This window comes from Dermacentor albipictus, chromosome 8, assembly GCF_038994185.2.
Source record: "Dermacentor albipictus isolate Rhodes 1998 colony chromosome 8, USDA_Dalb.pri_finalv2, whole genome shotgun sequence".
Taxonomy (NCBI): domain Eukaryota; kingdom Metazoa; phylum Arthropoda; class Arachnida; order Ixodida; family Ixodidae; genus Dermacentor; species Dermacentor albipictus.
In genome coordinates, this window is record NC_091828.1 from 39,120,770 (window position 1) to 39,409,127 (window position 288,358).

At 45.3% G+C, this 288,358-nt stretch overlaps 3 protein-coding genes, 1 long non-coding RNA gene and 1 pseudogene across 9 annotated transcripts; 3 read left to right on the top strand and 2 right to left on the bottom strand.

Annotated features, from left to right (window-relative positions):
* The first annotated feature begins 11,718 nt into the window (after positions 1 to 11,718).
* On the top strand, positions 11,719 to 172,531 carry LOC135916298 (uncharacterized). 6 transcript variants are annotated; one of them, XM_070522794.1, is made up of 9 exons: positions 45,216 to 45,312; positions 52,999 to 53,156; positions 66,854 to 66,927; positions 71,661 to 71,744; positions 139,584 to 139,741; positions 154,507 to 154,580; positions 163,279 to 163,362; positions 170,986 to 171,128; positions 172,487 to 172,531. In XM_070522794.1, exons 4-8 carry the CDS (start codon positions 71,733 to 71,735, stop codon positions 171,114 to 171,116), a joined length of 459 nt encoding a protein of 152 aa, XP_070378895.1. In that variant the 5' UTR covers positions 45,216 to 45,312; positions 52,999 to 53,156; positions 66,854 to 66,927; positions 71,661 to 71,732; the 3' UTR covers positions 171,117 to 171,128; positions 172,487 to 172,531. The 6 variants fall into 6 exon arrangements, with proteins under 6 accessions (XP_070378892.1, XP_070378895.1, XP_070378893.1 ...); XM_070522792.1 differs by lacking the exon at positions 172,487 to 172,531 and having other exon boundaries at positions 170,986 to 171,170; XM_070522793.1 differs by lacking the exons at positions 45,216 to 45,312; positions 172,487 to 172,531 and adding an exon at positions 46,437 to 46,503 and having other exon boundaries at positions 170,986 to 171,170.
* Positions 13,719 to 28,912, bottom strand: LOC139048414 (uncharacterized). The gene is made up of 4 exons (XR_011507685.1): positions 28,816 to 28,912; positions 27,310 to 27,418; positions 19,037 to 19,095; positions 13,719 to 14,365 (listed from the first exon to the last, which is right to left on the bottom strand). It is a non-coding gene; the product is annotated as an uncharacterized lncRNA (long non-coding RNA).
* Positions 172,532 to 206,681: 34,150 nt separating the features above from the next.
* On the top strand, positions 206,682 to 209,852 carry LOC135916299 (putative nuclease HARBI1). Its single transcript, XM_065449630.2, has 3 exons — positions 206,682 to 207,511; positions 208,257 to 208,465; positions 209,014 to 209,852. The coding sequence occupies exons 1-3, from the start codon at positions 206,930 to 206,932 to the stop codon at positions 209,339 to 209,341; spliced, it is 1,119 nt and encodes a 372-aa protein (XP_065305702.1). The 5' UTR covers positions 206,682 to 206,929; the 3' UTR covers positions 209,342 to 209,852.
* LOC135916309 (uncharacterized) lies at positions 209,853 to 212,544 on the bottom strand. The gene is made up of 3 exons (XM_065449640.2): positions 212,277 to 212,544; positions 212,020 to 212,211; positions 209,853 to 210,244 (listed from the first exon to the last, which is right to left on the bottom strand). Exons 1-3 carry the CDS (start codon positions 212,542 to 212,544, stop codon positions 209,853 to 209,855), a joined length of 852 nt encoding a protein of 283 aa, XP_065305712.2.
* Positions 212,545 to 234,683: 22,139 nt separating this feature from the next.
* On the top strand, positions 234,684 to 262,797 carry LOC135916300 (uncharacterized; annotated as a pseudogene).
* The last annotated feature ends 25,561 nt before the right edge of the window (positions 262,798 to 288,358 follow it).

Consider the following 288,358-nt stretch of genomic DNA (forward strand, 5'->3'; position numbering starts at 1 on the left):
CTTTGCATAGCTCCCAAGGCTTTGTGCACTTCTTCCGGCGTTACTTGTGGGATTTCAAATTCCTTAGACTATTCTCTCTTCCATTATCGTCGTGGGTGGCACTGGTACTGTATTAATCTCTAGAGAACTCCTCAGCCACTTGAACCATCTCATCCATCTGACTTTGTCTCTTAACGCATACATCTGATTCTTTCCTATTCCTAGTTTCTTCTTCACTGCTTTTAGGCTGCCTCCGTTCCTGAGAGCATGTTCGATTCTATCCGTGTTATCCATGGAATCCATGGAAAGTTCTGCCATTTCTATTCTAGCTGTAGGGTTAGAGGCTTTCATACATTGGCGTTTCTTGATCAGTGCTTTCGCCTCCTGCAATAGCTCACTGGTATCCTGTCTAATGGAGTTACCAACGCTTCTATTGCACACTCCTTAATGATGCCCATGAGATTGACGTTCATTGCTTCAACAATAAAGTCGTCTTCCTGAGTTAAATCCGAATAATGTTGTGTGGTTTGATCCGTAATTTCTCTATTTTCCCTCTTACCGCAAACTCATTCATCAGCTTCTTATGCACCAGTTTCTTCCGTTCCCTCCTCAAGACTAGGCTCATTCGTATTCTTACCCTCCTATGGTCACTGCAGCGTACCTTGCCGAGCACGTCCACATCTTGTATAATGCGAGCGTTAGTGCAGAGTACAAGACCTATATCATTTCTAGTCGCGCCTTTCGGGCTCCTCCACGCCCAAAAAACTTAGGGACGGAGAAATACAATTCGCAGTGAAGTTACTCAAGAGCAGTATCACAACTCAATTTTAGCTGTCATACTAAAGTTCGCACTAATTTCTTTGGTTTGTTTGTTTAGTTAAGCTGGAAATCCTACAATTATTATGTGGCGTTACTGTGTGTACCCATCTCGTCTACAAACATGCTTCCGCGATAAAGTTGTCCTGGTTTCTTGAGGAAAGGGTACGTTCGTCACTACTTTGAATCAGGAAACTTCGATTGGAATTGGTGATAAATAGGTGAAAGAAACTAAGTTTGTACGAAGCGATAGTTTATACGGGCTTTCTATGACATGTCTGGAGAAAAAGTGTCAAAGGAAGACGGAATAAGTGTAATCGAAAATCTAGGGTAATCAAAGATGAAGCGGAGATAAATCTTGGAATGCTTGCGACGCAATGCCAGGTGAATTCAAGTACACCAGAGCGTGGGAAGAATGCCAAAATTAGAACAATCTCGAAGAAGAAAGATGTCAAAGGCTTCGAGAATTAGAGCCCTATTGGCTTTCTTTGAATATTTTATGAAATATACACAAAGCTAATTTACAATAAGTCCAGGGCAACGCTTTCATTCAGTCAGTCAACAGAACAGGCTGCCGTCAGGAATGGGTATTTTAATATGAATCACGTCCATGCCATCACAAAGGTATTTGAAAAATGTGCTGACTACAACTAATCTCGCTATATAGCTTACATATCGTCACAGTCGGTAATGTGGGAAGAAGAGGATGCTGATGGTGGTCGGGAGGCGACGAAGAAGAGTTTAACACTAATATCCTTTCTCTAGGAGCCTCCACTCTTGGAAAGTGCCACAGGGATATTTGCTCGACCGTGGAGGAATTTATAATTGTTTCAAAGATATTGTCTTGAATTCATAAACATTTTATCTTTGTTCATTTCCTCCAGTTAGCTTTACAAATTTTAGTATTTAATAAAGATTGCCTACTTTCATCCAAATCTTGGCCAATCCCCCAAAGTGGATGTGCGCCATCGCATAAGGAATACCATACCATACCATACCGCTGCTCTACGCTTGTTGGCTCAGCCATTAAAAGCCATCTGTAAATAGTTGCACGCTTCTTCCTACCCGTAACATCATTGGTGGACGTGCGGAGTAATAACTTGCGCAAGACGGCGCTCCGCAGCGGATGTAACCTGGCCGCCATGTCATCCGAAGGATAGAGTTCAACCACGGCCCCGTCGTCGCCACCGACGGTCATCCTGGCCCAGCATCGCGACCCTGGCATGTTTTCCGGAATTGTCAACGTTGACGTCGATGACTGGTTGCAGGATTATGAACGGGTCAGCACACACAACAGGTGGGATAACACGCTTATGTTGGCTAATATTCTACCTCAAGAAAACAGCACGGGTATGGTTCAAAACACATGAAGAAGAGATTACGAGTTGGGACCAGTGCAAACAGAAGCTTAGAGATTTGTTCGGCAAACCCGTCACCCGCCAACGTGCTGTGAAGAAGGACCTTGGGACCCGTGTACAGACGTCCACTGAATCTTATGTGGCGTATATCCAGGACGTCTTCGCTCTTTGCCGCAAAGTAGATAACAATATGGCAGAGGCAGACAAGGTCAGCCACGTCTTAAAAGGCATCGCGGACGACGCGTTTAACTTGCTTGTTTGTAAGAACATCGCAACGGTCAATGAGATCATTAACGAATGTCACCGCTTTGATGACGCGAAGAGTCGCCGCATAGTTCGACAGTTTACGCGTCTACCTAATACCGCAGCTTCATCGACTTGCGAAGACATTTGTTCACCACGTGAGCCCACATCCTGCGAGAACGTCGTACGCATCGTTCGGTGAGAAATCGAAGCAGCGTCTCCTGCCAGGCCGGTGACGCAGTGCTTTCACGATTCGCGGCCGCTTGTGTCACTCATTCAGTCGATAATTCGCCAAGAACTTGCCATTGTAGGTCTTCCATCCATCTGCTCCGCCAGCCGTCCTGACTTTGCTGCGGCTGCTGCCTCTGCCCCTGTTCAGCAGAGCCAATACGGTCCATATTAGAGCTATCGCAACCCGGCCTAATGGGGCACCCCGGACGATAGACCCATCTGCTTTTACTGTGGACGTGTGGGCCACATCTCTCGACACTGTTGAAGTTCCTGGCCAGCCCACTCTCGACCAAGCTTTCCGCCTACCGCCGCTCCCGAGTGAATCCTCGCCCGCCATCACTCTCCACCGAGGTTGAAGACGCACCTGATAACGCATGAGCCACCACGGCCAGCCGATCGCCATCACCACATAGTGGACGCTCCCGTTCACCCCAGCTGCGTCGCTCTCCATCTCCAGCTTACCGTCGTAGCTCTCCGACGGGAAACTAACTGGGGCAGCTCCTGGAGTTAACGCTGCTCTAGAACACCGGCCTGAAATTCTTCTGCTGACCCTGCCTACTAATCGGAACCTTCTGGATGTCGGCGTGGATGGTTTTCCCGTTACAGCACTCATCGACACTGGAGCCCAAATTTCCATCATGAGTATGGAGCTTCGAACGCGCTTGAAGAAAGTACTTATTCCTGCTCCTACTCGACTCATCCCGGTCGTCAATGGTGGAACTCCAGCTGTGCTTGGAATGTGTACTGCTTGTGTCTATGTCGCCGGTCGCCACACGTCCGTTTTCTTTAGTGTGCTTAAACGTTGCCCTCCCAATGTGATCCTCAGACTCGACTTTTTGTCCGCCCATTCTGCTCTGATTGACTGTTCCGCCGGTGTTGTACAACTTGACCTACCCCTACCTGTTCCCATTGACCTTCCTGATCAACCTCCAGCTCAGCTTTGTTCCGCGGATTTTATACGCCTGCCATCTGCTGCAGCAACCTGCATCCCTGTTTTAGCCAGCCCACCTGTACCTGACGGAGACTATGTCCTTACTCCCGCGACGTCTGTCCTGCTTTCTCACATTGTCTCCTTCCCACGCACCATCGTTTCTGCTGCGGACAATCAGACATGTCTTTCCATTTTAAATTTCGGACAGTGCCCATAAGTACTTCCTCGAGGCATGTCTCTTGCCACGTTGTCACCGACGCACGTGTGCCACATTTCTGCTCTATCTGTTGCGCCGTCGTCCACCAATGCTCATTCTGCGCCTTCTGCATCAGTCCCGCACGACGACTTTACAAAGATGATTGCACCGGACCTCTCAACCCAACCAACCGCAGAACTACGTGGCCTCCTGGAATCCTACTCCGGCATTTTTGATCTGAACGATCGCCTTTTGCGCCAAACTACGGTCCTGAAGCATCGGATGAATACCGGCGATGCAGCACCTGTTCGCAGACGCCCTTACCAGGTGTCGCCCTCTGAGCGACATGTTATCGAGAGCGAGGTTGAACAGATGCTTGGTAAAGGGATTATTGAAGACTCTTCTAGCCATGGCCATCCCCTGGTGCCCCGTAAGAAAGAAGGATAACAGCTGGCGGTTCTGCGCTGAATACCGTCATCTAAACATGATCACCAAGAAAGATGTATATCCACTTCCCCGCATTGACGATGTTCTGGATTGCCTCCATGGTGCCACTTATTTTTCATCTATAGACCTTCGCTCTTGATAGTAGCAAATTGCCGTGGATCAAATGGACCGTGAAAGGACCGCATCCGTCACACCAGATGGCCTATATCAGTTCCGGGTAATGCCATTTGGCTTGTCCGATGCCCCGGCGAACTTTGAACGGATGATGGACATGCTCTTGTGCGGTTTGAAACGGTCCATCTGTTTGGGCTGCTTGGATGACGTCATCGTATACTCTTCAACTTTTGCGACTCATCTTGAAAAACTTTCATCTGTTCTTTCTGTTTTTTCCGCCGCTGGCTTGCAGCTCAACTGTTCCAAGTGCAACTTCGGTCACAGCGTAATAACCATGCTGGGAAACCTCGTCGATTCGTCAGGCATTCGCCCCGACTCCGCTAAAGTTCATGCTGTGCAGAATTTCCCTGTACCATTTTGTGCCAAAGATGTTCGCAGCTTTATGGGCCTTTGCTCTTACTTCCGCAGGTTTGTGGAAAATTTCGCCCATGTTACCCGTCCCCTGACTTACCTCCTGAAGAAAGACGTTCCTTTCTGTTGGGGCTCTGAACAAGCGTCTGCTTTCTCGCAGCTCATCACGCTGCTCACCACACCTCCTGTTCTCGCCCATTTTGACGCCTCCGCTTCGACAGAAATTCGCATTGACGCCAATGGCTACGGCATCGGCGCAGTTTTACCTGAGAGCCAATGTGGGCATGACGGCGTTATCGCCTACGGCAGCCGCCTCCTCTCTCCTGCCGAGCGCAATTACTCAATGACTAAGCGCGGGTGCCTCGCCCTCATTTGGGCGATGGGCAAGTTCCAACCCTACATATATGGTCGACCATTTACAGTTACAACCGCCCACCACGCCCTTTGTTGGCTTTCCTCCCTCAAGGATCCAACCGGACGCCTCGGTCGCTGGGCCCTACGGCTGCAGGAACACACATACACTGTGGTCTACAAGTCGAGTCGGCTACATCAGGACGCCGACTGCCTGTCTCGCCATCCCGTCAATGTACCGCATGCTTTAGTGGATGTCGCACCGATCTGCGTACTTTTGCTCTCTTCCTTGCAAGACATTGGAACTGAACAATGACGCGATGTGTTGTTACGCCCCATTATTGAACGCCTGCTCCTGATCCGTCTCACCCATCCCCTCACCTGCTCGTACTACGAAATGGCCTCCTGTATTGCTGCAACATGCACTCCGATGGAGCCGAGCTCCTAACCGTCATTCCGTGTCATCTGCAACAGATTGTACTGCAGAACTACACGACGTTCCCACCGCTTGACACCTTGGCGTCACGCAGACCTATGACCGAGTTCGGCAACGGTTTTTCTTGCCCCGTCTCAACCGCTCCGTCTCTCGCTATGTTGCCGCGTGTGAGTCGTGTCAACGCCGAAAAAGACCAGCTGTGTCTCCTGCCGGAGTGCTGCAGCGTTTGGAAATACCCGCCGACCCTTTTTTTAGCGTTGGCATTCATCTCCTCGGACCATTCCTTATAGCAAATGACGGAAATAGGTGGTTTGCCGTCGCTACGGACTATGCAACTCACATTGCCATTACTAGAGCCCTACGCACCAGCTGCGTTATAAACGCCGCTGATTTCTGGCTTCACGACGTTGTCTTGCACCAGGGTGCACCTCGTCAACTTCTCACCGATCGCGGCACGTACTTTCTTGCGAAAGTCATAAGACTACCTACTTCGATCATGTGCACTAAACACAAACATACTACCGCTTACCACCCTCAAGCTAACGGTCTTACCGAATGCCTGAACCACACGATAAGTGCCACATTAGCAATGTATGTTTCCTCCGATCATGGCGACTGGGACATTGCTCTACCACTTGTCACGTTCGCCTACCGTACCTCGCGCCACGACACAGCTGGTTATTCACCATTCTATCTCTTATTCGGCTGTGAGGCGACTTTGCCTTTCGAGACTCTCTTCGACCACACTCGACTCGTCGACACAGTACACTCGGGGTGTAATAGCCACAGTGACCCAAGCACGCCAGATTGCCCGCATTCGTCTTTCTGCTTCACAGACACGCCAGAAGTGCCATTACGACCAGGGCCATCAAACCGTGAACTACGAACCAGATGCTCTTGTTCTAGTGTGGTATCCAACTCGGCGTGTTGGTCTTTCTGAGAAATTCCTCTCGTGATACCATGCCCCTTACCGCATCCTTCGCCTTGTGACCCCTGTCACATATGAACTGTCTCCGCTAAATGCCACGATGCCTTCACCTCTCCCTGACATCATCCACGTCAGCAGTCTCATATCTTACCTTTCTCAGACCGATGAGCCGCACCAATCACGTGCTTTTTGTGACGGGGGTGATGTCACAGTCGGTAATGTGGGAAGAAGACGCTGATGGTGGTCGGAAGACGACGAAGAAGAGTTTAGCAGTACCGCTGCTCTACGCTTGTTGGCTCAGCCATTAAAAGCCATCTGTAAATAGACGCACGCTTCTTCCTTACCGTAACATGATATTATGAAAATACATCTGATTCTGGTAAAGTACCAGCACACTTTGATGCTTTGCGCAATTAGACATGATATGTAGCTCACGTCAATAGCATAACAAACATTTATAAATGCTCCAGCGCTACCTAATTCTGCTCAAGAACAACGAACAATACGAGCCACGAAAGAATTAGGCAAGGAGACACACTCCCTGCAGTGTTTTCCGTGGCATGCATATAATTATTCAAGCTATTAGAGTGGGAATGATTCTGAGTGAAGATCGATGGTCAGTATCTCAGCAACCAACGCGTTTCACAGGACATTGTCCTTCTCAGCAATGCTGCTGATGAACTGCAACAAATAACTGAGTACCTTAGTCGAGAAAGTGTAAAAGCATGGCTGAAGATTATTAGGCCGAAGACCCAAGTAATGTCGCATAGTCTAGAAAGAAAATTCGAATTAGTGATAGGCAATTAGACTTCATATTCTATGAAAGAGTAACGTTATTTGGTTCAGTTACTTGCAAGAATTCGTAACCATGCGAAGTGAGCGCATGCGGGTAACATTGCAAACTCATGACCAGCAGCTTACCGCTACCTTGGAATAGAAAACTATATAATAATTGTATTCCATTGGTACTAGGATATGAGGCACAAACTGCGATGCTAGCACAGAAGCTCGAAAAAAAAAGGTAAGGACCATGCAACGAGCGATGTAACAAGTAACCTTAAGAAATGAGAATACTGCGGTGTTGATTAGACGAAAAACAGGAGTACCGGATGTTCTAGTTAATCATCAAGGGAAAGAATGCAGCTAGGCAGCGCCATGTGATGCGGGGGGTATATAGCCTGATTTCTACTATAGTTACAGAAAGAGGCGAAGGAAGGGAAGGTAGGCGTAGCGGAGAAGACTACATAATTTCGTGGCGGGATGAAATTGGGATATTTGTAGATATAACATGGAATCAGCACAAGAAAGGATTAGCTGGAAGTTGCTGGGAGATTCCTTCGTCCTGAAATGAACAAGAAAATAAGATGATCATGTTCGACTGAGCCCTTCCTTAACTATGAGTTTGGGTATTCTGTTGTAATAAGAAATTATCCTTTGTGGGCAGTACATAAAGGGCTGTGCTTGAGCCGTGCCGACATAGCCTCAATGTATACATGATATCGACAGGTTGCGTGGCTTAATTACTTTTGTTACAAAAACACGTTGTCTGTCAGATGAACAAGGTACCACGTCAACATGATAGCTCTAAGATGGCCTATCATTGAATGTTAGAGATCACAGGTTAAGCTTTGAAAACGTAATGAAATTGACAAACATTGAAAAGCCGCATGTTATCAGGTGTTACTTGTCTTTTACCAAACTTATGACGTTATCTTGGGCCTTGATACGCTTTAAAGATCCAGTCAAAGGTGTAACCACCTTTTAATACTTAAGCACCGTGAAAGCCGAACACACACAAGCTTCTCCATCAACATTTCTTCGCACGCAGTCCAGCATATAGGACGACAGAGTGTCAGGCATGTCCCTTGATTACAAGGCTCCAGTACCAGACTGTCCTTGCCTCCTCTCATGATGTTCGTACTTTTCAGCGTTCAATGGCCTTCCTATAGTTGGCCTAGTGCATCGCCGATGGCTATCGGCAAAGTTTTACTTTTTTCACATAAATCAGGTGCCTCTATAAGCCTAAACGACAAGTATGCTTGAACGGTGGTCCGGCCGGAAATATTCAGCACAGGAATTTGATGTACTATAACCACTAGTATACGCAACCGAAACATAGTGATGGGTTTTGTTGTAGTAATCCTTGTTTAGCAAGACTGTCATTAAAACCCGAAATATTGTAGTAATGATTCGGGCATTTTAGGACTTCGGTTTCTATACGTCCCAGCTTAAACTTTCCTTCTTGTGCTTGTCTATGTCATTCATCTGTGCATCCGGTTTGACATGTTCAAAGTGCGCATAAAAAGGATATAATTTTTTTTTTCACTCGCTACGATACTTTAATAGCCGCTTTCCTGTACTCAGTCTCCCTGACGCACGCCATCTCACCGGAAACATTTTTGTGACAGGTGGTAACAGGGGAAGTGTCACAGGCAATTCTCCCATGCGTGCGTCCTATATATTATTGCTTTGGTAGTAGAAAGTAGTGGAAAGCAGAAAATATCCATTAAAAAAGGTTAACGCAGAATTCTATGTCATGTAAATCCGTGTACCTGCTTCTTTCAGAAGACACTAATAGTAGAAGCGGCATCAATAGGTGAAATATCAAATTGTCAATACTGATTGAAGTATTCGCTTCTCGTAATACCGTAAACATTTAGACACTTTGTACGGCTCTAAGGTGTTTCACAGTGTCGTGCCGTAAATATAAAACCTGCTGGCAATCCTAACAGATGTCGCTGTATATCTCATTAGAGTTAATACAAACAAACAGGATTACATAAAACAACTTCAGGCTGCTGTTAATCTAAAAGTTCCTCGAGCCGCAAATCATTCCTAATAGTGTCCACATGCTTGCATTGCTTTTCGAAATACATTGGAATCGCGCGTATCCAACAACCTACGCACAGCCATAGCCTACATAGCTACAGTGATACCGGACTGTACACTGTGAAAATATTGAAAGTTAAACGAATATATGCTTGGATAATGCAGTGCCTTAAATTAGCAGCAACAACTAATACGATGACGCTCGATATGTTTTGCTGAAGGTTATAGCTGATTACGATAAAAAAGTGTTTTGGGTAGGTGAGAAAGAATAAGTTCTCAAGGTTGCACATCAATAATGAATGCTACCTGCTATCAAAAATGTTGCGGAGAGCTTTGCATGGAACTTTATTGCTAATTGTTTGAAGTGGGATTCAAAGATTAAGTTTAAGCGTGTTCTTTTTTTTTCAATTTGCGTCTACTTGAATCCCTGCATCGTCGAGAATACGCTTCTAGGAATATATGCTTCGCATTTGAACCTCTTAGCACCTCAGACAACGGCGGCAAGCACTTTGTCCACTAGAGCGCAGGGGCCAGATTACCGATGAGCTAGCCAGTACCTCAAGCCGTCCAGTAGTCCCCGAAAGGTGGGGCTTTTGAACAATTATTATAAGCCCTGGGTAACTATGTTCGGCCTCCATTTTTATACTTCGTCTTCTCCTCCTTGACAGCATTAGCATCCCGCATCATCTTCTTCAACCCTTGACAATGAGATCCGCATTCCCCGTGAATTGTAATGAATATTCTAATTGATGCTTCATTTATGTTGCCTCTAAATCCTGCAAATTAGATTGTTTTCAGGATACCTTTGCCGCTTAGCAGTTTTCGCAACATGATACGGGCACGAGAATGGCGTCTTTGAATCAAGGCCCTGTTTCAGCAAGATCATCTCCACGTGAGTTATACCAAGTATCTTGGACCAATGGCCTTTGCCAAAATTTTATTTTCGTAGTACGGCAGCAGCTCCCCCGTTTCAAGGCAACCAATGTTTTTCCCGGAGAGTAATTTTGCCCATAATCGATAGTTCTTTATTTGCTAGAGGCTATACAGATCTTCCAACACTTGTGTAATCACGACTGGAACTACATCCCGCAATGTACGAACGGCTGCACTGTGAAGCAGCAGTTATATCTGGCGCCATTTGAGGTCAGGGCACAAAGCCAAGAAGGTTTTCAAGTAGTGTACGACTCCCTCTGCAAGGTAATTGGCGTCTGAATGCTAGTAGATGGCGAAACGTAGTTCGACGCCGCGTTGCTGTGCACAAGCACGATGCTTGTTGCTGGGAAAACCGGGACCATTCTCAGCTACCACAACCTTGACATTCTTAAATATGTCTTTTTCAAGGAGTGAAATCACGCAGCTCACCTCTTTCTTGCCGCGCTTAGCAGCCGTGAACGCGGTGCATTCATCTAATGCCACCACAAATGCTTGGGTGCCTCGTACTCCTTCCCCATTGTTTTTAATTTCAGCGAGTTCAATGTGGTCTACCTAGAATGCAGTGTATGAGTAAATCGGCACGACTATGAGGCTCCTTCTAGGTCTGAAATTCACGATGCATAGTTCGCACTCATGGCAAGCCTTAGTGTACCTAGCTACATCGGTTGTCATGTTTCCTCACTTAAACGATTGGGTTAAGTCTATTTAAGTTCTCCAATTGCGTACCTCACTTGGAAGTGTCATGATAGGTTCGGAGTCTGGCTGGAACACATGCCTGTGGTACATTCAATGGGCCATTTTTCACTTCAAAGTATTGTGTTCCCACCTATACACGTCGCATGGCCAAGCATTGAGGTGAACCGGTCGTTCAGGGCCAGGAGTGGGTAACGGCGCATGAAGGCAGGCTCAGAGATACCTTACGCTGAGGAAGCACCAAGGTAGCCTTTACTGATGGCCCCCCAGTAAGGAAACTTTCAGATTAACATAGGGCGACCTGACCGCAATGAAGGGTTCCTTACTAAGGTAAGGAAGATTATGTCGTTCGGCCCTAATTTTAAAGTATAGTACGTACAATGTGCGATAATTTCTACAAAGCACAATAATGCAGCTATTATGCTACACAATTACTTGAGCGTAATGTATAGATACATAGTGCCTACACAGTGTTAAAAAGCAAGTTCACGCATAATGTACTAAGTCATTTATGAAAGAGTTTGCTGACATTCTGCAGGAAATGTGCGCACTTCTTCACTTCCGCTGTACAGCCTTCCTGATGCACTCACTTGCTTGACATAGCGATATTTTGGACGGTAAACACCAATGCCACGTGCCTCATTTCCTGAGAAAGATAATAGACACAAATTGACCCTAATGTAACTTAAAAGCCCATCACTGCTCACCCGTATGAGAGATGGCACATTACACCTGACAGATTGTGGATTTCCTCGTTCGGCATTGTTCAAGCGGGTAAAAGACGAGCATCGACGAGTGTAACTTTCCAAAACCGCATTGCGATTCCTGAATTGTCCATCATGTTGCTCACGTTGGCTTTATTCTCACTCCTGACACCTCAAGAAAGCTTATCAAATGATTTGTTTTACCCGGAAGATCGCAGTGATCTGCAGAAGTACCAAGATTCAAGCAGAGTAAGCTTTTTTGTTCAGATATTAGCAGTCTGACAAAATATGTCGCAGCAGTAACAAAAGTGCCGCACGCGTTCATTTTCTTGGTGTACCTTATAAACTAGGTGATATTAGAGAGGCCTCTGTAATCTTTGCACAACGGATGCACAGTTCCTTTATTGTAGAGGACCGGCCAGAGGAACGGGGGAGGCTCTTACATTGTGTTCGCGGCCACTTGTATCTAAGCTGGCATAGAAGAGATCAAAAGAAAGTTCGGCTGTATGTTACGCGCCTGTAACATGTGAAGGCGCAGGCCTGCTATGCACTACACTGTAAAAAAAATTTCTTCAGTTTACGGTCAAAGTTGTAGGTAAAACGTTGCCGGACACTTTTCCGTCAAATGAAAAACGGTGTTTCCGTAAAACGGACAGGCCGTAACAATTATTTCCGTTAAATGGAAAACGGTGTTTCCGTAAAACGGACAGGCCGTAAAATTATTTCCGTTAAATGGAAAATTGTGTTTCCGTAGAACGGACAGGCCGTAAAATTATTTCCGTTAAATGGAAAACGGTGAGCTCCGTAGTTGTGATAACAGAATTGACCGTATTTTGCAAATAAGAAAAACGGTGAGTTCCGTAAAACGGAAATGCTGTAAATTGAGCCCCGTACTTGTGATTATAGTACATGACCGTACTTCGGTAATGAAGAAGTGGGGACTTGAATGCTCGTGTTCTTGAGCCAAATTGTTTCGTTCATGGAATAAGTTATTTTGGGCAATGAACCACCCAAGTCGTACATTACAACGTGGATAACTTGCAACATCATTTAAGATATAGCTGGAAATGGGGCAGAAATCATAGCACACAGGAAATACACCAGACAGAACGTGCTGTGTTTGCATGTTTCCTCCTAGTGTCATTGTTTTCTACACCGCTTATTCTTCGTGTCAGTGTTGTCATGCTGCACTTGGGTTCTACACCCAACATGTACACAGCATACATACAAATTTGTGTTCGAGAAACAACAAGCCGCTTGAATCTGAAAAAACCTGTGTTTATTTTGCTTTACTGAAAAAAGCAGTGTATGAGACCGGGCTAGTTGGTATTCCATGCTGAAGTGACCATCGCAAGAGTGAACGCAGGACACTAAAAAGGTGACAAGAACAGGTGCGAACTTCCAATTGGTGTTTATTACGAAAAGGCATGTATATATACTCTTGTGCACTTGATCATAATCAGTTACAAGAGCGCACTAAGGCCGCCCCAAGGCCTAAGGCGGCCTCCCACATACAGACCCCAGGTATGCAAATTCTTTAATGTCAACGCTAGGGATAGTTTGCTAACGCAGTTGCCTTATGCGATATCTGCCCCCTCAATGATGGGCCTAGTGCTTTCTTGTGCGTTGCTTGCTATTATTTGTTTTATCAGAGTGCATGACATTTGCATTGGGAGTTGTGGATTCCAAGGAAACCCTCTCTCCCTTTTGTACTTTTGTATTAAGCTCCTGTAGTCTCATATTTAGGCACCTTCCCGTTTGTCCCACGTAACGCTGCCCACAGAAAAGAGGTGTGCTATTCACTACTCCCTCTGAGCATTTCGACGAAACCTTTTCTGTAAGCAATGTTGCATGAAATTGATTGTCTGCTGACAGGGCTGGTTTTGGCACATAACTGAGATAACTTGATGGGTGCGGGAAAAACGACTGAAACTCCCGCCCTTTGGCCTATTTTCTTTAGTTTATGCAAGATAGCGTAATGTATGGGATGACTGCTAGATTCCTGCGAACAGTATCACATAGGTGTAACTAAAGAAAATAGGCCAAAGGACTGCAGTCTTGGTCATTTCTTCCGCGCCCCGCAAGCTATCCAAGACATGCCCCAAAAGCAGCCCTGTCAGCAGACAATCAAAATCATGCAACATTGTGCACAGAAAGGGTTTCATCAAATGCTCAAGAGGAATAGTGTATAGCATACCTCCTTCCTGCAGGCAGCGTTACGTGGGACAAATGGGAAGTTCCCTAAACTTGAGACTACAGGAACATAATCGGAAAGTACAAAACGAGAAAGGAGGTTTCCTTGGAGTCCATTGCTCCCAATGCAAATGTCATCGACTGTTTGAAAAAACAGAAATAATAGCAAGCAGTGTGAAAGAAAACACTAGACTCATCATTGAGGCAGCGGCTATTGCAGAATGCAACAGCATTAACAAGCCATCCCTAAGCACTGACTGTTAAAGAATCGGAATATCTGGGGTCTGTATGCGGGAAGCCACCTTAGGCCTTGGTGCGCTTGTTTATTTGTGATGACCACGTTGACTTGCACGATTGTAACAGATTATGATCAAGTGTGCAAGAGTACATATACACACCTTTTTGTAATGAACACCGGTTGGAAGTTTACGCCTGTCCTTGTCGCCTTTTTAGTGTCCCGTGCCCAGTTTTGCGCAAGTCCTTTCCGCATAGACACTAGAAATTGGCTGACTAGAGGAAGGATTGGTTGAGACTTGGAATGACTGGCTGCTTGCAGAGGCCTTCGGCTTTGCCTGAAAAGTAAGAAACACCAATCAATTAAGGCTGTTCAATTATTTACCATCATCATCACTACTGTTACTCAGATAAACAATGATTTCGTATTCACAACTGTCACTACAAGTGCTCTTGTCAAAAGAAATGGTTCAGACTCAGCCATGTTGGTATATATTCATTTGTAGCCTTATAGCATAAAAAGCTTCAGATAGAAAGGACCCAAGTCAATTTATGGTTTGCTTGGATGTCACGTGCACATTATGACATTCGGAGATTACATCTCCCATATTTAGGTAGAGCTGCCATGGCCACATACTGCAGACCATAGCTTTCAACTTTCACTGCTCCATTGCTCCATTAAACAACCTTGCAGATTTTACTGTTTCCCAAAACAATGAAGTACTCTTGAAACAAGCGCAAACCCTGCATGTTGTTTACTTCCGACCCAGAACAAGCAAGCCAAAGATATTGTCCAGCTGACAGGCTGGTAGAATAGCAACAATACAAAAAACCATGCTTGCACCACAACTGTGTCACAACAGCTGTCAGCCCCTTTCGGATATGGTTTGTGTCACGGAAGAAGTATCAATGTGTAATATTCTTTTTACTCAAGCAGTGAAAATTAAAAGTTACGGTCGTGAATGCATCAACATACCCTTCCCATCTTCATAAAAAGTTATAATATTGCACTGTGTTCACCGAAAAATTTGCCCTTTTTTAAAGAAGCCTGCAATTATGCCTGGACCCCATACATGGCTCTGGCAGGCAGTACTGTTTATTCTGTCCGTTTCTTGACTTGCAATCCCATAACGAAACAAATAATGCAACATATTTTTCCAGATTGCATTGCTTCATGTGAACGTGCTTAATTTGGGAAATTTCCTAAATGAATCAAGCCTCTCCTAAAAAATTTTGAAGTAGAGTAATTCATTAACATGCCTAAACATGAGCACTTCCCGTGGATTTTGAGAGCCAATGAGGACAGAGCTATTTGCTCAAATTTCTACGACTCATGGCAACAGGATGGCCAAATTCCGTGCTGTTAGTAAATGCAAAGAAAAAAAACTTTGGTCAATTTATGCAATGTTTCTCTCCAAAATTTTTCTTCTTTATACCGTAGTGGGGATACTCTGTGGTAATTAGTTGGAATTAATGCTATTGGCCTGCAGTCTGGTACAAAATATTTTTAAAGCCGCAGCGACAACACTATTTCCTTCGGATCTATCCAAAATGCAGATTCGGTAAAATCCAGGGAAAATGCTTCTAACTTAACTAAACTGGTAATTCTATATTGTTTTTTGCAGAGACACCTTTTTTTTTCTCGGAAAACTAAGGTTAATTTCATTGTCGCCAGGCTCGGGCAGCAAAATAAATTTTTATAGTACCTTGCTGGTGAAGCAGCGCACAGACACGGACACAGTGAAGACAAACAGGAATAGACGACACTCGCTGCACTCGCAACTATTTTGTGTCGTCTATTCCTGTTTGTCTTCACTGTGTCCGTGTCTGTGCGCTGCTTCACCAGCAAGGTACTGTGATCACTCACCAACTAGCCCAACTTTCCACGTTACTGAAAATAAATTTTTAAATCAAAATTAAAAGTGATCGCCAGGCATGTCCAGTTGAATTCATCTGAACATGCACTACTGTCTGCAGTACACATGTTGCCACTTTAAAGGCCTGCAAGAAGGCACCAGTTATATTTTCTAGGGCAAGAAGGCAATGAAGTATGTTACTTAAGGCAATTAGTCACAGGAGTCCTGGATCAGTAGAAGAAAATTTAAAGACTATAAATTGTTTAGAAGACTTAAGTCACATAAAGGTACCATCATTGCATTGTCCTAAAACTAACCTAAGAGACTGAAACCTGACATGATAAAAATGGAGCTTGAGAATGAAGGCTTGCTCAACAAGCAACAGAACGACAAAAAATGATATGCATGATAAATTTTTAAAAACGCGCTGATGAGGACGGTAAAGAACTAGGCACCACGACGAAATTTGTAAATATGCAAGCATACGATGGAGTCAGTTGGCGCAAGCCATATATATTTACAGATTACTAGGAAAGGCGTTCGTCCCGCAGTGGACATAATGTATGTGAGAGCACTGTGCCCCTTCAATTATGCAGTCCCAGACTCTCCGCAAACCACCTGCGGCTTCTGGTCTGGCTTGCATTGACAGAAGGACACATCACAGTCATGTGATCCCGCTGCCTGGGACTGTCCAAGGTTTTGTTTGAAAGCACCGTGATTGGAAGTCGCTCTCCTGGCTGCTGTTGTCTGCTATTAGCTACTTAAATTAGGGGGTTTTACGTGCCAAATCCACTTTCTGATTACAAAGCAAGCTGTAGTAGAGGACTCCGGAAATTTCGACCACCTGGGGTTCGTTAACATGCACCTAGATCCAAGTACATGGGTGTTTTCATATTTTGCCCCCATTGATATGATATGCGGCCACCGTGGACGGGATTCAATCCCGTGACCTCGTGCTTTTAGCTTCTTGTAGATAGCGCCCTACCCAGCAAATTCAGTAGCGTGGTCATCAAAATGGTGCAGTTTCAGAGGCCATGTCGCCAACACAACCATAAAGCTTGCATAATGGAATCGCAGCCTGAGCACATTGAACATGTTAACAAAGCTCAGTTTACATCGTGCTCTCGCTCTTCGGGCCCCTTAACCGCTGTATTTAAGCCAGCTCATTCATTTCCTGTAAAATTTAAGCGTCATTGCCACACAAAAATAAGCAAAAACACTGTTGTGCCACATCACTGTTCACCCACAAAGCACAGGCCGATATCCTCAAAGCTCGTGAAACCGTCTACTAAAGGCCTGACGTGTGTCTAGGACAGAGCGCATCTACACTGTCTACTAATCCTGCACATCCAAAAGCAAAATTTCGAATTTGGGTAACAGAAGGAATCAGCACACATGTCAACAGCAATCGGTGAAGCTCTGATTATACAGGTTGTCCCATGTAACTTGAGCCAAACAATAAAAATATGCAAATGTGACGTAGCTCAACAGAACCAAGGTAACAGTTTGCTGTCACTTGGAGATACTTAGATATTTTTCATTCCACCACAATAAATATTTTATCTTCGTTAATTAATCAACTTTTCAAATATTATAATTAGATTAGAAGTGTCCATGAGAAAATTGTAGAGCAACATGAAAAGCTCCCTATACAGCTTTCTGTTGTTTGAGACATGCTGCGTAGAAGTGTTTTTTCGAGAAAGAAGCTTGCGAATACACGCAAAGTGCTGCAAATGGACAGTCACGCAACAATTTAGTGTGTATTTGCAGGCTTCTTTCACGCTAGGAAAAACACTTTTATGTAGCATGTATTAATCGTAATATTTGAGAAGTTGATTAATTACAGAATACTAATGATTTAATCTGGCAAAATAAAAAAAATGAGTATCTCTAAGCGAGGGCAAACAACATTACCTTGGTTCTGTCCATTTACGTGGCATTCGCATATTTTAAATGTTTGGCTCAAGTTACGTGAAACACCCTGTATGCCACACCAGCTACCAGCACTAAATATCTACATGCAATATGATATGTTTCCTCGTCCACCAGTTTCACTCATCTGAACAGCGAAATCTACCTGTTTACTATGCATATAGCAATGAGCATGACAGATTTCACGAAACACATCAAGAAAAGCAAGCATTTGCACCTGATCACTGTGCTTTGCCTTAAAAAAACACAAGGACTAAGGTTGCAGCAATTAGACCACTCATGAAAACCTCGCATTATGGCACACAAAGCATCGATTTAACGGAAGCGATAGCTGAGTGCATGATATTTTCTGTCCGGAACGCGCAAAGTACACATAAACACACAGCCTCTTTTAAAACATGGCGTCAAGCCCGCATGCATCTTTATAAGACAGCCGCCGTCTGGTAGCTACTTGCATATGTCTGAACAAATATCTGCTGACAGCTCTGAGAGTCCGCAGAGTCTGTGACTTCTGGTAAAACGAATGTGATACTGGCTGCCCTCAGACTGGTGGATGGGGCTTCCTAAGCTGATTGAGAAAATCGAATGCGGGACAGCAGTGCTAAGCAGTCCAGGACTGTCAAGGACTGATAATCGAAGAGGCCCACTAATGCTTTGTGTTCCTATCCTATGTAATCTCTTCATACTGATCAGCTCAAGCTGCATGGCAAAGAAGTCTCTTGTTAGTGCTCTGAAGACAAGCCTCTTGCCCAAACATTGGCTATAGAGACGACCATCGTTCGACAACTGTTGATCTGTTCATAGAAGTGAGAATTCCGCGACAAACTTTTCAATGAAGTAAGCAATATGATGATGAACTTGTTTCACAAAACTTCATAAGTACACCTGACCTTTGACTCACTTTTGCATGTAAGGAAATATTAAGAAATTGTCGCTGCGAACAGTTGTCCCCGACTGCTGTACACTTGTGATAAAAAATTAACCGTATTTGAAAGTTTGTATAATTAGCCAGGAGAGCCGCACTTGCTGGATGGCTCATCGTTTAATTTGGAAAAAAATTCAGCAGTGAGCAGCAATTGGATCACTAATGACCTTGAACATCTTTTATAATTATTAATTTGTAAACACCTGTTGTCGAACAGCCCACCTACTGACGTTTTGAACACATTGTACACAATTATAGCACATACTACACGAAATAAGAACTGTAATAGACCTTACCAAATACAATATTAGTGTGGCGGCAGGTCAAATGGCTCCTTGCAATGCTTGCGCCCTTCCTGGGAGAACAAAAAACGACATTAGGCTTACACTGACAGCACCAAACCACATAATTTAAGTTGAAAACAAGTGCCCCAGAACAAAGGAAGTTCTAATTAGATATGGTCAACCTGCTTAACCATGTCACAGACATTGAATGACAGAATGTACTTTTATGGAGCCTCAACTCCATGAAATACATGCTAATACAAACATGCTAGTACACAGAATCAAATTAGATGCATGAAAATTCTCAGTAAACTTTTATTTCCTAGCAACCACAAGTTGCTCTTTGTGAAGTGCAACAAGTGAGTGTCTAACCTACACTAAGAAAGTGGAAAATTCGGGATCCTTTCTGGTGAATAACTAACCATATCTCTACCGGTACCCAGCAATACAAAGGTGAATTGTAAGTATTATATTGATTAAAGAAATAGTTCAGTGCTACCAAGCAAGTACAATAAATAAATTATTTCAAACTCATCTTCATGTCAGGCTAATCAAGTTAATTTTCTTTAGATCACATGAGAGAATGGTTCGAAAAAAATATTGGAATCTGTCAACAATGTTGAAGCAATTTTATAACGGCCTGCAGATAGCAGTTGTTGAAATAAGACCTGGGGCAGGGGGAGAAAAGACAAAGAAGTGTGATAAAACAAAATGGGGCCTGTGCTGTGCAGCTACTAAATGCAGTTTTATTAAATTATGATGTGCAAAACAGCAGATGTAAGAGATGCGAGACCCTCAGGTGGTATTTTGCAATGTTATGGGAAATTGTTTCAAGGAGCATGACTCCTTAACCCTTCGAGGGTCAATGACGTAAATATACCGCATTGCGAAGTACAAAAATGGTCGATGCCGTATATTTACGGCGCTGTCTGTAGGTTTAAAAAGCGCGACAATTTCCTAACCTTGTCTTTTCTGTCATGTGCTGCCATTATGTGGAAATACAGGGAATTTATTTTGCACGCCTCGCTCTCTCAGTTTTCGTTGCATGGTTTGTTTTAGCGCTAGTTTGCTCCTGCACATCTATGTACGACCGCTAGCGCATTGGCGTGCGCGCGGGCGGGTGGCGGTTTGGGTTTTGTTTTCGCAGGCCGTTTCGGCTTCTTGCGCTTGCAAAACTGATGGCTATCTCGTTACTAATCGCTCAAAAGGCTACTGATTGTTTCTCGCTCATTTAGTGCTCGCAGGGGTGCGCATAGGAAGGATGCTGCCGTGCATGCGCTTCTGTTGCTCCTTTTCTTTTTTTTTTCAGACTCGCGAAAACTAATTGCATCTGCTTGGCGATAAGATGAAGATTAGTGGAAGTTTGTCACAAGTTTTGCTTTTTTGATGGGCACACAACCGCACAGTTTTCTTGAGTGCGTGCACCTACACAGTTCGATTATGCTATGGATGTACTATCATAAGCAATATGAAAGGGAACACAGGAACGCATGGCAAACAGCCTTGAAACAGACTCGGAGCGATACACAGATGGCGCTGTGAAAAATGAAGGGGGAAAGGAGAGCGCTCTTCCACTAACTGTTGGCACTCCCACCATGCTGGCATTTCTACAAAGGAGCAGCTTACGTCATGGATCGTCCGACAGCCGATAAGACGGTGATCGTCGCCAGTGACTTCGATTCACTTTCTTTTCTTTCATTCTCTTTTTTTTGTTCGTGCAACCGCTTGATAGTACCCCGAGAAAAAGTTTGCCCTGTATTTCAAATCAATTCTTTATTTGAATCGACGCACTCCATTGTCAGGGGCACCTCGAACAGCGGCGACGCTCGAACCAATGACGACAGAGGAATAGAATAAAGAAAAATTTAAAAAAAAAAGAACATTGACAAACTGTCTCTCGTGCGACTGTTGCACGAAGTTTGTTCAGAAAAAATTCACGTCGCACACTGCAGTGGCCCACGCAGAGCAGTCAACTCTGAATTTGTAGCCTCAAGATGCCTCGAGTGCCTCTTAAAGACAGGAAGATATAATAGAAATGTCTAAAAGAGGTTATACGCAGTGCAATATTGCTCTCGTGACAAGCCGCCCATTGAAAATGGTCAACCGGATTATCCAGGCTTACCGAGACGAAGGACGCATAAACGATGCACCGCACCGCACACGACCTCGATCAACAACGAACGACTAAGACCTTTGCATCGTGGCTGCCGTCAGCGACAAGCCATTTCAAAGTGCAAAAGACGTTCGAGGTGCTCTTGGCTTGAACAACTTGAGCGACAGCACGGTACAACGAAGGCTTAGAGAAGCAGGACTGCAAAGTCGCATCGCCGCACAGAAACCTCTGCTCACCGCAGCCAACAAAGCGGCTCGCCTGAGGTTCGCTACTGAACACCGCAGCTGGAGTGAGAGTAGGTAAAAGTATGTAGTTTTCTCTGATGAGTTCACGTTCTCGAGCCGCTGGGACCAACGAAAGAGAGTGTGGTGGACCGCAAACACACACTTTAGTCCACAGAATATACAGGAGGTGGCCGCCAGTGGACACGTGTCTTTGAACGTCTGGGGGGCGATTTCCCACGCAGGCCTAGGCCCACTGGTGAGAATTGATGGGAGGTTCACCAGTGCTGCGTATTGCACTCTGCTCGAGCACCAGATGATCCCCTATGTGTTGAACAGGCCGCACCCGGATGGGCGTTATTTTTTCCAGCAGGACTTGTCTCCCGTTCACACATCGAAGGACGTGGCAGGCCTTTTGGAAGAGTGAGGGGTAATGCAACTTCAGTGGTGTGCGAAGGGTGCCGACATGAACATTATAGAGCACGTTTGGGGCCGTATGAAAGTGAACCTTTCGAAGAGCTCACTAGAACTGGCGAACTCCAACCAACTATGGGAAGCAATAGAACATGAGTGGAAGCCCGCCTTCAGCGTGATACCGCATTCATCGAGGCTGTCTACGCGTCTTTGCCTCAAAAAATGGAGGCCATCGTTAAGCCGACGGTGGCATGACGCGTTATTAGGCCACCAACGAACAAAGCAAAGGACGAGGATAAGCTGTGATAACGCTATTGCCTTATTTCATTTGCTTCAATATCTCTTTAATATTCGGCAATCGCCAATAAACTTATTTTGAACACACCCTTAAAGACAATTTTTTCCCGGTTTAGAAGATTTGCCATAAATCGATATCGAAGTCCGGAACAGTGCTATCTTTTGTAATGATTCGACGCAAAAGGTTACCAGTGACGCAATATCGAACAGTGTTATCACTGTCTGCTGGTGATGTGAAATTCCGCACTTTGCAGACGCATGGCGGGAGTGCGAACAGTTGTTAGAACAGCATCCCCCTTTCCACTTTGTTTCTGATGGTGGCCGCTGCGTATCACCAATATAGCTGGGTCTGAGGGTGTTTTCTACGCGTTCCTGTGTTCCCTTAGATATTGCTCATAATAGTATGTATTAGTGTAAGAGCAGGAACATTTGAGTCTTGCAAAGTATTCTCGTGTGCACATTTTCAAAGCCTTGAACTATAACAATGTAACAAATTTTTTACTCTTATAGGTTTATTTCCTTTTTTATTATTGTTACTCATGAATAAAGAGTACATATAGTATACCAACACAAAATAATTTTTTTCTGGCTTTACGGACACCCTAGAAAAATTACGGTAAATTTTTTTCGAAATAAGTCCCCAAGAATTGGAATCTGCAATAAAAAAAATCGACCCTGGGCGGTCGAATACGGCGAAAAAGATCGACCCTCAAAGGGTTAATTATATTCATGTAATCTTTAGAAACGGATGGCATAAAGGACATACTTGTTGACAGTTTCATAGCGAGTCATGAACACGATGCACGCGGGAGTTAAGCATCTTTAAAGAATGCTCTAGAAACTTGCAAAAAGCAAGTTTCTATAACCTCTCACAACACCGAGCTTCACCTACAAGTGTTGTAACATTTCCTTGCAACGTGCAGCACTGTTTTCCCAGACAGTTTGAATCACTGTGTCACAAGCTCTGGAAACAAAAGTGCATACATAAGTGCTAAACAAGCAAGCACATATGATGCCCTACCCCTACTGCACAGACACATTTATCTACACCAACACATGTAGATGGGTTAAGTCATCCATCTGGTAGCTTCTGATCATGTTCCAAAGCATGAATCTCATAACTGCAAATTCTATAAGAATGTGACACCGACTGATTACTTGGGGACAACATGAAAAGACAGAAGGCCAAACAACACGAGCGCAGGCTAAGACTTTTGGTTAATTGCGCGCGCGTGCGCGCACACACAAACACGCACACACACACACACACACAAAAACAAATATTAGGCCTATTTGTCCTGCCTAGTTGCAGCTGCAGGACAGCGGGATGTTGTAAACAACCACACAGTTGAACTGCTGCATGTGCCTCTTGCTACACTTTGCGTCAAGGCCTGGTATGATTCACCTTTTTGAACCCAGATTTTGAGACTATGGCTGACCTCTTGAATGTGATCTAACAGTGGTCACACCACTGTAGGCCAATGTTAGACCTAGGTATAGAAGTTCTCCTCGACTTGTTGAGGATGCTATTTCGTGCTTCTGTGACAGAGCTTCACAGCCGAACAGCGCGCTGTTGCGAAAGGCAGAATTCCCTCCTTAAAAGACGGGGCATAGATGCAGTGCACATGACACTCACCAAAGAAAACAATGAGGTCAAGAAATGGAAGATCACTGTCTAGTGGTAGTTTTCCAGTAGAACACGTTGTGGGGCCACTTGGTGAAGGGCTTTCAGAAGATGAAGCGCCAACAGAGACAACACAGTAAGAAAGAACAAAGACAGGACAAGGTGCTACTTGCAACTGTTTATTGAGGTCAAAAGTAACTGAATATATAGCCATGGGGAGAAGGGGAAGAAAAAAACAGAAGCATTGCTTGTGTGAAGGTGCACGCGCGAGAACACAGAAGATGAAGGGAATCATAAGATTAGCCAAAATCTAAAACTTATCTAAAAACATGCATTCATTTGTGTAAATATTCAGACACAGGCATGCTGACACAGGCATCCCCTCTATTCTTAATCTGGTTGGCCTCCAACAGTTCACGTGCCACAGTGTATTTGCTTTTAAGCACCATCGTTGTTTCCTGAAGCCTTGCTTCACATACTTGCTTATTCTCATTCCTGCAGGCCTTGCAATGAAGTGGCAAGTTTGAGCCATAACTATTTTTCAGCGAAAGCTTGTGCTCCCACAGGTGTTCGCCGATACATCAGCCAGTTTGTCTGATATACTCTTTCCCACACTTCCACGGTATACGACCGCTTCTTCACACTTCACAAAAGGATTTGTATGTTAAATAGAACACTCTACTTTTAGAGTCATGAGATCCAATCAGGCGGCACGAAGTAGCAAGCTTTCAGGGCACAGCAAAAACTACAGGAATTTCATATTTAGCGGCGACGTGTTTAAGATTACGCGCCACTTCGTGGGAATATGGTATCACCACTGGATACGGCAGAAATTCCTTGCGGGCACAAGGTCGGTATACCGACCCTGCAATTAATTGTTGCAGTATAAGTCTATGCACTCCAAGACTGTTAAACGTGCGATTGCCACTATGTGCCTTGAATTTACCCTTAAAGAATTGTGCTGTCTTAAGGCACACAAAACCTTTGATGAACAGATTTTGAAGTTGAAGAAAGCTGCCTTTCCTTGTTTGGTTTTGAGCAAAGTTTCAGAGGCGTTGTTGAAAAAGGTGCAAAAAGAAAGAAACTGAAGCAGTGAAGAAGGTCAAACATTGGAAAAGAAAGCGAAACCAGTGGTGATACCGTATTCTCACAAAGCAGCGCATAATATTAAACATGTCATCGTGAAATACAAAATTCCTGTGGTTTCTTCCGAGCCCCAAAAACTTGCTACTTTGTGCCCTCTGATTGGATATGATGACTAAGAAAGTAGAGTGTTCTAGTTAACACACAAACCCTTTTGTGAAGTACAGAGAAGGGGTCATATACTGCATACCGCTGAAGTGTGGGAAGGAATAAACTGGCCAAACTGGCCAATGTATTAATGAACGCCTGCAGGAGAACAAGCTTTCACTCAAAAATGGTTATGGCTCAAACTTGCTGCTTCATTGCAAGGCATGTGAGAATGAGAATAAGCAAGTACGTGAAGCAAGGCTTCCTGATACAACAAACATGTTTAAAAGCAATGACACTTTGGCACGTGAACTTTTGGAGACCAGCCAGACTAAGAAAAGAGGGAACGCCTGTGTCGACACCCCGTCTCCGACTATTTACAGAAATGAACGCATGTTTTTAGATAAATTTTTGATTTTGGTTAATCTTATGATTCCCTTCATATACATCTTCCATATTTTTGCACATGCGCACTCACATAATCAGTGCTTCTTTTTTTTTTCTTCCCCCTCTCCCCATGGCTATATATTCAGTGCTTTTGACCTCAATAAACAGTTGCAAGTAGCACCTTGTCCTGTCTTTGTTCTTTCTGACTGTGCTGTCTCTGTTGGCACTTCATCTATTGAAATGTAGTTTTCCCCCTTCCATGAGCTCATCTAGCACTGTAGAGAAGACAGAAAACAAATCACTCAACCCATTTAGTAGCCTTACTTCACGTCATATAGGGTAGAAAGTTTCCAATGAAGCAAAATACCTCTACTACGCTGGTTCTTACAGCAGCTAGTGTTTACGACTAGCTGACAGTGTTCTCGGCAGTGAAAAGTCGCAATTAAAGTGGTTGAGCAACTTTTTAATGTCTCCTACAAAGTGCCACACATGTTCAAGTAAGCAAAACTACTACTGAAAGGCAAGCTCCACTATCTGGGCCTGAAGATTTTTTGTGGTGAGCATCGAGCTGGAGCTATTCCCTGCACTCAAAGGTGTTTTCAACTTTTCTGTTGGTGCACCTGAACACTGAAGCATGTTGTTGATACAGGAACACCAGAGAGCACATTTAACACTTGGTACCACCCCGACGTGGAGGGGAGCTTCCATAACCAAGTACAATGTTTGCTTTTAAGAGTGCGTTCGCACTGCCTTTTAGCAAGCATTGCCAAGAAGCATTTAATGGAGTTGAACGTAGCTGACGTCTCAGGTCAGACAACTTCGAGAAAGCCAAGGCCTATGACTGTTATGCAATCTGTACACAAAGGCAACCATCAATTCAAGCAAATTGCTCAGAGAGTTGAAACTACCTTTTTATTTTCAGTGCCAAGCAATCTGGGCACGTACAAAATGTTAACCGGACCAGGGCAACACGTAAAGTTTACACAAAAAAGTATGTGCTGGAGTTCATAGGTACTACGGTTGGCGCTATTTACAATATCCCACTGTCCTGCAGCCGCAATTATGTAGGACAAACCGGCCGACGACTCAAGGATTATCTTACAAAACATGCACAGACCCTTGACACAACATGGGGGAGCAACATAGCTATTGATGCTGCTTTGTGCAGCTGTACACCAAATTTTTAGCAGTGAAGTATCTTCATGACACATTTTCATAGCAGACATAACTTTCAGAATAACTCCCACTATGCTAGCGTGCCATCATTTAACCTGCTTGGCATATTGAAGTATTCAGATCAACCTGCCGAACATTCTGAATTGGGCTGCTTGGTGCATGTTTAGAAGGGAACCGAACAGGGCTACAGACAGGACAAAGGGAATATGTTGCTGTGTACAACGCTGTCACTTCATACTGGCAGTAGCACTGTTTGTTCCCTTTTAAATATTCATATCTTTTGGTCGCCTGACCACGCAACGCAGCTGCGAGCTCAGGCTATAATTTTACATTGTTACATTGCCTTCCAATGTTGCACTTAATTACATCATCGCATACTCACCTGTTATAGTTAGCTCGACACTAGCTCACAGTGAGCTTATTCGTGGCTAATCTTAGTTACCATGGAGCCCATGCATGACAGTGCTAACGATCAGTGTGCAGTGTTGTTGCATACTCATTAGGCCAACACTAGACAAACAGTTATTTTATTGGTGCATGTTTTATCTGTTGCCTCAAATCTTTAACTCTGGCGCTATAAGTGTTTTTTAAACACCACTCATATGTGCAACCAAGTCAGGTACGAAACAATATCCCTTTCAAGTCGACGTGCTCATACTGAACCAATTTGTTGCCACAGGAAAACAAATCATCAATTATTCTTGAATGCATCTGCAAAAATTACTCTACTTGCATAGGCCTCGTCATTCCACCAACATTTGCAGTCACTGTCTATTAAGACTGCATATGCAAGACAGATATACAATAGAATGGCACAGCTTACCAGAACAAAGAGCACCACTAGACAGACTGCTGTGGCACACTTTCTCAGGCCCGCTGGCTGAGAAACTGAGCACAAACCGGCACACAGACATCCTTCACTGGTGCAATAGCTGCAATTGAAGCAAATATTATCACGTATTTTCAGACCGGTTGTCTACAGTAAAGCAAAAACATTTTCATATACAAATACTCTTGCACATAAGCTTGTCACCGAATTACCGATTGCTGTGGTATTGTTTGGTGTCTTCAATTGTATCGTTCAACTCATTTAAAAAAAGACTTCATGAAGCACCTTCTATTCGGCAAAACAGCAGACATTTTGCTCTACATAACTCATAACATGTATTTTAGAATAATTATTGTACTGATGCCTATATGCTGAAAATTAGTCTACGCAACTAGAGACAGTCAGTATTAGAACCAGCCTTTAACATCAGTGTTGACACATCTTTTGATTTTTTTATACCAGTTTGGAACATTTGTAATTTTGGTTGTCCATTACACACTTTTGGGCACCGCTATTCTGTGTCAAGGTTACCTTAAAAATTACTTATCACATGCACTTGCTTTACAATTACGGCCGCAGACAGGCAAAATTTACGTGACAATCCACTCCCAGATTACGTTAAATGCTGACGTATTGCGTCAGAACGTTGATAGTCAGCCTGGTAGCTGTATGAAGTAAAAACAAAACAAAAACAAAAATTCGCGAATAATCTGATGCCGATTACCAGCTAGCAAAATAATCAATTTCTTCTCCAGCGACCCTTAATGGGTATCACGCGGACACTTTCAAGTGCGATCGCGCACGGTTGCTCGGGCTCGATCCCAAAGTGTTTCAAGGCACCGTGTTACACCAGTGTTACGTAACACTGCAGATCGCACGAGGTTACGGCAGCAAACACGCTACACCGTCCATTCATTGTGATGTAGGGGCATCGCATGCAACATGCTCTGTGAGGTCTTCATACACAAGCAGACTTTCAATTCCAGAAGCAGTCTTATGAACACAGCGATTATGCACGCCAAGCACACTGCGTCCTAAGCTTAAGGAAAAATAGAATTTCGCTGTGATGCAATGCGTTGCCGAATACGGCTAATATAGTGTTACACCGCGCCGTGAGAGATTGATAAGGGGAACAGTAACTTCACTTTATTTTGGAATGCCAAGAACACATCACAACACATTGCAAAACTGGAATGCCAACGTCAGTAAACCAGCTGCCACATACAGCCGATAACGAACTGCTACAGACGACATCGTCGCTGATGTTGCCTACGCGCCTCAATGTACTCTATATGCAATCAGCACAACAAACGCTACACCATTTATCACAGTCTCGCAATGCCGCGGCTTTATCAATCCTCATGGCCAAGCGGGAATGTCGTTACAGGGCATTGACAGGGCATGCTCACACAACACAGTTGAGCCCGTCACCGGCCATCGCGGTGCATTTCGCACGCGCGACGTGCACCAACAACAAAAAAGGACACTTAAATCACTTACTTGCGTAGCACTCCATCGTCGATTCCTTCTTATTCTCTCAGTGAAATCCCAAATGCAACAGGTATACCACCACCGCACACCGCCATTTTCAACCGCTGTCCACTCTACTGTTGAGGCGGAGAAATGCAACCCGTCGTGTAGAAGCGATGAAGGGTGGTAAGCAGCGCCACCGCTGAAACCTCTCCCGTTCGTGCGTGCGTACTACGATTCGCCTATGAATAATGTTCAAGCAGCGTTACCTATAGTGATATTATGTAACTGCTGGTAAATGTGGGCGGTGTCTTTTCTTTATATTCGTTGCGTGTTGATTTTTCGCTCTTAACATGCTCAGTTGCCCTCCTCATGAAATTACGGACGGTTCTCCGTATTTCAAAAAACAGAGCTCACGTCCGTTTTTTTACGTAGAATTCCGCCGTTTTTCATGAAACTGAACGGTCTACGTAATTTTTACGGCAGGTTTGACCGTAAAATTACGGAAATTTTTTACAGTGTAGGTAAAACATTATTTTATGCGATCGGAAGGGTCAAACTTCTTGTAACACATAATGAGCCGCAGTGCGAAGTACATGTGTGGCAAGCCGTTGTCTGCCAGTTTCGGCCTCCTCTCTAGGTTGCCGTGTCGCAACGTCGCAATGCTGCTTTCGCGGCGGGGCTTCTTCGACTCGTTCTAAACGCCTAGCTGTGGCTTCGCACGTTCATCTATTGGATTCATACTTGCGTCAGCGCTGTTTCTCTTGGACGTTGCGCTGGATACTCTCAGCGAGGGAAACCAGCACTCACGGTCGAACTCCTTCCTCCACTCGCTTCGCACGCCGCGCCTCGTTTCTCGCTTGGCGTGTATCCGCGGCCATAGCGTACTTTTGAGGGGAGTATACAATGCTTTATTGATGGTTCGGATGCATGTTTTGAGCTTGCTCTTTATTGAAACGTATGCTGTTCTGTGTGTTGTATGGGTGATTTCAATGAATGTATGAGCTGTTCGCTTCACTTTGATCAGCGCTTCTAGGCTCTGCCTTCAAGCTGTAGGAGACATTTCATTTTGCGCTTACTTACGGCGGTATGAGTCATTGCATCTTTGCTTGCTTACGGCGGCGCGAGCCACTGTTGGGGATCATATTTCGCACCGCTCGACTATACGCCACGTTATTTAAGTATGAGCCATTGCAACAAGCCACTAAGTTATTTTGCCTAAATAAATCTTCAGATGTGCTGCTCTACCGCTGAATAGTGCTTGTTTTAAAGCGAAGTCTTCTTTGCCTCCTAAAGCTTTGCGCACTTGCTACTAGCGTCGGACGGTGGGTTAGAGAGTGTATATACTTGGCAGTAGCGTGGCAGAGAGCAAAGTCGACGCGAAAAACTCCTTTGGAACTTTCAATCGCGTAGCATGTACTGTACATAATGCCCTCTCGAACAGCCTGGGTGTCGCCACATTAGGGTCTTGACGGCGGCAACTATTCGTGACACCTCCCCTCCACGAGGTCAGAAGCATTGCAGAAACTGCAGCGCTTACTTTTATACTTACGTGCAAGTCAACAGAACACGGGCGTAAAACATAGTCGCGAAATGAGTGAATAACAGCTTTGCCATTCTCGTAGTTCCCATAGAGGGGGAGAGGGTGGGTGATGGAAAAGTTGGCGCGAGGAGGTAAGAAAACTGCGGCTGCGGGCTATCTGCAGGTAGGTACGGGACATTTTTGCAATTCTTGAAAAATAAACAACATGTACATTTTTCAAGAGGTCAACTAACGAAGGCCTTGCAGATTCAAAGGCGCATTAAGACATCGTAGGGTCTAGGTCACACTACGGATGCGTTCAGACGTCCAATGAAAGATTCTGCGTCCACCGCGGTACCTTGACGGTCATGACTTTGCACGAGGTTGTGTGTTCCATTCCGACCATGGTTATCTCATTTTGACGGGAGCGAAACGCGAAAAACGGTAGTGCGCATATGTTAAGGCGCATTTTAAAGATCACCAGGCTGTCAAAATAATCCGGAGCACGCCACTATTGCATGTCTCATTAACCGACCGTACTAATGACACGACAGCCCCATTATTTAATTAAGGTTTAATGCTTCTGCCACGATACGATGTTCTATGTAAAGTAATGATGATGTTGGACCCTATCAGAGAGTATGAACAATGGCGCAAAACAGCGCCTCCAGGAAACACGTCTCCCTGTGTGTTCTGCGTAATACGTAAACAGCATTGGTACACGCAAGGTAACGTCTAACCGCGACTTACCACTCTCTCATTTGACTAAACGATGTACAAACTACACATTCGCTGTCAGTACACACTAAACAAAAATAACGCGAAACGGGAGTAAACCGCTCGTCTTGTATCGCATTCCCGTTTCTGGGTTTTTTTACTACGTACCAGTCGAGGTAAAAATTTACTACCATGCTGACCAAGGTTTTTGTATGTAGAAACGAGAGTAATTTTTTAATCTGTGGGAAGGTTTTTAGGGACGATAGTGGGACTATATTTTTACTGCCATCACGAAGTTCTAGCGGCTATTCCCGAGAGTTATTTTTCAAGCCCATTCGCGAGTTTCTTGGGTCTGATGTGGGAGTATTTTTTTACCTCTTTCATTAACTTTTCTCAGCTTTATCTGATACTAATTTTTCAAGCCCATTCTGGAGTTTGTTGGAGGTGATGTGGGATTACTTTTTTACATCATTCATCCAGTTTTCTAGGCTATTCCTGGGAGTTATTTTTAGGCCTATTCTCGAGTTTGTTGGTACTGATGTCGGGGTATTTTCTTACCTCGTTATTAAGGTTTCGTAGCTCTATCTGAGAGTAATTTTTCAAGCCCATTCTGTGGTTTGTTGGAGCTGATCTCGGAGTATTTTTTACCTCGTTCATCAGGTTTCTCGGTTCTTTCCGAGAGTAATTCTTCAAGCCCGTTCTGGAGTTTCTTGGGCCTGATGTGGAAATATTTCGAAGACAATTGAAATATTACAAAGATGATTTTATGGATCCAAAGCATGACTGATTGTTTATTAGTTCTGACATGTTTCTCATAAAAAAGTCAGGCATGAGTTAATCATCACAAAACTATAGCCTTATAGAATGCTGTGATAAGCATAATAAATATTTGTACTAACACACAGACTGGGGGCTGGTAACTGCCCATTAGATCTCTCATAGCAAAATAAAATACATCACAACACATTCAATGTGCAATCCCACTAAAGTACAGTGAAAACAAGCAACATACAATATAAAATCTAACTGATAAATGTACAGTCAGTACTAGAGACGTTCACATTAAACCCACTGAATATGCAGGTCATTCCTTCAAACAGGCAGTTGTCCAGAATATGGGTGTGCAGTGCATTCAATGGATTAGTATGAACATAACTATGCAACATAAAAATATTGCACTTAAGGCCAAATGGCATCTGCTGCTAATGACCATTACTGCTCCAGACAAAATGAAACAACCATGTGGTAAATACAGCAAGCATTCGTACTATCACATTAGTGCCGGCCACTGCCCACCATATCTCTCACTGCAAAAGGAAAGCTCAACGCATTCACGATGCAGTGAAACTAAAGCACTGTGAAAACAAAATGACACACAATACAAAATCTAACTCACAAATACACAGGCAGTACTAGAGATGTTCACATTAGACACACTGAATATGCAGATCATTCCTTCAAACAGGCAGTTGTCCAGAACATGGGACTGCAGTGCATTCAATGGATGATTATGGACAAAACTATGCAACATAAAAATATTGCACATAAGGCCAAATGACATCTGCTGCGAACGGCCACTAGTGCCTCAGACGAAATGAAACAACCATGTGGTAAATACAGCAAGCATTCGTACTATCACATTAGTGCCGGCAACTGCCCACCACATCTGTCACGGCAAAATAAAAACTATCACAACACATTCAAGATGTAGTGAAGCTAAGTCAGTAGTAGAGATGTTCACATTAGACCCACTGAATATGCAGACAATTTCTTCAAACAGGCAGTTGTCCACAACATGCGCGTGCAGTGCATTCAATGGATCATGAACAATACTATGCAACATAAAAACATTGCACTTAAGGGCAGCTAGCATCTGCTGCTAATGACCATTAGCGCCCCGGCGAAATGAAACAATTGTGATAAATACAGCAAGCATTCATAATATCACATTAGTGTCGGCAACTGTCCACCATATCTTTCATTGCAAAAGAAAAACTATCACAACACATTCAAGATGTAGTGAAACTAAAGTACAGTGAAAATAAACAAGTGACACAATATACAAAATCTAACTCTTCAGTATTGCAAGAAGCAAATGAGAGGGCACTAGAGATTATCATTAGACCCATCGATAGCATACTGACCTTCAAACAGCTAGTTGCCCAAGACATGGGTGCACAGTGCAATGAATGGATAGTTAGAAAGAAAACTGAAACAACCATGAGCAACATGTTCTATGAACTTTCAAACATTCTAAAAAATGACCTCACTCAGATAAGGAAAGTGGTGATTGCTGATACACATGACAAAACATATATGTGAAAACAGCCATTAACTGATGCTAAAGCCCCTCCATACACGTTTCCGCCGACCAGGTGAAGTACCGCCAACCTACCCTCTTCCTCCACGCTCCTCTGCAACTCACCCCCTTAGCTTCCGGTGTCAAACGGAACTTTCGTAGCTGCAGCTTCCTGTTCCGAGTGGAAGTAACGCTATGTTTTTCTTAACGTTGCTTACTTTCGCGTCGATTGAGAGGCTTTAATTGCACCAGCTGCGGTTTAAACTGTGAATGCGATTCCATCCAAGTACCACCGCCTATTGTAATCAGCGATCTGATCGTGTTCGCTGTTTCGCGTCAACCTGCGACGGGTTGTGCCACGAGAGGCAACGTACAGTGGAATGTAGTGCCTGGGCGCGTGCAGACCACTGCCGTTTTTCGTGCATTTAGAAAACAGCGACCGCGAATTACTACTTCAACGGAATATAACAGCTTGTTGCCTTTGCATTCTTCTCATGGTGACTCCCACAGCTCTGCTAAGCACGCGTGGGCGTCTAACCATCGGCAGTCAAAGCGGAAATTCCCGCAGCACAACTCCAGGAAGCAGTAACTCCGGAACCGGAAACTTTTAAACCGGAAATGCTGGAACCGGATTTGGTGTGACGGGGAAAGGCGGCGCACAACAAAGGTTGTCACTACTTAAGAGAGCGGCAGTGGCGCGTGGATGGAGGAGCTCTAACTGATACCACCCCCCTTGTGCTCAAAGAAAACATGTGCAGCCCTTTTTCCACACAAGAGGAACATGTTGCAGAACTGTATTGCAGTACTTATGGGTACAAGCCAGATTTCAATTTCGTTGCCTAAAAATTGTAGTGTTTCTTAGATAGACTAAAAGGGAATTGAGTGTGTTGCCCTTGTCTGTTTCTAGGCATGCAGTTGTGATGAATGCCATATGCTTGTGTGACATATTGAACATAGTGCTATAGGTACGACTACAAGGATGTATATTTGTAGCTGCCCTCAAACCCCTTCATGTTGCCAGTCAGCATCTATGGTGTATCTTTGTATTGCTCATCTCACACTGTTTACACACAGAAGGCATGTCTGAATACCAAACCACCTTATTCTCCACAGTTATGTTAAAGTGAATGCGTTGTGACAAAGTGTAATTTGAGAAGTTCATGATAAAGAAAAAAAAGAAAAAAATAGCTAATTCAACTCCCCTCTGAATTACCAATTTCTGGGCCATTAAGTTTTGCATAATACACTCGTGGTGATTAACACAGATCTACGTTGGCCTAACCCTAGTGGCACAGGACATCAAAGTTATCAGTTGGTACAGAATCATTGAGCATGCTGCTGGTGCTTTTGCCTCCGCTGAGAATACCTGTGGCATACTAACACACATTTTGTTGCTGAAGGTCCATTACAGAGATACTAAAGAGAAACAGTAAATCATTTTAGACTGATAAAACAATCTTTCAGAACTGTATTCATGAACATTGTGGCAATAAGCGGATTAATAGATGAGAAAATGAAGATTTAACTATCATTTTTCAAGTTTTATGCAATGCCCGCACATCAGTGTGGAGTCATACTTCAACTAAGTATATTCTTTGACACCTTTACAACAGAATTCATCAATATTGGCCAGCAGAACATTAGCTAGACCCGACAGACACCGTCAAATTCCATATCACAGCGAGCTGGTGCAGGAACTATAAGGTGATGGTGGCGACACCAGTTTTCGTTTTTGCAAGTTATCTGGCTTATCAAGCCAATTCTCATGGTGGGAGTTGTTTTTTCGGTGTTGTAGAAGGATGATTTAATAAAGCTCAAATAAATTTTCTCTTTCGTGTCCCTTTAAAGCAAGCACTGTGCTACATGGCTTGGGCAACCTGCCAGCCACAGAACCCACGAGTGCTTTTGTTAGGCAAAATAATTTTTAGAGAAACTTTCTTGAGGATATGCATCTGAAAATTTTTTTGCCTAGCAATAGTTCTTGTAAAAATTGAGTAAATCCAGTGCTTTCACCTGCGGCTTTGTGTAGCAAAAATCCAGAAAGCAGTGCTCAATAAATGTCAAAATCCTGTGGGCCTTTTTCGAGTAGATAACGTGGAAGACCCAGAACGAAGCGAAAAGGCAGGCCAGGCCTGCCAGCAGTGACGCTGCCACAAACAATCGCTGCGCATCCATGCGTAGTACCTCCCTTCAACCTCTTCTTTTGTAAAAGGAGCCTTAAGGAGGCCCCCCGCGAACTGAAAGCCCGAGTTGTTAGCATCCAGGCGTAGCCTCTTCAGCAGGCCCTTTTCAACATATACACCATCGCCGATGTCTACCTGTGAAACAACAGAACAAGCACAGATTAATTTTCTACACCTTTGATCAAGGAAAGGTTAGGAAATAAGGTAAGGTTTGCAAAAACGGAAGTAGCTGCTTCTTGTTGATACGGTTTAAAGAACAAAGTACTATTACGTATACCATACATGCGTTGTGCTGAGCTGTGTACTTTCACCTAAGACTAGAAAGTATTGAGAACTTCAATGCGAAAGAAAGACATTCATCTGCCTAGCTCTAAGCAAATGGGTTCCACCCCTTGGCACAGAATGAAATCTGGTGCAGTTCTAGCGATTAGCACACATTGAAAGCTTCAAGCCTGATTTAGTATTAGGCCAAGGGTCAAGCTGTGCTCGTTTATAGGCAGATACAACTTTAGAAAAACGGGCGTTTACTCCTCCGAGGCGGATGCACACGAGCATCCACTAATGGATGCGCACTCTGGACCGACGTCATGCGCCGGACGGCCGGTGGCCTGCCGTCGGAGAAGATGGCCGCCCGGCCTTCGAACTGGGCCAAGTCACATCAGCTGTGCATGTAAATGCCTCGTCACAGTGAATTCCCAAACTGTTTGTCATTGTCTATCATGCCGGAAATATTACAGCGAGCTTACAATGCGGCATCTGTGCCGCGTGCGTTTATTCTAAGCCGTGATCCGGCGAAGAAACATTGCAGCGAGCATCGCTGATGCTGCGCTACGCTTTGCCTGAAAACAGGATGCCTCGGTGACTGCTGCAAACACACATCCTGCCTGTTTGTTTCATGTCTTTTTTACTTCACTCCTGAGTGAAGTTAGGACAAGAAAAGTTTGCCAAAGTCTGGTGCCTGCTGTCAGCGGCGGGTGAGTTCGTGTACCGTGTCGCTGCATTTTTCGTCGGACGGGGTAAAGTGATGGAGCAAAACCATTCTGAGGAGAAATTAGAAAAGCGTGCGCGCGTGAAACAAACCTACGAGCGTCTCAACAGAAAATATTTGACAAAGAAGCCTCCAATGCGAAGATTTGTCGCCGTCAACTTAACGTGAGTGATTGTTGTCAACAGTGAGATAGCCGAGCGACTAACGGCGGTGTTCGAGCGTTGTGTATAGCACCGTCGATTGATTTCTTTCCACCAGTGCTCACCGCGCACGCAAGCTGTAGAATGCGTGCTGTGGCACAGTCACGCATAAGTTGTGTTGCCAGCGTTCCTGCTTCCATGCGTGTTTGCACTTACTCATATTTGTACTTTTATTTTATATTAGCATTTGTTTTTGATAGTTTTCTTTCAGCAAAGTCCTTACACATTTTCATTAGCCAATCTCATTCAAAGCACTAACTCCTGTACACTGCAGGACTGGCCTTTTCCATCTCATTAAAACCTTTCTCACTGGTCTACCTAGTCTTCTCAATCTGCCTACTCGCTGCGTTTTCTGTCCTTGTTTCTTGTGCTGTTGCTGCAATGTGATTAACCAACTTGCTCAAAACAAATTTTGATCGCCTATCAAAACAGAAAGGTTTAGAGATACATTTTCTTAAAGGCGTCATGTGGGTTGCACAGTAACTTTGCCTCTTACCTCTGTTCTTGTCTATGCGTCAGTGCATGTGGCAGCTAGCCAGAAGTGCACATGAAAGGCTGCATATTGTGAAACACCTTGCTATGCTGTTGCATTTTTCATGCATTCAGTCTTAGTAAACAAACGGTTTCGCTGCCTATCACATATGATGGCAAAAATTTTCAGCACGAATAACAATGTGCAGTGGGGTGTGATTTCTGTCTGACGCTTTCGCCGTTGCAAAGACATTCTTCAGTGAATGGAGCCCAGCAAAGCAGTGCACTGAGAGCTTTTGCAACTTTCACCATTTATTACTTCACAAATGACACTGTCTGAACCTGGCCGTTGATCGACATGCCGATGGCTTGTAAATTAAATAATTCCCTCAATAAAACACATTCAACTTCACTCAGCATTTTTAGCACAATGCTAGCAGAGCTATTCAAGGTGAATAATTGTGCTTACATTGGTGTTACTTGCCCGGTCAGATAAACAAATACAACAATGGCTGCGGTATGACTGTGATTTGACGTGCAGACTGCTAATGGTGCCTTTCAAGCGTGCCTTTGACTACTGCTATTAATGGCTACCCGCCTGGGTATATTGGGCCTAACTAAGCTAATGATGTTTGATAATAGTTCTCTTATTCGCATTGCTTGCCTGGGCCAGGTAACCAAAATAAACAATGCCACCACATGAATGTGTGTTTGCATGCAACCTGCCAACAATGGCTGTCATTCTCGCATTGATTGCTGCCATTTCACCAACAGTGGCGACGGCTTGACTGCGCTTTGATGTGCAGACTGCTAATGGTGCCTTTCAAGCGTGCCCTCGACTACTGCTATTAATAGCTACCCGACTGAGTATATTGAGCCTAACTAAGCTAATGATGTTTGATAATTGTTCTCTTATTCGCATTACTTGCCTAGGCCAGGTAACCAAAATAAACAATGCCACCACATGAATGTGTGTTTGCATGCAAGCTGCCAACAGTGGCTGTCATTCTCGCATTGATTGCTGCCGTTTCACCAACAGTGGTGACGGCTTGACTGGGCTTTGACGTGCATACTGCTAAAGGTGCCTTTGAAGCGTGCCCTGATCACTGTTATTTCATCACAGGGCCCGTCATGCTCATAGGTTGCTGCCCAATAGAGTATTTTGGGCCTTCTGACGTTGGCATCATTCATCTCAACGGGCTGGAAAAAACAGTAGGGGCAGCACAACAGCACGCAAAGCACAATGTGCTTTGGCGTGCAGGTTGCTAAGAGTGGCTGTCAATTTCATTCACGTTGACTACTGCTTTTTCGTGCGAATGCCCGACTACTGCCCGAATGAGCATTTCGGGCCCCACATAGTTATACAGAGTTAATAACTGCATTTGCATTCAGATTTTCCGGCATTTCAGCACGTTTCCATGCCAACGCTTATATTGAGCATGATCTGTGCAGGACGTTGCTTTTTCGGAATTGGGCTTCCATTAGAAGGATTATGTCATCAAATGAACCGCTTATTTATTTGAGAGGTCACGGGAGAATGCTTGGCTACTGTGCTTGACGCACAGTACACTGCTTCAGTGATGGGAGATCCATTGTTGCGTTTGCCGAGGTATGTGTGGCTGGCAGGAGGTCTGGACCTCGCTTCACGCAGAGTCAGAGACAAGGAGAGTTTTCTCTGCGAATAATTCTTTATACAATGTTTACATGTTGTCGTCGTTATCAGGACAGAGACCAACAGAGCAGCTGCAAGCTGCTTAAATAACAGCCCTCAGTCCAAAGATCCCCCAGACAGTCCCCAAGGACGAAACAAGGTCGTGAGAGAGAGGGTCCGGGCAGCCTCCGGGGTCCTAACGCCGCTCTCGGTGGCCGGCGCTTCCTTGAACCGCGCTGCGGCGTCAGGACGATTCGGCGGTCGGTCAGAATGGTGCGCCGGGCAAGTTTTATGGCCCGCATAGGACAAAGGGAACCAACTGCAAGGCACCGGGTCGAAACACAGCCCTCCTTTGGAAACTGTCCCAAGCACAGAGGGAGTCGTCTGTGGTGCGGGCGCCGTCGGACTAACGAGGGGGGGGGGGGTTGCATTGCTGCCGAGACGGGGAGGGGCCGAATAGCAGTCCATGATCCGGTGGCTGCTTCCGTCGTGGACGCCGTGCAGCCGCGAGGAAACTCGAGCCGTGCACGTAGTCGTGTCCGAAGCAGGCAGGCACCATGCGGGGATGAATGCTGCCTCCACAGTCGACAAACCATAGCACTGGCCTTCCGTCAGGCAAATCCCAGGGCACAAACATAACACAATATACGCTTCGAGAACTCGTTAGTGATCTTTTCGATCATCGGTATCTCGTTGTGGTGAAAGAAATCGTGCACACGACCTCAGCGCACACGTGTCCTACTTCGTGCTGCTTCTTCTTTTCTCCACATTTTGTGGGCGTTTTCGCGAGGGCGTCGATAGTTTGCCACCCGAAATATGCGAAGCTTTGACCTCCCTCCTTACCTTTAAACCGGTGCTTTCGCTGACACTGAGCATCTTGGGTTTGTAATGTTTGCGATAAATGCATTGTTTTTTATAAGTGCTTGTTCAGTAGCAACTGATTCATTTGAAGCTCGAAACAGGAGTATTAAATGTGCCGTGTACATGTAAACAAGCACAAATGCCATGCAGAGTTGCTCTTTCTACTTTTGCCACTTGCAATGAAGCTAAAGAGCAGACGACGGGCAGCGTTGTGGAAGGCACGGGGTTATTTTTCTGTCGCGATCTGGCATGTGCTGTAGCACATGAGAGCTCTGCTAAACCAGTCATCAAAGTCTTTATTTATACTGAGAATTGCGCGTTTCCTAAGCACGATTTTTTGAGCGGGATTATTTTAGTCGCGGAGGCAATCGGACGTCGCGCTTCATTCATCTGGGCGGGACCTCCCCTTTTTTCTAAATTTGTATCCGACTATAGTGACGCAGAAGTGCTCGAGAACTACTGAACAAGATGCAATTGTTTTCGATTTACTGACTGCAGTTGTGTGTAAAGCTTTTGTCTGAGAAATGAATAAACCACATACACAAGCAGCATTTTCTTAGTTAGCGCAGTCTTTAAGAGGTACTGATACCTTCAATTTAGAAAGCCCTGTATATTGGGCCTCATCAAACTAATTTCATAAAAGGTTTGGCAAGGTAGAAGCATAGAATTTTATAGTCATTAGAAGACAGGTGAAATGAGTTATTTATTGCAATTATTACTCAAATTTAAAATTTAGACCACTCAACCCAATGAGAAATTGATGCAAGCAGTTTGTATATGCCACATAAGCATTTAGATATCAAAAAATACGGATTAGAGAAAACCTTTTCTTGGAGGTTCATTATTGCAAGCAGTCATGCCCTCGAGGAGAAATAACTCCTTTTTCTGTAGGCAGAAATGAGGCTCGAGTATTTTATTGACACATATATATGCCCATGCATATATGTTATCTCTGTTGTAAACCTTTTTTTCATGTATATGCAAGGTGTGTGTGTGTAACATCTCATTGTGCACAAAATCAAATCCATAAGAACCCGACAAGTAGCTAAACAAACAAGAGAGCAATCCCAGTGACAAGCCATGTTAAACCAACGAGGTAGCCATCCCAGTAACAAACCGTATAAAAATTTTACTGACATGAATTCTGACCTTTGAAACATAACATGTGTATATGAATACTATCTACATTAGAGCAATGGGCAACTTTAAGCAATGGCTACGCCAACATCAGAATGATGTGGATGAGAAAAGAGTGGCATCAAATGCTTTGGCAGAGCATGCAGCAATGACTAAACACAATAGTGACTGGATAGTGTCTAGCATAATCGGCCAGGAAAGAAATTGGAAGCCATGCCTGTACCCGGATTCCCTAGAGATGCAATCAACAGGACACACTTTTATCTGAAACCAAGGAGCCCATGCCCATCTTATGCTAAAACGTAATTAAATATGCACTTTCACTTTTTTTAGCCTTATTGTGAACAAGGCTTCCATATGGAAGCCAAAATGTATTGCTTTTAATGTTGTATTTGGTTGGTCTATGTCTGTCTTTGTCATGTTTCATACCGACCACACAGGTTTCTCTGAAACTCTTGATGATACAACTTTTGTGCGAAAGCATTGCTTAAGGCACTTTTGCGTAAACCATGTCTTTAGGTGGTACAACGCATTTTTCTAGACACTCTAGAGCACATTATTCAAGGCACGAAACCTGAATTCATGGTTCTTAAAAAGGCATTTTGGCTAGATTAATATAGTCTAAATGGAGTATATAAGGCATAATTACTCAAGTGCCCAATTATATTTAACTCAGAGGAGGCTACTTTAGGTAAATTCATTAAACTGAGGGCACTCCACCAAAACATAAAATTCGTGATCAGCCACTAGAAATCCTGAAAATGGCAATACAGTAAAATGATTGCATATAACACAAATGTATCCTACAACTCGAAAGGCAGCGCCAGTTTTGTACGCACCTTTGAGAAAGCACACAGATCACGTGTTTTATTGTCGTGCTGTCCAGCTTCCAGCAGTGCAGCAGGTTCTTGCTCGATATAGGGATGCCTCCAGAATCCGCATAGCCTTCAAATGTAAGAAATGTTTATTTATTGTGCTGTGAACCTGGGAATTTGTGATTTACCAATGTCATGTGGAATTGCAAAGAGAGCCTCACACAGCGAGCTGCATGAATTTGCGCCTGGTTGCACAAATGTCTCTTTGTTATATGTAAGGAGGTCACACTGATATTTTGTAACAAGTAAAGTTTCAGGAAGGAACGAAATCAGCAACAACAGGCTACCAGGACAATCAAAAACAAAACTCATATATGCAGTAAAACGTGGCGCATTGGATTGAACAAAAATATTGAGCACATGAAAAGCATTCTGAAAGCTAGATCGCGATTTTGTAGCGATGCTATTCCTTTTCGTTATTCGTTAGTGGTCTGACTGCCGCCCCGGCCCGTGCTACATACTGGAACAGCCGGCCGTTTGTGGTGGGCGACAAGGGTGGTATAGAATCGAGGGGTAAGTATCGCTACAAAATCGCAGTCCTTACTTTATTACGCACTGCTGTATAACCTACGATTGCAAGAGCTGGCATCCCGTTCGTAAGAATTGGTTGGTCTATGTCTTTCTTAAAGGCCGGTGTCTGAAATGCCTCGATTAAAAATAAATTCGTTACTGTAATATCGGCCTCTGTCGGGTTTGCAACATAGAAGACAAATACGCGAAGACACTCAAGAACATAAACAATACACAGGTTCTCGCGACGTGGTCCTCCAAACCAAATTGTATACATACAAAAATCTTCATACAAGCTCCTATCCGCTTAAGCGTCAAACATAGGAATCGTGTGCCAACGCGCGAAGCCCATGATTCATCGACGGATACATTACACGTGTACTGTACTTGCGGGAATGCATATATTACGAATAACTTCTTGCCAGAAAACTACCGAACGAACAGCAACTTTCAGTGTTTTCATAATTGTGTGCCCATTCAGGCATAGCAATCAAGGCGGGTAGCATATATTTTACAGCAGAATGCAAGTACGCTGTAACATCAGAGGAAGCCTTCGTTAAATTGCTTGCTAAATGTGCACAGCAAGACGGTCAACCTACGATCAGAAAGCGCTTTGCTCTAGCTAGTTACACAACATTCATTACGTAAATCATAAGTTCAAGAATGCGCGCAAGGGCCAAACTTGCTTACCTTTCAAAAAGACTTGGCCAACGCTCCTTCGTCTCAATGGGTACCGAGGCACCGACGTCTTTCTGGCGCAAGCACTGTAGAACTTCCGATGAACTCAAGTTCCACAAAAGCACAACCTTCAACAGCTTTCCATATACTACGATTCGAAGCTCCAGTACCAGACTCTTCACGGGAGCGCGGGCAGGCAGCTCGGCAGAACAAAGGCAGCTCGGACGGGCGCTGTAGCAAGACACTCACTGTCGACACTGGTAGATCGCACGAAACACACGGCGAACTAACGGCGTTACACGAGTCCGGAGGGTTTGCGATGATTACTGCACACGACAAGGAGCACATTTTGTCTAGGCACTTCTAAAATATAACTCAAATACCGCCTTACTGCAAGTGCATTCACGACAACCAACGTGGTATGTCGACCAAACAAATACTGCAGTGACGCCACTCTGCGGTTTTTAGAAAAATATGTCGTAAATGAGAAAATTACGTGTTTTTTCCTGACAATCGGTAGGGACACTTTAACAAATTTCTTGGGTCCAAAAGTGTTAACTTTGTATAAATATGCACTTTTTTATACGAAGTTGAAGAAAATGCACTGTATATATAAAACAAACGATGCGGATGTCGCCTTCAAGATTCGCAACCGCTTAAGTCGCATGCAGTTTGCAAAAGCACGGCCTTCGAAATCAGACTGTCGCTCAAACGAAACTGTAGCTGGGAGGAGGGCAGGCATTTAGGCCCCAATTGTTGGGTTTACAGTGCCTAGGTAGGTTTCCTTATTTATAAAGAATATACAGGGACTAACGCCGAACCATGAGCGAGCTTTAACACACGGTACGATTCGGCGTCCGATCCAACGTGCGTGTATCCGAACGGTCGAGAGGCGCGTAAACTCCGCCCAGATCCAGCCCCCCCTCACCCCTCCCCCAGCTTGAGTTCAGATTCACGGAGAAACGCAATATAAAAACTCTGCACAACACTGCTTCGCTTTGCGCGAACACTGTCAATAAAATTATGCCCCTGCAAGTGACAGAACACTTCACGACGGCGCGTTGTCCATTGACGGCTCCGGTAACAGCCAGCGATACGGCCGGCAGGCATAGCTAGGCGGACGCTGCGGCCGACGGCGCTTGATTCAGCCCGAGCTCGATGAAGAGCGCCTATTTTTGCCAAAACAATTAACGCTGTGCACTTAGGTAGCCCGTAATCAAATACAATTGGTTTACTCGACGCAGTCGTTGCGAAGGGCAAACGTGCAAGCGAAGCGAGCAGCCTCGCTCGGACGGTCGGTGCAATATAGATCGGTGTGTGCTGTTTGTCCGCGGTAAGGCCCTCGCGTCGCGGCTCCCGATTTCGACGGTAGCTTAGTGCTAGTGTACTAGGCGCTGTTTTGCATAATAAGCACATGTTTGAGATAATTTTATTGAACTGGTAACTATTTCGTGTCGGCAACAAACTGCAGCAGGCAAGGAAAAAAAAAAGACGGTGAGAAACCGGCCTGCCATCGCCGTCTCCGTGGAGGGAACGTCAGAGAACGTCACATTCTGCGGCCAAACGACGGTGCGGAGAGTGCGGTTGTCGGACACATCGGACGATGAAAATTAGCCCGGTTTGTCGCACGCCGGACGTCCGATCCGGCGCTTCGGCACGGCAAAACACCTCAATTCCGGCTGCCGTTCATGCGCGTCGGACGCCGGATCGGACACCGAATCGGACCGTGTGTCTCCCGCTGTAGTTGGCGAACACGAGCCCATCAGCGCGCCGTCTGTGCAACTCCGTCTGCTTGCAATGGTGGATGGCCTACGGGCTTCTTTGACGCCTACTGAGCACAAATTCAGGATCACCGCTCGTATACACGCGCGCTAGCTGTCATGTTTGCGAGATTATGTGCCCTCACCTTGAACTGGTGAGACCGCTCGACATGATCGCATCTATCTCTAGTGCGTGAGGCTTTCCATTGACTGTCACTGCAACTAACCAACGTTTTGTTTATTTTGTGATACAGTGGGTCGTGACGATTCCGTTCACAGCTTCAAAGTGGACAAGAGACAGTCGTTTTCTCGCTCGTAGAAGCATGAAAAAGTGGGCTTGTGCTTGGCAATGAACTTTGACCGACACGCTTGCTTCCGGCCGGAGCAGCAGACGCGACAACTCGCCGTTTGTAGGCTTCCGGCCGATGGCGGTATCCCTCGCGAACGGCAAGATATTTACCTGCCGTAGAGAGGATCGGTTCAGGAACGATTCTTGAGGCGATTTTTGTCGCTGAATGCGAGCATTGCCGCGCCGGTTCACCGTGCAGAGCGGAATCGGAACATTATTTTTCGATGAGTTCGCACTGACGCAATGCAGTCGATTGGCTCGTCGGTCATGCAACGGGCGGCGCGCCGGCAGGAAGCCGCGTCCACTTGAGACACCTCTTACGCGACGTACGTACGTTCCAAGTTTCCAACGCTCTGCCGTTCCGCTGGTGAATGCACCGCCACGGCATCGATCTTTGCCATTCCTGCCGCGGCCGTGCCTGTCGCCGAGCGTAGGCTTAACTGGATTGGGCGGAGCTTGCAACCTTGGGGAGTAAAGTGGTAGTATTTAATCACGTGATCTTCAGGTTGGTTCCAGATGACGTGGTTTTAAACTCTCAATAGATGGTTTTTGGTCACGTGATCTAAAACTCTGTACGTCGTAAAGCCGGCTCATGACATCCTTTTACTACGTTTCTCAGAGATGGTAGTAAAACGATGTAATGTAACGCATTTTACTGCCTCATGCCAGAGTAATTTTCTGGTGCAAGGTAGTCTTCAAAGCTCATGAGCCGCAAAAACCCCAATGTCGGCTCACTTTTGTTTACAGTGTATCATCACTAATTATCTTCAATGAATCGAAACAGAATAGAAAGCTTTTCTAACATCGATTCCCACTGCATATTTTTTTATCCTTATTTAAAGTAACTGAATGCACCTGGATTACTTGTTTAGTAAGACTGGGTGACATACTTTTTACCGCCGCATAAAAAGGAAAATTTATAACCCATGGGACAGCCACCCCACATTGAATGCGAAATAAGTTGTAGTTTGACTTTTATAATGGTAATGCTGCTTATCTGTTTCCATAAAAAATGATACATAGTGATACCTAGCACTTCTGAACAGTAAATGCAATATTTCAAAGCTAGCTAGTATATGATGCCAATCAGGTAGGTTTGTTACCTCGAGTGACGATAGCCAACGCCAGAACAGCTTCAATGCAAAGTGATGTACAGGTGCGGCCACTGCTAGCCAGAACGCGAAAGCCCGTGGTAGTCCCCTGCCGAGCGCGACCAACGAAACCTCGTAAGGTGTTTCTGCGCAGGCGTAATCGCAGCGATCGGCGGAGGGCCCGCCTGCGTCGTCTGCTACAGTTCCTACACGGCTGCCACTCGCACTACTTCGAAGTTCGCATTGCCATGTTGTAAACAGCAACGAAGTTTTGTCACTAAAGAATGATTCACACGACAGGACGGATTGCCGATCCAGCCAACAGATGAGCATGACGGAGCCCAGCGCCTTCCGAGCCACGCCACACTCCAAAACACAGGAGACGAGGCGCTAAAGTGTCATTTGTTGCAGCTTGACCGCTTCGCGGTAATCATCCTTGGACTAAATTCACACTCCGTCCGGTCATGTGGACCAAGCCTAGAAGTCAGGTCGCGTATGTGGCTTCATTCTTCTTGAGGTGATAGCGCAAGTACATCTACGTTGCCGAGAATAAAGAACAGCCAGAGCACACCAACTCTTCGCAGCGTCAGTGGGTTTATGGCAGATACTGAAAGACACACTGGCGCAATTTTAACGGTCCCAACTTTTGATATTGTACTGTCCTACGTAACCCTTTATAATGAAATGCCACGTTTCTGTGCAACTACATTTCTATGTAAAGTCGCTGAGCAATAGCTAGAGGCACAGAGCACGAATTCTGCGCGGCTATTCCCGATGGTGATGCTACCAAGTATTAGACAGTTGCTGTCTTTGGCGTGGAACGCACAAGCTGCGTGGGCAGCTTCTGGAATGCCTCACTGTTCTTTTCCACGCTGGGTTATGGCACGATTACCGTTGATGGCAACGCAAACCATCTTTAACTGCATCATGGACACAAAGAATACAAAGTGCATATACCTTCCTACAGGGGCGGTATTCTCGAGTGATCACTCAGAAACGTTGGGACTGGTTGTAGTACATACGGCTGATGGCGCATTTTTTACTGTGTGGCGACATCTAACTTGGCACAGCGCCAGAAACAATTTCAGCCTAAACGCGGCCGCGTTTTGTGCCGAGTCACGCAAGATCGCACTATAGAGTAATAATAATATTTGGGGTTTTACGTGCCAAAACCACTTTCTGATTATGAGGCACGCCGTAGTGGAGGACTCCGGAAATTTTGACCACCTGGGGTTCTTTAACGTGCACCTATATCTAAGCACACGGGTGTGCACTATAGAGTGAAAATATCATCGGAAGTGGTCAGCAAAGGATACCCACCCATCTGTTTGTACCACAGCTGTTCGCGTAGTTGGATGGCACCACTCATTGTCGTACAAGTAGAGTACCCACGGTGCCAGCAATAGTCCTTCGAAAGGGATAGTTTCCGCTTCGATTAAGCTGAAAGCGCGGAATATGTAAAACATCATTATTTTTTGCCAAGCAATAGTAAAGTTTAGGACGATTCTTAGTAAACGAAAACTCTCTGGAAACAACATTCCAATTCCAAATGCTGTGCGCCTGCATGCAACATAATAAATGAGCCTGCACACATTTTGTTCTTTGCAGCACTTGCATGACTGCTATTAGCCGCTAGTGCGCACAACTTATAGATATATATTCCGTTCCAGACAATAAGTGCAACGCTGTGGAGGCTAGAGATCCTTGCAGTGGCTGCGTCCGCGCTTGGCAAGAGTTCGATGTTCTTGATCTCAATTGTGCGACTCTTCTTTATAGTCAGCACTTGATGAGGCTCAGCACTCGATGAAAAAAAAAATATGGATCTTTAGGAACAAGCTAACTGTGCTGTACGCCTACTAATGCGTTCTTTTATACCAATTTGTTTTTCTTTGCTTTACTTTTCGGCTGTTTTTTTTTATTGGCAGCCCGTCACGGCAGGCTCACGCGCACGCTTGCACAAGAAAACGCCGTTAGCTCGCAACGAAGCGTGGATGGAACTCGCGAAGTGACGGCCTTTCGTCATCGAACTTCTTGCGTAGCTTCCACAGCCTTGTACTTGATTTTTGAAATGGAGTATAGATACGAACGCGCGTGCGACTAAAGTAGCGACGAGCAGCAACCGTAGCAGACGGCGCGCTGGGCCTTCCGCCTATTCCTTCGATTGCGTCTGCGACGCAAGAATTAGCGAGGCGTCGGTGGCAGCGCTCTGCGTAGTGCTGCCACGGGCTGCCTCATGTTCTCACTATAATTGGCCGTGCCTGCACATAAATGCCATGAAGTTTAGATTGAGAGCCGTCACTGTCTTTTTTTTTTCTGATAGCGTAAAGAGGGTGCCATGCAGTAGACGTTGGTTCAGCTATTGCCGTCAGCAATATTGCTGTTGTTCCATTTTATTTTTTGAAGCAAAACAAATGTATAATAAATTAAACCCGCATATCAAATTATCAATGCTTAGTTTCCTTTATACGATAACTTTCAGGGACAACATGGCCACAATTAGCACATGACCGGGGTAGTTGGAGTAGGGCAGAGGCTTTTGCCCTCCAGTGGCATTGCCAGGCTGCTGCTGCTGATGATGATAATGGCGACCAGTAAAGGCTGACTTTCGAAGCTGAGGCACGTGAGCTCCCTTTTGCCTGCCAAGTGGTGGCAACCAAGCTGACGTTTCCTCTGAAGGAGTGGCTGGCACCGGGTGCTGTCACGTGTCGGATGCGGTATTCCCGCATGATCACTTTTCGGGATGCTTTCACTTTTGTGAGATGTTGTTGCATGACGGTCGCGTGATGCATAGAAGTCTACGAGCGACGGCATTCTGGGTGCAGTTCCAGTCACGATGTCTTTTGTTCACACATTTCTACGAAGGCTTTGACCAGTCGACGCCGACGCGTGAGGCACTAGTCGTCAAATTCGCCAAAACTGAAGTACAGGCTATTCTCGTGGAATACATTCCCTTGGTTGTAAGAAAGCTAGGGCATCCAACATGTACATATGACTATAGATATTCGAAGGCTGGTGAAATACAGCAGCCGATGCTTCTAAAATAAACTGCAAATGCGCAACAGGCGCCCCACATAGGGCTTCGTTACACAAAGCGAAAATCATTGCGCTTCCTTTCCATTTCGCCTCCGCTCCTGTAGAACACGCTAACAGCCGAAAAGCTCTTTTAATGTTTTCACACCGAAGTTGTTAAGGGCTACTTCTCCCAGAATCGTGTCCGCCTGACGACACAAAACTCTAGACTTCTCCTCCGCCGTCCACGTCAGACGCAACCTGTAATCATGCCGTCAAGTACGCCGCCCTAATATAGAAAAAAAAAACGTAATTCCGTGGGCTCATTCCACACATAGTGCAATGCCCGGCCAAGCCGCGGTGGAGGTGAGGCAAGCGTTAAGCACAACCCATACGTGGGCCGATCACGAAGATAGTGCAACACCGGGCCGACCAGCGGCAGAGGTGAAGCAGGCGTTAAGCACTGCCCATACGTGGAACGATCCTGAAGATAGTGCAATGTAGGGCCGACCTGCTGTGGAAGTGAGGCAGGCATTAAGCACTCCCCATACGTAGGCTGATCCCGTAGATAATGCACCGCCGGGCCGACCCGCGACGGAGGTGAAGCAGGCGTTAAGCACTCCCCATACGCGGCTCGATGCCGAAGCTAGTGCAATACCGGCCTGACCCGCGGCAGAGGTGACACATGCCTTAAGCACTCCCTATATGTAAGCCGATTCCAAAGATAGTGCAATGCCGGGCCGACCCGCGATGGAGGTGAAGCAGACGTTATGCACTCCATATAGCTGGGTCTATTCCCAAGATATTACAATACTGGGCCGACACGCGGCAGAGGTGAAGCAGGTGTTAGGCACTCCCCATACGGGGGCTGATTCCAAAGGTAGTGAAATGCTGGGCCGACCCACTCCGGAGGTAAGGCAGGCATTAAGCAATCCCCATGCGTGGGCTAATACCGAAGATATTTCAGCGCCGGGCCGACCCGCGACGGAGGTGAAGCAGACGTTAAGCGCTCCCAATACGTCGGCGAATGCCAAAGCTAGTGCGATACCGGCGCGACCCGCGGTGGAGGTGACGCATGCCTTAGGCACTCCCTATACGTGGGCCGATGCCAAAGCTAGTGCAATACTGGCCCGACCCGCGGCAGAAGTGGCGCAGGCCTTAAACACTACCTATATGTGCGCCGATTCCAAAGATACTGCAAAAGCGGGTCAACATGTGGCAGAGGTGATGCAGGCAGTAAGCACTCCCCATACGGCGCCGATTCCAAAGAGTGCAATGCCGGGCCGACTCGCAGCGGAGGTAAAGCAGGCGTTAAGCACTCCCCATACGGTTCCAGTTCCAAAGATAGTGGAATGCCGAACCGACCAGTGGCGGAGGTGAAGCAGACGTTAAGCACACCCCATACGTGAGCCGATCCCTAAAAGTGTGCAATGCCGGGTAAAGTCCTGGTAGAGGTGACGAAGTTGTTGAGCCCTCCCCATACGTGGGCTGATTCCAAAGATAGTGCAATGCCGGGCCGACCACCGGTGAAGATGAAGCAGGCGTCAAGTGCTCCCCCTATGTCGGCCGATTCCGAAAACACTACAATACCAGGCCGACACGCGCGCAGAGGTGAAGCAGGCGTTAAGCACTCCCCATAGGGCGGCCGATTCCAAAGATAGTGCAATGCCGGGCCGACCTGCGGCGGAGATTAGGCAGGCATTAAGTACTCCCCATATGTGGGCTGATACCGAAGATAGTGCAACGCCGGGCCGACCCGCGATGGAGGTGAAGCAGGCGTTAAGCACTCCCTATACGTGGACCGATACCAAAGATACTACAAAAGCGGTCCAACATGCGGCAGAGGTGACGCAGGCATTAGGCACTCCCCATACGGCAGAAAGGCGTCAGGCAGGGAGATACAATCTCTCCAATGCTATTCACGGCGTGGTTACAGGAGGTACTCAGAGACCCGGATCTGGAAGAATTGGGCATAAGATTTAATGGAGATTTCCTTAGTAATTTGCGATTCACTGATGATATTGCCTTGCTTAGTAACTAAGGGGACAAACTGCATTGCATGCTCAATGACCTGGAGAGCCAAAGCAGAATGGTGGGTCTAAAAATTTATCTGCATAAAACTAATGTTTAACAGTCTCGGAAGAGAACAGCAGTTTACGATAGGTAGCGAGGCACTGGAAGTTGTAAGGAAATGCATCTACATAGGGCAGGTAGTGACCGCGGATCCTGATCTTGAGAATGAAATAATAAGAAGGAAAAGAAAGGGCTGGCGTGCATTTGGCAGGCATTCTCAGATCATGAACAGCAGGTTGCCATTACTCCTCAATAGATAGGCGTATAACAGCTATGTCTTACCAGTGCTCACCTATGGGGCAGAAATCAGGAGGCTCACGAAAAGGGTTCTACTTAAATTGAGGACGACGCAACGAGCTATGGAAAGAAGAATGATGGGTGTAACGTTCAGGAGGATAAGAAGAGAGCTGATTGGGTGAGGGAACAAACGTGAGTTAATGACATCTTAGTTGAAATCAAGAAAAAGAAATGGGCATGGCCAGGACATTTAATGAGGAGGGAAGATAACTGGTGGTCAATAAAGATTACGGACTGGGAAGGGAAGCGTAGCAGGGGGCGGCAGAAAGTTAGCTGGGCGGATGAGATTAAGAAATTTGCAGGGACAACATGGCTGCAATTTGTACATTACCGGGGTAGTTGGACAAGTATAGGAGAGGCCTTTGCTTTGCAGTGGGCGTAACCAGGCTGATGATGATTATGATGATGATGATGATGATGATGATGATGATGATGATGATGATACGGGTCTGATTCCAAAGATAGGTGGCACAGGCCTTAGGCACTCCCTATACGTGGGCCGATTTCAAGGATACTGCGAAAGAGCGCCAACACGCGGCAGAGGGGAAGCAAGCATTAATCACTGGCCATACGTGGGCTGGTACCCAACATAGTGCAACCCCGGGCGAACCCGCGACGAAGGTGAAGGAGATGTTAAGCACTCCCCATAAGGGGGCCGGTTTCAAATATAGTGGAATGCCAGGCCGACCCGCGGCGAAGGTGAAACATGCGTTAAGCACTCCCCATACGTGGGACGATCCCGAAGCGACTGCAATGCCAGATCGAGTCTCGGTAGAGGTGATGCAATTTTCGAGCACTCCCCATAGCGCGGGCGGATTCCAAAGATAATGCAATGCTGGGCCGACCCGCGGTGAAGGTGAAACAGGCGTCAGACGCTCCCTATACGTCAGCCGATTCCGAAAATACTGCAATACCAGGCCGACACGCGGCCGAGGTGATCTAGCCGTTCGGCACTCCCCATACGTAGGCCGTTTCTAAAGATAATGCAATGCTCGGCCGACCCGCGGCGGAGGTGAAGCAGGCGTTAAGCACTCCCCATACGTAGGCCAGTCCCGAAGATAGTGCAATACCGGGCCGACACATAGCGGAGGTACAGTTCGCCACTAAGGCGCCCACATAGACAGATTTGCTGGTGATTCTTCTTCGCAGTGTTGAAGGGCGTTGAGGCTTTTCAATAAGATATGCAGTTCAAGTTTTATGAATTTATTCATCAACAAGCCTGAATTCAGCGTGACTAGAGCGCGCTAAAAATACATCGCACATGTGTCTGCCTTCTTTTCTTTATGTTTGGAATTTATGGCTAAAGATAGACGGAGACGAAGGGACAGAATACACTACAAACAGTTCTCCTTTCTTCTTTGTCTGGTCGCCGCAAACGTTTTTACATGAATCGATACGAGCTCGCTCAGGTGGTCGTTCTTATTAACACGTTTTCTTCTTTATCGCTTTTAAACGCTCATTCAGAACTACAGATTTGCTTAGAATTTGGTGATGTTTCCGTGCTGTCGCAGCCTAATTTGGGACTGTTTTCGTTTTCCGCAGTGCTACCCAGATGTCGGCGACTGGTACCAAATGTACAGAAATTATTACTCTGACGCACATTTTGGAGGAACGGCGAAGTGCGTCAAGTACTCAAAGGTTGGCAGATATGAAAACTTCACTTCACGAGCCATTGTCACTTACGCAGGCCAAGGATCAACGTAAGAAACATCGCATCCTGATGTCTAACGGGGGACTGTGGGGATGGTAGACGGCAAAGCAATCCTGAAATTTGTGTCTTACCTTAACTGTCTTTCTCACATACGTGATATTCAGGAGTGCTCTATCTTCTAATTGTTTGAATTTATTTACATCGTTAAGGTGGGACTCCTTAATATAATAGGAGAACGCTTTTTTGGTCGTGGAATTCATTCCAAAAACAAAGTGAAAGAATACACCCTTGCGTGCCCAGAGATATGTGTTGTGCGCTTCCGTCCTTGGAGACATTCAAGGCTTTTTATCTGGTAGCTTTCAAAACATTCATCTTTAGTATGCAAGTTCACATACAAGTTGTTATGGCCACAACAACAAACATTATTTGATCACTTATCACTTATCAGATAAAAACACAAGCCAAGCATGTGTAATGTAGTGCGCTCATTGCAAGTTGCAAATCGGTAACTGTGGCAACCATCGCAACCAAGCAGGCACGTCATCTGTGGTGATGATAGAGTTTAAAAAAGGACGCCTTCCCTGGTTGAAATCGTCGCGGAGATGCGCTAGTGTTGTATACGGCTCGTTGTAATAGAACCGTATCCTTATTTAATTTGATGAGAGGACACAAGTGCTGTATCTATCAATAGTACTAAACAAGACGGGGTCACTGCTGAATGCCTTGTAAAAACAATATTTTTGTTTTGCGACTGATCATGTTTTACGAGAAAAGTCTTGCTCATTATGTGAAGCAGTGTGCAGTAGTACAATGTGTGTATTGTGCATGGGATGAAGAAATATCGTAGTTTAGTTTCAATTTCATCTTCTATCGCGTGCCGCCGGTGGCGAAAAGTATTGAAAAAGGTGTTGTGACGTAGATAAAGTATATGCAAAATTATATTTACAATATATATACAGAGGAGCCACAACCAATATGGCAGAATAACCACAAACCACGAAAGAGCTCGTTCGATTGTGCTTTATGTCGTCCTGTTGAACACCTTCTTCAGAATGCGGGAATGGCATGTAACATAAACCCCCGTGGTCGGAGCGCCATCTCGGCGCTTAGACAAAGCAAGAGCAGTAGGCTGAAACGTACGGCTTGGGACGGGACAAATGGAGGACATCAGTGGGGAGCACTGAAAATGACGAGTTATCTGGTGTGTCACCTCGGTGAGCTGGCGTAAAACATTGAACGGCCCAGAGTAGCGGGAAAGGAGTTTCGAAGACAAGCCGACGTTGCGGCAACGCGTCCAAAGAAGCACCAAGAAGCCTGGCTCGAAGTGAACGGTTCTGTGTGGCTATCGTAACGGCCCTTTTGAGTCAGCTGTGAGGCAGACAGTCCCGTGCGATGTTGCGAGCCGTTTGAGCATGAGGAATAGCGTCGCGAGCGTATTCTGTAGCACCGTGCAGAGCTGATGGAAGTAGTTTCTCAAAAGCCGACGTGAGGGGGGGGGGGGGGGGGGGGGGAGGACGGCCAAAGAAGAGGTAAAAAGGGGCAGATCCGGTAGTTTCGTGGCGGGACGAGTTGTATGCCAATGTCACATAAGACCAATTTTTGTATCAATCACGGTGATCTGCTGAAACGTACATGGATAGCCACACGTGAATAGCGTGTGGTTAAGGCGTTCTATAAGTCCATTGGTCTGCGTGTGGCAAGTGGTGGTTAGCTTGTGACGTGTGGAACAAGAGCGAAGAATATTGTCGACAACGTGTGAAACAAAAGACCGACCACCATCTCTGACCAGCTGCCATGGAGCGCCGTGGTGGAGCATGGCGTCGTGCAGCACCAAGTCAGCAGCGTCCGTGGGGCAACTGGTCGGCAGTGCCCATGTCGTGGCGTATCGTGTCACGCAGCCAGTAGCTACGGCGATCTACTTGTTCACTACGGCCATTCCTTTCCCCTAAAAACGCAACTAAAAAAAATATAATGGGGAAGCCCGCACCGCCACAGAGGTACAGCAGACAGACAGGCCGTATACAAATAAATGAAAAGGGGATGCGTGAGCTCTCCCAACTGGAATAGGAGGAAAAGTCAATTGTGAAAAAAAAACGTGGAGGCTAATCAGAAGGAGAAGACATGAGAGATAGTCGTACTGCGTAGAACAGTAGCGAAATGTGTCTCTATGTCAAGAAGCGTGCATCGATAGGTGTAAGAAGCAAACAGCTCCCCGAAGCTGCCCACCCACCACCCCGGTAATCACCCGCAGCATGGGCGTAGTTTATTTTTATCTTGGCAGCTGGTGGTTGCGGAGCGCTCTTCGGATCTTGTTCCTGCTGGGGAGTCAGTTGTAGGCAGGTGACGCCAGCGTAGATAGGCAAAATGGTCACACGAGGCTCTCACAAGAGACGGCCATGCAGGTGGAGCCGACGCCTTGGGCTGCATGCATGGCTACATATAAATCATGACTAACGGCCAGTGGTCTTGAGGAGACAACAGAATGGCCAGGAAAAAGGAGGAAAATGATATGAAAAGGACAGGAGAAGGAAGTAAATAAGAAAAGATGAAGCATGCAGCTAGATTCAGCCAACACGGTGAAGCCGCGCCAATAGTAGGCTAAAACAGTGCAGGTGACACTAACAGACATGCGAAAGTAACATGAGGGGCAAACAGAAAAGTAAAAATCAAGCGAAAGAGTGGAATCAGGAGGCATCGGGAGAAGCGGAAAGGGAAGAATAAGGGACGACAGAAAGATCTGCGAGTTGCGGAAGCTGCAAGAGCAGGGCCCGCGATCGTCGAGAAGTCAACAGGGCGCAGTAACAATGGGGTGACAGAGACTGGACGCGTGCCTCGTCACGGAATTGGACTACGTGCGCGTGCGGGGCAGGAGATGAAGTTGTGCGACACATCGTCGCACGCCGCGCCGCACGCCGCGCCGCACGCCCACAAATTGGAAGCACGAAGGTGGAGCCCGTGTAAGTCAGAAACGAAATGCCCATGCCCAGTAAATAAATGCCCAAGAAGTTTTGGGGGGGAACCAATCAGGGATGGCAAGGACGTTCGAAGTTCAGCGGTAAAGTCGCGTGTCGCTGCCCTCCCGTTCCAAATAACTATGCCACTTGTTCCGCGCTATAAGGTAAAAGCGCGCTCGCACTGTTTTGATGGAGGAAGTGGACGTGCGAAGCATGCCCGATGTCGCCGACGACGACGCGGTGGAGCTCACTAGCTCATCGCACACCAGGCCCCTGTGGCCAGGGACGCGATACAGCATATTCGGTGACCCTCACGAGCCAGCAAAGTGAGCGCCCGCTTACAGTACCACACGCGGGAGTCCGTGTCGCGTAGATGGGAAATCGCGGACAGCAATGAAAGGCAGTCTGTGTAGATATTAATGGGCGCTCCTACAGACAACGACGTAAGGAACGCGAGCGCCTCGGTGAAGGCAATCATCGCAACGCTACACGCACTTTAGGCATGTAATACTTGGAACATACGCATGGCAGCCAGCCGTCCGCGAGGTTCGATGACAACAAAAGCTACCCCCGCCAAGGTACTCGTAAATGCGCCGTCAGTAAATATAAGTGTGTATGTGATATCAGTAAATGTGATAAACAGAAAAGGCATGTGGTTCGGGCCGCCTCGGCAGAAGTGATTTCTCGAGGGTGGTGGGACCACGGGTTGAACGGGCAGGCGATGTCGCGCGTATGGAACGTCTCAGGGCCGGAATGAGTGATTTGACGGAGCGTGAAAAGAGAACATTCAGCGCCCAGTTAGCCCAACTCCACAATGAGAGGCGGATAGTTGGCGAAAACCTGTAGCGCCAAAGTCCTGATAGTATATATATATATAAATGATTTATTTAGAGATTTATTTATAAATGAGAACGACCATCAATAATCACTTCCAACGCGCGAGACTGACGCAAGGGTGACATCTATCCACGACCGCGAATAGGGCGTCTCAAACATTGCGGGGGAGTCGCGAAGGTTCAGAACGTGGAGATGATTGCAACACACAAATTTGAATAGTTGGGCGCCGCGCTCGTCTTCTGTGACAGGCCCCCAAACCGCGCGCTTGGCGCTAAAATCACTGCCGAAGACGAAGCTGAGAATATCGCATGGACACCTGGTTAAACTCGTCGAGAATGGGCCCAAGAGGACGATGAGGCGGAGCGTAGAGGGCAATGATCACGAAAGTAACGCCCACACCCTCGCAATGAATGGCCACCACCAACTGCGACACTTATATGGGAAAGATATTTAAGCACGGAGCCCGCGCCAGTTCGCTTCATCACCAAGTTAACGAATGATTAGAGCGGAGGCGATCGGTGATGGTGAAAGTTTGCATCACTGAGCTGTGGATTGCCTATATCAGTGAAGTCGAAAATGGCCAGGATTCAGGTTTCGGAATCATGGGCGATGGAATCGGGAGGGTTCATGAAATGACACGAAAGGCAATCGGCGTCATGTTTGAAGTTTGACTTCTTCACCGAAAGAGAAGTCGAAAATGGCCCAACGAGATCAAGGCTGATGTGGTAGGCAGACTAGTTGGAATGTCTGTGGCCTGAGGTGGCCATAGACATGAGCAGGCTGCTATGACAAACGCTTGCGACAGTGGCAGGACTCGCAACCAGAATCCTACCGGCCCACAGAACGGTAAAGCATTGGCCAAAAGAATCGACCCCGCACGCAGTCATATGCACGGTATACTCCAACGTGGCTGGCGGCTGAGGCATCGCGGCGCTGGGTGAGAAGAGTAGAACGGAGGGTCGCAGGTACTACGAGCAAAAGCTCGGGACTCTGAGAGTTGGTATAGCGAAGGTAGAGAATATTTTTGCAGAGCAGGAATATGTGGAGGGATGGGTCAGAGGGATTAGAGCTTAGGCGATGGGAGATTACTGAACGTTTGCATCACTGAGCTGTTGACTGCCTATATCACTCAAGTCGGAGTTGGCGAGAATGCAGATTTCGGAATCATGGGCGGTTGAATCGGGAGGGTCCACAGGATGACGTGATAGGCAATCGGCTGCAAGTTGCATTATGCTACACTTAAAAGCTTTAACTTAAACTTAAAGCTTTAGCGCCCTGCGACAAAGGCGTCCAGTCTGGTTCCCCGGGGACGAGAGCCAGCACAGGGCATGGTGGTCCTCGGTGATCGAAAAAGTGCGGCCAAACAAGTACCGTCAAAATTTTGTGGCCGCCAAAACTAGAGCAATTCAAAATCAAGAAAGGGGCTGAGAGATGGAATAGCACACTGTGGTATAAAGGTTATGAACAGGGTTATGATCCTGTTTATAACCTTTCTACCACGGAAAACTAAAGCAATGGAGAATGGAGAACTTGGGCTCTCAAGGGTAGAGAAGTTGACTCGCGTAGGCGATGACGGGGTCTCGGCCTTGTTGCTGTTGTGCGAGTATAGCACCGAGGCCGTGTCCGCGGGCGTCCACTCGTAGCTGTGTAGGCACTGTGGGGTCGAAATGCGCCAAGATGGGAGTAGTAAGCAATATGGTGAGCGTTTAGAATGCAGCTGCTCATTGAGGACTCGATTAAAATGGGCTTTCTTGCTTCAGGAACTGTGTTAGCGCACGGGCAATGTTGCGAAGTCCTTGACAGAACGTCGGAAAAAAGAACACAAGCCAACAAAGCTGCGAACATCTTTGGACGAACGCGGCACAGGGAATTTGCTCGTAGTACCTGTCACCCTCCGTGCTACTCTTCTCCCCCAGCGCCGCGATGCCTGAACAGCCAGCCACGTCGGAGTATCCCGTGCATATGACCGCGCGCGGGGTCGATTCTTTTGGCCAATGCTTTGTCGGGATCAGGTTGGACGCAGCGAGAACTCACACGGTGGCCTAATACAGTAATTTCACGACAGCCAACTTCAGTTCTGCGGAAGGCCAGCACGTCGGAATACTTCAAGCACTGCCAATAGGCGACTCAGATGGATCTCAAATGCTGGTGAAAAAACGATCACACCATCTAGATAACAGGCATGTGGACCATTTGTAGTCGCGAAGCAGAAAGTGCATAATACTTTCATACGCAGTGGGGCATTACATAAGCCAAACGTAGACGTAGACGTAGACTCAATGACGCGGCAGCACGTGGAAGCAGGAGACATGGCATCCATTTCGCGTCAGGTAATCTTGGTGACATGCTCCTTGGTGAGCGGTACCTGTGGTGCAGGTACGCCTTCGCACGATGATGTTGTTGTGGTGTTAGCAGTTGCATAAATTCGTGAGCTATGCACAGACTTTAGGTATCCTCAAAACGCTTGAACTTCCTTATGATGAAGTCGACCGTGTATTCTAAGTTTTAAATAGTCACTTATTCTTAGTCACATATTCTTAGTTTTAAATAGTCACTATTTTTTTCGTGGACTTCATTTAACATAGCTGTACCAGTGGAGGATGGAATCGTACAAGTGAATATTTTATTTGTTATACGAAAGCTGTGAATATACGCGCACCGCTACCACATTTATTGTAGTCGTTGCACCATGCATCTCCAACGTATCCAACTCATCTCTCGCTTCACGCATTGTGAATTAAAATGTGTCCGAGATTGCTGGGACGTTTTTCATACTTTCAACCAACTAATAAAAACTGCACTATTGAGCGTTCAATTTATGCACGTGCGTTTCACGCCCTGGAGTAATGTAGTAAAGAATATCCTGCAGACCATCGAAACTTTCTCTAAGCGTGATCAAATCTGTTAGCTGCGACGACACCCACTGCAACCTTAGGAAGCATCCAGCAGCACCAGATGATGTAAATGAAAGTGATAATCATGATTTAAATTTCTACTGTAATTGCCTTTGCAACTAGGCCGTGACAAAGAGCTGCCTTTTTAGTTTGAGCTAACGACATCTTAGACAGATCTATTGGAACGTATCAGTTCAGGCCTATCTCCACTTAGTATGTTTCCCTTCATAGACAAAATAGTCCTGGGAGATTGGAAAAGCATTTAGAATATAAACGGATAGCCCGAAACACCGACAAGCGACTCAGCGAATGAAAGGCCGCACGAACGAATAAGGAACAAACTAGCAATCACCTAATGAGCGAATGCTTTGCTTGCTGAGTTTGATCACCAACCAATAAAGAAAACGACCGAAAGAGGCAAAGAATGCTACTCGCTTTAAAAGCTCTATCTCCACATATTGTAGTTGCCTATGCATTTAACCACCCGGTTTTACTAATCTTATCCATATTTTTGTGGGTATACTCTACGCTTCCCTTGCTTCTCTCGACAACTGACCAGTCAATGCTCCCATCATCTTGAAATCCCATGCTTATGGAAGGCGGACGCTCCGTACGAGTGTCAACCGGGGAATATTTTGGCATTCAATAACGATGTACATACACTTTCATAGATTTTGGTGCAGCAGGCATAAGCTTCCATTTGTGGCGAGTATTAGCTCCGGTATAGTTTGGCCCTCAGGCGGGCAGCCGGGCCTGAACTAGCAAAGCACTTACCTGTTATCCTAAGATGTTTAGAGTGCAGCTTTTAGGCGCCGGTTCATGCGGCGCGCGTTGGCATCAGCGTAACCGAGTGAACGAGCACTGCGAAGGATGAAAGAGCGTACTCAGAGCGCAGCGGGGTTGAAAGACCCACGGAGGAAAGTCGAGAAGGAGGGTGAAACAGTACCATGGAGCGGAAAGCACCGGAGGATGTCACGGCGAAAGGCGTGAGAAGAAATGCATAGGGCGTCGACGTTGGGTACGAGATGGCGCCAGAGCAGCGTTCTCTCGTCTGGGAGGTGTGTCGGCAGCGGCTGCTGTGAATCGGTCCCACGCGTCACCCACGTGCTCTCTCTCGCGATCTCTACATTAGTGGGGCAGTCGTGGCACTCTGCCCCGTTGGCGACGTGCCGCAAAAAACAGATTGTCCACACCAGCCGATATGTCGCGACATGAAAACACGTATACTATCGCGGTCAAATGTCTTATTAGGAAGTATCATAATTGTTGTAGCGTTCCTACTTAAAGGACACAGTAAACGTAAAGCCTTGCTGTGGAACTGGCGTCCATCTTGTCTACATTTTATTCTCACTTCCTTCTTCTCTTCTCCTGAACCCAGACTCCTGCGCTTCTTCATCTTCTATTCCAAGGCTCATAGCGCTTCACCCTTCCAGGTTTCTTTTGCTAACCCCTCCTGGGGTAATAGTTGAAAACGTTTCCAATCGAAGCACATTCAACTGAGCCACGTTCGCCAATGTACCACACAGTCTTCAATATTCCTTTCTGAGTGGCCGTCTTTGTCACAGAGTAAGGACCATAAAATTTGGCATTGGATTCTCTTACTCCTTTCCTAACTAGAATGAGGTCGGTGACTTGAATGTCTGGAATGTCTGAGCAATGTCTCTTGTCAAAATTTTTTTTTCATTCGTTTACGGTACCTCTCCTCCTGCGATTTCTGTTTCCTTTCCTCGACGATCTGGAGATTTTCTAACAGCCCAAGTTCACGGTCCGCCTGAAGAATAGGGGTTTCTCCTGAAGAAGCGAATTGCGGGCTGCATCCCAAGCCGCTGGTGTAGGAGCGATTGTGATGTCTTACAGCTGCTTCTAAAGAGCATTTCCAACCACCAGGGAAACTATCGTACATCCTGATGTATTGTTTAACATCTCGTATAGCACGCTCTGCAAGCCCATTCGCTGCGGGATGGTATGGCGCACAGAACTGGATTGATATATTATGGTCTCGAGCCCATCTTGCTAGCTTTTCGCTCTTGAACGCTGGACCGTTGTCACATACAATTGTCTTGGTTGTCCTAAACATATCCCGTTCGAGAAGGGCGATGACACTATTCGCATCTTCTTTTCCTGCCCGTGCCGCGACCATCCTGGTGCATTCATCTATGGCCAGAAGAAAAGCTTGCGTTTTTCGGACTCCTTCTCGTTTCTTATTTAGCTCGGCGAAATCCAGGTGTATAACTTCAAAAGGCACGTTTGAGTGGCAAGGTATTATCATGGCGTCCGTAGGCTGCTTATATTTCACTTTGTTGATTTGACAAATGTGGCATGAACGAACGTATCGATTGACGTCGTCTTTCATGTGAGGCCACGTAAATCTATTGACTAGCTTGTTGTAGGTGCGCCAAAATCCGTCGTGTCCTCCAGATTCTGGGCTATCGTGGTACAAATAAAGCACCCTGGAAACCAGCGTTGGCGGGACTTGATAGCGACCTTCCCTAAAAATCAATTGTTCAGTGCCTTCCCACAATTTAATTTCATTGATTTCTGCCGATTGTTCGTTGTTGGCCTGTATCATCAGTCTAGACAATGCATCTGCATCAGTCAAAAGGGGTCCAGGTCTGTGGGAGATGGTGAAATCGAACTGCTGCAAATAGTTCACCCATCTGGCGATACGTCCCTTAGGTTGGGTCATATTCAAGAGATGAGTGAGGGCTTGGTGATCGGTGAACAAAGTAAACTTCGCACCTTCTAGGTACGTACGGAAGTACTGAATTGCTTTGAGGACTGCAAGAGCTTCCTTTTCAGTAGTGGTGTAGTTGACTTCAGGTGGCTTGAGGGTGTAGCTGTAGTAACCTACTACGTGTCGCTTTTCTCGGCCGGATGCTTCTGGACATTTCTGGTACAAGACTGCACCTGTCCCATAGTGTGAGGCGTCGGTATTCAGTTCAAAGGGTAAAGTGAAATCTGGTATGCGTAGAATAGGGTCAGCAGATATTCTGTGCACCAGATCACGGTAGACTCTCTCACATTCCTCATTCCACTCAAATGGAACTTCTTTCTGTGTTAGGCGCGTGAGGCATCTTGTTTTGATGGCAAAGTCTTTTATGAAGGGCCTGAAATGTCCTGCTAATCCCAAAAATACACGCAATGAGTGTACGTCATATGGTTTTACCAGTTGGGATATCCTCTCGACGGACTCTTGTTTCGTGCTTTTGGTAGTCCCATCAAAGACTCTTCCAAGAAACACCACTTTTCTTTGAAAGAACGCACTTTTCTTAAAATTAACCTTGAGGTGTGCCAAGCTCAAGGCATTTAATACCTGGGACAGGTGTGCCTGATACTCCGTCTCTGTTTTGGAGAAGACGATAATATCGTCTATTTACACGTTACAAAAGACACCTAGGAAAGGCTTCAGGACTTCGTTCATAATCTTCTGGAACCATGCTGGTGAGTTTTTCCAGCCGAAAGGAAGCCGGTTATACTCGTACAGGTCGAAGGGCGTGATAAAAGCAGTGTACATTTTTGTTTCTTCGGTTAGCGGGATCTGCCAGAAACCTTTGCACAAGTCAATACGTGAAAAACATCGGCAACCACCTGTCTCATCTATAATCGTGTCTATCTTCGGCATGGGAAATGGTATAAGTTCTGTCTGTCGGTTGAGAACCCTGTAATCTGTGCACAGTCTGAAAGTTCCATCTTCTTTCGGCGCAATAGTTATGGGAGAGGCGAAGGGTGACACCGAAGGCCGGATTATATTGGCGTCTAGCATCTCCTGCAATTCCTTCTTCAACCATATCTTGCGCTCTCTTGACATGTTGTAAGGTGATTTTCGGATGACGGTCTTGTCGGTGAGTTCGAAAGGCACCTTGTGTGACGTCATCGCCGGTGGATAGCTTCCTATGCATACTAGTTCAGGATAGGTCGTTGCAATATCCTCCGCGCAATTGACAACTCGCAGGTTATCCTTTCTATCCGGCTGTGTCTCTTGCCTTGATAGTCCTTCCACTAAAACCGCAACGTCCCAGTATACGTTGATTTTTAGTTTCTTTATATCTGGTCTGGATAGCAGAAAGTCATACGTCACCCCCTCAATCACCAGTACTTCACTCGCTATTTCATGACCTTGGAACTCGATGTTTACTGAGGCCCACTGATTATGCATTGTCACTTTTCCATCGTAGCCTTGCACCCGTAGTACTCTTCCACTATGCAGGTGACTTGCATCTACCAGCTTGGCATTTATTATAGACACAGAAGCACCGCTGTCAACCAAAGCCATCATGTGTCTGTTTCCCACTTTCACAGGGATGTGAAGTAGGCTAGAGCAAGTTAAATAAACAGTCTCAGTTGTGGTCATCGGGTCGGACTGATCACCCTTGTTTATCAGTTTTTTGTCGTCGGAGCCTCTTCAGCGTCCGAAAGTAGGGGAACAGGGTCGCTGTCGATGTTATGCACCCGACCTCCGGGAGCGCGCCAACCCAAGCTCTCTGTGCCGCCTGCAAGGCGGCGCGGTTCTCGCTGATTACGGCTTGACCAATCCGTGCCGGACCGTGTGAAGTGACCGCTTGAGCTAGCGTTTATATTTTCTTCTGAAGTAAATGATATGTCGTGAAGGCACTCCAGGAGCCCGTCCATATTTTTAGGTGACCGTAGTTGCACTTGCTTCAGGACTTGCGCGTGCAGTACGTGCATTATTAGGGCTACTACGGCAGACGGAGGAAGCATAGGCTCGGCCAGCTTTAAAAGGCGGCATTTGTCAAAGAAATACTCTACGAGGGAGCCATGCTTGAATTTGAAATTAAGCGCGGCGTCCCACCTTTGCACTGGGTTGCTTCGGAATGTCGTCAAGAATTTTTCTTTTCACTGATTCTAAGAGTTGCCAGCCTCTTCAATAATGTGCAAATCATACCACTTCCGTGCAACACCGCTTAAGTAACTACGCATGTTAGTAATCTTGTCCTCATTAGAGTGCCAGTTGTTCTTTCTAGCGGCATATTCATAGAATTCAAGCCAACCTTCTGGACTTGATGACATGCCGTCGAATGCATCAGGTTCTACAAATTTAGTCACTGGCTTCTCAGCGTTTAAAGAGCTTATAAGCGATGTCACCAGCTGGTTTTGTTGCGAAATCTGTTCTTGTTGTAGCCGAAGTGCTTTCAAAACGAGGCTCACCTCTTCCGTCGACGACTGTGATCCAGAGTCCTTCCGACGCATCGGTTGAAGAACTAATTCGTCGAAGATCACCAGAGGCAAGTTCACGTTCACAGCACCCTTCCGACGTAGTTCATCAGGGTCCATGGAAGCCTTCTCTAAAACCAGGTTCATGAGGTCTGCCGAGTTGAGTTCGCGAGGTAGTTCCACCGCTGGTTCATCTTCAGCTTGGTATCTCGAAAAGATGATCTTGTCCGCGGAGGTCTCCTCAAGGAAAAATCTCACCCACATGTTGGAGTTCGCTGTCGGCTGCGCCAAAATAATGTAGCGTTCCTACTTAAAGGACACAGTAAACGTAAAGCCTTGCTGTGGAACTGGCGTCCATCTTGTCTACATTTTATTCTCACTTCCTTCTTCTCTTCTCCTGAACCCAGACTCCTGCGCTTCTTCATCTTCTATTCCAAGGCTCATACCGCTTCAATTGTCAGTGAATTTTTTTGTTCTGTCTTTTTGCTTGACGTACACGTGTATATCTCCATAGAAAAATATTTGTTCGCTTTCATCCCGAACATCCAAGTCAAGGTCCTTATGTCTCCCGCTTTCTTTTCTATTTCTGAGGGTTCTCTCTTGCGGAGGTAATTCTTCATTTTCTTAAAACTTCTTGGGAGTGCGGCAAAGTACATTCTCGCTCTGCACTACCTTCGAGCGGCATCGATGCTGAGTAATATAGGCGCGATCAGGGAGCCCTTGTATTTTATCCTTCAGCCAAGGAGAACGCCTGTCGGGACCGTACAAACATCTGCACTAACACAATTGTTTCTCAAGTACTCAAGTAGCCTCTTTAAATCATATTCAACTGAAAACACGTCAAGTGCTGTCACTTCAAATGCCGCCACTGCTCCCGAAAACACCATTCGTGGCATCTAATAAGGAGGGCGTTTACAGTTATAGTTACACCGAACGCTTACGAAGCTGAACGTGATTAAGCAGAGCCTTAAACTTCCGTTATCCGGCATATGGCTGGTAAGTATACGAGTACATATGGAGTATATATACTGCAGCGAAAATTACAAAATAATTGTGTAGTGTTGTTTGTCCGTCGTGAGCGTCATGACCTCCATCTGCATTTGCCTCATGAAATGACTCATCGGGTATAAAATGTTGGATAACTTTTCAATGACGCTCTGCATACTTCGGTTATTTAATCGGAGCCAACAACTGGAGCGGAGTCAGCAACAACAACAAAAATAACGAAAATTCAAACGAATATTAGGTGGAAATCGCAGTGCGACAATCGACTGCCGATGAGGATTTGGGCTTTATATTACTGAGGTGCTGTACACGTGAAAAATAATAGCGCTGTTTGCTGATAATATTATCGTAGACGATTACGGTCAATATTTGAGTAGGTACTACACACGATGTTCTCCAAATAAAACAACGTTTTCGTGTGGGCGTTTGCGAGTGTGCTAAAGGAAAAGATGCCCATCTTTATTTCTCTAATGACCTTTTACAGGCGCCATAAGGAATCCAAATATAGAAACTAGCGTACGTCGACATGTAACCACAACATCATGCATACTAGGAAAGGTGCATCCGCTTTACGAGTGGTTCGTATTCGACGTGATCTAATAGCGTTTATTTTAGAGAAGTAATATACTTCAATGCTCTAAAGGCTCACTACTATGACATTATTCACAATATATGATTATTACGTGTCTCAGGGCTGCGCGTTAATCGCGCAATACATCGAAATCTTTTCAACTAAATGCTTGCGCACAAATTCTGCCTGAATTTTAGAATAGATAGCATAGATACTCGCAGAAATATGGCGCCCATAAAAAAAATTTAAAGAGTGACGCAAGGAATACTCATATTCTATCTTAAGTATGTACACGTTTTATTTTCGCTTTCAGGACAGGCCAGCTTAATCTCGATTCTGCAGAGTGCTACGTAGCCAAGGACAAGTTCGGCTACATTCCAGATGACCGTAAGTGCATCTGCTAAACTTAGCGTTGTATCTCTACCCCTCTCAAAGCTCGCATTTTGTACAATGTTATTTTGTAGGAGCTATTTTCTTGATCGTTTCATAACCACACAGTGGCTTTAACATGTTTTATCTTGTGGGATTTCGTGTCTAGCGCAGGACGAATCCCAACATAAAAACGTAACGCTTTTTTATTCGACGAACGATGGCAGCGGACGGGCATACCAACGCTACGTTCGTCACAGTAGCGGAAGGTAGAAGGCGGCTTTTCTCAGCCAGGCAGCCTGTTTTTATAGCCACCGTCGGCGACGCATACTTCGGGTGCCATGGCGGTGGCGCCATGCTTTATCGACCGTGCAACCCAGCGTGCAGCTGTGTTATGCTTGGCCAGATGATAAGATGGAAGGTGCGCAGAAATATGCGCAGAGTGCGTCGCCACAATCTTATTCTATGCAACCTTCCACTATATTCTCTTACCATACTATGCATCTTGTTCATAATGAAGTTATTATAAAGGTTTAGTATGTACGGTATTCCGGTGAAGGCAAGCGTACTGGATGTTTTACTGGATGAGCAAAGGTGAAGACGTTAACCGCCTGCACCGTGCAGCCACTTAGTGTCACGGAGTTCAACCAGAGAAACACAAATAATATTGCATTAACCAGTGGCATAATTGTGTTGCTGCCGAAAATTTGCGCCAGCGTCAAAGTAAAATACATTTGGTTGCTTAAATATTAGCTATGTTTGTCTGGTTGTCTTCAGGGTCACCAGGTGGCTGCAGAGTGCAGGCCTTTAACGTTTGAGCCTCCGATCATCCGGTTAAACGTCCTGTCCGCTTAAGTTTAGCCAAATGCCGAACACGCTAGAAGTCTATATTGAGGAAAACTGAAAGAACGGAACTTTGTGAATGTGCTTACAAGACTGACCAAAGCCAGGTGCAAAACATTTTGCACGAAGCCAAAGGCCATCTCATCCAGAGCACACTCAGCAGACAGATCTGCTTGAGCAGCTTTTTTTCTCCAAATGAGCACAATCCACTCATACTTACCTTAGTCTGATAAAGTTTTAACTACAAGAAAAACTGTGTACCGTTCCCCCAGGAAAGATAGCACAAACTGGGTTAAATTACGCCAGCGAAACACGTGCGTAGATGGTATATTAAATTGAAAGTGCGCCTGAATCTGCTGTTGAACGGATCCAAAATGAGTCAAATTCAGTCACCCAATAGGAGCGTGCGTCTGAAACGACGCCTTTCAGCAAATATGGCAGCCTCCTTTATGTCTGCGACAGTGCATGTTCAACAAGTTACTTGTTTTAAGGAATTCACTTATCATGGATTAGGATGGCTATGAAGAGGTCGGCAAATGATCTGTTCGCAGGATTCGAAGATGAGGTGAACAAAAGCCACCACGTCGCCGGAGAAGCAGAAATGAGGCACTACACAAACCTCAGCACATGGAAAAAAAAACTTTAAATACGCACTTGTGACAAAAGTATCCATTCAAACCTTCCGAGGGAAGTTTGATGTTGTGCAGTGCGAAACAAAAGGCGTTCGTTCGGTTGTAATGCATGTCATCAGTAGTGAAGCACAGGAGCACGAAACAAACGGAACTTCTTCGTAGCTTTGCCGCGATGTACAATGTACGGCTGCACAACGGCAAACAGATTTGTGTTTCTAGCAATTCATTTGGCGCAGTGCTTGCTGCAAGTCATAGTGAACATACACGCTACATAAAAGACCAACAAGGAAAACGTGAAAGGACGCGCAATTCCCGTGTAAGTGACCTAAAGCTCAAGCGCCATGGTCGAAAATATGAAGCTTGTCAAGGTGTTTATTGAAAGGCTACGCAAGGAGTGAGAGGTAAAACTAGGTGCGGCAGTCAAAATGTTAGGAGCAGTCAGAACCGGCCCCATGCGAAAAGCGCTGGTAATACGTCTGAGTAGGATGGGACGTCTTTCTCAGTTGGCGTGTACCCAATGCGGAAGATTTGACAAGATTTCTACGGAATTAGGAAGATGCTGTTAAAACAAATATTTGTGAACGTGTCAAGTGGAAATGCAGAAAGATAATATTTGAAGAATTTAAGAAAATCGCCTGAAAACCACTATGAATTCCTCTAGGGTTGGGAAATCATCCCTGTGGTAGATTTCAAGACGGGAGGCTCCTAGAGAAAGAATCTGGCCGACCTAGAGCAATCTCTCGAGGCAGTCATAGATGTAACGGAAAAATGTCTTACAAGCACTGGTCTGAAGCTGTCACCGGCCAAATCCGAACTATTCCTCTACAGACAGTCGAGGCAAGGCGTTAGGAACCTCGAGCCTTTCTAACTGCTGCCAGTAGAAACTGTGACACGAGAACGGCACCTTCATTTCCAGGGTGAACTCCATCAAACTTTGAGGACTTTTAATCAACGCCAAAGGTTGTAATGCAGAAGCTCTAAATATGCTAGGTGCTAGGTGCGCAGCGAAAACTATACAGAGACTCATAAGTAGAATCGCCTGCAAAAGGGGGGTCTCAAGGAGGCCAACCTACTCAGGGTCTTCCAAGCTTTCTTCATCAGTCATATTACTTACACTGCACCGCACCTCAAATGGAGCAAAATTGATAAAGAACAAACTCGACACGCTCACTAGGTCGGGCGTCAAAAGAATACTCGGTATTCCGTAATCCGTTAGCACGGTAAAACTACTTGAACTCGGAATTCACAACACCACAGCCGAATTTATTGAAGCATAGCTTATTCCACATATCTCCCGGCTTTTGTCAACTAAGGGGGAGTTAAGATTCTTGATGAAGCTGGTAGTACACTCCCTATACGGGCACCGCACGACAGACACCCCCTGGCTAAATTAGCCCGGGAAGGCGTAAAGGTTGAGCCCGTACCGAGGAACATCCATCCAATATATAACGAAGGTCGCAGAAGAGCACCAGCTTGAACCATCCTTTCACGAATCGATCCTTACGGGGCAGATGCATTCTTCGTCGACGCCACCATATATGGCAGCGAAGACAGGTTTGCAATCTCGGTCGTTGACGCGCGCAGAACGCGTATTAGCGCAGCGTCAATCTACATTAAACACGCGAATGAGGCGGAGGAAACCGCGATAGCCTTTGCTCCTCAAACCGCAAAAGGCCTGACGACCATTTTCTCCGGCTCGCGCACGGTAGTCAGGGCTTTCTCGTCCGCTCTAGTTTCTAAACACGCAGCCGGCATCAACAGATGCTTTCGTATTACTACGGGAGAAGAAACTGGAGATCATACTATAGAGCGGTACCCTGCGCACGTGAACGATGTAACTGACCAAGCGGGTTGCAACCCTAACGAGCGGGCCAACTGCCTGGCTCGTGAATTCATAAACCGCGCCTGAGCTAACGATCCGGCTCTCCCATAGGATTGCCCATTCAAGGATCATCTTACCACCTTACCACCTTTCACGAAATTACGGCGGATTAGAGACACAGCAGGAGGATATTCCCTCCCCCCAGCCCGAAATTGAACAGGGCTCAGGCCGTTACTTTCAGGCTCTTGCAAACGAGATCCTACATCAGCCCCAGAGCGCTCAGTTGGATAGACCCTACTTCCCGCAGTCGTGCTCCAAATGCGGTCACGCATGCTGCTCCTTCGACCACATGCTCTGGCTGTGCCCGTACAATGCACGCTCCAATCTTCGATACAAGTCCAAGTGGGACTTTCTGAAGAGCTCGGATTTCACGAAACAACAATAGGTCTTCCAGAGGGCCCGCAATGTCGCGGAGAGTCACCACCTCCATGTGCCGTTGTGGGCGGAGCCACCAGCTTGATTGGGGAGCCTTCGGTTTCCCACAATCAAGTTCCTCAGAATTTTCCAATGAAGTTCTTATCACTATCACTGTCACCAAAGCTACGTTAACCCACATTTCTATATATTGGTGAGCTTTGGGGACTGTCCAAGGGCGAACTACGCATGTGCAGCCCTTACTAATGTAGCCCCAAGCGCAATCTGTACAGATTGACACCCTCAAATGCTCTTCAAGGTAGGTACAACCTCAGGAGAAGCTCACACCAGGGAGCAATAAAAATTCTGATAACATATTTTAACTGACGAACAACGCATTATTTTGGTAATAGAGGCAAATAGACCGTTCGGCCTCGTAAGTCGCATTCATTTCGAGTAACGAGGATCACAGCAACTTAACGCGTGATCATGGCCTAGTCTCGTTTTAGCTCTAAAGCACTACTTACAAGAAATATTAGCCTTACCACGGATATATTTAGACCGAGCGCAAGGAAAATTTGAATAAAACCCTGTCAAATCGAAGACATTTGTTGAACTCTTAGTTAGGCTCAATTCGGTTGAACAGTTCCTAATAAATGCTATACAGCGACACATATTACGTGGAATTGGATTCCACGCCTAACCACACACAAATAACTTTTCACGTTGCTTTGAAACCAAGTTATACGAACTTGGTTTCATGGCAACTAGCAACATACTGTTGTGGTTAGGCAGCACAAGAACTAGGCCAAGAAAACTTCGCTTTAAAATAAACTTTCCGTTCAGTGCAAACTCAGCTGGGAGTTGCTGCATGTTGGCACCACGTCTGCAATTCCGCCTTTCTTTTTTTTCGCGTACCCATGGCATTCACACACTGTGAAGCCACAGTTGCAATAATCATCATCAGCCGGATGCATTTCCATTGAACTTACCTCTCACAAGAATTCACATTTATGCATGTCGCCTCATTTTCTTTTCAGCAACCCTGCCGCCAATATCGTTCTATCTCATCTACACTGACTGCGTGACATGCAGCGTTATTAGACATCGATATGCTGGGGACGGTGAGTACAAATTTTAATAAACAACAAAAATTAGGTGCCCTACCCTGCGCCACATGTGGCCACAGTGGCAATTTCGAAATGTGTGTGATGTTAAATGTCCAAATGATAAACTGTGTTTTGGGCGGGTCGCCGTAGAGAAAGGTTATAGACATTTAAAACTTGTAGGTAGAACACACGGGTCTCATTATGCTTGAAGAAATTGAGATACAGTGCAACACACAGAAAGACGCGACGGGAGTGCCACGGAATGGTGCGAACTTCAAGCAAAGTTTGTTTCTGTGAGTAGCACTAAATTTAAACATTTCACCACGCAAGCGCAGCGAGGCAGGAAGGCATCCTATGGCAAGAGAAAAAAGAGGCAGAAACATTGAAATTAGCGTGAAATGACTGCATCGCAGCAGTTTTTGAAGGTAGTGTCAGTGCGTGTATTCTGCATGTCATCTTCCTTGTTACGTCACATCGCTTCAAAGCTACATCGTCTCATTTTTATTGATTTGTCTTCTCTAAGCTCCACTTAATGAACTGTAGGTGAACACCATTTCCCCTACTGACCACAATTGGAACAAACCAAACCTACAACCATGTGTTCAATAGCAGAACGCCACATTGACCGAGCCACAACGGCGCGTATGGCGGCGACTATGAAGCATTGGTGGTTAGCTGACATATATATTGCTCGCACATGTGTATGCCGGCTAACGTGGCTTTGCAGGTAAAGTTTTTGACACCTGAGTTAGAGGTCGGGAGTGCGATTCTAGCACACGGAGGCTGCATAGAATGGGTGCGGTAGGGACGCATACTTAATAGCAATAAAACTTCATTGGTAGCACCCTGCTATCAAGTATGCTAAAGCCAAGATGTGCTTATGGACGATGAAACTTGCGATCCATTTTCTGGAACACGTACTTGAAAACACAGATGGAAGGACAGCCGTCACCGTAGGTAAATTAGTATACTATTCACCTGGCCAAGGAGTAGCTATTAAAGAGATCGCTCCGCGATTCCTAAACTTATTTGAAGGTCTTTACTAACTCAGCAAAAGCTCCCCTTAATTTTGTAGTGCGTTTTGTAACGCTTCGAAATTTCTGTAAATGCGCGATTATTTACCTAGTTCATCGCGGTTGCCTTTATAAGAAGCACGCGTTTTATTATGATTTGAGGCACTAATGAAACAACATATAAAAATAATTAGCTTGATTACCATTTTACCCTAAGGTTCAGATCACTGATCCTAATGCCATACTTAAAGCTTGTAGACCGACAAATTCATAATCGTTCGCAGCCATGCAAGAAACTGGCACTGGGAGTTTGTGCAGAATAGTAAGTTCGCGTTAATTTCACCCGCAAAACTGAAACTGAACGGCGGAAGAGCACATGTATGTTGCCCTTAGCAGGCGCCCATAGCCACGATTGACGTCATTGTTTACGACTAGCCTTCGGGAGAGCGTAAATGCTGTGAGCGTTCTTATCGAGGCGTAGTCTCACTCCTTTCACGCTTGCTTGACATGAGCAAATATTGAGTGCACACCAAGAAGTATAGCCAGACAGAGCACACACTTCACGTGAGCACATAGAGAAGTCACTTGTGCAACAGTCAAGATCATGGTTGTTGAAGCCGTTATTAGTGGATTGTTAGCTCAGTTAGAAAATGGCATTGAAAAGCGAAATCCAGCTTTTTTAACGTGTACCGGCACAGACTTGCGGATCACGTGCGTCGGTGACAAAATACATTAGTTTCTGCAAAACTAGTTTAACATGTCTGTCCGCATCACTCTAACCTGCGTGGTATTGACTAATTATACCTAACTTCGGCCTTAGAATATAGGTAAGTAGCAGCTAGGTACTGTAGCTCTGAAGCACAGGTTGATGAATTAAGGACTGCTTATATTGTGAACATCATAGCATCAGGTGTGAGAAGCTTGTACAGATTGCTAATAATGAGATGGTAGGATTCCGCACTTGAATAAAAAGGATAAAAACAGGAATGTGGCCGTTGTCACGTATGTAAATCATCATTATCATCAGCAGCCTATGTTTATGTTCAATGGAGGACGAAAGCCTCTCACTGCTATCTATAACTGCACTTGCCTTACGCTAACTTATTCCAACGTGCGCCTGCAAACTTAATAATTTCGTCCCCCCTCCTTCTCCCTAAATTTTCGGCCTGCAGCTAACTTCTCTTCGCACCAATTTTGGAAGTCTAATGCTCCCCCGGTGATCAGCCCTACGCATTAAATGGCCTGCCCAGCTCCAATTTTTTTCTGCTATTGCAAACTATAATATCAGCTTTGACAGTTTCCTGTCTGATGCACACCGCTCCCTTATGGTCGCATAAGGTTACTTCTAACATTTCCCTTCCATCACTCGTTTTGCGGCCATTAGTTTGTTTTTCAATTTCTTTGTTAACCTCCTTTTTTCTGCCCCATATGTTTGCACCGGTGCAGTGCATTGATTGTGCACTTTTTCTTTCAAGGATAGTGGTAAGCTCCCAGACAAGTTTTGATAAAGCCTGTAGTATGCACTCTAACCTATTTTTCACTTATCCTAATTTGCTTCTCATGATCAGGACCCATTGTCTGTACGCGACCTATATAAGCGTACTCCTGTACATACTCTATAGGCTAACTGGCGATCCTGAATTCTTCTTCCCTCAGCAGTCTATTGAACATATCTTGGTCTTCTGCATATTATTCTTCAACTTCACTGGCGCACTTTCTTGGCTGACGTCCTTAATCATTTGTTCCTATTCATCTCCAGCGCTGCTGAACAGGAAACACCACCTGCAAGCCTAAAGTTCACGAAATCTACTAAGTTCATCCTCACTGCTAAGCCTTCCCAGCGTAATGGCTTGAATACTTCTACTAAGCACACTAGAAATAGCATGGGAAAGCTTTTGTCTCTTTGCCTGACCCTTTCTTGGCAGGCGATTTTCTACTCTTCCTGTGCTCAACCCAGGCATCTGTGAAATCTTTTTGGTTATTCCTAAGATATCCCCCTGTTATTCTTGGATTGTTCGATTACGCAATCCTTTCACGGCTGTTCGTATATCTACTGAATCAAATTTATTTCATTATTCTACTCAAGCCATGCAAGGGGGTTGATTGCACTCCGCAGAAATACTCGATTGCCTGATTAATAAGATGGGCATGGTCCATTGGACAATATTCCTTCCTGAGGCCAACCTGTTCTCTCACTTTACTGAAATCAAGTATTGCCCTATGTTTATTGGAAATTATCTTGATGAAAAATTGTATACGGTACTAAAAGAAAGCTAATGGGCCTGTGATTGTTTTTAAATTTTTCGACGGCTCCATTCTTTTCCAATAATATAATGGCGACATTCTTCCCTCTCTCAGGTACACTTTAAGTCGTGGTGGCATTGCGTATGAAGGTCCACAAGCTTTTCAAGCATAATGTCTCCACCATGTTTCATGAAATTGTTTGCTGTTCCATGTTCTCCTGGCGCTTTTTTCTGGTACGTGTCTTGCAAGACCATTTGGCTTCATCGCTAGGTATATATTGAGCATTAGCATCATGTTCAATACTACGTCGAATGACGGTAGTGTCGCTGCTCTCGGTGCTGTACAGGTCGGTCATCTGCTGTTTGCACTATGTCATCAAAATTGCTGAAGACATTACCCAGCTTATCTCGAACAGCATACATCTTGCCCTGTCCTATGCGTAGTTTTCTTTGCACTGATGTCATGCTTTCGCCCGTTTGCTGCTTCCTCAATCTCCCACACGTTATAATTTCGAATTTTATTGCTTTCGTCCTGATGATCAGTTTTCGGAATTCCGGGAATTATATCTGATCTTTTTAGCTACGAACTTTCACGCTTTATCATTTCTCTATTAGGCTCCTTGTCACTTGGGAGAGCTTGCGTACTGTATGCGTTTGTGCCTTACTTCCCGTTTCAATTGCTGCCTCTGAAATCTTCCTATCTACGTTTGCGTTCATTATAATTATGCTATCTTGATCATTCATATTCTAAAGCTATATATTTGTTTCCGAACACTAGCCTGCATTTTTCTGTTTTTAACTTTATTGCGTCTAGGTTTGCCTGTTTCTTGTTGACTAATCTATCTCTCTCTCTCTCTCTCTCTCTCTCGCTATTCGATAATATGGAGGTCCCAGACCTCACTAACTGATCGTCTCTCTTTTTTACCCTACCTGACACTTCTGCGTGTGTACTTACTTTATAAAAAAGCCTTATTTAGGCCAAAAGTGGTTGGGTTTAACGGATTCTTTGTTCTGCGCTACCATGTTAGCTATATCACAGCTGTTTTGCACATAAGGACGCATGGCACGTCACTAGTTAGCAGCGCATGCCGCAGAAGTATGCCGAGCATTTTTCGCTTTCTGCTCGCGAAACATGCATACCATTCGGCTTTCATGGCACATAGAAGAACTGATGAGAAAGGCCCTTTTATTAAAGGAACATCTAAATTTGCTAAGCGACGTGTGATCTGTTCATTTTACGTGTCCTCGCAACTCACATCAGAGAGAGAATTAAAAATAACTCCTATGTAGGTGCCATATTGAGGAGGTGACATCACTTGCTTCCAGCCATAGGCTAATATCAAATACCGATTTACTCTCCTTCAAGCATCCCATGCGAAGCTTCCGCATCAAGCCATACTTAGCTGCGTTTTCTTTACCCAGTCCCCCACCTATGCCCAGAACCACTATTTAAATGAATGATTCTATATTTGCGTAGTGCATTGTTCCACCGTACGCAGCCAATTGGTTCCGCCAACCCGACGCCACGACGTGGAAAATGTTGGTGGCATATGACATGATTAAGAGTGCAGTTCTATTTGCAAGTCGAATATCCCTATCACTTTGTGATGAAGTGTTCGCCTAGGTTGTGCATCCTTAACACACACTCACCTTAGTGGTTCATCCTTAGTTAGCGGTACACGCGCCAAGTATTAGCATATTCACTTCATGCGAGTGCAGTAAAATGCCAGTTGTGAGTAGGGGTTTCTATGAGACTGCTTAGTTAGTGTTTCTTGGTCAAAGAGCCAACGATCCGGCAACGACACGGCATGACGACACGGCTTGACGACACGACAACTAGCGCTGCTAACCAAGCCACTGATTGGTTAGGTACTAAAATCAAGAGTTCCATCCCAGCTACGGCGGGCCCCTTTCCATGGCGCCGGAATGCTTAAAAAAAACCTCCTGTACCGTCTATTGGACGCAGGCAAAACCGCGGGTGGTGCAACATAAGCGGGGCTTTCCTCTAAGCTGTCTCGAGCTCTTCATTGTGCATTTGTGTATCTGAAATTTCACAAGTTGTTGAAATAGGATATATATATATATATATATATATATATATATATCCTATTTCAGCAACTTGTTTAATTGTGTATGTATGTATGTACGTACATACATACATACATACATACATACATACATACATACATACATAGACTGAGCATTCCTGCAAGTGCGGACGGAGCGGACGCCGCCTCTTTAGGTTCCGGCATATTAATGTAGGTGTTTGTTAATTGTAAATGGGATATACACCGTTGCTCTCTCTTCAGCTTATTTTCCTAAAATTGTCAATAAAATAAAGGCAATACGCTTATTTGGTTAGTTTTTTTCAATAAATGCAACAAATACATGTCGATGATATAAACGTCTTGAAAAACGTTCAACTTCCCCATATTTGTTGTAAATGTGTAGCCTGCCAAGGCTAGTGAAATGTGAAGCTCTTTGTACTGGCCTGAAAACCCAACAGTCTAGGCATGTAACCGACCGCTGAGATAAAACAAGACGACTTATTCAGGCACTTTCGGATGTCGCAATTCCTTTCACATGGTCGGGATTAGTGTTCTTATCCCAAATACTGTATCTTAACGTACAAGAACATGTGATGCCATTTTGGCAGGCATTGCGCAGTGATCTATAATGCCTATAATAGGGTGCAGAGATTAAAGAACATATCGCTGGTTTCGTTCCTCTGGGATGCCAGTACCCTGTTTTATTTAGAATTTCAACGAGCAGATGAAGATTTGTGCAACAGAGAGAAGCCGCTGCCGAATTCCGAACGCATTTAAAGCGAGGGGTTGCTTGTAGAAATCTGGCATTTAAGGTCACTTGTAATAATTTCATTAAAAATAACAATCAAAGTACATAAAAGGCGTGTATCAATATGTAAGGCCTTACTTTCTGATTTATTAGATAGCTGTCGACCCCGTAATTACAGTGTCGTGGCTGAATTCATTCACGGCGCAAAATATCGCAAAGTATATTGTATTTTAAGGTAACAATTTCAATATGCGTGGTAAATACAGTGCGGCTCTAGGCATAACAATTCTTCACAGTGCATCTCTGCACTTAGGGTGAATAGTATGTAGTGGTCACAGACGGCTGGCGCTCGCCGTGCCAATCAGCCTGGTTAAATCCTAGCATTTCACACGATGATCCTGTCTCGCCGAAAGCTGCACGTACACGTCGTAAACCATTCTGATTTTCTTTCACTCAGCAATTCTCTACATTCCGCTAAGTATAATGAGGTTATTGCTACGTTGTGTACGTTATTGCTACGTTGTCGCAATGCTCAGTGCCCTTATTGCTCATCCTGTCTGCTCTATGACCCCATCTTTTAAAACTTCCTCAAGGTGACCACAATGCACCTACGACTGCTCTACCAACGATACCACCTTGTATAAATAAAGATAAACCAGGATAATGTACCTTTAGCTTGTATAAAAGGTAGCGTTTTCGTACTTGACCAATTGTTTTCAACAGTTCAGCAGGGTGACGTCGCGTGGGGCCACTGTTGTGGCAGCTGCCTCTAAGTCATGAATCTAAAAATACTTGCGCTGTTGTTGCGTATTACTAGGCATCATGTTGGCAAGGACCATGTTGGAATATCATGGGAGGGAGGGGATAGTGGGGAACAGGCAGTAAAGGTAACGAGGATTGAAAATAGCGAAAGAAATATGGTTGGGATGAGACAGCTTGAGAGCAATATATCAAATTGTATTCGACCAGGAACAATGTCGCAGTTTCACCCAAAATGCGAACGGCTCGTTGCGATAGCAAATTAGTAGACAACTAGATTGAGTAATATTACTACGTTTAAGAGCTGTGTAAACTGCTGTAAGCATTCGCTAACTAACCAAAATAACAAGCACGGTGTCACGCGCACACGGGCAGACATCAGCAGATCTTACTCAATGAGTGCGCGCGCTCGCTGTGAGAACGCTCGCGTCGTGGAGAGCGGCGTGGCGATCTTATTTCCCATCCTGCTGCATCTCGCTTCAACGTGAACTGGGCACGTGACAGTAAAGCACACTCGAAGCCATCAGCTATCCTGGGTTGACTAGCCTTCGAACCCACCTCAAGTTACCTACCCCATCGGGTGCGCGCGGCCAAGCTCGGGCAGGTAATGTGCAGCCGCGGCCGAAATAGAAGTGGAGAGCCGCGCTACCCTGCCCCCTCTGTCCTTGTGCGCGCTTATTCCCCGCTCCCCTTACCCTCCCTTGCACGAGTGAAAAGTCTGCGTACACCCTGCCTACCTTCGTCCCTTCCAAGACGACACTGGCGCAACAAGCCACCATTCATATTGCCTCAAACTCGCTTCCTTTCCTTCGCACCTCCTGCATACTTTGTGCGGTGCGATCATTTACCCCTTATACGAATTTCGCCCTTATACGGATTTCATACGAAACATCACGGCAACGCCGTCGATGACGTTCGAAATTCACCTGGAGTGTCCAAGTAATTGCTATTCCGACAAAACACGCGCACCTACCGCACGTTCAACAAGAGTGGCTTTGAGAGCTTTACCACTCACTTGCTCATACACTTCTTTCCCACTTTTGTGCATTAATATTTATTACTTTTCAGGTTATGGATGCACTTATTGGAGACGTACGGATGCGCTGCAAAAACCAGACGACTGCTGCGAATTCATCTACGCCGAGAATTGCGGCTTGTCGCCGAAATACCAGATCTATGACTCATCTTGCGGGAAATAGGGCACGCCTAGTAACCTGTTGCTTTAGTGAAACTAAGCAGGTTGCCGTTTTCTGCTATCTCTGGAGATACTTTTTCAGCTATGATATATTAACAAACACAAAAGAAGAGTGGGTGGCAGATGAACGGTGAATTCGCGCAGAATTTCTTACAGTTGGATGATACTAGTGCTTAAGGTCCATCTGCGAACCTTGCTGCGTCATTGTAGATGTGCAAGGGAGTAGTTTTGATCAGTAACACTTCATAACTGAACATTAAAGAGACACTGTTACAAATACGAGTTAATATACAGTCATTTATTTCCAGGGATCCATCTTGATCACTTCCTTCTATTCTTACGCTTCCTCTTCTTGTCTCTTCAGTCTTCTTCTTCTTCGCTGGAACATCACAACTGTCACCGTGGTTCAAATAAACGGATTGCAATTTCAAGGATAGTATGGGACCCCATAGGCATAAATTTAAAAGCAGACGACTTGGAAGATAGAAAAGTTTTTTTTTCAAAAACAAAAATGACCGTACAAAATAGGGCACACGGAACTTGTAAAATAATTTTTGGTGCCCACAAATGCGACGCACCATTCGACAACGACAGTTAAAAGAACATGTACCTGATTACAACACAATAAGGGCATGTAATCTCAACTATAGCGAATGTCCACCTAATATTACTTGAAAATTTATTACAAGTAGCATCGATATGTTCAATTTTAGACGCTCCATGGAGCTAAACTTAGTAACATTTTCTTGACTCGGGAATATCTGTGAATGTTGTTTTTAGCTTAGAAACTGAACAGTTCATCGGTGCTGAAAAAAAATTGTTTGCCAACTAAAGTGAAACCCATTCAAACAGGGCAGTCGTCATACAGTAATAACACCTGTCTAAAGCAAGAGGACCGTTACGCGAATCCGTACGTAGTTACTGAAGAACTTCACTTTCGCCTAGTTGGTATTTACTGCATATCATATTGACCGCAAATAAAGACGCCAACATAGGGAGAGAACAAATAAACAGCACGGGCCGCATGCTAAATACACATACCGCCCGTGCTGTTTATGTGTTCTCTACCTCTGTCCCAGTCTTTATTTGCGGCCAATATGATATGCGTGCGTAGTTAGCAGCTGATTTCACCTCATAGCAAGTTTTAATGCTTTCCTCAACGCATAATTCAAATTCTTAAAAAAAAGTCGGTCCTAAACTTCGTTTTGTCTGGCTATTCTTAAAGCATTCTGCATTTACAATTATATACTACCTGTTTATTAAAAAATTATCTCATTATTCAGAATTATAAGCACATGAAACATGAGTAGAGCCCTGATTTCTAAAGTGTCAGTAAAGTTGCCTTTTTCTAAAAAATCCTTAGTAAACAATAAAAAATATCTAGAATAGATATGCTCATTCCAAGATATCATTCCTCTGCTACCGAGTGATGTAAACGAAAATACTTGCAAACTTACAAGTTGCGAGGTGAAATATTGGAACAATTTTGTTATTCTGATATTTGTTTGCGATCATAATTTCCAGCTTTTTAAAAAAAGATGTTGTGTCGCCCATGCCATATGTAATTGAAGTTAGGCGAATCATTATTATTCACTACAATGACAGTGTCTATAGTTTGCAAATGACTCCTCTTGCGTTTGTTGCTTTCCTTTACCTCTCTTAATAAACGTTTCCTGTCGTTCTTTGGCTCTGTTGAGCGACGTATTTTTTTTACTCTTCATTGGCATTTTTTTTTTACCCAAGCCTGTCACGTCATGTTGGTGTTGGCAAGTAACGGCTTCATCACTGCCAATCACTGAGGTTTAGCTCGTTCCTTTGGCTCGTGGTGACCTACTCGCTTTTCGCTCCTCTTGACGACATGGCGCAACCCAGTGTTCGTAACTATTCTTTGGACAAAGTGGTGAGGTCGGGGCGGAATATGTCTGCTTTTAATGAATTTCTAAACGGTGATGATGGTGATAAATACCTATAAATTCGTTGTCTTAATGTTTGAATTCCTCCAAGACAGCTTTCGGTAAAATACTGTGATAACGATAGAATGGTTCCAGTGCAAAAAAAGCAATTCTCAAGCAGAGTTCAAGTTACTACTTAAAAGAGCAGCTTTGCTGCAAATCCAAGGCCCCGTGAGAAGCTCTTCGCTACGTCTTTAGAAGTAGCGACTTGTGGAGGCACCTATATCAATCTTCTCATTTAATATCGGCTAGGCTTTGTGCTTCACCGCGGTTCCTAGAGGACATGTATGAATACAATTTACTGACTATTTACGTTATTAAATGTAAGTAAAATGTCGCTAAGGCTCCAAAAAGGCGAAGTATGAGGAATAAGACATCCCTGAAGTTTAGTGAATTCCTGGCTACGTTACAACTAGCGTAGTGCATTGATACAACCGTGGGCCCAGCGGCTTATTCACAGTTGGGTGTTTATGTCTCGCGAACGAACTAAATTATCCAATTCCAGCTTGGAACTGCGCTACCTTTTTTTGGCCGGTTGCAAAGAACTACCTGCGCGTTTCGCGCCACACAAACGCTGCTGGGGCTTCTAAGGCCCACAAAGGTTAACGAAACGTGCGTGTGGGCGTGTCTGTGTGTGACTCAATGTGCGGCTTGTGTGTTGAAGCGATCGAGGTGTACATCATTATTATCACCCACGCAACATTGTCAGCAGGCCAAACCAAAAACATAAGCCTAACGCTTGTTTCCAAAGAGTGGACCCTACCATGAAATTTAGGCTACAGCCGAAAATTCAATACAGCTGTGCTAGTCTTCGTGCACTTCATGCGACGCACTGAGTCTGCAGACTGTGAGTTGTGCAATGTGAATGAGACTATAGGTGATGTGCTTTGTGACAGCCCTAATTAGTACGTGGAACAGCGTCAAAACTTGAACAATGACCTTACGCGTCTCGACACCCCGCCGTTGTCAGAGGACGTTATTTTAGGCGCTTGGCCACATGCTCAATCAAATTTCAAGGCCATCCAGGCGGTACTAAAATTTTTAAAAAGAACGGACCTTGATTGTAGGCTTTGAGTATGCCAAATCGCTTGCCATATGTTTTACGTCCTGCTTCTCTCGTCATCATCACCCACCATGCGCCTTTTTCTTCCCTCTTTCTTTCCCTCTTCCCCTAGCCCCAACGCAGAGTAGCTGGCTCGAGGAATATACGTCAGGTCGACCTCTCCGCATTTCGTGTCGGTAAACTTCTCTCTCTCTCTCTCTCTAACGCTTGTATATAGCTCTCTCCAAACCAACGGTCACTTCAACAGGGACCCCAGCCGCTGAAGCTATTTCTCAAAGAAAGATCTTCGGTGAAGTTGCTAGGTCTCGAACTTGCTTTGTAATGCAAGCATGGGCTCCCCCAGTCCAAGTGCGCAATAAATTATCTGTATTCTTAGATCTATCTCTACGATTGCTTTAGCCGTCCCTGTGAAGCCCTCCTTTAAATCATGTACATAATTATTGTTCGAAGCTACCGCTTCTTCTTTTTTGTCCTGGAATATCCGGCAATGGTAAAATCTTGTACGCGTAGCAGGTTTTCTTGTTGGGAGAAGCTTGAGAAAGTTACGCGCATCTTATTGAAACACACCGCTAAAAGAGAATACCGCGAAACATAACAAGCAAATGAACCACCACTCAGTTGCAAAGCATAATTTTTTGCAACACAACGCGTTTTCATTCGCGCACCGCTTGAGGAAGTAGTCCAAAATACCGCAGCCAAAACAGGGTACGAAGGAAGTTCCCGGAACGTGCCCCTGTAGAAAAAATTCGGCAGCGTGTTACACTACTCTAACACGAGAAAGCGAAAGCCTCCTGTAAACTTGGCAATGCGCGGTCTCGCATCGTCTCGTTGCTACTTTCGCAGTTGGGCTTCTTCGCCTCATTTTCGACGCTCAGCTGCGGCTTCGCGCAATCGCATAAAGCGGTAATACTCGCGCGAACGACGTTTTTCTTCGCCATTACGTTCCATCCTCTCAGCAGGGGACTGAAACGTATGCTGTTCTATGTGTTGTATGGGTGATTTCAATGAATGTAGCACAGTTCGCTTCACTTTGCTCAGCGCTTGTATCCTCAGCCTTACGGGGGGTGTGAACCATAACATTTTTTGCTTGCTTATGAGGATACCACCCATAGAGAAGGTCCCGATTTTTTTACCACTCCACTGGACACCGCATTCCTGCACGTTGTATGTGTGATTCCAATGAATGTATACACTGTACACTTCACTTTGATGCACGCTTCAAGCCTCTGCATTATGAGAGGGATGAGCTATTTCATTTTCTTGCTTCCTCAGCCATTGCTGCAGATATTGCTGCAAGTATATTGCTGCAGGTATTTGTACCATTGGAGCAGAGGACGCGCTTTTTTTTCGACGCCATCGGAGGAATGAGGTACTTAAGGCGTTCGCCTGAAAAGTCACAGGCATGCGCCGCACACGCAGCACTGTCACAACTTGAGCTGGAAGAGCACCTTCATAGGAGCTCCATTTTCCGCAGCAGACACTAGAAAGATCGAACCTTTCGAGAAGGCACAAACACAGGTACTGAGACTACGTGGCGCGCATGTCACATCCCTTGACATGTGGCACTACACGATGCTGTTGACAATGATGATCATCTTTTATTTTCACTCCCTTTGAAATGCGGCGGTAATAAATATTCATCTAGCCTTCTGGAGTTGCCCAGGTTCAGCTGCAACATCCAAATGCTACATGCAACTGCCGTGTGCAACTGCTGCGTGCAACTGCTAGATGTCGACGCCATGCGGCGCGCATTTCACATCGCATGACAAGTGGCATGACGCGATGCAAATGATGATGATGTTAGTGATGATCATATTGATGATGATGATTTATTGGCATCCTCTTTGAAAGAGGGTGGTCAAAAACGCTCCTCGGCGTGCCTGTGACATCGCATGGCTTGTCACGCGCTAGGCGATATCTACGGCGGACACCCGACCCCGGCGGTGGTGACGGCGCACACTATCGCCAACCGGAACGGCTATTGGAATGAGGCCATACCAGCTTACGCTGTAAAACAAAATCGACCACAAGCCATCACTCAACACTTGTGCGAAATAGCTACTACAGCACACGGGAACATTAAAGTAAAGAAATTGCGCATTTCGTTGAAGAGTGCTTAATGCCTAACTTATGGGAGTTGACGTGCCAAAAAGATTTCGTTATAAGGGAGGCCCTAGTGGGGTACCCCGGAGTAAGCTGGACCGCCAGGAGTTTTTCTAAAGTGCACCTAAATCTAAGTACACGGGTGGTTTCCCATTTCGCCCTCAACGAAATACCGGTGTCCTTGCAGGGATTGGATCCGCATAACTTGTGCTTAGCAGCCCTACACCGCAACCACTAAGTAACCACGGCGGGTCAAGACCGCTTACAAAGAATATTTTTCTTCATCCGTAGTTTTGTAAACGTTCACTTGTAGACTAAGCATGCATGAAGCGTTTCGTTTTCTTTTTGCACTTAGTTGTCGAATGTTGACTTAAGTGCATTAGCGCTAGGCTTTCGTGTTGTCCTTTCCTCTGTTCCCGTTCAATACATCAGTTTTGTGAATTTGTGCGCACTTGATTTCATACGGAATAAAATGGAACATCCGCGTGTAAAAATTAGATGAAACGATACGGGGAAACGTTCTGCAAGATTTACGCAACAGAGAGGTTAAACAGACACTATGTTTAAATTGTATGGTATTGTTTGAATTAGATTATAATTGTGAAATAAGGTGCATTGTGATTGCTTGTTGACTAATTGCCTTTCTTCTTCAGAAATAGCTATGGTGGCGCAATTATTAATTCCTAATAATGTTATGCGTATTTTAAGAAAACAAAGGTTCTTTCAGATATCCCCCACTTCAGGGGTAAAACAAGAAATGTTGACTGGGCCAAACGTGACAACTGCAGGAATTGAGAAAATTTCTTATTTTATTGGCCTAAAATCAACAGGATAACTCACTTAACGATGGCTGTCCATGGTGATGCTATAAGCAATCGATCAATTTCGTGACACATAGTATTACTTAAGTCACGTTTGTTTAGCCCATGTAACGGTCATTGTGCTCCGATTATTTACCCAATCGACCGCGAACTGCCTAGTGACCCAAGTAAATGGGAAAGTGGTTACATAGTAACGTAGATCAAAAAGTCACATGCCTGTGCAGCACACGCGCCAGTCACAGCGTACGCTGGAAGAGCGGCTCCATAGGAGCTCCATTTTCGGCACCACGCACTACCGGGTCGTCTCTGCGAAGCCTCTTTGCGTCATTTTTGAGAGAACGATCTGAACCGTCCGCCGGGTGTCGATGGCGAATTTCGGCTCGTCCTGCTCTCTCTACATCGGTCTGCTGAGCCTGATGTTTCCTTGTTGCAGCCAGGCGCGAAGCTTTATGATTCGCTTCTGCTGTGGTTGTTCGTACCTTGCGAGCAGGCTCGATAACATGTATATATATACCGAAGAGTTAAGAGAAGTGTGTAGACTATGTGATGCACATATAACACCCCTTGACGCGTGGTATGATATGACGCTGCCGCTTCTGCTGATGAAAATGATAGTTTCTTGGTATTCCCTTCTAATAGCGTGGTGACAAATAGCCACCTAGCCTGCTTGATTTAACCATGTACAGCTACATCCAGCATACAACGGCTATGAGCAAATGCTACATGTCGGGACTATAACGAATATAGCGGAACTGCAATGCAATGTTTGTAAGTATTTACGCTACGTAGCGTGCATGTCACACCACGTGTCAAATGGAATGATACAATGCTGCTGCTGCTGGTGATTATTATTATTATTATTATTATTATTATTATTATTATTATTATTATTGTAATGAAGAAAGGAGGAGAATGGCATACCGATCATCATCAAGAACAGAGGGCACGAGACCGGCGTTCGAAGACCACCATCTTTCTCTCCGCGCTCACTGTTCCGAGCTACCGCCCGTTTGTTGGACTCGCTCAATAAACATCCTTACATTTGGTGGATCGTGCTGGGTACGCACATCGTCGGCACCCTGGAACTCCGATCCCGCACGTTGCACTCGACCATGCAAGCTGACGCAGCCCAACAGCCGCCACCTCTCCCGGCCGCCGTTTGTCCCGGCCCCGTTCGCCAGCGAGACCCCCCGGTATTTTCGGGTACGGAAGACCAGGACGTCGAGGACTGGCTGTCGTCCTACGAAAAAGTTAGTGGACCCAACAAGTGGGATGACGCTACTAAGTTGAGTACCGCGAACTTTTACTTGGCTGGCGTGGCGAAGCTGTGGTATACGAACCACGAATCGGAATTTGAAAACTGGTCTGCTTTCAAGGAGGCAATATCTGCCGTTTTCGGTCGCCCTGCCGTGCGGAAGTTACGCGCCGAGCAACGGCTGCGCACACGGGCACAGGAACCAAATGAAACATTTACCGCCTATATTGAGGACGTACTCGATCTCTGCAGGCGCGCCGATGCCTCAATGAGCGAAAGTGCCAAAATACAGCACATCATGAAGGGCGTCGACGACGATGTCTTTCAGATGCTTCTTGCGAAGTCTCCTGGCACAGTGTCTGAAGTGGTAACTCTGTGCCACAGCTACGACGAGTTGAGAAGGCAGCGGGCTCTCACCCGACGTTCATCTCAGACGTACAATCAACCGCTCGCTGCACTGGACATCATGCCTGCCCAGCCATACCTTATCGCACAAATGAAAGAATTTGTGCGTGAGGAGGTGGCCCGTCAGTTGTCTCTCCTGCCGTTTGCTCAGCGTCAGGAGCTCCCACAACAGCAGCAACTGCAGCGACCAATCCCGTTGGCTCCCGTGCTTCGACACGTCATTCAAGAGCAGATTTCCGAGGCCATGCCGGTGCCCATTCAGCAGCAACCTGTCGCCGCGCCTCTTAGTTACGCTGAGGTAGTAAAGCGGCAGCAGCTTCAACAGCCCTCACCACCCCATGGTGTGTCGTATGCTGCAGCCCCGATTCAGCCGTCCGTGACATGGTCTGCTCCCATCCCTGCAAATCCCTGGCGAACGCGCGACAACCGGCCGATCTGTTTTGCGTGCGGTGGCCCTGGTCATATCGCCCGATTCTGCCGCCGTCGCGCGCCAGGATATTCAGACGCCCGTTCACCGAACTACATAGATCGTCCCCGCTCTCGTTATGAAGATCCGGGTCCCCAACCAAGCACGTCTTCACGTGACTATCCGCAACCCACGTCTCGTCGCTCACCTTCACCCCGTCGCCGCTCCTTGTCGCCCATGCGTCGTCGACCAGCCCCTGAAAATGAGGGAAACTAGCCTCCGCAGTTCGTGAGGCAAGAACTGCGCTGTCGAAATGCTCAAGTCCTCGAACTTTGCCGTCGAATATTGTCGAAGTTTTCGTAGAAGGCATCCGTGCATATGCTCTTGTCGATACCGGTGCTGCCGTTTCTGTTATAGACGCCACACTTTGCCGCAAGCTTCGGAAGGTGACCACGCCTCTTGAGATGATGCCCTTACGTACAGCGAATGGAGACCCTGTTCGGCCTATAGCTGCCTGCACTGCTCGACTTATTATAGCTAAAGAACACTACATTGTCGAGCTTATCGTCCTTTCCTCTTGCTCGCACGACATTATACTTGGCTGGGACTTTCTATCGTATAATCACGCCGTTATTGATTGTGCCAGATCTGAACTTGAGCTCTTCCCCTTGTGTGACGAGTCCTACTACCCCGCTCATCAAGCCGCACACAAAATAGTCGTCACAGAAGACACAGAAATTCCGCCGACAGCAGCTGTTTTGCTCCCCGTATTCTGCAACAGCATATGTGATGAAGCTGCATTCTTTGAACCATCATGCCTTCTTCTAAATCGGAAGCCACTTCTTTTGCCTTATTCGACCCTCTCTATTTCGAATGGAACAAGCGCTCTCTGCCTCACAAATCCTCTTCCATATCCCATCAGACTGCTTAAAGGTGAATCCCTTGGATGCGTGCAACCCATTGATGTCGGCCAAATTTTTTCCGTGCAGCAAGATTCAGCTCGACGCGACCTCGACGTCATCAGTGCTCTTACCCCTTCTGATGTTCCAGCTGCTGACCTATTCGATTCGTCCATCGCAGACGGACTGTCCCCATTTGAACGCACTGCTCTTCTCCAGCTGCTCTACCAGTTCCGCGACTCCTTCGATGTTGCCCAACGTGCCCTTGGCCGAACTTCTACCATTGTTCACAACATCGACACCGGCTCCAACTCGCCAGTGCGACAACGCCCTTACCGCGTCTCCACCGCGGAACGTCAAGTTATTACCGACCAAGTTGACGATATGCTTAAACGCGACGTTATTCGCCCTTCACAAAGCCCGTGGGCATCCCCTGTGGTTCTCGTTAAAAAAAAGGATGGATCGATTCGCTTCTGCGTGGATTACCGGCGCCTAAACAAGGTCACTCGAAAAGACGTGTACCCTTTACCCAGAATTGACGATGCCCTTGATTGCCTACAAGGTGCCGAGTTTTTTTCGTCGTTAGATTTGCGTTCCGGGTATTGGCAGGTACCTTTAGCAGAGGCCGACCGTTCAAAGACAGCCTTCGTCACGCCTGACGGTCTATATGAATTCAATGTCATGCCCTTCGGCCTCTGCAATGCGCCTGCCACCTTCGAACGCATGATGGACTCGGTTCTGCGGGGTTTGAAGTGGCACATGTGTCTCTGCTATCTCGACGACATTGTTGTCTTTGCGCCAGATTTCGCAACCCATCTAGAACGCCTCAACCATGTCCTGACGTGTCTGAAAACCGCTCAGCTGCAACTAAATCTCAAGAAGTGCCGTTTTGCTGCGCGAAAACTTACAATTCTTGGTCACGTTGTATCAAAGGATGGTGTGCTTCCGGACCCAGCTAAATTACGTGCCGTGCCTGACTTCCCCAAACCGACGACTCTAAAGCAGTTACGAAGCTTCATAGGGTTATGTTCCTACTTTCGTCGGTTTGTGCGCAACTTCGCCTCTATAATTGCGCCTTTGACCCAACTACTAAGCAGCGCCTCCAATATCTCGTCATGGTCTTCTGAGTGTGACCAAGCCTTCTCCACCCTTCGCCGTATCCTGACGTCACCACCTATACTGCGCCACTACGATCCTACGGCCGCAACTGAGGTGCACACAGACGCCAGCGGTGTCGGCCTCGGTGCTGTTCTCGCGCAACGAAAGCCTGGGTTCGCTGAGTATGTCGTCGCATACGCCAGCAGAACGCTCACCAAGGCTGAATCAAACTATAGCGTCACCGAGAAAGAATGCTTGGCAATAGTCTGGGCGCTTGTCAAGTTCCGCCCTTACTTATATGGCCGCACGTTTGATGTAGTTACGGACCATCATGCATTATGTTGGTTGTCTTCGTTGAAGGATCCGTCAGGTCGCCTTGCCCGCTGGGCTCTTCGACTTCAAGAGTTTGACATCCGCGTTATATATCGTTCCGGACGCAAGCATGCCGATGCTGATGCACTGTCGCGGTCACCACTATCCACCGAAACTGCGTCCATATCCACTATAGACCTTCCATTGTCAGCTCTTGACGTCGCCACCGTCTCCTCTGCACAGCGCCACGATCCCTGGATCGCTTCGCTTCTTGACATTTTATCCGGGGCACCCACTCTTTCGACCACTCGAACTCTGCGACGCCAAGCTTCGCACTTCAGCATCCGTGATGGCCTCTTGTACCGGCGCAACTACTCGCCAGATGGTAGGAAGTGGCTCCTCGTTATCCCTCGAACGCTTCGCTCTACAATCTGCGCTTCCTTTCACTCCGACCCGCAGTGTGCTCACGGTGGTGTCTTCAAGACCTATGAACGCTTACGGAAAAGGTACTACTGGCGTGGAATGTTTCGCTTTGTCCGCAAGTTCATTCGCGGCTGCCACGAGTGTCAGCGACGAAAAAAACCACCGCATCCTGCCTCAGGTTCATTGCAGCCCCTTCCATGCCCAGAACGCCCATTCGACCGCGTTGGAATTGACCTTTATGGACCTTTACCTTTGACCACGGCCGGAAACCGATGGGCTATCATTGCTGTCGACCACCTTACACGATACGCCGAAACCGCTGCTCTTCCCACGGCGACAGCACAGGACGTCGCCTCTTTCATCCTGAGGCGTTTTGTGCTTCGGCATGGTCCTCCTCGCGAACTCCTCAGTGACCGTGGCCGCGTATTTCTCTCCGATGCAATTCAAGCACTTCTCCACCAGTGCAAAATTGTACATCGGACGTGTACTGCCTACCACCCTCAGACGAACGGTCTCACTGAGCGGTTTAATCGGACTCTGGGCGACATGCTTGCGACACATGTTGCATCTGATCAATCAAACTGGGACCTGGTTCTCCCATTTGCGACATACGCGTATAACACCGCTACGCAAGTCACAACCGGGTTTTCCCCCTTCTTCCTTTTGTACGGTCGCCAGCCGACGCACACTATCGACACGTTGCTGCCATACGCACCAGATACCTCAGAGTGCACGCCCGTGTCAGCAGCGGCCCGTTACGCTGAAGATTGTCGACAACTAGCCAAGCGCTTTACTACAGCCGACCAACAACGCCAGAAAAACGCCCGCGATGATGATCACTCTCCGGCCGCAACATTCGCTCCTGGAGCACTTGTGTGGCTGCTTGTACCACCCTGCGCCCCTGGCTTGTCGTCCAAACTGCTCCCAAATTATCATGGTCCCTACCGCATCGTCGAGCGTACTTCCCCCGTAAACTATGTCATTGAGCCTCTTACGCTGCAAGGCGACCGTCGTCGACGTGGACGTGATGTTGTTCACGTAAACCGCCTCAAGCCGTACTTCGACCCTCTTGTACCCACCTGTTAGATCGCCAGGATGGCTCCACCTTTCTCGACGGGGGCAATTGTAATGAAGAAAGGAGGAGAATGGCATACCGATCATCATCAAGAACAGAGGGCACGAGACCGGCGTTCGAAGACCACCATCTTTCTCTCCGCGCTCACTGTTCCGAGCTACCGCCCGTTTGTTGGACTCGCTCAATAAACATCCTTACATTATTATTATTGGTGGGAAACAGTCACCCAGCCTGCTTGAATTAATTAGGTAGGCCTTAAATGTTTCTGAATACATCAATATTTATACATCTCCATATCCGTCTTTTTGTTCCTAAAGACATCTCTGTGTACCTCCTACTGCTTGCTACAACTGCTACCTTGCATGCCACTTGATGTTATATTATGCTGTTCTCCAAAGGACGCACGTATATACACTACGAGGCGGGTTTCTCACATCGCAAGGCTTAACCGCCGCGGTTGCTTAGTGGGAAGTGTCGGGCTGCTGAGCACGAGGTCGCACGATCGAATCCCGGCCATGGTGGGCGCATTTTGATGGGTGCAAAATGAGGAAACCCCCGTGTACTTAGATTCAGGCAAGGTTCATTGGCACGCAATTGGAACTCCGGGTGTTACAAATTTCTCTATTCTACAGCTACGGCGAGCCTCATAATCAGGTCGTGTTAATGCCATGTAAAACCCCATACTACATATATCTTTTTTTTAATTCCAAGGCAACTGGAACATACGATGCTAATGAAGATAACCATGATCTATTGGCATCTCCTTTGAAACGGGGCGGTGGCATACTAACCTAGCCAGGTTGATTTCACATGTGGTTCACATGTGAAACAACATGTGAGCATGTGGGAATCAAAATGTGAAACACATATGTGAACATCTGTGATTCACATGTTCACATTCCACATCAGTGCTTAATTTTGGTTCTCGGACGCCCTCTCTTGTGTCCTGTATGCAAGAGAGCAGGGCACGTAAGACGATAGTGTAAAACACTTCGATACGCGATGTGGCGCCGTTAGGGTTATAACATCTGCAAATATCTTAGTGAAAGCAAGAGACCAGTTTCAAAGATATCAGTTGACGGTGCCATGGTTGCCAATTATGAGGATATAGCAAATAATTTTAACGTCTATTTTTATAGCGTGTTTTCAGTACCCGCACTATGTGCGCCTACAGCAATCTCATTTCAACCGTGCGAGGACGATTCCATTTCATATGCTGGTTTAGTTTCTACGCTTTTAAACTTAAAGACGAAAAAATGTTCCGGCCCAGACAATCTTCCCAGTGTGTTTCTTCGACGATATGCCGAATGCGTTGCCAAGTTCCTTTTTTATTATTTTTAGTAGTTCCTTGCCAACAGCAGCCTCGCGGCGTGACTGGAAGATGGCCCGAGTAATCCGTATCTTACATATGGATTATTATATCTTACATATGGATATTACAGACCCGTATCTTTGACATCCTCATGTTTTAAACTCATAGAATACATTATAGCTACTCAGATTACAGAATTCCTTGACAAATACTTCATGTTGACAAGTTTCAGAACGGTTTTAGGAAGAATTATTCGACCATGATGTGACTCGTCACTGTTACGCATGAGTTTGCCAAACGTATTGATAATTATATTCAGGTAGGCGCAATTTTTTTAGATTTCTGTAAGGTATTTGATAAAGTTCCCCATGACAAACTATTCTATAAACTAAACAAAAGTGTTTTTCTGAAGGTGTTGGTTGCTTGGGTGGCTGAATATTTGAGAAACTGGGTGCAGTTTGTCACAGTCTAGGATCGAAATTCTCCCCTTCTACCAGTCACGTCGGGAGTGCCCCAATGCATTGTACTAGGGCCTTTGCTATTTTTGTGCTATATAAATGATATCCCAGATATAATTGATCCAACTGTTCAGATTCGATTGTTCGCAGATGACTGTGTATTATTCCGTGAAGTTTGCAGCATACATGATCAACACGAACTAAACAATAATATAGATAACATGTACAAATGGTGCAGCAATTTGGGCGTGGTCGTAAATGCACAAAAAACAGTTTCCATTTCAATAACTAAAAAAAAATCCCCTTTTCAGTATGCTTACTCCATAGGTTCATCTAGAGATAATCATGTCGATAGCTGCAAATATTTAGGTGTAACATTCACTGCTACCCTCTCCTGAAATTCACACGTTGACAACATTTGCTCTTCTGCTTTCAGAAAGTTGTGTTTCTTAAGACACAAGCTTCGTAATTCACCACCAAATGTAAAACTTCTGTGCTATCAATCATACATCAGACATAAGCTAGAATATGCAAGTACAGTATGTGGCCCTTACACAAAACGTAACATTGATATACTCGAAAGAATTCAAAGAAAGGCCGTTAAACTTATCTTTTGTAAATTTCGTCGTATGGACTCTCTGTCGGAACTAATGACAGCCAGTAACATGCCCCCACTCCAGAACAGAAGAAGGCAGTTTGGCTTGGGCTTCCTGAATTTTCTCCTCAACCAGAAATTCGCTATTGACCGTTCATTGTATTTATCCCCCTATTAACAAGAAATACACATCAGCAACCACGATATTTTACGCCATATTTCGCAAAACAGATGCTTATGAATTTTATTTTTTCCGCACACAGTGTCTCAATGCGATTTTATAACAGACTGTGATCGTCTTGCCATCGTGTATCAATGTGTACATTTAACCATTGTGTTCATTTTTGTTATTTATTTCTCTCTGGATGTAAAATACAATGTATGTTCACCCTTATACTCAATGTGATATGTTAAAAAAATGCCCCCCTTCTTTGGCCACGTCATGTGGTCTGTAGTACATATAAAAATAAATAAAATAATAAATAACGCTGAGGCATGCGTTGGCACGTATACTGATAGGCTTCGTGGTAGTCGACCAGTGGACGATGTCACCATCGTTAACTACCTCATGGATGTAAGTGAGGTCGTAGATGCCTCTGGCGAAGTGCCTGCTGAAGAGCAACGGGCTGAGGAAGTGCAAGTATCGCCAGATAAGGACACAGCTACAGCAGAGGCTGTTGCAGAACATACAGTAAAAAATGTGAACAATTACCCTTCTGCAACGTATTTTATTGTATTGTATTTATTTATTTACTTATTTATTCATATATTTTTTAATTAATTCATTTATTTATTTAGTGCCTGCATTGCAGCAGGCAAGCACATACATATCTACATCAGTTGTCACTCATTTCAGCACACAAAGCGCGGTAAAATCTTCATTACATTGTAGGCCTACAATCTTTGACGAGAGAGCATTCCACGTTCTTGTGGTCCTATAAAAAATTCATGACGTAAGGTGTCACCTTTAAAAGAAAATTGATGAAGTTTCAAGGCATGGTCCCTTCTACACGAGATATACGACGGTAATGTAATATATTTGTTCTTGTCGATGCCTGCTTTAGAATGGTAAAGGCTGTGAAGAAATTTGAGTCTGAGGCCCTTTCTTCTGTCCTTTAGATCCTGCTAATAGTCTGCGCTTGTTTTCAGTGGTACTTTTGTTTTTGTTGTAATTACCCAGAACAAATCGAATCGCCCTATCCTGAATTTTTTTAACGATATCGACTTACTGACACGTATAAGGATCCGATCAGATTCACGCGTACTCAAGTACCGAACGTACGTGAGTGAAGTACAGCGGTTCTTTCAATTTACAAGGTGATTGGCCAAAATTTCGATGTAGGAAGCCCAATTTTCGTACCGCCTTCCTTCTTATCACATCTACATGCCTGTTCCACCTTATATCCTGGGTAAGCAAACCTCCTAAGTATTTGCATTTCGCAACCCTGCGTAGAGTAACGCTGTTTAATTTTAAGATTCTTTGTAAAGGTGATGTTTATACATTTTGAAACGTTTAGCGACATTTCCCATTTCGCACACCAAGTTGATTCTTTATCTAAATCACTCGGAAGTGCATAAAAATCGCAATCACTATGAATAACTCTATACACTACGCAGTCGTCTGCAAACATCGCGAAGGATGACGTAATACCTCTCATGATATCATTTACATGCTATAAAAATAAGAGCGGACCCGCGACAGAGCCTCGGAGTACCCCAGAGGTCACTACAGCAAGATCAACGGAGATGCAATTGAGAATCACAGACTGGTGTCCATGTTAAAGACATTCAGATATCCATGCAATTACCTTTTTGTGCAATTTGTAGGCGTATAATTTGCTAGTAAGTGGGTCATGAGTCATAACGTCAAACGCTTTAAGAAGAAGAAGAAGAAACTTTAGTAAAGAATAGTCCGGCAGTTCTTGATGTGGTGGCCTCAGGTGACGGCTCGAAGTTCTTGCACTCGAGCGGCATCTTCGGCTTGCCGGACGGCCCAGAGCCCAGAGAAAATCTAGAAAAATGCCATCAATTATCTGCCTTTTGTCTATTGCTTGGGCCAAATGGTGAGTTAATTCTACAAGTCGCGTAGCTGCCGAAATCGGTGTTTGTTTGCATTTAATAGATTGTACTTTACTACATGCGACATAATACAACTGTATCTATCATGTTTTATTATTTTAGATGTAATACTAGTCAAGGACACTGGCCTGTAGTTCTCAACGCAGCTTTCAGGCCTACTTTTGTATACAGGCACGACATTTGCCAATTTCCAGCCGCAGGTACGGTTCCCCACCCTTAACACTTTTGGAAAAGGCGGCATAAATACGGGCATAAGGATTCCCAACAACTACTAAGCATTGCTGCTATATCGTCTGGCTCATTTGTCTTTCTGGGGGAAATATTTGCTAATAGCTTACGTACACCTTCCAAAGCAAGCTCAACTTCGGGCACTTCATGACTGCATAGCGAAAAATTAGCAGTTAGAACATGAAATTGGCGATTACTAAATGTGGAAGAAAAACAACTACTAAATACTTCAACTTTGCACTTGTCATCATCAAGCACCGTGCCTAGGTATTCTAGAGGAGCGACGAAACTGTCCTTCTGTTGATTATGCCGAATTTACTTCCAAGATTCTTTGGGATCTTCCAACAAACATTCCGCAAGACGAGCAAAGCCAACTAAGATTCCTTAGCCTATTTGGTTTAATTCGCAAAATAAAACATCAGCCTCATTAGTATGGATAGCTTTTACAGGGGCCTGTGTTTTTTATACTTAAAGTATAACCTCCGACCCTTGCACAGCAAGATGCGCTGTTCCTGATGAAATCACGCTTTCTCTTTATCACGTTTAGATGAAAGCATCCGCGTCGGAATGAATTCATCTTCAAGATTAAAGAGCTTTTCCTTAAAGCTTTCCCACAACTGTTCAATACTCAAACCTTGCGCTAACGTGTCAAACGTTGTGAAGTACGAATCTAAAGACTGATTTATAAAACGGTAATCAGCCTTACAATGCTAGAACACTTTTCTAGGCTGTTTCTTCACCGTGGCTACATTTTTAACACTAATGTCAGCAATAAAAGTGTTATGGTTGCTCAATCCAGGTACTGCATGAACGTCTGATACAATACCAGACCAATTACACGACAGAAAGTCCAAGAGATGGCGAGTACCATCTTCACGCGAAGCATTAAGGATATATAGTTCAAATACATTTGTGTGCATTCCTCGAAAAACGAGGAGCACACACGACCACGAACAGAATTCGTGGGAACTGCACATGACCAGTCAACTTCCCGTAGGTCAAGGGCACCTCCTATCAAGATACGGTCAATTTTCAAACGCTCCAGAAAGTCAGAAAGCTTGATGAACTGGTCATACGACGCGCTTGGTGGCCGATAGTAGGAGCCAAACAGTTTTCTATTTCCGTTTGCCAGTCCAGTCCTACAAAAACGTGCCTCGATATCAAGTAGTAGGCTTCCCATGTAAACGAATGGTGTACTATTATTTACAAGAATAAGGGCGCCTCCACAGTGAGAATTTCGATCAAGCCGAGAACAGTGGTAGCTTCCCTGGAAAATTTCATAATCACGAACAGAAGAGTCTAACCATGACTCGGTGCCCAACACCACCGTGGGCAGTAGGGTACGTAGCAGGTATTGAAATTTATCAATTTTATTCTTTATGCTCCTGCAATTTATCATTACACACCTGAGAGGCAATCCTGTTGCACACTTATGAGAAGGTCACTGCTGAACAACATCTCCCGTTGCACTATGGAGCTGCCTGTATCGAGTTCCACCATATTTTACTGCTTCCTCAGTCACTCGCTAGTTGTTATTCCGAATATCCCTTCCTGATTGTTTATCACTTTTGACAGTTTAGCAAACTTTATCTGATCTTTGAGTTAGACACTTTCATTCTTTTTAGTTTCTATAGGTTCTTTCTTACTTGGGAGGGCTTATGTAGAGGTTGTCTTGGTGCCTTACCTCCACTTCACTCCTACTGGCAGCAAAGCTGGAGGCTTTAACACCTAATAAACTCCACATAATAAAACGAAAAATTTGTGATTGCTCGCACTATCAATGTCACGACGAAATGAAATTCACTTCTGCCGCCTTAGTATAGGGTGTAGCGACCGTCCTTCACTTCGTTATCCCCGCTCCTCGAAAACCCCATCTGTCTCGCCGTAGGGGTCCTTGCCCCTGCTCGCCGGACGGGGGCGCCACCACAGCAACTTGGCAAACCTGCTTTTAAGTTTCAGTAAATCCAGTCAACTCTCCGTTCTCAAGCTGGCAAAAACTTGTAGTTCTTGCCTTCGTTAAACCGAGCTCCCAACAAAGGCACATTTATGTGACGCCGAATTAATTGCTGACTGGTGTTTAACCAGTCATGTAATGTGGTAAACGTGGCGAAGCTCTGATCATCCTTCACGTTTTGCTCGAGTCTGGAGAAGTAAAAACTATATGAAACTGCATTTCTCGCAGCTCACCAGCATCCTATACTTCTCCATCCCGTACTCTTTCTAGGTGCAGCGCTGATTTTTGACACTAATGCATTTTTAGACCTCTTACAGGATGTAGAACTTGATGTTTTGAGCCCCAGAAACTCCTTTCAAGAGGTGGCTGCGGCGATAGTAGCTATTACTGTGACACGTGTCTTTAAGTGCTAACATACAACGCTCCTGATGAGGTTGTGGTGCTATTGGCACGAACAAATTTTGGTATAAGCGCGTAAATTTTATTAGTATTGAAATATATGCAATCGCTAGTCAAGTGTGCTATCACGTTCGAAAGGCTAATGTAGCCTTTCGAACGTGATAGTACACTTGACTAACGATTGTCTATATTTCAATACTAATAAAACTTACGCGCTTCACAACGATTAATTTTAGGCCTCTCTGAAAACCATACAAGATCTATCATTTACAACCCATCTTCTTGCTCTGACAAATCGTCACCTTTTCACGACGCTTTGTCAGTATATTTAGTCGTTGCGTCAATAAAATTTATAAATCATCAGGAACGATAATTATTTTAAACCTTGTTGACACATGTACTTGTTTGGCTTTACACAGTAAGCTGCTATGTGCTCTTTTCAATAGTGAATCTCGTTGGTGACGTTTTCCGCTGCCGTCTTTCTCCGTCGTAGAAATCCCCAGGAATTATTTAAAAAAATACATTTTCCACCAGAATCCATCCCGGGCCCTCTACTTGGGAGCCAGATACTCTAACAATAAGCCATTTAAGCTTTTCTTTATTTACACATCGGGGCAGAATCTTAAGCTAAAGAAGAAAAGCAAAGCCCTACAGAAATTTAAGACTACTCAAAACGCCTTCAAATGTCAGGCAAGCACGTGCACGCTTCAAATAAAGCCATCATGTCCGGCGCTGCTTCTCTAGCAGCGTACACATTACAACCGTAGGCAGCATATTTACTAAAAAGACGGCCGAATGTTTCACCGCGGTCCATAGCGCCTGTCACAGATTCTACTGCAGCAAAGGCTATGTAGGCCAAGCACCACGAACAGGTGACGTGGCGGGTCACAGGGATCTTTAAAAAGGTAGAAAACAGATTGTACACGACGTGAAACCAAACCTTTTTTATGTGTTTCTTTCGAGAGTATCGAAGAAGAACACGGCATCTCTACAATCTAGAACGCAGCTGTCAATCGTTTCAGCATGTGGACACAAACGGCAGCTTGTCGTCAACGGCACAACACAGGCCCTTATTTATAAGCAGGTGCTGACTAGACGGTTTGCTCAATGTTAGTTGAAGAAAACATTTTCCCCTCTGGAGGAATGATCATTCGACGCACATCTAGGTAATATCGTTCCAAATAGGGCGCACAATAAAGCTAAACAAGAAACAATGCGTCTAGCTACCTCCCACAAAAGAAATTTCTGCTGAGCCATGCCAGCACTTTCGAGCTTGAAGCGAAAGCAAAATTATAAACGGGTCCTAGCAGCCGAGGAGACCGGCAATAACATACTGGCCGCGTAGCGTCATTGGGTGCACACGTCGCATTGCAGTATCATAATGTTCCACCACCTGACACGCCATGTAGCAGTTGCGTAAGTAGTGGTACAACTTAGAGAAGTGTTACGGAAGGAGAAGTTTATGACGATGTATAAACATTACTATGATGAATAAATGAATGCCTGAATAAATAAATCAGGCTCGGTGAGTGTTTGCCATCACCTCATTTCAAAGCGAATGCCAATAAATCCACCTCATCATGATCATTAGAATCATGTCGTTCCAGTTGTCATGCGATTTTAGGTACGCGCCGCGTAGCTGCTCTACGTGTGCCTTTTGTCTTGAAGTTGCACATTGTTACACCTGGTGTCCCGCGATGTAGCAGTTGCTAAGGTAGCTCTAAAAGGTATGCAGATAGCTCTTGATGAATGAAAAGAAATTTATGGAGATTTTGAAAAATCAGCATAATAAACAAAGGTATAGCATGCCTGATTACATCAAGCAAGCAAGGTGACGGTCACCGCCCCCTTTAAAGGGGACTGCCAATAAATCCTCCTCCTCATCATCGTCAGCATCTTCTTCATTTTCATGGCATCGTGTCTATTCTGATGTGAGATGCGCGCCACATATGGTCGATGTGTGCACAACTTTTTATAGCAGTTGTATAATATTACACCAGGTGGCACGCCATGTATCAGTTGCAGATAGCAGGTGTTGGTGTGAGATTTTCTGGTGAATGGACGTGCTTTTGAGGGCTCCGTGTCGGCGACGAAATCATGAATTTTCTTGCATGGTTTGAACTTCGTTCTGTTTTCGATTTGGTGATATTTTTAGCTTTTAAATAATAAATGGGTAGCTTTTTGTCTCTCTCTTTTTTGTCTGCGCGGGTGTGTTTCGGGTGCATTTGGTTTTGCAAGGTAGTCAGAGCGCCCTTTCCTGCCAAGTGTTTCAGCACGTGCAACTGGGCGGAACGTTAAGTCCTTATAGCTTTTAAATAGTCGCTTGCAATGGAAGTACAAATAGCTATTTGTGGTTTTACTGTGTAAGCTTTCGTATTGGGAATATTTCTTTGGTATAAAAGTGATAGCGTGGCCACGTGCTTGACCAGGTACGATACCGTGTCTTAACTTAAGTGTGTGCGGCATTGATTGTTTATAAAACCTTGGTTGAGAATGACATTGCGAAACTTTAACAATTTAAATCCTGTACGTATCGGCTTTTGGTAGAAAGCAGGTGCTCTGAATTATTATAGCATTATTTTATTTATTGGTACCTCAAATACCCCATTTGGGGTTTTACATGAGGCGTGTGCATATTTAGATAATATTTTCAATGAATGCCTTATACGATGAATGACTGGAGTGGTGCACCGCTTCAGCAAGCAGATGATTCCAGTCTTTCGCTGACTGAATGAAGAAAGAGTTAAGATGAGCGGAGGTGCGAGCTGAAGGGGGATAAACAGCATTTGAATGGCTATGACGGCTAGAAGTGCGATGCGCCGGCGTGATGTCGGTTTGATGAAGTAGTGAGTGGTAGAATTTGTAAAGGAGGCAGTCTTGCTGATGCCAATACTATGGTATATATATATATATATATATATATATATATATATATATATATATATATATATATATATATATATATATTGTGACGAAGAAGATCGGCAGGCTGAAAAGCCCCGTTGCCATCGCGTGGCACGTAATCAGTTCTTTCGCTGGCTGCGCCCTACCTTCTGGTGCTAAGTTTGTCTGCGCTGCTCTACGAGCCGAATAAACCCCCTTTACAATTCGTCGAGGTGCTGGGTACAACCAGACTTCTGGAACTTCGTAATCGGACACTGCAGCCCGTCTTCATAATGCCGGAAGAAGGACCACCACAACCACAACCCGCTGCCCCGGTGACTACCGTGGTCTGCCCCGGCCCGTTGCGGCAACTCGACCCACCCATCTTCAGTGGTACAGAAGACCATGACGTCGAAGACTGGCTCGCTGACTACGACCGGGTGAGCATCCACAACCACTGGGACGACACCAAAAAACTTAATAACGTGTCGTTTTGCAGTATTTGCAGGAAACCGGGCCAGCGTGTAGTGTGCGCGGGGTCTCTCGAGGGTGGATGAGAAGACGGATGCGAATGGACAGAGCATCGTGTGAATCGGCACACACTGTGACGTCGATCCTAGGCTGTAGAAAATGTAGGCTTTCTAGGAAGAGCTTGCAAACAGGCTGAAGAGCTTAAAAAGAAACTAAATAGGGAACGTGATGCACGGAAAGCTGTGGAAGACTTCAAGTAGGGGAGGAAAAGCTGAACAGGGATGCTATTCGGAAAAAGAATGGTCATGACAATAGAACGCCGTCCGCCGACGTGACAGGAGCGGGAGTGTGAGCAAAGCACGGGGAATGCCTGCAATGTGGCGACGAAGTAGCCGGAAAGAGATACACCTACACTGAGGCCGCCACACACAAAAAGCAGGAGCGCGGGGGGCAGTGCCCCTAGTCGAGTCCGAATGACGCGGAAAAGGACAAAAAGAAGCAGGGAGAGCTAGGAGAGAGGGAAATAGGGATTATAGCCGGCGCTTCAAACCTGGCTAAGTGCTCACAAGCAATCGTGAAGAGGGTGACGTTGGGTTTACAGGGCGGACGCTGGGTTTCCAGGGTGGGCGCTGGGTTCCGTCATGGAGCGAGCAAAAGCAACGCTCGCGAAAATGCCCATGTGCGCAACATTGTCATAGTAGCAGGTGGGCTAAATAACGTCCCAAGCAAGAAAGAGACAGGACTAGCCCAGCGTTTGGCGAAGTGGGCAGATCGTGGTGTGCACGGTGCCGGAGGTGCCTCTACGCTACACTAACGCACAAAAAGCCGTAGTGGCTGCTAATGAGGCGATATGGAAAATGAGTCTAGAGAACGGTTTCCAATTTGTCGAAGTAAACAGGGAGGTGAGAAGGTGTGGTGTTTTGTAACAAGACGGAATCAACTTCAATTACAGGCTCGGACGAGAAGTGGGCTGGCGACTGACTGGGTGCGCTGTTGCTTTTCTAGGGGGTCCACGGGCACTCAGGAGGCCATAGTATGTAGTAATGAAGAGGGTCCCCTAAGGGAACCTCAGAGTAGCATCGCAGTCAATAAAAGAAAAAAGGAGGAAAGCAACAAAGAAAGCTCGCCATGCAATAAGCTACATAAACATGCAGGGCGGCAGAAGAAAGGAAAAGTGGGCAGACATCGAGGAGCGGTGAAATAGAGAACAAATAGTGGTGCATGCTGATAGAAACACACTTTAGAGACTCGGAAGAGTCGCCAGTGAGTGAGAATTATGCATGGGAAGGGTGCAAAAGGACTAAGTCGGAAATAAAGGAAGGGGGAGTCGGAATGCTCATCCATCAGGAAGCCAAATGGAAAAGCGTAAATTCAAAATATCAAAAGCATCCTTCGTTATCAGGTATAATGAGTGGGAAAAAAACAGCTCGGCGTTACGTATTTGTCGACCGGAAATAATTGCGCAGAGAAAAATAAAGACCTAGGGAATACATAAGTGCTGACATTAAGGGTTTCGAGAATTATGTTGAAATCATCCTATTCGGTGACGTGAATGCCCACATAAAGGAATTAGATGGCGATACTGACAACAACGGCAAGTGAATGCTAGGCCTTTGTGAGCAACACGACCTTGTTATTGTGAATACAGGGCCTAAGTGTGAAAGGCAGATCACGTGCGAAGTGGGAAACCGGCAATTGACCATTCATAACTGCATGGTGACCGAAGGAATTTATGAAAAGTTGAGAGAAATGGTCATTCACGAGGAAGGATACGGCAGGAGAGGGAGTGACCATAAAGACATGATTTTGAAAAGGGGACACAGTTGAGAAAGAGCGCAAGCAACACAAATGGCCAGGCCATGTTTGAACCCCGAGGGAACATCAAACATAGTCACAACAGCTGATGAAAAACTTGGCAAATGGCCAAGCAATGTGCGGGAATATAGTGAGCTATATAGCGACAGAAATACGGAAAGAAAAGCAACATGTTCATTTGAAAAGAATCACCATCATCGTCATCATCATCAGCCTGGTTACGCCCACTGCAGGGCAAAGGCCTCTTCCATACTTCTCCAAGTACCCCGCTCATGTACTAATTGTGGCCATGTTGTCCCACCAAACTTCTTAATCTGATCCGCCGACCTAACTTTCTGCCGCCCTCTGTTACGCTTCCCTTCCCTTGGAATCCATTCTAGAAAAGAATAAGCAAACCGAAAAGATGGTGGAACGGTGAAATACGAGAAGCGATCGCCGAACAATAGAAAGCATACCGAGAGGGGCATGGAAAAGGCGCTAGAAGGAAGTAATATCGGGTTTAACCTCTCATACGAACAGGCGGGCACAGTAGTAGAGCAGCAACATCTAGGTTTTTTTATGCGAACGACATTGTGTAGCCACCTAACAAGCCAAGTGATATGCATCGTCTGGCTTATATCTGTGCAGATGAAGACGATAAGTTAGGTCTCAAATTTAGCGTTAGAAAATCAGCTGTTATGGTATTGAATGAAAGCAGCAAACAGACAGTAACAATACGGGCCAGGAAATGCGCCGCACAAGAGTGTAGAAATACCTTGGTATATGTATAAACGAAGGGAAAAGATATATGGAAACACAGGGAAAAACACTGAGTGTAAAGAGAAGAGAAATGCCGCCATAATAAAACACAGAGCGATGTTGGGATACAATAGATATGATACAATAGATATGAGCTACTCCAGGGTAGGCTCAAAGGTGTAATGGTTAGAGAACTTACATTTTGAAATGCGGTTGTTTGCTGGAAATCAGGGTTACAATCAGGACTCGATGGTAACTAAAGGTCAGTGGAACGCCTCGCGTGGGGCGCTCACGGGAAGACTACAAATCAAGCAGTGCAGGGTGGTATGGGCTTGGCAAGTTTCAAAGTGAAGGAAGCTCACAGTAAGATTATTATGATGAACTAATGAGGAATATGAAAGAAAGTAAATTGGCTGGGAGAGTGTTAAAGTATTTGTACGGGAATACCATTGACTCACAGTGGAGGAAAAGAACAAGGAAGCCTACAAGCAACTACGCGGTCTGTACGGTGAGCAACACAGCAACAAAGAACGTCAAGAGGAAAGTCAGAGAGGCTGATATCAATGTAAAAGAAGCCTGCCATGAGTAACTACCCAAGAGGAAAAAACAAAATCTGGAAAGAAACAATTCATGGTAACCAAAAGGGAAGTTCTTTACTTTTCGAAGCGAGATCACGATGCCATAGAACAAGCACCTGTAAAGCGAGATATAAGAATGAGGGAGAAGCATGTGCTTGCTCCGGTCGAAGATGGTTATCCTATCCTATCCTGTGGTCAATCTAGGGAAACGATAGAGCATGTTGTATTAGAATTTGAAGATATCTGCCTAGCGTTCGACTTGGGAATTGTTGGTTTGCTTGAAGTCCTGGGGTTCAGCATGAGCAGGGGGAAAGTAAACATGTCCGCTATAGAAATTACTAAGAGGTTATTAGAAGATTGGTGGAAGAAAAGTAAGGGAACGGCAAACAACGGAGGCGTACAAGAACTAAGTTTACAATACGAGTTCAGAAACTTTGCTTAGGGGAGATTCATCGTGATTTTCTTTCCTCTCTTTAACATAGGTAACACGTTAGGCAATAAAATAACAAGAGCTTGGTGGGGCAACCCACCACCACGTACCAAAGGGGGCGCTCATACCATCTATCCATCCATCCAAAACAGGTAGCGGTACAAGAGAGAGAGAGAGAGAGAGATGGAGGGATTAGGGAAGGCAGGGACCTTAACCAGTGAATAGAGTAGTTGGCTACCCTAAGCAGGGGGAAGAGAAAAGGGGAAAAGAGAGAAGGGAGCGAGGTACAGAGAGGTGAACGGACAGTGACAGCGACAAGAACTTTATTAGAGTGTCCAGAGGAACTTGATTGAGGGGCACCGAAGGCTCTCCAATCAAGTTGGTGGCTCCGCCCACGACGGGACAGGAAAGTGACGACTCCGCACGACTTCGCGGGCTCTCTGGACGGCCTGTAGTTGGTTCGTGAATCCGAGCTCTTCAGCAAGGCGTCCCACAAGACCTTGTACTGAAAGTCGAAGCCCGCATTCTACGGGCACAGCCAGAGCATGTGGTCGAAGGAGCAGCATGCACTACCGCATTTGGAGCACGACTGCGGGAAGTTGGGGTCTATCCAGCTTAGCGCTCTGGAGGTTTGGTCAGATCTCGTCTGTAAAATCCTGTAAGTAAAGGCCTGAGTCCTGTTTGTTTCGGGCTGGAGGAAGGGAATTTCCTCCTGCTGTGTCTGTAATGCGACGTAATTTCGTGAAAGGTGGTAAGATGATCTTGGAATGGATAATCCTGTGGGAGAGCCAGACCATTAGCTCTGGCGCTGTTCGTGAATTGATGCGCAAGGTAGTTGGCCCGCTCGTTAGGGTTCAAACCCGCTTGGTTAGTTACATCGTTCATGTGTGCCAAGAACCACGCTATGGTATTACCTCCAGTTTCGTCTCCCGTAATAATACGAAATGATCTGTTGACGATGCCAGCTGCGTGTTTCGAAACTAGATCGGACGAGAAAGCCTTGACCGCCGTGCGCGAGTCGAAGAAATTGGTTGCCGGGCCTTTTGCGGCTTGAAGAGCCAAGGCTATCGCGGTTTCCTCCACTTGCTTCGCGTATTTAGTGTGGATTGACGCGGCGCTGATAAGTGTTCCACGCGCGTCAACGACCGAGATTGCAAACCTGTTACGCTGACATATTTGGCTGCGTGGACGAAGAATGCATCTGCCCCGTAAGGATGGATTCGTCGAAGGCTGGTTCTAGCGCGCGCTCTTCTGCGGCCTTCGTTATATATTGGGTGGATGCTCCTCGGTACGGGCTCAACCTTTATACCATCCCGGTCTTATTTAGAAGGAGGTGCCTGTCGAGCGGTGCCTGTATAGGGAGTATACCTGCTTCATCAAGAACCTTAATTGTCTGCTTAATTGACGGACGCCTGGAGATCTGTGCGATAAAATGAGCTTCAATTAATTCATCTGTGGTATTGTGAATTCCGAGTTGAAGTAGTTTTACCGTGCTAGCGGATTGGGGAACACCGAGTATTCTTTTGACGCCGGACCTGATGAGCGCGTTTCGAGTTTGTTCTTTTCAATTTTGCTCCATTTGAGGTACGGTGCCGTGTACGTAATACGACTGCTGAAGAAAGCTTGGAAGACCTTGAGTAGCTTGTCCTCCTTGAGTCCTCCTCTTTTGCTTGCGATTCTAGTGATGAGTCTTAGTTTATTTTTCGCCGGCGCTCCTAGCTTGTTTAGAGCGTCAGCATTGTACACCCTTTGATGTTGATTAAAAGTCCTAAAATTTTGATGGAGTTCGAGGTTCCTAACGCCCTGCCTCGACTGTCTGTAGAGGAGCCATTCGGATTTGGTCGGTGACAGCTTGAGACCCGTGCATGTAAGAATTTCATCCGTTACATCTATGGCCGCCTGGAGAGATTACTCCAGATGAGCTAGAGATCCCCCCGGGGACCAGATTGTGATATCATGTGCAAAAATTGCGTGGCCTGTCTTTGGGAGTGCGGCCAGCCTTTCGGAGAGTTTATGCATGGTGATGTACTAGAGCACAGTCCACTCGTGCAAACGAGACGATCTCAGAAAGGGCAATAGTGCCTTCACTGCCTTCAGAGTCGATGAACGGTACTGGTGCAAGGTATATAGAGGATGTTTGACGCAGAAAACGAAGATAAAGGAAATGTATACGAAGTGCTGCAATGGAAAGCATGCATATCATACCTGAATACATGAAGGCGGCTAGAGGACTGTGAGTCATCGTCTCGTTTCAAATGGAATGTCAGTAAATCATCATCATAATTAGCATCGCATCGTTCAATTTGTCACGCGATGTGGTTTCCGAGCCGCGTAGTGTCGGTGCGTGCAAATATTGCATTGTATGTAGTTTAGTTGTATTTCACCAGGTGGGCCAACAGGTGGCGGTTGTATGTAACAATTACATGTAACATCTATATGGGCATGGCTTTTCAAGCAGGCTCAGCGACTATTTGTTACCGCCCAGTTTAAAAGGGGATGCCTACAAATTATCATCATCAACAATATCAGCGAATCGTGCCGTGAGTCAAGGGATGTGACATATGCCGTGCGTAGCCTGTGTACATGTGTTTACTCTCCAGTACACGTTACGACATCTCGCAAGTTATGAACGTTGCAAGAAGCACCTTAGACTTCCGTCAAGCAAAGGACCAGGCAGGATTCCGTAAAGGCTACTCAACAATAGATCATATTCACGCTATCAATCAGGTGATAGAGAAATGTGCGGAATATAATCAACCCTTATATATAACTTTCATTGACTACGAGAAAGCATTTGATTCTGTCGAAACCTCAGCAGTCATAGAGGCATTACGGAATCAGGGTGTAGACGAGCAGTATGTAAAAATACTGAAAGATATCTATAGCGGCTCCACAGCCACCGTAGTCCTCCATAAAGAAAGCAACAAAATCCCAATAAAGAAAGGCGTCAGGCAGGGAAATACGATCTCTCCAATGCTATTCACAGCCTGTTTACAGGAGGTATTCAGAGACCTGGATTGGGATGAATTGGGGATAAAAGTTAATGGAGAATACCTTAGTAACTTGCGATTCGCTGATGATATTGCCTTGCTTAGGAACTCAGGGGACCAACTGCAATGTATGCTCACTGACCTGGAGAGGCAAAGCAGAAGAGTGGGGCTAAAAATTAATCTGCAGAAAACTAAAGTAATGTTTAAGTCTCGGAAGAGAACAGCAGTTTACGATAGGCAGTGAGGCACTGGAAGTGGTAAGGGAATACATTTACCTAGGGCAGGTAGTGACTGCGGATCCGGATCATGAGACTGAAATAATCAGAAGAATAAGAATTGGCTGGGGTGGGTTTGGCAGGCATTCTCAGATCATGAACAGCAGATTGCCATTATCCCTCAAGAGAAAAGTTTATAACAGCTGTGTCTTACCAGTACTCACGTACGGGGCAGAAACCTGGAGGCTTACGAAAAGGGTTTTACTTAAATTGAGGACGACGCAACGAGCTATGGAAAGAAGAATGATAGGTGTAGCGTTAAGGGATAAGAAAAGAGCAGATTGGGTGAGGGAACAAACGCGAGTTAATGACATCTTAGTTGAAATCAAGAAAAAGAAATGGGCATGGGCAGGACATGTAATGAGGAGGGAAGATAACCGATGGTCATTAGGGGTTACGGACTGGATTCCAAGGGAAGGGAAGCGTAGCAGGGGACAGCAGAAAGTTAGGTGGGCGGATGAGATTAAGAAGTTTGCAGGGACGACATGGCCACAATTAGTGCATGACCGGGGTTGTTGAAGAAATATGGGAGAGGCCTTTGCCCTGCAGTGGGCGTAACCAGGCTGATGATGAAAGAAGCAAATGTTAGAGCTACACGTGTGTCTGCCACCAGACAACGTCTGGCTTAGCAGATCGCTGTGCAGAGAACAGCACAAGCGGCAGCTCGCCATCTACGCTGGGCAGACACTTCAGTTTGTTGTCCTCAAAACGACGCAAACAGATTTCGCCGCGAAGTTCCTGCAGTGGGTGCAGTCAAAACATCGGCCTGACAGCTTCAAAACCGTCAGATCATGTTACGTTGAAGTGCCGGTTTTTGTCCTCATGCAAAGGGACGAGACGACTAGGGAAGTAAATAAACTTTATTTGGGCGAACTTGTGCTCCTAAGAGAACTTTTGACGAGCGTTGTTCGGTGGTGGCGAAAACAACATGCGAGGTCGAGCTTGGACGCAAGAAGAACCCAGCTTTCGAGCGAGTCCGGCATTTATAACCATGTCGCTAAGTGTACTAGCGCATGAACGCATGGCAACGCGTTTATCAAACACTTCAACGCGCTATCGACGCGACTCGTTAGTACAAGCCGGAAACGATGCTGCACAAAGAAACAGACACTAACAGAAGTGAGCCCATGTGGCAGTGCTCCCCCACGGAAGAGCGTTGTCTTGATGCTGCAAAGAAAACAATGGAAACAAAATAAATCTTGCAAGCAAGTAAGGAAAAAAGAAGAAATACAAAACGAGAGATTCTCTGCGACTTCGGGGTGCGCTCCGCTTCGTTGGGCTTGCGTCACTCCATCCGGGACAACTTGGACAACATCCTGAGTGTCCAAAGGCACCTTTTGATATTGTAGGGACCAAAGTAGCGACGCAGAAGCTTCTTACTGAGACCGCGACGGCGAATTGGTGTCCACATCATTAACGGTCACCAGGCGCGAAGTCTTGTTCCCGCCGTCGCAAATTCTAATGTTGGGTCATCGGTGTGTTGCTGTCGCTTGACGAGTGTTCAGGCAAGCTGGCGGGCTTCCTCGGCATGTTGTAGAAAGTCGGTAACATCTTTGTCTATGTTCTCGTCTTCGACATGGGGTAGCATGGCGTCCGGAGTAGTAGTGGCTTCTCTGCTATAAACTAGTTTGAGTGCAATCATATGCATTGTCTCTTGCTGCGCCATATTGCACGTGAACACTATGTGCTCCCCCTACATGGCGAGCTCATCGGCAAGCGTTTTCTTTCAGCATTCCCTCCGGCCATTCGTCTGGGGTGGTAGGCAGTATTTCGGCGATGGCACGTGAGGCTGAAACGCAGAATGTACTGCTGAGCTCAGCAAGGAACGTCGTTCCCCTATCGGTAATGAGAACCTCGGGTGCACCATGTCAGAGGATGACGGTCGTCATAAAGAAGCTTGCGACTAGAGTGCACTTCCTGACGGCAATGCATCTGTTTCGGCGTAGCCCGTCAGGTATTCCGTCAACACCACTATCCCCTTGTTCGCGCCAGTCAACGCTGGAAACGGTCCCAGCAGGTCCATCCCGATTTGTTGAGAGGGCTGCGTTGGTGTGTCAATAGGCTGCAGTAGTTCAGCCGGCCTAGCCAGTGGGGTCTTACGGCGCTGACAGTCACAGCAGATCCTTACGTAGTAAACAACATCGACGCTGAGACGCGGCGAGTAATATTTTTGTAGCATTTTTAGTAAAGTACGAGCGAATGCTAGATGCCCTGCGGTAAGCTCATCGTCCGACGCTGCTAAAATATCTTGCCGCAGATTGTCTGGCACGACCAGAAGGTATGTGGACCTATTTGGTGCGAACCTCTTTTTACAAAGTACGCTATTACAGAGGCATAGCGACAAGATGGTACGCGTGTATGTCCTGTTCGGTGAATCAGCGTTGGCCTTTAAGAAGTCAATGACGCGGCGTTGGAAGGCACCGTCGGGTTGGTTGTGTGCTAATTTACTAGCACTTATCAGCCCAAGAAAAGCATCATCGTCATTGTCGTTTTGGGGGGCTGGGTGAACGGGTGCTCCTCACATGCAGTTGGCGGCGGACTTTTTTCCCTGACTTATGGACTGCTGCCACGTCTAACTCATGTAGCCGTAAGCTCCAGCGAGCCAGGCGTTGTCACGGGTCATTCATGTTGCCGAGCCAGAACAAATCACGGTGGTCGCTGACAACCTTGAACGCCTTGCTATACAAGTATGGTCGAAACCTTCTGATCGCCCCAAAAATGGCGAGACACTTCTTTTCGGTCGTCGAATTTTTGCATTAAGCCTTAGACAGAGACCTCCTGGCGTATGCGATGACTCGTTCAAGCCGTCCTTTGTTTGGACCAATACAGCGCCAAGCCCTATGTCACTTGCGTCCGTGTGAACCGCGGTGTCGGCGTTCTGATCGAAATCCCTAAGTATTGGTGGCGACTGCAGGCGTCGCTGAAGTTGCCGGAATGAGTCTTCGTGTAGCTGCTCCCATAAAAGCTTCATGACGGCTTTCGTGAGAAATCTTGGAAAAAAAAAACGCCTGTAGTAGGCACAATGTGCCTACTACAGGCGTGCGCTCAGAACTGAAGTTCATATTGGGAATGTCCGCTCGGCTTCGATGTAAATGGGCCACACAACGTGCGACAGAGATTTCGCGATGGAGAAGCAACTACGCACTCCATTCGACGATCATGTATCTGCCTGCTTCTTCTTCTGTTCCGATGGATGCGAGGGTGCTTGCACGGAGCGGGATGCTCACTGTATATTCAGCGATTGTGAGTACGGCGCGTTCGTAGCCAGTGCTTTCCGATGATGCTAACTGTCCACTAGTGAGTGCTAAATTCCTCGCTTTTAGGTCGGTCACTGCACCATGGGCTAAAGAGATTGGGCACAATATTATTTTGTTTTTGTTATCATTTTTCTTTATTGTGATTGCTATTGTTTTCGGTTTGACGTAGCGCACTAAAGTTTGACGTAATGCACCAAGGGGATGTTTGTTTTTGAGAGGGGGCATTCACACAAGTAATTGGTTCTTCTTTTCCGGTGACTGTTTATGACCGGATTACAAATCGTGCAAAGTGCTTCATCGGTGGAACACGCGCATTCTTGTATAAAATATTTCTCCAATGTTTTCGCCGATTTTATGTCTTGTCATTGTTGTCGCCGAAACAGCTGTGATCATAATACGCGCGTGACGCCAATGGCGTACACTCCAGAACCAGCAACAGTTTCAGCGCTAACGCTGCAATCTTGGACAAGTCATCGTTAAATAGCCAAAATGTTTGACCCGCAGAGAAAATTTCGACAATCGGCGCCTGTGCTTGCTAGTATCATTCTGTCGTAGTATAAAATCTTATGATGGGCTGAACTTTGTCCGATAAAGAGGTATTTAGGCCGCTTTCGTCTTCGTCACGATCTAATTCTTCAGCGCCACTATATCGTCAAAATATATTTTCTCGAAATATGTTCCTTGTCTCACTTCAACTTTGCCTAGCATAGCGCAGAACATAGTCTTAAGCACGTTCTTGCAATTATTTTACGTTATGTCGCCCGTGTAGCGCCCAGCTGATTGCGCCAAGAAGCCTAACGATGAACAGGTGATGTACAGATCTGCCACCTAGTGAGTGGACATGAAAAATCTCGGTAAGCTTGTGTATTTTAGAGCGCAGCTCTTTGGCGTCCGTTCCTGGGTTTCGCGTCGTCGTCGGCGTCGTCGTTGTTGTCGTCGGCCTCGTAACCAGCTCGCCGACGAATCTGCTCCGCCGCCGCCGCGCATGCGCGCTGTCGGCTCTCCGGGCGAGGGAGGATGATGGAAGGGAGGAGGAGAGACTGTGGAGGAGGGCTGGCTACACAAATGGCTCTTTGGCGTCCGTTCCTGGGTTTCGCGTCGTCGTCGGCCTCGTAACCAGCTCGCCGACGAATCTGCTCCGCCGCCGCGCATGCGCGCTGTCGGCTCTCCGGGCGAGGGAGGATGATGGAAGGGAGGAGGAGAGACTGTGGAGGAGGGCTGGCTACACAAATGGCTCTTTGGCGTCCGTTCCTGGGTTTCGCGTCGGCGTTGTCGTCGGCCTCGTAACCAGCTCCGCCCCCCTTTCATCCCCCCAGCGCTAGCAGCGACCGACTGAAACCGCTTTCGTGAGTCCGCTACCGCACTCACGAAAGACGTCGTGCACTTCCTGCAACTCGCATTAACCGTCCATCGATCCACACCGATGTTAGTAGTGGGGGACTTTAATGTTGACATAAAGACAAACAGCAATTTCCTAACACTTATGCGGGAGAACATCCCGTTCCTCTAGCTCGTAACGCATCCCACGGCTGTGACAACCTCGCGAGGCACTTGTATAGATCTCGTCTTTGAGAATCAAGCATTGCTGTACCAAGTCGAACATATATCAGTCTATTTCTCCGACCACAAAGCTTCCTTCATGACTGTCAAGAACTGTTAGTGGAGTCTTTGTTAAAGGAATACGTGTGAAAAATAAAAAAAAATTCTGTGATAGCGCATACATGTGTTGCTCGATTTCTTTGCCTCAATCTATCGAAAAGGTGAAACAGCTTATTTGCTGCGCTCAAATTTCGCATTAGGAAGTAACGTAATCGTCGGTAATTTTTTTTTGCTACCAAAACAAATCCAGTAAATAAACTCGTTCCTATGCTTGAATGTCACAAAACAAACCCTCGTAGAACCGAATAATATGTTACATGTGAAAATATTTTCAAAGCAAGATCCTTCTGACCCACTAGCTCGGGCCGATCACTCTGTCTTTCCTATCAATAAAATCTATATATATAGGAATGTGCAAGTTTTACCAAACAAGCTACCGTCACTTCAAGGTGCCATTTAGGAAGCCAAGCTTTATATAGGAGATCGACCTTTTAATCCAAAGACTGCACTCTATACCTTTAAATGCAAGGTAAGCTTCATTTACTTCCTCTTTTGGCCTCTTCGCTTAAATAATGTACTCATGTTACCAAACAGGCGCAACCACCTAAATCACCAGCGATGTGCAGGCGCATGCACACAATCGTATTATCGCGCTTTGGGAACGCGCAGGAAGCTGGCCCTGGGCCCTGAGATAACTAATGACTCATAAAATTAACATTTTTCAGATTGCGCACACCTGTCTCATAAGACTTTCAAAGAGTCTTAGGAGTTGAGTGCGCCCAAATTTCCAACATTGTCAGGTAGACACAAGATATCGCAATTACTTTTAAAGCGGTTGCTACAAAGTGTTATATGGCTCTCGACGGCAATGTTCTTTGAAAGTCCCAGAAGAACCGCGTGGAAGAAAAATTTAATACTTCCTGGAATTTGGGCTATGTTGGCCATGATATGTGCAGAAAATCTATTGTTTCTTGCCTTACTATGATTGCGGCAATTATTCGCTGGGTGCTCCTATCTGCGCCAATAATTTTATGTTCACTGAAGCATGCAGCGTGTTTGCCAGACGACATCAGTGAAGTAAGAAAGGAAAACAGTTCATATCTCATGTAAACAAGGGGAATGTTATGGTTGATATCTAGGCAAACCTCAATATTCGTGAGTCATTTACGGCGTTTGCAATGCAACATTTGCAAGTGTTTAGAATAAGTTTACTGTGTGTGAGGAACGGCGTAGACTTTAACCCACTGTTCTCAAAAACTGTGACGGCCACCGATGCCAAACTGAGTGGATCTTGGAGAAACCGAATAGGTAATCCCTACGCGGAGGCAAAAACCTGTATAGGAAATTACACCTATCTTAAATATACCCCCAAATGCAGAAAACCATTATACGGCCTTTTTCTGCTGAGATTCGTAATGCTCCGAGATATGTATACTTCAGAACAAGTTAGAATTTCCTAAAAAAGGGGGATGCGTGCACATGATGTGCAATGTGCGTGTACTTTTAATGTATCTGGCCTACTCAGTGCTCTCACGGCTTCACAAAATAAAGTGAACTCTCTCAACCTGACCCGAAATGTATGTCTTTAGCTTAGGGCTCTTGTAAAACTTAGTCCTCACTCACCGGCTTTATTCATAATTCCATTGCTAATTTGTTTAACCAAATCGAAATGTTTCTTCATAGACTGGTTTTCCTGTCCATTCCTTTGCCAATTTCTTCAAAATACAGCAGCTTTCAATAGCCTCTGCACCTGAGGAAAGCTGCTTGACCGGCAGAAAAGATTTCTTGCATAAAAGGGACAATAGAAACGAACCAGACGGAGAAGTACCAAGCGTTGTAGGGTTGGAGCAGTTGCGCACGGAAATGTTCAGTAGACTAAATTATCAAGAGACCATCATCAGTGCCAAATAAACCAGGCCTGAGATTTAAAAAAAATCATGAGTGTTACTGAAAACACACAGGCAAAAATATATTAACCACTGAACGACATGCGTCAAGTGAACACGCACCAGCATCCAAGTAAAATGACAAAAACTGCGTGGGAATTTCTTTCTAAACGAGAAAAATAGACTGACTTTCAGGCGGTATCCACTACCGCAGTTTATTCATATGCGCAGAGAAGTGTAAAACCTGGCCATCGCGCAAGCGTAGTCAACTTCTAGAAAGTTCAGCGCAATGAATCGAACTATAACACGGCATTCCAACAGATATCGACGCCCATGACGGGGAACTCGAACCTCTTCAGCTGTGATCAGCAAGGACCTCGTGCACAGCACAGAAGACTCAGTAAGCACAGAGAAAACAAATTGATGGCTGAATATCATGACAGGAAAGATCAGATTACGAAGAGTGAGACTTATATCACAGCGCAAAAAAAAACCAACTCTTGAAACGGCAAGAAAGAGTAGAATGGCGAATAGAGAACATGCACGAAGCAACTTTAAACATGAACTCGCCTCGGCTCAAAGGACGTGTCTCCATGAGTGAAAATTCCCGCATATATTTAGGCATATTTTTTGCCACTGCTTGCAAACGGACCTGAGGTATATGCGGGTTATATTGCCTTACCATTCTATCATTAGGTAGCGAATACCATGCCTTACATTCTTCATGAAGTTATTCGTAGGAACTTTGAGAATGACAGCCCCCAATCATATGTCATGAAACAATACGCCGAGAGCACATCGATATTATGTTAAATCTTCTCAGACAGAAGTATTAAAAGTGTGAAGCAATAAAAGAAACGTGCAATTTTTGTTATTTTTTGTCGCCGTTGTATACAAACTTCAAAATTGGCCCAGGCAAGAGGCCGCGTTTCTATCGCAAAACTTGCCTTCCTGCATAGCGCTACTCGCCGCCAGCCTTTCGCGGTAAACTTTAAAGTTGCATAAATTGCAGTTGCTAGGAGGCGTGAGATGCAATCCGGGACATTTGATTCCTAACGCGCTCCACTCTTAAAAGCGAAGCTAAAGCCTCCTCAGTTATTTTTTTCTCTTTTCGAAGCCAAAGAGGATAGAGTCTAGCCTAGAGTAAAGGCCATGGTAACGTGGACGATATACCTAACGAAAGAGAAGAGAGCTGCCACAGGGGTAAAAAACACCATCGACAGTTTTATTTCTGGGGAACAAGTCAATAGGAGCTTTACAGATAGGAAACGAAATGACAGCATTACTTCATAACATTCTACTTCCAGTGCGCACTACTTTTATGGCACCAGTGAGGGAAGCATCTTTGGAGATTCAACCAACTTAGGACGACTCTGGGTTTCAAAGGATAGTTATTATGTGCAGTGGACCATCATGAACTACACTAGCACCACCTGACTGTTGTGGCACTAAGGATGCTGAAAAAGATACTGAAGAAAACGACAGTCATACATTTCAAATCGGTACCCATCATCATCATTAGTTCATTCTCTTCAAAAAACAAGTCAAATGGATTCACAAGCTTGGATCCTGTTTTTCTGTCTCCCTCAGGCTTACACTATACAAACATTTTGCTTAGCTGGGATCCCTAGGACACTGATTCACAAAAATTATTATCAGTGGGGCTCACTCACATTAAACCTCAACACAATTCTACTCAGCTTTGCTACTTCGACCCAGAATAACGGGCTGATCTGAGTCAGAGTGCACTAAAGAAGTCAGACCACCCACACATGTCGCTAATCGCGAAGCAGAATTTAGATGACGTCAGCGAATTCGCATCATTGTACTTACGAGCACCACTCGTTCGACAGAGTCAGCTTGAGCGAGGGCAGCCGAAGAAAGCTTATGTTCATTGTATCACAGCTTGAAGACCTGTGGCTGTGAAGCAGTTAACTTTGTAGCGAACTTCTTGTTAGGCGTACATGAGTTACAAATAATTTAAATTAAATGCGCTCCTTATGCCTGCGGTGTTTGTGTCTTTCGTTTGCGCTGATGTGCTGTTTCTTCACAAAGACAGGAACGTGAAAGAAAGCTCTCGCTTAGTACGCAAGCGCTAACTGTCCCTTCCGTCATACATGTACGCACAGACGCACAAGAACACGCACACTCACGTGCGCATGCGCACGCAGACAAATGACTACCCGCAAATGACAACTACGTCACGCTTACTCTCCGTATTACTCTCCGTCACCGGAGACGTTTGCCGAACAGAAAAAAGCGTACGCGCAAGGTTCTGGTCAGAATAGTCATGGGGCGAAATGCACGCATAACAAAAATGACTTGTCATGATATGATTGAATTGAGATAATTGTCAAGGCATGTATATCTTTACATAAATCTGATGAATGACATGGTGCTGTTGTGGTCGTTACTTTGACTCAATAGATATCAGGATATGAATTAATTGCATGCATGACCTCACACAAATGATATTGCCTAAATCTAATAGCATCAAACACAAATCGTGTGACGACATGAATGATATGGACCTTGTGACATGTCACGTGCGTCACGACAAGAATGGCAGGCAAATGCATGTCATGTTATGGCATCAGTGACGTCGCATGCTCGTTATGACATGCATGACATTCCATAAATGGCATGAATCCTACAATGCTGACATGGTCCTTTCTTTCACGAGATATATATCTTGATATGAATGGCATGGTATGCGTGCGTTCCCTTGCATGAATTACGTGGCATAAATGTCTTGCATGTCAGTATACACAAGACATGGATGAGCATGCCATATTATGTAATCCTTGACATGTTATTCACGAATGTCTCACCACAAATATTCTCATACATATCCACGTAAATAATTCAACACAACGTCACCATCACATTTATTTTTGTCTCCAATATGCGCAAATATATCTAGATAGAAAGGGGAACTCACATGCCTGACAATCATATCATGGCATGAATGACATGCCAAGCATGTCATGTCATAAATGAGGTGATTATAATGAGTGGAATGACATGACGTGCAGTTATTTCACTGGATATATTCTACGCATATGCTTCACGACATGCATGTATGAACGCATTGACATGTCAGGTCACGTGTTTAATAAAATGACTAGCATGAATGCCATGGCCTTTATGGGAACCCAACACATGATGCTCATGAATGTCTTGAAACGAATGAGAAGAATGCGATAAATTCATGGCAAGCATGGATGCAGGGTAAGAGGTTACTATCATAAGAACTAAGCCATTACTGTGGACCCAGTCGTCTAGTACCTTCGTTTCATAACTATATGCTCGTGTTCACGATGCCGTGATCATCGTTGCTGCATCATTCCCAATTCGTAATGCGATTCTCACCTTTGATTCTCGTGTATCTACCAAGTGGTGAGGCCACATGATACTGTGAGCCTGTTGGTGCGTATAGGAAGATCCCGTCATTTCAGCAGCAGGACGCCGGGAGACAGTTGCGTCCGTTCAGAGAGCGATTGAAAAGAAAGCTCCCCTTGAGGGCTGAAATCCGAGCTCCAGATGGCAGCGCGCCGCCTCCTCGTTCTTCGTCTTGTCATTCACAGGCGGCTTAATCAACCATCGATATAGAGTTCTGATGTACATAAGGCTCCAACGAAAGCATTCTTGATATTCTGAAGAAGATAGGCGATGCTTCTGGCGAAACTACCGTAGGTGCTGATATAGACATATGTCATAGAGTGAATACAAAAACACACACTGACATCATTGTGCAATTTGAAAGGCGAAACAAGCGTGACCAATGCTAGAAGCACGAAAAAAAAAAACGATTCGCTAACACCGATCCTGGTCTGACTTCATCGCAGGAACCACTGCAACACTTACCAATTTTCAAAAACGAACACATCTACATATGCCTGGAATAACTTCTTGGAAAAGCCACTGCGCGCAGGAGAGAATGGCGGTGGAATTAGGCATGGTTTAAAAAGTGATTCATTTTGCAGGTCCAACTGACACGTCGACTGTGCTGTCAATTGAACGTAAAAGCGATCTCGATAAATTCTCCGCGGATGCATCTCGTGAGGATTTGAGCATCGCCCAGGTATTGAATCATGGCGAACTGCACAATTCCTCCAGCGCACATTGCGAAAATTACTGCAGGAATAAATACCAATAAATAGCTACACCTTTTCCACATTAACGCTCGATATGGCAGCTCAAAAAGGGTTATCATTATAATATTTATAGATTCTCGTAAGAATGCTTTCACATAGTTATGTTTTCCGAAACCTGGCATAATGACGACTCTGAGCATGTTGTGATGCCAGAGTATAACCACTTCTTTTTAAATCAGCAGGACAGCCGAGGCGGTAGCATGAATTTCAAAATAAATTGCAAAGCTTTTCAGGTAGTTCTTGACTTTACTGTTACCACACATAATTACAAAATCCTATGCATTGTAATTTATAGACCACCATGTCGTAGCATCCGCGAGTTCCTGGGTTTTTTTCAATAAACTGCTCTTGTTTTCGAACAATAATGGCTGTGGCCAAGCAATAGTTAGCGATCTGAAAATTGATGTTTTGAAAGACTAGAAGCTTCCTATTCATTTGCCCTGTCATTGCAATGTAATGAATTTTGCAATGGAATTGCGGCCCCAACCTGCGTTACCCCTACATTATCTTTGTTTGAGTTGTTATCACAAACTTGATTGCTGGTAATATAATTTCTCTTGTTGTAATCTCTGATCGCAGTGATCACATGCCTATTGTGTTAATGCTCAAAAGACAGGCGAGGCTTAAGAAACGAACACAACGAAAAATCTTCCGCAATATATCAATGCGTACACTCGGGGCCTTTAGACAGACACTGATGCTTATTAACTGGAGTAAGGTAACGGCTCTTACAAGTGTGAATGCTGCCTACGGTAATTTCTTACGAATATCTGAACACCATTATTACGCCTCTTTGCAAGAGAAAATCTACTATGGCTGCAAAAAAGCTCGCAAACCATGGCTCATTGGAGAAGTAGTAAAACATATGAATGTGAAAAACATTATGTTGGCGGCATTGCTTAAGACACGCGACAGCGAAATATTGTGGGAATCATTTTCTTTTAGGAACAAATTGAACAGTCATTTCTAAATTCAAGGAAGAATATTTCCGAAAATTTTTTTGCTGCGATTGCCTTCTTTTTCTGAGGTAACAACTCTTTTTACCGCCATTAAAGAAACTCATGGTTGTGACGTAGACGTAATTTTGACTAAACCTGTTAAATCTATACTCGATTTGATCGCCCTGCGATTACACACATATTTAACAAAGCAATTTGAAGTGGTGTTTTTCCAACTAACATGAGAGTACCTAGAGTAAGAGTAATGCATAAAGCAGTTGACCAGAACGCCTTTCCCAATTACCACCCCATCTCAATATTGCCAGCAAATATGAAAGGCATTGAGAAAGTTAATTATACCTGCATTGGAAATATCAGTAAAACACTTAACTTCCTAAGAAGGCGCCAGTTTGGATTCTGGAACAACCACTCCTCAAAAGATGCTCTCCTCCTTCAGAAAGAGATTATATTAGAGAATGTAAAACACAAGACGTTGACACAAAGGCTGTATATAGATTTTAGAAAGCCTTCGATCATGTAAGTCCCGCCATATTACGAGAAGAAAATGAACTATATTAGATTTTGGGGAGTTGCGTTCCAGCTTATTCACTCTTACCTAGACAAAAGACCTCAATAAATTGCAATAGGCACATGATAATCACGTTTGAGACCACTTGCTGCTGGATTGCCATAAGGATGCATTTAAGGGCATATTCTTTTCCTTCTTTATATAAGTGGCGCAATGAAAATAAACCACAACTCGCAGTTTATCATTCACACGAATCGTTGTACATTCTTATTTATTGGAAAAGATTGGTCAAGTATTCAAACCGAAGTCATTACGTTTTGCTGGAATCTAGATGAGTGGCGCGAAACGAACAACCTAATGTTCAACTTAACAAAACCAGATGTGACATATTTCATGTGCCTGGAATCCCTGCTTCTGTACAGCAGAACGTCACTCTATGTCCATACACTGTCCATATCGAAAAATGCTTTAAAATACTTGGGATCCTCTGCAATGAACACATGTCACGGAATGACCAAGTAAAAATGATAGCTTCAAAATTACGTAAGTGTGTAGGATTAATGAACTCTTAACATACACTGCCATTTGTAATAAAAATATCGCTATACAACACCATTTTATGTCTGATTATTGTTATTCCTTGCTGGTATAGGGTAAAACTACAGCAGTTGATTTATCAAAACTGGGCATGTTGCAGGAAAAGGTAGTTCGGGAAATTTTAAATTCATCCTTTCTATAACACACAACCCCTTTTTGAAAAAGAGAGATCGGATCATTAAATTATGAGAGTATTATTATTACAAACTACTATGCTCTTATAAAAAGGCAGCCCTCGGAAAATCAGCTGCTTTTCTAATATTGCGCGCCTTCTGCGAAGCGCTTTTCCCTGTAGTTTCCGATGCGCACTGCCTTGGCACGTTCCGTTTTCACGACCTCAGTACAGAGTGCAACCGAATCTGACATACCTTGCCAGCGACATTAAGCTAATAAGATTTGCTACATACAGACATTTCATTCCTTTGAAAAGAAGAAATAGGAAAATTATTTTTATGAAAATTTACACATACTCTGTGTTATAATATTCTGCGGCGCTTTGTATTTTTTTAAGGTAATTATTGCTTTTTATACGCTTGTCTTCAGGTGCATTTCTGCATTCAGCGGTGCACAATACATTTCTCCTAGAAATGCATGTGTGGAAATAATCATATTACTTGCACACATGCAGTAGCACTGCACCCACTATAGTACAATTCTGAGAGTGTATAACCATTGTTTAAAAGCATACTCTATGTTGTCTTATGTTTTTTTTTTATTTCTTATGCTAAATATGAATGCTGTATTCTGTCTTCACCGCCGAAAGGTGATTGGCGCTCTGTCAAGCTGCCACTATGCATCTTTTTTTTCGGTCACCTTTGTTTCGCTGTAACTTGTCAGTTTTGCTGCAAATAGTTTTTTCATTGATTGATTCGTTCATCGATTGATTCACCGACTGATCTAGGCGTGCTCTTTCCTATTGCAATAGTGTTCGAGTAGGGCAATGCTGCATCGAATTCCACCATGCCAGCGTCATCCTGGCTCGGCCAATAAGAGTAGCTGCACCACGCTACTCGTCCGGTTGAATATAAAGCGACACAGCCTTCCGGTTCTGCTACAGTGTAGTTGTGTCACTGCCAAGTCACCCCTTTCTGTCCTCTAAGCGATACCACGTGCTGCCGTCATTGAGTGTTTAGTTTTCCGGACCTCCATGCCGCTTGTTCACGTTAATTCGATTGTCCGTAAAAATCACGGAATCATCGCAACCCTCGTCTTTGTGATGTTTCTGTCGTCACACACACACGCACTGCGTCAATTTTAAGTGAGTGTAATCGCGCCACACACACAATTGTACAGGAACTACACACTTTGGCCAACCTTGTAATGCTTTGAGGAGTTCCAAGTACTCCAACTTAGCCAGCTGCCTGCAACTGCTTCGCATAACGCCAATTTCAACCGCGCATGGGATACGCACAATTTTGTTTGCATGTTTTAGTACTTTATACGAGGCGCTCGCAGTGCGCTTGCTGAACTAATGAAGTGACCTTGTTTATATTTCATTGAAACAAAATGCACGTCATGGATGATGTGCAGTTCAAATAAGTCATACAGTCCACGCAAAGTTCGCGAAGTGAATGGGATAATTACGGCTTTGCAATAAATTACTTATTTAAGGGTTTCACCGGCGGGTAACTGTGTTTTAGGCACATCGCGTAATTTAGCTGGTTGTGAAGGATTGTCTGTAACAATCACCGATTTCATCTCTTATCAAAATGGGGCGACTGTTTTGGCTGATGTGCTTGGGAATGGGAAACTATGTGGCAGAAGCAAAAGGTTCGCCAAAATTTTCCTAAGGACCTGAAAACTTTAGGAGCGCAGAAATAAAATTCGCAGTGAAGTTACTCAGAAGGAGCATTAAAAATAACTTTTAGCTGTCATGCTGAAGTTCGCACTATCTTCATCGGTCTGTTTTTAGTTAAGCGGCAAAGCCTACTTTTATCATGTGGCGTCACTGTATCTACCCATCTTGTCTACAAACATTCGTCCAGCAAAAAATGGTCATGGTTTCATGAGGAGTGGGCACGTTCCTCACTACTTCCCATCAGGAAACCTCGATTGGAAATGGTGAAGAACAGTATAAAGAGATTGAATATGTAGCAAGCGATAGGTTATAAGGGCTTTGGAAGACATGACTCGGAGAAAAGCTTCAAGGGGAGGTGGAATAATCGTCGAGGTAATCGAAGATGAAGGGGAGATATTACTTGGAATGCTTGCGATCCACCACTGCCTGACGATTTCAAGTACACCAGAGCGTCCGAAGAATGTTAAATATAGAATAATCTTGAAAGGAAAAGATGTTAAAGGCTTCGAGAATTAGAGCCCTATTGGCTTTCTTTCAGTATTGCATGAAATATTCTCCAAGCTCATATACAATAAATGCACGCCAGCACTTCGATTCTTTCAGTCAAGAAAACAGGCTGGCTTCAGGAATGGGTATTTTAATACGAATACATCCATGACATCACTAAGGCATTTGAAAAATGTGCGGACTACAGCTAATATGGCTATATAACTTACATATATTATGAAAATGCATCTGATTATCTTAACGTAAAAGAACTCATGGATGCATAGCACAATTAAGAATGACACGTGCACATCTTAGCAAATATTTATAAAGGTTCCAATACTACATAATTATCAACAACAGTAGTCACAAAATACGAGCCACGAAAGGATTAAGAAAGAAGGCACTCTCTGAAATGCTGTTCGTGGCATATATACAACTATTGAAGCTATCAGACTGAGAATGATTATGAGTGAGGATGAACGGTCAATATCTCAGCAACAAGCATTTCACCGGACATTGTTCTGCTCAGCAACGTTGCGAATGAAGTGCAAGAAATTATTGAGTACCGTGGTCGAGAAAAAGTAAAAGCATGGCTGAAGATTGTTAAGCAGAAGACCCAAGTAATGTCAAATTGTCTGAAAAGAGAATTCGAATTAGTGATTGGCAATGAGACTCTATATTCTGTGAAAGGGTAACTTTAGTCAATTACAAGAATCCCTAACCATGCGAAGTGAATTAGACTCATAATAATCGGTTGGAACGTATGCGGCAGCGTTGCGAAATCATGACCACCGTTTACCGCTACCTTGAAATGAAAAAGTATATAATCATTGTATTCTATTGGTACTATCATATCAGGCGGAAACTTCGATGCTAACAAAGAAGCTCGAAAAAAAGGTAAGGACCACACAATGAGCGATGTAACGCGTAACCTTAAAAACAGGAATACTGAAGTGTTGATTAGAGGAAAGACAGGAATAGCAGATACTCTAGTTAAACATAAAAGGAAAGAATGTAGCTAATGAGTGTCATGTAATGAGCGGGCTAGATAACCTGATTTCTACTGTAAATGCAGAACGGAGCGAGGGAAGGTAGGTGTAGTGGAGAAGGTTAGATGATTTTGTGGCGGGATGAAATTAGAATATTTGCATACATAACATAGTATCCGCACAAGGCACGTGTTCCTTGAGGTTCCTGGGAGAGGCCTTCGTACTGAAATGAACAACCGGATGATGATGTTCGACGAAGGCTTTCCCGAACTATGAGTTAGTGTATTCTATTGTATAAAGAAAGGACCTGTGGTGTCCAGTAGATAAAGGGCTGTGCTTGAGTCCAGCCGACATTGCCTAAATGGATCATGGTCTCGACAGGTTCAGTGGCTTAATTACTTTAGGTATCAAAACACGTTGTCTTTCAAATGAACAAGGTACCACGTCAACATGATAGCTGTAAGATGGCCAATCATTGAACGTTAGAGCTCACAGTTTAAGCTTTGTAAACGTAATGAAATTGACAAGCGTTGAAAATACGCATGTTCACGGGTACTACATGTGGTTTATTTAATTTATTACGTTATCTTGGGCCCTGATACGCTTTAAAAATCCAGCCAAATGTGTGAGTACCTTTTAATACTTAACCTCCATAAAAGCAGAAAACACACAAGCTTCTCCATCAACATCTCATCGGATGCAGTCAAGGACGACAGAGTGGCAAACATGTCCCTTGATTGCAAGGCTCCAGGACCAGACTGTCCATTCCTGCTTTCATGATGTTCCTACTTTTCATCGTTCAGTGGCCTTCCTGTAGTTGGCCTAGTGCAGCCCCGATGGCTATCGGCAAAGCTTTACTTTTTACACCCCCCCCCCCCAATTAAGATGCCACTGTAACCCTAAACAAGTCTGCTTAAGTGGCGGTTTGCCCAAAAACATTCAGCATAGGAATTTGAAATTCAATTCTACCATACACAACCGGGAAACTTTGTAACGGGTATATGTTGTAGTAATCGTTGTTTAGCAAGACTGCCATGATAACCCGAAATATTACAGTAGTGATTAGGGCATATTAGGACTTCGGTTTCTCCGCCTGCCAGCTGAAGGGTTCGTTCTTGTGCTTGTCTATAACATCGATTTGCGCATCCGGTTTGACAAGGTTGAAGTCCGCATAAATAGGATATAATTGTTTTTTTCGCTTGCTACGATACTTTAATAGTCGCTGTCCTGTACGTAGTTTCTCTGACGCATGCGATCACACCGGAAAGATTTCTGTGACAGGTAGTAACAGAGCATGTGTCACAGGCGATTCTCCCGTGCGTGCGTCCAATTTATTATTGCTTCGGTGGTAGAAACTAGTGGAGCGCAGAAAATACCCATTATGAAAAGGCTAACGCGGAATCGTACGTCATGTAAATCCGTGTACTTGCTTCTTTCAGAAGACACTAATAGTAGAGATGGCATCAGTAGGCTAAATACCAAATGGGCAATACTCATTGAAATATTCGCTTCTGGTAATGCCGTAAACGCTGACACGCTTCGTACGCCTCTAATTAGGATGTTTCACAATTTTGTGCCGCAAATGGAAAACCCGTTGGTAATCCTAACATATTTCGCTGTATATCTCATACGAGTTAATACGAATAAACAGTATTACATAAAACAACTTCAGGCTGCTGTTAAACTAAATGTCCCTCATGGCGCAATTTATTCCTAATATCAAATGATATTGCGAAACAAAAACCGACACGGACGCAAGAGAAGACGACACACCAAGCGCAAACTTTCAACTACGTTTATTGCACCACTGAATCGATTTTATACATGTGAAGCAGTGTAGACTGCGTATGCGCTTGCATGAAAATTAATTGAGAATTCATGTAACATAGTTACGCGTCATGTGATGCCGCCTCGAAGAAACTAAGTTCTTGTTCTGTGAGAGCCAGTGAAGGGAAGCTAACACACTTATCACTCAATTTTGCAATCATCTGCGCTTCAGATATTTTAAGGATGAGCTGCGTGCTGTCACGGGAAACAATCGCGCATTGGTCTTCAATAGGGTTGCATCCATGATCGCGACAATAAATCGCCAAGAACCCACCGAAAACATTTTTTACCTTGTTGCTGTGTTCGCGGAGCCGATCATTGAGGCAACGCCCAGATTGTCCCACATATTGCTTCCCACATGAAAGCGGGAGGTCGTAAACCGGTAAATATCGGACAAACTGGGCGTTGCCTCAATGATCGGCTCCGCGAACACAGCAACAACGTAAAAAATGGCTCCGGTGGGTTCTTGGCGATTCATTGTCGCGATCATGGATGCAAACCTATTCAGGACGAATGCGCGATTGTTTCCCGTGGCAGCACGCAGCTCATCTTTAAAATATCTGAACCGCCGATGATTGCAAAACTGGGTGATAAGTGTGTTAGCTTCCTTTCACTGGTTCTCACAGAAAAGGAACTTAGTTTCTTGGAGGCGGCATCACATAACTCATGAATGCGCAGTTAATTTTCATGCAAGCTCATGCGCATTCTACACTGCTTCACATGTATAAAATAGATTCAGTGGTACAATAAACTTAGTTGAAAGTTTGCGCTTGGTGTGTCGTCTTCTCTTACGTCCGTGTCGTTTTTTGTTGCGCAATATCATTGCAGTAATGGATTACCATCTTGCCCGCAATGCTGCTCTCATATTCCTAATAGGTTCCACTTGATTGCATTACTTTACAAAATTCATAGGAAATACGCGTATCCAACAACCTACGCACAGCCATAGCCTGCATAGCTACAATGAAACCAAACTGTCCAGCGCGGAAATATTTAAAAGATGGAGCAGCATATGCTTGGAAAATGCAGTGCCCTACATTAGCAGCAACAACTAATACGACGGCGCTAGATGTGTTTTCTTGAACGTTATAATTTAGTACGGCAGAAAAGTGTTTTGGGTAGGTGAGAAAGAAATAATTGGTAAAGTTGCGCATGTATAAGCACTGTCGCCTGCTACCAGAATTGTTGTGGAGAGCTCTGCATGAAACTATATTTCTTAATGTTTGAGGTGGGAAGCAAAGCTTAAGTTCAAGCGCGCTCTTTCTTTTTCAGTTTGCGCCTACTTGAATGCCAGCGTTAACAAGAATACGCTTCTAGGAATGAATGCTCCGCAGTGGAACATCTTAGCACTTCAGCCAACAGCGGCAAGTACTTAGTACACGAGAGCGCAGGGGCCAGAATACCAATGAGCTAGCCAGTACCTCAAGCAATCCAGTAGTCCCCGAAAGGTGGCGACTTTGAACTCTTCTTACAACCACTGGGTCGTTATGTTCGGCCTCCGTCTTAAGCATTCGTCTTCTCTTCCTTGACAGCGTTGGCATCCTGCTGCATCTTCATCAGCTTCCACCCTTGGCCATGAAATCTGCATTCCTACCGTGAATGGTACGGAATAATGTAATTGATGCTTCCTTTATCTTTCCCCTAAGTCCTTTATAGTGGATTGCTTTCAGTATAACTTGTCGCTTTGCAGTTTTGGCAACATGATACGGGCACGAGAATGGCGTCTTTGAATCAAGGTCCTTTATAACCAAGATCATCTCCACATGAGTTATACCAGGCAACTTGTGCCAATGCCCTTTTTCGAAGCTTTATTTTCATAGTACGGCAGCAGCTCCCCGTTTCTCAGCAGGCAATGTTTTTTGCCGGACAGTAAGTTTGCCCATAATCGATAGTTCTTTATTTGCTACAAGCCACACAGATCTTCCAAAAGCTGTGCAATCAGGACTGCAACTAAATACCCCAATGTACGAACAGTTGTAATGTGAAGCAGCCGCTTCCATCGCACATTTCCGGCCGCGCTTGAGGTCAGGGCACAAAGCCAAGAACATTTCCAAGTAGCGTATGACTCTCTCTGCAAGGTAATTGGCGTCTGAACCCTAGTAGATGGCGAAACGTAGTTAGACGCCGCGTTCTTGTGCACAAACACGAAGCTTGTCGCTACGGAAACCGGGACCATTTTCATCTGCCACACCTTGACATTCTTATGTATGTCTTGTTCAAGGAGTGAAATCGCGCCGCTGAACTATTTCTTGCTGCGCTTAACAGCCGCAAACGTGGCGCATTCGTCTATTGCCAGCACAAATGTTTGGGTGCTTTGTACTCATTCCCCCTTGCGTTTAAGTTCAGCGAGTTCAAGGTGGCCTACCTCGAATGCAATGTATCAATAGGTCACCACCACCATGATGCTCCCTCTGAGTCTGAAATTCACGTTACATAGTTCGTACTCATTGCAAGCCTTGGGGTACCTAGCCACATCGGTTTTCAGTTTATTCATGTAAACGTTTGGGTTCATTTTCTGTGAGCTCTCTAATTGGCCACGTGACATGGGAGTGTCATGATAGATTCGAAGTATGGTTGGAGCACATGTCTGTAGTACATTCAACAGGTCATTTTTCACTTTCAAGTATTGTGTTCCCACCTATACACGTTGCATGGCCAAGCAGTGAGGTGAAGAAGCCATGCAGGGCCAGCAGCGGCGTAAGGACGCATGAAGGTCGCTTCGAGCTTCTTTACGTTGAAGAAGCACCGAGGTAACCTTCACTGAGGGTCCCTCACCTACAAAGCTTTCAGAGTAGCCTAAGACGACCTCACGAAAATGAAGGCTTCCTTACTAAGATAAGGAATATCTTATTGCTTCACCCTAATTTTAAAGTATAGTTGAGTAACATATTGATATTTTCTATAAAGCATAATAATGCAGTTTTTATTCTCCTCAATTACTTGAGCGTAATGTATTGATATACAGCGTTTCCAAAGTATTAAAAAACAGGTTCACGCATGAGGTACTAACTCATTTGTGAAATAGTTTGCTGACATTCTTCAGGAAATGTACGCGCTTGTTCACTTCCGTTGTACAGCGTTCCTCTTGCACATAGTAGTCTTTGACACTTGAACCACGCGCTTCCACGGCATTCCATATTTTTCTCGGTAAACACCAATAGCACATGTTTCATTTCCTGAGAAAGATAATAGACACGCATTGGCCCGCAATGTAATTTAAAAGCCCGTCACTGCTTCGCCCATACGAGAGTTAGCACGTTAGATTTGACAGCTGGTGGATTTCCTCTTTCGCCGTTGTTCAAGCGGGTAAAAGACGAGCATCGACGAGTAATAATCCCAAACCACATCGCGACTCCTGAATTATCTGTCATGTTGCTCACGTTGGCTTTGATCTCACTCCTGACGCCTCAAAAAAGCTTAGCACAAGATTCGCCTTATCCTGAAGATCGCACTGACCTGCAGAAGTACCAAGATGCCAGCAAAGTAAGTTTTTTTGTAGAAGTATTAGCAGTCTGACAAAATATGTTGCACCAGTAACAAAAGTGCCGCACGTGTTTATTTTCTTGGTGTATGCTATAAACGGGTTGATATTAGGGACACGTCAGTAACCTTTGGACAGCTGATGCACAATGTGTTCATTGCAGAGTAACGGCCAGGGCCACGTGGAAGGCTCTTCCGTAGTGTTCACGGCCACTTGAATCTAAGCTGGCATAGAAGAGATAAAAAAAGTTCGGCAGCATGTTACACGCCTGTAACACGTGAAGGCGAATGCCTGCGACGCACTATGTAGCTCATTAACTTATATGATCGGAAAGGTCAAACTTCATGTAAGACACAACGAGTCGCAATGTGAAGTACATGTGTGGCAAGCAGTTGTCTGCCAGTCTCGGCCTCCTCTCTACGCTGCCGTCTCGCATCGTCGCGTTGCCACTTTAGCGGTTCGACTTCGACTCCTTCTCGGCGCTTAGCTGAGGCTTCGCACGCTCGTATATTGGGGTTAGACTTGCATGAACGGCATTTCTCTTGCACATTACGTTACATCCTCCCAGCAACGGGCAAGCCGCACTCGCAATCGAACTCCTTCCTCCGGCCCCTTGGCACGTCGCGCCTCGTTTCTCGCTGGGAGCGCAACCTCGGCCTTAGCGTACTTCTGAACGGAGTATGCAATGCTTTATTGTTGGTATGGATGCTTGTTTTGATCTTGTTCTTTATTGAAACGTATGCTGTTCTGTGTGTTGTATGGATGATTTCAATGAACTGTTCGCTTCACTTTGCTCAGTGCTTGTAGCCACTACCTTCAAGCTGTAGGAACCATTCAATGTTTTGCTTGCTTACGGTGGTATGAGCCATTGCATCTTTGCTTGGTGGCGGGGATACGAGCCACAGCTGGTGATGACATGTCGTACCACTCGACTAGACGCCGCGTTATTTAGGTATGAGTCATTGCAAAGAGCGAATAAAAGATTTCACCTGAATAAATCTTTACAATCGCTGTTCTACTCTTCAATAGTGCTTGTTTTAAAGCCAAGTTTGCTTTTCCTCTTCAAATTTAGCGCTACTGCTACAGCTGTCGTGGACGCGGTGTAGGATGGTGGTTCAGAGAGTTTACATACTTGGCAGTAGCCTGGCAAAGAGAAAAGTCGACGCGAGAAACTCGTTTAGAGCTTTCCATAGCGTCGCATGTGCACAATGCCCTCTGGAACACCCTGAGTGCCACCACATTAGCGTCTTGACGGCTGAAACTATTTGTGACGCTTCCCCTCCACGTGCTCAGAAGCATTGCAGAAACTGCAGTGCTTACCTTTCTACTTAGGTGCCAGTCAAGAGAACACAAGCATAGAACTTTCTAGAGGAGGGTGGAGGGCAGGTAGAAAATCGGTAGAACCAACGCAGTCACGAATTCAGTGCATAACAGGCTTGTCACTCTCGCAGTTCCCATACAGGGGGAGGGCGGGGGATAGAAAAGTTGGCGTGAGGAGGTAAGAAAACTGTGGTTGCCGGCAATCTGCAGGTACGCTATGGCGCGTTTCTGCAATTCCTGAAAAAATAAACAGCATGTACATTTGTCAAGCGGACAAGTGGCGAAGGCCTTGCAGATTCAAAGCCCCATTAAAATACCGTAGGGTCTAGGCCACACTACGGAAGGCGTCGCATGTCAAATCGACATTTCTGCACCCACCGCGGCAACTTGACGGCTGTGGCTTTGCTTCGAGGTTATGTGTCCTATTCCCACCATGGGAATCGCTTTTTGACGGGATCGAAATGCGAAAAAAAGTTAGTGCACTTAGATCAAGGCGTACGTTAAAGGACACCAGGATGTCAAAATTAATCCGGAGTCCGCCACTATGGCATGTCTCATAATACGATCGTAGTTATGGCACGACTGCCTCATAATTCAATTCAATTTTAACACTTCTGCCACGATGCGCTGTACTATGTGAAGCAATGATAATTCTCGTCCCTGTCCGAGAATATGAACAATGTCGCACAACAATACCTGAAGGATACACTTCCCCTTGTATGTTCTATGTAATACGCAAACAGCAGTGGTGCACGCAAGGTAATATTTAGCATTATCTCATCAGTCTCTGATTTGATTAAACGATAACCAAACTTCACATTTGCTGTCGATATCACCGGAAACTATCTTCAATGAACGCAAAGAGCAATGAAAGATTCGCGTGCATCGATTCCCAGAGTGCGTGGGATTCGTGTATTTCTACCCGTTACTGTAAAGTAAATTAGTATCTACTTTTTTGTAAAGGGTACCTACCACTTTTCATATGTTTTTTTGTTATCACGTGGAATTGTTGTTGCAAGATGTACCCCACCCCTTATGTAACACCCCTGATAAAGGGGTGTTACATAAGGAAAGGAAATAAGGAAATAAACAGACCTTACCTGACCTGACCTGAATGCGCCTGAGTTAATTCTTTAGTGACACTAGGGGACATAGCTTTTGCCACTGTATGAAGGGAAAATGTATAAAGCGTGGGACAGCCATACCTCCTCGAAAGGGAACTAAGATGCAGTTTCACTTTTGTAATGGAAACGCTGTTTACCTATTTCCCATAAAAAATGATGCGTAGTGGACGAACCGACTAGCACTTCTGACCAGTAAATGCAATATTTCAAAGCTAGCAAATACATGATACAAAGCAGGTAGGTTCGCTACTTCGAGTGTTGACGGCCTGCTCTACAACATCTACAAGGCAAAGTGATGTACAGGTGCGGCCACTACCAGAGGGAACATGGGGGCCCGTGGCAGCACCCGCGGAGAGCCTCCAATGACGCCTCGTGAAGTGTTACTGCGCAGGCGCAATCGCAGCGATAGGCGGAGCACACGGCGCGTCGTCTGCTATACTGCCTACACAGCTGCCGCTCGAACTACATCGGTGTTCGCATTGCCATGTGGCCAACAGCAAAGAAGTTTTGTTACTCAAGCGGGATTCACACGACAGGCCACTTTGCCGATCCAGCCAGCGGATGAGCATGACGGATCTCAGCGCCTCCAAGTTACCTCACACTCCGAGACACAGTAGAAGAGGTGCTAAAAATGTCATTTGTTGCAGCTCGACCACTTCGCGGTAATCCTCGGACTAAATTGGCACTCCATCCAGTCATGTGTGCCATGCCTAAAAGCTAGGTCGCATATGTGGCTGCATTATTCTTGATGCAAAGGCGAACGCGCAGGTACGTACATCTACGTTGCCGAGAATAAAGAGCAGCTAGAGCACACGAACTCTTCGCAGTGTCAGTGGGCTTATGGCAAATACTAAAAGACACATTGGCGCAGTTTTAATGGCCCCAACTTTTGATATTGTGCTGTTGCCCATGACCCTTTATAAAGAAGTGCCGCGTTTCAGTGCAGCTTCATTTCTTTGTAAAGACACTGAGCAATAGCTAGAGTGACAGAGTACGAATGCCGGGCGGCTATTCCCCATGGTGATGCGACCAAGTATAACGCAGTTGCTGCCATTATCCTGCAACGCGCTAGCTGGGTGTCTAGCTCCTCGAATGCTTGACTGTTTCCTTCCACGCTGGCTTATGGCACGATTGTTTTTTATAGCAATGCAACCCAGAGCTAATTGCATCATGAGATCAAACAATACAAGCTGGATGTGTCCTCCTACAGGGGCAGTATTCTCGAGCGATCACTCTCAGAAACATTGCGACTCGTAGTACATACAACCGACGGCACACTTGTTACTGTGTGGGGATATCGAACTTCGCACAGAGAGAGAGAGAGAGTAAACTTTAATGAGCACCAGCAGTTCAGTCGGCTGGGCCTAGGCCTCCCACGATGGGACGTCGAGGTCTTGCCTCTTCGCCGCTTCGTAGGCCTGCTGGGTCGCCCAGAGTTGGTCGTCGAGATGGGAGCTGCGCAGGGCGGCGTGCCATCTCGACGAGAGGGTCACGGGATTAAGGTCTGGGTATTGATGTTTGCACTCCCATAGCATGTGAGGGAGTGTTGCCGATTCAGTTTGACAGACCTTGCACGTCTGGCTCGGGTAGATGTCGGGGTATATAGTGTGATAGCGTGTGAGGGAGGGGTATGTATTCGTCTGTAACAGGCGAAGGGTGGTTGCCTGTGCCCTGTTTAACTTGCGGTGAGGGGTGGGGAAGGTTCTTCTTGCAAGGTAAAATGACTTTACAAGGTCGTTGTACCTTGTAAGGCGGTCGCGTCCGGCGGGTGCACCTGCACCGTCTCCGGCACGGTTGACTAGTCCTCGTGCTACGGAGTGTGTAACCTCGTTGAGGTTGGTGAGGTGCGGGTGGACAACGCCGGCGTGTGCTGGGATCCAGACGAGTGTGATTTGATTTTCAGGCGAGTGCGGGGCTTGTCGTAAGATACGGAGTGATTGATGATAAATACGACCTTTGATGTAGTTGTTGACTGCTGTGCGAGAATCACTCAGTATAGTGTGACAGGCTGGGTCAAGAGTGGCCAGAGCGATGGCCACTTCCTCGGCCGTCTCGGCATTTTTGGTAATGATGCTGGCAGCATGTCGGAGCAAGCCGCCTACTGTGGTAACTGCCGCAAAGCGCCGTCCATCTTGGTATTCAGCTGCGTCGACGAAGGTGACGCCCGCGGTGTTGGCGTAAGCTTTGATGAGGGAAGTAGCTCGTGCCTTCCTACGTTCTTTGTTGTAGTCTGGGTGCATGTTTTTCGGAATAGGGTCAGCGTGTATCCATTGCCGAATGTCGCGTGGTATTGGGTGTTTGTCTCCATGTTGACGGTGGTAGGTGATATTAAGCTTGTTTAGAATGCTACGGCCCGTTTCCGTGAGAGTAAGCCGCTCTAGTTGAGATCGACGTTGGGCCTCGAATAACTCGTCTAGCGTGTTATAGATACCTAATTGTAATAGAAGTTCCGTGCTGGTGTGGTTGGGTAGTCCTAAGGCCTACTTATAGGCTCCTCTAATGATGATGTCCAGTTTAGTCTTTTCAGCTTTGTACCAGTTGAGAAAGGGCGCAACGTAAGTAATGTGACAGACGACAAAAGATTGGACAAGGCGGATGAGGCTTTCTTCCTTCATACCCCCTCGCCGGTTGGTCACTCGTTTCAGCAGTCTGGAAGTATTGGCGGTCTGTCGAAGGATCTTTGAGATAGCCGTAGAGTTAGCTCCGTTGGCTTCTATGGTCATACCAAGAACGCGGATGCAAGGGACCACGGGTATGGGTCTGCCATCCCTCAAGTGGAGTTCGATTTCCTCGTATTGGCGTTTAGTCGTGGAGCCCCGTGGGGGGCGTCCACGGAGTGTGGGGCGATATAGGAGAAGCTCCGACTTTTCAGGGGAACAGCGGAGTCCCGTGCCTTCAAGATAATTTTCTACGATGTCAATGGCGTCTTGTAGGGCAGTTTCGATTTGGCCGTCACTGCCCTTTGCAGCCCAGATTGTAATATCGTCGGCGTATATGGTGTGTTCAATGCCGTCGAGTTTTTGTAATTCCTGTGCTAATCCAAGCATAACCAGATTAAATAGTATTGGGGAAATGACAGAGCCTTGCGGTGTGCCCGTGCTGCCGAGGGAGAGTTCCTCCGATCGGATGTCTCCGACCGACAGGAAGGCCTTCCGATTGGATAGAAAGCCTCTTACGTAGTTGTAAGTGCGTTCTCCAAGGTTGAGCAAGGAGATACGCTCGAGGATGGTGGAGTGCCTTATATTATCGAAGGCGCGCTCGAGGTCGAGGCCCAAGATCGCTTTCGTGTGACGAGATTTGCCATCTAGGATTTGATGCTGAAGTTGGAGCATAGCGTCTTGGGTGGAAAGATGCTGTCTAAAGCCAATTATCGAGTGGGGGTAAGTGCATGTGTCTTCGAGGTGAGTGTTTACACGGGTTAGGAGTGCGTGCTCCATGACCTTGCCTACACATGAAGTTAGCGATATGGGCCGGAGATTGGCGAGGCTAGATGGCTTACCGGGTTTGGGGATGAGAATTACTTTGGCCGTTTTCCATGTCGAGGGAATGGATCCCTGGCGCCAGCAGTTGTTGATGTATTCGGTGAGTTGTTGCACCGAGGGGTCATCTAGATTTCTTAGTGTTTTATTCGTAACACCATCTGGGCCTGGCGCCGAACGGCTGTTCAGCTTATGTAGGGCAGCATGAATCTCTGCCACGCTGAAGTCTTCATCAAGGGCAGGGTTGGAGGTCCCTGTGTATGGGCCGTGAGGTTGAGTGGGCCCAGATGGGATGTACTTTTGACATAAGCTCTTCTTAACGTGGTCCTGGCCATGCGTCTTGCTTTCTGTGAATAAAAGCTTGGTGAGGCGATCTTGTTGATATGAGCGGGTGGTGGTGCTATCAATCAAATGTTTGAGGATTTTCCATGATCGGGGGTGGTGGAGTTGCCCGTCTAGAGAGTGACAGAGCTCTGTCCATTGCTGTTGATTTAGAACGCGGCAGTGAGCTTCAATTTCCTTGTTGAGAAGTGCGACCTTCCGTCTGAGTCTTCTATTGAGCCGTTGTCCCTTCCATCTAGAGAGGATGGATGATTTGGCCTCGATAAGGTGAGCGAGTCTACTGTCCATGCGCTCAGTCGGGGCGTCTGTTGTGATAATGCGGGTGGCCGATTTAGTATCAGACAGTAGATCGCATGACCATGATTCTATGTCGGTAATGGGAGTGTCCGTCGTTGCTGTTATACGACATTTACGGAACGCATCCCAGTCCGTCCAAGTAAAGTCCCTTGTTCTTCTCATAATGGCTGGTAGGTGTGGGAGAGTAATTTCGATGATAATTTCGATAATTTCGAACTTCGCACAGCGCCAAAAACAATTTCAGCCTAATCGCGGACGGGTTTTGTGCCGAGTCACGCAAAATCGCACTAGAGTGAAAATATCATCGAAAGTGATCACTAAAGAATAACGGCCCGTCTGCTTTTACCACAGCTGTTCGCATAGTCGGATGACACCACTGATTATCAGCTAAGTAGAGTTTGTACGGTGCGTGCCATACTACTCGGAAAGGGATACTTTCCGTTTCGATTAAACCGAGAGCGTGGAGTATCTAAAGCAGCATTATTTTTTGCAAAGCAATAAAAATGCTTAAAATGATCCATAGTAAACGAAAACTCGATGGAAATATTATTCCAATTCCGAATGGTGTGCGCCTGCATGCAACATAATAAATCACGCGCATACTTTGTTCTTTGCAGCACTTGCATGACTATTCAGAGACGCTAGTGCACCCAACCTATCGATATATTCTCCGTTTCAGACATAAGGTGCCAGACTGTGGAGGCTAGAGAGATTTCTTGCTGTGGCTGCGTCTGCACTTGGAAGAAGTTGGCCGTTCTTCATCGCAATTGTGCAAAACTCGTCTTTATATAGTCTCCGCACTAGATGAAAAAAAAACTTCGATCTTTAGATGCAAGCTAACTGTGCTATACGAATATTATTGCATTTTTTTGACACATTTGTTTTCCTTTGCTTTACTTTTCGGTTGTTGTTCTTTTTGTTTATTATTGACAGCCCGTCGGCGGCAGTCTCAGTTGCACGCTCGCCCAAGAAAACATTGTTGGCGCACAGTGAATCTTGGACGGAACGCGCGGAGTGACAACTTTTTGTCATCGAACTTCTTGCGTAGCTTTCACAGCGTTGCACCTCATTTCTGAAACGGAGTACAGATACGAACGCCCGCGCTGCGAAAGAGCGACGAGGAGAAACCGCAGCAGAAGAGGCGCCAGCTGTTCGGCTTATCCTTTCGATTGCGCCTGCGCCGCAAGACTGCGCGAGGGCTGCTGCGTTCTCGCTAGCAGTGGTCGCGCCTGTATATAAATAGCCACGAAGGTTGGCTTGACAGCCGTAGCTAGATTTTTTTTTATATGCGGTCGACGCTGGTTCGGCTCCTGCCGTCAGCAATATTGCTGCTATCGCTATTAGCATATGAAGGTAACACTGTATTTTGAATTATCGATACTTGCTTTCATTGTATGTTAAGTTTCTGTTTTGCCCGTTTGCTTTAAATAATGTCACCACTTTATTGAATGACAAGTTTAATCGTGAGACATGTTTGGGATGCCTGGTCTCGCTCTAAACAATCCCCGCTAATCCCCCCTCTCTCAATATCCCCTCTCTGTTTCATTCCGTGACGGCCAGGTTGCTTTGCTTCGCGCGCCGCCAAGTGGTTTACGGCACAGATGCGCCTCAAGGCCCAGGTTCACGAGGCGCAACAAGGTCCCGAACACCGCGCGTGTTCTTAACTTCGGAGCACACATAGCATCGTGCCACTCTCATATGCAGCCGCAGCTACGAGCGCCTATAATGACGACCGGCAAAGGCTGACCTTCGAAGCTGAGGCACGTCAGCTCTCTTGATGCTTGCGAAGTGGTGCCAACTAAGGTGACGTTTCCTCCGAAGTTGTGGCTGGCACCCGTTGCTGTCACGTGTCTGATGCGGTATTCCCGCATGATCACTTTTCGGCATGCTTTCGCTTTTGTGAGATGGTTGCATGCCCATAGCGTGATGCATCATCGTCTACGAGTGACGGCATTGTGGGCACAGTTCCAGTCACGATGTCTGTTCATACATTCCCAGGAACGCTGTGACCCACCGATGCCGATGCGTCCGGCGCTAGTCATGAGAACTTTATCCAAATTCCAAGTATGGGCTATCCTCCGAGAATACTTTCCCTTGGTTGTAAAAGAGCTTAGGCAGCCAACGTGTGCTTAGTACAATTACAATTCATAGGCTGGCAAGGAATTGCCGCCGGTGTTTCTACACAAAACTCCAAACACCCAACAAGGTGCCCCACATAGTGCATAGGCTGAGCACAAGCGATAGAGCTTCGCTAGACAAAGTGCAAAACGTAGCACTTCCTTTCCATTTTGCATCCGCTTCTCTATATAGCACCAGCTAACACTTCAGCAACTATGTTAAAGCTTTGTCAATAAAATGCGTACTTCAAGTTCCATATATTGATTCATCAACATGCCTAAATTAGACGTGACTTGAGTGTGCTAAACATATAGTCCTCATGCGTTTGCGTTATTTTCTTTATGTTGGAAATTTATGGCTAAAGATAGACAAAGACGAAGGGATAGAATGCACTACGAGCTCTTCCCCCTTCGTCTTTGTCCAGTTTTGCCGCAAAGTTTTCGACATAAATCCAATAGCAGCTTGCTCAGTGCACCGTCCTTATTAAGATCTTACTTTTTGTCATCAGTTTCAAACGCTCTTTCGGAAGTACCAACGTGCTTGAAATTCATCCATGTTTCCGTGCTATCCCAGCCTAATGTGGAATTCTTTTCGTTTTTCGCAGTGTTTCCCAAATGTCGGCGACTGGTACCTCATGTACAGAAATTATTACTCTGACCCAAATTTCGGAGGAACGGCGAAGTGCGTCAAGTACTCAAAGGATGGCAAATATGAAAACTTCTCTGCACCAGCCATTATCACTTACGCAGGCCAAGGAGCAATGTAAGAAACATCGCATCCTGACGTCCCACGGTCGACTTTATGGACTGTAGGCTGCATAACAATCCTGAAATTTCTGTGTCCTGCCTTGCGCGTGTTTCTGACATACAATATCTTCAGGAGCGACGTGTCTTCTAATTGAATTTTATGACAGTTCTGCTGAAGCTCCTTAAAATAATAGGAAAACGCTTTTTTGTACGTGAAATTCGTGCCAACAATAGGTGTTGCTGCTTTTGTTCTTAGAGGTATTCAAGGCTTTTTATCTGATAGCTTTTAAAACGGCAGTCTCTACTATACAATTTCCAACACGAGTTGTTGCCAGAGCCACAAACATTACCGCATTACCTTTTCGTATACACACACAAGTCAAGCTTGTGTAGTGTGGTATGCTCATTGAAAGTTCATAAATCGGTAGTTGGGTGAACATATTCTGTTATTCTTGCATGTATACAAGAATAGCATTGCGGCAAAATATTTGTGGCATGTGCGATAATACTGAAATAGGAGCCCACACTTGTTCAATAGGCTCCGCTAAAGTAAACTTGAGGGGAAACCACGCAGTAAATTGCTTATTTGTATTGTCCTCTCACTCATAATTCAGCATTTGCAAATACTGTTTATATTAAATATTGCAACAGTAATTCTTTTAGGGGTGAAATATAAAGGTTCAGTTGTCCCGTACAGAAATTTCCCCATCTTATTTTTTTCTCAATATGTATGCAACATTCCTCAAGACTTGACCTTTCAGTCTGGGCAGCCTTCGCGTTCACATCTGCACCGCAGACTTTCAACCCCATATTGTTCCGCCCCTCTTAATACTTATGTAGTGTTCACTGAAACACTATTCAGATTATCGTCATGAGGCTGTTGCTCTTGTTTGCGACCTACTTTTTTACATCAACGCAGTGATGTGATTTTGTAATATCTCTCACTGTAAACCATAAAGGCTTATTAAGGCCTAAGCCTTTAGTGGCTTATGAGTGTCCGGGCGCAGGCGCAGTCCGTGGTGGACGCAGGGGAGCGGTGATCACAGGCGAGGGGAGCAAGGAGAGGAGGCGTCATGCCAGTAGCGCTGTGCGAGTGGGCGCGTTGGAGAGCGCGGACATGCCCGTGGGGGTGCGCACAGATCCGCGACAGACCTTCTAGCCATATGGGTGTGGTTGCATCCCATGCTCGTAGCCACGGCGCCGTCCATTCGCAGAACAGTTCAGACCGCATCAACAGAGGCAGTCACAGATAGGCTTTCGCCTATCGCAGTTTAGCTCAGTAAAGTTCGCATAGATTTTATGTTCGTTCTATCATTGTTCTGAACCCCACACGCAACTGCAGTGACTTACTGAACCTGGGAGAGAAACAAATGCGCTATACGACAGGCATTAATTTTTTTTCAGTTTAGGTATTATCTTTACGCACAGTTAAAAGTACGACCATATTGGTCATCCATCATTTATTTGCTAATTATTTTACAGCGGCCAATACGCTAAGAGAGAGAAAAAAATCTCAGTGCCCTTCCACTCTGTGAAAAAGGATGACCGACGGAGCTGTGTATGCGGGCCCCTTAATGGCAAACTGCACCTCCGCCACGGGTCAGCCCGGCATAGCACAATCGTCGGGATCGGCTCACCTATGGGGAGTGATCGACACCTACTTCACCTCCACCGCGGGTCAGCCCTGCATTGCACTATCTTCGGGATAGGCCCACGTGTGGGGAGCGTTTTGCTTTCCACGCCAACACGAAAATTTCCCTGGACGGCGCAAGTATACAGCTTCGCTGTAAAAAGTTAGAAGGCCGATGAATCTGTAGTTGACGTCGATGAAAGCCAGTGTCTTCCTGAGCGAGTTGAAGGCTCGACTGTAACGGGGTGAATGCTTACGGCACTTTATTCCGTCACCACTCCTCGCGTGATGGGCGTAGAAAGAGCGTCAGGCTGCCTCAATTGTTAGACTCCATTATCTTCGGTATCGGCTTACGCTCTTGGGTTGCACATACCACGAGAGCGGCTCCCATTTTGAGGCTGTGCCATCTTCAGGATCGGCTTACATCTTGAAATGGGACATACCCGCATGAGCGGGCCACATTTGTAGACTGCACTATATTCAAAATTACCCACAAGAAAGGCCGTAAACACACACGACCGGTACAGCGATGTTGGGGTAATTTTCTACGAAAGACGTTGTCTGTAGAGATTCGGCACCCAGCGTATATCCTAGCCTGAAATATTATTTTGAAATAACATTATAAATTCCATCAATAAAACAGCAGCCGCTATTTCGGCATGGCTTGCGTAACGCCCAAACGAGTGAGGCCAGTGCTCCGTAGTGCGCTGCCTAAATACGAGCTCATTGTTCCCAGGTGGTGCATGTCCACAGCTCTGGGAGTGCTCTAGCGGCAACCTTTCCCGGAAGTGAGCAACAGCCACCTCCTGAATTGTTCAGACAGTGCATGTATTGTTCCAACCATTCCCTCATGCCTACAACGGCATCAGCATGAACCAGGGGATGATTCCAAAAAGAACCTCTCGCAGTGGGCCAATATGTTGATGACAAAATTTTAAAAAACTACCCATGGCGGCCTCAGTGTCTATTTGTCACTCCTGCAGTCGCTTCCGGCGCTTACAGTACACAAAAGCATAGGCCTCACTTACTCCGATAGAACTGTCTCTTAGAAGCAATTTCATCTTGTCACAAATTAATGTTGCCAGACGGCTGTACGGCTGAGCTGAAACACTAAACGCAAATATTTTTTTTTTTATTTCAGTGATTGCGCTCAAAGTATGTCTATACCGCCGTGGTTGCTCAGTGGCTGTGGTGTTGGGATACTGAGCACGAGTTCGCAGGACCGAATCCTGGCCACGGCGGCCGCATTTCCATGGGGGCGAAATGCGAACATACCCGTTTACTTAGATTTAGGTGCACGTTAAAGAACCCCAGGTGGTCGAAATTTTCGGAGTCCTCCACTACGGCGTGCCTCATAATCAGAAAGTGGTTTCGGCACGTAAAACCCCATAATGTAATTTTTAATTTAAAGTATGTCTATATGCTGCGAAGGCGTAAGGTTTAGCGGCCAATCGATAGGCTAAAGCAAAAAAAAAAGTTACGTCATTCCTCTTTTAGCCAGAGGAGCCCTTCTCATACACCAAACGCATAATTTCTCTATTCGTAGGTGAACAACAAAAATTTATTTGCCTATTTGAATTTATTCTGTATTTCTTGTTAAAAGTTTCCTGTAGGTCTGCTATGCTTCTAGATAAATAATGAACAGATAGATCTGTGTCACAAAATTACGGCCATGGCAAAAATACACATCAGTTACGCCATTTCCTTGGAAAGGCGGTCGGCTAGGGTATCACATCTAGCATATCATTCAAGCTTGTATCTCTCTCTTATGCGTGTCTATATATGGCTACCAAAACGCCTTTATGTTCTTTTTTTTGTAATTCCTTCAGGAAGAGTCCTCTGCTACTTTAAATTGAAATGATGGAGAGCGTTGAACATGTATTCAGGACATGTTCTTAAGCCACAAGAGCATTCGGTGAAGTTTTGATGTCAAAAAACAATCCAGGCATACATATGTCACGATGAATGTCGATATTAAAGGAATAACATTTAAACAATGTAGCCTCCCACCGTATTGTTGAGAATATCTTTAGCTAGAATTTGTAGTGGTCATTCTGGAGATTTTCACTTTTATTGCTATACGCGTAGTGCGTCGCCCATAGAAGTGTCACTGATGGTTACCAAGCAGGCGCTTTACGAAGCACGTTCCGGAGCGCTAGCAGACGACAACCCTTTTCGGGAATTATGGCTGATGTTCCAGGATGCGACTTCCTTTTTGTTCGAGTGCCAGACAATTTCTTTTGTGCTGACGTGTGCATGAAAAGCGCGGCCCTCTATGAGACTGGACACGTACACGATGTTACCGAAGTGTGGAACATCTAAGTCCGCATAAGTACCAAATGCTTCCAGCAGACAGGCGTCGCAAAACCTAGCTACGAAGCGGAGGTCGTGTTAAGTTGCCGCTTCGTGTTTGTGGCCACAGCGATGTGTCGATAGCTTTGTTTTTCTTTATATATAATCCGCATCAATAGTGAGGACACATCATAAAGCTCAAACAACATCGCACAGTGCTTTGTCGTCTAACATTGCAGTTATCTTCGAGTACACATTTTTCGTTCGTTGAGTAATTGGTATCATAGCGCTGAATTGACCTGAAAGAAAGGCACATATCCTGTCGTAGCGCACTTCCTGTCATCTTTCATGGCAGTGTCACTTTACGGCCATGACCTCAAAAGTGCACTTATCTTGCTGCCGTTAAAGGCATGCGACATCGCGCCAAAAGCGTAGGTAAATAAAAACGCGAAACCGCTGCAACGCCAATCCGACGTGCGCCTGAGCCAGATTCAATAACATGAATTGCGTCACAGCTGGTGCCACGATTTAATGGGCCGCGTAAAACCAACAAACGCAGTGCTTGCAAGCCGCAGCAGCTTGACATAAAACGTGATGCACTGATGCTATATTCTGCCCAGTCTAGAGCAACGCAGTAAAGAAGCGGCAAGTGGCATTCAGAACGTAAGCAAATTGCATTTGACCAGTGTGATGCAAGGCAGACACACTGAATTAAAACATGGGCACATCGTGATCAAATTCCTCGCTTAACCATATGAACATCATGCAGTGCAACAAACACCGCGATGACAGAAAGAAAGCGTAGGAACTAGAATTTTCTCGCATAATGGGAATGATCCATTGCTGCTGTCGCTTATGCACAGCATGTCTCGTGGGGCGTGAATAGAACCATGTCGCCGGCGAGATTTGTAGACATTTGAGCATTCCGCCATACAACAATTGCTTTTTCCGGGTACCTTGAAGCTTCGGCCACCGCACAAATTTAACGGGTGTTGCTTATTTCGCTCCACCGAAAACGTAAATGAAGCAGAGACGCACAAGCAGCGACACCGAAGGCTGCTGGTGGTTGTCACTGGTGGTCGGCTGCTTCCTTCCCGAGCGCACTTAGCAACGCCACCACCAGTGACGCGTCCTTTGGCGCACTCGGCGCATAGATGCTCGAAGCACACTCTCTTAGAATGGGCCCACTTTTCGATGACACTCGCGCACCAGGGGGCACCACGACCATGACATCATGAAGACGTCCATATGACAACAGTGCAGTGATTTTGACAGAACAGCAAATGCGATATGACGGTAGCGGGATGGATATTCTAAATAATAACGTTCGTATAACGACGACAACATCATGACGGTGGCATGAGCACAATTGGAAGCTGAAGAGCGTAAGAAGAGAATGGCGCGCCGATGAATATATGATGACGGTAGCGTGACAATGATGATATCATGAGATTCGGATTCCAAAGCTTGAATTACGGCAACAAACCAACCACGATCCGACACCCGCTGCATAATCTAGATTGATTAAACAGCAGAAATATGATGGTGTAGCCAAGAATGAATTAGACTGATGAAGCGACGAAGGCGGTATTCTGACGATTGTGCGACGATGATGGCGTGACGACAATGGAATGATAAGGACCGTGTGAGGTCAATGGCGGAACAATGATGGCTCCGCCAAAATGGAGTGGAAGGAAAGGAGGAGGAAAGAGAAAAGAAGAAGGCAGGGAGGTTAACCAGAATAACGTCCGGTTGGCTACCCTACACCGGGGGAATGGGAAAGGGGAAAAGAAAGAATTATGGAATGACGAAGGCAGTATGTCGATGATGGCATATCTAAAATTGGCCGTCGATTCTGAAATGATGACCGTGCTACGACGATAGTGCGAGGATGAACGCATAACGCACTCGGATAATGACGGTTGTACGATGACGTCGGCTGGACGCCGTTAAATAATGAAGCTGAGCCGACGATGACATGTCCACGACTACGAACATCTATTTAGGGCTGAAAGCTAGCAGACAATTTGGGCGCATAACCGGTGGGACGCGCTTCACTTCGGCTTCGCAGTTTTTCGATGACTGTGCCAGATTAGCACCTTGTGCTACAAAAATTATTGCACGAAGTGTTCCGTGTAGTCATCAGGACCATAAGGATACCTCCCTTTGAGGTAGGGGACCACTTTTTTGGGACTTTAAGGACAATTGTGAGCTCACCCAAGGCGAGTCGTCGCTAAGCCTAGGCTTGCTCCGCCGACCGCTGGGCCTAGCCGCCGCGGCCTACGGGCGGTCGCTCCTGGAACGCACATCATTCCGAACTCTACCTGCATCATGGCCACTCCCATGAGTGTCGAAACAGAGGGGGAGGATATTCACCCCGAAGAAGTTACCAGGACTCGGGGCTGGCGCATCGCCGGTGAACACAAGTCCCCACCACGTTAGCAAAACCTAGGTCTACCCAATACGCTTCAATCAAAACCATCCCGTGCCGGTTATAGACCCGAGAACGCCAAACATACGTTAATTAAGAGAGCGCGCATGCCTGCATTGCCCCCAGACACCAAGATCGTGGTGAGACCTCGCGGGGGCCTGAATATCAGCAATGTCGGTCATATGGAAGTTGGCCGGGCCATTTATACGGCGGTGGGAGTCACCAAAGAAGAATGGATCCAGGACGTGATATGCCTAAATTACCAGCAAAACATCGTCTTAATCAGTACTTCAAAAAGAGAAAATGCTAACCGGTACGTTGGAGTCACCAAGTTTGTCGTCCAAGGAAACGAGCACGAGGTCAGCGCCTACGAATCGGCCCCCCATGGCATGACCAAGGGAGTCATAGGAGGCGTCCCCCTCGGAGACATAGTTCACGAAATCAACGAGAACATCGTCAACGAATCTAATCCTACTGCTGTAGAGGCCAACCGCATCGCTAACACGACGTCTGTGGTGATCGCCTTCAATGGACCCAAAGGGCCGAACTACGTTCGTTAAGGGGGCCTGCTCTCCAAATGCTCGTTATACAAAAAACAGATAAATATCTGCCATCAGTGCGGTCGCCTGGGTCACCGCATGGATGTTCGCCCTAATCCAGCTGACCGGATCTGCCGGGGATGTGGTGCTCAAAATCCCGATGAACAGCACAAGTGTACCCTGAAGTGTGACCTCTGTGGAGGAGAACATTTGACCGCAGACAAGATGTGCAGAGCTCGCTTCAAGATCCCGTACGTGGTACGGAAACGCCGGTGGGCGCGGAAAGATACCAACTACACGTCGGCAGAAGCCTCCAAACCACCACGTAGGGAGGGAGCAGCTACGTCAGGGTACCGGAATCACTCTCTTTCCCGTGAAGGCGGACGAGGGCGGAGCAGCAGCTGCGCGTCAAAGCCAGGCTTGAGAGCGTCGTCGCCAGGTGACGTGGCCGGCAGCAGCTGCAGCGGGCGCCGCCGGGAGTCGCACTCAAGGTCGAAGACCCGGACCCAGACACCGTCGAGGAACGCCGCTAAACAGGTGGGCTGGGCAGTTATATCTCCTATCGCTCTTAGCAACAAAGATTTCCCTCCCTTTCCCCAGACTCCAAAGAAAGATTGTGAGGAATGCATGCAACTCAAAGCGCTTGTAGTTAAGGAAAATGAGGAAATCAGCGCGCTTCTTGCGCGCATGGAGGCAGTAGAAAAATCGAAAAGCAACGAGGATGTCACAAAACGCAAAACTGCCAAGAGGGATGCTCGACCGGAGCCCCCGGTAACAGCAACGGAGGCAGAGAAAATTGAATCGAGTCCATCTGAGGAACCGGCGTGGGCCAAGCCCATTCAAGCCCTCACCGAGATGGTCACATAGCTTGCCAGCCAAATCGGCTTGGTAACGTCCAATATGGCCTAGTTCGACGCGCTAGAAGCTAATCTCAACCAGCTCATACTAACTACACAAAAAGCTAAAAAGGGAGCCCTGTATTGGAAACCGTGCATGGGGAGTAGTCTCACGACTACCAACCTGAGCCAAGATGGCGGCGAGGCGTGAAAATAGGAAGGAAGATACAATGATCTTAGCCCAATGGAACTGTCGAGGAATTCAGGACAAAATAGGCGAATTACAGCAATACATAGATAATGCGGAACACAACCCGGATATCCTTGCAATACAAGAAACGAATTCGCGGCCAAAACGCGCTGGGTACGTCACATACACCGATCCCAGTGAGAAAAGCACAGCGATCCTAGTCCGAAGCAACATAGCTGCAACGCAGTACATTACCAGCCAGAGAGGGTGTGAACACGTTCTCTTGGAAATTCCCAGCAGAGGCATAGGAAGCAAAGACAACATCTTTATACTCAACGCATACTGTCGGCCCTCCAAGAAGAACGTCGACATAGAGGGAACATTACTCGACAGCAACAGAGAGGCGGGCAGCCGACCCTTATTGATATTAGGAGATTTCAATGCGCCTCACAATATGGGGCTACAAATTTTGCTCCAAGAGAGGCAGGGTGCTGGAGAACCTCATAGATCAGCACACATTAGCCCTACTCAACGAACGACACACTCCCACCCGCATGGGTACAAGTACGACCCGGGACACCATTCCAGACCTTACCCTGCTGAGTGGAACCTTGGACGTGTCGTGGCAGAACACAGGCGCGAACTTGGGGTCGGACCACGATATCCTCAATATTACGATCACGGGGCCAGCGTTCAAAGCCCGAATGGGAACAACAAAGATACCTGACTGGGACAAACTTCGAAAAAGGCAAGCAGCCGATGAAGACGAGGACACGAACAGCACCAAACCGTATGGGAAATGGGCTAAGGAACAGCTCGAGCTGGTAGAAAAATACACCCAGAAAATTCCGACCACACTGCAGACACCATGTGTGGACGCAAAGCTTGCCCACCTTTGGGAAGCACGACACAGCCTCACCAGACGCTGGAAGAAACAACGACACAACAAGAAACTTCGCAAACGCATCCATGATCTCAACAAGCAAGCCGCTGAATACGCGTCCAAGCTGTACAGAGAGAACTGGCTGAGCACGTGTGATGGACTGCAGGGCACCCTTTCTATCAGGAAGACGTGGTGCCGCCTTCGTCACCTGATTGATCCTCTCGGCAGCAAGAGCGCCACAAATCGAAGCCTCACGCGCACCCTCAACAACTATACTTGGGGTGCCGACAAACTCATCAACGACCTGAAGGCCAAGTACCTGAAAACGGGAAAGGGTGATATCGCACCTCCCGACTACGGAGGACCTATCAACGAAGCGTTAGGCAAGCCATTCACTGACACCGAGTTGATCTCGGCAAGCTCCGAGAGCAACAGAGGCAGCGGGTCGGGACCCTATACCATTACCTACAAGTTACTCAACAACCTCGAGCACAAGGCCCGCAGACAGCTGCTCGAGTATATGAACCGGGTCTGGGAGTCTGGCAAACTTCCACACGAATGGAAAGAGGCAGAAGTCCGCTTCATACCCAAGCCTGGGAAGACACCTCACATCGACAACATGCGACCGATATCCCCCACGTCCTGGCTGGGGAAGGTCATGGAACGTATGGTACTTAAGAGGTTGCAGCGACATCTTGATGCCACCGATCAGATGCCAGAGACAATGTATGGCTTTAGGCAGCACCTGGGCACCCAGGATGTTCTCGTACAACTCAACGAACTGCTAATTAAGCGAGCAACGAAGCAGGCGCCGCGAGCGATACTAGCGCTAAACCTCACAGGTGCCTTTGACAACGTCACACATGAAAGTGTCCTCCCCAACCTGTGCAACACGGGTTGGGGAGTGAACACTTACAACTACATGCGAGACTTTCTTCGTAACCAAACGAGAAGGATCAGAATAGGAGAGGAGCCATCCCAACCAAACTCCCTGGGGGATAGAGGAACGCCGCAAGGTTCGGTCCTTTCCCCCCTCCTATTTAACATGGCTCTCCTGCCGTTGCCCAAGCTTCTCGAATCAATAGATGGTTTGGGCCACGCATTATATGCCGCCGACATCACCCTCTGGACTGTGAGGGCAGGGTCGGATAGCTGGATGGAAAACAGGCTCCAAAAAGTGGCTGACACGATCAACAGCTATGTGAAGACATGTGGCCTTTGCTGTTCGCCTCAAAAATCGGAGCTGATCATTGTCAGACCACGTGCATCAAGCAAACAAGCAGAAAGCATAGAAATCAGTTTTTAAGGGAACTGGATCCTCCCGCAACCTCAACTCAGGATCATGGGCCTCCTGATCCAGGCAAGGCAATCAAGCTCACGTCAGACCAAATCTTGAATATGATCAGACGAGTGGCCAACAGGCGGAGGGGTCTGAAGGAATCGGACGCGTTGGGTCTCGTTCAGGCCGTTGTTATCTATTGAATCGTCTACGCAGCGCCGTACCTGCAGCTCCTCAACAAGGACGTCTTGCAACTTGACGCATTTTTCCGGAAAACCACGAAGCAGGCCCTGGGTATTCCCATAAATTCATCCACGACAAAATTACTTCAAATGGGAGTCCACAACACAGTAGCCGAGCTCGTAGAAGCCCACCTATCCAATCAAAGGGTACGCCTTAGCCAGACCAAGGCGGGCAGAAGCATCCTCCACAAACTAGGATGGCAAGAATCGCACTACACACGCCACGACCACTTACCCCAAAAGTTGAGTGAGAAGCTGGAATGCAAACCACTGCCACTCAACATGAACCCCACAAGGCATGCCGGACGACGCGACGCCCGGGCAAGAGCCATCCCAAGGACCTTGGAGAAAGACGACATTGTTTTATATACAGACGCATCTCTATCCAAACGCTCCACGAAGGCAAAAGTCGTGGTCACCGGGCTAGAAAAGCTGGTCGCCTGCGCATCAATCTACACTTCGTCTTCGGAGGAAGCAGATGAAGCAGCGATAGCCCTCGCACTTCTGCAACCTAAGGTCGCCAAGATTGTCACGGACTCACAAGCTGCATACAAGAACTACAGATCTGGCTGGGTGTCCCTTGCGGCACTAAAAATGCTTGGTAAAGCTACGCCTCCTAAACAAGCCATCGAATTAGTTTGTGTCCCGGCTCACTCCTCAGTTGAGGGCAATGAATATGCTCATCAACAGGCCCGAGCGCTAAACTCCCGGGCCAACAAGGAGGAGGCAAGGGGATGGCAACTCATCACAAATTACAGAGATATAGTCAAATATTACAGGGACGGCAGAAAGACATTCCCGTACCCCCTCCACTCCTTGACCAGAGCCGAAAAAACAATATACAGGCAAATCCAGGCAGGATCCTTTCCCCACCCCTGCCACCAGAACAAAATATACCCATAGAGATACAAGAACACATGTCCTCACTGCAATGCATTAGGCACCCTTCGGCACGTCATAGGGGAAGGCAATTTTTCCATAGACCCCCCCCCCTATACCCATAACTAACCCCCCTGCTATCCCCACCCTTTACGAACAATGGGAGATCATGCTGTCCAGCCCCGCCCTGGACGACCAGCTCCGACTGATCCACAGGGGCCAGGCGGCCCTGGAATTATATGGAGCCCGCGAAGAGGGAGCCACCCCATCAGACGCTTAACGCGTTTCATTTCATAATGGACCAGTAAAGTTGTTTCTCTCTCTCTCTCTCGGCGTAAGAGGCTAGACGAATACAGTCAAAACGCCTGAAGTGGAAAACAATGCTAATCGATTAAAAACGTTATTCATATCAGATTGCAATGTAAAAGATGATATAACTTGAATTAATGCTAAGCACATATTGGAAGAGCATGGGCGCGGAATGAAGCGCTAAATTACCCTACGAGCCTATGTTATTGACCAGCGAATAACAGCGTTTGAAACCGAATAGGCCACAAATGAAACACTGTCAGAAGCGAATTGAATACGAATCGTATATTACCACTAGCGAATCAAATTGAACAATACGTCATATTTTGGAACAGTTTGCGGATAGTGAACAACATTCTCACCAATAGTATCTAATAATTTTAACATTCCCCAGTGGTATTCATATAAACACACCGTTTCTGTTATTGCAGTGCACATTACAAAACATGCTTTTATAAAATTAGAATGGGAGCATGAGGAACAACTAAGCAGGGTCTTCGCATACGCAGGCCTCTTAAGTGAACACACGGTCCTGCGCTGCCATATAACGTTTGTAAAATAATATTCTGGAAATGTTATCTTTGTATACCGCCGTGGCGGAGCATGCGTGTCATCTGTGGCGATGACAGAGTTCAAAAATGACATTTTCTCCCGTTGAAATCGTCGCGGCAGATGGCGCAAGTGTTCTATAAGATGTGTTGTAACGAAGCGACCCTTTTTTTGTACTCACAAGAGGACATACGTGCTGCATCTACCAATAGTACTAAACAATACATGGTCATTGCTGATTGCCTTGCCAAAATAATGTATTTTTGGCGACTGATCATGTTTTACAGGAAAAGACTTGGTGATTATGTGAAGCAGTGTGGGGTAGTACGATATGTACAAGCTGCGTGAAATAAAAAATATCGCAGTTTAGTTACAATTTCATCTTTGATCGCGTGCCGTCGCCAATGTAAAATCTTCAAAAATGTTATAAATATATTCTTGTAAATAAACAGCCACTGTTTGCTTGTTGGACTTAATCGAACATAGCTTCACCATTCCAGGGCCGATTCCCATACAAGAATGTTTCATTCGTTACACGAAAGTTTTGAATATACGTCAACCACTACTATGTTTGTTGTAGTCGTTTCGTTTGCATCTCCGACGTGCCAAGCTTATCTCTTGCGTCAAGCATTGAGAATTAAAATGTGTCCCAAATTGCTGTCCCCTTTTTCATCCTTGCATTCAACTAATATAAACAGCATTATTTAGCATTCCACATCTCCGTATGCGTTTTACACCGTCGAGTAATATAGTAAAGATATCCTGCAGCCCATCGAAAATATTTTTTTAACCTAATGACCTCTGTGACCAGAGAAAACACCTTCTTCAATCTTAGGTAGCATCCAGGAGAACCGGATTATGTTAGTGATAGCGATCATCATGGTTTTAATTTCTACTGGCACTCACTTTGCAACGAGGCGGTGAGAGAGCCGCCTAGCCACCTTGAGATGATGAGGCTTTAGGCGCATCTTTTGGAACCTGTCAGTTGAGGCCTATCCCACCTTTTTATTTTTCCCTTCATAAAGAAAATTGTGCTCGAACCATAGACAAGTATTTTGAATATAAGCGAATAGCCCGAAAGAATGAACAAGTGACCCAGCGAACGAACGACCAACCGAACGAACGAACGAACAAACGAGGAACGAACTAGGATTCACCGAATGAGCGAACGTTTCACTTGCCGAGTTGGACCAGCAACCAACCATGAAAACGGCCGAAAGAAGCGAAGAAAGCTGCTCGCCTTAAAAACTCTATCTCAACATAGCGTACTTGCCTTCACATTTATCAAGCTGATTTTATCGATCTCATCCTTTTTCTTTCTAGTTATACTGTACGCTTTTCTTACTTATCTCGACAGCTGACCACACTATGCTCCAAATATTTCGGCAATTTTTTCAAAGCTAGTGGTCAGAGGAATGTCGAAAAAAAAAGAAAATTTAAATGACCACTAGGGATTCATCGCAGTGCAACAATTGAACGCCGATGAGGTGGTCTTAACTTATTTTTCGGAACTAGTTATTTAGGATACTGCTCAATACTGAGATATCTTTGTAAGTTATAAAGGTTGATAGCTACACCGTATGTATAATTGCCACGAAATACAGGGAAAAATTTTATTGATATAACAAATGATCTGCTGAAATACATATGCAAGGATAGTGCTTCGGTACTGTGCAAGAAAGGCTATGGAATAACTGTATAAGTGCCACCGGAGTTCCCGTTTGTAAATCTTGGAAGCAATTGTTTGGCTGTAACTCGCTAACTCTAGCGTGTATTAACGCGTAGGACTTCTAATTAGTTCTAAAAGTACTAGGCGTTGGGCGAGTTGGTAGCTGTTCATTATCAAAGCGCAGCGCGCGCCACAGACGGTACACAAGTCAGCACTCTCTGTGTTACGTGCACCTTGTGCCTCGTTTAGGTGCACGCTGCAATTCCCCAATGAATACAATTTACTGCTGGAAGCTGTAAATAACGCAAGTTCCAAGTCGAATGCCCGTGTTTGCTTGACCCGCTGCGTTGCACCTTTGATTGCACATTACTTAACAAAGCCTCCGAAACCATAGGAAGTATGGCACGTTGCTTTCTTTGCAGCGCCACATTATTTCGAATCACATTTTGGGTTTTCTTTTGCAGATGTGCTGCATACGAAAAAAAAAAGATAGGTATCTTTGCTAATAATCGTATCTTAAACGATTACGGCGAATTTTTTAGTATGTGCTGGACACAACGTTCTGAATGTAAAATAACGTTTCATGTAGTCATTTACGAGGGTAGTAAAGAGAAAGGTGCTCATGTTTCTTTCTCTAACGAATTTTAGCAGGGCCTAGAAGCAAATGAATTCAAATAAAGAAACTAGCACACTGCAACACGTCACCATGACATCACGCATGCCAGAGATTGTGTACCCGCTTTACTAGCTGTTCGTGTTCGTCGTAATTGAATAATGTATAATATAGACCAGTAATATGCTCCAATGCTCTAAGGAATAACTACTGTAATACTGTTCATCATATTTGCATAATATGTGTGTCTTGGCTGCGTGTTAGTCTCGCATACCATCAAAGTATTTCCAACAATATCAGCGCACAAATTCTGCCTTGATTTTAGAATACATAGCATAGATACATGCGGAAATATAGCGCCTCTTAAAGAATATCTCAAGAGTGAAGCAAGGAATATTTATACTTTACGTTAACTACACATGTTTTATTTCGGATTTCAGAACAGCCCAGCTTAATCTCCGTTCTTCGGAATGCTACGTAGCCAGGGACAAGTTCGTCTTCGTTCCAGATGACCGTAAGTGGCGCAGTTGCGTTTGCTAAACTAGGCGTTGTATGTCTGCCCCTCTCAAAGCTCACACTTTTGTAAGATAACGTTCTGTAGGAGCCATTTTTATGAGCGGTTCATAACCTCACACTCGCTTTAAACGGCTTTAGCTTATTCAACGCAACCTTCCGCTACGTTTCCTCACTATATCATGCATCTTGTACATGCCGTAGTTGTTATTAAGAGAGTTTTAGCTTGTATGGTATTCCGCTAAAGGCAAGCGTAATGGCCGTTTTACCGGATGAGCAAAGGCGAAAGCTTTAACGGCCGGCACTGTGCAGCAACTTGGTGGCCCAGGGTTAAAGCAGACAAACACAAATATTATTGCATTGACTAGTGGCGTAAACGTGTTGCTGCCGAAAATTTACACCAGCAGCAAAGTAAAATACACTTGGTTACTGCAATATTAGCTATGTTTGTCTGGTTGAGCTCTGCGCCACCAGGTGGCTGCAGCGTGCGAGACGTTCACGCTTGCATTACCTGTCGGCCGGTTAAACCCGCTCGCTGCATGCTTAAGTTTACCCGAATGCCTAAATTCCGCTAAAATTAGGCACAAAAATTCCGCTAAAATAATGCGCGGAGCAGAAGTATGCGAAAGTGGTTAAAAGACTGACCAAAGCCATGGGCAAAGTCATTTCGAACGAAACCAAAGGCCATCTCATCCAGAGCGCACCGACAAGGCAGATCTACTTGAGCAGCTTTTTTCTTGAAATGAGCACAATCCGCAAACCAAAAATTAGTCTGATAAAGTTTTATCTAGAAGAAAAACCCTGTATCATTCCTCCAGGAATGGTATCAGCACAAACGGGACCAAATTGTGCCAGCAAAACACGTGCGTGGATGATATTTTAAATCGCAAGTGCGCCAGTTTCTTCTGTTGAATGGACCCAAAATGAGCTAAATTCAGTCGCCCAATAGGAGAGTGCGTCAGACACGACGCCATTCAGCAAACATGGCAGCCTCCTTTACGTCCGCGACTAATATCTTGGATTGCTTCGTGCGTGTTTCACAAGTAACTTGTTTTTAGGACCTCACTAGTAACGTATTTTGGCGGCTATGAGGAGGTGGGCAAAGTATCTGTTCCCAGACGTCGAGGATGAGGTAAACAAAAGCCACGCCGGCAGACTAGAAAAAATGTGGCACTACGCAAATCTGAACACACGAAAAGGACCGTGATGTGCGTACTTGTGACAAAAGTATCCGGTAAAACTTTCCGAAATAACTTTGATGTAGCGCAGTGTGAAACTAAAGGCATTCGTTTTGGCCACCTGCATGTCATCAGTAGGGAAGCACAGGAGAGCGAATCAAACGGAACCTTTTAGTACCTTTGCCGCTATATAGAATTTACGGCTGCAAAACGGCAAAGATATTTTTGTTTCTAGGGATAAATTTGGCGCAGTGCTTGCTGCTGGTCACAGCGCACATACACGCTACATAAAAGACCAAAAAGAAAAACGTGAAATGTCGGCTGTTTGCCGTGTAGCTGACCTAAAGCTGAAGCGATATCGTCGAAGATTATAATCTTGTCAAGGTGTTTATTGACAGGCTACCCAAGGAATAAAAAGTAGAAGTCGGGGCGGCAGTCAGAACCTTAAGAGCACTCGGAACCGGCGGCGCCACGCGAAAAGCGCTGGGGATGCCTCTGAGTGGGATAGGATATACTTCTAAGATGGCGTACCCACAGCGGAAGATTTGCCAAGACATGTCACGCAAGTGCTAGATCTTTTTAACAAGTGTTTACAACCGCTCACTGTTACGCATGAAACGCCATAGGATGGTACTTTGCGATTCCTCGAAATAAGAATGTTTTTTTGAGGGACAGCAGGTGTGCTGGGCAGATGAACCAAGGGCGAACGAGCCGCTGCTGCCATTTTCATCGGGCCACTCTAAGTTGGTTAAGAGGGGCATCGCAAAGTCAAACCTAATGAATGCGCTTCGCCGGTCATGTCCTCACAAGTGTTTGTCCAGTTTTCTGGCGCAAATGGATCGCCTGAAACAAGCCGGTTTTCCGCAGCATATCGTCACAGCTGTGGCCGAAAGTCTCCTTAAGACCGCAAAACGCGGGCGACATGATGAGCACTTTACTTCACCGGAAATTGCGCGAGTGAAGCAGAAACGCGCAATAATACAGCACATCCACGATATCTCGCACAGACTGAAGAAGATTGGAAATAGCGCCAATGTAAGCGTCTTCTTTTCAGCGCCAATCAAGCTGTAGAACTTGTGCAAGGCCAGCTATTGTGGTTCTAAGAAGCCCAGATGCCGGAAAATCAGAAGGAATGCTACATTCCTTGTGAGAACAATATCGTGTATGAGCTGCCCCTGTCGTGCGGCAAAAAATACATCGGCCAAACTGGAAGGTGCGTAAGTGATAGGTTGCATGAACACGCAAATAATGTGTGAACTGGAGGAGTGGAGCATCTGACTTTTCACTGCAGAGAGCATGGGTGCAGTCCCATTTATAAACAGCGCACTGTGATAGGAAGAAGCCCAACGCGAAGAACACGTGAGGGTATTGAAGCAGCGAAGATCGCTTGTTTGGGGAGCGCTTGTGTTAGCGCGCCTTCAATCGATCTTTCAAAAAAGAATTCGATTTTTTAAACGTGACACAGAGGGTGGCCTGATGGAGATGACATTTTAATATTTGCAATTAGAAGAAAAAAATATTTTGGCTGCACATGGACGTTTTTTCATCTTCAATATCGTCTTAACTTTCCATTACACATGTCTTGTTGCTGTCTCATTTGATTAAAAATCAGTACATATGTGCATCCGTAGGCTGTTGTCTGTTACCTATATATATATATGTACCGCTTCGTGGAACAAAACAAGTGTTTGAGGTTTTGTTCCCGCCTCTGGCCTCTGTCTCTCGTCCCTTTTCGTGCGCTGAAAAGCTCAGACATGGATGAAATTAGGAAGATGCTTTGAATTCAAAAATTGGTAAAAGTGTGAAGTGGACAGGACAAAAAAATGTTTGAAGAATTTAAGAGAATATACTTGAAACCACTATAATTTCTCTATGATTGAGAAAACCTCACTGCGGGAGAGTTCAAGAGAGGAGGCTGCTAGAGAAAGAATATTTAGAGCGGAAAAATTTCAGCCAACTTGCCTGAACGCTGGTTCTAAAATCTTTATCCTTAACGAATAAAAACGGTGGCAGAATAAGAAAAAAAATGATCTACGGTCTTATCTTCTGCACCGTTTGAGCGCAGAGGGGAGGGTGCAACCCATGGCAATACAAGCCTAATACTGGTATTCGACACCGTAATCGAGTATACTTCGGTTCTTCTGGTGGGAAAGGCAATTTTGTGCCACGGGAATAGGAGGCGTCGATATTCTAAAAAAATGCTATATCAGTGTTCAAAAAGTCTTCACCAACTGCATATCTCCTGAATACAGCAGTACTTAGGTAAGCTGATGTAGGAAGTATTGATAGCACAGGACAATTGAGGCGCCTGACCCACCGGCACTGAATTGTATCTAACACGCTGAAAATGCGCCTTGCTAACTGGTGCTTCTTCTTCGTTACAACATACTGTTTTCTTCATTAAGTAACTTCATGCAAGAAATCAAACTAGAGCCGCAAGAACACAAAAATATATAGCTTCAAGTTCGACAAACGAACATCCGAGACCAGTATAACAGTTTATGACTAACGAACATCTGAAAATCTGTGGGTCCAGAATGATTTATTTTACCTCATTATCTGCAGGAAGTTAGATTTTTTTTTGTTGCGAATGCTGAGGACTGACGTTTACTGTGTATGCCGGAAAAACTCGTGTTATTCGAAAACTTCTGACAATGTTTCACAGAAGCATAGTGTCTTAACAAAGCAACGTGTTCACAGTATCATGCATATGGTCTTTGTACCCCACAATGAGAGAAGAGGGAATACCTAAATAAGTTCTCACTTGATTGCCAACAGAATACACTGATCTCCAGCCTTTCGGACCAGCAAGCCTACTACAGTCGCCAGCTGTATCACTACTAAATCCATGTGGTTGAAAATCGCGGAAACGTATTTATGCCCAAAAAGGTCATCTATTCCTAAACATTGCGCAAACATGAAAACTTCAAAGGAGGCAAACAAGTTGCCCGTGCAGTAAATAATATACTTCAACAGGCGAAATTCGAACGAATTAAGGAGGAGCGATAAGCAGCCGATTGCTGTCCAGCACAAAAGAAAAATTTTACTATGCTTTGTATGCTGCTTTGATGGCTGCAGAATGAGGCTTCATCAGGAGTCTCAGTAGTTTCCCTTGTGTTGCCTGGGACAGGTCGCAGTTTTTTACCACCCGACCGTGTATTTGGCCGAATTGAAAAAGGTGTCATATGACAATTCCGAATCAAGAGGGTTATAATTTTTTTTAAGTCATGGTACTGTATTAGAGCTTAGAAAGCACTGAGACACCTAACTAGAAGGCTCAGACTACGGAAGCGATGAGCTCCGCATCCAGGTAGCCGTTTAAGATAACCATACTAGAGTGAAACGCCACTATATGGATTAGAGAGAGAGAGAGAGAGAGAAAGGCAAAGGGAAGACAGGGAGGTTAACCAGAGATTATCTCCGGTTGGCTACCCTGTTCTGGGGGAAGGGAAAGGGGATGCAATAGGTGAGAAAGAAAGAAGGATAAAAAAAGGAAAAAGAAAAAAAAGCCTAAGCACACACACGCACGTACACACGAACTATTTCTGTGGGCACTGTCACGCAACCCGCAAAGGCATTCCTAGTCTTACGCAGTGTGACCGTACAGTCCTGCGCCACACAGTGTACTGTCACAATTTGTCAGAAAGTCCCGTGTCTTTCAAGTATCGCAGCAGCGCCTTCATAGCGGATCGCGCTGATGTTCGCGTAGGCCAGGTTCCAAGGATCTTGTCTTCTGTCATTGGGCGCTTGTCCAGTTTGTCTAAGGTGGCTGAGAGGACAGTTCTTTGTAGGTTAAAACGAGAGCACTGACAAAGAAGATGCTCGATCGTTTTGTTGCACCCGCAGAAGTCACACAGTGGGCTGTTGGCCATTCCGATAAGGAAAGAGTAGGCATTTGAAAATGCTACTCCAAGCCATAGACGGATAAGAAGGGTGCAGTCACGTCGTGGAAGCTCGGACGGAATATGGAGCTGTAAATTAGGGTCCAGAGTATGGAGGCGTGCACTTGTGAAATCGGATGAATTCCACTGGGCTAATGTCAGGTCACGCGCAAGTGTGGCAAGTTTTTTCGCTGCGTCGGCTCTCGAAAGAGGAATGGCAACGCAGTTGACGCCGTCATGGGCAGATCGGGCAGCTGCGTCTGCTCGATCATTGCCATGTATACCACAGTGACTAGGCAACCACTGATATATTATATCGTGTCCTTCGTCAACTAGTCGATGGTGGACTTCTCTGATCTCTGCGGCGAGCTGCTCATGTGATCCATGGCGCAGTGTTGAGAGTACACTCTGTAGGGCTGCCTTGGAATCACAGAAGATTGACCATGCCTGGGATGGTTCCTCCTTAATAAAATGAAGAGCCGCACGCAGGGTTACGAGTTCAGCAGCTGTCGTTGATGATACATGTGACGTCTTTAGCTCTATCTTTACGGATCTTCTTGGTATCAGCACAGCGGCAGCTGCGCTTGCAGATGTAACTGAACCGTCGATGTAAACGTGTACGCGGCCACTGTGCACCTCATGTAAATGTTCTAACGTGGCCTGCTTAAGGGCAAACGAGGACATGTTGGCTTTCTTCATGATTCCTGGGATGGTGAGGCGTATGTCAGGTCTGTGCAGGCCCCATAAAGGTAAGGATGGTCTTGCTGCAGGCATGTAGTTCGATGGCAATGAGGGGCGATTGGCATCAATTAAACGACTGAAAGTTGTGTGTGGCCTTTCTGTGGGTAGAGCGGCAAGATGGTGAGAAGGTAATCGGGCAACGTGCCGAATATGCGCCCTGAGAGCGTCGGTTGCCAAGTACACTATATGGTTTATGTATCAAATCTTGTGTCGGTCCTGAACAAAGGAAGGTCCTTTAAGCGAGCACCAGGAAAGTGTGCACTGTACAACGCCGCCTTATATAAATGAAAGCCACCAGACAGTACAGACTAATCCCTTCACTGGAACTCAGACCTCCAGTTGGACTACAACGATGCAAAGCGTCTCTTTTATCTCGGTTGTGGCGGGGAGTTGCCTTCACGAAAGCTTATTCAGCAATAATTGGAGGGCTGATAGTCCCGCATGTGAAGATTGCGAATGCGAGAAAATTGACCATTTCTTGTGCCACTTTCCTAAATTTCCAGCACCAAGACAATCTTTGTTCAAAACATTGACGAAACCAGATGGTCGTCCCCTGAGTGAACATACTAGAAAAGCGTCCCCGCCAATCATCGGCTCAGAAAACAGTGAAAGCACATGTGTGCTTTCTGAGAACGTCTGGTTTGTACGAGAGGCTGTGATACAAGTACTGTCCTTGCAGGTCTCTATACCCTCTGTCCCTTCTCTCTATTTCCCTTCTCCCTTCACCCAGCGCAGGGTAGCTAACCGGATTTTTGATGTGTTGACATCCCTGCCTTATATATATATATATATATATATATATATATATATATATATATATATATATATATATATATATATATATATATAAGGCAGGGATGTAAGCAGCCTTGGGAAGCCTCTAGGCAAGTCACGGCAAGACAGCGTAGAAATTGCGCCCTCTATTCCCGTCTTTATTCCTGTTTAGGAAAAACATCGCGTAGAAGAACTTGAAGACGGCTGTCTATGCTGCGAAGAAGACGAACTTGCTCTGTATATAAAGATATATTCCGGTGGCGGTTGCGAGCAGCATGGGTGAGCGAGGCCGAGCGGGACCTTTAATGAAAGCCATCTACTGTGGGTGTCGAACCTAAGCGAGGCGGGGGCTAATTGCTTCGTGTGTGCCGAGTCCTCGCCGCTAAGTTTGTGTTAAAGCAAGAAACAGCAAGAGTCAGTTCGCTATCTGCTGCTGCCGCTGTTCACGCCAACGTTGTGACAGTCAATTTCCGCGGTCATTGAATGAGATGTGTCCATGTTTGCGTGTGGGGTCGGCACACCATATCTCATAATTTTGTTAGTAAGCGAATGTCTACATGCTTATATGGTCAATAAAATACTAGCCTTACCTCATATAGATGTGTAATAATATGCTATCGGAATCGATGATTCGTCTCTCGGGTGATACCGCGACTTTCCTAAATAAATGATGCAGTTTGCCTTCACTGTAGAAAACCTTTTTATCTTCCATTTCGGAAATTCGTTAAACGTGAAAACTCTTGAAGTATTGCGCCGGTTCTAGGGCACTTTAACTGCTACAGTTCATCATGTTCTAAGCGTGAAGGACGGTCAATCAATTTGTGTGAGATTCTATCAGGGCACGCAGCAAGTTTATCCCCGCAATGGCAATCGATATTGCTCTAGGGCTGTGATCAAATATGCAGGATTCGCGCTAGCTTTATGTAAACATAAATATTTTATTTCTAAAGCCTCTGTTGTTTCCGCCAAGACATTCTTCGTTGAAAGTTAATATAAATATGGTCCACAGCTTCGCAATATCCACGTAAAGGCGCAAGTAAAGCAAATGTTATAGGCAGAACCAGTGGATGAGCGCCCGAATAGATGGATAGGTCTCGAAAACCAACACTAAATAACAGTTCCTGGGGGCATTTGTCAGAAAGATTCAGAATTGGTAGAATAGGACTAACGCAAAACACACAAAAGCAGTACAAGAAAAGTATCTGGACAGAGATGTTGCAAGCATAAAGGCTTGCTTTTATGTTGTGCCAAAAAAAGAAAAGATGCATGTTAACCAAGCTGCGTTAACCCACAATGCGATATATAGGGAAGTTTTGGTGAGGGTACAAGGTTGAGCTTCACATGTGCAGCCATTATTGATGCAGCGCCATGCGCAGTGTGTACAGACTGGTACAGTCAAATGCTCATTATGGTAAGTACAACTTCAGGAAAAGCTCACACCCGAGATCAGTAAAAATTCGAATAACACGTGTCAAATGAAGAACAAAGCATTATTTTGGTGTTACAGGTAATTACACCATTTTGCCTCGTAAGTCACATTCATTTTTGGTAACGAGGATCACGGCATCTTAACGCATGAGCATGGGCTTGCCTAATTTTAGCTCTAAATGATTACCTAGAAGAACTATGAGCCTTATCGCGGGTATGTTGAAACTGAGCACAAGAATGTTTCAACTGAAAACATCCCAGATCGAACACCTTTGTTAGACTCTTTGTTAGGCTCAGCTCTTGAATAGTTCCTAGTAAAATCTAGACAGCGACACATATTACGAGCACTTGGATTCTAAGCCTAATCACGCACAAAGAACTGTTCACGTTGCTTTGAAACCGAGTTTTTCTAACTTGGTTTCATGGTAACACGCAACTTACTTTTGGGGTTCAGCAGCGCAAGAACTGGGCCAAGAAAGCTTCGCTTGAAAATAAGGTTTCCGTTAGTGCAAACTCAGCTGGGAGTTGCATGTTGGCACACGTCTTCAATTTCTGCTTTCTTATTTTCGCGTACCCACTGCATTCACACACTGTGAACACATGGTTGAAGTAATCACCATGAGTTGGAGGCATTTACATTGAAATTACTTCTCAGAAGCATTGATATTCGTGCATGTCGTCACATTTTTTTTTTCAGCAAACCTCTCCTCAATAGCGTTCTATCTCATCTACACGGACTGCCTGACATGCAGCGTTATTAGACATCGATATGCTGGCGACGGTGAGTATGAATTTCATTAAAAACAAACAAAATTAGGTGCCCTACCCTGCGCCACATGTGGCCGCGGTGGCAATCTTGAAATATTTATGACGTTAGATGTCCAAAAGAAACTGCGTTCTTGAAGGGTCACCGTAGAGAAAGGTTATAGACATTTCAAAATTGTAGGTGGAATACACGTGCCTCATTGTGCTTGAAGAAATAAAGACAGTGCAACACAGAAAAAGGCGAGACGGGGTGTCACGGAATGGTGCGATCTTTAAGCAATGTTCATTTCTGTGAGAAGCATTCACTTTAAACATTTCACCCCACAAGCGCATTGAGGCAGGAAAAAATGTTATGCCAAGAGAAAAAGGAGGCAGAAAAAGTGAAGTTAGAGTTAAATGAGTATCGCAGCAGTTGTTTCAGGTACTGCCAGGTTGTGTATTGCCCTTGTCATGTTCCGTGTTATGTCGCATATCTTCATAAGCTATATCGATTAATTTTTGTCGATATGTCTTCTCTAAACTCCCCCTAATGAATTTTAGGCGAACGCGATTTCCCCTACAGAAACGTGGCCACCATTGGAACAAAACCAAACTTACAACCATGTGTTCAGTAGCAGAACACGATATTCACCGAGCCATAACGGGGCGTATGGCGGCGACTATAAAGTATTGGTGGTTAGCTGACAGGTAAATTACACGCACATATGTATGCCGGGTATTGTGGCTTTGGAAGTAAAGTTTTTTTTTACTCTTGAGGTCGGGAGTGCGATTCTAGCACAAGGAGGCTGCCAAGGATGGATCCAGTGCGAATGCTTACTTCATAGCGGTAAAACTTTATTGGTAGCACCCTGCTGTTAAGTATCCTAAAGCCCAGATGCTGCTTATGGACGATGAACCATGCGATCCATTTTTTTACACACATACTTAAAGACGTAGACGGAAGGCCAGCAGTTACCGTACGTAACTTAGTATACCATTCGCCTGGCCAAGAAGCGTCTATCGGACAGATCGAACCTTATTTGAAATATTTGAACAAGGCAACTAAAATCCCCTTTTATTATTCAGTGCATTTTGTAATGTTTCGCAATTTCTGTAAATACAACACGCGTTAATTTACCTAGTCCATCGCGGTTGCTTTTACGACAAGCACGCGTTTTAGGATAATTTGTGGCAATAATGAAACAAAATAGTTAAATAACTAGCCTGATTAAATTTTAGCCGAGGGTCAGGTCACTGATCTTACTGCAATACTGGAAGCCCGTAGACCGAGGAATTCATAATCGTTCGGAGCCATCATAAAACTGACACTGGTAATTTGTACAGAATGATGAGTTCCCGGTAATTTCATCTGCAAAACTGAAACTGAACGGCCAAACAGCATATATACCATGCCCTTAGCGGACGCCCATAGCCACGAGAGGCGTCATCGTTTACGACTAACTTTCGGATGAGCGCAAATGTTGTGCGTATTCCATTCAAGCGGTGGTCTCACTCACTTCACGCTTGCTTGGCATGAGGAAATGTTGAGTACACAGCAAGAAGTATACGCAGACAGAGCTCGCACGTCACGCGAGCACGTAGAGAAGTCACGTGTCCAACAATCAAGATTATTCTTGTTTAACTCATGATTAGGGGATTGTTAACTCACTTACAGAATGGCGTTGAAATGGGGAAATGCGGTTCTTTCACGTGCACCGACACAGACTTGCTGATTACGTGTACAAGTGACAATATACATTGCGTTCCGCTAAAGCAGTTTAGCATTTCACTTCGGGTCATTCTAGCCAAGTCGAGCGTGATATTGACTAATCAGATCTAAGTTCGGCTTTAGAATATTATGTAAATGTTAGCTAGGTACTATTGCTACCAAATACAAGGTGGAGAATTAAAGACTGCTTATTTTGGGAACATAATAGCATCACGATGTGAAAAGCTTGTACAGATTGCTAATAGTGAGAAGGTCGGGCTTCGTACTTGAATAACAAAGGAGAAAAACAGAAATCTGGCAGCTGTCACGTATGTACATCATCATTATCATCAGCGGCCTCTATTTATGTCCAGTGCGGGACGAAAACCTTTCACTGCGATCTATAATGGCACTTCCTTGCGCTAACTTATTCCAAGGTGCGCCTGCAAATTTCCTAATTTCGTCGCCCCCCCCTCCCCTTAATTTTCTGCCGTCCTCGACTGTACTTACGTTCCCTTCGCACGAATTACGGAACTCTAATGGGCCACCGGTTATCAGCCATAGGCATTAAATGGCCTGCCCTGCTCCTATTTTTTATGCTATTGCCAACAAGAATATCCGCTATTCCAGTTTCCTCTCTCATCCACACCGCTCTGTTACGGTCGCTTAACGTTACTCCTAACATTTCTGTTCCATTGCTCTTTTCGGGGTCCTTAGCTTGTTGTCGAGCCTCTTTGTCTTCCTGCTTATCTCGGTCCCATATGTTAGCAGCGGTGGAATGGAATCATTGTACACTTTTTCTTTCAACGACAGGGGTAAGCTCCCACTCACGATATAGTAAAGCTCGTCGTACGCACTCTAACATATTTTATACTTCTGTTAATTTGCTTCTCAAAATGAGGGCCCATTGTCTGTAATCGACCTACAAAAACATACTCCTGCACATACTCTAGAGGCTGACCGGCTATCCTGAATTCTTGTTCCCTTGCCAGCCTATTGAACATACCTTGGTCTTCTGCATATTATTCTTCAGCTCCACTCGCACGCTTTCCCTGTTAAGGTCCTCAATCATTTGTTGCAATTTTTCTCCAGCGTTGTTGAACAGGAAACAGCACCTGCAAACCTAAGATTAATGAAATATATTGGGTTGATCCTCACTGCTAAGCCTTCCCAGTGTAATGGCATGAATCCTTCTACTAAATGTGCTGGGTATAGCATCAGAAAGCTTTTGTCTTCTTGGCTGACTACTTTCTAGATAGATAATTTTCTACTCTTTTTGTGGAGAACCAAGGTATCTCTGAAATCTTTTTGGTTATTTACCAAGATATTCACTTACAATTCCTGTACTTTTTGATTAGACAATGCTTCCACGACTGTTCGTTTATCTCCTGAAACAGATTCATTTCCATAATCTACTAAAGCTATCTAAAGAGATTGATCGCACTGAGCAGAAATTCTCAATTACACATTTGATGAAATGGGCATGACCTTGAGGCCAGCCTGTTTTCTTACTTGACTGAAGTTACCTATTGCGCCATTTCTATTGGAAGTTATCTTGATGAAAATGTTATATAATACTGAAAGGAAGCTAATGGGCCTGTTATTATACTATTCTTTAACGGCTCCCTTCTTTTGAACTAGTATAATGGCGACATCCTTCCATCTCTCAGCTACATTTTAAGCCCTGAGAAATTGCGTATGAATGTCCACAAGCTTTTCAAGCATATTTCCGCCATGTTTCATGAAATCGACTGCTATTTCATCTTCTCCTGCCTCTTTTCACCGGGACTTTTCTTGCAAGGTCATTTACCTGCATCGCTAGGCATACAATGAGCATCAGCATCGTGTTCAATGCTAAGTCGAATGAGGGTAGTGTAGCTGCTCTCAGTGCTGTACAGGTCAGTCACCTGCTATTTGTACTACGTCATGAAATTGCTAACGTTATTACCCTGCTTATCTTTAAAAGAGACATCTTGCTCTGTCCTATGCCTTTGTTTTCACTGATTTTATACTATGCCTAGTTTTACAGCTTCCGTTATCTTTCCGCGTTATAATTTCGAATATCCCTTATTATCTTCCTGAAGATCAGTTTTGACACTTCCACGAATTCTATCTGATCTTTTGAGCTACGTCCTTTCACTCTTTATCGTTTCTCTATTAGGTACTTTGTCTTTTGGAAGAGCTTGCCTAATGGTTGCCTTTGTGACTTACCTCTCGCTTCATTTGCTACTTCTGAAATCACTCTATTTACATTTTCGTTCAGTACATTATTGTTATCTTGATCATCCATATTGTAAAGCTACATATTTGTTTGCGAACACTAGCCTTAATCTTATTGCATCTAGGCTGGCCGGTTTCTTCTTGACTAATTTCTCTCCCGCTTCGATAAGAAGGAGACCCTAGACCTCACTAACTGATCGCCTGTCTTTTTTACCCTGCTTGACATTTCTGCATACGCACATATTGAGTAAGAAAGCCTTACTTAGGCCAAAAGTGGTTGCGTTTTGTTGTCTCTTTTTTTCTGCGCTACCATATTTGCAATAGCTCTGCGGTTTCGCAGATAAGGACGCATGGCACATCAATACTAGCGGTACATGCCGCCAGCATTATGTAAACCACTTTTCGCTCTCTGCTGGGGAATCGTGCATACCATTCCTCTTTCATGACACATAGAAGCGCTGATGAGACAGGCCGTTTTATCAAGGGAACATCAAAGTTTGCTAAACGGTGGGCCACCCATCCATTTTATGCGTCCTCGCAACTCACGTCAAAGAGAGGATGAAAATGAGTCTTCAGTATGTGCCATACTGAGGAGGTGACATCAGTTGCTTCCAACCACCAGCTAATATCAAAGACAGATTTACTCACCATCAAGCATCGCGTGCGAAGCTTTCGTATCAAGCCATACATGGCTCCGCTTTCTTTAACCAGTTCCCCAGCTATGCCTAGAAGCATAATTTAAATGGGTAATTCTGTCTCTGTGTAGTGCATTATTCCGCCGTACGCAGCCTATTCGTTCCTCCAACCTGATGCCACAGCGTGGAAAATATTGGTGACATTTAACATCATTAAGAGTGCGTTTTTATTTGCGAGCCGAATACCACTATGTCTTTTTGATAAAGTTTCCACCCAGGTTGACCACGCTTATCACATACTCGCCTTAGTTGTTCGGTCTTAGTTGGCGGTACATGCACCACGTGTTAGCATGTTTATTTCATGTGTGCGCAGCAAAATATCAGTTGTTAGTTGGTGCTTCTATTAGACTGCTTAGTTCGCATTTCTTCGTCAAAGTACTCTTGTTTCCCAATAACGAAATGGCAACTAGCGCCGCTACCAAAGCCACTGATTGCTTAGGTACTAAGATCGCGGGTTCCTTCACGGCGGCGGCAGGCCCATTCCGGTGGCGCCGGAATGTAAAAAAAAAATTCTCCTATACCGTCTATTTGATGCAGGTTAAAAACCGCATGTGATGCAACGTAAATGCGGCTTTCCTCTAAGCTGTCTCCAGCACTTCATTGTGCATTTGTGGATCCGAAATGGCACAATTTATTGAAATGATATGTGTATCACTGCACATTCCCCCGAGTGGGGACGGAACGACCGGCGTCTCTGTAGTTGCAGGAATCTTAATGTAGGTGTCTCTGTTCATTGTGCAAGTGATATACATACTTACAGTTTCTTAAACTTATTTTCCTACATGACGATTGTCAATAAAATAAAGGCAATACGCTTATTTGGTTAGTTGTATAAATAAATTCAACAAACAAATACATGTCGAAGATATAAACGTCTTTGAAAACGCTCGACTTCCTTATATTGTTTTAAGTGTGTAGCCTGGCAAGGCTAGTGAGATGTAACTCACCTTGTAGTAGCCTAAAACACGATAATCTAAGCATGTAACCAACTGCTCAGCTAAAATTAGATGATTTGTTCAAGCAATATTGGATGTCGCAATTTCTCGCACATTGTCGGGATTAGTGTTCTCATCGCAAGTACTGTATCTTAACGTACCAGCAAAATGTGAATCAATTTTGGCAGGAATAGCGCAGTGATCTCATATGCCTATAACATTGTGCAGAGATTGAAGAACAGACCACTTGTTTAGTTGCTCTGGGATGCCATTACTCTGTTTTCTTTATAATGTCAACAACCACATGACTTGTGCAACAGAGAGAAGCCGCTGCCAAATTCCGAATGCATTTAAAGCAAGGAGTTGCTTGTATAAATCTCGCATTTAAAGTCACTTTTAATAATCTAATTCGAAATAGCAATCAAAGTACCTAAAAGGCGTGTATCAATATCTACGTCCTTATTTTTTTGTTTATGAGACAGCTGTCTACCACGCAATTACAGTGTCGTGGCAGAATCCATTCACGGCGCAGAATATCACCCAGTATATTGTCTTTTAGTGTAACAAGCTCATAATGGGTGGTAAATATAGTAAATATAGCACATCTCAGCACATAGAGTGAATAGGATGTCGCGGTCACAAACCGCTGGCGCACGTGGATCCCATCAGTCTATTCGAATGGTTGCATTTCACACAATGATCATGTCTCGCCGAAAGCTGGACCTACACATCATTAACCATTCTCTTTTTCCTTCACTGAGCTATCCTCCACATTCCCCTAAGGATAATGAGCATATTGCGCTGTTGCCGTTTCTGTCACAATACGCAGCGTCCTTAGTTCTGATCATTTCTGATTCATTACCCCATCCTTGAAAACTTCCGCAAATCGAACACAATGCGCCTTCGACTACTTCTCCAACGATACCACGTTTTATAAATAAGGATAAACCAGGATAAGGTACCTGCAATCTTTATCAAAGGTATCCTTTTCATCCTTGGTCTTTTAGTTTCAACGGTTTAGTTGGGTAACGTCGCGTGGTGTTGCTGCCGGGGCGGCTGCCTGTAAGGCAAGAGAGTAAAAAAAAAAAAAAACTTGCACTGTTATTTTGCATCCCTAGGCATCATGGTGGCGAAGTCCATGTTGGAAAATTATGGAGGGGGTGGTGGGGCAGTGGGGAACAGGCAGTAAAGGTAACGAATATTGAAAATAGGGAAAGAGAATGGGATGGGATGAGACAGCTTGACATAACAAATTCTATTCGACCAAGGAAAATGTCGTAATTTCACCCAAAATGTGAAGCACTCGTTGTGATAGCAAATTAGTAGAGAACAACACTCAGTAAAACTGGTACGTTTATGATCTTCATAAACTGTTGTGCATTAGCTAACTAACCCTAATAACAAGCGCGGTGTGACGCGCACACGGGGAAACATCAGCTCATCTTAATGACCGCGCGCACTCGGTGTGAGAACGCTGGCGTCGTGAAGAGCGGCGGCAGTGGCGATGGAATTACCCATCAAGCTGCGTCTCGCTTCAGCGCGAACTGAACAGGCGAGAATAAAGCACACACGAAGCCATCAGCTATTCTGGCTTGACTTGCCTTCGACCCCACATCAAATCACCTACCTAATAGGATGAGCGTGGCCACGCTCAGCCATGTCTTGTGCAGCCGCGGCCGAAATAGAAGTGGAGACGCACGCTACCCCTCATCCCTCTGTCTTGGCGCGCTAATTTCCCCGCTTATCCCCCCCCCCCTGGCGCGCGCGAAAATTCTTCGCACACCCAGCCTACCTTCGTCCGTTCCAAGACGACGCTGCCGCACCCAGCCCCTATCCGTCTTGCTTCAACCTCGCATGCCTTTCTGCCCGCCTCCAGCGAGCCGCATGCGGCGCGATCTGTTCGCCCTCGGATTTCATACGAAACATCACGGCGACGCTGTCCATGACGTTGAAAATACGCCTGGAGTGTCGAAGTAATTGCTGTTCCGACAAGACACTCGCGCCTGCCGCACGTTCAACAAGCGTCGCTTTGAGAGCTTTACCAACCACATGCTCAGACACTTGTTTTCTACATCTGTGTATTCGTATTTATTACTTTTCAGGTTTCGGATGCACTTATTGGAGACGTGCGGATGCGCTGAAAAATCCAGACGACTGCTGCAAATTCATCTACGACGAGAATTGCGGCTCGTCGCCGAAATACCAGACCTGCGACTCATCCTGCGGAAAATAGTGTGTGCCTAAGGTGTGCCTATTGCTCTAAGGAAACTAAACCGGTCTCCTTTTTTATGCTGTCTGTGGAGATAATTCTTTGAGCTATTATGTATTAACGAACACGCAAGAAGACTGGGCGGCAGATGAACATTGAATTAACACAGAATTTATTGCGTTTGAGAGTAATTGGTGCTCTAGGTCCGGCTGCGAACCTTGCTGACTCATTGTAGATGGGCAATGAGGTGGATTTTATCATTACCACATCATAACTGAACGTTAAAGACACACTGGCACCCAGCTTCCAGTATAAGGGATTGCAATTGAAAGGCGAGCACGGGACCACATATGCATAAATGCATCAAGCTCACAACATGAAAGAGGACAAATCTTGTCAAACACAAGAATGATCGCTCTTGCAAACAATATAGCGCGCATTGTGCATGAAAAAAAAAATCATTTTGAACGTCCTGAAACTCGGCGCACCATTAGAAAACGACAGTTCAAAGAATATATGCTATAGATTAGAAGTATAGTTGACATGTTTAATTTTAGACACTCCATGAACTTAAACTTAATAGCATTTCCTTTACCCTGGAAAGTCTGCGAATGATGTTTTTCGCTTCAAAACTGAACAGTTCGGTGGTGCTGAAACAACTGTTTGCAAACGAACGTTATACCTACTAAAAGGGGACAGTCGCCATGCAATAACACCTGCCTGAAGCAAGGCGAAATTACAGTCTTACCGTTACGCGAATCCGCACATACTTACACGGCTGATTTAACTTCATAGCCAGTGTTAATGCTTTACTCGACATACAGTTCAAATTTTTCAAAAATATAAATCTTAAATTCAAATTTTTCTCGCTATGCTTAGAACCATCCTGGATTTATTATTATATTCTATCCTGTTTGTAAAACATTATTAGGTCATTATTTTGCATTATACGCACAAGAAGCATGAGTAGAGCTCTGTTTTGTGAAGTGTCAGTAACTTATATTTTTTAAAAATAATCGTAGTAAACTTGAAAAAATATTTCCGCAGAATAGATGTTTCCAGTTGAGGATTTCAGCTACCTACCATCGTGTAATGTAAGCCAACTTACCTAAAGTTATAAAGAGTAATATTGCAAGGATATTGTTATTCCAATATTTGTTTGTAATCCTAATTGTCTGGCTGTGTTAAAGAAATATTGTTGGCCGCATGCCATATGGAATTGAAGTTAGGTGCAAAAATACTAATTACTGCACTGACAGTGTTTACTGTTTGCAAATATCTCTACTTGCGTTTGTTGCTTTCCTTTAGTATCTCTTCATAAATCTTTTCTGCCATGCGTTCACCATGTTGAATAACGTTTCTGTTTACTTTCCATCGGCATTTTCCTAACGCAGCCTCTTACGCCGTGTTTGTGTCAGCAAACAACGACATCATCGTTGCCATTCACCTCCGTTACGCTTCTTCCTTTGGCTCGAGGCAACGTACTCGCTTTCGCCCCACTTGACGACATGGCACTACCAGTGTTGTTAATTCTTCCTTGGACAAAATCGACAGTTTCGAATGAAATACATCTAATTTAAGTAAAATATTTCTAAATGATGTTGATCATTATAAATATTTAGAACTTCAGTTGTCATTATGTTTCAGTTCTTCCCAGCCATCGTTCTTTAATATAATGCGACAGCCAGCGAACGGTTCCTGGGGAAAAAACAGCACTATTCTAAAATAGTATCATATCTCAAGGTATCAGATCTTACTTTGCCTATAAATGCAGCTTTCATGCAAGTCGATGGTCCAGTAAGAGGCTCTTCGCTAGGTCTTTATAAGTAGCGACGAGTGAAGGCACGTATATCAGTCTTCTGATTTATTATGGGCGAGACTTTGTGCTGAACCAAAGTTTCCACAAGACTTTCATCAGGACAATTTACTGATCATTTATATCACTAAAATGTAAGTAAAACGTCGCTAGCACTCTAAAATGGGAAAGTATATAAGAACAAGATATCTCTAAATTTAGTCACCTTCTCCCTACGTTACAAAAACAGAATAAACGCCTGGTCGAACGGCTTATTATTAGTTGGCTGTTTCAGTCCAGCGAGCGAGTGAAACTCTCGAATTCTAGCTGTGACTTGCGGTACTTTCTAGGCAGTCGCCATATAACTAGCTTAGCATTATGCGCCGCACAAGCGTTGCTGTTCCTTCAGAGGCTCACAGGCATTAAGTAAAATTTGCAGATATATGTATTGCGAGTTTTGTGCGTACGTTTGTTTGTGTGTGACTGTATGTGCGGTTGGTGCGTTTAAGCGATCACTGTTTAGATCATAATTATCACCCAGTGCATGGAGCAACATCCCAGGTGATCAGCAGGCTAAAACCACAAATCTTTTCTTTCCTCCCCGCGTGCCCACTCTCACGCTCTTGTCCCTTCGTCTTGAGAATGAGGCTCACAGACGTCGGACGACAACGCCTGTTCCCTCTTGTAATCTCTCTCTTTAAAACCAGCCGCCAGCGACAACACCCGCACGTGACGTCACTGCACTAACCCTTTAAAACTAACACGCCGAGGATGACGAGGCCGCCTTTGACGAAGATAGGTCCACCTATCGAAACGTTGGCCAGCCTGTCTGAGGTACTTCAACCCTGTTTAAAAAAGTTTATACCACAGTGTGCCATTCCATCTGCCAGCCCCTTTCTTGTTTTTGGAAATATACGCTTAGTGCTTCTACATCTCTCTCTCCAAACCGACGATCTCTTCTACAAAAACCCGTGGCACTGAACCTATTTATCTCGGAAGGATCCTCGGGGCAATTGCTGGGTCTCGAACATTATTTGCAAAGCAAGCATAGGCTCCACCAGTCCACGTGCGTAATAAATTATCTGTATTGTTACATGCACCAGCACGATTGCGTTAAGCATCACTGTAATGTCCTTTTCCTAGTTGTTTGGAGCTTGGTATAGCGGACGCAAAGGTAACACGTTCTGACAGCTAGAGAATGGAGAGTCGACTGGATTTAGTGAAAAGCAAAACCGGGTTTGCGGCTGTCGTGGCGCCCCAGTCAGCAGCCGTCTCGGTTCCAAGAAAGCGCAGGGGTCTATGGACCTCACGGTGAGGCACGGCGAAGTGACCGATGGTCGCAGCAAAATTATGCAAATAATTATTGCTTGAAGCTAACGTCTCTTTTCCTTTATTTGTCCTGGAACGTTGTACGCGTAATAGCTTTTCTTGTTGGTGTGAGAAGCTTTACGCGATTAAAGCATCCTATGGAAACACATCGCTAAAAGACAAAACTGTGAAACATAAGAAGCAATTGAACCAGCGCTAAGTTCAGAAGTTTAAATTTCTTTACAACACAACGCGCTTTTATGCGCGCACACCAGTTGACTAAGCAAATTACTATGCAGAACCGAAAACCGGGTATGAAAGAAGCTCCCCGAACATGCCTCTGTAAAAGAAAATTCGGCAGCATGTCACGCTCCTGTAACACACGAAGACGAAATCCTGCTGCATCCTGCACCGTTTAACTATCGTCATTCCTCCGAAAAAATTCACTTCTGTCATCGTAAAGCGAAGGCTGCGTTTACGGGGACATGAGCCATTGCTTAAGGTGGTATGCACCATTCATTGTCTTACGTGACGGACATATTTAATTTTGAAGCACAAGGCTGTGATAGTGAAATGTGAACGCCGTACTCTGCGGTCAACTCAAGAGAAAGCAAGATTAAGGGTCTCTAGACAAAGCACTGTGATCACCGGAGGCCCACCGAACAGTGCACATACTTGAAATGACAACTACAGATCAAGCGGTAGAACAGACAACACCAGGCCAAGCAAATCGAAGATTACACGCAAAACGAATAAAAACAATTAGATGATTTTCATTTCACGCCGAACCTTGCTCTAATTTTGGCGCACAAGAAAGGGCGGAGCAACTTTAAGGTGAAAAAAAAAGAAGCACGGCGAAACACTGACAGAAAACTCACGCGAAAAAAAAGCACTGATAGAGCCGCAAAAAGGACTCCTAGAGCATGCTAACTACACGAAGCAGGCAAAAGCGAGAATTTGGTGAAAAAATGGTGAAAACAAAGATTTACAATATCGACTGCTTGCGAAGTTAAACTTGCGTGATGTAACACTCGGTGTGACTAACACTTATTTGATGTTCGACCATCTACACGGACTGCAAGGGGCGGTGATTTTTTTAGGCATGATTTATTTCAATGGGGCACTTAAGAATTTTGCTTGCTTAACTGTTTTACCGCCAATTTCCTTCCCCTCAATACTGCTTGTTTTAAAGCGAAGATTATTTGCCCTTTCTTCAACTTTTGCGCTGTAGCTAGTGTTATCTTGCATTGGGCGTCATACGATGGTTCAGAGCGTGTTTATACATGGAAGGAGCGTGGCTGAGGCGAAAGTCGACGCAACAAACTTGGTTGAACCTTTCCATTGCGAGGCATGTACAGAATGCCCTCTTATGCTCCATAGGTGTCGCCACATTACCTCTTGACAGATGCGAATATCCGTGAGCCACCCTCCCCACCCCTCGCCTCAAAAGCATTGCAGAAACTAGAGCACTTACGATTCTACTTACGTTCAAATTTCCGAGGGGACGTGCACAGAACGGTAGAGAGGAGAGGGAAGAGGAGGCAGAGAATGGGCAAAACTGACGCAGTCGCGAAAAAAGTGAATAAGAGCTTTGCCTCTCTCGCAGTTCCCATACAGGGAGAAAGAGAGGCTGAGGGAAAAGTTTACGTAAGCAGGTAAGGAAACAATCGTTACGGGCATACTGCAGGTACACTACGGTAGGTTTGTGCTATTCCTGAAAAAATACCCAACATTCAGATTTGCCAAGCGGACTACATACGAAAGCCTTGCAGACTCAAAGACACATTAAAACACCGTAGGTTCTAGGCCACACTACGGTAGCGGTCATACGTCAAATCAAGACTGCTTTGCCCACTGCTGTACCTTGACGGCTATAGCATTACTGGAGGCCACCGGTTCCATCCTCACCCTGGGAGTAGCATTTCAACGGGAGGGAAATACAAAAACGCTAGTTGCCTTAGACTTAGGCGTATGTTAAAGAACACCAGGGTGCCAAAACTAATTTAGAGTACGCCCCCATAGCATGCCTCATTATCCGATCCCGGTTTTGGCATGACAGCCCCATAATTTCATTAAAGTTTAACACTTCTGCCACGATGCCAGGTACAATATTTTGCAGTGATGACGCCGAACCATCTCGGAAATTATGAACAATGGCGCACAACAAGTCCTCAAGCAAACACGCTTCCCTCGGTGTTCTTTGCATCACGCAGACAAACAGCAGTGGTGCACGCAAGGTAACGTTTAACATCAACTCACCCTTCTGCTTTCGGACTAAACGGTGAACAAACTATACATTCACTGTCAGTATCGCCGCTAATTATCGTCAATAAAAGCAAATTGCATAGAAAGCATTGCTTATATTGATTCCCACACTGTGTGGAATCCGCATGTCTTTTTTTGTTACCATAAATTAACTAAATGCAGCTGAGCCTTTTAGTGAGACTGCATGACAAAAGCTCTACTTTTATATAAAAGGAAGATTTATAACGCATGGGACAGTCATCACTCTTTGAATCGGAACTTAGAAAGAGTTTCACTTTTATGATGTTACCGCTGCTTATCTATCTTGTGTAAAGAAATGATGCATAGTGGGAGAAGCGACTGGCACTTTTGAACAGTAAATCAAGTATTTCAAAGCTAGGTAATGCTTGCTACGAAGCTGGTGGCTTTTCTACCTCTCGTGTTGACGGCCAGCGCAACAAGATTTGCAGTGCAATGCCATGTACATAAATGGCCATGAAGGTTGGCGTGACAGCCGTCCCTAGTTATTTGGTAGCGTAAACCCGGTACCATAAAATTAACGCGCGTTCGGCTCACGCCATCAGCATAGCTGCCTATTATTGCGCTTTAGTTCTTCAGCATAAAAAATACACGGTATAGTAAAACTGCATTTCGAATTGTAAATCATTATTTTTCTTTCTATGTTCACTTCTGCTTTGTTTATCATTTTTATTTTTTTTTAAATTTAAATCATGTACCGGGTGTTTCAGCGAACACTTTCAAGTTTTTGTTTTTGTTTTTAGATTGCCTGTGGCAGATAGTATAATCCGAGTCTATGATCCAGTCTACTTGTAGAGACGGACATTACTTGAACAAATAATTAAAATGCATAATTGAATAATGAACGATAATTTCTTATTCAAGGCTTTAACTAATTACCTAATTACCTAATGGCACATATTGCAGTTCAAACAGTTTAGCCGGGGAGTAATAAAATAAGTATAAGTCATGATAGCTGTCCAGTCAGATAAAGTGTGTAAGTAATGACAGCTGTCGATGGTATCTCCCTGCTCTCCGGCTGCTCCGTTTTCAAATAGGGAGCGGGAAGAAAAAGATGGCTCCTCATTGACCCGCGCTTATCTTTGCCTTGCCTTACCGTACATGACAGCAGGTTGGACGCAGTTACCTGAAGTGAACCTCCACAGTTATGTCGCCACTTTCAAGAAACTTCAACAAATAATCTGACAGGATAAGTTACGGTTGTCGCCAGCACTTTTATGTCATTCGCCACAATGAGTTCCAAGTTGTCCGTTGATGGAGGGCGGCGAAGAACGTCTGTGTGTTAAAATGGCATTCGATAACTTTTCTAACTAATCATGGAATGGTCTCACTAAAAAATGACGTCCTCTCACGAATCTCATGCTGCAAAGTATGTTTGAATTCTTCTTTAAGCAGTGTTGTTGAACCAATGCGTTGCTTTGTCTCTCTTTTCGTCCCCGCAAGTGCGCTGGAAGATACACGCGGGGAAATTGGAAAGCACAGACGGCTGCCCAAAAGTTTAGTGTCTTCGCGGCAAACTCCTCGTCGCGGCGCTCCATGGTGAATGTGGAAGACTGCACTGCAAAGCACGCCGCTGCTATCTTGGAGATCATGCGCACCAAATGCAGCTGCGCACGTGTGTCGTGTACGGTGCGACAGTGCAAAAATGAAATTATTAAAGCGCTAGCCTTATATGGTTCATGGGGCGAAAATACGGATGTCCCGCGTTATGCCGTCCGGTGTTAGGGTACTAAAATTTATGACACCGAAATTCAAAGGGAGTCGAAGCCTCAACCTCTAATAGGGGTCGAGCCCGCTACCTGTGGTGTGTTAATTAACGCGAATTTAAATAGGACCCACAACCTTTCAGGAGAGTCGAACTCTCGACCTTGGGAGGGAGTCGAACCCACTATTTCCCGTGTTAATTAGGGCGCAGAAGGAGAAGGGGGAGGAGCTAAATTATAGTAAAATCAAGGTAGCATATCAATGAAAAACGTGCCTCTGCATGCTCCTAATAGCAATAGAACGAACAGGCAGTGAAACACCAACGATGATTTTTATAAAAGAAAGAAATCAACGAATAATAAGAGGGCGAATTCAGTATACCGCGAGCTGCAATATGAGTTGACCGCTTTCTCATAAGTGAATGCAATGAACGGTAATTCAAATGATGGTGCTCTCAGGAGCGCTAAAACAGGCACATCATAGATTGCACGGTTGTTGAGTTGGCATGTTTGCAGAACATCGGAGTTACACTAACAGCGCTCTGCAATTGTCCGTGCGAGTGGCGTGTAGAAAAAGAGACACGAAAGTGTTGCTCTTTACAGAGGCCTATCGAAACTGCACACTTTGTTTCAGTAGTTCCTCTCTGTACTGTGCACGCTATGGGCACCTTTGACAAATCAGATCTGGGGACATATCATCCAGATCGCGCCTTGTATTCTGATAGCGGCGACCGCTGCAGTGTAAGTGGAGGCAGCATCTACGTGCACTCTGCGCCTGCGCAGCGACACAAGCGGCTCAAATAGCAGCGGTAGGAAATTCACTTCTACATTAAAAATGTGTGCGCCTTGAAGACGCTTCTTGATAGAGAGAAGTGCAGGTTAGCCAGAGAAAAGGCAGCGCCCCCTACGGGCAGTGTGGAAGGAACCCGGCGCAATAACTGCGCTTGTTGAAGAGGGACAACCGCGAGAATAGCGTAGGATTGAGATAAAAAAACGGTTCCTTCAGTTTCACTTCGAATAGTCCTTTTTCATCCAGAATAGACATAACTCCCGCACCGGCAGTAGACATTAGAAGGAGCAAACGGGCTGCGGAGGCGGGGGAAGCGGGTGATTCAGAGGAAACCATCAACCAGCGTACGCGACGGGATGGTGGTACCATATGTTGACCTCTCTTGATATATTTACTTGTACAGGGTGCGCTCGCTGATATTGGTAAGTGCAGCCATATTGATAATTACAGAGCTTGTGCTAGCACCACTTCCACTTTTACCCCACTTGCTGCGCACTGTTCGACACGTGGTCTACCCACCCTGCTTCGTTCATTTCGCTTAAATGTGTAGCTTGGAGCTATACCACGCAGGAGAATATGCGGAAGCCAGAGATAGAAGGGAGAAAAGAAAGGCAGGAAGACTAACCAGACTTTGTCCAGTTGGCGACCCTACAGCTACGGAAGCGAAAGTAAGAGGGAGAGGGTACGAGTCTTGACCGCACCTTTACATGTACTAATCCAAGTGCAGGATATCTAAAGTCGCCACTCAAGCGTATCGCTTTCAGACACTGTACAATAGCTCGAGTGGCTTTTTTAGCAGATGCGCTGTGAGGCTAGGCTCGCAAGGCATTTGCGTCAATAAGTGGCTTATCGTCCACTCTATTCCAGGCACACTCCCATTTTCGCAAAGGAATAAAGATACCAAGGAGGGAGCCCTACGCAAAGCTGTGGCCTTGCCGACTACACATGTTATTTGAGCGATTGTGAAAACAAGTAGGTTATTCGTCGTACTTTGTGATCCGAGTTAGAATATATAGGCTCCATTGATTTATTTGTTCTTTGCATGTTTTCAATCAAAGAAGTAGACAACTCTGTTTTCAGTATCATAGATCCTGACTGAATATCCTACTAGAGAGGCAAGCAAAATACTGCAATAAAGTGCAGCTGCAACTTCCAGAGAAGTTTCCAAGGCCTGCCGACAAGACCATTTGTCAAGGTGATTTAGACAAGCAAATGATTTCCAACTATGACCCTACACCTCGCAGCGCAATAATCTGTGCTCGCAGACCTCGTAAATTTGGCTCTGCTGCGAGGAAGTACTAAAACAGAGTACACCCTCTCTGTGCATTCAAAGCCACCTATCACGCGTACCCGGTTTACACCTCTATGGAGCTAAGGCGACGTAATCGCGATAGGAAAAGCACAAGTGCTTCTAGTACGCGTTCGATAAAAAAAAAAAAACTTTGGTTTCTCCTTACGCGATTGGCCAGACGCCAGCTATTATCATAAGCGGTGGACGGGTCGATATTTTCTGCTCGCGTCAAAATGAAGAAACGTTGCTGTGAGTCATCCTGAAATCGGACCATTCGTCTTCGTCTTCGAAGTTGGCACCCGCCGCGCTGGCTTAGCTGCTATGGTGTCACGCTGCTTTGCACAACGACGCGGGAATAAATCCTGGTCGCAGCGGGTGCATTACGATAGAGGCGAAATACAAAAACGCCGATGGCCACGTGCACTCGGGACACGTTAGTGACCCCCTGGTGGTCAAAGTTATTCTTGCTTCCCACTCCGTGGCGGTCCTCCTAATTAAAACGTGGTTTTAGCCGGTATTACCTTGAAATTCATTCATTCACGCGTAGTTTGTCCAGCACGACTGGACGGATACCGAAGGGTTAACGTTGGCTCCCGCTGGATCCGAGTGTACCCACTGCGATTCTGATCAGCAAATTTTCAATGATATGTCTGTATCGAGTTCAATATACCGAGAGTTTCTAGCAGACCATCGGCTCCGAAGAATTGATAGGCATGGTGCTGTCAACCGTCAGTGACACAATTCATGAAGTCGTGGAGGACTTAATTGTTGTTAGTACCAGAATGAAGCCGATGATCTTACCTTCAATCCTGAAAGCCAAGGCGAGTGCGAAGACGGCATTCACATGACGCGGGCGTGCTCGCAAGCGTCGACAGCATGTTAATTGTGACACACCCACAGTTGCATGACCCGAAAGGCTTAGGGTTACTATACGCATGACACCATCGTCGTAAATATCGGCTTACGGATACTACACACATAACACTGTCGTCTTAAGTATCCTTGAAGTACTCTTGTTTCGAACATGTGGTTGTCCTTCTCATTTGCGTAACGTAGAAATATTTCCTTTTTGCTGGGCCCGCTCCAATATTAACGAGTATAACGAGTATAACGTGACGAAATACTGTCGGTGCTTCGGACTAGGTGCGTTCTCAATGAAATTTAATGCTCACTTTTATAGATGACGTTATCTTGGAAAATATGTGCCATTGATATTGCAAAATACATATTTGAACGTTTCTGTAAGATCTGAGTACAAATATTTAGGTTGTGCTTGGCGGAGCTAGGATGAACATGGCATGGAAAAGTACCACTTGCGATACGTTTCAACATGGGCATTTTGTCTATGAACACGTGTGCCTTTGGTACTTCAAAATACTTGTTTGAACCCTTCAGTGGGATGTGAGTAGATATAATAAACTTGTGCATGTTGGTGATATTGTAGAATGTGAGATCAAATGAGTACCGGTTGTGATATTTCAAAGGAGTAGCAGGAAGTTTAAACGTTCACAATATGCAGTAATGAACAGGGAAGAAGTTGAAGCTTATATACAAGCGGGTTCGCGTTTGACAAAGCTTTTCTGGCGATTTACTATTTTATCGGAGAGACAAAAAGAATACAGTGCAGAATTTTTAAAATCATCCATAATTTCTATTATTTCATTTCTTTACGTTAACTTATTTCATCAAAATTCTTAACAATATTTTCATCACACTTCTAAAATACAGTTCTATTGTCCCATGCTTCACTATACATATCTAGTTTCTCTCTAATTCTAAACATACGGAAAACCGCCTGCTTCTTGGCCAATCTCCCATAGTGGGTGCGCGCCACTGCTGAGGACACAAGACAAGACATGACAAGGCGTTGTTGAATCATCTATCTATGGCACAGGAGATTCTGGGTATGCTTTGGAGTCATGTCTGCTGTTGACAGTGCCCAGAAATTCAGCCGGCAACAACACCGAGGACCCATACAACAGACCGCACAGCTTGATGCGCAGTGCTGTGGATAGGTGCATCCGGGTAATAAAGAGCAGGTTCCGCTGCTTCCCATGCTACAGGGTGATGTTCTAAAGCCCCGAGCGATCAGCGACAATCGTTGCTGCTTGCGGTGTTGGCACTGGAGGCAGGAGAGCCGCTGTTTGAGCACGTTGACGTCTGTGGCGACATGGCGCCTGCCCAAGTTGTACCCCAGGTACCGCGTGTGCTGCCAGTAGTAAGAGGGGCGCCGCCATCATGAGATACTTATTTGAGAGGGAGGCAATAGCGCAGAGATGTGGTTTACCTGTTCTGGAGACCACGCAGCTCACATGCTGCCTACGTCACACCACTGCCTCCTTCAATTCTATCAGCCGCGTAGCAGTAACCTTCGCGCAGCTGACGCCGCCTGGTGGGTTGTATTGTACAGCCTATTATTATCCGTAATGTGCAGTTCAGCAGCGCTTACATTATAGACACTAATAACCAGTGCTTCTGTATTGATGTGCGGTCAGACGTGTTTAATAAGAAAAATAGGATTGAAATGCTAGACTGCGATGGTAGCGCTCCTATGTGGAATAATGGGAAGGCAAAGCAATATGATGCAGTGGCAACATTTGTGAGATGTTTTCTTCTTGTGGTTGTATGTCTGAACAGTAGAGCTCTTGTTGTTGCTACCTAAGTAGATGCCCAGCATTTTCTTTGCGGATTGAAAGACAAATTATGTTAATGCAGTTCAAATATTTGTGTCATTTTTAAGGACGAAGGTACATCTCAAGTTCAAACAAACAAGCATCTTTTATTAAATACCCCCCCCCCCCTTAGAGTATGACGTGATCCCTATGAAGCATATGACTCAAATTATTCACGAGATGGCTATGAGCATCGCCTGGAAAAGCAAAAACTTATTCTGACTAGTTCCAAACATTGCTATGCAAAAAAGAAACGTCTTAGCATCGCCCACCTACCTCCTTGTAGGAGGATTAGATACACCACAGCGCAAAGCAGCATAAGCATTTGTCGAGAATGCTGCATAATCAAGCAGCGCGTTTTCCAGAATGAGAAATGTTGAAAAAAAATCAGTTAATGCAGTATGAAGCCAGCACAAAGCTGCATAAATATACAGTAGCTTTCTATGAGTAAGCCGTATTTGCAAAAGTATCACAGAAACGTGTAAATATTGCATCAAATTCGCAACAACAACAAGAAAGAAAACTGCCAGACAAAGATCACCTGTAACATGCACTTATCCTTAAGAACATTCTCGAGTGTCTACATGTCCTTTGCCACAAAATACAGTCAACGAGGAAAGACATCGTTTTTCGTTCATTTAGGAGTCACATCAGTCTGCTCCAAACAAATACCGAACATTTAAGATAATTCAGTTAATATTTGGATGGAGTTGTAGTTGAAAACAAAAATACACCATGACACAAACAGTTCGGTGCAGTAGTACTATTTCAAGAGAAAAAAATATATTGCAGTGCCCACTTGGGTATTTCGTTTGTTTAGCCCCTCGCTCCACAAAAAATTGCACTGCCTGCTCAGTCACTCCCTTCTTGCCGCCTCTAGCTGGAGAGGGGGCAAGAAAAAATGAGATTTTATGCTGCGAGCATCATAGTGAAAAAGAGGAGGTCTATTTAACTTTTAACCCTCTATGAGCCTCCCACAAGTTTTACGGTGTCCTAATTTTTCGCATCGTTTGCTTTCAAGCCGACAAAACAAAGCCGGAGTCTACGCTGAATAAGGCGTATATGTCGTCACTGAAAAGAAAATGTCCACAGTGGAGTAACGTAGCTGCGAACTCAGGCGATAGCTTTTCTGAATTTCGTCACTGTTTAATTTGTTCAGTGCACCTCATATATAGGTGGCGTGCAGGACCTTCTCTGCCCATTTACCACCTGTCTTTGTCGGTACAGTTGCTCATGCATTTGCAGCTGATGCGGTTTTTTCTATGTGTACAACTGCTAAACACATTCAATCAGTGAATAACGTGTATATAACCAACACAGTATACGCAGTGCATAAATTTGTTTGAAAAATATGTTTATTTATTATTGAACGTAAAAATACGCCATACTTGCCTTATATGAAATGATTAATTGAGCGTGAAAGTGTCGTTGGTATCGCGTTGGCTGCGGGCACACTGGTGCGGCATTGTGGACGGGAAGGGGGTATGACATAAAACTATTCCAAACTTTTCTATTCCAATTCTGCAAGCAGTCTTCCGCGATTGGTCAGAAACTTTTTTGGGCCACCTCCACTTCACCTGTCTGTTACCGACGCCACGAAAACCTCAATAGCTCCCCATCTGATATACCGTGGGCACACTAATTAGGCATGATTTGACCGAACAAAAGAAAAAGAGGTACTTCTCATTCGGCGCCTTTTCGCCATTAGCCCTCGGCTATTCATCAAAAGTTTTCGGACTGCACCCACATCACCTGCCTGTCCCACGACTTCACAAAGCCTCAAAAACTCACCGTGTCGAAGTGACGGGTCCGCGTTCAAGATGCATTAATATGCCCAACAAAACTGACTTTTCTTCTGAATAGCCCCAAGCTGCCCCGTTCCGAGAGGAATTAAATATGGCGGTCGTCGATCGATCAGTCACTCACAGCTCGGACCTGCCGGGGAGCATGGATTTATTTGCGTATATTAAAGCTTTTTTTTTTCGTGTTCGTGTAACGTTTTCGAGCACTTTCGGCACGTTTACGAGCTTGTTCTGCCACCTCTTCTTTGCTGAAGTTCCATTTTAGCGTCATTCTTAAGCTTCCATTGCATGCCCACGCTATTTTCGACCAGCCATCATAGGTTAAGTAAGGGAAAGCGGACCAATCGCAGTCGCCGGCACCACCCTCTTCATCCGGTTATCAATTTTGAGGGTACTGGCGGGGCCCCATCGAATCTCTCTCCACTTACGCATGCTCCGCGCCTTTTGTCAGCCAATTAGATAAAACAAGCCACCCACTGTAGGCAATCGCAGTCCAATCGCAGTCCCGGCACAACCTCATTCATCCGGTTATCCATTTTCAGTGCAGTGGCTCGGCCCCATCTAAACCCTCTGGACTTGAGCGTACTCCTCGCCTCTTGTTAGCCATTTAGATATGACAAGCCGTTCAGTGTAGGCCATGTTATTCGTTCTTTAGGCAAACAAAAGTGAGCTCCTATGAACGAGGGGAACGTTTGATTGGTCTGTTCAGACAACCCTGTGGGTGACCACCCGATGCTTGCGTCGGTGGTTACGCAAGTTTGATGGCAGGAGATTGGAATAAAAACATATTGGAATAGTTTTATGTTATATGGCCCCAACTGCCCCGAAGCCAGCAAGTCGAGGCGCTTGAGGCAGAAAAGAAACTTTGCTGCAAAGGGGGTTGTGCTACCTGTTCTCCTCTGGCTGTTAGTTTGAAATAGTAAATGCAACCTAATGTTAGAACACCAAGTATATGCTGCTTGAAAAACATAAATCATCAAGTACACACGTTGGAGCTCACATGATACACCACTAGTGCCCGCATCCACGCCAACAGGCACTAGGCGTGCCTGCAGTACGACGGGCTGCTCGCTCGAGCTTTGACCTGCCTCGGAGAGAGCTCCAAATTCATGCTGGTGACTTTGTGCCCTAATTAACTGTAAAAAATATCGCTTCGCAGCACACTAATGTGTTGCGATAACTATAGTGATCACGCATTGCTGATAATGATCGCGAGCGACACCAGGCAACAAATGTGTACTCATGAACTCATGCACTATTGCACACGCGCAAATGCCGTTTATCGTGAATATAAAAACACGAACGCTATTTATGATCATCTACGCACAAGCAATGGACGAACAACGCGCTCCAAGAGGCTGTTTTCGTTCGTATATGAACCCCGCTGCATTAACCCTTCATACGAAATCGCAGACTTTCACTAATTGAACCGCTTTGATATTGGTGCAAAAACTTACTGTATCATCCAGAGACTCGTATAAGTACGAGCCCGCGAACGCTGGCGCCGTTCGGGTCAGTGTTCCCGATTTTACTAGGACGCGTCCCCACCAGCCAGGGAGGAGGCCGCCACCGACGCTTCTGCAATTACAAACTCACCTTGCAACATGGGCAGAGGAGACCACTAAGTGTTCACTCACCTTTGACTCTCCCTGGGCGTGGCTTCATGGCTGAGGGGGTCGTGAACCTGTTTGCGCCACCAGTCCTACAACTGTCCTACCGTTTCTTCGATGTGGTGCCCTCAGCATTAGCGCCTCTGTCAGTTGCCCCCCGAGCCATTGCCTGTCGGACACCTTCAGTTCGGAGCTAACCACACATGCCTGGCGCGCCAGGAAATGATTCTCTTCCATGAAGCAAATGATCAACTCGTTCTGGCGTAATTGTAGAGTCGGAAACTTTGCGTTCCAATTTATTTTACTTCAAATTTCTGGAAAGCTTTGTTAAACAATTGTGACACAGACACAATATTTTTCTTCAAATCACCAGTAGCCCTGAGATATCTCTCCTAAATGCAAACTATTTCGATTCTAATTCTGTCCCTATTTACCAATGATACCAATGATGCGCCTCCTATGGCTACGTCGGTGTCACCAACCTTCAGATAACATTTATTTGCAATGGCTCTTGCTTCACTGCATCTTAAACAGTTCCGTGTCTCGATATTCTGACTTATCGCTATGGCTACCATCCTGTTACGCTAGCAACAGAAGTAACTTGAAGCTACAGCTTTCGGGCATACAGCTTCTGCAGTTGTTTTCGTGGAGGTGAGGATCAGCTTAGGTGTCTGAATATGTTTAGCCTTTCAAGTAACTTTAAAAGCGCAGGTAATAGTGCAGTATCTGTGACTGTTTAGTTTGCCGTTTTACAACGGCATCGTTTAAAAGGTGGACGCCTGCTTGCCTGTTATAACAGTTTACACTTCGTAGGAGGTCGGAGTCGACCAAAGGGCTTCTGTATGTTTTATTTTGCTGAAGAGATAATACGTTAAATAACAAACAGAAAGAGCAATGCATTGCAGTAGCGCACACTTTCCATTCGAATACTTTTGCTTACCGAAAAAGGCCTCCTTGCATTTTCTATACTCCCGGATAAGGTTCTTCTTCTTCTTTTTTTTTTTTGCTATGAAGCAAGCACGAAGAAAGAAGCTCCTTGACGGAATCACGTGACTCGAGTACAAAATATTTACGAACCAAGTAATGTCGATGCAACACACGTACAATTATCTAAAAATAAATTCTGGTGATTTTCGCGCCAAAATGACATTCTGAGGATAGCGCACAACATAGTGGTTGAATCCAGATTGATCTTTAACACAAAGGTTTTATTAACATAGACTTAATTTCAGGTGCACGAGGGTGCTACCATTTTGACTGTATGTAAATGAAGCCACCTCGGCAGGAATTGACTCACCGTACTCGAGCTATGCAGCGCAACGTGTAGTCACTACGCTACCATGACATCTTAATGTGTAGGCTAATACACAAGAAATGTACATGCATTGGGTTCGATAATAAAGTTTGGACGAATTAGCTTACATATTCTACAGTAAAACACGTTGTGGGGCTAGTTGGTGCATAGCTTTCAATAGAATAAGCGCCAAAAAGTGACAGCACACAAGAAGAAAAACAGACAGGACAAGGCGCTTCCTGTCTGTTTTGGTTCATGTCACAGGTTCATGTTCATGTTCATGTTCATGACAAGGCGCTTCCTGTCATATGGTTCATGCGCCTTGTCCTGTCTGTTTTTCTTCTTGTGTGCTGTCGCTTTTTGGCGCTTATTCTATTGAAATACATATTCTAGGCTTGTGACTCATCTGTGCAACTAGTTATGCCACTGCAAGGCTACAATCCAGTTTGTTGTTTCTTATATTTCATTTCTTATATTTCTTATATTTTCATTTTGGACGGCGAAAATGGTCAGAAACAGTCGGTGCGCGGTAAGTGAGAAGGTCGAGACGCGAAACCGTTAAAATTCAGTGAAGCAAGCGTACTTTTTTGGAGTTAACTTCCACCGTAGCTGTTTACGCGTGCAAGGTGTTCTGTCTGATAGTTACGTATATTTCTAGTGAAAAAAAATTTGGACGTATTGAATATGACTAATTTAGACCGATCTTGCAGATTTAGGAGTAGCTTTATTAGCATTTGACGTTGTCTATTAGGTATTCCTTGTATTTCTCATTATTGCAGTGTCTTCTATAGCGCGTCAAGCAGTTTGTGAAAGGCTTGCGAACTTGCACCCTCGAATGTAGTTCACATTGTTTTTCACCTAGAAAGGAAAGTACACCGGTTAATACGCAACTCTTTACTTTGAGGTCAAGGACCGAAACACCTGGAACAAGAAACTATGCAGAAAATACTCTAGCGTTCAGGGTAGACTATCTGACACAAGGAAGTGTGCCATTCTATAAGAAACAATCAATCACAGAACGAGCTCTCGCAAAGATTTCTTCGTATTTTTCAAAAACTGATAATTTTGTTTGAAACTCCTCCATCTCTGAAATACAGAGCTGCTTATTCCGAGAATACGAAGCTTTAATCAATGTTCTGCACGTAAGAAATGCCATTCTGCAATGGAATCACAAGTATTTCATAAGATTAACATTTTCGCTGCACATTTCTTGACATGGAATTTCCACAATGGCGTTGAAAGACAGATTTTTTTTTCTATATGAGAGAGGTAAGATTGATGGCGAAGTTTGACAAATATTGACGGTGAACCGGTGAGCCGAAGAGCGAATTGTATATGGTCAATGCGCTGGCTGCGGAACTGCGGGAAATGTTGGACGGAAGACGACATTCCTAGCGATGCGCAGATAATGCACCGATACTTCCCTCCTGGGCACGAGCATCCCTTCCGTCACCCCTTCCGATGTGCTTTGAATGCACCTGCGGAAGCATGTCGCCGACCGCCGGTGGTTTCAAGTAATATTCGGACTTTCTTCCAGTTTGTTGAACATTAGTTCTACCCTCTAAGACTCGGTAGGTTGGACCCTGACTCTTATTTGAAAGATATGTTTACTCTGCTAGTGCATGTCCCGTTCCTTCTTTTGAATTGCAAATACAGCATACTTTATAACCATAAGCCTAGTAATAAATGTTATGTGCGTGTAACCGGTTTGAATCTCCACTGCCTAAGCCACTCTATGGAAGTAAGGTGACAAGCTTGCCCTTTGTCTTGAAAAAAGTAAAGTGCTGTGCCGATTGCTTACACTTCACAAGAGAAGTCCGAAACGCAATTTCACTGCGCTGCCGCTGTACAAGTAACCAAACCAATAAAAAGATAGGTTGCTGTGCCGCTATTGCTCTGACTGGGTATGACGGTTTCTCGCCCATGTCGACGCATGCTGCTGTGGCACAGCCGCACAGCAACATGCTTAAGCAGCTGGTGTCCACTCAATGGTAATGATCATCGAGATACGATGCAATTATATCTCCCCAGCGACTTGATTCACGCATAGGTACATTATTCATAGAGCGCGAACGATACGGTTTAGTTTGTTGGTCACTGCTTTGTTTACCAGCAACTTATATAACGGATTTCCTTTGTTGGCCGTTCCTTTGTTTGCCAGCAACATAAATTGTAACAACATACACCGAAATATAACTTTTTACCTACATTTCCCTAATTTCGTGATGTAACCGCATGTCTTTACGACCGCAGGCTAAAATGTTTCACCTGTCCGTTCACCGACCTGTTCTGAAGCGGCTTCTTCCGCTCCATGAGGTTTCCCCTCATTACTTATGCCACTTCATCATCAGAAATTCCCTTAAGTCCTGTAAGTTATTTCACTTCGCAGCACTTAAATAAGTACTATAAACTATGGTATGAGAAGCAAGATTTTATTTTTGCTGCAGTTTTCCTAATGGTCAAGCAAAGAATGTGACACGTGCCCTCATGATGAAGCGAGAGGCCGCGTACGTTTAGCGAACGATGGTGCCTCTTGCGATTCTACACACCTAAATAAACATGGTATTAAACATGGTAATAAACTACAGAAGTTAAACTGTACGTTAACCTTGTTGACAGAGTAGCGAATTTCAGAGACGGTGCGACTTGTGCTACCCAGGCACTTTCGTCGCTAGCCAACTGGTCGCAACACGATGTGTTCAAAACTTCAGCGCATAAGGTCCGTTACACCTATACTTTAATTTTTAGACCCCTAGGTGGAATGATTTGTTGAATATTCTACAGAGAATGCTTTCTGAACTTCCTTCAGATTTATCTTTGCTTCCGCAGGCACGTCCAAAGGATCACAAAGGCGAAAGGTCATTACACACTGTAACATGTTTGTTAACTTATATTTTCATGTATAATCAATTGGAAATTATTACCTGCATTTAAAATAAAGGCGTGCATGTCTTGACGAATTAAACGTTGCAATATCCCGCGGTTCAGCCTTATTCCTTTGAATTTTTTCGGTGTTCTCCATACCTGTGTTCTTTTTTTTTGCGCCAAGGCAACGAATCAGCATTGGTTTAAAGTACGAAGGCTTCTGCAACCGTCGATCCTAGATGGCTGCGGCAAAAGCGCTCAGGTACTACACGGAAGTTTATCGCGTTGTGGACTTTCTGCAGCCTTTGAACAGTCACTGGAAAATTACCATATCCATAGGCAATTATTCGAATAATTCACTTTGCACTGAAAAAGAAATGACATAGTCGAGATTTACAAAAAAAAAGCGCACTTTTATTTGTGAGGCACCCTGTAGTGGGAGTTTAGGATTAAGTTTGACCATCCGCGGTTTCTTAACGTCCACCTAACGCATGGCAGACGTGTATTTTTTTATTCCCATTCCATCTGAAGCGGCCGCCGAAGCAGAAATCTAATTTGCGGCCTCAAGTTCAGCAATACAATACCATAGTCACTGTGCTACCACAGTGGTCAACTGCAACGAGTTGACCAAGCCGTAGGACCAATACAGATCAGCATTCGCATGGCAGTTTCATATTGTCTCCGAAAACCGGCGGTTCTTATCAATTACAATTGTAGTCACGGTAAACGTCGATTTTGCTTATTTCCTGATCAGTATGCTGCTGGCCTTTGTTCCATATCGAAGTGATGAGACCCAGCTGTGAAGACTGGTACACAATTGACAATTTCCTCGCATTTTTCTTCAATTGCTGAGCATCTTGCGTTGCTGAGCCCAATACCTTCCGCAGTGAAAGATTTGATTTACCACACGTGAATGTCACTGTATTTCTAATTCCTGCCTGATATGAAGATTTAGTTTGACCCCACTATTGACAGGCCTCAAAATCAAGGATAAGCGATGCCGGCTCTTGGTGGTCCTCACGCAAAACAAAACAAAATGATAACGAATGTTCATGCTTCTTCAGAAACACAACGGGGTGAAAATTCTTAAGGTGGTTTTTAATGGTAAATATGGTAAAATTTGTGCTGTTACCTTTTGTGTCATAAAATGTTATAACTCCACACAGCTCCTTTTTGTCCCAGTACTGCAGTATGTATGTGATGATAGGAACTGTAAGTATGCAGTATGCAAGTGTTTTTTTTATCAATAAGCATATTCGAAATATTCATATAATTGTCTTTCACAAATACGACATATGTTCAATACTCCTTCAAAAATAGCTTAAAGCGCTTCCATTTACCATCTAACTTCATTCCCTTGAAGCATAAAATTGTGAATCCCCTCCATATATTTAACTGCCGTGTTAGAGCTTTTCGATTAACGTAGCTAAATTCCATTATAAATGTTGCGTATTTTCGAAAGTGCTTGATTGATATTATTTTACAAATACTACCCAGTAAATATTTAATTTACTTTAACCATAAACAAAAGGTACCGATACTGTTCTAGGCTTTTCACGAACGACACATTATCACTGTTTGCAATATTTGCTCATGTTTAAACATTTCTGCCCTCATAGGCAGCACTTAACGGGTTAACATGACATAAACTAAGATATTGATCTGCTATTCATGAAAACCTCACGAGGAATATATATATAACTTTATCAACGGCCAAAAAAACCGGCAACGCTTAAAACGTTCACGACATCTTACGTGTAACAGCAATACGAAATATCGTTGCGCTTCAAGCATCGATAAAAAAACTCATTGTAGTACTTGCGGTATGCAGGGGCGGTCGACTGCTGACGTTGTTTCGCCTGCTTCAAAGCGCGATATTGTAGCATCACCGAAACTTTCCTTACCGCTACCGAAGAGCCCATCTGCGCGTTCCAGTCGTTCTTTGTGTTGTCGTGTGGAATTAGTGCACACAGAAACTCACTTCAACAAGAGTATACGTGCAACGCATGTTTGCCGCATTCGCAGTTCCGTCATTTCAGCAAAACGCGCTTTGCCGGTGGAGGTGGTGCATGAGGAACGTCGCTTTCTCTCGTTGCTCTCCGCAGTGAAGCTTCAACATATGAATTGAAGGCCAAGCCTGCAAACAGGAGATTTAGCAGCCGTCGCGAACTGCAGTCCATCGTCACGTGAACACGACCGAGCCAGATGGCTTCTGGTGCTGCTTAGTATACGCGTCATCAACGGAGAAAACTCTCCTCGGCTTCTTTGGAATATAGGCACCATATTAAAGTGAAACTTTCTTTGCCTCTTCTTCCGACTTACAGGGCATTGATGCTGCTGTGATGGTCTTGCCATGCATGCTGCTGAATTGCTTGCAGCACCACCAGATTGCGCTCGTCTCCGCGCATCAAGCGCGGTTCAACCGCGGCAGCATTTCATACTTTTTGAGTATGGCACGTTTTGTGATTGTTTTCCTATGCGGCAAAAATACATGTGCTGGGCTGTGGAGGTCGCATGCTGGGCTGTGACAGTGTAAAGATTAGAATAGTCCATAGCCTGAAGAAAGCGCTTCAAGCTGGCATCTTAACAGCCTGCTCGCCACGTATGCAGAAACAGCACGTAAACGCGTGTCAGCAAATAGGCTCCAAAGCGTGCACTCAGCGTCGAGGACACCCAGACCTGAAAGAATAGTCGCGCGGAACAGGAGCGTCTTCGGTACGCAGTCAAAAGTGATGCGAATTGCCCATTTATCTATACAATGTGTATATACAAATAAACTTATTATTTGAATTAGGTACAGCCCCATATTTCAATAAAGTTTTAACACTTTTGCCACTATGCGATATGACAATTTAGGTAATGATAATGCTCAACGCTTTCAGGAGATTATGAACAATGACGCGCAACGCCCCAAGCAAACACGTCTCCCTGTGTGTTCTGTGGACTATGCAGACAAATAACAGTTTTGCATGCAAGGAAAAGCTTAAGATCAACTAACCAATCACATATTCGGCTAAAAGTATAAGAAATTACACATTCTCCGCAAAAATTACCGGTAATTATCGTCAATCAAAGCAAGCAGCAAACAAAGCTTAGCTTACATCGATTCCCACTGTGCCTGGGATTCGCATATATATTACTACCAGGGCTATTTTATTGCGATAACAAATATATGGGCACTTCAAGCGAATGTTTGCCCTCCTCGTGGCTGTCAGCGTCGCTGTGAGGTTCCATAAATATTTAGGCATATATAAGATGTATCCAATGCCATGTTATATGACATGCGGTATATGCGGGTTATATTGCCGCACCATTCTATCACTAATGTACCTCATACCAGGTCTTGGAGTCTTGACAAAAATTACTCAACATTTTCAGAACGGCAGGCAACATATGAATATTGCGAAACAATATACCTACAGTGCATGCCTCTTACCTTAAATCTGCTCAGACTTAGACATTAAAAGTACGAAACAAAAACGGAGCCTAAACCTGAGAACGGTGTGATTTTATTGGGCGGGGCCATGCATTTCCAACGCAATCCGCTCAGGAAAGGGGTTCGAAACATAACTGATAAGAAAAAGTGGTGGCAAAGTCGCTAAGACATTCGATTGAATGAATACGATATTTCAATTACAATAACTCTGCTTCTGCTGACGTATTAAAATACTTTTTGGTGAACAATATTTCTAAAATGTATCGTTCGAAGTTATATGTCACTACTTCGATATAAAGTGTAGCAGGCCCCTTTGCGCAACGTTCGTCCGGTTTGTTGACGTAGGAGGCGGACGCAAAAGAGGCCGCAACAGCGGGTTTCTAGTGCACGCAGAAAAAGGCAAAGGCATTGCCTGCTACTTCTGAACAAGCGACGCTGATTACTGACTCACAGAGTTAGTGCGATATTGAAGCCTGGGTGCCCAGAATGATCCTAATAAAGGTGGTGAAATCAACCCGTCCAAGGAAGTTATAACCGCTGCATTTGCTTTACATACAGCGGTTTCAAGAACGACGCTGCCTGCCTGTCCTTTAGCAAGCAAGTGGCTGTGACAAGAAACTTCAGATGCGACACAGACGCCGGCACTCATCGCCGGCGATGAGCCCCTGATGACGGCGGGTGCTCTCGTCGCTAAGCAGATTGTTGTGACTGATGGTAGCGATGGTCACGTCAACCGGAATGACAACACGAAAGTCGCGTCCCAATATTTTGGCCGCTTTGGGGGAGGAAGGGCAGCCGCCTGGTTATCTACCGCAATAATTGTGCTTGTTGAGGACGTGTAGCTGGGCTGGTACCAATGGAAGCAGAGACTTCGGTTGTGGTAGCACACCCTGTATACGAGAGCGGCAGTTTGACATGGGTCCTAAATGGCCGTTTGAACACCCCCGTCTCGAGATTGCGTGTGAATCACCCAGTCGGCTCTTATACGCTTTTTGTGTTTAACTTTATAATTTATCGCAGCTCAAATGGTTTTGTTCCGGCATTTAGCCACCGTAAATGTTGGAGGGCTACGAACGAGGAGGCGAAATCGCCGGCTTAAATGAGTTGCTCAAAAATTATTTCGACGTGGCTGCTCGTCATGAGACAAAATCGAAAGCGAAGAATGGACTGACCGTATGGTGGCTCTCTTCCTGGCCTTTTTAAATACTCACATTTTTTACATGGTTCGTACATAGGGCGGCCGTTTTCTCTTCATTCGTAATGATTTAGGCATTTTTGAAGAGCATGTTACACTTTGTCAAAGTGCGCGTTTAGTATCGGCACGATATTTTACTTGGTGAAAAGTACTGGCGTCTCATGTGTGCAGGCGCCGAACATGGTAGCTTAACACTACACATTTTGATACAATCCAACATGTCGTAGGCAGTCACGTCTACTTTATAATTTTACCTGCGTATGCTCCGCTGCTCATAGGCTTCACCATACTCGTGCAAGAGTCAAAATCGCATTACGGTTGACTGAGAAAAGGTAGCACGATCTGGGAGGCATTGGAGCAGATTTAGGTGAAGCTGCGGGCTGACAGCTTACATACTTATAGGATAGAATCTATGTAAGCCTGTGTAGAGTTTATACATGAATGAAAATTTTAGAGCTTTTTACCACATTTATCGCTGACAATACTAGCATTCTGACCAGCTCAACTCACGAATTTGATATCTTTTCAGAGATCGCTGTTGATCCAACGAGGGATTTTAACGGCCTATGGTCGAACATCAAAGCTACTGTTACATACTTCAGGACGCATTTTGTGCCCCTCAAGACTTATAGGCCACAAGAACATGACCCTTGGATAACTCGCGAAGTAATACACGCGAAGCTCAAAGGGAAAAGGCTTCATCATGCGATCAAAATGAGGCGCAATAATCCCACAACCGCGTCTAACTTGGCATGTGCTATCGTAGGTGTTCAATCTGTAGTGTTGTAGGTGTGGCGTTGTATTGTAAAGGTACTGGCTCCATAGGTACGGCTATATCCCCCTCTTGTGGTACCCACGTCACCCTGATTTCCACGAAGAGACTCCAGTCCTGGAGTCCATAATATTTCAACGTTCGGGAATTGGTAGGCTTGGTTGAGGCGGCAGTGAGCGATGGAAGATATTTTGCCTCTCGTGTAGCTCCGGCAAGCCACCTGGGAGTCAGTAAAAATTCTGAGGTTCTCGTTTTCTAGAATAGAGGTGATGGCCAAATCGCTGGCTGTCTTCTCCGCTTCGAGGGCGTTCGCATTGTGGACCGTCATCAAGACTACCTGTTGAAGGTTATGGTCGACAACGGAAGGTATGCTGGTTATGTACTAGGGCTTCATAGCTATCTAGAAAACGAGTAAAATGGTTAGCCAATATATTTTCAAATAAGGTGTTAAAATTAATAAGTATTGACATTGGCCGGTAGTTTTGAATGTCACCTTCACTTTCGGACTGGTATATAGGAGTGACTTTAGCTATTCTTAAAGTTCCCGGATATGAGGCCACATAACAGCATATGTTAAATAATTTTGACAAATGCTCACTGAGCTCCTCAATGTGTCCCTTAATAACGAAAAGGTGGATTTCAGCTCTGCCCAATGGTCTTCCTCGCACCATTGTTTTAACAGTAGAAATTATTTCGTCATGTATAACGACATATATATGAATTAAGAAAGTGCAGGAGCTTGGAGCTTAGGGGTTTCATACGTGGTAAGCTGTTTTCGAAGAGCGGGCCCTATATTAGAAAAATCTTGACTACCTTCTGCAGAAAGGCTTTCTGTCGTTCTCATTGGTGAAATAATTCCTGGTAATACATAATCCTTGCCTGGAATTTTAAAAACTTCGTTAACTATTTTCCACACGGAGCATGTTGGTCGTTGTCAGTAAGGTTGATATGGTAACGCTTTGTGCATTTTCGAAGCAAGGCAAGAGTTCAATTACTGTGTGTTTTATACTGGCATCCATAGTACTCACTGTTTTTAAGTACCTTACGTTTTCTATGCCACTTGTATTTTGTTCGTATAGCGGAGAAAACCTCACTTGTTACCAAAGGACATATCAGATGAGGATAATAAGACGTACCATCAATTACTATATCCTTAAGGTGCGATGTGAGAACATTACACATTTCTTAAGGTAAGCGTCGTACGCTCGGCTTTCTTTCTCGGAGTTAAATAAGTACGCCGTCAATTTCAACGCTAAATGTACGCGGACTCTTCGCCAGGCGGTGACAAAACTAGCTGCCAGGCATGGTTACGCAGCAAGAACTATAGGCAATCGCAATACAGGAAACTGAAGCATATCGTAATAAGAACGCCGAGGGCATGCTGCGTCCTCTTGCTAGATGCTGTGATGTGTGTGTTTACAATGTGGTGGGTGTGTCTGCAGGGCGCATTGTGTTCATCCTGCAGGCCCTTGGCGCTGAAGTACAATTGGTGAATACAAGTAACTCAGGTCCGTTTATAACATGTGGCTTGCCCCTCTGAAGAAGAAATTGGCGAGTAATTCAAGATTGTTTAAGTGCAAAGTGTTTAATGGCATTATCGTACCTGTTTTGATTGATGTATTTAACGAGGCTTATGAGCAGAAATCTCTACCACCACACTTTCTCTAAGCCCACATGATCTTTTTGACCTAATCAAATAATGTAATGTTATTTCGTAGACAGCGGTAAGCCTGACAAACCTCGACGATTAAATATTTTGGAAATACTGTTACGGAGATTTCATCAGCTGAATCTGCCAGTAGCTAGAACGATGATCGTCGGACGAGAAGTATTTAGCTCCGTGCAATCAGTCCAAGGTGTCATCGATGCATGGTAGTGGGTAGACGTCCTTTCGCGTGATCTTAGGTGCCGATAATCGACGCAAAATGGCAGGTACCACCTTTCTTTTTCACTGGGACGACAGGCGAAGGCCAAGGACTGGTTGATGGCTCGAGGACCCCATTGCGCAACATTTTCTCCACTTCAGATTGGATGACTCGTCTTTCAGCATGCGATACACGATAGGGACGCCGACCAATAGTATTCGTGTCTCCAGTGTTTATACCGTGCTGAACAACAGATGTTTGGCCTAAAGGCTTGTCGCCGAAATCAAAGATGTCACTGTACGGTTCAAGCAGGAGACCTATGTCCGTGACCTGTGCAGATGTGAGGTCAGGTGCAATCATTTTCGCGAAGTCATCCGTTAAGGAACCAGAGCTGTCAGCTGCAATTGGCGCTAATAAGACACTCTCGGCATTCAGACTCTCAATGTCAAATTCGGAACGAATAGAAACACTGGCCGGAATCACTTTAGGACCCAGGCTGAAATTCAGAAGCGGTAGAACGACATCGTTATTAGTAACCATAACCAGCGCATGCGGAACAGCAAAGTTCCGGTTTAAAATCATGTCGATGATGGGGCGAAGCACATATTCACCGTCAAGAACCTGTGGCTGGGCGGTCTAAATGATGTAAGTAACTGCCTCGGTTTCCAGACACACATCGTGAAGCGGGTACAAGTGCGGTGGGGCGGTGCTTGGAGCATCGCAAGTTGAGGCAGTTGTAACTGACTACGTCGACTACGCCGGTCGCGTAGTCGATGAGAGCAGAAGGAATAGATAAGAAGTCCAATCCAAGGATAACATCTTGAGGGCAGTTGTCGATCACAGCAAAGAGAACCGAAGTAGTGCGTCTGGCTACAATTAAACGCGCAGTAAACATTCGAAGAACACCCATCACGCCGCCGTCGGCCACACGAAGCACTCGGGCAGCTGCTGGGGTGAGGGCCTTATTTAAACGTCTACGTAGGCTAGCACTCGTTACAGAATCGTGGGCTCCAGTGTCGACGAGTGCTTTCACAGGTACGCCGTCTATTTTAATGTCAATCACACTTCTCCTTCTGGGCACAGACAGAGGATTTACTGCAGTAGTCGGCAATGCAGCACCACCTCCGACGGCTGCATTTCTGAGTTTTCCGAAAGGGTGAAGCCAGAAGCCACAGGGGATGAAAGACGACGTGGCTGCAGCGAACGCGAAGATGGGCGTCGTGTTTGCGGTGAACGAGACTGGTATCCGCGCGGCGATGGTTAGCAGCTGTACCACGTGTTCCTAGCAGTTCTCGGCGCTGTTAGACTCGGCGGTAGGCGAAACATTGCGGGCAATTCTATCAAAATGGCTCCGGTTGGTCGGCGTGCGTGTGTTCTGGGCCACAAGTTGCGACAGTATAGGGTGACATGACCATTACGGCGACACGTGAAACATATCTGCTGGTTGTCCGCAGTACTCCACTCAGTCGGGTTGCGATAACGTGGAGAGAGGCCTTGGGGTGGAGCTAAAATAGTAGAAGGACGTTCGTTAGCTCCGGGATTGGCGACAGCACACACGGAATGTGAACCAATGTTTTAAAGTTCCTGGCGAACAATGGCTTGTACGAGGGGAACTCAAAATGTTGTAGCATCAGGGTTACGCGCACAGATAGCTGCGAGTGCTATCGCATCCAGTTCACGTCTAACGATTCGCACCACGTCCTCTGATGGCGACGCATGCTGCTGTGCGGGTGATCTTCACACGTCGACGTTGCGGTGCCATTGGGAAGTCTGGCGAACGGTTGCAAGAAGCGTCGGCTTTTGGCCTGCTCGAATTGTCGGCACTCTTTAATTGTTGCATCAACTGTAGAGCAGCTTTTGCACGTGAGCAGAGTCAACGCGTCGTCAGCAATGCACTTAGGCACGTGCCCAACCTTCTCAACTTATTCCATGTCATTGTCGGCGTTACGACAAAATGCCAGCACGTCCTGAATGTACGAAACATAGGACTCCGTGGGGGATTGGGAACGGGAGGCCAGTTCCTGCTTTGTGGCAGTTTTACGGCCACTGGTTTGCCAAACAACTCTGTCAACTTCTCTTTGCATCCGGTTAGCTCTTCTTCGTGGTTTTCGTACCACACCTTGACTGTGCCTCTTAGGTAGAACAGGCTAGCTAGCATTAGCGTTGTGTCCTTTATGTCGATTCCACTCACACTTTCGGACATACCCACCCTCCCTTCGGCGTCGGCGCCATCGGTTCCACAGAAAGTTCCAGTATCCTTGGGTTGCCCAACGACAACCGAAGGTGACAGCGACGTAGGTGGCGACGACTGTGATCCCGCGTGCTCACCGTCATTCATGATGCGGGCGGTAATGCGACGTCCACTGCGGAGCTCCGTTCCCAGCTGTGGTACCCCGAACTTGTCACCTATATGTTACGTGGATGTTGCGAGTACAGAAAGACTATATTTACAATGTGTATACAAGCTGAGTGAGAGCAGTTAAGATGGCTGACCACCAAGAACACAAAGCAGCCAGCATTCCCGATCTTCTTCTTCCTCTCTTCTGTCATCCTTCCGTAACAATATTATTAGCCCACACATTTCAGAGAGTAACGCAACAGCTAATCCGTCGACATCTAACGGGTGGAATAGAGGGAAGAACAATTATAGCAAATATATACTTAGCATAATCAATCTTTTAATGCTGTGACGCAAAGCATCTCAGTGTCGCTATGAAGCAAATTGATTTTAAGAAGACATCCGACAGCATGTCATATGACGGGCTTCTTCTATCTATACTGAATATTGTGAATGTCTGGAATGTGATGCCGACTGTACAACAAGTCTGATAATAAATAAATCAGTGGCAAATCGCATTTCTGTGCACCGCTTCATGATGCAAGGATACCCCCTAACGCCTAATCATTTTTAATCATCATTGAACCATTTTATTTAAATGTAAGTGACAAATAACTACGTTACACACACTTTTAATTTCTTTAAAGTTGAGGTCAGCATTTTGGCACCGCCGTTTTCTGTGTTGATCACTATGTAATGCATATTGTCAATACTGTGCAAATATATTGTCACGCGAGCAATAGCACGCTAAACTTGGACAAGTACTTTGAGGTTTGGCAAAGTGTACTGGGACGTCACGCCTACGGCGACCGCTAGCAAAATACTTAGGAGTGCCGCTGGAATACTTCTACGACAGTGAGCCTTATTAGAAAAATCAAACAGAGGCCTTACGTAATCAGGCATAAAAATACGCAGAAACTCCATTCGAGTCGTGTAAGTAGCCTAAGTATACCCCCAAATTTGGAGTTGGCCCATCCCCAAATTTCAATTTGGCCCACCTCCAAACTTTAGTTGGGCTATCCCTAAATTTCATGTGGAGCCACTCCCAAATTTGCAGTTGGCCCACGCCCAAGTATGAAGTTGATCCACCCAAAATTTCATGTTTCCCTCCTCCAATTAAAGCTGCTCCTACCCCAAATTTCAGTTGGCCATCCCTTTATTTTCAAATTACCCCTCCCTCAAATTTCGAGTTCACACACCTCAAATATAAACTGTGCTCAAGTACGGGGCAGACACCTGCAGGCTTACGAAAAGGGTTCTGCTTAAATTGAGGACGACGCAACGAGCTATGGAAAGAAGAATGGTAGGTGCAACTTTAAGGGATAAGAAAAGAATAGATTGGGTGAGGGAACAAACGCGAGTTAATGATATCTTAGCTGAAATCAAGAAAAAGAATTGGGCATGGGCAGGACAAGTAATGAGGAGGGAAGATAACCGATGATCATTAAGAGTTACGGAATGGATTCCAAGGGAAGGGAGTCACTCACTCAGTCACTCAGTCAGAATCAGTCACTTTTGAGATGGGCCACAACCTGAAACCTGTTTTTTGCAAGCTAGCTGTAGTATATAATATAAGTGTTACATTGCAAAAGATTAAGCGCAAGACAGTTGTGAGTCCTTCGGTACTCGTTTAGAGCTCTGTCTGGGAAAGAAAAGCGTGGGAAACACTAACAACGCGCGCCAATCTTTCCAAAATATTCCATGTTGGCGGGCATCTTTTACTGCAATTGTACCTAAGAGAACTTATTTGTCTATTCGTTTTTGTCCGAGACGTAAAAGACAAAATTGTCAGAAATGTTATACAAGTGCAGCTGGGTAGTGTACTAGAGGAAATTATAGTGCTGTCAGAGTAGGTGCATGGACTAGGATGGAATTATCGAAAGGAAGTGGTTTCAGCATTGTGTTTCTTGTGAGTGTGATTTCTTTTCATCATTCGGATAAAATGTTCTGTAAGAAGCTCTACTACGACCTCCTTAATATGTTATTTTCCTCTGCCATACTCAATTACACGGTGAAGGTACAAGAAATCCGTTCTTAAAGTGCAATAAAATAATGCCTGTAGCACAATGTTTATAGTCTTTGTTTTGGTGGCGTGCACATCAGACCCCTGCAAGCTAAAGCCTTGTAAAAAGTTGAGTTTATTTGTTTAGTGGAGAACACGTTGTTTGTTATGAATACCAAAGCTGATACAATCACTAGCATGTTTCAAAAAGCTGCAGTGGCGTGTTTTTGGGATACTTCACAACGAACTCTGAAGAAAATTTGGCGCATCCTACGTCCCGTGTTAATGAATGTAAGTGAAGCTTTCCGTGCTATTTGCTTTGAGTGACGACAATAAGCGATGATGTTTACGTCAAATCTTTAATTCCTTCAGAGTTAAATGAAATGCAAGAATGGTTAGCTGATGTTCAACGTTACCTTGCCTGCACCACTGCTGTTTAACTGCGTAAAAAACAGAACTACACAGGGAAACGTGTTTGTTTGAGGTGTTGTTGTGCGTCATTGTTCATAACCCACGAGAAGGTGAACATTGTCATTACATCGCACAGCACACCTTATCGTTGCCTAAGTCTAATTATGGGGCTGTGCGTGCCAAAACAACCGTCGGATTAAGAGGCATGCCATAGTGGCACACTACTGAAGAATTTAGTCCACCTGAGTTCATTTGACGTTAACCTAAATCTAAGTGCAGTAGTATTTCTTTTTTTTTTGAATTTCGGACTTGTCTAAGTGCGTCTGTCTAATCGCTGCCAATGGGAGTGGCAAAATTTTTCTTGAAACCACCAAGAAGACAAATTATGCTTTGACAGGTAATAAACTAGCAACAAAAATAATGAGAAAGTTGACAGAGAATTAGTTGTATTAGGTTAGCCGTGTATGAGATAATTGGTTTCGTTTCACATTTGCTGTACTCACTCTGCTCGGTGGGCTTACCATTGCGCTGCTTAGGACTTGGGCATGGGTCTCATTCCCGGCTCTGCCGGCCACGTTCAAAGAGAGCTAAGCCAAAAAAGCTCGTGCACTGTGCTTGGGGATGTGCAGTCAAGACCACGAGGTATATAGTGAAAATAGGCGACAAATTCCGGAGGCCTCCACTATGGAAGCCCTCATAGCCCACTTTCCAAATTCTAGAGGTTAAACCCCGAAATTTAACATAACCCATCACTTTCCCGACTGCTGTGCACTTTAAGAGCAACACAGCTCTACGCGAATTTATCACATGCAGAATAACAGAGAAAATAGTTTGAATGACTTCAATGAGATGGAAAATTGGGTGAGTTGGTGAAGCTTCATGGTAGCCACGTCGTGACCGACGCACACAAAAGGAATAGTAGGAGATACAATAGGGCGCTGAACAAGAACTGAAGTTTATTGAAAGAAAATATCTCATATATAAGAAGCACCAAATGACCAGCACGCTGCCCCACCAGGATACACCGACACACTATGAAAACCTACGTTCATATCACAAAAGGCGCAAGTTTGAAGGTGATACACGGCTGATTAGCAACTGTCAGAAACAAATTGCAATGGCAGGACACAACTCAGCGGATTTACCTAAGGTCTAACAAGGCAAACGCGCTATCTGGCAGCGAAATGAATGCATGATTAACGCATAAGGAGCGCTTCTTTCTAATGCGATGTGCATACATCTTGCATACTGCATCATGTTCATAATGTGCATAATGTTTGTGCATACACACCCTAACTGGCTGAGAATCGAGGACCAATTCCTTGCTGCCAGTTCTCCGAGCGCTGTACAGTTCTTGATAGAACAAAATCCGGGGGAATGCGCTGGGTTTAGTGTTAAGTAGAACTTCTATATTATTTGTGGGCGCTTGTGCGTCAGGTGCATTTTATTAAGGACTGCATCGACGATCAAACGGACGAACTGGAATTTGTCGAAATGTGTAAAATTCTGGTTGAAAGCATGTTGGAGTTTCTTGATTTCTGTTTCAAGTCATCTTTGGTCTTGAGGGAAGGTGAAATATTTGTCCAGAAAGCTGCCGTCTGCATAGCTTGTTGTGTTGGGTGTGTTCTCGGTAATATGTCCTTTAGCTTGCATTGACCAGCACATTCATCGAAACCTGAGTGGGCTGCTCTTAATGTTTTCAGGTATTGGATACTTATTTGATTTTCATAGACAAACGTAACTTTCACGTAGCTGTCGTGGATGTACTGAAGCTATTTAGAGGACAAGGACAGTGTCTCAACTTTACTTTCGAAGTTCCCGAAAAATAATTGCTGCAATTTCATTATATCTGGCTTTATTTTGCGGGGGATCACGAGTGCTCGCCATATCAGCCGATAACTTCTGAGTCCCTTCTCGATTATAGGTCTAGCCATTCGAAACATACTAAGCATGGCATTGCTACTGAGGCAGGTCCAGGCGCCCTAACGAAGAGCTGTCCTCACCTTATGCTTGAAAGTGTGAGGAATCAGGTGACAAGGCTGAATGAGGCACGGTATCCAATTTCAGTGATACCTTTATGCTGTGAACGCTTAATTACGGAATTTAAAGAGCAACAAGTGTGGAATAAAACTAATGAGCAGAAAGTGGAACAGGGTTGCCATTATCGCCTACGTCTATTCCTTCTCGCAACGGCTGAAAATGGTGGCTTCTAAGTTTCCGGTCAAGGCTGGGTTTTCGTAGAAAACATAAGTTAATGGCAATTGTCAAATCGCATACAAGCGGGCTCTTCACAAGGGGTGTCTGAACAAGAGGGAGGATTGCAATGTAAAGCGTCGCATGCAGTTCGCCTCCTCGACACAAAATGTTGTTTATCGGATAACTTTTTCTTGAGGTCTACATTATATATCGGTCTTACTGCACAATGCCGGAACAGACGATTAAGGGATCACAATAGTTCTTTCAAGGGTTTTGCCCATTTGCACCTTTGTATGCATTATCGCGACTGTGGGTGTCAGCCGCTTCTTGAAAGAATTATTGTGCTCGTAAAACAGAGCGAGAAGCGCTCACGTGAAATTATGAACCCGATAACAGTAGAAAGAAAGGCTCCCCATGCGTTAATCAGCCATCAATTTCACTGCGAGATAGCGAGGTTGCCTTCTGAGATCTTAGGTAAAGCCATATGAAGGTGGCTTTTGATAGTGCATCTGTGTATGAGGAGGGGGGGGGGGGGCGTGCGCTTGTCATTTGACACGTAGTATAGATTGGATATTTTCTTTCAATAAACTTCAATTCTTAGAGCACTCTTGTGTCCGCTACTATTCCTTGTGTGCGCGTCTGTCACGCTGTGGCTACCGTGAAGCTTCAGCCACTCGCCCAATTTTTCCTCAAATTACCATCATTGAAACGCTTTTCTCTGTTATCCTGCATGTGATAAATGTGCGTAAAACTGTGGTGTTCTTAAAGTGCATAGCAGCCTGAAAAATGTTGGGGCATGTTAAGTCTCTGGGTTTAACCTGAAAATGAGCTACGATGGCCAACGTGGTGGAGGCCTCCGTATTTACGCATATTTTCACCACCTGGTGGTTTTTATTGTACATCCCATGCATGGTACAGCAGCATTTTTATAGAACTTTTTGGTGTATGCGCCGTATAGAGTCACCTCCTATTTCTTTTTGTCCCCGTCTGTTGAGCTGTAGCTACCGTAAACGATCGGTTCATTTTGGCTTGCACATACATAGAAAATCACACTCAGTATACAAAGTGAGACTAAGGCCCAAACAATGAAACGTTCCTTTCCTTCGAGCGCTTCCTAACCTTACGTGAGGCCTCCTTACAGCGAAGGACCGATGGAGGAAGCAAGCATACTCTGAGGGCCAAACAATGAAACCTTCCTTACCTCAGTAAGGAAGCCTTCATTGCGGTGAGGCTGCCTTATGTCACTCTGAAAGCCTCCTTATTGAGGGGCCCTCAGTGAAGGCTTCCTTGGTGCTCCCTCAGCGTAAGGCAGCTCCGAGCACCTTGCCTCAGTAAGGAAGCCTTCATTCTGGTGAGACCACCTTATGCCACTCTGAAAGCTTCCTTACTGAGGAGCCCTCAGTGAAGGTTTCCTTGGTGCTTCCTCTGCGTAAGGTATGTCCGAAGCTACCTTCATGCGTCCTTACGCCGCTCCTGACCCTGAACGAGCGCTTCACCTCGCTGCTTATCCACGTGACGTTTGCTTGCGCATGCGCGCTGTCGCCGACCTGCGGAGAAGCGCGAGCACCATGTGAGCGCGGGACGCGCGGGCTGTCTTGACAGGCATGTTCATATCAGAGAGAGAGAGAGAGAAGAGAGAGTGTGCGATTGTAAAGAAGAGGCGCTCGTATCAGCCGCACGTTCGGGATGAGTGGCGTTGCTAGGCGTTGCATGACGCCGGCGTGCCAGCGTTGCTGGTGACCATCAGGTTTTGCGCTATAATGTTGAACCTTTTTACGTTTAGTAAACAATACTAGAAGAAAGAGCGTATGCGTCTCTATATTAGCACTTCAATTTAAATATTATGCGACGGCACAACATCTTTTTATTAAATAGTGGTGTTCGCGTAGAGCTTTTAAGATATCTTCTCGGACCCAGGCATGCGGCAACCGTTCCTGACGTGAGGACGGCCCGAGGGAGCTTTCAGAGTACGCTTGCTCCCTCCATCAGTCCTTCGCTGTAAGGAGGCCTCACGTAAGGTTAGGAAGCTGTCGCTACCTTCATGCGTCCTTACGCTGCTCCTGGCCCTGAACGAGCGCTTCACCTCAGTGCTTGACCACGTGACGTATGCTTGCGCGTGCGCGCTATCACTCGCCTGCGGAGTACCGCGAGCGCGCTGGCAAGCGTGGCCGTCAGCGCCTTGAGCTGATTCAACGCAGTCAAAGAAGAAATGGCGTCGTGGCGAGGTGACAGTGCGGCTGACTTCGTGGAATTTGTGAAGCGTGGCTCTGAGTTTGTGTTCGGAGAAGTGTACCGGTATTCACCCGCAGTGAGGTCACTTCGCGACGCGGTAAACCCCATGGAAGTGTACAGTGAAGAAGAGTTCGCCTTCAGGTTCCGCTTCACCAAGGCGTCCATGTTGGCCATCATGTCCGACTTGCAGTTGAAAGACAACACGGACCAAAGGGGAGCGCCGTTTCCACCGTTGCTGAAGCTTCTCATAACGCTTCGTTTTTACGGCACTGGTGCCATTCAGACCGTCGTGGGCGACCTGGTGCATGTTTCCCAGCAGTTTGTGTCCCGTTGTGTGTGGGAAATTACGCAAGCCATATGCGTACGCCTGTTTCCGAAATATGTGCGGCTCCCCACGGCAGCTGAAGCGCAGGGTGTGATGGCCCGATTCTACGAAATTGGCCGGTTTCCCGGTGTCACCGGGTGTATTGACTGTACGCACATCCCCATCGTCAGTCCTGGGGGTGAGAACGCCGAGGTGTTCCGCAACCGCAAGGGATTCTTCTCGATTAACGTGCAGGTAAGCCTACGTATTTGTTTGTATTCTTCTATTACTACTTTATCGTGTGAATTTACTGTCGCATTAGTAGCTGCTAGCTATGTCAGGTGTGCACACCTTTGCATCTTCAGTACAGCGAAGTGCAGTCGTCCGCAGGATTGCCTAACTCGTGCACCGACCCCTCGCACAATGAAGGCGACAATTCCTAAGACAGCAGCTTGTATAGGCACTGTTTGCGCTTGAGTAAAGACGCGTAGCCATACAGATTTTCCTGTCATTAACGCCGTACATGTAATTCAGCGCGTAGCGAAGATGTCACTTTATTTGGCGTGCAGTACACCTAAGTGCTTTGAAAAAATGTGCCGTTGCGTTTCATATAGAACGATGGCTGCATTTTTGTGGCACATATAGCGGCGAACTGTGAAGCGCCACTTTGTGGTGCTAATTGCTATCACTAGTGAAACATAGCGTCTCACAAAATTCGCTGCATTTGCGATCACCATTTTTGTATTTACTGAATATTTTGAAGTGGAACAATTCACATTGAACACGTTAGTGTGCTAAGCAGTGATCCCGCACCTGTATGTAGGTTATGCATCAGAAAGTGCCGCCAAATATGGTGCACTGATGTGAAATTTAGGGAGAATACACATGATGTATCATGTTGGTTGATCAGAAAGGATGCATGCAAGCTACGAATGTTCACGCATGGTTGTTCTTGTCAGACGCGACCATTTTAAATATATGCACACTTATTTGTTGACAGGCTGTTACTGGTCCAGAGCTGCAATTTTTCGACCTTGTAGCAAGTTGGCCTGGATCCGTGCATGACAGCAGAATATTCGCCAACAGCAGAGTCATGGCGCTGTATGAGCAAAGAGCTGTGCCTGGCGTTCTCCTTGGTGACCAGGGATACGCTTGTCTACCATTCCTCATGACACCGCTGAGGGATCCGCGCACTGATCCCGAAAAGAGGTAATGGCACATGCAACTTGGTATTACCAGTTATCATACATGCACTCTTTATGTTTAGTGCCATTGAACATTGCTTAAATCTTGAGTGTTATGTAAGGAAACAGAGAATGCAAGCGTACTATTTCATTTGCAAATGACAGAGATATTTTTACATTGAACACATAACTTACAGAAGCGGAGCAGGCAAACAAACGGGAAGGTAAACCTCTGAAATTTTGTGGCTCCTTATGTACAAGCCTCCACATGCCTTACTCCAGTCTCTCAACGGTATTACTGTCCACACTGGCCATTTACTGTTTGGTTCGTTATCTTGAAGGGCACATAGGCTTCACAGTGTCTAAATGGTAATCCCATAGGGAGCTAGCGAGTACAGTTGAAAGATTTTAAAAATGTATATTACTACCTGCCTGCTAAACAATATAACTAAATTGTTCGCATTCACTGTTCCACAGTGAAGTATGGCTGTAACTGGGCCTGCTCAAAATTCCATCTAAATATATTGCTTGTTGCTTAAGAACTTTTTTTACATTTTATTTTTTCTCCTGCAGGTGCAACTCCAGTCATATACGAACGAGAAACAGCGTGGAACGCGCATTTGGCGTATGGAAGAGGCGCTTCGCTTGCCTGAGGGTAAAGCTGCTGACAAAGACTGACCGGTCTGCAGCCATTATTACAGCTTGTGCAGCACTGCACAACCTTGCCCGTATGTTGCGAGACCCTTGTCCACGTCCTGATGAGGAACACCTCGACGCGAGTCTGCCTGACAGTACTACCCAAGGGGATCCAGACACGCTTCTGGGCACACAAGTACGCAGCTGCTACATCCGTCGGTGCTTTTCCTCTGGGCACAGGAGCGATGAAGTGGACTTGATTTAAACATGCAGCTACTCAGTGTCTATTGTGAGCAGTGTATGTTAGGTGGTTCGAAAAGCTATGTTCCACATACCATTGAGAGTGTTTGCTAGCTGCTGGACAAATGTGTTCAAGTCACCCGCAGACTACCAGTTGAGGCTGGCTGACCTTGCAGTGAGTAAAACGCTGTGTGCAGTGAGCAAAACATTGCTATTTGTAAACATGACATGTTGTAGTTGAAAAACGACATTTCAGGCCTACTGTTTCTTCAGAAAATGACATAATTTATTCAAAGTAAAATACAACAGGTACATGTGCACAATGACTAGTTGTTACCTGTGAAACAAAACAAACAAGAAGAACCTGAGCATTCTTGCCATCAGTTGCGGCATAATGTATTGAAAACCTTAGCTACGTTTGCTTGCCTTTGCACTTCAACAAGTTACTATTACAGATATCCTTTAATCAGAGTCATCCGCCTGCAGCTGTTTTTTCAGGAGCTCCTGCTTCAGTTTTTGCACCTTTTCTTTTTCTTTCAAAATACGAACTTTATTTTATGCAGCACATTTCGTTTTTTCCTTTCATCGTTGTGCTGCTCCTTCAGGTGGCTAATTTTCAGCTCGTGTTCTTCTACAATGCATCTCAGTCGTTCGTTGTGTTCAATTGCTTTGTTTTTTTTCTCGCTTTTGATGGCATCGAGACGAGCCTCAAGTTCAGCCTGAAGTGTCTCCTGCAAGAGACCTAGCCTACCTCCACGGACATGCCGAATACTTGGCTCATCTGCACGTTGACTGTTGTGTGTGTTTGTGTCAAATCCAGGCTCATGTATAGAAGGATTGTCTTCATCACCCATGCATGATGTACAAGAGCTGTGCACCATTGACTGCATTGCTGCTCTGTCACTTGAGCTGAGTTCGAGTGTTCGTTCTGCAAAGAAGTGGTTTCATCCATTTTAACAACTTGCATAAATTGTGAGGAAGTAGATCATGAAATAAAATACAACTGAATTTGTTAAATGCTTTCAGATTCTCTGTCATGGAATTTATCCAGTTACAAATGATAACACGCCTGTACCAGTAGCCCTCTTAACAGTTCCAGGTATACAGGTTTTTTTTTAGCTGCACCAAACTTGTAACCGTTGCCTATGGCAGATTGCACAATATGACCCTTCCTCTAAATTAGTCAATGCAGTGGCCATTCCTTCCAGAAATCAAAGTGCTTAATTTACCAGGTAACATAGTTACACTAATTACCATTTTATTTAATTGCTTTATGCCACACAATTCAGCATATGACACATTTGCACGGCGTATGCACTTGGAATGAATTCTCTGGACTGTGCCACTTTTCAAGATAATTTTCAAGGTGTCAGATGAAATGTGCTCGTATTGCAGGTACTGTTTTAAGAAACCGCTCTTGCATGCATTGAAGCACAGCAGTGTTGACACCAATGCATTTCGACGGACATTTTGAAGATATCTTGGAACTCTTGCTGTACAGAGAATTCGTTCTAAGTGTGTGCGCCATGCGAATTCAGTGGCTATAATTTATACGTTGAAATGCAAAGTAATTGATTAAAAACTAATTAGCATAATTACGTTACTCTTATGATTACCATTTCCATTTCTTGCAGAATTAATGGCCGCTGCATTGAGCAATGTACATCAAAGGTTATAATTGCATTACCTGCCACAGGCAATTTTTTAAGGAAATTTTCTGCACCTAAACAAGCTTGCACAAACAGTGTGTCCCAGCTAACTTTACCTAGAGTTTTAAAATGTGCGAATGCCACATAGCTGGACATAACCAATGTAAGTAATGTTTACCGTCTCTTGGAGATACTCCAATTATTTTATTCAACCTAATTACGTAATTAGTCTGAAATAAGTCATGAAACTTCCCAAATGTTATAATTACATCACAAATGTCAATGAGAAAATTGTAGAGCGATATGAAGTACACCCGATACAGCTTTGTGATGCTCAATACGTGCTACATAGAAGTATTTTTCCGAGTGTGAAGGAAGCCCGCAAATGCATGCGGAATGGTCGCGCGAGTGACCGCTCGAGCCAGTTTGCGTGTACTTGCAGACTTCCTTCACGCTCGGAAGAACACTCCTATGTAGCACGTATTGAGCATCAGAAAGCTGTATCGCAGGTTTTAACATTTAACAAGTTAAATAACATTTCACAAGTTGATAATTAATTAGGGGTAATTATGTCATTACATAGATTGAAAAAACTATCACAGCATCTCCTAGCGACAAGTAACACTACCTTGGTTCTGTCCAGCTACATAGCATTCGCATATTTTTAAACTCTGGCTAAAGTTAGCTGGGACATCCAGCAGGTGACTTGGGTGCATGCAGAACGCGAGCAACATATTTGTATATGAAAGCGATGACACCGATCCCCCAGAATAGAGATGGGTTCGTTTACGAGAAAAGGAAAGGTCGGCCATTCTGCACTGTAAAAAGAAGGAGAGAAGAAAGGGTTTTATGGGGTGACCATGTGGACAGAAAAGAGATGGCAATATATGCAACCACATCATGAAAACGGCTCACGAAAACGGCTAATCAAACTCGTGAGTGGAGATGTGTGCTGCGGAAGAAGCGCTAACGATGCCTGGAGAGCTTTCCACCTCTGGCCACGCTGCCAGTACCAGGTCTTCCGAGAGGGACCTGCTCTCGCAAGTCTACGCACCTTCATCACTGTCGGCCGGTCCACTGTCATGCAACATCCCGTTCAGTATCTCCAAAGCGCTTTGCGTATCTGATGGAGCATCTAGCGGGCGGTCGCTGTCAAAGGGGTTTGGTACTCGCGTGGTCAGGTGTGGCACGACTGCTTCAACCTGTGCAAGCCGATCATCTATAGGCTGTGGTGGCGGGCCGCCTCCTGTAAATATGCAATACGCATTGTATGCAACACGCATTGCCTTTTCACGAAGCAGTGAAACATACCTGTAGCCATGACGTCACGAATTTGTTTCGCTTTCTCGCGCTTCCACCTTTGCTTCAAGTTATCCCACAGCTTCTTGAGCTGTTTGACGTCCCGGGCACGCACAAAGGGCCTGCTGTTATATTCTGCGCACAGTTTTTCCCATGCCTTGGCCTTCGCGGTTAACGACACGGCGTCCGTGCGCTTGTTCTCGATGACGTCCTTATACTTGTTGATGAGGTCCTGCACAAGGTCTTTCTCTTCTTCGGTGAAGTATGTCTTGCCAGGCATGTTGGTTTCAATCGCGCGTTCTGTACGAATAGATTTGATAGGCATTGCACGGCGCATGCGTGCCAGTGTTATTAGAACGCATCAAGTTTTTGCGCTAGAATGGGGTACTTTGTCACTTATAGTAAACAAAAAATATAAGAACGTGTCACCGCATCTTTATATTACCACTTCAATTAAAAAACTTGCGCAACGATACAACTTATTTTTATTCAATAATGGTGTTTGCGTAAAGCTTTTAAGTGATATTCTCCAACTCAGGCGGGCGGCAACCGTTCCTCACGTGAGGACGGGCGAAGGCAGCTTTCAGAGTACGCTTGCTTCCTCCATTGGTCCTTCACTGTAAGGAGGCCTCACGTAAGGTTAGGAAGCGGTCTAAGGAAAGGAGCGTTTCATTGTTTGGGCCTGAAAGCTCCCTTCACCCGTCCTCACGTAAGGAGCGGTTGCCGCCATGCCTGGGTTCGAGATTATCTCTTAAAAGCTTTAGGCGAACACCAGAACACCCCTATTCAATAAAAAAGGTTGTATCGTCGCACAATCTCTAAGTTGATGAGCTAATATACAGAAGCGTGGACGCTATTTTTTAGTTTTGTTTACTAAATCTAAAGAAGCAGTGCATTACAGTGCGAAACTTGATGTGCTCCAGCAACGCTGGCACGCCGGCGTCGTGCAACTCCTAGCAACGCTTCCATGCCGCACGCGTGATTGAAACGAACGTGCCTGGCAAAACGTACCGTTCTCGCGCTTCTCCGAAGGTGGGCGACAGCACGCACGCGCAAGCAAACGTCACGTGGTTAAGCAGTGAGGCGAAGTGCTCGTTCAGGGCCAGGAGAGGCGTAAGGACGCATGAAGGTAGCTTGGCCCAAACAATAAAACGTTCCTTTTAGGGGTGTGCGAATATTGAAATTTTCGATTGCGAATCGAATACGAATAAGACGAAGAACTCTCTTCGAATATCGCATCGAATATCGAATACATGTGTAGTATTAAAAAATTGCAAGAGAGGTAACAATAGCTTTATTACCCTTCTAAAAATAACATTGCATTTTACAAGGTTGCTTCAAATTAAAGAGGTACTCAATTATAGATAACGGACTCAGGTAATGCCCTCAGTCAGGTAAAACGCTTGTTACAGATTGTCGTGAAGGAAAATTAACTGCTCAATATGGCCAGAAAGTAAACGCTCTCTATGCACTGTCACATTTCTACCGGTAGAAATGACTCTTTCACTAGGAACTGAATTGGCAGTGATCGCCAAGTACTTCCGGGCGAGTGCACTTAAAAGCGAGTACCTGAAGCGGCCAATGGACTGCCACCACTCACAAGGATTCATGCCCCTTTCCAGAAGAGGCTTTTGCGCGTAGTCTGTAACTTGCCTCTCAGGGGCAGATGCCAAATGTGTCTTCTCTTTGTTCATCACTAGATCGTCAAAAGCATTCCATACACTCGATGCCACCAGTGGACACGAAGTCGACGCTGGCACGGCGGTGTCCCCATGGTGTTCCACGACGGCTTCCTGGAGCTCCCTTGTCACAAGGTTTTTCAGCCAGATCATCTGACCAGATGCCTGATGAACTGTGGCCATAAAGCGCGGATCATGAAATATGCCTAGGCTGGCCACTTCATCAAATTTCCACTCCGCACAAAGAGCCTTGATACATTTTGAATCAATGTTAGCAAACCCTGAGTTGCCTTTGCAACCTTCAAGGCAATGGGGCATTCCAAAAATAATTGGAATTATAAAGCTTGGTGAAAAAGAAACCGAAACTGATCATGTCTCAAATGCCTGAAGCAGATAGACTGAAACAGAGCATACAGATAATGGCAACTCAGGGTTGCAAAGGCAACCCTGAGTTGCCTTTGCAACCTTCAAGGCAATGGGGCATTCCAAAATAATTGGAATTATAAAGCTTGGTGAAAAAGAAACCGAAACTGATCATGTCTCAAATGCCTGAAGCAGATAGACTGAAACAGAGCATACAGATAATGAGCGGATCATGCGAAGTTCTCAGTTAATAAACATGTTCTTAGGAGAATGCGGAGCAAGCATACAATTGGTTAATTGCTCAATTATTCGCAGTCTATCCGAATATTCGCCGTTTCCACCGTTATTCGGCCGTCCTCGGATATTCGTGAATTTCCGAACATGCATTTCTCGAATCGAATACGCTCCGAATATGGAAAATATTCGATTCCTATTCGAAATTCCGAATATTCGCACACCCCTAGTTCCTTTCCTTCGAGCGCTTCCTAACCTTACGTGAGGCCTCCTTACAGCAAAAAACCGATGGAGGAAGCAAGCGTACTCTGAAAGCTCCCTTCACCCGTCCTCACCTAAGGAGCGGTTGCCGCGTGCCTGGGTTCGAGATTATCTCTACAAATCTTTCCGCGAAGACCATTATTCTATTAAAAAATGTTGTATCGTCGCACAATCTTTAAATTGAATAGCTAATATAGAGAAGCGTGGACGCTTTCTTCTAGTTTCGTTTACTAAAGTTAAAAAAAAGTTGCGCATTACAGTGCAAAATTTGATGTGCTCCAGCAACGCTGGCACGCCGGCGTCTTGCAACGCCTAGCAACGCCTAGCAATGCTTGCATGCAGCACGCGTGACAGAAACGAACATGCCTGGCAAGACGTACCGTGCTCACTCTTCTCCGCAGGTGGGCGACAGTGCGCATGCGCAAGCGAATGCCACGTGGTTAAGCAGTGAGGTGAAGCGCTCGTTCAGGGCCAGGAGCGGCGTAAGGACGCATGAAGGTAGCTTTGGAGCTACCTTATGCTGAGGAAGCACCAAGGAAGCCTTCACCGAGGGCCCCTCAGTAAGGAAGCTTTCAGAGTGACATAAGGTAGCCTCACCCCAATGAAGGCTTCCTTAGTGAGGGAAGGAAGATTTCATTGTTTGGCTTCTTATGCTGAGGAAGTACCAAGGAAGCACCAAGGAAGCCTTCACCGAGGGCGCCTCAGTAAGGAACCTTTCAGAGTGACATAAGGTAGCCTCACTGCAATGAAGGCTTCCTTACTGAGGTAAGGAAGATTTCATTGTCTGGCCCTAATTAAATCGCATCCTCCCGGGACTCCAAGATCGGAATGCTAATTCAACAGAGCACATATGAGATAACCGTCGATGAAAACTTGTGATAATGAACGTAAGCTGCCCCTCATACGAATTTTATTTTTGTGCGCAGCTGCTAGGCGCCTTTCATGTGACTAACGTCGGCGTTGTCCCTCGTAGCCAAGCGAACGAGCATAGTGAAGGAGGAAAGCGAATGCTGATCGCAGCTGGAGATAATGTCGGAGATAACGAAGAGAGCGCGAAGAAGAAAGCGGAGGAGGAGGGTATGGTGAAAGCATGGGAATAAAAGCGTATTGCCGCCAAAGATGGGCTTTCCGGTGAGGATGACTGCGAGATGGCGCCAAAGAAGCGCACGCAGTCTCTGTGGAAACAGAACCCTGCATGAGCAGTGTAGACATTGTCATTCGTTTTTCAAGCAAACAAAAGTGACCTCCTATGAACGAGGGGAGCATTTGATTGGTCTATCCAGACAACCCTGCGGGTGACTGCCCGGTGCTTGCGTCGGTGGTTACGCAAATTTGACGTGAGGAGATTGGAATAAAAACATAATAGAATACTTTCACGTTATTGGGCCCGAGGCTCACAATAAAATGGCGCGATCTAGTTACGCTCCTGCGTTATGCACCTCCGTAGCATATCGCAAGCAACGGAGGTAGAAAGTACAGTTGTTGATTTGAGGCCTATGCACTAATATTTTTATGAATCTGTGCCCTGTTTTAAATGTTTAGATGCCTCTACCGGAGGGTGTTCCCCTACTGGAATCCTCGTTCATCATCATCATCAACAACATTATCGTCATCAGCCTGGTTACGCCCACTGCAGAGCAAAGGGCTCTCCCATACTTCTCCAACTACCCCGGTCACGTACTAATTGTGGCCATGTTCTCCCTGTAAACTTCTTAATCTCTTCCGCCCACCTAACTTTCTGACGCCCCCTGCTGCGCTTCTTTCCATTGGAATCCGGTCCCTAACCCTTAATGACCATCGGTTATCTTCCTTCCTGATTACATGGCATGCCCATTTCTTTTTCTTGATTTCAACTAAGATGTCATTAACTCGCATTGGTTCCCTCACCCAATCTGCTCTTTTCTTATCCATCAACGTTACACCTATCATTCTTCTTTCCATATCTCATTGCGTCGTCCTCAATTCAAGTAGAACCCTTTCCTTAAGCCTCCAGGTTTCTGCCCCGTACGTGAGTACTGGTAAGACAAAGCTGTTATACACTTTTCTCTTGAGGGATAATGGCAACCTGCTGTTCATGATCTGAGAATGTCTGCCAAGCGCACCCCAGCCCATTCTTACTATTCTGATTATTTCTGTCTCATGATACGGATCCACAGTCATTACCTGTCCTAAGTAGATGTATTCCCTTACCATTTCCAGTGCCTCATTACCTATCGTAAACTGCTGATCTCTTCCGAGACTGTTAAACATTAGTTTTCTGCAGATTAATTTTTAGAGCCACCCTACGGTTTTGCCTCTCCAGGTCAGTGAGCATGCATTGCAGTTGGTTCCCTGAGTTACTAAGCACGGCAATATCATCAGCGAATCGCAAGTTACTAAGGTATTCTCCGTTAACACTTATCCCCAATTCTTCCCAATCCAGGTCTCTGAATACCTCTTGTAAACACACTGTGAGTAGCGTTGGAGAGATCGAATCTCCCTCCCGGACGCCTTTCTTTGTTGGCATTTTGTTGCTTTCTTTATGGGGGATTACGGTGGCTGTGGAGCCACTATAGATATGATTCAGTAATTTTACACACGGCTCGTCTACACCCTGATTCCGTAATGCCTCCAACACTGCTGCGGTTTCGACTGAATCAAACGCTTTCTCGTAATCAATGAAAGCTATATATAAGGGTTGGTTATATTCCGCTCATTTCTCTATCATCTGCTTGATAGTGTGAATATGGTATATTTTTGAGTAGCCTTTACGGAATCCTACCTGGTTTTTTGTTTGACTGAAGTCTAAGGTGTTCTTGATTCTATTTGCAGTTACCTTAGTAAATACTTTGTAGGGAACGGACAGTGAGCTGATGGGTCTATAGTGTTTCAAGTCTTTGGCGTCCCCTTTCTTATGGATTAGTATTATTTTAGCGTTCTTGCAAGATTCCGGTACGCTCGAAGTCATGAGGCATTGCGTATATAGGGTGGTCAGTTTTTCTAGAACAATCTGCCCACCATCCTTCAACAAATGTGCTGTTACCTGATCCTTCCCAGCTGCCTTGCCCCTTTGCATAGCTCCCAAGGCTTTCTTTACTTCTTCCGGCGTTACTTGTGAGATTTCAAAATTCTCTAGATTATTCTCTCTTCCATTATCGTCGTGCGTGCCACTGGCACTGTATAAATGTCTATAGAATTCCTGAGCCACTTCAACGATCTAATCTATATTAGTAAAGATATTGCCGGCATTGTCTCGTAACGCATACATCCCATTCTTGCCTAATCCTAGTTTCGTCTTCACTGCTTGTAGGCTTCCTCCGTTCATGAAAGCATGTTCAATTCTATCCATAATATACTTCCTTATGTCAGCTGTCTTACGCTTGTTGATTAACATGGATAGTTCTGCCAGTTCAACTCTAGCTGTAGGGCTAGAGGCTTTCATACATTGGCGTTTCGTGATCAGATCTTTCGTCTCCTGCGATAGCTTACTCGCATCCTGTCTAACGGAGTTACCACGGAGTTCTATCGCACATTTCATAATGACGCCCATAAGATTGTCTTTCATATCTTGAACACTTGGGTCCGCTTCCTGAGTTAAGGCTGTTGTTAAGCTACCTGCTCTGTAGCTTGATCCAGAAATCCTCTACTTTCTCTCTTACTGCTAACTCAGTGATCGGCTGCTTATGTACCAGTTTCTTGCATTCCCTCCTCAAGTCTAGGCTAATTCGAGTTCTTACAATGCTATGGTCACTGCAGCGCACCTTGACAAGCACGTCCACATCTTATATGATGCCAGGGTTAGCGCAGAGTATAAAGTCTATTTCATTTCTAGTCTCGCCGGTCGGGCTCCTCCACGTATGCTTTGGGCTATCCCGCTTGCGGAAGAAGGTATTCATTATGCGCATATGATCTTTTTCTGCAAACTCTATTAATAACTCTCCCATGCTATTCCTAGAGCTTAAGCCATATTCCCCCACTGACTTGTCTCCAGCCTGCTTCTTGCCTACCCTGGCATTGAAGTCGCCCATCAGTGTAGTGTATTGTGCTTTTTTACCCATCTCCGATTCCATATATATACACTACACTATACACTACACTGATGGGCTGATGAGTACACTGACTACACTGATGAGTAGGCACCGAGATGTTCTATATATATATATATATATATATATATATATATATATATATATATATATATATATATATATATATATATATATATATGTATATATATATATATATATATAAATATATATATAACATCTCGGCGCCTACTAGCTCCTCTCTCTGGCACATAGTTTTAGACTGTTCTGTCTTCGACATAGGCCCACAAAAACAGCGGTGTGAGATGCATTCTCAGACAAAGGCTCGACTCGCTAAAGAGTGCTTTGCATTATTAAGCCAAGGAATGGTTACATTCTTATTTGTGTGTTGTGACAGCAACGACATTGGTTTACTAAATATATTGCACAGTTGTTCAGTATCTCATAACATGCCAAACACTAATAACTTTAGAGTTTGGTCAAGAAAATGTATATTACCAAGAAATTTCCAAGCAAACTTCACTTTTTCAATTAGCAAAACTATGAAGACTCTTGCATGACGTTAATAAGATAATAATATGTACGGCAATGTTAGGCATGATATAATTTCTGGCTCCTTGTGCGTGACATTTTTTATTCGAGCCCAAATATCCTTATTGCCTCTTTCAAGTATAAACAATGTCTGTTTTATGTGCGAATAATTTGCTTCTCTCCATCAGCGTAAACATTGGTGACTGACAATCAGAATAAGGAAAGTAGCCTGGAATAGGACCATGCAGTAGCATTTACCGTTTGGTATGCTGACATTCATAGCCGATTTGACGTTCCTTTTGAGTTGTTTTATGTATATTTTTCCATGCGCTACGGCCTTTACACTGCAAATAAAGATTGTCAACTGGGTAAGGAGAGCCTCATGAGATCAGATACACAAAAAATAGGATAAATACATTTTAATAATACCGTAAGGCAGGAAATACACTAAATATACAGCAAATTTAATAGTACAGTTGATCGTACATGTCAGAGAAATAATGCACGACACAATGAATACATGGGCAAAATTTCTACCTAATCCGGGTACTGTTGACAAATGCTTTTTCGTCCGAGAGGTTTGTTTTGTGTGGGTGTGCGTGCGTGTGCGTGCCTGTGCGTGCGTGTGTGTCTATGTGTTTTCCTTTTTATGTGCTTCTGCAGTAGTATGCGCGTCGGATCAGAAGTTGCAATAAGGTATCTACGACGTGTAGTTCGATTTACGCTACATTTTTTATAGCTGTAAAATATAGGGTAAATCTAGAACTGTACCACAGGTGTCAAACTTGCAAATTCTGCTGAGAATCCTAGATCGGCCTGTGCGAACATTTGCACTTTGAAAGCAGAAAGCATGATAATGTAATAATTTTAGTGCCTTTATTTATGGCGTTTGCCCGGTCAAAACATCGCCACCCATATATTTTAAGATGTATCACTTTTCTGACGATTCAGTCAAATAATTAGTGCGCTTTGCTAGTAAATAATTCGCGCGCAATCATCCTTCCTATATATCCTGCCATATGGCTTGTTTCAATGGACTATTTAAGTAAATGTATAAAGAGTACTTGTCAAATCTTTCTGCATTTCGTTGGAATCTAATCACTGTGGCATATTTAAACAACTGTATCGAAAACCTAAATGATAGTCGGTATATGCACGGCGGCATGGCAATGTGCGTATGAACGAAAACCATATTTTGTGCTTCGTTATTAAAATCCGTATTTCCAATTTTCATTGGCTATCACAGAACCGTAAAGCTAAGCCTCTACTGTAGTTCATGCGTGACCTCTACGCGTGGGAGGGTTAAATTGACTTCCACCCGCCCTGTCAGTCGAAGCCGCAAAGCAAACCCCTGCATGTTTCTCTAAATGAATGTTTCACAGTTGAATAAACATCAGTCGTTGTCTGGAATTTAAATACAGGACCAACGCCTTTCCGGGGCGGTTGCTCTATCACCCTAAACAAACGAGGAGGCTACCAGATCTCAGCGACTCGAAACACTGGGACACAGAGCCGAAACACCCTTGCTGCCCGTTACTGGGTGAAGTAGGCACTACGCCGCCTTGTCGGGTGTGGCGGCGCACCCGCTGCAGCCTCCTAGTTTCGGTATAACGCAGTCAGATAGCCGAAATTCATCTCGCCACAGTTATGCAAGCAACAGCGTCTTCTAGATCCGAAGCCTAATACGGCTAGAATGGCAGAGCTGGCTTTAACTTTCCGAATACGGAGAGTCCGCGTAAATAAGTATAAAAGGTAACCACATTTTTTTTTATTAGTCACTAATTATCTCGCAACACCCATCGCGCAATGGACGCCACCTCTAACGTCACGTAGTGGACGGAGTCATTCTGTTATTAGAAAACAGATACATTTGAATGTTCTGCTGATTTCTATTTACTTCCGTAAATATTTAGGTATGAATTGTGTAGGAAGGACAGCATGGACCCGCAAACCTAGCTATCAGGCTTCCTGTCCTGGCCAGCAGCGTCCGGCCTCGATTCACGCTACTGCTTCCGTGTCACTCGTCCTCCTCTGCTTCTACTTCTTGCTGCTATGTAGCCGATCACGACGGTGATAACTTGGAGGAATCACAGTCCTAATTTGGAGGAATTATAAAAATTTACTCCGCGATGAAACTTGTCTAAAGAAAGTTTTTTTACAAAGTTATTATTTCCTAGAACAACAGCTTTCAGTAACACTTTAAGTAGTGATACCTCTTTAGGTAACTTTTTGAAGAAGGCTCCCGTACCGTTGTATTCATAACTACCTCAAAGATGAATTGTTGGTACTTTCGTCAAAGGATCTGTCATCTGTTTCTCCTGTTCGGCTCGCATTTTTGTTTCTTTGCTATGTTGCATATAATGTTATCTTTAAATTATGCTAAGTTGGTCAAGTGAGTAGCTATTTGTAATTAATTTTAGTTGATTTCTCTCAGATATAGGTGGGTAACATTTCATACTGGTTGTGTGAATTAAATGTCAATCATATGCAAAACGCAAATTCGGGCTAGTTTGTTTGGCCCAAGTGCACGCAAATTACAGCACAAGAAAGATATGGAACCACAGCAACTAGACACAAAGAGTTGAGTGTCATGTATATGAGGCGCTATAATTTAGCTCCATTCAGTGATACATGCGTAATGTCTCAAATATAGTTTTTGAGAGCCATTTTTGTCGGGAATTCATTCCTTACGTTTTATTTGTAATAAATCAACGAGATCTTACATTCCTCCTCCAGATTTGTCGCACTTATAATAAACGTAGTCTTTTCCTGTCAATATTATTTTTTCATTAAAGGGACACTAAAGTGAAAAGTGATTTCTTCTGCATCAGTAAATCACCGTTCTACAACACCAAAAACACAACTCATACAACGATAAGACGTTTGGTAAGCCAGAAAAAGCGCAAGAACGAAATGCGGGTGGCGACGCCTACTTGAGTTCCCGCACCTGGGGGCTGTGACGTCTTGGATTTTGATGGCATCTTCTAGGGCCTACTAATTATATATAACGGTACAGTTTGACTACATTGTGTTCTAAAGGAACCAAATATTAAACATGCCAAGTTTCGGGAACCTTTATTCAGCCAACGCGGCCCAAATGCGAAAACAAACTTTGGAATCCCTGACGTCACGCTGACGTACCGGCGCTGGCGTTTCGGCGCGAAATTCAAATACTGATACTTAGACCTTCATTTTCTCATCTAATATTCAAACTATTTGCTTGAAATGACTGCCTGCAGGTTTCTCAAACAATGCTTTATTAGTCTAAACTGTTTTATTGTTTCCCTTTAGTGTCCCTTTAAAGATGCATTTCAAGCCCTCCCCTAAAAAACTTCGCTGGTGCACCCAAAGGTTTCCACCCGTCTTTAGTTTCTGTAAAGAAAAAGACATATCGCATAACTACGAGCAATCGATTCAAACAAAGAATGACAAAGACAAAAGCAAATTTCACTGGCTCAAGTATTCCTGTTGCCCATTTTCGGCACTTTCTACTAATGCAATTTGACATCTTTGTTTAACTGATTATCTCTGCGTAGTGACATGTCATTTTCCTAACAAGGAGAAATCGAAATTAGGAAAAATTAAAAACGCTCAACACTTAAAAGTTCATGCATGTGACCGGAGCCGCGAACGTACATTTAACGTTTGCGCCAGTCTATCAAATCAAGCTGACCTATAGAGAGCATGGAGTTCGGAAAATGCATTTTCACCCGCTATTTGTGAGCGTAACAGACGACTCATAAACTCATCGTCCAAAGTTGCATTTATTTAGGCTAATAGGCTTCTCGAAACTTCCGTTCCATAGCCATCTTTTCTTTTCCGGTTACCTACACCTGAGTAAAATGTCTAGTATGCGCCATCCGGGCCGGTATATAGGGACCTGCCCACTCGGAGCAATAACAGGGACTTTTTCTAGAGGACTGTCCTTGAAGGCCTATCAAAAAATATGAAACATTCCGTAGCCCTACATCTTGGGGGAAGTGAAGTATGACTCTGTAATAACCGTTACTTGGAATACATGTCACGAAGTGAGCACGCTTGCCTCTGCGGAGGCCAGACCTTCTCAGCATGTGTTCACGCATACGTCCCATGCCTGTGCAAGCCTACAGCAGGTGCTACACATAACTGTCTTGTGGAGGGACCATATAATAGAGCAGGTGGGCTCATCCTTGATAAAGCCCTTCCACTTGCATCTGACAGCACGCGTAAGGGATATTACAGCCGTGATCCTCCTTGAGAAAACATTATCCGACCTAGTGAGGCTGCGAGGCGGGCGCAGATACAGATGAGGGAAAAGCAGGTGTGTCGCGGTGGATAATATTTTTCTGGACTAGGCTAATGCAAAATGAGTCCACTACAAGACGTATCAGCGGATGTGTATTTTCTATATATGTTGCATGTGCTCGGTTGTCTGCTGTGACATTAAATGCGCCAGAGCAGTTTCCTCGTCTGTAAGACCTCTGCACATGCTAAAGGTAGCCTAGTACGGGGCTTTATGGGTCTAGTTGGTGCATATGGACTGGTGCGGTCAGCACATTAAGGTTTTAAATATATTGCTCCAGTGCAAGCTATCGCAGCTTCTTACGAGGAAAGGTAAAGTCAGCGTTTGCCCGCATTTCAACTAATAAATAAAGTGTTGCCTTGCAGTTCCGTTTACACACAGCAAATGTTCTGGCGCCGTTACTGTAAATGCTAGGCTAAGTACAAAATAAAAGCTGTTTGTTACCCATAAAGGTATTATCGTTGGCTTTCCGTTGATCGCGTCATCTCCAATAAAGCTTTCCGAGAATTCAGGCTTCTTAAATCTAGTATTACACTTATGTAGATCAAGCAGTATACAGTATGTACAGCAGAATAAGCCATGTAAACTCCGTGGGAATGTGTAGAAAGAGTGCAGAAGGAAATTCCGCATAGCATATTGTTATGTAGGGTGTACCGCAGATTATTGCAGTAGTCCCTTTCATTTCAAAGCGAAGCTTTCATGTCGAGTGCGAGGCGCTTTCTCGTATGCATCTGGGCTCTAGCCGAATGCGTTTAAACGGATGATGGCACCGTCTATGAACCCTGTATTGAACAAGTATTTTAGCAGTTCAAGCACAGAATTTGATAAAATAAATAGGTGACGAAACTGTTCTCTCCAGTGAGCCCGAATGGGAAGAAGCCCTTAAAAGCCAGAACCTCAAACTCCAACTCAAAGCCGTCCAGAGGGCCCAAGAACTGGCGGAGCGTCACCACGTTCCCGTCCCGACTTTGGTGTCGCCTACGGTTTCTACCGGAGGAGTTCCCCGCGTGGGATCTCCAACGGATTGAAACTCCTCAGGACTTCAATAAAGTTCTTGACTGACTGACTGACGAAACTGTGGCGCTAATGTATGCGGAAGTTGCAAGCGGAGCGATCTAGCCAGCGCAAGAATGATGGTTAGTACGCGGACTTGCCTAAACTTTGTCATGTTCGTCTCAAAGAGCTTTGCTATTTTGCAGTGCCATCATTTTCGACAACGTGCAACTGTATAAATTGTTAAATCAACATTGATAAAATTAACCGACGTAGAATTTGAACATATGACCTCTACCACACCACCTTGCTATTGAAATCATTGCGTTACGGACGCCTGTGTCCACAAGCGGCACAGAATACCCTTTCTCGCGGGTAAACCAGCATGTTGAGATGGCTGGCGCGTTTCGATTTGCAGTTTCACAAGACAAAACCGACGCATCAGAAACCCCACGACTGAAACACAACACTGTGCTTCACCACTGAATATATTGAACAATATACAGGGTGCTCAAAATTAAGCCCTGATGCTTTTCTTAAATTTTGGCACTGGGAGGCACGCGAAGACCATCTATCCATATAAGTTCTGTGGCCAGGGGGACACAAAGTGCGATGATAATTATCCCTGTAAGTATCCCTATAAACTAAAATTGAATATGTAACATTTTGTTGACTACAGTAAGTGGGCATGTTTGTATTGGAAAGTAAGAGACAGTTGTGTTTATAGACAGTACTAGTCGGAAGAATTCTTCTAGGGTTTCTGTGCTCCGATATATCCGACTCCAAATTTTCATTGTCGTTCTCATGATTACGCATGCAAGAGAGTGAGGATCGACGCAAAGCTCCTCCCTGATATGACGCGGCGGTTGAGTGCGGCGTTTAGTCGGACAACAGGGCAAAGGCATAGGCAAAGACGATAACTGTCCCGCTTCTCTTCTCGGCTGGCAAAATAACCTGGAAGAACCTGGCACCGCTGTCGCAACACGCAATCGCGCAGCTGTAACAATGGCGGCAGCTGCCATGCCCAGATAATGGCGCGAGTGGAGAAGCCGGATGGCAGTGCACGTGCGTAATGGCGACTAGACGAGCGGGCATGGTCGTTTTCTGTGCAAGGCAAATAAGGTGAGTGCTGATTTCCAAGTACTGCAAGTTTTATTGAAATCAAGAGCAACAATTGCGCGGTACACCGCGCTGTCATCTCTTAATTTTGCCAGCCCAGAGAGGAAGTGGAGCAGTTATCATCTTTGCCTATGGCTCTGCCCTGTTAGACTAAACGCCGCACGCCACAGCCATGTCACATCAGGGAAGCGCTTTGCGCCGATCCACACTTTCTTGCATTCGTAATCATGCGAACGACCATGAACATTTGGAGACGGCCATCTAGGAGCACCGACACGCAAGAAGAGTTATTCTAACTAATACTGTGTAGAAACATGACAGCCTCTGACTATTGAATGCAAACATACCCACCTATTGCAGTCGACAAAATGTTAATTGTTCAATTATCGTTAAATCGGCTGCTGACAGCCGTAATTATTATCTCACTTTGTGCTACCATGGCCACACAACTTATGTGCATAGGTGGTCTCGCGTGCCTCCCAGTGCTTAATTTTTAGAAAACCATGAAGCTTAAATTTCAACGCCCGGTATATATTATCCACTGCATGTGAATATGTATACAATACCAAACCTGCCGGAACTTGACTGCAAATATATTCATTTATTCGTATAACATGCAGCTATTTATTAATAATATGTATACCTCAAAACCCACATTTCATATATAAACACACGTAGCCCATGAGCTGAATACAAACTAGAATGCTTCGCTGTACGTGGATGTCAATTAGACTTGATTGTGCTTATTTTTACTGTGCGATGACCGATTTACTTCGATGATTCTCATCTAAACTGGAGTGTTCTCTTTGCTTTGACGACGTCTGCAATCAAGGTTTTAGCTCTCTTAAGATGACTTACATAGGATTTTAAAAAGGTCTAGATCACCTTAACAATTTCTTGATGAAAACTGGGATGTTTTTGTCGTATGCTAAAGCTGTAGTTCTGCATTTCACTTCGAAAAATAAGAGCTTCCACCAGCCCTTGTAAGGCTAGCACTTCAACATTGTAAAGCAACGTCGGTTTCTTGGAGTAACACTAGATCAACAATCACCATGCGCTTCTTTTATAAAATCACTAAAATACCAAGTGTTCACTACAATCAATATACTACGCAGACGTGCCGGCGCAACATGGGGTGGCTCAGTTTCATCAACGCATCAGGTTAACGGAGCTCTCATGAATCAAAATATTTTTAGCCGACATAACCAAGAAATCTGAATACTCGCGTTCAGGTCTGTCCAGGAATGTGGGGCTCATTTTGGACACTGGACAAATGTTTCCCATCATCCTAAATATAACAGTTGCTGATAGAGTTAGTTCTAAACTTTACTCTGTCTTGAACAAAAATTTCAGAAGAACTGTAAATTTTTTTAAAATATGAAGGCACTCCGGGGGACCTAGGGACATCTAGTGTTCGGGAATACAAAAATATGCCCTGAACTTGGATCGTAGATGAGGTTATGTTTTCTGAATAAAACCAATACTGAGCCAAGCAAAGTAGAACAAGAAATTGTAAATATTCAGATGCTGTCAGTTCATCAGTGCTTGAAGAACGTTTCTCGTGATGTCCAGTCACACTTAATTTCGGATGAAACTTGTTTACTACGCAACTTGCCTTATGCCGTTTTATCGAGAATATGAATTTCCACAAAGGAGGAGTTGAGCAGGCTGCGTTGCGTAGAAAATTATAAGCTCTACTGAGCTACACAGTGAAGGTTCCTAATATTTAAGCTCCTACATGTCTAAAGGATAATATGTGGCGCCTATATCTGCTTCAAATGAGAACTTTAGTACATGTTATAATCACCTAAATCAGCTTTTCTTGTGCCTAAAGATCCAGTCTCTGCTCATCCGTATCAGAAGATTGATGCAAAATACGCACCTTCCATTGTCATGGTTGAAAATATCGAGCTATTTGCGCCAAGAATAATTAAACTGTAAATGTGCTTATAATACTGTCCCACAAATTGCGCTGTATGCGACATAAACCCATATCCTGGACAGTCTCATGTATGCACAAATGGTTGCAGTTTGCCCGATTCATCTATCTCACCATTCTTCGTTCGCCACTGACATAGAGGCAGTTATTCAATTATTCCGTGCCACGTCTTTGATTACATCTTAACCCTCTGCAGTTTTGTTTACAATATCGACACAAGACGCACAAACTTGGGTCATTTAAACATTTTCAGCGACTCAGCAACAGTACTTCCGTTCATTAGCAACTAACGAAACGTTAAAAGATATAACAACAGCAAACGACGCGCATCATACGGTCGTCTTTAAGTGAATACCGGGGCGCTATAACACACCTTGTAATTGCGCAGATCATGCATGGGCACGGCAGGCGCACCAAGAGAACATGGTCACTACATTTCCTATACCTAGATCTGAAATACATTGTATTTTAAGATTCATGTTCAAGCAATATCAAAAGAACTTTGTTCAATATAACTGATAAGACTTAAGATATATAGAATAGTTCTTTCTTTAATAATTTTCTTATAAGAATAGAGCTTAACAGCCATGTTCACACACTCATTTACAGTCTAGGCACTTAGCACAAAAAATTAAAGCTTTATATTGCATTGAGCACCATGCTAAAAACCGTCACTGCGAATGCGTCAGCGCAGATGAAGATGTACAACATCTGAAAGAAGCATGCCACAAACGGTATGAGCCACGAAACCGACTGTTGTCAAAACTCCCGAGACGTGATCGAAGGCCTTGAGCCAAAAGAAGCTGATGTGACGGTGGCCATTGCAAAAAACACTAACCTAAATCATGCGCTGACTGCCCCTAAAGATTTTGGTATTCACTGATATTGCAGAGAAATATGGGGACAAGAAGTGCATGTGGATTTCGCCCGGTTGAAATAACACTCACTGCGGGTATACCAACTGCATACCGGGTGTCCCAGTTAACTTGGACCAAGATTTTAGAAAAGCCAGGAGCTCTGGAGAAATCTAGCGACTGCATAGTTATCCGTAGTCCTGTGTACTTGGAGCCAGAAGTTTTGTCAACACGAAGTATTGATAAATAATTGTTTTTCATTAGTGAATTTTCTAATTAGTGCTTGGATCGCAAACATATCAATTACAAAGTTAAAGGGCACCTCGAATAACCATCTAATCAAGAATTTGTTTCGTGCTCATGTTTGCCTCGTTGGTTTCTCCGAGAAAAAACAAACGCGCGCGCAACGTGAAAAATACAAAATATATACGCGATCGAGCACCGCTGCTCAAACGCTTAGAAGCGAATAGCCATGGATACGCGACATTCTAGTGGCGGCAGCTCGATACAAGGCTTCACACTATGTGATGGTCGAGCTATCATGAGAACAGGCCGCTGACGCATTGATAAGCGTAGCGGAGCCGTAGCGGGGAGGGGGGATTTCGAAGCCAAGAAAGTGTGACGCCGCACTTAGGACTGGAAGTCGGCACACTCATCTTTTTCGGTAGGTAGGCGCGCCCGGAATGTGTTTCTTTTGTTCACTTTAGCAATAGAAACAATCCTTGCGCAGGCTATGCCCATCTAATGCGTTTTTTGCGGATCTGCACGGCCAGCGTATACTTTTGTCGATTACGTAAATATTTTTGCATCACGTGTGAATGTGTAGATAATAACGGCGCATCTCAACCGTACCATGCCAACGACCTGGTCTTCAAGAAGACAGCCACGCCCTTCAGGAATGATTAGGAGGCTAATAAGATCCTGGCTCTAGGAATGGCGCACGGCCACAAGGGGAAGGCAGCCAAGCTATTCCAGTTGTGGCACTGTGGAGGACGCACTAATTCGTCAACAAAACTTGGAACGTACAAAGTCTTTTGCGAGACGGGTAGCTTCATGAGAAAGCGACACAGGACTGCGACGGTAATTGAAGAAGCGGAAACGGATGTTCTGGTATTCTTTGCTGCTAGCCCTCACGGTAGTGTGCGCGACGCTAGGGCTGATGCCGGAACCTCAGGGTGGAGGATGTTAAAGAAAGGTCATATGCAGCCGTATCATGTACACCTGCATCAAAAACTTGAAAACAGAGATATTGAAAACAGAATTGACTTTGCCGATTGGATCTTCACGAAATGCGAAAAAGAACCGGACTTTCTCACTCGCGTGCTTTGGACGGCTGAGGCTAATTTCACTAGGAACACATAAGTTAATCATCATAACGCACGCTACTGGCGTGATAGGAATTACCCCTGGCTGGTACAAATACGACACCAATATCTGTGGTCGTTTACTGTGTCGCGTGCTATTTTCGATGGCAACGTCCTCGGATGCATCTTTTTGGACAACACACTAACGATGCAACGTTACGTCAACGATATCCATGAGGGATTTTTGCATGTCTTTTGTCTCCGTGCTCTTTCCTTTTTCTACATTGTTATATTATGCAAGAGTATGCGATTTTCGAGATATTAGGTGAGAATATGTGATGTCCATGTAACCCGTGCTAAAGAAAGTCGACTTCACCATACGTTGTTGCTCGCATCTCCTTATATATTATGTTTCGTGCTTCATTGCTTGCTGGAAAATTACCGGATGACTGGAGGGTAGGCAGAGTTGTACCCGTATTCAAGAAGGGCAACTGTTCATTGTTAGAAAATTACCGGCCAATATCATTGACATCCTCATGTTGCAAACTAATTGAACATATTGTTGCCAATCAGATTAACGAATTTCTAGTTAAACATTCAATACTGTCTGATTTTCAACACGGATTTAGAAAAGGCTATTCAACAGTTACACAGCTTGTCACCGTAATTCGTTCACTCGCCTCATGCCTCGATACAAAATGGTCAAATTGATGCTGTATTTCTTGATTTTAGCAAAGCCTTTGATACAGTTCCACATGACAAAGTAATACTAAAACTTGGACATATTGATCTCCCTGAAATATTAATCTCATTGATAACAAACTACATAACAAATCGCCGCCAGTTCGTGGAAATTAATAAGCAATAGTCTGGCTGTCTTCCGGTCACCTCGGGAGTTCCTGAAGGAAGTTTCCTAGGGCGACTGTTCTTTTTACTCTATATAAATGATAGCACTACTTCAATCCATCCCAGCGTGCAAATTTGGTTGTTTGTGGACGGCAGTGTGCTTTTTAGGGAAATCACTTCAACCAATGATCAAAGTGATGTAAATGCTTCTCTAGCTGGCATTATTGATCGGTGCAAAACATGGGGAATGCGGCTCAACGCTGCATTCATGGGAATGCAAACATGGGAATGCGGCTTCCTTCGCTTCACTCGTCAGAAAGCTCCACTAATTTTTAGTTACACGTTAGGTTCGTTGCCTTTGCAGGAAGAAACAAAATATAAGTATTTGGGCGTCACAATTACTAACAAATTATCATGGACTTTACACATCGATAATATCGGTTCCTCAGCCTTGCCTAAATTATAATTTTTGTGGCATAAACTTAGAAATTCCCCACCTAACGTAAAACTACTTGCTTATTATTCATTAATTAGACCGAAACTTGAATATGCATGTGTTGTATGGGACCTGCTTACTAAACAAAATATTATATGTCTCGAAAGGGTACAGAAAAAAGCCGTACCATTCATATATTTTAAATTCTCTTGTTATAATTCCCGTCACAAATAATGCGCGATCATGGCATCGAAGTCACTGAACAGCGAAGGCAACACTCAAGAATTTGATTTCTTACCATGCATACTAATGGAGACCTATCAATTAATCCTCCATCGTATCTGTCCAGTACAGCGTCTAGGCTTACTCGACACCATCATCCGAATTCACAAACACCTTATTTTGTACGGACGGATGTATTCAAGTATTCTTTTTTTTCCCGAACTATAACAGACTGGAATAACTCGTTGTTGCCTGTTTCAATTGATTGACTCATTGTACTACTGTTGTGTGTTACCACCCTAGTTGATTGAATAATGCATTGTAATATTGTTGTGTTTTCATCCACGTTAGCTTAAGCTGGGGAATCGAAAACATAAGCGCTTTATAAGCAACAGTTAAATAAGATAAAACACACCACTCAATGTAAACATTCACTTATATTGCGGCTTTTCCCTTCCGCGTCTGGGCTAACGCGAAACCGTGGTTCATGGAAGCTGCGTCGACTCAGCTTCTGTTCCGAGCAGCAAAAGCACTGTCAAACGCTGGCGGACTACTTCGCGTGCTAAAACATGTGCAGAAGCTCCGCCGCCGTAGCTTTTCCTTCATTGCCACAGAAAGTTGTTCGGGAGTATAAGCAATGCGATACATTCTTGGTGTGAGTTGGACATGAACAATTTGTGTTAGTATAGTAGGTGTGTTTTTCGAAATATAAATGCAGTATTAAAGAATAGCCGATTGCACAAAGGAAATGAATCTCTTAGTAGTGAATTAAAAAATTCGCAGTTTCGCGTAAAAGGCGAAGCATCGACTGCGATAGCAAATTAGTGGACAGCTATACGAAGTACAGATAGTTGTTTTAACGGACATACAAACTTGTAAACATAGGCATACAAAGTAAATTAACCACCATGGTTTCACGTGCGCACAAACCAACAAGAACACATCTCATTCGATGGCCGTGGAAAGTCACTCTAAAAACGCTGTAATGAGGAAACGCGGCAGCAGCAGCGAGTGAATTGACCTTCGTGCCACTGCTCGGGGCACCAAGGCAAGCAAAGTCATGCAAAACACAGCGCAGCGCTTACTCTGCATCACATCACATCAATGCCCACACCGATGGCAAAGGCAGAAATGCGCCTCGGGTATCCATATAATTGCTATCACAATAGTGCAGGCTGGAATATAGTGCACACATTTTACTTCAATATATCATATACCATGTGTTTCAGCGACCACCATAATAAAAAGAATTTTAAAGTTTCCCTTTGGCAAGTAGCATTCTTCAAGTTCACGAGCCATTCTCCTCGAAGAGGCGGACATTACTTGCACAGTAAATTTTAACCCTTTACTGCACCTTGTTGCATATATGCAACATACCGATAAATGGCCATAAAAACAAACAATAAGTTCAGTTGGTTCTTCACGTACACGGTGTTGCATTTCTGCAGCAATAGTTTGAAAAACGCGCCTTCTTTTTCTATCCTCTGTGCTAATTCTGCGCAACTATTGCCAAACAAACATGGTGAACGCTGCTCGAGCCAGCACGTAGCTATACAGGTTAGTTTTGCCAGTTATAAATGCCTTTCTGAAAGAAACAAGCTGTGGAAAAAAATTGTTAAGCTGTGTAATACATCCTGCTAATCGTGTAGATGCCAAAAAAACATGATTTTCTCGCAATAGTTTGTTTCTGGCGACGGAAAATTGCTACGTTGCGTATTTGCAACAACGTGGTCACTGGCTTTGTTTTTTTGTTCTCGAAATAGAAATGGATCCTATGCGCTTTTATTGCCGTGCAATTCCGTCAGATAGCGAAGACAGCGAACTTTCCGGGAGTGACGACGACGCCGAGTGTAAGTCTGTTTGGATTTATCGTCTGTGCAGTGTGTTGTATGGTGGAATGCGCAATTTTTTTTATTAGGGTGTGTGCGCACGCACGCTTCTGTCTCGCATCGTTAAAGCTTCACCCTCATGTCAGTGCTCCTGCGTTTACAATCTTTGGTTATAACGCGAAGACACCATGCATAGTGATTCCGTCTTCTTTCAATATACAAATGTACCCTGTTTTCAATTCCTGCATTTTGCTTTGTTTTATCGCTAATTTAATTCGCTATATATCGCTGTCTGTGCTGCAGATGTTCAACCTGATCTCGAAAAGCTAAATGGCAGCACAAGCGATTCGAGTGAATGCTCCGACGAGGACGAAGGTACAGCTAATGGCCCAACACCTCACCACCGCCCTATACAAGCTCAGAGAAGGATAATTTGGAAAAAAGCGAATCTAATGAGAGATCCGCAGACAGTTCAGGTCTCCGGGCAAAGTGAACTCCCAGAGTACATTTCCCAACTAGAGACACCATTCCAATGCTTCAAGTTTCTCTTCCCGGGCTCGCTTATTTCGCTAATTGCAGATCAGAGCAATTTGTATGCGCTTCAGAATGATGTGTCAGTCCCTCTGTACTACCGCAGAAGAGATCGAAATGTTTATTGGGACGTGCATGTGGATGTCGATCACTCAAATGAGGAATTCGAGGTGGTACTGGAGTGCAGAAACCAGGGTTAGCCAAGTCGCTGACAACTTTCCTGAGGGCCGCTTTGAAAAACTAAAGCATAATATACATTTCATTGACAACAGCACTCTCGGCCCAAAGGACGCTCCAGGAAGAGATCGGCTTGCGAAGGTGCGGCCTCTCACTGATACCATAAATGAACAGTTGTCGCTTGTGCCTCTTGAAGAGCATCTGCCTATTGATGAACAGATTATACCCTTCAAAGGTAGAAGATCCCTCATGCAGTACTGTCCCAAGAAGCCCCAAAAATGTGGTTACAAAGTTTTTGTGCTCTCCGGTGTAAGCGGCTTCTCGTACAAATTGGAGGTGTATGCCGGACAGGAGAACACGGCGCAAAGACTTTCAGGAGAGCCTGACTGTGGAGCGAGTGGAAATGTTGTTCTTCGCTTTAGTAAAATGATTCCGAGAGGCGCACACCGCAAAGTGTACTTCGACAACTATTTCAACTGCCCAAGTTTGCAGGTGCACCGAGAAAAAGACTCTGTACACTGCATTGGTACTGTGCGGACAAACCGGGTCCCTAGAGTGAGCCTGCCTAGCGAGCAGGAAATGAAAAAAAAGGAAGAGAACATTTTTAAGAGAGGGTTGCAGTTATGGATGGGATTGAACTGTCATGTACAAGGTGGCAAGATACCCGAGCAGTGACGTTGCTCTCCTCTTTTGTTGGAACAGAGCCTGCTACATGTGCATCAAGGTATAATCGTACAAGGAAAGAGCAGAGTGAGATACCACGCCCTGCAGCGATTACCATCTACAACAAGCCCATGGTAGGCATCGACCTTTTGAACTCCCTCATCTACACTTGCCGTCCCTACCTGAGGTCGAAGAAATACTATTCTCGTGTTTTTCTACACATGCTTGACTTGACCACTGTAAATGCTTGGTTGCTTTGCAAGAGGAATGTCATGAAACAAACGTGATCAGCACACTGAAAGGCTACTTCCGTTGGCTGAGTTCAAGATGGACCTGGCTGCATCACTCGGCAAGGCTGGGAAGACGGCGCTGAAGAAGCGAGGAAGGCCTAGCAATGAGTCACTAGAACAAGCCTCTGATGAGAAGGAAAAAGGGTTACCATCATCTCTAACTCCAACTCAGGACGTCAAGCTAGATCAGGTATTATTTCTAATCTATGGAGCTTTGTCTCAGTGCTCATTATTTTCATTTCTTTCCTGAGGTTGGTCACTGGGTTCTTTGGAGCAAGAAGCGGCAGCGCTGCAAGCTTCCTGGCTGCACAGGAGTCTGCATCAGCTACTGCGAGAAGTGTGGAGTGCATCTCTGTTCCACAAACAAGAGCTATTGCTTTTTTTGTGTACCACACTACAAAATGAGTCCATCTTTCTCATTACATACTGATTACTGCTCAAGGTATAGAACCAACCTTTTTCAGCAAGCAAGCTAAATAGCTTTCTATTGTGCTATGGGTTCCCCTTGCTGATTGTCATGTAAACAAATGCTACAGTTTGAAACGCAATGAGCCGGGCTTTCCTCAACTTTTTCTTTATGTGCACGTTGTTGCAAATATGCAACGTACCCTTTTCTGCCAATACAAACTGTCTAAGTCCAGTAAGGATATTTTTTGCTAGTACAGCTATTGTAATGGTTCCCTGCATCAACATGAATAATCTTATGGCAAAAGAAAGAATTGTGCAGTAAAGGGTTAATACATAATGACTATTTACAAAAAAATCACTAATTAAGTGTTTAACTAAGAACCTTAGAGCTCATGTTGCAATTTACAAATTCTAACCGCGGAGTTCGCAGTGCCGATATGCTTGAAATGAATGCTCAGGATGACGCCAGTTTCTAGATATTTCCCGAACTTCGCGGAGAAATGTATGGGTGGTCTAGTTACGTTTGAGCTTCAATGCACAAATTACCATTGTGTTAATAAAGTTTGATGTACCTAACAAAACCAAAAGACAGTCTACCAAAAGACAAACCTCAAAGCGCAGTCTATGAAATCAGCTTTGCTGACTGTCCGGCTACGTACATCGGGGAAATCAAACATCTATAAGAAAGAATCAGACAACTTGAGAAGGACATCAGAATAGTCAACCCAATACGCGGTGCCGTCACCAAACATTCTGAAGATGCCGACCACAAAATTGCTTTCCATGAAATCCAAATCCTTAAAAGAGAGACTAACTAGCGAAAAGGCTGCTACTGCAGTGATGGCACATTCAGAATGCGGCTGGTATATAAACCGCGTGAATGGCAACCTACCCTCTCTGTATGTGCATGGCCTCGGCGACACGACGAAGTAAGGAAGAGCGCCCAGCCAGGTAGGACCCCGCTATAGGTCACCAACACGAAAACGGCTGCGCTCCCCTACCCCAAACCCGCTTCAATTGAAGGATGGATGTTATGAGCGTCTCCTTAGGAATGAGGATGCTCATGGAATTTCTGCTCTTGAAGGGCCCCGAGCATTGGATATCCCAGCCGACATTCACCACCGCTTCCTACCCACTGTTGCGCCCTTCCCGTCTGTCAAGAAAATGATCCGCGTGAAGTGTTTCTCCCCCCCCTCCCTTCCGCGCTCTCCCCTCATTTCTACGAAGGGCCTTATAAAAGCTGCACACCGCCACCGCCGAATAACACCCTCTGAGGAAGGAGCTTAATGGGCTTGAAACGCTGGGATAATACTTTGGTTGGAGTGACACTCAAAGCACTGACTTATTTGAACACCACACACTAGTTGAACCACGAAAACAGCACCAAACTTGTCGTGAAACCCGCTGCCTAAAACTAAATTCAGTTTCGATAACGCCTTATTACAGACTGCTACCCCAGAGTTAGAACCTATACCAATATCTTGCTATTGTAAGGGTAACCGTACAAAAGCGACAATTAGCAAGGGTAAGCGTATAAAAGCCACAATCGTTTACAATTATTACAGTGTAGTATTCCTGCGAAGGAGGCTATATGTCTCATACTCATACCTGCTTCTTCGATAAATTCATGCACACAACTGAACAACGCACGTTGAAGCGAAAATATCAAATTTAAGTAAACTGAAATGGTAGGTCACTGAAATGAAAGTGTTCTTCACCGCGTAGGATGCAGTGTCCTTTTAGCGCTGTCGTCGCCAAACAAAGGTCACGTAAAACGTTATTGAGAACTTTATGAAAAAGCATTATTATACCGTAAACGCTTCATATCTGAAACTTGTCCTAGTCCTTGTGAAAAAAAATTTTAATGGCAGAGACAGAGCGAACGCTACCGTAGCACGAACACTTTAATCATAAGCATAAATTGCGAGCAACGCCTAGGTGCTGCTCGTGTGTGTGGAATGACAGCAAAACGCGCCAAAATGCTTCGTGAGAGATGAGAGCTTCAACGGTAATTGTTGGGTTGAGCAAGGTGTTGAATCACTGATCTCTTTTTCTGCGAAGCTGCTGAGTCAAGGAGCATCATGCCACTTTGAAGATATTGAAGACAACTCTCTTCAGAGCTGCTGCGCAGCCGGGCTCTACAAAGTAGGAAAGTAAGCTCAGTTGTTAAGAAGGAAATCCTGACATTCAAAGGTGCCTATGGTAGGGCGAAAATTATGTGGATATCATGCGAATAAAATATTCTTTAAACCATTAAATGCTTCTATTCAACAAAATGTAGACCGAGAATTGTGGAGAAGATTCGTTGGCTATAGGGACGTAGCTACCGTAACAAAGCACACTTCTGAGACAACAGCTAAGCACAACCTCGAAATTTGCTGCGGCTGCTCATGCAACCACTAGAAGATGTACTGTAATCAACACCCTATTAGTATTTTCTTAAACCTTACGTGTGTGTGCGGTTTTGTTTAGCCGAAGCAGAATAGTGCCTAATTTCGTGCCCGTTTAAAAATGTGCAAGTATCGCTTACGGTGGTAACTGCGGGCTATGCGAAGTTTTTTGCATGCACCGTGACATCCGACTTTTCGAACGATTCTGGAAAGGATTAACAGCGGGACCGAAAAGTTTGTGCAGTGCGTCCAATTGTGCGTATGTGACCCTACAGTGTCTATGAAGCCTGTCCAGCCAGACGAAGGTGACGACTGTGAAGCCGATACTATGACTGTGAGGACAATGACATGACGATTGCATTATTGACAGCAAATCTATTAAGGTTAGTTGTTCAACCGTTCTCCTGCTGTGATGATTAGATTCGCGGGAAATAACAATCACAGAAAGCAGCAACGCAACCTTCGTCGGAGCCCGAATACCTAGTTCAAACTCATACTTGCCAGGGTTTATCAAAGCAGCCTTGCGTATACTTTACTCGAGTGGACAACGTCATTGTGCCATGTTTTTTTTCAGCCAGCAAAGCGTAGTGTTACTTTGCCACGTGGCATTTTATCTGCTCAAAATTGAAGGTCAGCTTGGACTTTGCACGGCGACGACTATTAGAGGCCTTGTGCTATCATAGAAGTTATTGGCAAGGACTATGATCGATTCTGTTAAACTTTACCAAACGTGCAGTGTCAAAGAGCGTACCATAATATGAAGAAGATTTATTTAAAAAAAAAAACACTGCGTGTTTTAGTGCTGTGGCTTACACAATCTGGCGTGTAGATTTTGCAAATTGACCATGAGGATCAATGCGTGCCCCATGGTATGCTTATAGGCATTCTCTATTGTAAAATGTAGAGTCGATTTAGATCATACACAAATCGCTCAACGCGAATATTTATTAATAAAGGATCCACCGCCCGAATTAGAGCTGGGTGTTTTGTGCGCCAGGGCTGTGCCCTCGACCTTGTTGTTTTGGATGTATTTGAGAAAATGTCTAGGCATTTATTACCCGCTATGATTTCTTTGCTTTACAATAAATCCCACAGAGCTAGAGCTCTCAACTTATGCGTTTAATGTCACATTACTTTGCACCAAAAAGCAAAGCATAAATGAAGCAATTGCTATTGTCAAATATTTTTGTGAAATCATACGCTGCCTTGTAAACTGGGCGAAATACTTGGTGTCCTGGCTTGGAGAATGGCCAACGACCCCAGACTCTAGGCCAGTGTTAGTTCAGTGAGAACACCTGTCAAGTACTTTTGTGTTCTATTTATCATTATCATCAGCAGCAGCAGCATCATTAGTCTCGTTTATGTCCACAGCAGCACGGCCTGTGCCTGCGATCTCCAATTACACCTGTCCTGTGCCAACCGATTCGAACTTGCGCCTGCGATTTTTTTTAATATCATCACCCCCCCCCCTCGTCTTCAGCCATCCTTGACTGCGTTTCCCTTCTTTGGCACCAAATCTGTAAACCTAATAGTCCACCGGTTATCCAACCTACGAGTTTCATGGTCTGTCCTGCTCCATTTCTTTCTCTTAATGTCAATTTGAATAACGGCTTGCTCTCTAACCGTTTTTTTCCTGCCTGTGAACTTTACGACTAACATTCTTCGTTACATGGCTTTTTGTGCGGTCCTTAACTTTTTCTCGAGCTTCTTTTTCCGTCCCCAAATTTCTGCCCCATATGTTAGCACCGATAGAATACGCTGATTGTTAACTATTCTTTTTAGTGATAATAGTGAGCTTCCAGTCAGGATCTGTTAATATCTGCTGTACGCATTCCAACCCCTTTTTATTCTGTAGATCTCCTTCTCATGATCAGGGTCCCCTGTGAATAATTCACCTAGGTAAACGTATTCCTTCACAGAATCTAGAGGCTGACGGACGATCCTGACCTCGTGGTCCCTTGCCAGGCTATTGATCATTATCGTTGTTTTCTGCATATTAATCGCCAACTCCACTCCTACACTATCTCTGTTAAGGTCCTCAATCTTTTTTTTCTTACTCGTTCCCAGTGTTGCTCAACAGGACACTCATCTGCAAACTGAAGGTTGTTGAAATATTCGCCGTTGATCCTCACTCCTAAGCCTTCCCAGCTTAATAGTTTCAATGCTTCTTCGAAGCTTGCAGTGAACAGCATTGGAGAGATTGTGTCTCATTCTTTGACCCCTTTCTTTGTAGGTATCTTTCTACTTATCCTGTGGAGAATTAGGATAGCTGTGGAATCTCTGTAGATATTTTTCTAAATATTTACGTAAGCCACCTGTACGCCTTGATTACGTAAGGCCACTATCATTTCTTGTATCTCTACAGAATCAAATGTCTTTTCTTAATCTATCAAAGCTACATAGAGAGGCTGGTTGTACTCTGAAGATTTCTCGATAACCTGATTAGTTACATGGATGTGATCCATTATAATGTATCCCTTCCTGAAGCCATCCTTTTCCCTTGGTTGACTAAAGTCCAGTGTTGCCCTTGTTCTATTAGAGATTACTTTGGTAAATATTTTATATAATACTGGGAGTAAGCTAATGGACCTATAATTTTTCACTTCTTTAACGTCTCCACTTTTGTGCATTAGTATAATATTTGCATTCTTTCATTCTCTGGGACCCTTGCAGTGGATAGACAATTCGCATAGAGTGCCGCCAGTTTTTCTAGTATTATACCTCTTCCGTATTTGTTTAGATGGACTGTTATTCCATCTTCTCCTGCCACCTTTCATCGTTTCCTGTCTTGCAAGGTCCTTCTAACTTCAATGCTAGTTATAGAAGGAGCCTCTCTAAGCTGTTCATTACTACTTCGAATAGAGGTATCGCTGCTGCTCTGGGTATTGTACAGGTCAGTGTAGAATTCTTCCGCTTTTTTCACTACATCTTCGACATTGCTGATGCTATTACCCTGCTTATCTTTCAGTGCATACACCTAGGCTACCGTTACATTGCTAAAAATATTTAAAATGTTTGAAAGCAAGGAGAATGAGGATAGGTGCACAACTGTCAATTTTTATTCGGCAGGTGGACATTATGTAGCGTCTTTTGTTTTTGTTAATGAAGTGTGGTAGAATATCGAAGTTTACACTTTGCGTATGAAGGAACAAATGCTACACAGAGTTTTTGCTTCGGGCTTCTCAGTGGGAAAGGGCAGCCGCATCGGCTAGTTGAGAAAATAAATGAGAGTTCGTATATTCTTGTATGCCAGCCAGTCTGCAGGTTCCTCTTTTTTCGTGGCACAAACCACTGGCTTTATAGACAGTGCGCGAACTCACGATAAGGCAACCGATAAGTGAGATGATCACAAGCACATGGAACGTGCTGGTAAATGTTGTTAGTTAATTGAGGAAGCTCATAATCGCTGTAAGGTTTCTGTCAGTACTGTTTTATCAAGAGTCACTGATTCGCTCGTAAAACGTTTCTTAAAAGGAGTGTTACATTGCAGTAGCTTGAAACTCTATACTGAGATGAATAACAAGGCTCCACAGAACAAAATGTGCTGAAGTGTGTTAACAATGCACGCGACACTTGAAGCAAGCAACTTTTTTAAGTGGCAGACAGGAACTTTACCAGTGCAAAAAATATAGTGCGAAAGCCTTAAGTGGTTCGTTGCAATGCCTAATACCCCAAAAAACGGCGTCTAGTCCAGTGATCCAAAAATCAGTTACACAAAAAATAACATAATCAGGAATGGCTCATACTCACTTAAGCAAGCAAAGAATAAATGGCTCTACATGAATGAAAAAAGCATTCATGGTATGCATTCACGTGTTACACACGCGTAACACGTGTTACAGAAGTGCAACATGCTGCCGAAAGCTGTAAATTGGCAGGAGGGCCATATTTGCCTGATTTGCAGCAAAGCAAAAAAATATCGATCCCATGTTTTTCTTGATAATGCTGGGATGCCGTATATTTTCGGACACACTACAGCAAACCCACCATAAGAATTCCTGTTACACCACTTGAGATAGCGTACCCAGCGATCAATCATTGTTATCGCGTTCATTTTGGCACCATTATGTAGTTAGCCTTCACAGAATATGGAACTCTTTTTAGGGCGGGTATCATTGCGATCCTGACGCACGAACTCCACGTAAGTATTTCAGTTCAGAGAAGCCATTTTATGCTTTGTAGATGTCCAAAGAGCAGGTTCAGATTGTATTCCTGAATGACTGCTAAAGGTGGAACTTCTGACAAAGGCAAGGAAATCCTAGAAATGCAAAATCATTTTAAGTTCGGATGTCGGTTATTTCCTAAGCCTGGGCATGTACCGGTAATCTATAAGCATTTACCTTTGTTTCAGACAATTTCTGGCCCGCGTGACAATATACATGATCTCAAATGCCCGCGATATGAAATAAATTTCAGCATATACATTTAAGACTGTCACTTGTGGGAATGCGAGAGCATTATAATCGCTTTGGTTAAATGTTTTCGATTGATATTTTTCGTGTTCCCTTGCTTAAGCTTCTGAATGGTGCTTCCGTGGGCGACCACATTTCACAGGTGCGGCTGTGGTATGCACTTCGGAGTGCATCGGAGTTGACACAGCACCGGCGAAATCCGAAGAGCACGGAGCTAAAGAGCAAGTGACGTACGGAAGGGAGCAACGTGACCTGTCCAATGACGCACGGACTGGGCCCGCCTAATTTTATATACTCACGGTTTGGCGTCGAGAGTGCATCGCAGTAGACACAACATCGATGAAATCCGAAGAGCTGGAGACACGTGGGGGGCAGTGATGGAGAAAGTGACATGACAATAACCCATGCACTAGGTACAATTTCAATGAACCCTAGCGATGGAGCCGCCGTGGCGTCAAGGAAGCCTGCTCTTCTCGCATCCCGGGGTCCCGCTTTACAGTTCTACCTAGAAGGAAATGTGCCGAATTTTCTTCTCGATTCCACTAATGTACTTTGTTTAGAGAAACCTGCCTAATAAATCTGACGCCAATCGCAGATTTTTTACGTGTTCTTGCAGTTAGCGCCGTCCGCCATTTTTGGTGGTATTTTTCCGCCCCGCCACCATCAACAACGCCAGATTATCGCGTAATGAGGCGTATAATCCTTTCGCATTTAAAGGGTGGCCTAATTTTCAGAGTATTCAGCTGTTGAGCTTGGAGGCTTAGTTTGATGTAAGCATCGGGCAAAGGTTTTCCTTTTATATAGAGCCCAAAACAATGGCAGATATCAACCTATCTACCTATCACGAAGTGTCCAGATGGAGGCAAACAATAGTTTATATTAAAAAGCAAGTCTCCTGAAGTGACCATTCACACCGGTTTTCGGCATAGGTAGCACCACAGACCGTGAGTCGCGACTAAGGAGTGTCTCACGGCTACTATTTACACGCCGCATGGCGCAGTCCACCCGTTGCCACTCCAAGACACCTCGCGATTGATGCCGTTCTCATCTCGCCACACGTGCATCGCCATGCAATATGAGCGTATGCAGCGTCGCGCTCCAGCACCTCTGATTGCATCGGAAGATTTGGTATTCGAGTCGCGCGACTTCAATATCCTGCAGCAAGCGACAGGACCTAAATGGTTGCTTTTGAACTGAAGCTACTATTTCTGATCCATTTCGTCCAGCAACCTCTTAGAGTCACCTCCGTGAATACTTCGTAGGTACAACGTGATCCATCCCCTCCTCGCAAGCGTTAATTCCCTGTCGTCTTCGAGGTCTACATTATACTCAAATGAAAGCAATGGCAATGGTGGCCTTCGCTCTCTTCCATCAGCCTCACCGTAATATACCAGTGATAGAACAATTAAATTTCGAAAATTTATCGCGATTTCCACTGTATGTATATTTAGGAGGGGTCATCGCCGTATAGACTTTGTAAGGCTCATCGCCATCTTAAATCATGCGCGTTCAATGTATAATAGCGGTGTGAAAATTAGCGTCATCAAAGCAGCATTATTTAGTATGTCGTGTAATGTGACCTAACAGTTTATTTTTCTTATTTAAATGCGAAGCAACAGAACTACTAGACCTCTTCTGTCAAAAAAAGAAATATTTTTAACGGCCACACTACCGCTTAGAGGGAGATGCCGAAAGTATGCAAACAAAGGCAGAGAAAAAATATTTCTATGTTCATTACTTGCCCTTTCACTAAAACCTCTAGCATTACCTGTTCAAACTCTCTTGCGATGTAAGGCCGTCACTCAGCAAGGTTCTTTTAGTCTTTAAGATGGGTATCTCTGAACTGAGATATCGAGTTCAAAAAATTGTGATTCACTCAGGCTTTTAATGTGACCTTTATTGCTATATTTAGTGTTATCTCTAACGTGGCCAGAAAAAGAACATGAAGTGTACTATAGGAGTTAAGTTATCGCCCTTGCTTTATTTATCCAGAGCTGAAAGAAGACCTACAGAAGCACTTTTTCTTTCCGTCGTGAGCTCTCTGGTATATTTAGATTTATTTTCAATCCTGAAAAAAGGAATTGAATTATTTCAACGGCTATCTCTAAAATTGTCTGGTAACCTAAATTTGTGAACAGGGCGAGTTAGAATTTTTTTATGAGACGGCATGCAACTGGGCTTTGTCTATCCTGCGACTGAGTATGTTCCAGTACATGTCTTTATGTACATTACAGGAGACATTGCAGTTTCTTATGGCATCTTTGTGGCAACCTAATTAGAGCAATACTGTCATGTCATGCGTGATAAAGTGTTAAAAAAGCGTGGCATTCAATCACTAAAGATTTGCTTTGTGCATTGGAATCCGCCATTGGAATCTGAACCTGGCAACGTTTAACGTTAGAACGTTATCTAGTGAGGCGAGTCTAGCAGTGTTAATGGAGGAATTAGAGGGTAGTAAATGGGATATATTAGGGCTCAGTGAGGTTATGAGGACAAAAGAAGCATATACAGTGCTAAAAAGCGGGCACGTACTGTGCTACCGGGGCTTAGCGGAGAGACGAGAACTAGGAGTCGGATTCCTGATTAATAAGGAAATAGCTGGTAACATACAAGAATTCTATAGCATTAACGAGAGGGTGGCAGGTCTTGTTGTGAAACTTAATAAGAGGTACAAATTAAAGTGGTACAAGTCTATGCCCCTACATGCAGTCATAATGACCAGGAAGTCGAAAGCTTTTATGAAGACGTGGAATCGGCGATGGGTAAAGTCAGAACAAAATACATTATACTGATGGGCGACTTCAATGCCAGGGTAGGCAAGAAGCAGGCTGGAGACAAGTCAGTGGGGGAATATGGCATAGGCTCTAGGAATAGCAGAGGAGAGGTATTAGTAGAGTTTGCAGAACAGAATATTATGCGGATAATGAATACCTTTTTCCGCAAGCAGGTTAGCCGAAAGTGGACGTGGAGGAGCCCGAATGGTGAGACTAGAAATGAAATCAACTTCATACTCTGCGCAAACCCTGGCATCATACAAGATGTAGACGTGCTCAGCAAGGTACGCTGCAGTGACCATAGGATGGTAACAACTCGAATTAGCCTAGACTTGAGGAGGAATGGAGGAAACTGGTACACAAGAAGCCAATCAATGAGTTAGCGGTAAAAGGGAAACTAGAGGAATTCCGGATCAAGCTACAGAACAGGTATTCGGCTTTAACTCAGGAAGAGGACCTTAGTGTTGAAGCAACGAACGACAATCTCATGGGCATCATTAAGGAGTGCGCCATACAAGTCGGTGGTAACGCCGTTAGACAGGAAACCAGTAAGCTACCGCAGGAGACGAAAGATCTGATCAAGAAACGCCAATGTATGAAAGCCTCTAACCGTACAGCTAAAATAGAACTGGCAGAACTTTCTAAGTTAATCAACAAGTGTAAGACAGCGGACATCAGCAACTATAATATGGATAGAATTGAACAGGCTCTCAGGAACAGAGGAAGCCTAAAAACAGTGAAGAAGAAATTAGGAATAGGCAAGAATCACATGTTTGCGTTAAAAGAGAAAGCCGGCAATATCGTTACTAATATGGATGAGATAGTTCAAGTGGCTGAGGAGTTCTATAGAGATTTATACAGTACCAGTGGCACCCACGATGATAGTGGAAGAGAGAATAGCCTAGAGGAATTCGAAATCCCACAGGTAACGCCAGAAGAAGTAAAGAAAGCCCTACGAACTATGCGAAGGGGGAAGGCAGCTGGGGAGGATCAGGTAACAGCAGATTTGTTGAAGGATGGTGGTCAGATTGTTCTAGAGAAACTGGCCACCCTGTATACGCAATGCCTCATAACCTCGAGCGTACTGGAATCTTGGAAGAACGCTAACATAATCCTAATCCATAAGAAAGGGGACGCCAAAGACTTGAAAATTTATAGACCGATCAGCTTACTGTCCGTTGCCTACAAAGTATTTACTAAGGTAATCGCAAATAGAATCAGGAACACCTTAGACTTCTGTCAACCAAAGGACCAGGCAGGATTCCGTAAAGGCTAGTCAACAATAGACCATATTCACACTATCAATCAAGTGATAGAGAAATGTGCAGAATATAACCAACCCTTATATCTAGCTTTCATTGATTACGAGAAGGCGTTTGGTTCAGTCGAAACCTCAGCAGTCATGGAGGCATTACGGAATCAGGGTGTAGATGATCGAGCCATATGTAAAAATACTGGAAGATATCTATAGCGGCTCCACAGCCACCGTAGTCCTCCACAAAGAAAGCAACAAAATCCCATTAAAGAAAGGCGTCAGACAGGGAGATACGATCTCTCCAATGCTATTCACAGCATGTTTACAGAAGGTATTCGGAGCCTTGGAGTGGGAAGAATTGGGGATAAAAGTTGATGGAGAATACCTTAGCAGCTTGCGATTCGCTGATGATATTGCCTTGCTTAGTAACTCAGGAGACCAATTGCAATGCATGCTCACTTACCTGGAGAGATAAAGCAGAAGGGTGGGTCTGAAAATTAATCTGCAGAAAACTAAAGTAATGTTTAACAGTCTCGGAAAAAAACAGCAGTTTACGATAGGTAGCGAGGCACTGGAAGTGGTAAGGGAATACATCTACTTAGGGCAGGTAGCGACCACGGATCCGGATCATGAGACGGAAATAACCAGAAGAATAAGAATGGGCTGGGGTGCATTTGACAGGCATTCTCAAATCATGAACAGCAGGTTGCCACTATCCCTCAAAAGGAAAGTGTATAACAGCTGTGGGTTACCAGTACTCACATATGGGGTAGAAACCTGGAGGCTTACGAAAAGGGTTCTGCTAAACTTGAGGTCGACGCAACGAGCTATGGAAAGAGGAATGATCGGTGTAACGTTAAGGGATAAGAAAAGAGTAGATTGGGTGAGGCAACAAACGCGGGTAAATGACATCTTAGTTGAAATCAAGAAAAAGAATGGGGCATGGGCCGGACATGTAATGAGGAGGGAAGATAACCGATGGTCATTAAGGGTTACGGACTAGATTCCAAGGGACGGGAAGCGTAGCACGGGACGGCAGAAAGTTAGATGAGCGGATGACATTAAGACGTTTGCAGGGACAATATGGCCACAATTAGTACATGACCGGGGTAATTGGAGCAGTATGGGAGAGGCCTTTGACCTGCAGTGGGCGTAACTAGGCTGATGATGATGATGATGATGTATTGCATGATATCCGCTGACGATGATTAAGGCGGTTGCTTAGTAAGTTGCCGAAGAGTGTTGGCAGTTGTGTGCGACAAATAAATCACAAGGTGGCAGAATGATAAGGCTAATCTAGGGGCATATTAGGTCGTATATTCTAGCTACGTATAAAAAGATGCCTAATAGCGAGAATGCTCACTTGCCGCTTTCAGCAACGAGCCAACTTCCTGGCCTTATTCCGCCCTATAAGAGCCATGCGAGTTAGGGGTGCCTAACAAATTCCTCGTGGAAATCACAAAATATGTCAAGCCATACTTCACGTGATCACTTTGACGCGAAATATTGTCGACGACTGCCAGATCGGCCAGTCGATCATTGACAGGATATGTGAACCCTTCGCCCTTTCATGCCTACGAACTCATGCGACCATCTACCTTTACTGAGCCAGAAATGCAGCCGTTAACCTAATTTTAATCGTGCACTGGTGGTACAAAAAACAATGATGAGAAAAGTGAGCTGCCGGAAGGCCGCCTAATTAATAAGTCATCGCTCCGATAATAAGCCACTGCACCTTCTGTACAGGTAACAAAAATAAAAATGAACATGTCTGCAGCAATGACCGAACTTTAAGTCGGATTTGGCTGCACTTGGGTGTTAGCATGTGGTTTAAATAAAATGAAAGAAATTTATGAGGGCGAATCAGAAAGGCTTTGCCCTTATTTTTTATAAGCCATAATATGGTGCATCCCGGTAATTTCAAATTTACGTACTAATCTACGTGCCTTAGACCATTTTTCTGCATAGTCACCTCAACGGTTGACGCATTTGTCTGGTCGCAGCACTAAATTTGAGAAAGGTCTTCAGTCAGCTACGCACGCGCCCTCCGCGAACGCTCATCGTCATGTAAGTCTTTACAGCTTTTTGCGAACTGACAACACCACCATCTCACATTTCTCAAAGCGAGACACCTTTTGCCATACGTGGGCTGCAGTTCTCTGTGAATTTCGACGCCTATTCGTCCCTTGCTCAATAGCAAACAAATCACACTTCGTTGTTCGCACGCTGCGGACGTGTGAAGCACAACCGTCATCTTTAACAATTGACAGCAGCGCCGTGGCGCGAAGCTACCAGCAGGCAAGATCGGGCCGATTCAGGAAAGGTCCACCACTGGGAACGGGTATGTTGACTTCGCATTTAAAGGGAAGCTGAAGAGTCTGTCGAATTCAATAAGACGCTCATAAACGGATGCGGGAACCTTATAAACCATGAAGGTAAAATTTTGGGGGGGATTTTTCACTTGGGAGCGACGCAATCATCGATTAAAATTGCGCTGTAGCTCCGCCCCCCGTCGAGCGCCGCGCGCTGCTGCTGACGCTGACGATGCGAGCGGAGGCCGGAAACCGCGGCTTAGTGACGTCAACACTGGTGTTCCGCTCCTTCGCAGTCTCCGCGACCGTGCCTGACTGGGCTTATTTCTGCGTGCGTGCCGTCCTAATCTGCTTCGCTTGACCCTACATTCCTTTATTTGTGTCTATATAGGAGTGGTAGTTGACGTGCGCAGCATCAATTGAACTTGTAGGCCGATCATGCCGGCGTTCTGTGCAGCCTACGCTTGCACGAACACCAGCGGCGGCGACGATGTTCCGATGTTCCATTAGTTCCTGCAAGGCAAAAAGCTTTCGTCTAAGTGGGAGGCCGCTGCGAAGCGAAACAATTTCAAGCGCTCAAGGACAAGTGTTGTGCTCTAACCAGTTCCGTAACGATTACTACCAGAGTTTATCAATAATGCGTGCTTTGGGTTCTCTTAAAAAGAATAGTTAGCCCGCTGAACGGAAGGTTCATGTTTATCGCCCACCGTTGATGCAGGTTTCATCGCCAAGCGCCGCGAATTTTCTATTCGCACGTGTGTTGCAAAACAGCCTGCATGCAGCTACCATAACGCAGGGCAAGCGTAAAGTTTGCATGTGTTGGAAAGCCTGCTCACGCCAAGACGCTGCGCTCCCCCTTCTCTCACAAACATAAGAAACCGACCATCTCACGTAGCCGACGGAATTCGCCGGTTACGGTGCGGATGGCGCGCTAATGAAGGTTCTATACTACTACACGTGCTACAACAGCCGGTAAACTTTTCCCGCGTTTAAGCCATCTGTGTAGATTGCCGACAGCTTTGGGACAGCGCACAAATGCTGAAGATCGCATCATCGCTTACGTTCTACGAGGAGGCATGCAGGAACATAACACTACAGTTGTTTGACCGGAAACGTACTCACTGGAACGCTGAATGCAGCTTAGCAAAAAACATACTCGCCAATGAACATTTCCAACACAAGGAGATGCTAACACTTCGCCTTCGGTCACGTGGAAAGCAATGCTTGCAACAGCATTTTTTGCTTCTTGGAGAGGCCGGCTCTTCGCAATCGGCTCGTACATTTAGTATGTACAAGTATGTACGTACGTGTAGTATGTACAAGTATAAACTCCTTACAAGTGATCTTTCACGCGACAGCGACAGCGCTACAAGCGAGGCGATGGCTGTCGCGTGCACTCGTCGTCTGCAAGCCGAACTTTATGTGAGTGACAGCTTTGAGCAACGACTTCCCGGTATGAGGACAGCAATATAAGCGCCGAAACTAGCGTGACGCATGCTTTATCAAATTAAGTTGATGTATTATTTATTTATTTATTTTACTGGTACTGGTACTATTTTACTGGTATTTTACTGCAGAAGGAGCATAAAATATTTTTGAAGGTCTTGGACTAGGTTCTTATTCTTGCACGTGTAAAATTCAATAGTTTGCTCGTTGCGTGCGACAAACATTAGTATTTGAGTTATGTACATCCAGTTTCGGTTTCGCACAATTGGCCAGTCGCTCATAGCATTTCCGGGCGATGAACGACGAGTTCTAGATTTCTAGAAACGGGCGATCGAGCGACAATACCGAGCGATTTGTTCAAGCGACGGCCCGTTTTATCCCTCGAAGCCGTCGCCCGTCACCGTCGCGCGCAAAATCGCTCTCGTAGTGTTTGGACTTAACGCCGAACTGCTCAGAGAAACGCAAGCGCTCGAAAATTTCCATGACCGTCTCAGCAAAACACCACCAAACTACTTTGCACCGTGCTTCGTGTGTAGCGGCAGCAGTCGGACCGGACGAACACCATTGTTGACGTCACGAGGCGCCCGACCAATCACAGGAGGAAACGAGGCGCGCGAGCTGGGCGTTTCTGCTGCACTTTTCGTCGAAATAAAATATGTTTGCGCTTTCTTTCGCTCAATTTCGATACGATATTCGAATTCAGAGGGTTGAAAACCACGGCGTACTGCTCTTCACTCATTTTTTCTAGAAAAGCTTTCAGCTTCCCTTTAAAGGCGTAATTGAGAAGAAAAATAGAGGCAAGGACTTTCTCATTCGCCTCCGTAATTAAAGTGATGCCTGTTGTGTTTTCCTTGTCTGTACTTCTCATTATAAAGCAAGGCTTTATATGTCCACCTACCCTGACTTTACATGACATTCATCTCACCGAGTACACTGGTCTAATCTCAGAGACCAGGTAATCAAAAGTTGCAAATTGGTGGCCTCATATTGATATGAGTGCATTAAATGAGTTTTCGAAAAGTTTTGGGACACTGGCTGATTCTGCAAAGTCAAGAAAATGGAAATCTTAGTTTAGGTTGGTCTTGATATGGCTATGACATTAAATTCGCTAAGGTGTAGCACTTGGAACTAGCTTCTTCGGTTGTTCTAGATTTTGTGCTGGTGTAGTGAGAGGGCTCTCTCACGCATATGTGGCGCAGAGATCGAATGCATGTAGGACTGCTGTGACGGCAACGTCGAGGAGCTTGGAAAGAATGCAGTTGCACAGTGGGGCTGCTTTACAAGGCGCAAGATACTCTTTGTGGTACCATTACAAAAAAAGATAGTTCTCAGGACCTAGATTTACAGGAGTGAATAATCACATTCCTTGGAATTGGTGTAGACACCCTAAATGTCAAGCGTCATGCATCAAATTTATAAGTACAAATATTTGTAGAGGCAATATTAGCTGAACCGCGAGACCTACACCCTTTGATACTTATTGTGGGATGCATGGTGTTGCGCGTATAGATAAGCCAGAATGTTAAGTAATGAACATTTACATCGATCATGGAAAAAATAGGTGAACTTAATTCAATTACATGGTTACTTCAACGCAAGCAATACCTTCACAAGCATGACAGGCGAACTCGAAGAGTGGCTGAGCTGCTTCACTTGTCTCTCTGCAGTTTTTGTGATTTATGCTGCACCTCATCTTGCATACTGAACCTTTGAGCATGAAACATGCATCCACCAATAGTTGCATCGTGCCGGCGGTGACATCCTAGGATGCCTCCTGTGATTCAGCGCGTAGTGTGACGCCGGACCAAGCCCTTCAAATGAAAGAGGCGGTAGCCAGTATCAGGAAAGCGGTGATCACCGGCGAAGGTAGCAACGAGAGGAGGCGCCATGCGAGTAGCGCTCTGCGAGTGGGCGCGTGGGAGAGTGCGGACTTGCGCGTGGGGTTGCGCGCAAATCGGCGGCAAACCCTGCAGCCATATGGCTGTGATTGCATTCCATGCTCGCCGCCACGGCGGCGTCCGCTCGCAGAAGAGGGTAATCAGCTACGGAGGGCATTCATAGATAGGCTTTCGCCTATCGCAGTTTAGCTCAGCAAAGTGCCATCGATTTTTCTATGCATATAACAATACTGGGGTGCTATTACGTAAAGCTATTCCAACTTTTCTATTCCAATTCTGCAATCAGCCGTCCAGGATTGGTAAATTGATGCCGTTTCTTCCGGTGTCATGAATTTATGCTTCAATAGGCTGTTTCTGACGTTCCTGATGAAATGAGGAAATCAGAAATGAAGTGAAGACGACGTCGTAAGTCTACGGGGTGTACCCGTTTGCAGATGACCCGTTGCATTTTCCCAGCAATTCCGTAACTGCGCCACATAGATCTGTTCCAGGAGGCGGCATCTGTAATGACGTAGGCCACACGAAGGAATAAATTTTCTACCATTATCACAGCTTCAACTATAATTTGTGTGTGGACATCGGCCTTGACTTTCCTTCTTGAGGCAAAAGCACCAAGAACATCGTGCCACTTTCCCATCAATGGCTGAAAAAGGATGACGGAAGCGCGGTCTACTAATGAAGTACTCGTGGTGCTTGAGCCCTAGTCGACTAGCACGTCCACATTTCCGCAGTGGTCAAGTGACAATTCTCAGGCAACTTCATTTCATCAATAATTATTTCCCACCAAGAGACTGTTGCTCTGGAATTTGGCAGCATTTATCTCCTAATGCTCCGAAGTCCTTTCTGCTGAAGCCATATCCGCTCCTAAGTGTACGCAGATACCTTTATAGACACGTGCGACCAGGGAGCAGCATAATTTTTCGTTTGCGCAGATGTTCATACAGGCGCCTGCCCTTCATACGCATAATAATGCAATCGAGGATCCATTCTGTCCGGTATCTAAAATCTTCGGCGCTCTTCCTCTAGGATGAATGAAGGGTCAGTTGTATGAAGGAATGAAAGCTTAATGAAAAGCCAACTCCCATTTATTAAAAAGCTGAGGGCCTTTTGGCACGGAAAACAAGCCTATTTCAGGGCTTTTTCTCACAGATTTAGAAACCAACTTGCAGTTAGGAGCGAAGCAATAAGTGGCCGCGCCGCTAATCTCGTCAGATATTTTTGCTATCCGGTATATTTCACATCTCTTAGGAACATTAACAGTAAGATATACCCGGAGCTCTTCACCTTTCAAACTGACACGAACAGACACATACAATTATTCCAATACGGGCTTTATTTTTTCCGCGCCTTGTGTCACCTGGGGCGCTATAACGTAAAACTATTCCAAACCTTTCTATTCCAATTCTGCTATCAGCCCTCCACCATTGGTCAAAAACTTTTTTCGACCACTCCCACTTCACCTGTCTGTCACGCGACGTCACGAAAACCGCGATACCTCCCCATCTGATATGATGTGTACACACTGATTATGCATGATTTTACAGAAAAAAGAAAAACAGTTATTTCTGATTTGAGCCCGTTTCGCCATAAACCTTCGGCAATTGGTAAAAAGTTTTCGTGCTGCACCCACCTCACCTGCCTGTCAGGCGACGTCACAAAACCGCGAAAACTCACCGCGTCAAAGTGACGTGTATGCGATAAAGATGCATTAATATGCCGAACAAAACTGAATTTTCTTCGGAATAGCCGCAGGCTGCCCCGTTCCGAAAGGAATATAAGATGGCTGCCGCCGATCACTCAGACGCTGGCTACTCGCACCTGCCGGAGAGCATGGGTGTATTTGTGTATAATAAAACTTCTTGCGTGGCCGTGTAACGTTTTCGAGCACTTTCGGCACGTTTACCCCCTCATTCTGCCAACTCTTCTTTGCTGAGGGTCCATTTTAGCGTCATTCTTGAGCTTCCGTTGCATGCCGCCGCGATTTTCGACCAGCCACCGCAAGCTAAGTAAGGGAAAGCCGACCAATCGTAGACGCCGGCACCACCCTCTTCATCCGGTTATCGACTTTCAGTGCAGTGGCTCGGCCCCATCGAATCCCTCTCCAATTGAGCGTTCTCCTCGCCTCTTGTCAGCCAATTATATACGACAAGCCGCTCAGTGTAGGCAATGTTATTCGTTTTTCAAGCAAACAAAGTGACCTCCTATAAACGAGCAGAGCATTTGATTGGTCTGTTCAGACAACCCTGCGGGTGACCGCCTGGTGCTTGCGTTGGTGGTTACGCAAATTTGACGTCACAAGATTGGAATAGAAACATATTGGAATAGTTTTACGTTATACGGCCCCTGTAGTAGACGACGCGTTCTGCGGAACCGTTATACTGACCGCAGCGCCAATTTTGTGCCATGATGCGGAAAAGCGCTAAACTACGGTCCAGATGCGTCGGTGGGCACACCTGCCCATCTAACCACTTTACATTAGATATATATAGTCGCGCCGCGCTTCGACGTGTACGATCCGTCCTACACCATCTATGCTTGCGTGAAGCGCGTCATCGCATGCTTTCGCGCACCGGCACACGTACGTGTAGTTTGCCCTTAAGGTGATAAATGCAGAAACGCAACTGCCCAAAATAACTGACTGTACTTAGCGTCGACGAAAAAGTGTACGTATAGGTTTTCTTTGTGCTTTTCTCGCAATATATGTGTATCCTATAGCGTTCCTGATTTTCATCAGTACGACTGTGAGAGCTGGGAATACGTATGTTCGAAGTTTGGGTTGTGTGTTGCCTCATGTACTTTCCATGTACATATTGTTGTACCTGACATACAGTAAACATCCCGGAGATATTCGATTTAGAAAGCATAAAAAGCATTAAAAATAATCCTGTGCCATAATATGGATCACGAGCTCCTTATTTATAACCTTAATGAATAAATATATAAATAAAAAATATTTATTTAGTGGATCTCTGAAAACTTTTTTCGTGAACAATATTTCGACATTGTGAGATTGTATTCACAATGTTTTAGGCCAAAAATACTGTTTAACATTCCATTAAGACGTTCATGAGAAACGGTAGGTCTAACACCTACAAGCACGACTCTACAAATGATGTGGAACAAGGCAGTACAATTCATTAACATTTAAATAATGTTCTCTGGTGACCGAGGCCAGATTTGGCTTGGCAATATGAGACTCCTCTATTCCACATAACCCTAGCCTCTTGGCCCTTTAATGGTCAAACACAGTTCGAGATGAAGAAAAATTAGAATATCTTAACCTTTATTTGAAGCCACGGAGGGTACATGGGTAGAAAGAACGACAACGAAATGTGATTACAAATATAAAAATTTGTTAGTAATTGGTTTGTTAAACTACCTAAAGTTAAAACTTCCTACAGTGTATAAATACACAACAATAGCCTATATTTTAAGTTTCTCGTGATGAAGTGATACTTTTAACTTGTCGATAAGCGTAACCTACATTACACTTTGGGCAGTACAGGGCTAATCAGGAGAGTTGTCCACATATGAATAGCAAGTGGTGAAGGAAAGCCCTTTACTACTACAGAGAAGTGTCGCAATCTCTTGGTACTTTGAATATCATCATGGATATTGCTTCTCCGTCAATTCATTACCGAACACGCTAATAGCACCCTGCCTGTAACTGATATCCGTATACAGTGGATTTATGATAAACGGGAGGAGAGGTTTTAGAATATCACAAACAAAATTTGCCCCACGTCTTGGTGCCATTCAGAAATGATAAAGGTCTCTGCTATGGTGACATTTCAGTAATATATGGAAACTCATAAATAGCTTCGACTAGATAGCGCCTACCTAGTTTTGCACAGCGAATGCCTCTATGTCCAATACGATCGTAAAGTCGTCACAATGCTGTCTACTGCTATACATAGGTGTGCTATACCGAGCAAAGAAAAACACTCTTCACAGGCCCTGATCACTGATTCCACTAACCACAGATTGTCATGAAGCAGCATGTGAGATTTTCTTCTAAATATATTTCCTTCTATGAACTGCACCACTCTGCAAGCCACGTACATCTTGCTGAAATGCAGACTGTTTGCGACCCATGTTGCTGCTGATCTCGCCGGACCATTACTTCTATCGAACGACTTACAGAGTTGGTCTTTATTTTACGAATTTCTTAAGCATTAACATGAGCTGTCCATGTTGACCAACTTCAACATCTGGCCTGCGAATTTTAATGCTGTCCTCTCAAAAAATTTCAGCACATGCAGGAGTGTGTAATGACACCAACTAAGATTTCATTCTAATTTAAAAGTTCATAAACAAAACATTTCAGCAGTTCAACTGACTGTTTTATTCTCGGGCGTGACGAACATTCTCTGTGAAATATTGTAAGCCTAGCTAGCACATTAATGACCCTTTCTTGCACAGTGTGCAACCACAACCAAAGCGACGCTGCCATATTTTAAGCACTACTGGCCAAGTAAGTGCATTAAACTGGGTATGTTTTCTTTAATTTTCTGCATTCCGAACGATTGGCTTCTCGAAAACATCATTTTTACGCAGAAATCATTTGTGGCAGTGCTCTCTAGCAATCCAGTTGCAGAGACAATAAAAGTTTTAAAATACTTACAGAAAATATTTCTTCAAAAGTAAAATCAGGCGTATTGCACACACTAACACCAGCAAGTCCCAGTATACAGATCGCTGTAAAGCGATTCATTCTGTGTCACTCGTTTCTGGATGCGTTTTCTTTGCGACTGTATATAATTCGACAGATGTGTGCGACGTATGCGAAGGTCAAGTTAAAATGAAAATTGTATGGTATTTACGTGCTGGATTTTATTTCCCAGGCCAGCGCCTTAACCCACTAAAGACCAGCATGACCATATGGTCACGTTAGTCTGCACAGTGGATTTCAATTAATTAAGAATAACAAAACGACACAAAAATTGCATTTGACAAGCCCTTTGACAGAATAGAGTTCCCTTTATGGATACCAAGTGGCAGCAGCTGTCAGTCGTTTTGTGGGAGCCCCTCGCAAAGGTGGGAATAAATGTTGCTCTGCGAGTAGCGTCGCCATGCATCACTCCAAGGGGCAAGTGTGTTTTTTTTACTCCTTGTTTAAGCAATAGCCGGATATCCTTACGTCCGTATTGCTCTTTGAATATGTTACCTTCGATGAGTATTGGTGAAAGATTACTCTTGGATTTATCCATGAATGTGCGTGTTATCCTGCGCGTTGCCATATGGTCACGCTGGGCCTTTAGGCTTCCTAACGTCTCATTTTTTTTAAACTTCATTCTCATCTCTTGAACAGCTGCTGGCGCGTTCTCGCAGTGGTTATTTCTTATTTTATTGTCTCAATAGGTGGATGTTGGAATACATAGGGATGATACTTGAAGAGGAAGATGACGTGGCGGTGATATATATCGAACCACCAGAGGCTAGCACCTATAGGGATGAAGACTCGGCCGATGAAGACTCAAGCGGGCTCATTGACAATCTAAGCGGGCGGCAGCTATTAGCCGGCGCTGAAATTGTTTTTTTTTTCTGATCGACGCCGCATTGGTGGATACGACTCGGATGATGACGACCCCGGCGGGCAATGTGACGGAACATCAGAGGTTTCTTCTGCTGTAGTTGATGCGGCCATTCCTGCGAAATTATCCACTCCGTCTAAGTGGATGAAGGGTGATCTCTCGAAGAGCCTTGGCATATTTCCTGACCCAAACTTTGCTGCTTACAGGAACATTTCACCTGTTGAGTTGTTCGAAACCTTTTTCAATGAAGCCGTCGTGGAGCTGCTAGTCCAACAAGGAAAAAAAGTTCGCGTTATTTTTAATATGCCCGATCTGGAGGTTACCAAAGAAGAATATAAGAAAAGTTTTCTTGGACTGCTGGTTTTGTCCGGCTATAACCGCTTGCCAGGGAAAAGGTGCTATTGGGACAGCGGCACGGATATCCACAACACGATGGCCTACACTGCTATGCGAAGAAATCGTTTCGTACAGATAGTGCGTTTCCTGTACTGCGCGAAATACAAGCCTAACACTTACTAACAAGTTGGCAAAGTTGCGTCCATTGATGGCACTATTGAAAGCAAGGTTTCTGGAGCACTTTAAACCTGTGCGTCAACTGAGCTATGACGAAAGTATGATTGAGTATTATGGTTTTTATGGCTGTAAACAATTTATACGCGGAAAGCCTATCCGCTTTGGGTATATGGTATGATGCCTAAATGCCAGTAAGGGATACCTTCCAAACTTCAAAGTGTATCAAGGCAAACAGGGGATCCCAGAACATCAGAAAAATATGAAAAGGATTTCGGAATAGCAGTGGCGCCACTTCTTCAAATGGTCGATGAACTCGCAGCAGAGACGCACCACATTCCTTTCTTTTTCTGTTTTGATAATTTATTCACAAGCATGCAGCTGCTCAAGCATCTCAAGGCACGTGGCTACGAAGACACGGGAACAGTGAAGCAGAACGGTGTTCCCAAAGAGTGCCCTATCACTTTACCAGAATTCGTCAAGTGCCAACCATGCGAGCACGAAGAGCTCGTGCTGAGCGACAATGGGATACTTTTTGTCCGCTGGATGGACAATTCAGTAGTCACGATGGTAAGCACCATTCACGGCGTAGAGCCAATGTCATCTGCCGACGGGTACTCTCGTGTTCAGAAGAAGCGAATCAAGGTGACCCGTCCAAACACTGCTGCTCAGTACAAGTTTTATTTAAGGTACGGACCAGATCAATGAAAATGTAGGCGGCTACAGGATTGCAATGCGTAGCAAAAAGTGGTGGTGGCCAACTTTCACTTGACTTTGTAATGTATCGATCAGAAACATTGGGCGCTAATACGTAGCACAGGTTTCAACGTCACACAGGTGGAATTCCTCAGGCAAATGGCCCAAAGCTACCTGATGCGATGGTAAAATAAGCCTAGAGGACCTGGCCTATGCAGAAGCCTACAGATTGGTGGTGTCCTGACTGGTACACAGTATGACCAAGTGGTCCACTTTGTTGCACCAATGCCTGATGGCAAGAGGTGAAGGTGTGCATGAGATAATTGCAACAGCGCGGTGCACACACACTGCACAAAGTATGACGTCGGCATGTGTATTCCATGATTTAAACCATATCACACTAAATAAGTGCTCGACTATTCGTTTTGTATGTTTTTGTGATGTTTGATGGCTTGAAACAAATGCTTTTCACTTCGCGTATTTCGCTGTAGTGTAAGGGCGCAGTGTAACCATATGGTCAAGGGCTATATTTGAAAACCTAATTAGGCAAGAGTAATAATTTCTTGCATTTATTTATTTTTTTATTTCAAGATTACTGCCAGCCTCTGGTTAGAGGCCTTAAGCAGGAGTGGTTACATACATGACGAACAAGACTGAGTACAAGGTGTGAAGCATGAGCAAAATGAAATAGCACTGAATTTGAGAATATAAGCAGCGTGTCATTTACGAAAACGTAGCAATTAGCGCTAACAATGTGAAATTACTCCAGAAGAAAATGTAAACTGCTCTTAGCGCCAAGTTGACAAACACTTAAGAGACAGAAAAACTAAACTAGAATAATACATGCATACCACGCGTGGCAAACGATTACAGAACATACATCCTGCCAGACAAATATAATGTGGTAGTGTGTAAAAATGTGTAGCAGTGGCTGAAGCATCAGAAAACACGTGCGTTCAATTATGTGGAAGGACAAGCCGAAAAGAAAAAAAAAGGAGAGGAGGGCAGGGATGTACCCCGGTCATTAACACAATTTCTTTGCGCAGCTTTAAGAATGATTCAATGGTGTCGCAGGCAACCACCGCAGCAGGAAGTACATTCCATTCCCTAATGGTTCGGGGAAAATATGAATTTCTAAAGGCTTCTGTTTTGCAGTAGTAATCTTTAAGCTGCTTAGCGCGCCTAGACCGAGTTGGTCGACCAGTTAGAGGCTCGGTATACGTGTCCTTGTCGATGCCCAATTTTCCATGATAGAGCAGGTACAGTCGCAATCAATTTGAAGGTGATCGCGCAAGCATCGACCGGCAGGCTTTCCAAGTAGCATAGCGGCCGATTTTGGACCTGCGAAGATAAAAATTGCGCTGCCTTCTTCCCCTATTATGTTCTTCCAGGCTGCAACCATCACCCTCGAGACCAACTCGCCACATTTTTGTGTTTGTTTCGCTTTCATGGCAATGATCTGTGTGCGTCGCTTCCTCATGCATATCTTGGCTAACAATGACGCCTCTGTGCAAAAGCTCATAACGCAATCGAAATGAATTCGCAGGTTTTGCCGTGAACGGTGACGGGAGTGACAGCTTTTCAGGGAACACCAAAAGAGAGAAAGGGGAGCTATATGATGTTTCCCTCTCGACCGACGGTGATGACGTAACATGGCGCTGCTCCTAGTTTTGGTCGCCGCTCGAGCGATCACCTTCAAATTGATCGCGACTGTACATGTACTTTAATCGTTCTTTAAATCGCCGTTTTTGCAGGGTAACCAGTTCTGCTGTTTCGAGCATAGCACTTGGTGATGCATACCGGCTGCAACAATCGAATACAAATCTTATCGCCTTTCTCTGAAGTTTTTGCACCTTTTTTATGTTAATATCGCTATGTGGATCCCAGATGACGGACCCATACTCAAGAACTCAAGAATGTGAATTATTAGTATAAAGGGAAGGTAATATATTAGATTTATTTCAAAATAGCAAGAAAAAAAAAGAAACCGGTCAATAATGGGTCAAGTATTGGCTTCGTTTAGAGTCAGCATGCTGTTGTTAAGGCGGTGCTACCTGTATATGGCGGAGCCATCCGGACTAGATTGGAGAATACGAAATTTTCGTGCAGGAGATAAAGTAACATATCAGGTTTCAGATAACCGAGCCTCTTTCTAATGCACTGCGATCTATTTATCAGCTAATACCGTCATTCGAATTCAAGGTGGTTGAGTAGTTGCTGTTTGTAGTCTCATTTGCGAAAATATTGCTTGTGAATTGTAGTGTAATTGAACAATAAATAAATTGTGCACTACATATAATCATTTGGCAATATACGCGCATTATGACCGTCCTAGAGACGAAAATATATTCCACGCATCACTGCCGTCACTATGCCAGCATATTTACAGTTTATAGCGGAACCACGTTATTGTAAGGAATATCTATCTACTACACCTACGCGTGGACGACGCTTCGCGATACTATAATGGCACCTTCATTGCTGATGACACCTGTGCATATGGTGCATAATATAATTGTTTCGCTCGCAAGAAATTTAGTAGCTGTATTGAACGTGTGTTTGCAAAACTTTCAGTCCTCAATTCCAGATTGGCTTCTGGTCGACATAACAACAACATAGCTGATTCCTTACGCTATCACGCAAGAGCTGTGGTCTAGTTGTATTCTTTTTGTGACGCTTCCGAATGAAATTAATCACGCACATTTCTGAAAAATATGACGTTTGATTATCGAATCCGAAAATTCAGCGGATGCTCAAGTTTCACCTTTATAAGTGAGGCGCGACAGCATTCAAAGACATCTTACTACTTCTCGCACTTCGCGCCAGCTGCACCTTATGTAAATGTAATATTTACCTGGGAACGCCGGCGGCGAACGCTATGCATGAAGGCGAGCTCTCTGGTCGAAACGAAGCTTCTTGCCTGGGCCGGCGAAGCGGTGGAGGCGAGCGCCATCTGGAGGTATTGCAAGGAACCGGAAGCGCCACCGTTTACTACCTTTGAGATTTGCGCGTGCCAATCTCGGAGGCCATGGCCGCTCTATGAACGGTATAAACGCTGGATAAGGGGTTTGGGTTTTGAGCTTCCGCGTAGCGGAATTTTGTTTTGTCGTATGTTCAAATTATAATCCGACGCTCTCATGCGTCTGGGCTGTACGTAAATCGTACGTTACAATTTTTCTGACGTATCTTACCTTGGCAAATTCAATTAGTTCAGTAACTTCTTCGCACTCATGCAGGGCCTGCGTGGTTCGGAACCCATGGCTCGAAATGACTTTTGCCGAAAAAACGGTCGGTGCTAGAGGCAGGACGCCGAGGTAGGATTTTCAGTCACAGGGGGCCCTTAATTCTGTCGCGTTAATACCGAATCCCCACTCATTCGGGAATGTGCGTCTGACGAAACAATGAGGCTAACTATTTTGCATAGAAAGCGCGCTCCGTTCCTATATTGCCTGAATTATTGAATGAAATGCGATGGTGAATTTATCGAATAAGGTGGGTATGCAATATTTCTTTAGTGGGTTGGTTTAAATATGATTGTCGCTAAATTTTCTCTGAAACAAATGCTGCAAGTATTCAAAAAGGTACCATCGTAACGATTAGTGTGCTGAAGCTCCGGTTAATACTGTCGAAGTATGTCCGCCTCTACTTACAGCTCTACTGTAGAAAAACAACCTACTAAGGACGCTGGAGACGTTCACACTCCTAAAAAAATCTGTATAGCTTAAATAACGTGTATACCTATGGAGAATCCTAGTATCCGTCTCCTATCAGTACTGGGCTCGAAAGTGCGATTTGAAAGCGCGGTCTCCATACACCTGGCTGGGGGTCTGTGGGACGTCAGCAAATGAGAGCCCATTGCTGTGTCGACTGCTTTGAAACTGTTCGAGACCACGTCGTACCTTTCGCTCCGCGCGATCTTGCACCCAATGGCGAGCAAGGGCTTCGCCGTTTATTTGTGTCCACAATTCCACACTCGCGCGATAAAACAGCAGCAGCAAACCATCACGGTGCCCATGCAAAAAGAAACCGACTCTTTGGAGGCGTGATGCAATGCCAGATCGTGCGATGACTTTCGGTGTTTGCAGTACTGTAGCAGGAGGATGGTATTTGAGGTGCACGTGCGTGAGAATTGGTGCTCGTTTCGGTGTGAGGGGCCGAAAAGCGCGAGTCTGCGCGTGATTTCTGCGAGGGTCTCGGGAGATCGTCTCGAGCGACGGGGCCGAGCAGCTGAGTGGAGCGGGAAAGCAGGAGAAGCTCACGCCGGCACTGCGCATCGAGCGGAGGGCCACGTCCCGACGTCACCGGTCCTGCCCCTGCTGAACCGGGCTTCGCACCGGTTTAAAGCGCTATGCTCGGACGCTACCTCGCGCATCCTGCCGTGGCCGGGCTTCGGCCCCACTTCTGACGCATCTGGTACAAGCTGCGGTGCCGCGCTCATCGCCGTGCTTACCGGTCGAGGCCGTGCGGCGCCCCGGCTCCTGTTGCGGCCAAGATAGGCCGCCCTACCGTGTTCATCCCCGTTCCTCACCCGCAGAGGTCAGGCTGCGAGCCGGCCCCCGTCACTGTCGTAGCTTCTTGCGACTCAGCCACGCCCTAGCCAACGCAACTCCACCACTGCGGCTCGAATCCAGCACTACCATTAAACTGTGAGTGGCGCTGAACCCGAACGGACATTAGTGACAATAGCGTGGCAAACCTGTTTAATGTATTATATTTATTTAGCTTATGTGTCTAGTCCGGTCCCATGCCTGCTGTCCCTGCAGAAATTCGTTCCGCTCTGTCTTGGGCGATTCCTTAGAACGCGCGACTAATCTGCCCACAATTTTCGCGAGCCTGGCAAAATCGGATACATAGATACATATATATGACGAAAAGGCCACGGGGTCAACCCCAACACTGGGTTTTATTTCGTAGTCACGAGCACTTCTTCCTGCTTGATGATGATGATATGTGGTGTTTTGTGGCGCAAGGGCCAGGCTTGGCCAAAGAGCGCCATGACAAGTGGTGATGTTGACGATGTATTGTGGAAGATGTAACTTGGCTGTAAAGTGGCCTACAAATAGTCGCTGTAGAGTGCGTAAAATTTACTTGCTATAAAATTATGGCGATGACAGATGACGAATACTATGAACATTAAAATCCATCGTAAAAGAATGATGCAGAATAGAGAATATATGAGATGGTAAAAATGTCTGGAGCACTGTTGCCTCACCAGAGCCCTTGAAACACAAGGGCCTAGAGGCACGTGCTACACGAAAGAACTATCACAGCGCCATCCTCTGAGAAGAGGAGACGCTACGAACATGTGGGGCTAATAACATGCAACACAACATCTTTCAGATAACTTAGGACTGCGTTAGTGTCGAAGAGCGGTTCTGGGCCGAGTAACATTACAGGATGAAGGGGAATATGCTGCCGGTATGCTAACGGAAAATGTTTCTTTCTGTCAGATTCGGCTTTCCGACACTCCAGGAGGACATGGAGGACGGTCAGCCTCTCTTCGCATCTCCCGCAGGCTGGAGGCTCACTTCCGGTGAGTAGGAAATTATGGGGGCCAAACGTGTGTCCTATTCTGAGACGACAGAATAGGACATCTGTTCGGCGCGATTTTGTAGTAGACGGCCAAAATCCTAACTGTGGTTTTATCAGGTGGAGCTTATTATCCGTTTCCGCATCCCACATGTGTTGCCAGTGATCTCGCAGCCTCCTTCGCAAGAAAGGCCTCAGATCTGTGACAGGCACTGCAGCGGTAGGCTTAACAGCTTGCAATGTGATTGACGTGGCCATCTCGTCCGCCAGAACGTTACCTTTGATTCCTCTATGGCCAGGGACCCAGCATATTATGATATTCTGGTTAGATGAGTACGCTTTGGACAAGACCGAATATAGTTCATTAAATACGGGATTTTTATGTTTGCTGAGTGACATTAAGGCCTTACGATGCTGAGAGAGTCTGTATAGATCGCTGCTTTTGGAAGTTTCAATTTTCTTACGTGCTTTACAGCAGAGAGTAATGCGTAGGCCTCAGCCGTAAAGATACTTGTTTCCGAATGCAGTACATCGGATTCCGAAAACGATGGGCCGACGGCTGCATAGGATACCCCGGCATTTGACTTCGAAGCATCTGTGTAAAACTCTGCGCAGGAATGCTTGTGCTGGAGCTCTAGGAAATGCATTCGGATTTCGGCCTCAGGAGCGTGCTTTGTAACTTTTATAAAGGATATGTCACACTGTATCACCTGCCACTCCCAAGGCGGTAAGAGCTTGGTTAGGTGCATTAATCGATGCTCGAGGAGTGGGACATGCATTTCCTCGCTAAGCTCCTTCACACGCAGCGAGAAAGGCTGTCTTATGGAGGGACGATTGCTGAAAAGTGTAGCGCACGTCATATCGGTAACGTTATGAAAACATGGATGTTCAGGATTGGAGCGTATTTTAAGGAAATATGTAAAGCTGATGTATGATCTCTGTAGGTGGAGAGACCATTCATTTGATTCTACATATAGACTTTGTATGGGACTCGTTCTGAAAGCGCCAATGGCCAGTCGGATTCCTAGATGGTGCACTGGGTCTAGCATCTTTAGTGCGCTCGGGGTGGCAGAGTGATAAATCACGGCACCATAGTCTAGTCGCGATCGAATGAGGCTTTTATATAGATTCATTAAACACTTTCTGTCACTACCCCACGTAGTCTGGGATAGAAGTTTCATTATATTCATTGTTTTCAGACATTTTTCTCTAAGATGTTTAATGTGGGAGACGAAAGTGAGTCTGTAGTCAAGTATGATACCTAGGAATTTGTGCTCTTTGCTGATAGGTATTCGTTGTCCACACAGTTCTAAGGAAGGATCCGGAACCAGGCCTCTCTTTCTTGTAAAAAGAACGCAATAACTTTTGTTAGGATTGATCTTAAATCCATGCTTGTCTGCCCACACTGAGACTTTGTTCAGGCCATTCTGTACCTGTCTCTCGCAGACTGCGAGGTTACAAGATTTGAAAGCTATTTGAATGTCGTCCACGTAGACAGAGTAAAAGATGGCGGGTGGTAATGAAGCACGAAGCGTGTTCATCTTCACTATAAAGAGCGTGCAGCTGAGCACGCCTCCTTGGGGTACACCCGTTTCTTGCGTAAAAGGGCGTGAAAGTACATTGCCGACTTTTAATCGGAAGGTACGATTTGACAGATAGCTTTCTATTATATTATGCGTATTACCGTGGATGCCCATTTCTGACAAGTCTCTTAAGATTCCGTAACGCCACGTCGTATCGTACGCTTTCTCCATATCGAGGAATATGGATAAGAAGAATTGTTTGTGTACAAATGCGTCCCGGATATTTGCTTCTACACGTACAAGGTGGTCAGTTGTGGAGCGTCCTTCTCGGAAGCCGCACTGATAAGGATCAAGAATTTTGCTCTGTTCAAGGAACAAGATGAGTCGCCGATTTATCATTTTTTCGAACACCTTACAAATGCAACTTGTGAGGGCTATCGGGCGGTAACTTGCCACTGAGGAAGGGTCCTTGCCTTGTTTCAAAACAGGGATCACAATGGCTTCCTTCCATGCAGCTGGAAGGTACCCTGCATCCCAAATGGTGTTGAAAAGTGTGAGTAGTGTAACCTGCGTGTCGTTGTGTAAGTGTTTGAGCATTTCATACATGATTCTATCAGATCCTGGTGCGGAGCTGTTGCATGCGCTCAAGGCAGCTCTCAATTCGGCAATACAAAAAGGACGGTTGTAAGGCTCATTCTCTCGACCTTTTCTTGTTAATGGCTTACGTTATTCTGTTTGTTTGTATTTGAGGAAGGATTGTGTATAATTTGTTTGACTTGAAACGCTCTCAAAATATTCCCCAAGTGAGTCTGCCTGGTCTTGCAGTGTATCGCCCTGTGTGTTTACCAGGGGGAGTGAATGTGTTTCCCGGCCTCTAATCCTATTAACTGTGTTCCAGGCTTTGGCCTCATCCCTAAACGAGTTAATACTCGATAGGAACTTGTGCCAGCTTTCTCTTCTGGCCTGTCGGCGGGTTCGCCTGCCTTGGGATTTAGTTTTCTTAAAGTTCATAAGATTATCTGCAGTGGGAGAAGCGCGCAGCAACCCCCACGCCTTGTTCTGATTCTTACGGGCCATCCTACATTCGCTGTTCCACCACGGTACACGTTGTTTGCATGCCAGACCACTCGCTTCGGATATGCATTTTGATGCGGCATCTATTATGAATAATGTAAGATACTCCACAGCAGCATCAATTTCTAGAGAAGACATGTCGGCCCATGAGATGTTAGTGAGAATTCGAAATTTCTCCCAGTCAGCTGTGTCTATCTTCCACCTAGGAGCTTGCGGAGGATATTCGTTTTCTTTAGGTGTTCTTATCAGTATAGGGAAGTGGTCGCTCCCGTAAGGATTGTTCGTGACTTCCCATTCGAGTTCGGGCAGTATGGACGGGGAAACTATGGTAAGATCTATTGAAGAAAAGGTTCTGTTTGCTAGGGAGTAATACGTGGGTTCCTTCTTATTGAGCAAACAGGCACCTGAAGAAAAAAGGAACTGTTCAACAAGACGACCTCGCACGTCTGTACGAGTGTCGCCCCACAGGGAGCTGTGCGCATTGAAATCGCCAAGAACAACATAGGGTTCTGGCAACTCGTCTATAAATGACTGAAATTCATGTTTGTTTAATTTGTAGTGTGGGGGTACGTAGATCGAGCAAATGGTGACGAGTTTATCCAGAAGAACAGCTCGAACCGCCACTGCTTCAAGGGGCGTTTGTAGCTGTAAACGCTGACAGGAAACACTTTTATGAATCAAAATGGCAACGCCGCCTGATGATACGACAGCATCATCGCGATCTTTGCGAAACTTAATATACGGTCGGAGAAAGTTTGTATGTTGTGGTTTTAGGTGTGTTTCCTGTAGACACAGCACTAGTGGATTGTGTTTTTGGATAAGCTCTTGCACATCATCAAGGTTCCTAAGAAGACCTCTGATGTTCCATTGAATTATTTGTGTATCCATATTGGAGGTCAGTAGGTGCTGTGTGTACAGAAGTAGTGATTATCGAAATTACAGAGATTAAATTACAGAGCCCTTTCGAGGCCCTGTAACGGGACTTTTGCCCTTTCTGGAGCGTTCGAGGGATCCTCGCCGCTCCTTAGGCGCTTGGGGCGCCTTGAGGTTAGGTGTTGTGTCCATTGCCTCTTGTGAGGCGCCGGACACGTGCTCTTGCGAGCGAGAAGTTATCAGGGAGAGTCCCGCCTTGGAGGGCAAGACCGCTGCGCCCACCGGCCCGGAGGTCGATGGGGCTCCCTGGGGAATTTGGCTGCGCCGGCTGATGTCAGCGCTGGAAGGGGCCGGGGTGGTTGGAGCAGCCTCAGCTGCGCCCAACTTCGGGGTAGAAGGTCCCTTCTGCTCGGTTGGCGGAGCAGCGCTAGCTGCAACCACCGCGGGGGCAGATGGCGTAACTGCCGACTCACTGTTTGTGGGTCGGACAGGCGCCGGACGCCGTTGTGACGCTGCCCCCTGACGCGCCACTTCGGCAAAGCTTTTCTTTGGCAGGTATGCAACCCGCCTGCGTGCCTCCTTGAATGAGATATTTTCTTTAACTTTGATCGTTACTATTTCTTTTTCTTTCTTCCAGGATGGGCACGACCGTGAGTACGCGGCGTGCTCCCCATCACAGTTTACACACTGGAGAGCGTTCTCACAAGTTTCAGTGGTGTGTTCTGTGGCACTGCATTTAGCACAAGTTTGGCGGCCGCGGCAGCTCTGCGAGTTGTGGCCGAAGCGCTGACATTTGAAACAACGGAGTGGATTGGGCACGTAAGGCCTGACACGGAGCTTTATGTACCCGGCCTCGATTGATTCGGGCAGGACACTTGAATTGAATGTGAGAATTAGGTGTTTGGTCGCAATTTCCTTACCATCGCGCCTCATCTTTATTCTTTTCACATTAACAACATTTTGCTCATTGAAGCCCTCTAGGAGCTCTGCCTCTGTCAACTGAAGCAGGTCATCATCTGAGACAACGCCGCGTGTAGTGTTCATAGTGCGGTGCGGAGTCACTGTCACTTGAAAGTCTCCAAAAGACACTAGATTAGGTAGCTTTTCGTATTGTTTCAGGTCACGGAACTCCAAAAGGAGATCTCCACTTGCCATCCTTGATGCCTTGTAACCTGGACCAAGAACCTCAGTTAAAGACTTCGAAACTAGAAATGGGGAGATCGTGCGTACTTGTTTATCTGACTTTTCCGAATGAATTACGTGAAATCGTGGGAAGTTGGGTCTTTGTCGTCCAAAAAACTGAAATACGTCTTCGGTGCGCCCTCTTTTCTGAGGGCGATCTGGGAGGGTAGGGAAGGAACTAGCCATAGAATAATTTAATTTTCGGCAATAACGCCAACCACCCACCGGGGAGCCCTACAAGGGGACGTTACAGGGACTGTAAGAACAGGTCCTGCAAACGCCAGTTGTACGTTATCACTATAACCAAATATGAGATAACCTAGGTTGGTTATTCACACAAGGTTAACCCTTGCTGCCTGGAAAATTTGGAAGTAAACGGAAGCTAGGAGAAGACAGGAAAGATTAAAAGTGAGAAAAAGACGAAGACTGGAGGGAGAGAGAGACAGGAAAAGGCACCTACCAATTTCCCCCGGGTGGGTCAGTCCGGGGGTGCCGTCTACGTGAAGCCGAGGCCAAAGGGATGTGTTGCCTCCGCTGAGGGGCCTTAAAGGTCCTGACACTCAGCATCGGCTCAATCCCCAGGATCCCCTTTTCCCCGGACACGGCTAAGCCGCGCACGGCTACACGCGGGAGGGTCCAACCCTCGTGTGCTCGGGTACGTGGTGGCGCAACACACCAAACGCCTGCTTGCGCAGACGCCCCTGCGGGGCTCTTCCTGCTTGTTCACAGTCATCCTGCTGAATGACCATGAACCATCAGTTTTCCCCTTCCCCTACAGTAAAGGTCATCTGGCTGAGACAATAATACCGGCTCAACTTGGTGACATGCATAATGTCGGTAGTTCTAGGAAGCAGTGGATCGGTCAATCTCGTAGTTAACTGTGGACACTTGGCAGATTAATTTGTAAGCTCCGCCCCTAACTGCACAGAGTTATCCTTGTTTGAATGTCACAGTGACTCGTAGAGCACCAAGTCACTAACTTGAAGTTCACTTGATTCAAACTATTTCTCCTTTATGACCTCGATTTTAAGGTGATATGTGAGCGAATTGCGAATTGCAGCCCTCTCTTTTCTCTTCCAGATTTCCTAGCACGCTATTTAGCAGTGCTCGATAAGAAGGTATTCCATACATCAGAAAAGAAGGATGATATCTTCTCACTTCGTGTGGAGTCCTGTTGTAATCGTGAAGGACCTCCGAAAGACGTTGAATGCATGGATTACGAGGCTCTTTATTGGTTTTACATTTCAGTCAAGTCACTAAATTCTCAATTGTACGCTACTTCATGCCGTTGCACTGTGGATGCTGACACGATGTGAACAGCTAATGAAAGTTGTGTTTCAAAAGCTCTTTCAATTTGCCGGCAGTGAACCATGGTCCAGAGGCAGAGAGAAATTTGTTCGACGGCAGATGTAGGCTTCCTCGTCCGCATCCGCAACTCAGCCGAAGGCAGCAAACGATCTAGCGACACACGCGGGGTCCCTAGCACATCTCGTGCTCTTGCACAAGATGTTCCCAACAGAGCATGACAGTTCATGCCCGTTTTGCAGACGATCACAAGGCACTCTAGAACACATCCTTGCAGAGTTCACTATGCTCAAGAACCCCCCACCATCCCTCCCTCCCCCCCCCCTCGAGTGATGAGAGACCTTTATGTCCAGCCCCGACCTACCGACCGAGCTCGCACTCATGGCTAGGGGCCAAGAACTGCTGGATGCATATGGGACCTGAGAAGAAGGTTCCACCCCGTTTGGTGCCAGCGTGCACCAACCTTTAGCGCGCACGAACTGTTATTGAGTCCGTTACTAAGGGCTCAATAACAGTTGATTCTTCTTTCTTTCTATCTCTCTCTAGCTGTGAAGATGTTTTTCAGGCCAAGTAATAGGTTTGTTTTCCGGTCTTGCAACGCACAAAGCTTGGGCTATCTTTCTGTATTTTTCTATGTTATGTTCTGTTAGCGCGCGACCCAAAGTGTTTGTTTATGATACGACTTGTACGATTATGCAATAATATCCTAAATTGTAGTTTTAGAGATTTGAACGCGGTCTCGTTGGTGCAGGTAATGGTAGCTTGTGTACGTAAAATTGCACTCACAGCATTCCCGTTCACAAGAGCATCCAACCTTATCAACATCGCATTTGGTCACTCTCCTCGTTTCCTTGGTCGACGGCAAAGGGAGAAACCCTTTAACGGCGAAGGCATTCATTCTGCCAGTGAGGATGGCTCATCCGAGCCGAGCTGCAGTGTCGGCAATCACCGGTGGCATGCATGCTGGTCCTGCTGAGTCTTGTCGCTTCGCAGCGGGGTCACTGCCTGCCTTGCTGAACGGTGAATTTCGGTGCATTGCAAAGCTGACTGCTTGTAGCGCAGTGGCGAGCCGATTCACTGAGGTTGAGAATGTCTCCGTAGCAAGATGCACCTACATTTCTGGAGGAACATCGTCAGTTCAGCCTGAAACCATACCGGCGTCCTTCAAGTTGGCGAGGCAGCCCAATTGTGCTTTCTCTTCGTAATACTGCTTGATTTGCTAACTTCTCATCAGGCGACAATGTATGAACCAGCGAACGATTCTACCACGCTTTCTTTCATTTTTTCCCATGATTCATTGGTATTGAAAATGTCGGTCAAATCCTAGCGGAGACCTCAATTTCCAGGTGATCGCTGGAGTGGTTGAACTTGTCTCGCTGCAGCCATCCTGTGGTTGTCGCCTTGGTATCAAAGGAGCGTATCCTTTTGATCAAACGGACGTCATCTTCTGCTCCTGTGTACTGGGGATGTTGATCACTTTCTACAGCCAAGCTGTTAGTTCTACATTGTTAGGATATTTAGTGGGGTGCACACCCAAAACACGGCAGGTGGAAAAAGGGTTTCTGTGTGAGTTTCTGCGCAACAGAATTAAGTTTTCACGTATATCCGAATTTCAGTCCAATGCTATCTTGTCTGTACCTTGTGTGTAAGTCGTACATAGCAAATTTTCTGAAATATTTGACTTTGAGAAATTCAAATAGTTCAATGACACACTTGCGCCAGGCGGGGGGCCCAAGTGAACGGCAGCTGGAAGGCTTGTATTCGAGTTTCTGCTTAACAGAATTATGTTTCTCGTGTTCTCGAATTGCACTCCGATGGGCTCTTGTCTGCAGCTTGTATGTCAATCATTTTACGTATTTCCCGACGCGTTTTACGTTGAGAAACCCAACTGCTTCTGTAACCCAGTTGCGCTAGGAGGAGGGTCTACAAAAGTGAGGATGTATGCTGGGCTAACGGTTTCGCTACCTGGCGGCGGCGGCCACTGAGACGGACCTCAAAGGACAGCTGTCAATTTCCGCGTAACAGATTTATCTTTTCTCGTATACTTAAATAACAATCAGAGGCTATCATTTCTATAGCTTGTGTGTAAGTTGTACTTTACGCACTTTCTGACGCAAGTTAATGCTAAACATGAACTTACGTAAGAACAAACAAGGTCTCTTATGCGATCCCTAAAACCGTTTGAAAGCGAAAGTTGAAGTTCCGATGCATTAAAGAAGGACACATGACGTATGCAACCCCCTCAATTCACTTAGGCTAATTCGCTTAGTCATCCCTCTTAATTGGCTTGCTGATCCCCTTAAATTGCTTATTCATCCTCCGTATTCGCTTAGTCATCCCCCTGAATTCGCTTAGCGCACCTAATTAGTTATATCCCATAATTCCAAAGCCTGAGAGTTCGACTGCTACAAGTGGTTGTGGTTCGACTCCCATCAAAGGTCGGGGGTTCGTATTTTTTGTACCTTCCGTGTCGTCGACGTATTTTCGGTTAAGGTCGACTGACTGATAAGACATATAAGACTTTCTCCTTAATAAGGTACTTGCTCTCGGCAGAGGTTGTAGTGGTGCCTGTCTAACGTCGTCGAACGTCAGTTGGGGTGGTGGCACTTGTCTGACGTCCACACCACCTCACTGTGCATCCAATTTCACCGGATGGAATGGAGGCGCACTATATATATATATATATATATATATATATATATATATATATATATATATATATATATATATATATATATATATATATATATATCCTGTCAAGGAGGCCGAAGAGTAAAAATTGGCTACAGGCTTGGCATGACGCGAAAAAGCGTGGCGCAGCCTTGTCAAAAGGAGACGTGCTTTCACTTCCACTCTGGCAACGATAAATCTTCAGGAGACCTAGTCATAAGCCTCAGGGTAAAAAAATAATTGAGGTGCAATTGAGCTTTTATATTTTGAAATCGTGCATTTCAACAGCCACACCACGGCTCTCTTCTTCTGTTTCTTTTTTCCCACTTTTTTTCCCTTGAAAAGCAGACAGTACAAAAAAATGGGCCCCGGATGTTGCCGTTTAGTGAAATGCATTTGTAGCTTTACTCCGCTTCATACATCAGATGCAACGCTGTGGAGACTAGAGATACTTTATTCAGCGGCTGCGCTCGCGATTAAAGAGAGTTCGGTGTCTTCTGACCGATTTCTGTGAAACTGTTTTTTATATAAGGTAACTTCCGAATGAAAATAACAGTTTGCACTTAGAAACAAAGAAACCATGCGCTCATTCGGCTGCTAACATGTGTTTGTTAATATCAGTTTGCTTTTCGTTGTTTTTTATTTGCAGCCCGTCGCGGCAGCCTCACAGGCATGCTCGCGCGAGCAAACGCCGCCGGCGTGCAGCGAAACATAGACGGAACGCGCGGAGTGATAAAATTTGGAGACCGCACTACTTGCGTAGCTTCTCCAGTGTTGCACTTGACGTATGGAACAGAGTAAAGCGCGATTTAGGCACTCATTTGCTTTCACAGAACTATCCTTAGGTGCTTCTTGATGCCAACAGGGAACCTGAAGATGAACCCACATTTGTCGTTTCTAGGCTCGCATTGCCTAGCGTTACATGGCCTTACACGTCTGCGCTAGGCGAGGCGACATCCGGAAAGGCCGTAATACGGAGTTCCTCACCTCATCACTGGCTGACGAGACGTCTGACGTTTCGTATACTCAGTTTTCTGTGCTTCGCTGCGTCACCTCATCCCACGTTCACTACAAGGGAAGCGAAGTGACGAAAACGGCGCTAGCTGAAAGCAGAAGAATGTTCGCGATGCCAGCTCACTCATCAAAAGGCCACCACCTGGCGTTGACGTCAAACCGCCTCCTAATCCAGCCTATGCATGACGCACACTTTCCACATTACCATGCCACCCCGACACTCTACGATTGACCAAAGGAATGACAACAACCTCGGGGCATCACACACATTCAGAACTGTCACCTAGCGTCCTGGGAGGTGCAGATCAATGACGGGCCTCTCCTATTGGAGTCCCGGAGTGAGGAAACCACCTGAAACATGGATAAAGCTTTCTTCTCCCTCTTTCTATAAATTTAGTTGCTCTGTCTCCAGCATCCTACATTTCCGCTTGTCACCTCGCTGCGCATTGACCCCGTGTGACACCAGTGAATGCACTGAATATATTTCGACCTTTCCCCAAATCGTCACATCATTAAAATGCAGTGCACGGAAAGTGCTAAGAAATGATCTACGCACTCGACTAATCCTAAGGTCAACAAGCACAAGCGTCCATCGAAGACAACCATTGAGGTTACTGAGCGCCCTACACAGTGCATGCATTGTTCAATTTTCCAAGATAAAAATTTCCTCATGTTGTACACTGAGAGCAAAAGTATACGGACCACAGGGTCTCCGAAAAAACTGAATTTTTTTCGTAATTAACTCGCATAAACGGAAACGGACGCGTTTATTAGAAAATTCCTAATGCCGAGTTTGAACTGGCCTTTAATTTCAAGTTGCATTCACGAACAGTGGAGAAAATGAGTTTTATCACGCAATTCTTAATCCGTATACTTTTTTTCATGGGTGTACATGCTATGTTGTACGAAATTGTTTCGAAAAAACTTTGACAAACATATTCTAGCGAGGCTAATCAGTGTTCTTGAAAGGCAAGAAACAAATGTTTAGTGCTATATACAGTGCGTTTCGGGTAACTTGAACCAAGGATTTTTTAACAAGTTGTTAATTGCAGCTTAGTAAAACCAAAGACATATGGTTTGTGGTCATGTTACGTTATTTTGAGTACTTTTCGATATTCCGAATAATTAGTTCATTAATTATGATGAATTACGCAAAATCTTAAATATTCACTTCAGGACAAAGTGCGTTTCGTTACATTGTAGAGGGTATTTAGAAATGACCGAGTCAATTTTGGGGGGTAACGTACAGTCTTGGTCAAGAAAGTTAAGGCCGCTATGAACGGCGGGGGAGCCGCTGCGCTCCGCTATCGTGACGCTAAAGGCCAAGATATAGTCCGGCGTTCTCGGCGCGCCAGGCCGCGGCAGGCGAAGTCGGATACGCTGCGCTAGCGACGCCAGGGGTGCAAGAAATTTGCTTCCTCTAGAGTTCGGCGTGCGCGCGCAGCTCGAGGCTGGCGCCATCTGTGCGTCCGGGAGCGCAACTTCACCGCCGCGGCGAACAGCTGTTTACATGGCGCATGCGCGTCGTTCGGGTAGCGCCCGCGCTTCTCGTTCCGCGCGCTGTTTGTGCGCTAAAATAAAAACTTTTGCGGGATGGCGTTAACTTGTCCTGACAGCCAGAAAAAAAAGAAGGTTTAAAGTCCGAAAACCACTTTATTTCTGACCTGGGCTTCCTTAACGTGTACCTAAATCTAAGCACACGGGTGTTTTTCGCATTTCGCCCTGATCGAAATGCGGCCGCCGTGCCTGACAGCCAGAACATCGCACTCATATTGCTAGTACTTCGGCTACGTCAAAAACGGAAGCGGACCATGTATGTACATGCGAAATCTATTCGACAAGCGCCCTCAACTCGGCGACTACCACCAGCTAGTACAGGAGCTGCGAAATGCAGCTTACCTGTGGCGAGACCACACTGCTTTCGTATTAGCCCCGAGAATTAGGAGTGGCGCACTCTCGCGAGTGACGTCACGGCCAGGACGCCGCTCGCTCCGGCTCGCTCGGCTGCCGCGCGCGCTCGTTCCCTTCGTGTATGCTTGGGGTATGGGTGGCTCGAGCCGTACGTATTGAAGAATACGTCGGCTTCTTTCAGCTGCCATACCTTAACCACAGTTTCTTCATCAAAAGCGTGTGAGTCGAGAAACTTTGCGGCTTGGATATCGCAAGCTAAGTAGCGTTAAAGGGGTCTGCTAGGTTTTGCAATACATATATGCGCCGTGTCTATCGGTAAATTTTGACTAAAAAAAGAATACCTGCAAATTCAACGCGCGAAGTTGTGTATGATGCTTCGCTAAACATTTAACATTCCTTTAGTATTTAGCTATGAGAGGCATTGCATTTTACGTGGAAGAAAAATTTGGTAATTGGCGTAAACATGTTATCTGATTTTAGAAAGACACTGCCCAGCGAAGCTCTCATCATGATTCCTATTACTCTGGTGTGTTGTTCTATTCAAATATGGCCATTCGTTAATGCGTAAAAAAATAGTTAGGCGCGCATTTCTTATGGAAAAGTTTGCTGCTACTTTCATCCCCCTCTGAAACAGGCCTCCAAAAAAACGAATTGCTCATGGCTGCTAACACGACGGCGCATCAGTAGAGTATTTACATAGTTAATTCACAAACACCATAGTAGCAATCACCTGAGAGAAAAGTTTCGTTGTTAAGATCGAGAGCCACTCAATTGAAAGTGATGAAATGTTTCATAGTGGCCCTCAGTAGCCTTTATCGACAATATGGCACACCCCTGATCACGTAACGGTAGCAATCGACTGTCCGTATGGCGAGGCACGCTATGTTCGCGAAACCCATCAGTTCACTACAACTTCGAATTAAAACCATAAAGCATGTTTTTTACAGCGCCAACTGGAATGGCTAAAGTATTCTCGAGCTACTACACCGCAGCTTAGATTTCCTGTATACAAAAGGAAAATTCAAGCACCTTCTGTCTCACCATGTCTCGATCCAGCGTTATTCAATTATACAAACGGATAACTATTCGCTTCGTCGGTACATAAAAGAGAACCTTGCAGGCAAATTAAGTTTGCTCCAATCCAATCGCAAACATTCATAAAGAAAGCACCACAAGCCTTGCATATACTTTCACTTGATTTCTGACCCTCCACCGGGGGAATTTAGATATCTTCAATATGTCCCATACTACTAATCATTGACGCTTCGACTTCTTTCTGGCTGCAGCGATGCGGTCCAGCAGGCATACTTCACCAAAAAAATTGGGCCGAGCAGCCTGTGTCAGTTCGCCGAACAGATTCGTCATGTATATTCCCCAAGCAGCAAGCACCAGTAAATTTCTCAAGTGAGTTTGATTTAATTTAATAATTTCCATTTACACACACACATGTACAGAGGAGTGGTAAGTGGAGGTGGATGAGGGGAAAAAGTCGCACAGACGTGGCTTGAGGTAACCTCACCCCCTTAGGTACAATATGGCTGCATGGGGTAACACATCAAGCGCCATATAAATTACATTTATATAGTGGCCATAAAACATTGCAGTTATACAATATATGAAAGAACAGTGAAATATTTCCACAATAACAATGCAAAACACACTGCGGCATTGAAATAAATAAATGATATACACTAGGTAACATAGACAAAAAAAGAGGAACATAACATACATTATTAATCATTAACAAACGCGCTCTGAAGAGGTGAGTTGAACGTGTAGCACGGAAAAGGGAATATATATTGGTACGTTCCTATTTGTACTCTGTAAATAGCTGTAAGCCTTCATTAACTTTACTTCAAGTTTCCGCCGCTTAAAAAAAATGAACACGTGAAGAACCGCCTAATGTTGACAAGCAGTTAAATAAGCAAGTGAGGCGTGTAGAATCTAAGCTCCAGTATTAGTTAAGTCCCCGTGCTACTGCCGAGCGTTTCTGTGAGGAAATGCAAAAATTCGATATTATACCATGAACTACTCGTCGTGAGCAAACCTGTTTTAACGGAATAAAATCAACGTAACTGCTGTAGAAGTCATATATAGCCAGCTTTGTGACATACTTGTTGCACCGCGGCAGGTATGGTATCATAACTGGATTCCTATAGGCTATGCTCTTGCGATTGTCTATCCGCGTATGAAAAACCCGCAATGGGCTGGTCTGCGTTGCTTCGGCTGGCACTGTAGCGTTGCCTTCGAGAGCTGCATTGTTGTCTAAGAAATTAGCTCTTTGAATAAATGTTCGCAAAGGAAGACGTCGTAAAAATATATTTGAGACGACCACCATAAGTATACAGGCAGAGAGAACGAGGGCGAACAAACGAAAACACCGCAGAAAGCGCCCGGACAACGCCCGAACTGTAGCAGACAGGCGCGAGTCCGTGCCCTGACGTCACGCGAGCGGCGCTCGCAGCGCCGCTCGTGTTCGTTCTCGGGGCTAATAGCTTCCCACACGTTGTTCTTGCGCTCTGTGTCGCGGTAGTCCATGCGTTTCACATCGTATACACATGGAAGGTTGCAAATCGCTTCAAGCAGGCGTCCTCACTCGCGCTGTCATCCCACACGGATGTTGAAAAAACCACAGCCGCACTGTCAGTACGCTCACCGCAGGCCGCCATTCTGCCTTCTGCCCGCTGCCGCTGCAGCGCGCAGTGAATTCTGGTCTAGCGGCAGCCGCGTAAAATAGAACATGCTCTATGTCCGCACCGGCGGCGTTGTGCTCGCCAAGCGCGCCTGGGCACGCCGGCTACGCCGTGACGCCGGACTGTAGAGTGCGCGCTTTTCACCGACGTTAAAGCCCCTCAATTTTCCAAAAGTAGCGCCATTCTTAGATCTTTCCGCCACCCCGCTCACCCAGGTGCTTCCTCCTCCACTCCTCCTGTCGCCCCAGCCTCCTCCGCTCCCCCATTGGCTAATCTGTGTCACGTGAAAGCAGGCCCCGCGCTTTCGTATATTTTTTTCTTTCCAGCGCAAAGCAGGCGCCGCGCTTTTGTATATCTTTCCTTTCCAGCGCGCTGCGACCCCCATTCTTGGGCCTGCGCAACGAAAGTACGGCAGGCGGTTTGAAGGAGCGCGGTAGTTTTATACAATGTGTTAGGGCCGATTGCTTAAAGGGCCCCTGAAACGGTTCGGACAAATTTTGTAGGCGCGTAGGGTACAGCTCAAGTAGAACATTCGCACCACAATTTAAGTGAAGCGTTACGTATTAATGGAGCTGCAAGCGATTAGAAGTTACCCTCCTCCCTAGCTATCCTTTTCCTCCTCAACTCGCTCGCCGAGCGAGCGGCGCTAAGCTCCGCCTTCACTGGTTCAGCGTCACGATGCGACGTCACATCACTCACTTCCGGTTGTTTAGGAGCACGCCCCCTCCCGCGCGAGACCTCTCCGCTAGCCGCTTGGCCGTCGACCGAGAGCTATCGAAGCAGCGTGCGTAGCGAGCATTTGTCGTAGCGCCGAACGTGTCCGGTACTCCGCTAAAAACAGGCAAGCTGGTCATTTCGGCAAATGACTGGAGGCATAAACTCAAGCTGATGAAGGAACTTTAGCGTCGACGTACGTGAGCAGCCTGATCGGTCTGCACGGTCCAGACACTTACTGGCGCAGCGCTTAACCAGTCAAACAAAGCGCTAATATTGCTCTAACCGAGTGTAAAGCATTTTAAACATTTATAAATCAACGTGTTGGTGATTACACTCCTGCGAAAAATACACAACAGCAGCAAAGAATACACTTCGTTGCTGCTACTGTGTATGGTTGAGCTCTGTGCCACCAGGTGGCTGCACCGTGCAGACCGTTCACATTTGCCCTTCTGCTCATCTCGTGGCTCATCCGGGCACAGTCAAGCGGCCAGACCCTGTCCCCTTGCGCTTGCGTTTGCCCTAATACTGGACTCGCGGTTTGCAGGTGGCTAGGTTTGCAGTCCACAAGGCAACAAAGTCTAATCATAGTGCTCGCGAAAAGACTGAGACCGACTCTGACCGCGGAGCTCTCGTCAAAACGGAGTACTTTGATACACAAGCAGACGACACTTGCTGTGTGCCGGAAGTGCTGAAGTGTACTAAAAAACTATTCTTGTGTATTCTCTTTAAGTTATTTTCTTTTTACAAAAACAAAGTAACTAACATTCCAACTATTACGAGCATGATTTGTTCACCATAAAGTTGGAAAAATTATCGACCACGCGTCCTGGTCAGCCAATCAGATAGCTCGCCCATGTGACGTAATATGGGTTATTTGCATCATATGGGTAGGGGCGGCTTAAAATTCCGCCGAGCAGTGCGCTGTGATCGGTAGCGATGTGTATTTTTAAAACCTTATAATAAATTACACGCTTTACGCAAAGCACTTAGATGCATCAATTAATGATCAGAAGAACCTACTCTAACGACTCAGTACATTTGTAGAAAATCGCCAAAATCGTTTCAGGGTCCCTTTAACTGCAATGCTGTGCTGCTGCGCCTACGGTTGCCACAACAGACCCAGTGACGGCAAAAAGCTTTTTGCTGTACCATCCGCCGGGCGCAACGCAAAACGAAGAAAAGTGTGGGTTCACAAGATCGGGCGGGCTGACTTCGAGCAAGTGGCGAAGAACGCGCGGCTTTGTGAAGTAAGGGCCACGGCTCCTCCAACCTCTTCTTTTGACGCCCGTGTCAAAACGGGCCCGTGTCCAGTGCATTGGGGGCGCGTTAAAGAACCCCAGCTGGAAAAAAATTAATCCGGAGCCCCCATTATGGCGTGCCTTATGAGATCGTGGTGTTGGGATGTAAAACCCAAGAATCAACTTTTTTCTGTCTTGTGTGCCTTGACTGTTCCAGTTAACGCAACACTGCTTCCTTGTGAAAACTTACAACGCAAAAGAATACAGACGCACGTAGTATACAGAGATAAAATTAGCACTTCAACAAAAGTGTTGCTGGTGCCAATGAGGGGAGGGGGATAATTATTTTCTTAACCTTTTTCCAGTTGTCCCATCAAGTTCCTTCTTTTTTTTCTATCAAATTCTAACCATTTGCACTGCAATAAATAAATAACGATTTCATATGCTGGTACGTTGTTCAAATTATCTATACCGCCTATCTGTGAAAACGTTGCTCATGGCCACCACAACCTGTGCATGAGCTACGTACATCTGTAAAAGGCGCGGAACAGAAACGGCCCAGCTGCCAGGCATTGCTGACCGCAGACAGTCGGAATCTCTCACGCGCCGGCCGAACAAAAGCATCCTGCAGGTACGTAAATTAACCTACGAAACCACGTGCACATACTTTCACGCTGTCAAAACCTGAAACTCTGGTAATTACTCGCGTGTCTGAGCACACCGCGTGCTTGTGTCGTGTTTCAGCAACACGAACTTTCAACGTGCGCGCGCTTTACGCCTTAAAAACGCCTTGAATAATGGTGCTTTTCTCTATTTCTTCCGCAAATCCGACACGACATTCTTAAGGCCAGTTACCGACTGACAAAGCAAGACCTAGATTGAAAAAACTGCTCCGCAGGACTCGAACGAACTTCTCCGCGGATTTTCTCCCGTAGCGTGTTAGCCGTCGTCTGCCACGGCAGGCCCACCACCGGCGGCGCCACCATCGAGGCCGCGCCGAGCGGAGGAGGAGGGAAGTGAATGGCGCTACTTTGGGAGATTGAGAGGCTTTAACCGACGTCGCTTAACCGCGCCGCGCGTGGCCGCGCGCGCGCGTTACGCCGCACTATAGGCCAAGATATAGTCCGGCGTTCTCAGCGCGCCAGGCCGCGGCAGGCGAAGTCGGATACGCTGCGCTAGCGACGCCAGGGGTGCAAGAAATTTGCTTCCTCTAGAGTTCGGCGTGCGCGCGCAGCTCGAGGCTGGCGCCATCTGTGCGTCCGGGAGCGCAACTTCGCCGCGGCGAACAGCTGTTTACATGGCGCATGCGCGTCGTTCGGGTAGCGCGCGCGCTTCTCGTTCCGCGCGCTGTTTGTGCGCTAAAATGAAAACTTTTGCGGGATGGCGTTAACTTGTCCTGACAGCCAGAAAAAAAAACATAAGGTTTTACATGCGAAAACCACTTTCTTTCTGACCTGGGCTTCTTTAACGTGTACGTAAATCTAAGCACACGGGTGTTTTTCGCATTTCGCCCCCATCGAAATGCGGCCGCCGCGCCTGACAGCCAGAACATCGCACTCATATTGCTAGTACTTCGGCTACGTCAAAAACGGAAGCGGACCATGTATGTACATGCGAAAGCTATTCGACAGGCGCCCTCAACTCGGCGACTACCACCAGCTAGTACAGGAGCTGCGAAATGCAGCTTACCTGTGGCGAGACCACACTGCTTTCGTATAGCTTCCCACGCGTTGTTCTTGCGCTCTGTGTCGCGGTGGTCCATGCGTTTCACATCGTATACACATGGAAGGTTGCAAATCGCTTCAAGCAGGCGTCCTCACTCGCGCTGTCATCCCACACGGATGTTCAAAAAACCACAGCCGCACTGTCAGTACGCGCGCCGCAGACCGCCATTCTGCCTTCTGCTCGCTGCCGCTGCAGCGCGCAGTGCATTCTGGTCTAGCGGCAGCCGCGTGAAATAGAACACGCTCTATGTCCACGCCGGCGGCGTTGTGCTCGCCAAGCGCGCCTGGGCACGCCGGCTACGCCGTGACGCCGGACTGTAGAGTTCGCGTTTTTCACCGACGTCGCTTAACCGCGACGCGCGTGGCCGCGCGCGCGCGTTACGCCGGACTATATCTTGCCCTTTATATCTTGCCCTTAACAGCGCCGGCGCGCGCAGCTGCTCGCTTGCGACGAGGATAAAGAGGGCGAGGGAAGCATGTCTCTTACTGTCAAGCATCTTCCGATAACAGCGCTCGTGGAAAACTAGTGCGGCGTTCGTTCTGCCAGCTGCGAACTCGTCTTGGAACCGCCGCGGTACGGCTATTCGTGCGAGTAAATGCGGTGGCATTTATTCGCCTCTCCACTAAGGAGCGACCGCACAATTGTGTTCAACGTTCAAGTTATTTAAATAAACCAAGAATGAAAATATGAAAACTTTTCTGAACTAGAAGACGTTTGCCCTACTTGAGTAGCCGATTGAGTTAGACCCACTCCATCCGCATTTTGGAAAGTGCCAACTACCTGGCCTTTTTCATGTCTTCGCGCACACTGTCTCATTGTCGTTATGCCCACTTTCAAACGCACATCAGGCCAGTGTAAGTTCATTCGGTTTCCATTGAGCGCCATGCGTTGGAATCGCGTAGACCCCGGCCACGAGATTATAAAATTCTCGCACAGTAAAGGCGTCGTGCCGGCGGTGCTGTGGCTGTCACGGGTTCACTAGAAGAGGTATTTCGGATATAGTGAACTGACGCGTCGTTCGTCTCTACGAGGAAGGGCTTTACATGTAGTTTTAAAAAAAGTGGTTGTACCTAGGGTCCTTTCAACCAAAGTAGAGACCTTGGCTCGTTTAGTCAAACGTAAGGGCAAGCTGCAATTCTTCGGGCCACCAGAGACCAAACCACGCTTAATGCCTTGAAGGCATGCTCCCCCTTGTGATTTCATCTAGAGATGCAGGTGACACTCTGAAGCTTTCGCTTTCATGAATAATTTGCTACTTGTGACATTCACGATGACAAATACGAGCTGCCAGTGTGGCACACTATTTAATATAGCTTTCAGCTGCGGAAATCAGGTCTTAGTTACGATCCTCACAAAGTGCCCGTATTCAAGCATGCGCAGCACTATTCATAGCGTTGTCCGTTTAATTTGTTCCCTCCCCCCCCCAAAAAAAAAGAGTTACTTCATGATTACGATACTGCGAACTGCGAAATTTGAGCGTATCGCGTTTAGCAGCGGCCACCAGTGACCCTGGACCCGCCGCGGTCGCTCAGTGGCTATGGTGTTGCGCTGCTGAGCACGGGGACGCGGGATCAAATCCTGGCCACGGCGGCCGCATTTCGATGGGGCGAAATGCGAAAACACCCGTGTACTTAGATTTAGGTGCACGTTAAAGAACCCCACGTGGTCTAAATTTCCGGAGTCCTCCACTACGGCGTGTCTCATAATCAAAAAGTGGTTTTGGCACGTAAAATCCTATAATTTAAAATTTAGTGACCCTCGCCCGCTCACCCAGAATACGCTGCAAATCTCATGATAGCTGGTCTGGTGGCTTCCACTTCGCGACTGTCGCGTTCGCGCAGCACTTGTCGCACTAGTTTTTTACGGGCGCAGTTATCAAAGGATGCTTGAGAGCAAGAGACATGCTTCCCTTGCCCTCTTTATCCTCGCCGCAAGCAAGCGGCAGTGCGCGCTGACGGTGACAGCGCTGCGATAAGCGAGCGCGGCCGCTCACCAGCCGCGATGCACAGCGGCCTTAGCTTTTTGAAGCGAAATGCTACGCTAGACAACACCGCGCTTCGCCCGAGCCAGCGTATGTCGAAATTGCCCGTTTATAGTCCGACGTTATCGGCGCGCGGGCGAGCGTCGCTCGCGGTCAGTCACGTTACGTCGGTTGCGCTGCGCCAGCCGAGATGCCATCCCCTCTATACTTGAACGCGCGCGCCGTTGGCTGCTATCTTCGGGGCATGCGCAGTAGGTTCGCCAAGTCGCGCGCCGTCCGCAAAAGCCGTCTGCGGAGTTGTGTTGGCGCCTTTTTCTTCGCGCGCAATGCATTGTGGGTCGATGCAGTCGGCGGCGCCGGCGTGCGAATGGAGCAGAAGCCAAATCTGCACCGGGCCCGTCGGGGCGCGCTGGCAGCCGCCGCTTACGTCGGCGCTGCAATGCGTCGAACTATAGACCGTTTCATCGGGCGAGGAGGATAGGGCGCGCGGAGACCCTTTCCTCCTCTTTGGCTTGGGCGATCCGGCGCGGCGCTGTTTGAAAGTATTGCTGTCGCGTGCTGCGGAACGATTTCTTGATGTTTTATACCCCTTACACACGGGCAAAACTAAAGTCCTTTCCAGTAAACCCCTTTTGCTACTCTGAAGGACCCTTTGCAGAAAGGAGTTGCGCCGATGACACACGGCACCGCACTGAACTTCTTTAGGTAGTTCCTCAGATGAACGCCGCAAGAAAAATAGCGCTGGCTGTTAAAGCTACAAGAGAGAAAACATTCTTAAAAAGCTGCGTATTTAATTACACTTAGCTACTAGCTGTAGAACCTAAAAATATATTTTTTTCATTGTTGATGGCTAATAATGCTTACAGTCGTTTATTTTATTCGCGTTTTTGCGTTGTTAGCAGCCATTTACATTGGTCCAGCAACTATGTGCAGCCGGTGTTTTGCTGTGCGTGCTGTTTGGTGATGCCCACGTTTCTGTCATCCTTCTTCACGTCTTTGTCGTCCCTTCCTTTGTGCGTGCAGGCGTAACGCGTTTTATTCAATATGTTATTCCAACAACTGTGGTTTCTTCTGGGTATTTCCTGCGGGCGCTGATTGTGCAGTCTCCATCTCGCGACGTGAACACACCACATGCGCGCAGCAAACGACGACGACACTGCCGGAATTCAACATGGCGGCACTAGCGACGTTATGCGAGCGTTTGAGAGTATAGCTAGAGCAAATCTTCACTATTCGACAAATTGTATTACTGCTAACAATTAAAACGTTTTCGCAAGGTAAAAAAAATACCTATGGGCACCGTAGTTGTGTGGCAGGTTTCCTTCTATTGACGAGTTGTGCACGCTGTGTGCGAGTGTAACTCCTTTTCCGCTCGAAAAGTAGTTGAGCGATCTCCTTTCCCGAAAAGGAACTTTGCCGTAAAGGAGATACTCATTTGTCGTGTGTCACTGCACTTGAACGCCTTTCCGGTAGATGTCCCCTTACCTAAAGGACTTTAGAGTGCCCGTGTGTCAGGGGTGTTAGATCGTACTCTGTGAAATTTACGCCATGTCCGTTCATATAAGGTCGCCAGGGAAGCCTTTCGGTGCATCGTTAACTACAATAGGCGGAAATATCTTTTGGGGGCGCGAAAATGTGACGCGTTTTATCAGCCGCGGTGTACGCACATTGTCAGTCGCGGTGTGTGTATGTGTTGTGAACTATTTTGCTTATATCGGTTTTAATTCAGCAAAGAAAACCGGTGTCTCTGTATTAGCATCATGAAATGGTAAATCTGCTCAATATCTGATCGCTTGGCATAGGGAATAAAACATAAAGCATAAGAGCGCATGCTCGTGCACGGCCAACCCAAGGCAACCACGAAACATCTAAGCGGCAGGCGCAATCAAATATTTGTGATGCACCGGCATCGTTCTCGCGAATTTCAAGTATAGTAGGCTTGAAATTACCACATGTCAACGCTAGCCTTCCTGCATGAGACCGATGGCGCTGCTCAACACAGCGATCACAGCGGTTGGTGATCCAGCACGGTACATATGTAAGCTGTGCGCTTCGGCATTGCCTTTTTGGCCTGCATACAGCCATAATATATGAGGGATCGCATAAAAAGAATGCGATGCCTATTTTTGAGGACAAAATTTCCGTAATGGGTGTGAGTGCGTCGTAGAGAACGGAACGAACACAACCGAAAAAGAAATTCGGTTATCATCCTCTTTCTAGAAAAAGCAAGAGAAAACGGGCTAACGCCGCAACAGGGCCTCGCATAGTCACGCCGCACAACGTTTATAAATATATAACCGCTGAAGCGGTATGCTTGGACCATGCGGTATATAGAACAAAGATATATGTAATCCAACACCTACCACTGCTTAGGACGCTCGCCCAGTTCGTAAACAGTCCCTTTGCTGGACAAGCGTAATTCAGACTATAAGGTATGCTGCTATCACTTGCCAAAACTATTTTATTCAGGGGTGGAAACCTCATCCATCGAACCAAGTAGTCACGCAATGTAACCTGCAGCGAACAGTTTGGACGCTTGTCAACGTATAACATCACAGCTCCTATCGTAGCAGAACGGTACCCACGCTCACGCTGTTACGATCGTCGCGTATGTTTCATGGCTCTTAAACCGCAGATTAGAAAAAGAGGATAACATTGCAATAAGGTCACATTAGTGACTGGAACATTCAGAAATACACAATTCATCTCTGAGGCTGATTGTAGGCTCAAATATGCGCGCACACACCGCGCTGCGTGTTCCGTCCACCTCAACGCCAGCAGAAATTCCGGCCAGGACGCCTTAAACCACTTCAGCACGTCTCACAGAACCGTTTACCACGTAGAAGACACACGTAATACTAAACAGGCCGCACGACGGCGAAAACAAACGCCAGAACCTGCCGCCGAGCGTATACCTGCAATGCAAAAGACCGCTTTCACCCAAGCCAGTATGGCGCTGCTCATAGGCGGCGCCACTGCGCTCACAATATGGCGGCGCCTACGAAAAAACGGTCTTTAGAAGGAGTTGTTTTCGCCAACGTAACGTAGCGTGCGCGAGCGCGCGCGCGCGCGCGCGTTACGTCGGACTATAAACGGGCCTGTTTGGAGTCGGCGCAGGTGGCCACTGCCGCGCGCTATGCGTCATCGCTTGAAGTTCGCCGCAAGCGCGTGTTTATCGCGGAGGCTGACTATATAACCGCCTGCCAGAGAATAGGCGTGCGCATTCAACATCTAAGGAGAAGAGAGTGATACTACCGATACTGAGAGCTGTGTTTATGGTTGTACAGAAATCAGAAGACAATGTGCCCAACAATGATGAATGAAGAAGTTTAATAATCCAGCGTAACTTATGGTATATAACATTGATAAACAATTTGCATAACTACACAAGGCACACGTATAACATAACCATAAGCTAACCAAAACATATCCATAAGTCAAACTGTAAGCATAACCACAGGCTACATCATAAAGCATAAACATGAGCTCAACCGTAATCATATACATAACTTAAACCATAAGCATATCCATAACTTAAACCGTAAGCATATCCATAGGCTAAATCTTAAATCGTAACCATAAGCTAAACCGTAAGCATAACCATAGGCTAAATCATAAAGCATAACCATAAGCTAAACCATAAGCATCACCGAACCTTTTCGCTTCGAGATATCCAGGCTTAACCTAAGCTAAGCCCCAGCCAAATTCTTGACCACGATTGCACATGTTGCGTGATGAATATTTTTGGGGTTTCAAGGAAGTACGCGAAAGATTAAGTACAACCACGTGACTGCGCACAGTTCTCAACCGTACTTCGAGCGAAAGAACCGTGCACGCGGACCATTCGCTTAGCAAAGAAGGCGACGCATCTCTCCTGCGCGCATCCGCGGAAGGTGCAGACGCACTGTGAAGCCGATGCCTATACTCCGTTTCAGTTACCAGGTGCAACGCTTTAGAAGCTACGCAAGAAATTCAGTGGCGAAAGTGTATCACTCCGCGTGCTGCGTCCGTGCGGCGCTCCGCGCCAAAGGCTTATGCTCGCGCGAGCATACAGTGATGTTGTCACGGCAGGCTACCAAAAAAAGAAAAACGCGGGAGAAATGCAATGAAACAGAAATTCATCTAAAGTAACGCATTAGACGACCGTATGCCCCAGCTTGTTTATTTCTAACGATGAAAACGTTTTTCATTTAATACTGAGCCTATGTAAAGAACAGTTTTGCACACTTACGAACAAGAACATCAACATATTTCTAAGTGTGGGCGCGGCCACTGAAAAAAGTATCTCTATAAGGTCCGCAGCATTGGACCTGATGTCTGAAACGGACTTTAGAGCCGCAGCCGCTCACTTCGCCTCGGTCCGCGTGCGCGGTTCTTTCTCTCGTAGCGCAGTTGAACGCACTGCAATAAAATAGCGCATGAGCGCAGTAATGTAGCTTTATTTTA

Bases quoted from the DNA above. Each gene is read 5' to 3' on its own strand.
- LOC135916298 (XM_070522791.1), top strand. From the start codon at position 11,736: ATGTTGCTCACGTTGGCTTTATTCTCACTCCTGACACCTCAAGAAAGC. The intron at 66,928-71,660 runs GTAAGTGCATCT...TTTTCTTTTCAG, and splicing joins CGGCTACATTCCAGATGACC to CAACCCTGCCGCCAATATCG. The intron at 71,745-79,608 runs GTGAGTACAAAT...ATTACTTTTCAG, and splicing joins ACATCGATATGCTGGGGACG to GTTATGGATGCACTTATTGG.
- LOC135916299 (XM_065449630.2), top strand. From the start codon at position 206,930: ATGGCGTCGTGGCGAGGTGACAGTGCGGCTGACTTCGTGGAATTTGTG. The intron at 207,512-208,256 runs GTAAGCCTACGT...ATTTGTTGACAG, and splicing joins TCTTCTCGATTAACGTGCAG to GCTGTTACTGGTCCAGAGCT. The intron at 208,466-209,013 runs GTAATGGCACAT...TTTCTCCTGCAG, and splicing joins CGCACTGATCCCGAAAAGAG to GTGCAACTCCAGTCATATAC.
- LOC135916309 (XM_065449640.2), bottom strand. From the start codon at position 212,544: ATGCCTGGCAAGACATACTTCACCGAAGAAGAGAAAGACCTTGTGCAG. The intron at 212,212-212,276 runs GTATGTTTCACT...GCATATTTACAG, and splicing joins TCGTGACGTCATGGCTACAG to GAGGCGGCCCGCCACCACAG. The intron at 210,245-212,019 runs GTGCGTAGACTT...ACTTCTTTGCAG, and splicing joins ACCGGCCGACAGTGATGAAG to AACGAACACTCGAACTCAGC.